This window comes from Chionomys nivalis, chromosome 24 (genome assembly GCF_950005125.1).
Source record: "Chionomys nivalis chromosome 24, mChiNiv1.1, whole genome shotgun sequence".
Classification (NCBI taxonomy): Eukaryota; Metazoa; Chordata; class Mammalia; order Rodentia; family Cricetidae; genus Chionomys; species Chionomys nivalis.
In genome coordinates, this window is record NC_080109.1 from 31,345,072 (window position 1) to 31,633,429 (window position 288,358).

The 288,358-nt window shown below is 40.4% G+C and overlaps 4 protein-coding genes across 13 annotated transcripts; 1 reads left to right on the top strand and 3 right to left on the bottom strand.

The window, feature by feature from the left end:
- Positions 1-46,261: 46,261 nt before the first annotated feature.
- On the bottom strand, positions 46,262-117,411 carry C24H4orf33 (chromosome 24 C4orf33 homolog). Of its 7 annotated transcripts, none has more exons than XM_057757350.1 (10): positions 117,386-117,411; positions 115,684-115,805; positions 114,447-114,627; positions 112,196-112,256; positions 108,276-108,327; positions 107,989-108,188; positions 106,741-106,895; positions 89,689-89,782; positions 78,759-78,911; positions 46,262-46,278 (listed from the first exon to the last, which is right to left on the bottom strand). In XM_057757350.1, exons 3-7 carry the CDS (start codon positions 114,625-114,627, stop codon positions 106,790-106,792), a joined length of 600 nt encoding a protein of 199 aa, XP_057613333.1. In that variant the 5' UTR covers positions 115,684-115,805; positions 117,386-117,411; the 3' UTR covers positions 46,262-46,278; positions 78,759-78,911; positions 89,689-89,782; positions 106,741-106,789. The 7 variants fall into 7 exon arrangements, with proteins under 7 accessions (XP_057613333.1, XP_057613335.1, XP_057613336.1 ...); XM_057757353.1 differs by lacking the exon at positions 46,262-46,278 and adding an exon at positions 72,410-72,476; XM_057757352.1 differs by lacking the exon at positions 117,386-117,411 and having other exon boundaries at positions 115,684-115,810.
- LOC130866093 (sequestosome-1-like) lies at positions 86,554-87,562 on the bottom strand. The gene has a single exon (XM_057757358.1). The coding sequence runs from the start codon at positions 87,217-87,219 to the stop codon at positions 86,878-86,880; it is 342 nt and encodes a 113-aa protein (XP_057613341.1). The 5' UTR covers positions 87,220-87,562; the 3' UTR covers positions 86,554-86,877.
- Positions 117,412-117,558: 147 nt separating the features above from the next.
- On the top strand, positions 117,559-217,497 carry Sclt1 (sodium channel and clathrin linker 1). Of its 2 annotated transcripts, XM_057756971.1 has the most exons (21): positions 117,559-118,032; positions 123,349-123,416; positions 133,650-133,708; positions 134,208-134,280; positions 139,957-140,012; positions 144,116-144,251; positions 147,043-147,165; positions 149,058-149,123; positions 154,376-154,446; positions 165,480-165,570; positions 169,474-169,565; positions 175,679-175,856; positions 177,371-177,469; positions 182,408-182,479; positions 187,038-187,112; positions 189,286-189,431; positions 194,866-195,058; positions 196,532-196,728; positions 212,590-212,668; positions 214,980-215,075; positions 217,122-217,497. In XM_057756971.1, exons 1-21 carry the CDS (start codon positions 117,999-118,001, stop codon positions 217,182-217,184), a joined length of 2,067 nt encoding a protein of 688 aa, XP_057612954.1. In that variant the 5' UTR covers positions 117,559-117,998; the 3' UTR covers positions 217,185-217,497. The 2 variants fall into 2 exon arrangements, 1 of the variants encoding a protein (XP_057612954.1); XR_009056279.1 differs by lacking the exons at positions 196,532-196,728; positions 217,122-217,497 and having other exon boundaries at positions 214,980-215,015.
- A 10,220-nt stretch (positions 217,498-227,717) lies between these two features.
- Positions 227,718-281,937, bottom strand: Jade1 (jade family PHD finger 1). 3 transcript variants are annotated; one of them, XM_057756912.1, is made up of 11 exons: positions 281,784-281,937; positions 265,067-265,144; positions 255,585-255,670; positions 252,855-253,012; positions 250,984-251,171; positions 247,963-248,174; positions 244,551-244,718; positions 243,426-243,542; positions 239,908-240,429; positions 234,701-234,818; positions 227,718-231,400 (listed from the first exon to the last, which is right to left on the bottom strand). In XM_057756912.1, the coding sequence occupies exons 2-11, from the start codon at positions 265,116-265,118 to the stop codon at positions 230,517-230,519; spliced, it is 2,505 nt and encodes an 834-aa protein (XP_057612895.1). In that variant the 5' UTR covers positions 265,119-265,144; positions 281,784-281,937; the 3' UTR covers positions 227,718-230,516. The 3 variants fall into 3 exon arrangements, with proteins under 3 accessions (XP_057612895.1, XP_057612896.1, XP_057612897.1); XM_057756913.1 differs by lacking the exon at positions 281,784-281,937 and adding an exon at positions 281,434-281,736; XM_057756914.1 differs by lacking the exon at positions 281,784-281,937 and adding an exon at positions 280,326-280,344.
- Positions 281,938-288,358: the final 6,421 nt, after the last annotated feature.

Sequence of the window (288,358 nt, forward strand, 5' to 3'; positions counted from 1 at the left end):
GCAGAAAGTGAAAAGAAAGGTCTTCTTGTCGTCTTCCTTCACTGACTGTCCCCCCCTTGATGCTTGGGCTGTGGAACCACTACTGGCCTCAAACCCTCTTTCAGGCCATATTCAGCCAGAAAAGCAGAGTCAAGATATTTCAAATTGGCATGAAATAAATACCCACCAATAGATTACTTTGGAACCATTCGAAATACTAAAAAATGAATAGCTGGGATATTCACTGACAGATCTCATCTTTGAGATGGCTACAAAGTTGTAGGAACTGCAGAAATACAAAAATTAAAATGTAAGTGACTCTACCACAAAGACAAGTTCTTCAAAGGACAAAAAAAAAAGAAAGAAAGTCCAAGGTTCCTGCTGTGATAAAACACCGTGAAACACCATGAGAATAAAAAAGAAAAGAAAAAAGTTTTATTTCACCTTGTAGATCCTCATCCAGGGAAGAAGGAACTAACTGCTGCCAAGGTCAGGAAGACACACTACTTACTGGCTTACTGTGGCTTACTGTTCATGGTTTTCTCAGCCTTTCTTACACCGCCCAGAACTGCCTGCCCAGAAGTGGCACTGCACACAAGAGCTTGGTGCTCCCATGGTAATCAACAATCAAGAAACGCCCTACAGATTTGCTACAGGCCAATCCTACAGAAGCATTTCATTGATTAAGATTCCTTCTTCTAATAATAAAAAAAAAAAAAGATTCTGTCTTCCTGGGCCGAGCTTTGGGAGTCCTGCTGAAGAAAGGGAGATGGTATAGTATGAGCCAGGGGGGTCAAGGTCATGACAGGGAAACCCACAGAGACAGCTGACCTGAGCTCATGGGAGTTCATGGAGTCTTGCACCAACAGTTAAGAAGCCTGCATAGGACCAACCTATGCCCCTCTGCATGTGTGTAGCAGTTGTATAGCTGGGGCTCTTTGTAAGGCTGCTTGCAATAAGATAAAGACCTGTCTGTGATTTATCTGTCTTTGGGGATCCTGTTCCCCATGCTGGATTACTTTGTCCAGCCTTGATGCAGGGAGAAGAGCTCGGTCCTGCCTCCAGTTGATGAGCCATGCTTTGTTCAAGTCCATGGGAGGCCTGTACCTTTCTGAATGGAGGAGCGAGTGGAGGGGAAAGAGATAGGAGGGGGAATGACGGGGGGGGGGGAGAAGAACTGTGGTTGGGATATAAAATAAATTTTAAAAAGTTAATAAAATAAGAATAATAATTTTAAAAAAAGAAAGAAAGAAGGCTTGGGGAAGAGTGGAGGAGGCTAAATTTAGTTTCAAGTATCTGAATGAATTCACATCCCCACTGGGACCCTGAGTAGAATTTTGCTTGATGCAAAACAGACATTCTGCCTCGTGGACAACCAGAGTTTGACTTTGTATCTTATTAAATTATCACTTTTTGCTTCCTTCCATAAGCTTCCTGAAGTGATGACATGGCTAACTCGTAGATTGCTCCTTAGATGTTGATGACAGTTCTTCCCATGTACGCTTCGTAGACTGCTGATTCTTCTTAGGATGCTGGTATTGGCACACAGCAATGAGCACCACCCACAGATCATGAAGGCGGTGGCGCTCTGGAACTGTATCTGCCTCCTTTGACAACATTCACTAAGGTTCAGTTCACTGCTCTCCTGCAGGAAGTTTCCCGACTTCCAGAAGTCTTTGTAGTTTTCTACTGAGTTGACAGTAATTGAAGGATCTCTTGTCAACACTTTATATCTGAGATACTCAAAGCCAGCTATTTTATAGAATATGCATAGTTTTGAATTATGATCCATGGTCTTCCAGTGAGGTCTGGGATACCTGCCTATAATCAAACTTGATAAAATTTCTGTTGATAAAATAAAAGTGGGAATTATCTGTAAAAAAAAAAGAAAGAAAGAAAGAAAGAAAGAAAGAAAGAAAGAAAAAGAAAACAAAAAGATTCCTTCTCCCCAGATGACCCTAGCTTATATCAAGTTGACATAAAAATATAAAAATTAGCCAGTACATATATGTAGGCATTTTTTGTATATTTTATTTAAATTATGTGTATTGTGGGAAGAAGCATATACACACAAGTGCAGATGCCCACAGAGGCCCGATGGCGAGGTCTGGAGCTCCAGGAGGCTGTGAGCTGTCTGATATGGGTGCTGAGAACTGCAAGAGTAGTATGCACCATTAAGCCTGAGTCATCCCTCTAGCCTCCAGACTTTTCTATTTCACATAGAACTTTAAGATGGCAACCCTGTCACAGTTATTCTTTCAACATTATAGGAGCAACACTGGTGATTTAAATGACAATAAAGTAAAATGTATGTGTCAGCCACAGTTTATTTATGGTGTTGTGACCATTCTAAATATTTGCTAAACTCACTCTAAGTATAATTTTTATCAAACACAAATATATAACTCCCCTATAAAATATATTCTGTGCACTATTGAAACATAGTAATTTAAAACAAGAATTGGCAGTTGGTATTTTATTCCTCTTAATTCATAAAAATGTTCTACACACACAAGCCTACTTTTTGAAGCAACAGAGTATAGTGTTGTGGGATTCCCCTTTGTATGCTGTGAATATGTTTTATTACCATTGGTTAATAAAAAAAGCTGCTTTGGCCTATAGCAGAACAGAACAAAGCCAGGCAGGAAATCAGAACAGAGAGAGAGAGAGAGAGAGAGAGAGAGAGAGAGAGAGAGTAGGAAGAGTCAAAGAGACATCATGTAGCCACCGAAGGAGAAGGATGTGGCCGGAACCTTACCAATAGGCCACAGTCTCATGATGATACACAGGAATTAATAAATTTGGGTTAATTTAAGATGTAAGAGTTACTTAATAAGAATCCTGAGCTAATAGACCAAGCAGTGTTGTAATTAATATAGTTTCTGTGTGATTATTTGGATCTGGGTGCCCAGGAAACATAAGATCAGTCTCCATCTGCAGTGGAGTTGCAGCTAAAATCCTCAGCTACTTACTTTTGCATTAACACCATTAGCTGTTATCAGATCCTCACGGGAAATGGGAGGATTGCTTCTAATCATGGGCAGTAAGAATTACAATATATGCTGATGACAGAGCAATGTTTATGGCAAATTCAGACAAATATTGGTGTGTTTTTATGGCATTACTGGTTTAATTTATATAATCGTCAGAACATAAAATCTGCTGTGATACCAATGAATGACTCTTACCTAAAGTCATTAATCACATACCCACCATTCCCCTGGGCACCACTTAGGAATACAAAGCTTAATGTCAAGGACTCTGTAATCTTAGTGAAATAATAAATATTGAAAATAAAACCAGGCAAGGGTTTGTAAGCATCAGTTTCTGGGCACATTTTATCTTCTGACATGTCAAGGTTTTTGTTTTCTCCCCAACCCTTTCCTTCCTTTCCTTTCTTCTGCAGGAGATGGTTTGGGCATGGCTTATCTGAACGCTATCTATCTTCTCCGAGTGTCTGTCTTCACAGGGCAGGTCACAGGCGATGGGATGATTTCGATAAGTTCCACCATATCAAGGATAATGCTAAAGTGCATAAAAGGGAAAAAAGATGAAAATAAGGAAGGAGTCATATTTCAGTCACTTTAAGTCTTTCTGTTTCCTTGACTTCCCAGCTAACTGGCCTGCAAACTATAAATATCAATCTGCTCCACTTTCTAGTTCTTTTCTATGTTCCCAGCCCAACCTGCTCTCTGAGAATACTCAGTCCAACAGACTGAAGCTTCTGAAACGCAGACCAGCAGTCCCCACTCATTTCAAAATCATGTGCAAGTGGAATGGTCACTATCAGTTGGCTCTAAATCATTTTATTTCCTTTCCATTCATTGCAGAATCGAGATCTGAGCACTGGGTGCTTGCTGTACAAGCATGAGTATCTAAGCTCAACCTCCAGAACTCATATTTTTAAAAAGTCAGGGGTGAAGACTCACACGTGTAACTCCAGATCTGTGGATTGATGACCAGACTAGCCAAGCAGGTGAGCACAAACAGACCCTGCTTCAAAAACAAGGGGGGCTGAGGGAGACTCACAAAGTTAACCTCTGACCTCCACATGCACACACTTGGGAACACACACACACACAGTCACATACCCCAAAAGAGAGAGACAGAGACAGAGAGACAAATACAGGAAGACACACAGAGAGAGACAGAAAGGCAGAGACAGAGAGAGAGATGGAGAGAGAGAGAGAGAGAGAGAGAGAGAGAGAGAGAGAGAGAGAGAGAGGTGATGATGCCCCAGATTCCAGGGCAGCAGGAGTATCTTTGTGGTTAATAAAGTATACACAGAATACTCGGATGACTTCCTACCACACTCAGTGCCCCTTGCGTTCCCTTCCCTCTTCCAGCCTGGACAGTATCCTGAAGATGCAGCTATCAACCTCCAGACAGAATTTCTTTTGTTCTATACACAAAGAATGACAAAGTAGACTCAAATACTGTAGTAGTGTTTATGTTATTTGTAGCCAATAGAAACAGTATCTCTATTTGTAGATCTTACAAGGACGACTTCCTTTGGAGTCTTTGCCATGGAAGTGAGCTGGTTCATTTTCGTGGTGATGCTGGTTTTCATAATTGTCAGACAACTTAAAATGGGCTCGTTACATAATATTCCTGATAAAGTACCACTCAACGTTTATGGAAAGAACAAAGCCTTTGCGATGATTGAGTACAGGAAGAAGAACACCTCTAAAAGAGATAAAATCATTACCATTAAGCCGTGCCTCATCAGAAGAGGGATGCTGCCAGTTCAGTCATAGTTTATGGTTCGAATTATAGCAGCAGGGTAAGAGAAGGGTGGCATATTAATATTGGACTAGCCGACTGGCTTTTCAATCCACCTCAATACGCCTGCAAATGCTGCTTTGCTTTTTCATTGAAACCGAGTGCAAGCTTAGTAGCATCAGGAATCAAACACCAGAGCACCCAAACAATTTTGACACACACCAGAACACATTCTGTGGTTCAGAAGAAAACATTAGTCTGGCTTTCTCAGAGTGTGCCAACATTCTCATACCTTATTTACTTCTTCTCATGAGGATAGAAAAAAAAAATTATACTGAGTGAGAAAAGGGAGTACTAAAATGGGAATCATGACACTCAACTGATACTCACAAATCAATATTTGTTCAAAATCTTCCCACGATCGCACTGCATATGAATCAGGCAATGCCAGAATTGCTACAGTCTGGCAAAGAGTTAGTGTATGGTATCGTAGCCCAAGCTCCTGGGTGAGTCTCACTCCCTCCCCCCCACCAAGGGGCATCCCTGACTTGCAGGCCAGGATGAGTTGACATCCATGAGTTCTATGAGCTGAAAGGGTTGTGCCATGGACACTTCTTACACTCCCATCTGCCTTCTCCCCGACAGGCTGTTTCAATTAGGAAGACATTACAAAAGAGCTGTTGTTGTACAAGGAGAGACTGCCTACACAGGGTATCCATCCGCACCAAAATAAACATCGTATTGTTAATTGCTGCTGACATGCAGTTGGCAAAAACATTTCAAGTTATTTGTATTACTAACAGCCGTCTGAGGCCTTATTTTATCTCCTAAATCTGCTGCAGTTTTCTGAATGAATTTTTGCTGTCGCATTTAAGGAAACAATTAGAAGTGCAAACGAAGAATTCCCTACAGTCCCACTTGTCTGGTGGATCTGAAGGCTGCTAAACAAGCCTGGGAAGCATGCGAAAGAATCAGGTACTTTCTCCCGCCTCCTTTTCTGCAGAAAGAAAAAACGAATCCAGGAGAGGAGAGAAGCATCCAGTTCCTCTGAAATACCCACTTCCAGAAACATCGTGTAACATTAAAAATTAATCTTTCACCTTTTGATGTTCTGGAACTTTCTGTGTTTATTTAATGAGGCTGTTCTTTTAAGCTCAATGGTGACTGGGTTTGGGGGGAGGGGCTGGTGAACACACTATAATACATATTTTGTATTCTAGCCAACACAACCCATTCCTCTTACAACATTATAGACACTTGAATTATATGTATTAAAAAGTATATATAAACTATTCATTGTTCTTGGATGGCAGGGCCTGTTTATAAATACACTCTGGGTAAATGAAAAAAATGAAAGTGAAATAAACAGTGCTAGTCCAAAACACAACAGAGAATCGAATCAGGGAGGGTAGACAGGCATATAAATAACAATAATATAAGCAGAAATTGGTGTGTCATAAGAGAAGTAAAAAGGGAACCAAGAGGTGTCTAGGAAAGAGACTTCTGGGGCAGAGCCACACCTGGTAGAGGGCACAGAATGGGATGAGGGAAGCAGGCAAAGAGAGAGAAAGAATTGGGACCCAGGAGAATATCATCTGTCACAGAAGTTGAGGTTATGAAATGATAATGTTTATCTAAGCTACAATCAAATGAATGCACTGCGAGAACCCTCTGGCTGGTAAGTGGGAAGTCTACGCTTGTGCTGGCTCATTTTATGTCAACTTGACACAAGCGAGGGCCACTGGAGAGGAGGGAACCTCAACTAAGAAAACAACTCTGTAAGATCTGGCTGTAAATAGGCCTATAGGCCATTTTTAAACTAGTGATTAATGTAGAAGGGCCCAGCCCATTGTGATTGGTGCTATCACCAGGCTGGTGGTTCTGGGTTCTATAAGCAGACTGAGCAAGCCATGAAGACTGAGCCAGGAAGCAGTACCCCTCTGTATGTTCTCTGCATCAGTTCCTGACTCCAGGTTTCTTGCCTGTTTGAATTCCTGTCCTGCCTTCCTTCAGTGATGGGAACAGTGATATGGAAGCCTAATCTAAGCAAACTCTTTCCTCCTTATCTTTCTTTTGGTCATGGTTTTTCATTTCAGAGATTGTAATATTAACTAAGATAGCACTCCTTAGGTGCAATGAAAATTGAAGTATATCCAAAATGGAATGGGCAAAACTGAGGCTAGTTTCCGAGATCTCAGGACACTGAAGCCCTATTTGGGATCGAATGATGACAGCATGTATGGTGTCACTACCTTATCTAATGGAGACTGGAGCTGTGGTCTGGAAGAAGCTTCTGTGTTAATATGGACAGCGAGTGACTGTGGACTGTGCCCTGTGCACAATGCAATGTGCAGACCATTCTGAGATCTGCGCTGAGATTCTCCTCTGAGCCAGTCCTGTGGAAACCTTAACATGTGTTTTCCAAAGAAAGGAACTGTGCAAATCAATTGAGCAATCAGATCTAAGCTAGTTCTTTCTGCCTTCAGCTCACAAACTCTTACGGGTCTTTGGAGTTCTTGGTTTCAAAGACATGGAATCAGAAACCAAATATGAGTGAGTACATCCCGTGTTCCTCTTTTTGGGTCTGGCTCACCTCACTCAGGATAGTGTTTTCTATTTCCGTCCATTTGCCAAAGAAAAACATTTAGGCGATGAAAGGAGACAGAGACAAAGACCCACATTGGAGCACGGGACTGAAATCTCAAGGTCCAAATCAAGAGCAGGAGACAGAGCACACGAGCAAGGAACTCAGGACTGCGAGGGGTGCACCCACACACTGAGACAATGGGGATGTCCTATCAGGAACTCATCAAGGCCAGCTGGCCTGGGTCTGAAAAAGCATGGGATAAAACCGGACTTGCTGAACATAGCGGACAATGAGGACTACTGAGAACTCAAGAACAATGGCAATGGGTTTTTGATCCTACTGCACCGTACCGGCTTTGTGGGAGCCTAGGCAGTTTGGATGCTCACCTTCCTAGACCTGGATGGAGGTGGGTGGTCCTTGGACTTCCCACAGGGCAGGGAACCCGGATTACTCTTAGGGATGATGAGGGAGGGGGACTTGGTGGGGGAGGGGGAGGGAAATGGGAGGTGGTGGCGGGGAGGAGGCAGAATCCATCGACACATGAACAGATGAAAAAGTAGTGTACAGACACAACAGACTTTTGTCCGCTGTTAAAAACAATAAAATGTATAGAATTAGAGATTACCATGCTAAGTAGGTGATATAAGTCAGACCTCAAAAGAGAAAACACGGCTTGTTTTCTCTAACACCCAGGACTATTGGAGAGACGGAGGGCACTAGCTGGGGGAGAGGTGTCAGGAGCAGAAGAGGCCAATGTGGCATAAGCATGGTCAAAGCACTTGACCACCTAAACAAAAAGTACTATTCAGAAACCCATTGCTTTGTACAAGGAACACACACTATTTTAAAGAAGAGTTCCTGGGGCTGGAGGGATGGCTCAGCAGTTAAGAGCATTTGTTGCTCTTTCAGAGGACCTGTGTTTGGTTCCCAGAACATCCATGGCAACATACCATCTATAACTCCTGTTTCTGTTGCCTCTTCAGACTTACAAGGACACCAGGTACATATGCAATAAGCGTACATACACGCAGGCAAGGTATTTATGTGTCTATAATAAAATAAATCAATCTTTAAAATAAAAGACTTCCTGGCTTCTGCATATCTGCACCTACGAGTAACAATTTTCCCAAGTGTTCCCATCATTTTCCAGTAAATAGCAAAGATAGCGAACAAGATTTTTCTCAAAAAGAGAACGTGAATAAATAAGTTATGCAGAATGAGAATTTCCCTAAGTAAAAATATATGTACAGATGCATATGTGCATGCATGTTTATTAAACTCAATGTCCATTCAACTTCTTTTTTTTTTCTCTTATACATTTAATTTTTTTTCTTGCTGATTTTTTTATTAATTAATTAATTTAATTATTAAAGATTTCTGCCTCTTCCCCGCCACCACCTCCCATTCCCTCCCCCTCCCCCAATCAAGTCTTCCTTCCTCCTCAGCCCAAAGAGCAAGCAGGTTTCTCTGCCCTGTGGGAGGTCCAAGGACCACCCACCTCCATCCAGGTCTATTAAGGTGAGCATCCAAACTACCTGGGCTCCCACAAAGCCATTACATGCAATAGGATCAAGAACCCATTGCCATTGTTCTTCAGTTCTCAGTAGTCCTCATTGTCCATTATGTTCAGCGAGACCGGTTTTGTCCCATGCTTTTTCAGTCCCCGGCCAGCTGGCCTTGGTGAGTTCCCGATAGAACATCCCCATTGCCTCAGTGTGTGGGTGCACCCCTCGCCGTCCTGAGTTCCTTGCTCGTGCTCACTCTCCTTCTGCTCCTCCTTTGGATCGTGAGACTTCAGTCCAGTGCTCCAATGTTGGTCTCTGTCTCTGTCTTCTTTCATCGCCTGATGAAGGTTAATATTCAGGGGGATGCTTATATGTTTTTCTTTGGGTTCACCTTCTTATTTAGCTTCTCTAGAGTCACGATTTATAGTCTCAATGTCCTTTATTTATGGCTAGAAACCAAATATTGTTTGTAATTGCCAGAACCTGGAAACAACCTAGATGTCCTTCAATGGAAGAATGGATGAAGAAAATATGGAATATATACATATTAGAGTACTACTCAGCAGTAAAAAACAATGACTTCTTGAATTTTGCATACAAATGGACGGAAATAGAAAACACTATCCTGAGTGAGGTAAGCCAGACCCAAAAAGAGGAACATGGGATGTACTCACTCAACTTCCTTAAACACTTGACAAGACCAGTTTTCTGTGATATTCTTGCTAACAGGCTCTCAGATGCACTACGTGTTCACAAAGTACACAGAAGCTGTATTTTATCGCGCAGCCCTAATTGAGCTGTCTAGGTTAAAGAAGCCGAATGTTACAGAAATGTTTATTATACAGGCACATTCAATCTGAAATTGGAGAGGAAGATTTCTGCAGCTTCGGGTGTAATTTATCTCCTCGAAAGGCAACAAAAAAGGCTTTTTATCACCCTCCCATTCCAGTGAATTATGTTTATGAGGCCTTCCCACTGCTCTGTGTCTGGTTTCATGCCAATATGAAGAGGAGTTGGGTCCCTATCCTTCCTACTTGACTCTCGTTATCTTCTCCGCTTCATATTTCCCATCAAGACATCCGCCTCAGGGCTCAGGATGCAGCTACACAGATAGAGTGCTTACCTGGAGTGCAGAGTACCCTGGATCTGATCCCTAGAAAGGGAAGGGACATTGTCTTCTCCACTCTTGCCTCACAGTTACAGTCATTTACACACACTCTTGCTTAGAGCTACTACTAACGTATAACAAGAAAAGAGGGTGTGCTGTAAGACATGTGGGGGCCATTTATTTCAAATAGTTTTGCTTCTGTCAAATTGCTAATGGAGACTTGGGTGATTTTTTTTCTTGTTTTTCTTGTTATTGTTATTGCTGCTGTTGTTTCCTTCCCCTCATCTCCCTTTTGCTGAATTGAAAGCTTCCTCCTCAGATTCTTTGGATTCTAGTGTCAGTGTGAATGTGGTGCCTGATAAAATTAAGTATATCCATAGGAAGCACGGGAAAATTAATTGAGAAGCTGTTTTTTTTTTATTTTGTTCTTTATGAAAAGATCAAAACCTGTTTAGAGGGATCAAGCAGCTTATTAGCCTCCTGTTAACAAGAGATATGTAGTTTATAGTGCTATTTTCAAAGTCTTCATTTCTCTTACAATTTACTAAGCAGAAGAACTGCATGATTTCATTTTAAATACTCTGACTTCATACAGCTATTATCTATGAAATCACTTCCAATAAGCATTTAATCTAATTCATAATGTTAAAAATATAGTAAAAAGCAAAACAAAGCTTCCCAGAAAGAAAAGCAGAGCTTTCCTATGCATGTGTGAGCACTGAGCTCTTAATTCAGTCTACACAGCAGGGCTTGTTTAGGTATTTTCCCACAACTCTTCTGAAAATGACACCCAGAAAAAAAATTCCTCCCTTCAGAGAACTTACAGTCCAGCCAGACAAAACCAACTCCATTAAAAACAAAGACTAGGATATAAAAAGGAAACACACACCCACTTGAACAAGATTAGCTTTAAAAATTAGTGTAAATCCTAAGAAGGTAGAATGCAAAACTCCAGACAGAGCGTGACCACTCTTCACCCAGCCCCTCATCAACTTTTCTCAGTCGTTTCTTTCTGAAAAGTCTGCAGGACAGAGCACCACTTTAGGTCAAGATCACAGAAGTATAGCAAGCTTAGAAAATGGACATGATTCCACACCATTTAACAGAAAGGATTTCTAAGGCAGAACAGAAGAAATGAGCTCTAGAAGCTATCAACAGCATTACCAAAGCCACGACTCAAAAATGTGGACTATAGTCTCAGAAGCTCTTCCCACAACACCTTGCTACAGAAGAAAGTTCTAGATGAAGACAATGCAGTCAAACCCACACATGGCTACTGACACAGCAAACTATATTGCCTTTAAGAAAAGTGAATCATTACCAAACTGTTTATTTTTGAAACTACATATTTTAAATTACAAAAGTAAAAACCAATACTAAATACAAACATAAAATTAAAATACTTCTTTTTCCTAAATGGTGAAATGGTACACTGGAGTTTTTTAAATTTTTTGACTGTGAATAAGTTGAGTAGAGAGAAACATTTCGTTGTAAAGACTGTTAAGTTAAGCCAACATAAATATTTTAAAGGTATCTTGACTTAAAAATTTAAGTCTAAGGATACATTGCTGTGGAAAAGAGGCTCTGCTTTTGTTTCCACAGAAGATGAGAATCTGTTGATTCCTTCAAGGCTAATATGGTTCAATAGAACAAGACCCCTGAAAGGTCTCCATAAACCTCTAAAATTATTTCATCCAACAAAATAGGAAGCGGTTTGAAGAGAACTATGCTCAAATTCCCAAATATTGTTTATAAATGTTTATTTACATTTAAATGAAGGTATGCTATAGAGATGGATATTTTGCATTGGTATGGATCTTGATCTATTGATATAAATTTTAGGAACTTGGTAGTTTGGATGAACTTGGTATCTGTCAAATCCCACTGACACCATTAACAAAACTTCCCCTCACCTCTTTCAAGCTGTAGACCATATGATAGCTTTACCACTCAGCCAGCAGATTGGCTTCTTCTCCACTTATTTTATACTCTATTGTAGACGTAAAGGCGTGACCTAGCACCCTTGGGCAGCCTTTGTTCCAATCCTGTTTACCTGTGGCTAGACTCTGTATTTCATCTGCCTACCCCATAACTACTCCCAAATTCCAATTCTGAAAGCGCTAATAGTGGATGATTTCAAATTGAATTATATATTCACAGAATGAAAGGGAAAGTTTCACCTCATACACCTCATGCCACATAGCAAGCCCTTCCAGATCATCCCAGCCACCTGCTGCCGCTGGCTCTACAGGCTCTTTGCCAGACAACTGGTTAGCATTTTGCATGCCAGGCTCCTCATTTTAAGGGGCTCATTTCCTGTCTGGTCTTTTAAGGCATTAGACAGCCTCAGCAGGCATCTTCCTAGAGGCTGGCCTTTATGTCAACTCCCCTGTTTGTGATCCATAAGAGGAGTTGCCTAGACTATTTCCTCAGTTAAAATTTAGAGCATATAAACTTCTTCTTTGTTTGTGCTGGGCCCTTCTGCCTTAGTCCTAAGTAATAATAAATATAACAAGAATGATCATAATGCTTGTCCCCAAAGCCTTTATTGCATAGCTAACTGCTCCTTTAAATGTCCCTGTTCCTCTCAAAATTTTCTCTTTGTATTCATCATCTTCTCCCATAGCAAAGCACAGGGGAAATACGTGTCTTCTGATACATCTGTGCACATCTTCTCTTCCATGTTCTAGGAACATACTGAATTTGTCTGTGGACAAACCGAACCCATAACCACCCCTTAAAAAATATTCAAATCTGGGTTAAAGACTCTACAAGGCTGAATGACAGATTAGAAATTCTGTCTTTGAACAGACCTGAAATGTTGGAGGTCCTGAGCCAAATTATCTTGCATTTTCTCGGCCCTGTTCCTAGCCATTCATTGTCTTTGCCCCGTTCCTAGCCATTCATTGTCTTTGCCCTGTTCCTAGCCATCATTGTCCACCTCTCTATCTGACCTGACATCCCTCCTCATGACCATTAGGTAAACCCTACCCAAAGGCTAAAAAGTCATCATCTGAGGTCTATAACAGGGATTTCCCCCACCCTGGGGTAACCCACCTACTTGAAGATTCTGCCTATTATTAGAAAAGAACCTTGATTTTTGACATTTTGGCACTGTAATCATGAAAATCCTGCCATATTGGGATATGGTATTTGAAGCAAGCTAAACTCATATCCTTTAGTCACATTCACTAACATTTGGCTCCAGAATAAAATATCTCTGGTTCCCTTTAAGGTGAGAACTTGTTTTGCATCAAGATATGCAACGTCCCATTTTTTTTTTTCAATTAATGGGGATAGAAAAGAAAAGAATTATAGGTGTGGTAGAGCTGCTATCAGGACCTTTGTTTTCCCAGCGTGTCTGGCATATGTTCTGAGTCTCAGCCCTTGGAGCTGTTCATTGATACTCTAGGTCTGGGGTCAAATACACCAAAGTGAGGCTCGTTTTAACTGGATTAGCTGTCAGAAGCACCTCCTGTAACCTCAACCTAATACACCCTTGGCCAGCTTTGCTAAGTTTTGAGAAACAGGCCTGATGTAAAAGCTTAGGGAGCATCTCTAGGTAGCTATTGATAAAACACTGTTTACAAAGATGATAAATACCACTTATTGAGTGCTTACTGTACCTGACTGTTTTAAGCATTTTACATATATTACCTAGTTGAGTTACAGTGCTCCTAAATTTATTTTCATATGAGACAGGTATGGGTTTTCTTGTTGCCGTGTGAAGTAACTGAAGTAAATCTGAAGCAAATACTTGTTCAAGACACTAACTAGAATGAGATGAAATCCAGCTCTAAATAGCACTGGTCCTACTGTTCTGCTTGCAGACTCATTCTTCACACCCTTGTCACCACTAAATTCAATTCAAGCTATGCTTTTCAGTTCTTCCCAGCAGGTAGCTAGATGTAAGCTGCTACTTTCCCTCGGGAAGAACAACTTAAAAAGGCTCTAACCTCCCACCTGCAAGATCAACATGTGGGACTCAGCTGGATCTACTTGAGCTGACACCCTTGGCTCCTGGATGGCTCTCCTCTGGGATCCATCATAAAGCTAGCACTCCACAACTATAACTCTGGCTCTGCCACATGCACAACATGACTAGGCCTTCTGTGTCACCTCAGTGACAGGCTGTTCTTTGAACTAAACAGAAAACTCCTAGAGTTGGACAGTTCACTCCAGAGGATGCCAGAACTCCAAAGCAAGTCCGAGGGACATAAGGAATACACACATCCCTCAGTTGTCAAAGATTGACACCTGGTCACGGGCTAAAATCATAGACCTTAAAAGAAACTGAGGTGAGGAAACTGAGATATGGATACAAAAATAAATAAATAAATAAATAAATAAATAAATAAATAAATAAATAAATAAATAAAATAAATAATATAGAGGGTTCAAGTGGTGAGAATTTGAAATAGAGAGGGCCAACAATTCACTGAAGTTGAACTGTGATAAGCCAGCAAGTAGGCAAACAGACAAGCAGACAGAGCGGCAGGCAGTAGACAGGAGATAGACAGGCAGACAGATAAGAAACAGGCAGATTAGCAAACCTGCAGAAAGGCAGGCATACAGACAGGAGGGCAGTCAGGCAGACAGGAGAGCAGGCAGTTACTCACACCCGCATCCAGAAGGACTGAGCATCAAAGGGCAGGCAGAAGCAGTGAGGTAGGAATTAAGCAGACACAAAGAAGACAGAGGTTCACAGCTCCTGGAGAGTCAGACAAATACAAGGTCAGGAATCAAGCAGGCAGGCCAACAACAGGAAGGCGTGACTATCAGAAAGCAAAGGAAAGCAGATGGCAAAAGCCCTGGACAGGTAGTGAAAGGCCAGGGGGGTTGCAAAGATGCAGAGAGAGGGCAACGTGGGCAAGAAAACAGATTGGTACTCATGGAAAAATGGATGGCATATTTGTGCCTCTTTATGCACAAAACCAGCAGAAGCTGATACCGATTCTAACAACGTAGCCCACTTGACATTGAATCCTAAAGTTTTCTCGGGTAGTGTTATTAAGCATTCTACTGGCCTTTTCCTGGAAGTCTTTCAATACAAATTAAGAACAAAGAACTAAATGTAAATCATGAAAATATAGAAGGACTAACAGATACCCACAGTCATGCTTAGTTCAACTTGGAAGGAAGTTTTTCTAAACATGACACAAATCCATAAGAAAAAATAATAGTGCAAATCCAAAATTTTACACAGAAAATTTCAACATAATATAGCAAAAATCAAGCTGAAAAGCAAACTTTCAAGAATGCAAAGGGTCTGAGAAGATGACTTCATTAGCAGAGTGGTTAACACACACAAATGTGCAGTCACATAAAACACCAATCCCAGGGATGGGCTCATGGCATGGGAACATGCCCTGAGCAATGTGGCCAGCCAATGTAGCATAATTGGAGATCTCCCAAATCGCGAAGGAAAACAAGGTGGACATCTTCTGAGGAATGACGCCTAAGGCCAGCTGCATGAACACACAAGCATGTACACACACCTGCATGTACACAAGCAAAAACTAAAATGTACCACAGGTTACAGAGGAATGTACAGAGTGTTTTGATATATAAATTATAAAAGCAGCACACAGTAAGCACTCAATGAAGAGACAAAGGGCTAAGGAAGAGATGCTTGTAGGAATCATGCCAGTCTCATACAAACCGAGTTCGGTCTCACCAATACCTTGGAGGACATAGACAAAACAGTGAGATAAATTCTTTCCTTTCCAAACTGACAACCTTGGAAAACTGCTTAATCAGTATTTGTTGAAAATGGGAAGAAGTGAAGACTCATCAATGTTGGATTAAAGTATAAAGTAGTATAAAATTTTACAGGGATCTGGTCATATGAATTAGAGCTTGAAATGGGCACACACTTCCACTGGGATGTAGCTTAGGAAAAACATTGAACAAGTTTTTAAAATTAAACACTATAGATTTACTAATAAAGCTGAAAAACAAATAATAAATAGTCCACCCATGAGGATTAGGTTATAGAAATCACACTTCTTCTGGCCAATAAAAACTTTAATGGAAGGAAAGACATTTCTTACACTTTTGTTACTTGCTTGTAGTAATCTCAAATTACCAAGAACAACAAGGTAAATTATGATGGTGGTGATTATGCTGAACAGTGAGCAGGAGATAAATGAACGGCAGACCCCTGATGGATGCTCTTTGGTTGCGTAAACCAGGTACAGCTCCACTGAATTCCTCCGTTCTTCCAGTAGAGGGTGAAACTTGGATGACCTGTGTCAGGAGGGAAGGACCGACTGTGAGGTTCACACATGGAGGCTGAAGTCTGGCTTAGTCTGGGCTGTGCACTAACAATCAGAGAAAAGCTAAGTTCTATATTCTTTACCTGGCGGATGTAACGGGTGTCTGCCTTCTCGTCACCTTCCTTGACTTTCCCCTCACAGCTCTGCTCTTTCCAGATCTTCCCAGGCTGTGGAACAGTTTCTTCCCTATGTTTACTTTCTTACCAAAGACTCCCTTTACAGCTCCGCTCTGTCCCTTCATTAAAAATTCAGAACCCACACCACGCTTCCACTTTGATTGACTGGCTGATATTTTTTCTTCCTGTTCCATGTTTGGCAGGCATTTAATAGTAATTAAAGATTTCTCTAATATGTTCATAGGGCTCTGATAATCAAGAAGGAGTCACTTTGATTGATAGTCACTGTCATGGAAACAGGAAAGCAGGCCCGTCTTTACAAGTTTCCAGAAGGAGAAATTTAGTATATGAAATATTTTAAATAAAGGTCCGGACATATTAACCTCAAAGGAGAGTTATTTAAAAGGCCAATGGGAGGTTTTGTTGTCTGGTAACTATATCAAAATGAAGCCAGAAGCCAGATCCCGAGTCCCTGGCGTCTACAAAGCCCTTGAGGTTCCCTCTCTCCTACTCATTAGCTGGAAGTCTTCAGCGGTTCGAGGGATCAACTAGAAATCTATAGCAATAGAGCCGGCGCCGAGGCCATCCTGGTAGGGGAGAAATTAAGACAGGAAGTGAATCCTGTGGGCTTTGAAATAATGAGGAGAAATGGTGAAACCAACCACGGTGGGTAGAGGGCATGCACAGCTAAAGAGTCTCCATGGGTCGCCATTGGAAAACACATTATTTCCGTATATATTCTCTTCATTTAGTGCCTGGTGCCTGAGGTCTGTGGTACCACTAAAGCTAATAAATCATCACCCTGGATGACAGGCTGAGCACCTGTGTTTTATCAGGCAGCAGGAAACCTGGTAAATTACCCAGAGAAGCAACTTGTGACCATGCGGCCGAGCTGTGAGAACCGGTCGAAGCCTCAGTCCATTAAGTCCCTTTCGTTTTATTTGCAGGTGCATTAAAAGGCATAGGGGACACAGCAAAGGAGGAGCCCGGCCTTTTGATTAGTGTTTAATGAGAATGACACGGGGCTGACGGAGCAGATTCTTAATGGTCTTCAGATGGAATACGTCCACAATGGGAACCCACACGCTTCTGTCTGACCACTGGCCGTGCCACAATTTAGCTTTAGGAAAGCAACAGGACAGCTTCAAGGGAGAAGACTTGTGACAGGAACAGACGAGGTCTTACTTTGTACTTCTGAGCCTTGAGTTTTATGTTATAGAGAAAGTCCATTTATGTATTCACTTGGCATGTCACACTTTTCTAAATGCTGATGAGTGCATGTGTGCGCGCATGTGTGTGTGTGCACATGTGTGTGTGTGTATGTGTGTTTATGTAGAAGTCAGAAGTCAACCTCTGGTGTCATTCTCCAGGAGCTGTCCACCTTAGTTTTTGAGACTAGGTCTCTCCACTAGATCTGGGAATCACTAAATAGCACAGATTAGCTAGCCAGCAAGCCTGAGGGATTTTCCTGCCTCTGCCTCATCAGCTGTGCAATATTATAACTGTGCTACTGCATCTATCCTTTTACTGTGGTACTGGAGATCATATTCAGGTCCTCATGTTTGTGTGGCAAACACTTTACTGACTGAGACATTGAACCAGCCCTCTCAAAACTTTTGATCTTATAACTTACTCTCCAACACACTAGCTCCGTCAAAATGTACAAAAATCAGGTATATTATTTTCTTCAAAAAATGTACAGAATAAGATATCTGTTCTTAGTCACCATATTTTCATCCAAACCCCTCCCGTGATTTTTATGCCTCCATATTCTTGAGTTTCCTCTAGAGTCAGAATTAAAGGAAACGAGATTGGGAGATGAGTTGGTACAACTCACTTCATGGGTTGCCTATCATAAGATGCACATCTACTAAGCACCAAGAGTGCTTTCCTCTGAACACTTCCTGGTTTTCAGTTTCCTGTCCATCATAGAAGGCACCTAATGTCAAAATGACATTTAGCTTTGTGGAACCACATTCTTGATTACTTCAGGCATTACTTCCTTGTTTGTTGTGATCCAGGGCCTGGCAGGAAGTTACTTGAGGGGAAGGAGCTTATTTGGGCTCATGGTTTGAAGAGATACAGTCCATCGTAGAAGGGAAGACAGCAGATGTGCGAGCCACATTGTGTGTACAATCAAGAGGCAGAAAGGGGATAGAAAGTAGGATCAAAACTCAACCTCTGCCCCTACTGACCCACCTCCTACAGCAAGGCTACCCCTGGTAAAGGTTCCTCAAGTTTCCCAAACAGTGCCACCAACTCAGGGCCAAGTGTTCAAACCCATGAACTGTGGGGACCATCTCAGATACAAACCACATCATCTAGAAAACATTTATCTGCATGGAATACATGCAGTGCTATTCCGAGGTCATACTTCTTAACATAAGAAGATATTAAATACACCTGTAGGTCTCCAAATGCAGAGGTTGCCATCTCAGATTGCAAAATGACAACTTTTGGAAGTGAGGGGAAAGGGAGGTGTGACTATGTCTGCACTTGGAATAGCTAGATTCCATAATTCAGCAAAAAGCAGCCGATATCTCTTGTCTTTCATTCCTATGGAAATTGTGAGCAGGACAGGGAGAGAGATAAGCAGAGTTTCCCTCCCTGATGAATATGAGGAGGGTTTCTCAGGCATGACATAAAAAGAGCCCCACTTTGTGCCTCTCCATAAGTGGCGGTTCAGCCAGTTCTCAGTCACTCTGGGAGAAGGCCTGCCATAGTCTGGGTAATTGTCACTCTGTGCCTCCTCCGTACTCTATCATCGTCTCCTCGCATGCGGTCTGCTATTTCTGGCTGTGCCATCACTGGGGTGACAGAAAGAAGCATCACCCATCAGCAGTCTCCTCTCTGTGGGCTGTGCCCATGGCAGGGCAAACACAGTTGCCAGAGGAAGCACTCCATCAGCCTCCACCTATCGAAGCTGTCATTCCAAGATGATGGATCTACAAAGGGATTTCAGAGCTTTATAAGCAAATAATGGGGCCTCCAAAGCACGCATTAACTGAGCAAACAATGCACCTTAATTCAGCCTGTGCTAGTGCATACACAGAAGCCTAGTGCTTGTTTGTCTAGGATAATGAAAAAGCATCTGAAGACATCCCCCACCCAACACACACGCACGCACACACAGGCATCTCAGCACACAGGCAAAACACATAGCTTCATTCCAACTTTTAATTTCCTTTTCTAGGGTGTGGGAGAGTCATCACTTCGATTGACTTAGTTATCTCACTGAATCTGGCAAGCGGAGGTGTAACCCAGAATAGACACTCTTATCTCTTTCATTGAGTATTCCTAATGAACCTCAGTATTTTCTACCAAATTTCTTCCATATCGAATGTGGTTAATAAAACATAGAGAAAGATAGTCAGGCCTGGGGATATATGAAAAGCAATGAAGCACACGTCTTGTAAAACTGTGAAATTGTGAAATCTGAGAGCTGGAAATCAGAGTAATCGTGTATTTCAATCCTTGACTATCCAAAGAACACATCCTCACTCATGTTCCTGTCATAATGAATCCAGAAGAGCAGCAACAGAATTGCCCCCTCTATATTTTCACATCCCAAAGAAACTTTTCTTTCAGTAAAATATTCCCAAAGGCAATTTAATGGTACATCCAAATCAGGCATGTTCTAGAAGTCCTTTTTAGAAGAATAACAAGGGAGTTGGGTGATCGACATATATTTTCCTGAGGGAATTTGAGTTCAATTATTTGTTAAAATCTGTAATTGGAACTGAAAGGCAAAGACATCAAGATTAGAAAGGAAAATTCCAGATGTTCTTATTTGTAAGGTTACTAATTATGAAGATAAAAAATCATAGTCTACAGAAAACCTACTAGAACTCATAAACAAATTACATAAAGTCAGCATATAAAGAGTTATCTGTATATACTAGCAAAACATGGAGGCAGTAAGTTTAAAATCCACAGTTTAGTATAGTATCAAAAGTCAAGACAGTGTAGTATTAAATAATTATGAGCAAATACAAAAGTCTTCAAATTAGACACATATGTGTATAGTTGGCATTTTAAACACAGGCTCAGGGTGAATCAATGAAGAAAGACTTGCCAATCAAAAGTTTTGGAGTAACTTAAAACACATGAAAGAAGATTGGCTTCTCCTTCAACCACTGCATAAAACTGATTCAAAATGAATTATAGATGTATGCATGTGCTTACAGTTAAAACTCTTAAGATTTTAAAACCTAAAATGAATGCTTTCATTAGTTGAAGCAAGAAACTATTTCCTAAGAAACAAAATAGTGCTACTTATAAAATAGTAGCTACATCAAAACAAAATTTGTTAGAAAAAAAAAGCACAAAAACAATTAAAAAGTTCCCAATTTTTGCCTGGCAATCTTGTCTACCTGGGGGTGGGGTGGGGTGGGGGTAAGGGGAGAGGGGCAGAGAGAATGGAGAAGGGGAGGATGGGGAGAGCTTGGGGAAATGGGATGGTTGGGATGGAGGCAGGGTGGATATGGGAGCAGGGAAGTAGATATCTTAATTAAGAGAGCCATTTTAGGGTTGGCAAGAGACTTAACTCTAGAGGGATTCCCAGGTGTCCAAGGAGATGTCCCCAACTTGTTCCTTGGGCAGTTGAGGAGAGGGTGCCTGAACTGGCCCTATCCTATAACCACACTGATGAATATCTTGCATATCACCATAGAACCTTCATCTGGCGATGGATGGAGATAGATGTGCACATTGGAGCACTGGACTGAGCTCCCAAGTTCTAAATGAGGAGCAGAAGGAGGGAGAACATGAGCAAGGAAGTCAGAACCGCAAGGGGTGCACCCACCCACTGAGATGGTGGGGCTGATCTAATGGGAGCTCACCAAGGCCAGCTGGACTGGGACTGATGGAGCATGTGATCAAACCGGAGTCTCTGAATGTGGCTGACAATGAGGGCTGACTGAGAAGCCAAGGACGATGGCACTGGGTTTTGATCCTACTGCATGTACTGGCTTTGTAGGAACCTAGTCTGTTTGGAGGCTCATGAATGGAGAGGGGAGGACCTTGGACTTTCCAAGGGCAGGAAACCCTGACTATTCTTTAAACTGGAGAGAGAGGGAGAGGGGGAGTAGGGGGGAGGGAAATGGGAGGAGGGAAGGAGCTGAAAATTTTTAATTAAAAGAAAAAACAATTAAAAAGCAAGACACAGGCTGGGAGAAAATTTCGCAATGGTCGAATGTCACAAGTGGTCCATATCTCACTGTCAATGAGCTTTATGATTAAAAGTTGACTCAGTTTATAAAGGAAAGAGCCTGAATGCTTATTTCACAAGGATAACATGGTACACGAGCAAAGGCAAGGATTTTCAACTCTGCGAGCCATTGGAACCACAGAGTAAACTCAGCATGAGATATGACTGTGAATACCATGGATAATGGAGGAAATCATCTCTAGTTGTCGAAATGTTGGACATTTTTGTCCAAACTCACTGAGCTGTAAAGAGCTGTGGATTTTACTATACACAAATCTTATTCTTCTGCCTAGGACCTTCCCATACTCAGCTCTTCCCTACCAGGTTCTTCCACCCCTACCTCTTGACCCTCCAACAGGCACAGCTCCCCACCCCCCCAGCTCCTCCCCTTCACAGTCCCTCCCCCTGCCATGTTCCTCCCCTACTCAAACCCTATATAGTTCCTCCCTATCCAAAATGATGTTTTTTAGATCCTTAGCTTTTGTTCCCACATTTTTCAAAATCATAGAAATTGTGTCTTGAAAACATTCAATAAAGACAATGAGCATAACAGTACAATGCATTTTGCTTTGTTCGTGGTAATGAATCTATTTTACATTTTACTTCAGTTATCTTTTAACCTAGAGAGGAATCTGACACAACCAGGTAGGTACATTTTTAATATAAAACATATGAGTGTTTTCTCTGTAAAATGCCAGCACATATATATATAATGCGACACTGGAGGTGGCATGGCAATTAAGGGTGTAATTGCTGTAATTACTGATGGAATTACTCATATTCCTCTATGCTACTTCTTCTAATTATCTTGGTGTAATGGAAATGTGTGTTTTTGCATACAACAGGATGTGGCCTTCATTTGGCTGCCTGCCTGGGATGATGCACAGTGTCTGTCCCTTGGATGAGCAGAGAGCATAGAGGTCACCACTTGTTTGCAGGAAGAAGAGGTTTCTGGAACACAACGAGTAATTTAAATGCATGTCATGAGCATCCTGTAGAAGCTCACAGATGGGTTTCATTGGAGGAATTATAACAGTGGGGGAGACATTATCCTAGAAGGAGCCCAATATGCGTATGGTCTTCAAATCTTAATGAGTATGACTTGGAGAAATATACAGAGGCTTCATACTGTTGGGCCATTCTTATGTTAGTCTCTCACAAACACCAGGTTCAAATAGCACTGTGTTTCCTGTTTCATTACACCTTTTTTATCCCCAGAATGAGGTATTTAAGAAACTGCTATTTTAAGAATAATGAGAATTGCAGAAATCAGATGTCTCCTTCCATCTCTCCCTTCTTATCCTCTCCATCTCCTGGATATTTCAAATAATTTTAAAACTTAATTGACTAAATATGCTATCTATCTATCTATCTAGAGAGAAAGAGAGAGATCTGTGTCTAGATGAATCTGACAAGTCAAACAATAAACCGTTTTTTATTTTATGTTATGTATTTTAAATGCCTTAGACATTTAAATGGCAGACCATCCTGTTGGTTTGTTCATCGATCAGGCTGCTTATCATATTAGATGACAAAGTTAACTTCCAGTGTACACTGGTCATCCTTGCAATTTTACAAATAAGTGTAAACAAATCTTGTCACAAGACTAAGGTGAAAGGCATATCAAATCTTTTGATTTCTATGAACCCACTCACTCAGAACACATTTATAGAGTATATATCCATGTGCCAGGCTCTGTGTCAAAGACAAAGGGGTAACTGAAATAAGTTTTGCAAAATGAGCATGGTTGTAAACACCTATAACCCCGGAACTTGAGATGTGGAAGCAGAAAGATCAGATGCTTAAGGTCAAACTCAGCTACCCTGTGTGTGTAAAAGAGTTAAAGGACAACCTAGGGCCCCTGAGACCCCAACAGCAGCAGCAATCAATCACGAATAAGCCAAATAAACAAACACCTGGCTTTTATGACGAGCCAGGAATCAATAATAAATCTGGACATTATACATGGTAAATAATAGGATATTAGACAATATTGCGTTTCAGGGGAATACATGAACTGAAAAGGGTCTGAATAGATAGGCGTGTGAAGCTATTATCTTTAGGGATAGGTTAGTCGGGGAATCCCTTAAACTGAACCATTAAATTGAGATGAGAAGAAAGTAGTTAGCCACGCAGAAAGCTGAAGGCAGAACACACCACATGGAAGAGAAGGTGAATTCAAATGCCCTGGAGGTACAAGCAAGAAAACTGATATCACGAAAGCTGAGTGACAAGTCTGGAAGTGTCGGTGACAAGACCAGAGGAGTTAGTTGTCAGATGTGTAGGTTGCAATTGAGATAGTGGCCTTTTCTCTTTGTAAAGCAGGAAGGCGCTGAGCTAGTGTAGAGAGAGGGTCTGGGTGAACAGTCAGGTTGGCTGCTACATTGAGAGCATCAAAGAACAAAGAGGGAACCATTCCAAAAGCTACTGCAGTAATTCAGACCTGAAGACAATTTGCATGAGACATTATCCACGGGGCAGCGAGGATTGCCCAGATTCTGAAGGGGTGGGAGATTAATCTGAGTTTGAGGGCTTAACAAGTAGGAAATAGAGTGGCCAGGCGTGCTATGGAAAGGACTACAGGGGGGAAGTGGTCTGAGGGGAAGGTCAGGAATCTAATTTTGGCCATGTTTAGCTTGCCATGCATGTTATCCAGTGAGGACCTCCAGAAGACATTCAGTGTGCTTGATGTCTTCAGTTGCAGGCTCCCGCTTGCCTGGCTGGCAGAGAGTCCAGTCTCAATTACCACCAAGGTGGCTTGCCTCTTCACTGGGCACCGTAGCCTCATGTTTATTTCAGAAAGGTGGAAATGGACCAGGCCCTCATTCCATGCTGACTCCAAACATTGCAGTTGCTGATTCTCCTTCATGCTGCAATCAAGCACTGGTCCTCCCGCCTTGAGAGCCTGAACTGTCCATAGAGAGATACCTGCGGCCTTCAGACCAGTGCAGGTTTCCGGTCATTGGAGGAATAGGCTCAGAACACCATATTCAAGATTGTTTGCTTTTTTACTTCTCTTAATTATTTAACTCATTTATGTCTCATTTCTTAAAATGTGAGACAAATACAAACTCTTCCACGAAGGAATGTTGTTGAATATTAAATTTGTTAGCATTCATAAAGAACCCAAAAGATTGCCTGATGCCTGGCAACTTTACAGAAAAGCATAGCTATCACTGAGATAAGAGCCTGCAGCAGCTCCCATCCAAGAGATGCTAAAGTGGGAGGGACACAAACTTCCAACCTGCTCCTAATTCCAAGCATGTTCAATATTTCTTTCCCTGTCACCCCGAGACTTGATCACTTTCCCTTCCCACGACAAAACTCTCTCACCTACACCCCTCTCAAAGACACTAAAGCAAGCACCCTCCACGCGTGGAAGGGATTTAGCTCTCCTGTCTTCTCTCTTAAAACATTTCCAAGGGGGAAAGGACATAGAAAATGAAAAGCAGTGTGGATCTTTTTCTTTCAGTAGCACATCCTTTAAAGTCTGAATATGTCCCATGCTTAAGTATATCTATCTCACCCTTCTATTCGAGTTATTTGTTTGTTTCTTGTGGTTTTGGTTTTTTTGTGTTTGGTTTGGTTTGCATTGGGTTGGTTTTGGTTTTTCAAAGCAGGTTTTCTCTGTGTAGTTTGGGATCCTGTCCTGGAACTTGCTTCGTAGACCAGACTAACCTAGAACTCAGAGATGTGCTTGCCTCTGCCTCCTGAGTGCTGGGATTAAGGGTGTGCGCCGCCACCACCTGGCCCTGTATAAGTGTGCAAGTCTGTCTTTACATTACAATAGATTAATTACGTGACTCCACAAGGATGTTTCCCTAGTATATACAGAAGCCCTCGCCCAGCCACAAAGCATCTTAGAGTTAAATAATAGCATCTAAAACAGAACCAGATTTGGAAGCTGAGTGGAAGCCTTTCTCCCAGTGATCCTTTCCCTCAGCCCAAGTTGCATACCACAAGTAAACAGATAGAAATGACTGGCGTTTAGCTCCACAATTATCAGAATGTAAACCAACAGTTCAGAATTTCCATATTATATAATACACAATAATGTTCCTGGGGATACTTGCAGTTTAAAAAAAAAAAAAAGCTCTCATGCAACAAAAATGCATTATTCTAGTTGGACAATATAACCAGAAATAGTAATTTTATCAATTCATTTTATTGAACTAGTGTCTGAAAAAGTAAGGAAAGCAGTTATTTTCCTCAGCTCAATTTGGGATTGAAAAATTTACCCATCATCCACAGGGGTTAGAAACCTTTACCCATCATCCACAGGGCTCTTCCCTCTCATCTTAAAAGCACATTTTACTTCAAAAACACTCTCAAGAGACAGTTACACATTTTATCTGAAAAAAAAATAACAGTGGATCTTTAAATTAAAAAGTCTTTCATTTAGCTCCTTCCAAAGCAAAATTTCTTATAGAACCCACGCAACTAGTGACATATTTTGGTTTTATATGAGCTTTCACTGATCCCAGGCAGGAGCACTTGACCAACAAGTTCAGCATTGAAACCAACAGTTGCAATTCAGTACAGCAAAGTTCTCTCTTTTTCAGTTTAATAACATTTCTGCACAAATTCCAAAGCAATGGGGTCCCTGTTATTCTGGGAACAATGCTCATTACTCATGTCTTCTGGGGTATTATTGGATGTATACTTTGGAATAAAGAGGGCTTTTACAATGTCTAACATGATGTCCTTTGCAATCTGTTATTAGGCTGTGTATTGCCTTGCCAGTTAATCATCCCATTATAGATTCGAAAAATCTGACAACCCAGAGGGATTGAAATGCAGTGTGCTACAAGATTAGAAATAGCTATCCGAAAATGAAGGAAGGATAACAAATGCTATAGATGGATCCATAAAATGAAGGCCTCACAAGATTTTCGTTTTGAAGATCTCTCAGTACTTCCACCAGAAAAGAAATTAGAACAGCAAACAAACACAGACAGGAGAAGCTTCGGGGGGCGGGGGTGGAAAACAAAAGCTGCAGTGCGAACAGGACTTTTTGGAAGCTACCCAATGTAATTAAAAATCAAATTAATACATACATCAGCTCCCTTTCTACCTGCCCTGTCACTGGGAGCCTTCCCCAGAAAGGCACAGCCCCATTAATCTCGCCACTTGCATATGCGGTGTGGTCGGTGAGCCGGCTTCTGCGTACTCTGCTGCCATCTCCAGGAAAGTCTGACGGACGACGAGAGCAGCCCAGCCTGCAGGCTTATTACAGCTTTGGAATCTTCAAAGGTATGATAAGAACAGAAAACCCAGCTTCGGAGATTTAAAAAAAAAAGAAGAAGAAGAAGAATCTTGACCACTTTGCAGCCATTTATTACTGATTTGAAAATTAGTGACGCTAGAATAAGAAGTTCATTAACAAAATGCCAAAATCAGAAGAAACCCCATGAAAATAAACCTTCTAATTTCCACAGAGTTAAACACAATTGAAAAAAAGTTTGGTACAATGTCTGATGTCTGCAACAATCCAAAGCATTTGTGGTGGATTGATCTTCATTGGTGAGCTTAGAAAACTATAAATTCAAACCCTCTTTGTGAACAGGTTCTCTATAGGGAGGTGGTAACGCACTAAAATTCCATTTGGTAGTGACTATAAATGTGCAGAATGAACTAGCTAAAGGCGGGCAGAAACCTGTGTTTTCTGTAGAAAACACCCTAAAATCGGAGGAGTTCTGAGACCTTTAAGTTTTCTAAGCTTCTTTCTGTAAGGTGGCTGCTGCTGAAACAGGCCCCCTGGATCTCATATTTAGAAGGAAAAATGTTCTTTACAGCCAGCTTGGGATACTTCTTAACCATGAGCAAGTGCCTGGAAGTTCAATGGCGTGAATTTTAAGATGCAGTTCACATTGTTAAAGTACAGGAAAAAACAAAGATTTGGGGAAGAAAGAATGTTGGCTTTGATTATATGTTTGATTTTTAAAATACACATTTTGGTGGCTGCACAACTCATTTTTGTGCAGATAATATTCAGTATATGAATATGATATTCCTACATTTAAAATAAATCCTCAATGATAAGTACTCCAAAAAAATGCATTCCCAATACACAATACAAGAGAATAAGCACTCAAATATTGTGATAGCTGGTTTAAATGCCAACCTGATGATTTTTTAGATCAGGTTACCCTGTGGCATGATTGTGGGTTATTGACTTGATTATTAACTGGTATAGTGAGACCAATCCATTGTGCATAGCACCATTCCTTGGACACAGGGTCCTGAATTGTATAGAACAAAAGGAAACTAGATGGGAATAAGGTAACCATCATTTATGCACTCATTTCCCTCTGCTCTTGACTGTAAAAAGTCAATGCTAAGCTCCTGTTTTGACTTTCCCTCAATAATAGATTGGAATCTAAAATTGTAAGTCAAATAAACCTTCCCCCCCTCTTCAAAGTTTTTTTTTTTTGCTGTTCTTATCAAAACAACAAAAATGAAACTAAAACACATATTTCCAAGGGATTCTTAATATAAAAGTCTATACAGCCTATGTTCAAAATCTCAACTCTTATCAACCTTTCCAGTGGACTATAGTGGCTTCAAACCAGAATAGTCTCTGGGCTCTATGACTACAGCTGTAGTTTTTGAGACCTCAAATAAGAGTGGTATAAATTGATGATTATAACTTCCCTAAACTTACCATTACAAAAACAGTTTGCCATAAAGCTAAGATTGAACTCAAATTGACTTCATACAGTGGTCTACTCTAGCCAGGAGGAAAATTACCCATTCTTAAATTTCGCGCTACTTTTCTTTCCATTTTGGTAACAGCAGGCCAAAGGCATAGATAAGCCAGTTCCCACTGCCAATTAGTCGAAAATATGAGACCCATAGCTGTCATCCAGAAAACACTCCTTCCAGAACTCTGCCAGCTGCAGGGACTTCCTGTTGAATGAGGGAGGAAAGGGGCCACTCCCAGCCTTACTGATAATAAACCTACATCTCGTCACACACATGGCATAAGAAAGGGCAGGTCCTCAAGCTATGTTCCACTTTGTTACAGGCAGGAAATTAATATGTTAATGTCAGGACCCAAGAAAAGCCTGTCTTCCACTGCACCGGCAGCACAGCAGAACCCATGTCCTGGCACATGCACAGCTAAGCTGAGAAGTGCCTTTGCCTTAGGCAGTCACTGATGGGTCCCCATGTTGTCTGCCCAGTAAAGGAAAATAGAGATTTCTAAGATTCACAACATAAATACTTATAGAATCTTCCAGTATTCTCTTCAAAAAAGTGTTCACGTGTATGTGACATCCAATCAGGAAAATAGTTTTCATTAATTAAACATCTTTCTGAATATTTCCTTCCTTTGAGTGTTATCACATATGTCTATTTGTTAAGGCATCAATTTCATAGACCCATTAGAGCAGTAAATGAAGAACTTATAAAGGTGCTATATCAATTTTCGCTTGGTCGAATATGACTTCTCTCTGGACTTCTCAGACTGTCAAGGTCACCTCATGTCTAATCATCTACAAACACAACACATACACAATAATTTAGACCAATAATGCTGTAGATACTTAAAGTAAAAGTCTCATTTCTTAAGGGGACTAGCTGCAGCCACGGAAACCTGGCCATAACCAATGTTTTCATAAGATAGGTTTGTGGAGGGGGACTGCAGGAGTCAGGAGACACAAACAAGGGAAAGCAAGCCGCTGTATAAGGCAAGATGGGAACAGAGGTTGCAATGGACTCCAGAAGTGATACAGTGACTAGTGTCTCTAAGCAGATCAAGGTGAGGATGATATCCCCAAGGGCCAGCACCTTCCCATCCCCCCCCCTCTACAGCCCCTGCTGAGGGCTGAGTCTGTTATGTTAAGCAACTAAAGCACTGGCTGAGGTTTGCTAAGAGAAATCTGAAGAGAAAGAGATAGAGTAAGCAGCCCCCATTGCTTAATCCTCAACCATCCCACTAATGGCCTCCAGTCCTTTAGAATATATTTTGTTTTTAAACTGTCCAGGAATCCATCCCAACTGTCCCGTTGACTTATTGGAACCTTGGGCATCTTTGATCATAACCTTCAGTCTCTGTCTTGATTCACAAAATAACTGAGTGACCTTTTCTATGCCTGTGGCGCTTGGTGCTTATTTCCCGGTGATTTTTATCATGTTTGAATTATGGTTTTCTCTAAAATTTCTTACCTTTAGCTTCTTGAAAATAGACTTTTCTATATACTTTGTTCTTACCTACGCCAGAACCCTTCCTACCTGAGCTTTATCTTTGAAAGCAATTACAATCACAATGAAAGACTAGGGGTTAGGGCAGGAGAGCTCCTTCCTGGCATGGGCAAGGCCTTGAGTTCAATCATCATACCACAAAGAAAAGGAGAGTCAGGGGAGGAAGGAATGAAGGAGGTGGGGATGGAGGGAAGAAAAGAGAGAGGGAGGGTGGAAGGAAGGGAGGGAGGGGGGAGGGAGAAGAGCAAAAGAATGAACACTTACTTTGACCCTCATAGCCACCAAATATATTCAGATTAATTAAGTAGGCATTAATACTGGGTTACTCAAGCGTTGAAGCTGTTTTTATTCCAAAATATTAGCAGAAAATCTTGGTTGTCTAGCATACCAAATACAGCACAGACACACTTATGAGTGTGCTGTAAGCCAAACCTACTATGTAAGATAAAACAGCCTTTTAAAAGATGGTCTGTGGTAGACCTTAATGGAAGTTTGGAAGCTAGCGTGTGGCCTTAAGCATAAATGTGAACGTGGAAATATTGTCTATAACACGGCAAGTACGGGTAGAACTATGGAAGAATTTTTTTTCTGTCAATTTTCCAAAAATTAAATCATTTCCCTTGTTCTCGTGATAACTGGATTTATAATGTTGTTGAACATGTAAGGCCAAGTTACAGTGCAGAAACCTTGTTCTCCTGCTGATCAGGGAGGTGAAGCAAATGCTACAAAGGACTGCAGAGTTCTGTGATGCTCTTGGACAGTCTAGTTAGAACAAAGCTGTGACGTGACGCATTGTTTCCCCTGACAACCTATTGCAGCTGAACCTGCATCTCTTTGAAGTGATTCAGGGTCTTGAACTCTGACCTCAGTCGCATCGAAGTGCCTAGAGATGAGCACCACTATGCTGCCACCTTCACGGTGAACCAATTGGTCTACGATCATCCAGCCTGCTCTATGTGCTCAGTTTCCTAGGCTTACAGCGAGGTGATAATGTGTGCCTTCTCCCTTGTTTCGCTCCTTGTCTTCATTGCTGTTTTCCCTGTTTAGCTTATCAGATCAGTTACATAAACATTAGCATACTTAGTTCAATATTGAAGCACCAAGAACTCAATGGCTATTACATTCTAGAGAACCTCTCACCTCTTAGGGGAAGTTTTAGAACAAAGTGTACACTAAAGATTGAGGAAAGGGAGGAGCAAAGCTATATACCAAAAGCTGGATGTTATCCCAGTGAGAGCCCATATTTAATGCAACTAGTGATGAATTTCCTAAGAAACAGGCAATACTGTGAAGTTCATGTGGAAGAACCAATGTGAGATCAATATCATTATTTGGGAGGAGAAATAAGATAATAACATCATACTCACCTGATAATTAAATTATTAAATTGCAGCAATCAAATTAATATAATATTGGTGTAAGAATAGCCAGTAGATAAATGAAAGAGAATAAAGAATCCAAACATAGTTCTAAAATATATAATAACTTAAACTACAAATATTGTCAGGTGTATTTCTAAAACCTGTAGGTATATTTTTACAATATACTTAAAGGTGGGAAAACCTTAAGCAATAAAAGAGCATAGGAGCCATGAAGAAAATAACTATAATTGTTTTCTATAACAAAAGGAAACAACTCTTCTTAGTTCCAAATACCATAAAGTCAACCAACAAATAGGTTCTGTAAGAAGTATGTATAAAACTCATTCTTTCCAGGATAGGCTTCAAAGCTGCACAGAGAAACCCTGTCTCAAAAAGCAAATAAAAACAAAAAAGCAATAACTCAACAACTACTCATTCTTACTACACAAAATTTTTCTATTGACCAATAAATAATTAGTCTTATGATCAAAATGGTCAGAAACAAATAAAAGGGCAATTTAGTAAAGAAAATGCTAAACTTCAAAACATAAAAAAAAATGCTAAGTGAAACAACCACATAGCATTTTAATACATTTATTTTGCAGATGCCTAAGACATGTAAACCAAAATCTGTCCTTCCTCTCTTTATGGTCAGCACCACCCAACACTAGCAAAGCTGTGGCGGTCAAGGCAGTCTCACGCTGCATGTGAGGAACTAAGAGATCTCGGCTATGGATGGGTCACCTATGCTAACCTCTCCTCATGCGATGTTTAGGGGACATTTCAGAAAAGGGGGCAGGAAGAACTACGAGCAGGCAGATGGAGAAGAGGGTTGTGAAACGCTGACTTCTTAGCAGGCCTTGGCTATTGCACACACTGATTCACAGCAGCTCTGGTTACCCGGACAAGACCAAGAAAGCTGAATTCCCAGCAAGGATGAGCAACAAGTCCACCACTGGTGTTGGAGTTATTAGCCCTTATCTCCTTTGGGGACATGGTATTTGTTGATTTGCCTGTGCACTTCTGAGTGGTTCCACAACCATATACACAAGGGCAGAAAAATGGACTCAGTGAGGGGTTATTAATAGTATATAATTATACAGAGAGAGAGAGAGAGAGAGAGAGAGAGAGAGAGAGAGAGAGAGAGAGAGAGAGGGAGAGAGGAGGGCCTGACGTTAAGAGAAGACAGAGTCAGTGAGCACTAGATGAAGTTACAGGGAGGAGCTGGTGAATGGATATCACCAAATTGTATCGTATAAATATGAAACTTCCAAAGAACAAATAATTTTTTTAAAAAAAAGAAACAGTCCTACCATTTGACTCTTTATTTTTAAATATATTTTAATTTTTAATGAATGGAAAGATGTAACCCAGAGAAAGAGGTAAAACCTAAATTCTCACATTGGATTATCGATTTGGTTCCCATACTTTGTGTAGCTGTTGCATTAATCGAAGCTGTTGGGAGCAGTGAGATCCCAGATCCTGAATTTCTTGTAATCCCCTGATCTGAGTGCCTACAGCTGCTCTGAGCACGAGACCTTCAAGAGTTCCTCATGGCAAGAGATTGGTTTCTGGTGGGTTTGGCTGGGGCGTGGCTATCTCTATATAATCTGCCCCTGAACACAATAAAGGGGACATTCTTGGGGAATTCAAGGATGACCCTCGTTGTCTCTCTGTCTGTGTGTGTCTCTGTATTTTAACCTCCAGCCCCCTTGCCCGAAGCTCGAGAACTGGGTGCCAGCGCACAGAGCCCAGACACAGGGGCGCGGTGCCCGGCAAGAAGCTCTGGAGTTCTACTCTTTGAATTCTTGTCTAGATTTCCTAAGAGATGTTATAAATAAGCTGAAGATTCTGTAATCATTGTTGGTTGCCTTTGTTTGGTCAAAAGTGAGAACCCAGACTCTTTGGATATGGGGTGTTAGAGCGCTGGATTGGAAGTGTCACCCCAGCCCCTGGCCTGGGAGTTGCCTTGATCCGGACTCCAACTCCCAGCCTTCCAAGCACTGACCCCTCCTCAGGGAGGGTCAGGATCACTCCCACAGGCTATTTAGGCTCACACCAGAAAAAGGAACACATGGTTTCAGGTTTTATGGGTGCTCTCCCTCTGTGTCTTCCCTGGCTATGCTCCCTCCTGTCCACCCAAGAGCATTACATTCATTACACGTGGACATTTTTATTTGGTCTAATCTGGTCTAATTGGAGTTATTTTGCGTAGGTGGAAAGACTCTTCTTAAGATTTTTCTTAACAGCCTTGAGAGAGATTCTATGTACAAGAGGCTTTCTAAGGATGCTTTATCTCGCCATCATTGGAACTGTGGGAGTTATTTTTTTCTGTTTATATTAATTCTTCTATTCCTTTTTATAACATATACAGAACCTCTGAGCCTAATATAGTATGCAATAGCTCTAGATAACGTATCCTGGCAGATATTTTTTAAGATGTATTTATTTTTATTTTGTGTATATGTGTGTGCGCCTGCATTAATTTACATGCAGTACATGCACCCAGGAGGAAAAAAGAAGGGGGAGGAGTTAGATGTCCTGGAGCTGGAGTTTCTAGTGGCTATGAGTCACCATGTGGGTGCTGAGAACTTAACCTAGACCATCTGCATGAAAGACAAATTTCTTAACAAGTGAACCTTTTTTTCCAGCCTCAACTGATTTTATTCTGGAACTCCTAAATCTGAATTATGACTTGTGGGGTGTATTTTCTATATAAATGTAAAGCTCTACTATGTAAGATTTCAAAGACCATGAATCAGAATCAGAAAATTTTATAAAGATATGCTATAGTCCAAATGCCTCCCCATATAGGTGTGTTTTGAAATCTGAATCTTCAGTGAAACAGAGCAAGCAGGTCTAGCCCAGTGCAAGCGGATTGCTCCTTGAGAGCAGACTGAATCATTAATACTACTGTTGTCAAATAAGCTCACTATCATGAGTATACAAAAAGGAAAAAAATGGACACATACACACACCTTTGCCTCTTATACTCTTGATTTTCACTGTGGTGTGACTCACCAAGAAAGCCCTTGGCAGCTTCTGGCCCCTTAATCTCACAGTTCCTAGCCTTTAGAACTATCAAAAATAAATTTATTCTTTATAAATTACTGCTTCAATATTTTATTATAGTGAATGTTCAAAAACAGAACTATAACCAACCTAATAAGTATTATTATAATTCCTGATATTTAAGAGATCTTGGGGGGGAGAATTCCAATGTCTAGAATTTTCAGGCATATTTAATCCATTCCAGCCATAGACCGTGATCAGGATCCAACATGAATAAACTCTAACAGCGCTAGCCATGCTCATCACCACCTCCCAGACTCCATACCCTCATTTCTTCCTTAGTACTACCTACTTTGACATTGACACGGAATTTCCCAATGCCTGACCTCTTGCTTCACTTCCTCACGTTTTCCAATCTGCTCAATCGATATGATTTATCTCACATTCCTTAGCCAACCCTCATATATGGGCAAAGTATGTCAGTGTGGGTGGGAAGTTGAAGTAATCTGTAATATTTATTAAGTTGCTTCAGAAATCAAAATAGTAAAATTGTATTTATTTCTTCATAATGACTTGCAGTTTAATGTCTCGGTGCTTTACCTACCCAAGACTGCTACAGCTTGCCTCTCACCCACTTACAATGTGTTACTGAGAGAATTTCCAAAGATACTGTTTTACGTGTTACTGTTTTATCTCATGAATACACTAAGCTGCCTTTTAGTTATCTTCCATTTTATTGCCAAGTTTGATGACACAATATCTTTTGAGTTATACCACAAATGGTTTCTTCAAAAAGAACTATTAAATTTGAAAAAAATTCACAATTTTCCTCCCCCAGAGAATAACTTCTGATAAAAAATGGATGTTTGTATTCCATTTTGCATTCTTATTATAATCTTGGCGCCGAATCATTATAATAAAGAAAACGAAAACGTCTGTTCTTTTTCTAACAAGTTTCCTAAAATTTCATTTCACGTACATAAAGCAACTTGAACAAGGCAACGAACCACTGTGATTCCCTTCGCTAATAACAGAGTAGGAAACAGATATATGAACTTCCTTTGGCAGGTGTGCTCTTCATCCCCATAATCCATGGGCTTTGTCTTCAAAGCAAAGCGCCATGCAAGATAATTTGCAGTTGGAGCTGCTTGCTTAGACATGCTGTGTGTTGTTCTCTGTGCCTCCAATGGCTTAAAGCATTGAGACGGCCCCTGCCTCTCCCACTTCAATATTCTCTGCTAAAGTAACATTAAAATTTCATACTTGAATCTGATCCTCATGCATCACTTACCTCCAGTTATGTATTCTTACAGGTGTTTACACAGAACAACTATTAGGGATAATCCTATTTATTTATTCAAATATCCATTTGAGCCATACTCTAAACACTCTCACCAAGGCAAACAGAATCAGTCCCTTTATTCAGCAAACATTTACCTACCATGTGCAGAAGATCCCGATAAAACAAAGCCTGTCCTTGTTCAACTTATGAGCGAGAGTGTAGAAAAAACCAAATAAGCAACTATGGAAGACACTCAACGGAGACCAGGGCGGCAAAGAAACCAGAGGATAAAGGGTGGCGGCCACCAGACTTGGAGGGAAACAGGAGGTTACTATTTATGTAGTACTGCTGTCTGCTAGATATAGATCGGCCCTTAAAGGCAGGCAGATTTATATCCACCCAGATAACTAACCTAAGGACTGCTTTCTAAATCCAGCTGAGATCTCTCTTTCTGTCTCCAGGATGATGTGGCAGGTGGGTGACTCCTTTGTCTCACAGGCTGGTGACCTCAGCACAGCAGATGGGACAGTCATGGTCTAACTTCCTGGTGCCTGCTTTAGCTATCAGAAAGCGACTGGTGTAAAGAGGGCCGCTCCTCTTAGAAACTCAGCTTTGAATACGGTGTTCTGAGAAGTCGGGTCAAGTCAGGACTCTGGAGTTCAGCTAGACTGTGCCTGCATCACAGATTGACACTCCTCGCTGGGGCATGAACAGTTCTTTCTTTTCCCTTTGAAGGAACATCAAGGACTTTTTCCTTTTCTATGAAAACCCAAGGAAAAATTAGAACAGAGGGCAAAAAGTAAATAAGAAAACCAAGAGGAAGCTGCGGCACTTCTTTCTGAGGATCACCGGAGCTGCCTCTAGAATTAAACTGCTAATGTATGTTACTGGATTCAGAGACATTTCCGTCTCATACACGTTATTCTGTGATCAGGTAACTAATGATTAGCCAAAATCCATGGCTGCACATTTATTCCCATCTGCTTTAAAACAAAACCTGCTACTGGACAACCAATTGGTGGGCTCGGCCCTAGGGAGAGTCACGCGGTTCTGCTCCTAGCCTTACTCAGTTGCCTGTAGTTCTCCGTGTGGGGTTGAGGCCTCATGGGCACTTCTTCATCCATTTTGGTGTGTCCCCTGATGTCATCTTACATTTGTTCAGCTTACATTTTGGTGGCCCTCTCTGAAGACACATGTACCAGTAACATTTTAAGTACTCAACCAGTTATATTTAGGAATATATATGTTTATATAAATAAAATACGCATGAAAAAACACTTTAAAAAAAGAGGTCATGAATTTGAAAGTAGATGAGGAGGAGTATTTGTCTTCATTCCTGTCTTTGAATGTTATGGTTTTTTTGATAGAATCGTCTGTTTCTAAACCTAAGTTGGGGACTCTGAAGTCAGTCTGCTCTGACATTCAGTGCAGCAGCTCAGAAAATGTGAGGGTTATGGGATGTGAGTTCCTCTCATGGTTGGACTGCAGAAGGTTCAGTGTGCATGAAGGTGTCATTTCAAATGTAGTCTGTGTGACAATCATCACTTGGGGTAGTTATTGTTTCAAAGCCTGGAAAAGATTCCGAGGCTTGCCCTGGAACCCAGCAAGTCTTCCGGCTCCCGTAGTTGATCAGCCTTCTCTGCTTTCCACCGAGGAGAAATAATTTAGGAGAAATATTTACTCTGAGCTTTTCTAGAACAAAACTACAAAGTGATCAGCTAGAACAGGGAGAATTTTAAAGTTTGAGGATTAAAGAGTTTGTTAATTTCAGGGAGAATGAATATTGTGAATAACTAAAAACTTTTCTTAATAAAAGCTGGCTTTGGAGTCACAGAAGCGTTAGAATGAAAATTACTATTCTCTCCTTTCTGGTTGCTTCTTGTATGATAAATTATAGTTAGGTTTGCTGCACTGGGCCATTTCCATATTTTAAAGATGTTTTCTGATAGCCATTGTTATATAAAAATCAGGTTATTAAATTGCCTCTTAACTATTCCTTCTCCCTCATTCTCTCTCTTCATGTCTCTTTCCCTTCCTCCCTTACTTTCTCCCTTCATCCCTTTGTCTTTCACCCTTCCTTTTTTCTCTATCTTATTCTCTTCAAGGAGTCATTCTGCTATTGTATAGTTTATCTCTGTAGAAATAAGGTTCGAGCCGGGCGGTGGTGGCGCACGCCTTTAATCCCAGCACTTGGGAGGCAGAGGCAGGCGGATCTCTGTGAGTTCGAGACCAGCCTGGTCTACAAGAGCTAGTTCCAGGACAGGCTCCAAAACCACAGAGAAACCCTGTCTCGAAAAACCAAAAAAAAAAAAAAGAAAAGAAAGAAGGTTCGATTTAAGAGAAACAGAGGCTGGTTTCCATGGTGGATTGTTCACGATGGTAAGCTGCTTTCCCACATTTAGCTCTGTGCTTCACTAAAATACGACATCACGGAAAAGGTTCCATGGAGCTTGATCCACATCACAGTGCCAAAGAGTTCCTTTGGCTCTTTGTTGATGCTCTGAGAACAGTGAGCAAGTGTAGAGTAGAGAGTACATCAAATGTTTGCTGTTTCTGGCAAAGTTACTGGGTTGGATGTAAATATCAGTCCTTGCCAGGCTGGCAAGCTGCTGCCAAGACTGATAACCAGAATTCAATCTCTGGGGCCTATATGATAGAATTGACCCCCTCAAGTTGTCCTCTGCTTTCCACATGCACACCATGGCATGAGCTCCATCCCCCAACACACTTGTGTGCGTGCGCATGCGCGCGCACATACACACACACACACACACATGCATGCATGCACATACAAATAAATAAATATAAAAAGATGATAGATTTTTTTAAAGTATTGGTTGTTGCTTCATCGAGAGGGACAGTCATTGCAGCTGTGTGGTAGCCGTCATGGTTTCTTCATTTCTTTGCACACCCAGCCCCTGCAAAACAGTGCCTAGAAGCTGATGAGCAATGAAGAGGGTAACATGGCATCAGGTTGCTCTTTTCTTCTTCAAGAAGGGGAGAAGGGAAATGCACACTTTTTAAGCATCTCAGAAAACAATCTGGCTACCCAGAATCTCTGTGCCATGGGCTGCTCTGGCTCCCAGACACTTAATATCATCTATTTCCTTGAACACTACATGTAAGCCTTTTTTCTGAGGGAAGGATATACCCCCAGACTGGAAACCTCAGAGCTCCAATTGTTCACAGATTCAGACGTTAACAGGCTGAGAGTCAAAATTCCAGACGAGTGTTTGCCTATTCTTCCACTCTTAAAACCTATATTGTCCCCTGAACAGAAACCAGGAAGACTCTTGAGATTATAAAATATGTGGTCTTAAAATTTTCATGCATTTCCAAAAGCTTTTTTAAAAAACCTAAGATGTTCCTAAACCACTGGAGGATCTAGTTCCATTTATATGCTCATTTTGAACCAAACCACTTTAAGCTTACCCTCTCTAGAAATTTACTTCTGAATCACAGGCCAAGCTCATGCCATCAGGGGCTCACTGCTGTGTGAAGCCAATAAGTGTATTTCAAAGCTCAAAATATGCACTAGAGAAATAGTATTAATAATTACTAATATTTGGCTCTATCAGGGTCAAGGATAGCACTATAGATCGCACATTTGAATATCTGCTCCTACAACTGATGTCAATATACTCACCAGTGATTATTCACTTCAAAATGGCTCTGCCATCAATATCCGTCTGCTTAGTTACTAGAATAGTCAATACACTCTTTACCTCACACATTCTTAAGTGACTGTTTTTACGTTTCCAGCTTGTTTGTTAATTTTATTGATTTAAGTTCCTTCTTAGATCCGATTCCTATGTCTTCAAAAGAATATTAGCCCAGACTTTGTGACGAAGAGGCAATAAGTAGCTTAACATGGTCATCAGCAGGCCAATCTATATTGTCCAAAGAAAATAGAGGGATAGAACAATATCAAGCTGTGTTTTCCAGTAGACTCGACTTATATCTGACCCGTTTCCACTGAGAATTTCAAACTAGGCTAATATTTTCTTTCCATGTACAAAGAACGGACCTATCACTTAACAGATGTTTGTGAAGACCTACTCTGTACTTTCTACTGCATATTAGAAACAAGAAAAAAAATAAGAATTTAGGCATCCAACAAGACATATAGCACAGTACCATCTGGTACGACGTGGTGAGTGCTCATGCCCAACGACATATTTCTATGTTCTTAGGTGTCTAATAACACTTCAAAGAACATAATGAAAACTGGACCATCAAACCTGCATTTTCTGTTTCTAATTCCCCCAGTTCTTCAGTCCTCCCTATCTGTTGCTAAATGCACAGAAAAGCTAACTAGTCTCACGCCACTGCCTTTTCCTACTCTAAGCCATCACTATCTCCCACCTTAGTTATCACAATTTATCTACCTCTGCCAGTTTAATCTGTTTCAATCTATTCCCCCCACACAGATAGAGTTCATCAAATGCAAAGTAAAACATTAAGTAATCTATTTCTTGCTTTCTTAGAAAAAGATTCCTAATTTCCTTACCAGGGCTAAAAAGAACTTGAGTGACTGGCTCTTGACCATCTCCCCAGCCTTATCCCCATCTCATTCTCCTCTACCTAAATGGAGCCTCCTCCAGTCCATCAGTATACCTACCACTCTGGATCTTTGTTTAGTTTTTGGTCTAAACATAGTAAACTTCATCTGGGAAATATTTCCAAATATCCCAAAGTAAGTCAGAATCTCCTCTTACAAGTCTTTCTAGTCCCTGCTATGTCCCTCATTATAACACTGGCAGACTCTTCTGAAATTCACCCTAAATGTAATCATTTACCAGGAAACTATGCTCTCTATTAACACAAAGAGTAACCATTTATTTTTCCCATAATACTGCCAGTACACACTATACAAGACACAAATTACATATTCTGTAGGTTTCTCTTTAGTGTTTACATCAACAGAAAAATGCAAGAGTTTGAAGGAAAGTTACGAACTTAAGTTGCTACAATAGTCTATAGCAATGGATATGAAAAGTTTTGACTAAGATGGGACTAACAATGGATGAGGAATAAAAAGAACACAGTGAAAGACACATACATGGTAAATTGACTAACTGATTATTCGTGCAAAGTGTGTAGGTATAGTTAAGAATGATTCCCAGTTGTAAATCAAGTTATGTCAATAAAAGAGGACCTCACCGAAAAAAAAAAAAATAGCCCATCAAGCTGTATATAGGTAAAACTACAACAAGCCTGTGGAAGAATAATGATATTAGTTTTTGTATGCATTTACTTTGAGTGTACAATGGGAGAACCAACTGCTGAATGAGAGCTTTCATCTGGAAGTGAACCTCTAACTAAAAGTAGTCACAAAGTTAGAAGCAGTGGTTGGAGTGGCAGGAATGGATAAGCTTGTAAGTAAGCACGAGGAAGGAAAGGAAAGCGGAGTGCAAGTGACGGCTACCCATAAAGCACCTGCTTTAAAGATCAGGCTGAAGAACAAAACCCTTTGTATTTTTACTCAAAATGGCAAACTGAATGCATATCTACATTCTGCCCCTCTATAAATTATGTTATGATGAAAATCACAAATATTTTTATTTGAAGGATGTTGTTGGAGGCTGCTTGTTTCCTGGCCACCCAGACTCCCGAAATAATCACACAGAAACCATATTAGTTCCAATACTGTTTGGCCAATAGCTTAAGCATATTTCTGGCTAACTCATATCTTAAATTAGCCAATCTCCCTTAATCTGTGTATTGTCATGAGGCTGTGGCTTACCGGGTGAAGTTCTGGCATCTGTGTCTGGCACGGGCTCCATGGCTTCTCACTGACTCCGCCTTCTTTCTCCCAGCATTCAGCAGAGTTTTCCCCACCTAGTTCTATTCTGCCATGTGCAGACCCAAGACAGTCCTTTATTAGCCAATAACATTCACAGAATACAGAGGAGAATCCCATATCAGAAGGAGACTCAGAATAGACAATACAAAGCAAGGTAAGAGAAGAAAGTGCACATACCTGGGAAGGTAGAAAGTGTCTGAACAAACATAGCTTGCTGAGGGAGAGGACAACCCCACTTCAATATCTTATCCAATACTAAAGATAACAAAGAACCACACCAACATACGTGCCGTCGTTCCAAGTGGCTCAGGAAGAACTGAAGATGGCCTGCGCTCAGGCTAGGATAAAGCTCCACCCACTTTCATTTAAATTTGACTGCCCATCTAAGTTTTAGTGGACAATGAAGTATTATGAAGCCACAAAGAAAGCGTCTATCATTAACTATAAAAAATTACAGCACTTGGGTAAGACTTGAAGCAACCATATTTTTTGCTATTTTTATTTATTTTCTTCTTATTTTGAAATACATTTCATAGAGCATATTTTGATCATATTTCCGCTCCCCAGTTCTCCCACCCCCTTTCTAACAAAAAAAGAATAATCAAAACAACAGCAAAAAATTCCAATAAGACAAAAAAACACACACACCACAAATGGAGTTGTGTTATTGGTCAACTACTCCTGCCTGGACATGGGGCCTGCCCCGAAGTGTATTTAATACACCCAGTGACACTCCATTAGAGAAAAATAATTTTCTGTTTGCCAGCAAGTATCAGTTGCAAATAACTTCTTAGTTAGGAGTGGGACACTGTGTCCACTTCCCCCTCTCCGCGATGGAACCGGCTTGAACCTGTGTAGTTCTTACACATGCTGCCACAGTCTCTGTCACTGCATATGCTTATCAGTCTTGTCTGGAAGACACTGTCCTTGGAGTCATCCGGCTCTTCGACTATTTCCACTATTTCTTCCACGTGAGTCACTGAGCCTTAAGGAGAGCGGTTTGATGAAGACATCCCATTTAGGACTGTGTGCTCTGACGGCTTCCATTCTGTACATTACCCAGCTGTGAGTCTCTACGTAGTCCATGTCTACTGCAGGAAGACGCTCCTCTGATGAGGACTGAGTGAGACACTGATCTACGAGTACAGTCATATGTCACTAGGAGTCATTTAATTGCTATGTTACTTTAGTAGAATAATGTATTAAGTTTTCCCTGAGACTCATGATCAATCTAGTCTCAGGTTCTTGGCCACTTTCAGGCATGGGTTCTAGCTCGTGGAGTGGGCCTTAACCTAATCATAAGTGGTTTGTTACTGCCATAACGTTTTGCCACTGCTACACCAGTCTGTCTTGTGAGAAGGTCAGTATTGTAGGTTTTAGGGTTATAGCTTGGTGAAATTGGTGATTGCCTTTCTCTTTTAGTAGCATGAAGAGTACCTTCCAGCACCAAGAATGCTAGTCAGTAGGGGTGAAGTTCTAGCTGGGCACCAGCTTGACCTCTCCACATTCAATGAGATAAGTAAGTGATGTCTTCAGCAATGTGGCCTTACTATCAAGTTATAGAGAGTAATAAATGTATAGGGAAGCAGTGTAGACTAGAGCAAGCTGAGATGTCCCCAAAAACTAGTTCAGTGGTTAAGAGCATTGGGTGCTCTTCCAACGGATCCAGGTTCAATTCTCAGCACCCACATGTTGACTCCCAACCGTCTGCCACTCAAGTTCCAGGGAATCTGACTCCCTCTTTTGCCCTCCTTGGGCACCAGACATACACATGATACACAGATATACATGCAGGAAAAACACCCATACACACAAAAATAAAATAAAAATAATTAAATCTTTTGAAAATGATTTATGGGGTGATATTAATATACATAATTTGTGGAGTGATATTAATAATGATTATGTGAGCAACCAAAGAGGGCTTTAAATTTATTTTTATTTATTTATTTATTTAATTTTTTTTTTTTTTTTTTTTTGGATTTTTTGAGACAGGGTTTCTCTGTGGTTTTGGTTCCTGTCCTGGAACTAGCTCTGTAGACCAGGCTGGCCTCGAACTCACAGAGATCCGCCTGCCTCTGCCTCCCTAGTGCTGGGATTAAAGGCGTGCGCCACCACTGCCTGGCTTTTAAATTTATTTTTAAGAAGGTTCAGTGAAGAACAAAAATAAACCAAATAAATGGCATGTTTCTTTGTAATAAAAGGAAAAACAATACAGAAAAAGTTACATGTAGCTTACTAACTTGGCTTTTTGAGCCTACCCAGCTATCACTGTGAAATCTCTGGATAGTCATTTGTTCAATTTCAAAATATAACTCCATTGAGAAGGTGTCAGTAATACATATGTATATGTAATGAATACATACTATGAATGCATATATGTGAATGTGTGTATGTATATGAAAAAATACATGACAGAGAGGTGCAGAAAGGAGCACTATAGCTTTATCCTGTAGTGGGACATTAAGAGATGGCAACTGAAACAGAACAACCAAATTCAGCACTGTGAATGTTTTACTAGGAGCATCAATTTAATAGCTAAATAATCAGGTGAGAGTTCACTCCTTGAGCAGAAGAAAACGGGAAGAATGTCTGCAGACTGATGTTTTCACAGTGGTCTTAAAAGAGTATTTCAGTTCTTTAAATAAAGTGCATGTACAATTGTCACTTAAATAAAGTCTTCAAAAATTTTCCAAAAAAAAAAAAAAAGATAGGAATGAGGCAAAAAGTACCAAGAGATGATTGGAGTCAAGAGGTAAACCAGAGCTAATGGCGGGATTGAGTGACAGATTGCTGCTGATAATGGCCTGGGGGCCTCAAGATTTTCAAATTAAGTTTTCAATGCTATGCCCTCGTATTTGAAACCTACCATTTTTTAGAGCAAGACAACCTTTCTTTTCTAAACTCCCTCTTTTAATGTAAAGTGTTTTAAATAATTTGTGAAATGCTGTCAGTATTTTATGCTTGCTGGAAAAGGAGATCTCTTTCTGGCTTGCTATTATACTCAGTCCCAACACATTCTGCAGAGGATGTATTACTTATTAAAGAAGATGGCATTCCTTGAAAGTTCTCAGGAATTACAAACAATTACAGAAAAGAGAAGCATTTCCATTACCAAAGGGACAGTCATGATGGAATCTGCTATTGAATATGCCAGCGAGATCACAGAGTTTAGGGAGCAAGCAGTGTTTTAACCTTCATTCTGGCTGATAGGAGATGATGCAGTATTCCATTATCCACGATGACAAATGATTTATTGGGATACTTTCTTTCTTCCAAACTGTTTTAAACCAATGTTTTTTCCCCCAATTGCACTGATTTTTCATCTTAGTGTATGGGACCATAAGCATTTGAGAAAAAAAAATCAGCTATGAGATACTGTCACTTTGTTCATTCTGCATCCCAGATTCACAAATCGGAGTTTCCATGCTGCATGCCAGAACAGCTTTTACTTAGGCATATTTTAAAATGCTCTGAGTCTAAAAGTAACCAGAGGCTAAGGAAACTCATTTCTGTGATAATACTTCCTCCAAAGTCTGCTTTCTAAGATATTGTTTTAGAAGAGACGACTGTGAGGGAGTGTGATATTTTTTGCCAAAAGAGAAAATCATCTTAAAATAGGATTCCCCAGAAGTGAGAGACGGAAGGAACTGATTAAAGGCTGGGAACGGAACAGTGATGATTACATGTGGGGCCGTTTCACAGGCCTGAAGTCCAGTGTGCACTGCCCTGCCCTCCAGAGAGGTCAGACGGATCAGAAAACCATCAGACAGATTTTCTAAGGCCCAACATAAGAAAAATAAAATCTCCTTCTGTCAGGCATGTTGCTAGACACCTTTAATATCAGCACTGGGGAAGTAGAGGCCAGTGAATCTCTGTGACTGGAGGCCAGGCTGAATTCCAGAACAGCCGAAGCTACATAGAATGACTTTGTGTCAGAGACAGACAGACAGACAGACAGACAGACAGACAGACAGAGATTCTAAGGTTCTTCTCCAGTGGTAGGGTTCACACTTTTCATCACTGTTACAGTGGCAAAGAGTCATTAAGTTTTCAGGTGTGGGCTGCTGAGCAGAAGCAGAATGCCAAGTCCAATGGTGCTGTGAGCACCAGGATCTTTTTGACAAATTGGGCAGATGTCATAGTTAATGACGCATCATCTGTGCTCTGTGGCTGGACCAGAGCAGAGCTGTGAAACAATAAAGACCCACTCTGGTGCGCTCTCCACTGTCTGTCATCTTTTGTAATTTGTCACTTATTGAAATTTAAAGTTGTATGCGCATGAAATGAAGAAAACTGAAATGAAAATGTATTGTTAAAGATAACAAGTACTGTGGTTTCAGTTGCCTTTTATGTCAAATTTTATAATCTAGCAAAAGGGAAACCTAACGTATTGCCATCAAAACTCTAGATTAGGGAACAAAAGCATTAGCTTCTGAGCTATCTATGCAAGTGGACAGGAGTAAATTATTTGGTCACTGTGAACTGGGCTTTATCAATGTCAAAAGCATTTTAAGAAACTAGGGAACTCTAAATCTAAACTCTAACTTCAAAAACTTTTGCTTTTTATTTGCAATGGTCACAATCCCCATGTCATACTAATCTTAGATTTTTCTCTGCCACCATTTTCAAGTTGTCATGTTTAAAGGGAATGGGAGTAAAGTTAACCAAGAGTAAGGATTATAAAGAATCCTTTGGAAATATATATATATATATATATATTAGCTAATTTAAAATACATAACTTTATAAGCAATTTGAACACTGGGACTCTGGTTGAGTGAACAATGCTTCCTCTAGAAGCACAGAAAACAATCTCAGGGCCATGCATGGGTCTTCTCTATAAATCCTTAAATAACAGAGCTTTTTTTCTTTGTTGCCCAATTTAACTAGATAGTAAGATCTTAATACTGAAGATACAACACACTCCGGTTAATACTGAAGATACAACACACTCTGGTTAAAGGACATAGAGAAATCAAGTTGGAACTGACCTGAAAACAAACATCCTTCCGAACTCTCATGGTGTTTGAAGTTGCTATGTTGCCATGCGTACAGCTTGAATGCTATAATACTGACTTGCCAGGAAAGATACACACAGATATGAAGCTGCCAAAGCATAAATAAAAGACAGTCAAAATAAACAACTTTTGTGTTTGGTATTAATGTGTTGTGGAGATCCTGCACCTTTGGGTCTGCAGCTCAGGTCCCTTCACATGCTCCGACAGATCCTAGGGGTAGCTCAAATCAGAACCCTGGGTCCTGGCCTGGGCAGCTATAGGGTTGTTCTGCCAAATGAGAAATGAGGACAGCTGAACTGTGCTCTGATTTCAGGGGTGGCTCACCCGCACCTCCGCTAACAGGGGCTGGATCTGTTGTACTACCTTGGTGGGGCGCAGGGCCTGCTCTCTCAAGTGCTGCAGCTGATATCTATAAGGGATAGCTCTCCCACTCTTATGACTAGAGGGTCAGCTCTCCTACCTCCCCAGGCATTGGTGAACAAGTGGAGGGCTTCTTTTCTCAGTCCATGCTGCCACAAGTAGATGAGAAATGGAGCAGCTCTCCCGTGTTCACATCTTGGAGCCCAGCACACCCATACCTTCACTAACAGAGCTGGCTCTGTTGTGCCACCCCGTCGAGGTGCAGGGCCTGCTCTCCCGAGGTTCACCCATGCCACGGAAGCACATTGGAGCAACCCTGTTAGTGCAGGTGTGGGTGAACCAGCCCTGAAACTGTGAGCATGGGAGAGCTGCCCCCATTTCTCATCTCTCTTGTGGTGGTATGGGTGGGGGAAAGAAGCCCTCTTTCCACCCATCAATGGGCAGATGGGAGAGTTGGACTTGGGGTCCTAAGAATGGGAGCGTTCCTGACTCTCACCAGCTGGAACACTCAGGAACATTTTCTTTGTCTTTTCTTTGAAAGCTTATATTTGAAATAATGACACCATCTGTGTGTATTTAAAACTCCCATCGTGAATTGCACATTTTATTTTGAAATTCGGTGTATATTTATTGACTTGTTAAATTCTAAAAGTGTTTCATGAGGCATAAGATTACAAGCAGTATTTTTATATTCAAGACTAAAGCAACAGTTTAAAACCTCAATGAAGCAATAACAGTACGGGATATAGTAAGAATGTCAAAAGTTGTTTATAAAGAGATTAGAGTCATATCTGTGGTGAAAGGAAACCATTTCATAAAGAGAACAGTCATTTAAAGAAGGCTTATGGTACTATATGGCTTTGCATGTTAGACTTGAGGAACCACAAATATGGCTTTGTGGACAGGATGTAGTAGAAGATCAGACATAGAAAAACAAATTTTGCATTGAAATTTTTTTTTACATTTCATTTATTTATCTATCATCTATTATATGTTTTTGTATGTGTGTGAGCCCATATACGATAGCACATGTTTGGAGGCCAGAGAACAACCTGTAGGAATTGGTTCTCTCCTTCCACCGTGTCTGTAGTGGAAGGCCCAGAGCTCATTCGAAAAAAAAAAATATGTATCTAAACTTCGTTATTTAGTGTGTACAATTCCTTTCCAAGACCTCTCAGGTTTTATGTGGATTTAGCTAGCACATGTTGGAGCGCCAATTTGTAGTGGGAGGCCACTTGTTTGTTTCCCGGCTGCCCAGACTCCTGAAATAACCACACAGAAACTGTATTAATTAAATCACTGCTTGGTCTTTTAGCTCTAACTTCTTATTGGATAGCTCTTACATATTAAATTAACCCATTTCTATTATTTTATATTTTACCATGAAGCTTGTGGCCTACTGGCAAAGTTCCAGCATGTCTGTCTCTGGCGGCAGCTTCATGGCTTCTCCTTACTCTGCCTTCTTTTTCCCAGCATTCAATTTTCTTTTCCCTACCTTGCTGTAGGAAGTCATAGCTTGTGGTTACCTGCCCACTAGGGCGTGGCCTCTTATACTATATATGCTGATGTAGAGCATGCATCTGCTCTCTTTCTGGATGCTGGATTCGGTTTCTGTTCTCCATTCAAGCAGAGGATTCTGATTTGTGAGTCTACCCCTAAATAAATAACCATCTATTTCTCAATTCTGAACTAATGTGGGATTTCTTTTAAGCGTCCTTCTTCACCACCTAGCTAAACTCTACCCAGCATCAAACGTGTAGGGGAGACCAGGGACCTCGAACCAGATCAATGACACATTGCAACAAATACTTGCAAGTATACATGTAAGGACAGAGGTGTATACGGCATAACTTGTTGGGTCGCAGTGCAGCTTCTGAGATTTTTAATTCCTTTCCTTCTTTTTTTTTAAATTTTTTTCTCATTTTATTTTTTCATTTTTTTTCTCCTAAATTTTATTTTATTCAAGGTGGGGGACATGGGCAGAGGTCACATGTGAAGGAATGAGGAAGGAATGTGATCAAGATACATGATGTGAAAAGCACGTACAAACATAAATAAATATTATTAATAAAAATAAGGTCACAAAGTTGGGTGGGTATGGTGTATGGGTGTATCTGGGAGGAAATGATGGGAATGAAAATCATCAAAATACAACATATAAAATTCTCAAAGGCATAATAAAAACAAGAATTTAGCAACACAGAATAATCTTCTCAGGATTCCTGCAAAAAAATGCAAAATTAGATTAATTGTCTTCCAAAATGTCATCTATCTCTTATATGCTATTACTCTTAATGACTGCATATACATGCTTCTTCTTTTTTTGTCAGGGTTCATCTTGTTCATAGTGGTAATGAGACGTCACCATTACCAGGAAGGTAACCTTATCAAGCACTGGTAAGATGTAGTACAATAAGATGTCCCGCTGCATATGTTACTGCAAACTGTGAAGTAGAAACGGGGAGGGGACCAGAGCCCTAGAAACAGAAACTGTTCCCTTTACAGTGTCTGTCCAGTGCCCCTGGTTGATACAGCTCAGCATTGTGAATACTAGTAAAAGAAATGCCTACGGGATCCAATTCTATCGGTAGAGAGCCTACAATGAAGAGTGGATTTGAATCCAAACACAATGTGAGTGTGAGTGTGTGTGTGTGTGTGTAAGAGGTGGGGAGGGAGGGATGGACAGAAGGAGGAAGAGAAAGAAGACAGAGTCAGTGAGACATTCCTGGTAACTTCAGTTTAGGATCAGCTTTCCTAAAGGTACTAATCATAATATAAAAGAAAGGAATAAAATTGGTTTTTGAATGTTATGTGATTTTTTTAAGACCAAAATACCAGTTTGTTAACTATAATTTCCATCTCTTAAATTTTAGTATAGTAGCTATATATTCCATAATTTTGAAGTTGCAGAATTTACTTAATCTTTTCACATCTGTCTAGCTCTCAGATTTAATAAATATCAGGAGCTTCTTATAAGGGTGGGGAAAAACAGCTTTGTGAATTAAAACTAAACAGCGTTTAGTGTTAGCATATTACAATACATTGAATAACAGATTTGGACCTCTAGGAATTTTATGTCACTATGCAAACATCATATGCTAACATTAATCATGTTCCTCGATGAACAGAATAAAGATCTAGTTTCCACTTTTATTTAGCTGGGTTTTGCAGTTCGCCTATTAAAAAAATTCTCTTTCTACATTTAACAAATATAAATATTTCTTATCAAGTCATGCAGTATAGCATATATGCAGTATTCTGAAGTCACAGACTTTTTATTTAGAGTGTCACTGAACCCTGTCTCTCATGTGTGGGATGCAGCTTTGGACAGCTTCCTCAAGCCCTCTCTTAATTTCAACATGCATAATACAAGGATTGAGTACTTGTCTCATGGGAGTGTGTGTGTGTGTGTGTGTGTGTGTGTGTGTGTGTGGTGAGCTTATATAAGCAAAGCCCTTACAGCTTTACTGTTAGCATAAGAAGTGCTCAATAAATATTCATTATCATTTTTCCTACCTGCTGCATATAATTGAGAATAACTGTCAAAAACTTGATTGATTGTGGTGGCTGATTATGTTAAGAAGAAACAACTAATTTCTTCTAAAAGTCTCTCATCACTACATCAGAGGATAGAGACATAAATCTAAAGTGAATTCTCTCTCCAGAACCATTTACCTGTTTTGTTTTTTTTTCAAAGCGGGAACAAACTTATTTTGTATACCTATTCTAACACTTTTTCAGAGAATCGCAAATTGATTTATCTCTGTCACTCAAGGTTTTAATGTATCAATATGAAACAAGTTATTTGATTTAATTTGCGTATTTCGTCACCTCCAAGTTCTCAGAAGAGAAGGATCTTTAAGTTGTAATCTGACTGCTTCAGTGATCTCCCATATCCACCACTTCGGAGCAAAGGGCTTAAGCTACTCAAGATGACGGCTTGCAGTCACACTGAGAATAAAATTCAATGTGAAGTGTTCAGTACACACTGTGTCTCTATGTCTTCATAAATAAAAAAAAAAATGGAGAAAATACTTTGTACATATGCTTTAATTTTTTTAAGAATATATATATGTTATATAGTTTTAAAGTACAGCACTGTTATATTTCATTAATATGCAATTTTCTTATATAAAGTATACAGAACTCACTACAGCAATCCACTCAATGAGAAACCATTTTTCAACTGCTAATTAATTATTATAATTCCACATATAGAATTTACATGATATCTCATGTGCTTTTAACTCAAAACACACCCAAAATACATATAAGCAGTTCATTGTATTTGCACTTCGTACTGTGCCAAGATGGTCGAAATGGGAGGTGCAGCAAGTAATTACCAAACCCTCTTCGGTCCCATTGGTAATTTCCATTTTTGTGAGTTTCACCACAAAACGTACTATCAGTCCACACAAAATACTATATACCAAGTGTAATGGATTAATAAAAATGCTGCAGGATCCCCAGTGGCGGCAGGCAGCAGAAACGCTGCAGGTCCCAAAGTGGTGGCAACAGGACATGTGGTGGCAGGCAGTGAACCCTAGGAGCAGCCAGTCCCAAGCAGGGACGACTGCAGGTCCCTGAGCCGTGGCTGGTCCTGGGCAGGGAGACAGGCAGTGGCAGGCAAGAGACAGAGACATGGATAGGCACACCATGCAGAGTGAGGTTGGATATTTATTAAGTGAGTTATGGAAGGGAAGGGAGAGAAGGAGAAGAGGAGGGGGGAGGGAGGGAAGAGAGACTGAGGGAGAGAGAAGAGAGAGGCAGAAGGGGGAAGGGGAGAAGTGGGGAGAGGCAGATGAGCTGCCTCTTCAAGAGGGAGATGGAAAAGAGAGGGAACTCAGGCTAGAAGCTGAAGATCAGCCTGTCTCAGCAGACAGGGGAGAGAGTGGGTGTGGTTTGTCTCTTAAAGGGACAGAAGAGATCATTACATCAAGTACTTCCATCCGTACTGCACTGGTGACGCTGAGCTTTCCCTGAAGCCGACACTGCCGGCTGCAGCATTCCCACCATTGTGCATAAGAATAAGCAGTGAGCATGCACCACTGCACTGAGCCCCTAGTGAACGCAAATCAGCTGGTGTCTTCACTGACCTCCCATTAGCTGTTAATTTTTCCAAATAGTTGAGCTGTGTTCAACTCTAAAAGCATAAGAAGCAAAGCTGGGGATAAAGCTTGGCAGTACACTACCCATCTAGAATGTGTGAGACTCTATGGTCAATATACAGTATCTCATATAAAAAATAATTACCTCCTGTGAAAATTCACATACAGTTCAATTATTTACATAGTTATAATTTTATAACTATATCATTAGTTTCGAGACCCTGTAAAAATATTGAATGTTTAAAAGATCCTCCATAATGTACAATATCAAAACAAAAATAAAGTATAATATTCATAAAATATAGTATATAGAGAATGCTCTCAAAGATACATCATAAATGTATACACCTAGGTTTGGGGTTGGAACTCTGAAAGACTGAGAAAACTATGTAAACATACAATAAAAGTTACCTGGCATATTTTTTAACTTCTAATTTTTTTATTTAAAATTTGTGTATGTGAGTATGTGTGAGTAAGTATGTGTAACTGTGTGTGAGTGTGTCTCTATGTAAGTCAGAGGACAACTTTAGAAGTTGATTCTTTTCTTTTATCATGCATTCCAGGTATTATCAAACTCAAGTCATCAGGTTTGTTATGGAATCACTTTTACCCCCAGAGCTGTCTTGCAGATGAAGCATATTTAATTGTATATTTTTTAATATACAGTAATCAACAATTATCCATTGGCATTTTCAGCTCTTGTTAATTCATGTTGATTATGTATTATACACAGAAAGTGCTTTATAGTAAGTTTTGTCAAGACCTTGCTTTTGAATAGATGTACTTATTCCTGGGAGTGATAGTCTTTCTTGGGTATTAAACCACAGGAAAGTGTTGTAAGCCTCTTTCCTCTCACACCCCTGTCACTCACTATGTCTAGGTCTAGTCAAATCATCTATACATTCCTGAGAAAGGGAGTGTTGATTGAGGAAAAAACAGATGAGAGACTGAAGATAGAGTTGAGAAGGCATTCCAGTGAATACTGAATTTGCCCCAAGTTTATTTTTTTAATAACCCTTTTATACCCCAAGTCAAAGGGGAGGGCAAAAGGGATTTTTTTTCATCATGATACAAGGAACAAACAAGAATAACTACTTCCTTAATATTCAAAACACCCAATAACTATGCCCTAAGTCAAGCATCTTGTTATTTGAAACAAAACACCCAGTAGGCCAAACATCCTGTTATCTAGGCAAGGCCACACAACAACTTCACTTTAGGCCAAACATTTTGTTGTTTGACCTTGTAGGACCAATAATAGTCTCAAACTCTCTGATCTTATGTCAAGATAGAGAAGAGCCATTTCTACAGGCCTCCGTATCACTACAGGCCAAAAACAAATTTGTAATTCAACTATTATTATAAACTTACAATTAGGCTTTGTCCATTCTGAAAGTTTTTACAGGTATTGCATAAAGAGCTCTACAAATTCTCCCATTCTTGGGTTTGTGAATTGTGTAAATTCTTCTTATTAATATCAAGTGGAAAATGCTCCCACTGAAGATGTACAACCCCATCCCACTGGTTTCAAGTAACACTGATTTTAGATTATAAGCATAGGTCTTATTTCATAGTTGGGCAATAATTTTAAAACATGATCTAAAATTATTGGATTTAATGTATTAAGTGTAGGTGGAGTTTTCCCGTCCTGGCAGACACTTCCAAACAAACACATTGAGGCTTATATCAATTGTAAATGCTCAGTTGATAGCTCAGGTTAGTTACTAACTAAATCTTGCATTTAAATTAACCCCTATTTCTTATCTACACTTTGTCATGTGGGTTAGCACCTTCTCTCAGCACAAAATACCCATGTTGCTTCTCCCTGTGTCTGCTGATGACCCTTCTGGCTCTGCCCTTCTTCCTCTCATCATTCTCCTAGTCTGACTCTCCTGCCCAATCTCTTCCTGCCCAATTACTGGCCAGTCAGCTTCTTTATTAAACCAATCACAGTGGCATATATTCACACAGTGTAAAAGAATATTCTACAGCATTTCCCCATTTGTCTAAATAAAAAAGGAAGGTTTTAACTTTAGCATAGTAAAATTATATGCAACAAATGCAGTTATTGATGTAGGATTCCCCTCTGTATGCTGTGAATGCCATTGGTTAATAAAGAATCTATCTTGGGCCTGGCAGGGCAGAATAGAGGTAGACAAGGAAAACTAAACTGAATGCTGGGAGAAAGAAGGTGGAGTCAGAGAAAAGTCATATAGCCCCACCAGAGACAGACACCAGATGGAACCTTGCCGGTAAACCTCAGCCACATGGCAATACACAGATTAATAGAAATGGGTTAAGTTAAGATGTAAGAGCTAATCAATAAGAAGCTAGAGCTAATAAACCAAGAATACAGTTTCTGTACAGAGTCTTACATTAATTATAAACCATTTAAATTATTACTAAGACTTATTGCTAGATAGCTCTTATAATTTAAATTTACCCACAATTCTTGTCTATGTATAGTTACATGGCTTGGTACATTTTCTCCGTAAGGCATTCTCATCTTTCTTCCTCTGCATCTAGCTTATGACTGCATCTCTGCCTTTCCTCTTCCCAGAATTCTTCTAGTCTGGTTGCCCCATCTATACTCACTGCCTAACTACTGATCAATCAGCATTTTATTAAACCAATATGAGTGGAAAATCTTTACAGTGTACAAAAGAATTATCCCACAGCAATTTGTAGGTGAAATTTTCCTGTCCTGGAAGCTGCTCTCAAATAAACACACTGAGGCTTATATTAATTGCAAATGCTCAGGCAATAACGCAGACTTGTTACTACATAAATGTTACTTTTAAATTATACATATTTCTTATTGATGCTTTGCCACAGGGCTTGGTACCTTTCTCAGCACAGTGTGCCCATCTTGCTTCTCCTTGTGTCTGTTGACAACTCTTCTAACTCTGCCCTTCTTCCTCACGGCTTTCTTCTAGCCTGACTATGTTGCCCAATCTCTTCCTGCCCAATTATTGGCCAGTCAAATTCTTTATTAAACCTATCATACTGTAAAGGAATATTCCACAGCAATCAAGCAAAATGCAAAACCAAAAACACAAGGTTTAAGTTCAACAAAATTTATGTAATTTTTTAGTAAGGCAAGCTTTCATTAATGTGTTCTCTTGGGTAAATAATTCATTGCTAATGCCACTAAGAAATCATCACATTTGCACTTTCATTACTTATTAAAGCATTATGGTCTTGAGTAAGACAATAAATTTTCAAATTCAATTTATTCAAATAACTTACTTTCAAAAGGAGTATAATAATACAGTTGGCCTGGGTCTTAGTTCTTCATGCTTGGCACTCTGAGGAAAAACAACCGAAATGCTACATATATTTATGTGTCCTAATTTTATCAAGGTTGTTAATGCTCATTCTGATCCGCTGAGGGTAAATTAAGATTCTAGAGAATTTTAGAGATATTTTATACATCATCTTCTTTCAAGGAATATTACCAGGGTCATGGAGAACCCCAATGTATCTCTTACTGCTTGGATAAAATCTTACTGTTTCTCATGATTTCAGAAGCTAGTTATTCTTACTGTATCTTGACTTTATTTACTAATTCATCAGCCATTATTTATTTATTTACTATTTTCTCAGTTTTCCAACCCTTTCTTGGTTTTTACTAAGATAAAATTCACCTTCTTAAAGAAGTTTATATTTTATTAATCTTATTAAGGAATAAAGCAATGAAGATGTATACAGTAGTTATATTCCAAATAAATATTTGATTCTTTATTCAGATTATTTCTCTCTAGTTTTTCATTCTTACTCCATAAGGAGATCTTTTTAACTCTAATGAAGAATGTAATATTGACCTAAGTCATCCAGAATCATTGGCAATCCATCTCTTAAAATGAAAACAATCCCATTTTGAAAACAGTTGTGATCGAGAACCAAATTACCATTTCTGCTCTCCCAACTCCAACCCCTAAACAATCAAAACACTTTAATTTTAAAATTGTGTATGGAAGTTTTACAACAATGTTCTCCCCAAAACAATTTAGAATGTCTGTGAAGACAGTCATAGGCAATAAAATCTATGGAGCTTTGATAAAGAAAACCCACTGGTCAGCCTAGTACCAGAACTAAATTCTTTATTTTTGCATCTAGAAAAAAGAAAAGGTGCCAGGAATTTTATTCAGGGAAATTCTGGTAGAACTCCACCAAGATTGCAACAGTTACCTATCTTTCAAATTCAAGAAAGTAGAAACTGAGAATCATCATCCACTAACTGGAGTCTTATATGCAATCAAACTAGTAGGACCAACTTGAGTAACTTATGTGACATCTTTTCAAAACAGAACTTATGGATGTCCTCCATTATATTCGAACCCTCTAAGACCACTCTCGAAGTATGACAATAAATAAATATTACAGTAATTAATTGTCTGAGGGGTAATTTCTTCAATAAGAGTGAAGAACTGAGCTCCCTAGGTGACACCTAGTGTTAAGGTCTAAACAAAACATCTTCCTTCTCCTCATCACTTAACTTGCTGCACCAAGAAATATGTTAATTCCTGAACCCACATGTTTCCATGAGTCAGTAAACAAGTACTTTTTCAAGGAATTTCAGAATATATTATTAAATAAAGCAAAGTCCTTGCCCTCATGGAACTTGTATCCTAGTTACATTCATAGATTCTTGAATATTAACAGATCCCTAGGGCAAAATTCTAAATCCCTTTGCCTCTTTCCAGGAGAGCAGGATGTTAATTTTAATTTATTAAAAGCACTGTAAAATATCTATTAATCTTCAGAATCCCAACTATACCAATTAATTATTCAAATAAGTAACATTTGTCATCTGCTAGCCACTTCTGCTTGAGAAGAACATTGTTCTAGGAGGTCAAAAAAGCAATAGTTTGAGTGTATCTGAGTCTATCTTGTATATTGGCAATTACTGAATACATTTAACATTGATTATTTGGCTAAAGGAGCATCCAGTCATGTGATAAATTGGGGAAAAAATCATTTAAATATCTACTTTCGCTTACTGGATCAGTAACTGGTTCATTTAACATTCTTAATTTTTATGATGTTTACATTCTTGCTTTAGAGTTTTCATTGCTGTGGAAAAAAAACACCATAACCAAGAGCTGCTAAGGGAAGAAAGGATTATTTCATCACATTCAATCAGGAAAGGAAACCAGGACAGAAACTCAAGCAGAACATAAATATGGAGGCAGGACCTAAAGCAGAAGCCATGGAAGAATGCTGCTAGCTGGCTAGCTCTTCATGGCTGTTTACCTAGCTTTCTTATAAACACAGGACCTCCTGCTCAGGGTGGCATTGATAACATGAACTGGGTTCTCCCACATCAAGCATTAATCAAGAAATATCTCTGCAGGCATGTGCACATGCCAGCCAGTCTGGTAGAGGTAATTCCTTAGTTGAGGTTTCCTCCTCCCAGGTGTATCAAGGTGACAACCAAGTTTGGTCATCATACTATCTTCCTACCTTACACCAGTTTTCCCTGTTGAACTGCAACAATTGCTTAACTTTTCCTAATTAAAAATTAGTGATGATTCAAGATCCATGCTAAGATCCAGCCATCAAAACTCTAAGACAAATATCTTAAAGACTTATTATGAATAATTCTATTACATCAAAAATCTTTCTTTAAGTAGTTGAATAGAAATTTGGGGTTGTTGTTGTTGTTGTTATAGTTTGTCTGTTTGTTTGCTTTTAGAAAAGCATTTTTAATTTACCTGAGGTATTTCTGAAGTTTCTGTAAGCTGAATTTTCATCACAGCAGAAGTTCATTATTCAAAGAGTAGCTCTTTAATGTTCCCTCTAAAGCATCATCTCTATCATCAGTTGCTTGGATAAAATCACAACAGTATTCCAACAACCAGCAGAAGACCCAAGGTAGGTTCCAAGTGACCATGTTGGGTGACTCACTAGTGTCTGTTAGCTCCAACTCCAGGAGATATGGTCCCCTCTTCTGGGCAAAGGGGACAAATGTACTCACATGCACATACCCACAGGCAGACTATACATACATACATACATACATACATACATACATACATACATACAAACATAATATACAAATATACATACATATAAAACTTTTTAATTAGAACAAATCCAATTTTTTAGAAAAAATGATTAAATATTAACTAAATTAATAAAACATGCTGAAAAGAAAAACATTTAATTAGAGGAACAGTTTCAAAAGAATAAAGGCCTTTATGTTTGAGTTTCTATTCTCTGTCACTATACCATCAGGTACATTGGAAGTATTTTAAATGCTTGAAAATGAACAAATGAATGAATAATGCATTTCATTAACTTTGTTTCAAAAAATTGATTTTATTGATGAGCACATTTTTTTTTTTTTTGATTTTTCGAGACAGGGTTTCTCCGTAGTTTTTGGCTCCTATCCTGGAACTAGCTCTTGTAGACCAGGCTGGCCTCGAACTCACAGAGTGCTGGGATTAAAAGTGGTTTCTTTTTTTTTTTTTTAATTTTTATTTTTATTCTTTTTTAATTAAAATTTCCACCTGCTCCCTGTTTCCCATTTCCCTCCCCTCCTCCCAAATATTGCCCCCTCCCCCCACTCCCCTCCCCCTATCCCCACTCCTCTTCTCCTCCCCCCACACCATTCCCCCTCCCTCTCGATACTGAAGAGCAGTCCAAATTCCCTGCCCAGTGGGAAGACGAAGGTCTTCTATCTACGTCCAGGAAGGTGAGCGTCTAAACAGGCTAAGCACCCACAAAGCCAGTTCATGTATTAGGATCGAAACCTAGTGCCATTGTCCTTGGCTTCTCATCTGCCTTCATTGTCCGCCATGCTCAGAGAGTCCAGTTTCAACCCATGCTTATTCAGACCCAGTCCAGCTGGCCTTGGTGGGCTCCCAATAAATCAGTTCCACTGTCACAGTGTGTGGGTGCACCCCTCGTGGTCCTGATTTCCTTGCTCATGTTCTCCCTCCTTCTGCTCCTCATTTGGACCTTAAGAGCTGAGCACATTTTTTATCTAGCAACATGTGACTTAACAGTAACAATTGCTTGCACATAGCTTTTTCACATGTTGACACTCTGATCCAAGTTTGAATGTTCTACAGATACCACAGTTGGTAACATCAAACCACTTTAAGACTTCAGAAAATCTCTTAGTTCTGACTCTAAAGTGGACAAGGCTGATAAATTTCACTTTATTGCTGTTACTTCCACCACTGCCCGTGGTATTTTTATGTAATTAGCACCACTTCACAATATTCACGGTCCGCAGTTTTCTTTATTTCCACCTTTCACCAAGTAGAAATTCAAATTATAAAAGTTAATAGAGCTATAAAAAAAATAGTACCAAATTTCTTTTAATGACAGGATGAGTGTCACTGATTTAGGACAGCTGCTGTCTAAATGGGGTATTCAGTGCCCAATAACTGTACAGCAAGAGGCCAAGGTAGGCACCTATTACTGGCTTGTTGCTGACTCCTGCCCTGTAGGACTCTGAATCCCAGCAGCAGTTTCCCTGAAGACCCAAGTCCGCACAGCTGCTTCTGTATGCAGAGACTGCTGCACCGGTTTCTTCCTGGAACAGATTTCTCACAAACAAGGATAATCCTTTATTTGAGGTTTAGTCACTTGAATTCCTCTCCGTATTCTTCACTGTCAGGCTTTGCCATTTTATTTATTCTTGCTAGAATGCACTTGCTATTGTAGTTATGACACTTTTCACTCTAAGCCCCCTTTTTCAAGGCCTTAGAGGAGGAAAAGAAAGGTCTTTAGCTAGAAATTTCTCATCCTTGTTGACAGCTTGGAAATGATTTATTTTAGAGGAGAGCAGAGGTGAGAAGGGTAGAAAGAAAGATCATTTATTCCAGCGTTTTTGAGAACTTAGCTATCAGTTAATCGCAGGCTTATTGATAAATGAAATGTGCTGGCTTTCAACTTTCAGTTCTAATTGCAAAAATAAGCTTTAATCTATAGTTAAGAAATACATGAAATGTTTTGAAGTCTTATGGAACCGAAAACATTGAAAAGTATTTTTGTAGCTAAAATAAATGTTATTTATTTTCTCCTACATTATCAGAGTATAATTGATTACTATAATACAATGAAAACATGCTTTGATTTAAATGTTTACAAATGTTTATTATTTAATATATATATATATATGTAAACATGTACCTAAATACAAATCAATATATATTTACTGTCTGAGAATCCTTTCAGATGTTTTTAATACTAGTTTCATTCACACTTGTAAGAATTAATTAAAAACTGTCAATCTTCAAGTCCTCTACTTTATAGTCTCCATTTTAATCCATTGCTTTCCAGATCTTTTTCTCCACAAGAGTACAAGCCTAATTCTAGACCCACAACCTGTGAGTCCTCTTGGTGCATGAGCCACATATCCTGGGTAAGTCAATTCTCTGTCCCTGCTCTTTCCCCAACCTGCTGTCATCTTCAAACACATGTGCATAGGGTAAGACCTGTGGCCACAAACCCTCTTTGTTTGCAAACATTCTTTCCCTGCCCTAGCTAAGGACCTATGGTTTCAGAGCCATCTTTCCTTGGTCCAATTAAACAGCCTACCCACAAGTTTTACCTGGTTATGCATCTCCTGTACTGGCCCAGTCTAAGTAAGGCCAGATTATCACATCAGATACAAAAAAACAAAAAAAAAAAAATTCACATGCCAAGGTTAAATTGCAAAAATAAAAGAAACATAAATGGTCAAAACAGCATGTCTCTCATCAAAACAACTAGTCCTATAGAAGTATTCTCTAAAATCCTAGGAAACAGAAATTAAAAGAATAATCATAAGCTTTATCCTTAATGAATTTAAAGAATACCTAAATAAACATTTATTGAGGACCAAGAAAATAAAAGTGAGCACTTCAGTGATGTTCAAGAAAATATAAATATACAAAATAATGAAAATAACTCAGGATGCAAAAACTGAATTGAAAAGAGATTGAAATATAGGAGAGGACTCAATCTGAAATGAAGATGGAATTGAAAAACCCAACTAGAAAACAAAGAGGACAGTCTTACAAGTGGAATGAGTCAAGTAGAAGATAGAATATCAAAATTCAAATATAAAGAAGAGAATCTAGACCAAAAAAAAAAAAAGGAAAAGGAAAAGCTTAAAGCACAGGAAAGAAACATACAGAAAATATAGAACATCACCAAAAGACCAAATATTTGATTTATGGGCATAAAAGATGGAAAAGAATCTAAGATCAATGGCATAGACCAAATCTTTAGCAAAATCATAGAAGAAAGCTTCCCTAAACTAGGGAAAGATATAGCCATACAGGTACAAGAAGCACACGGAACCCCAACTAAACAAGACCAAAAGACAAACACCCTGTGTTTTTTTCATAATCAAAACACTAAATATGAAGAACAAAGAAAAATATTGAAAGCTGCAAGAGAACAAACATGTATAAAGGAAAAATCCATCAGAATATCATCTGATTTCTCAATGGAAACTCTAAAAGAACATGACTCCCAACCTAGACTACTGTATCCAGGAAAATTATCTGCCATAGTTGAAGGAAAAGGGATAATTCTCCATGACCTAAGCTTGTTCTATGAAGCCAGTACTCTGGTAACACCCAAACCAGGTAAATACAAAACAACAAAAACTAAGCTACAAATTAATATTCCCGATGAACATAGATGCAAAAATCTTCAATAAAATACTAGCAAGCTGAATGCAAGAATATATCAAGAAAATTATCCACCATAATCAAATTGGCTTTATCCTGGAAATGCAGAATATATATTAGTATAATAAATCATATAATATTAAAGACAAAAATCAAATAATCATCTCAATACATGCAAAAGAAATTTTGACAAAATCCAACATACTTTCAAGATAAAAGTCCTAGAGAGAGTAGTACTGGAGGGAACATATCTCACCATAATAAAGGTTACATATGACAAACCCACAGCCAACATTATCGTAAATAGAGAAAAACTTAAAGCAATCCCATTAAAATATGAAAAATAACCAAAGGGCTGTCCACCATTCCCACTCCTTTTCAATATTCTGCTGGAAACACCAGCCAGAGTAAGAAGGTAAAAGAAGAAATTTAATGGGAGAGAAATTGAAAAAGAAGTCAAATTATTACTAGTTGAAGATGATATAGTTATACATAAGAGATCCTAAAAGTCCCACCAGAGAACTAGAAGCAATCCACAATTTCAGCCAAGTGAACGGGTTAAAAATCAACTTTTAAAAATCAGTAGCCTTTCTATATACCAAGCAAAAATAGACACCCTGAGAAAGAGACATGGGCACACTCCAATTTACAATATCATCAAAGACAATAAAATATCTTGCAATAAACCTAAGGAGATGGAAGACGTCTACATTGAAAACTCAGATCTCTGAGAGGAGACTGAGAAAGACGGTAGAAAATGAAAAGACCTCTCATGTTCATGGATCAGCATAATTAATATTGTGAGTGGTAACAAATTAAGGACCCAATCAAAAGGACTCCACAACAATGTGGAGTTATCACAGAAACCAGGAAGGTAGAACTGGATGATGGGGTAGGATGAGAGAAGAAGAGCAGGATATAGATGATATGAAGTGGGAAATAACAAATGGGGAGGGGGACTCAACTGGGAAGGATAGAAGGAGAGGGAGAGATGAGAGACAATAGCAAGATTGTTTGATAAAGTCTCAAAGAATCATAGTATTTTATATTTACCTAAAATTATACATCACACACATACATACACACACACACACACCAGTACCAGGCACAGGAAACTTCCTTTCAAATGGCTGGGCAAAGTAGCCCAGGAGACTAACCCTTAACGTCAAAGGGTAAATTTTGAGGGATCCCACCCCTAGATCTGCTAGGAAACTAATGAGTGCTAAGAAAAAGAGAATTAGCCTATCTCAGGAATGAGCCTGTTCAATGCAGAGTGGTCAGCTTTGAAACCATGTACATACAAACAACAACAAACTCGTGTGTGTGTGTGTGTGTGTAAAAATAACAAAGAAAGGATGCTATCAAATTAATAAAAAAAGATGTTATAATTGATAGTGGGGGATACATGGGAGGATTAGTAGGGAAGTTTGTCTGGTTTTACAAGTTTGCATTCCCACCAGAAATGGAGGAGCATTCCCCTTACTCCACATCCTCTCCAGCATAAGCTGTCATTGGTGTTTTTGATCTTGGTCATTCTGACAGGTGTAAGATGGTATCTCAGTCATTTTTACTTGCATTTCCTTGATAGCTCAGGATGTAGAACATTCTCTTTAGTGTCTTTTGGCCATTTGAGACTCTTCTGTTGAGAATTCTGTTTAGTTCTGTACCCCATTTTTAAATGGATTATATGCAATTTTGATGTCTAATTTATTGTGTTCTTTTTATATTTTGAAGATCAGTCCTCTATTTGGTGTGGAGTTGGTGAAGATCTTTTCCCATTCAAGGGCTGCCTTTTTGTCTTATTGTCTGTACCCTTTGCTTTACAGAAGCTTTTCATTTTCAGGAAGTCACATTTATTTATTGTTACTCTCAGTGTCTGTGCTACTGGTGTTATATTTAGGAAGTGGTCTCCTGTGCCCATGCATTGAAGGCTACTTCCCACTTTCTCTTCTATCAGGTTCATTGTGGTCAGATTTATATTGAGGTCTTTAATCCATTTGGACTTGAGTTTTGTGCATGCAGACAGATATGGATCTATTTGCATTCTTCTACATGTTGACATCCAGTTATGCCAGTACCACTTTTGAAGTTGCTTTCTTTTTTCCACTGTATAATTTTAGCTTCTTTGTTCATAGGAGTGTGGATTAATATTTGGGTCTTCAATTCCATTGGTTAACCTGTCTGCTTTTCTGTCAATACAAGATGTTTTTACTATAGCTCTAAAATAGAGCTTGATGTCAGGGATGGTGATATCTACTTCCATTCCTTTAATGTACAGATTTGTTCTGGCTACCCTGGGGTTTTTTCCATATGAAATTAAATAGTATTCTTTCAAGGTCTGTGAATAATTACATTGTGATTTTGATGGGGATTGGATTGAATCTATAGATTACTATTGGTAGGATTGTCATTTTTAATATGTTGATTCTACAATCTCAAGCATGAACTTAAATGCAAAAATAATCAATAAAATACTAGAATAGTGTATCCAAGAACACATTAAAAAAAACATCCACTATGATCAAGTCAGCTTCATCTTAGAGATGCAGGGATGGTTCAACATATAAAAATCTATCAATGTAATCCACCATATAAATAAACTGAAAGAAAGAAAACATATGATCATCTTATTAGATGCTGAAGAAAAGCATTCAATAAAACCCAGCACCCCTTCATGATAAAGGTCTTAGAGAGATCAGGGATACAAGTAACATATCTAAACATAACAAAAGCAATAAACAGCAAGCCGACAGCCAACATCAAATTAAATGGAGAGAATCTCAAAGCAATTCCACTAAAATCAGGAAGAAGTCAAGGCTGTCTACTCTCTCCATATCTACTCACCACTGTTCTTAAAGTTCTGGCTAGAGCAATAAGACAACAAAGGAAGATTAAGGGCATTCAGACTGGAAAGAAATAAGTCAAACTTTCGCTATTTGCAGATGATATGAGAGTATATGTAAGTAACCCCAAAAACTGTACCAAGAAACTTCTATGACTGATAAATACCTACAGTAATGTTGCAACATACAAGATCAACTCAAAAAAATCAGTAGCCCTCCTATATACATATGATAAAGAAATCAGAGTAACATTATGCGTAACAATAGCCACAGATAACGTAAAATATCTTGGGGTAACACTAACCAAAGAAGTGAAAGACCTGTTTGACATGAACTTTAAGACTTTAAAGAAAGAATTTGAAGAAGATACCAGAAAAATTGAAAGATCTCCCATGCTTTAAATTCCAGCAGTTGGGAGGCAAACGTAGGCAAATCTTTGTGAGTCTGAGGACAACCAGAGCTATGTAGAAAGACCCTGTCTCAAAAACAAAAAACAAAAACCTTTTCAAGTGAGTTTTATTTTTTTTGATTCTTTGTAAATAACTACAGAAAAGGATGAAAAGCAGTGAGTAGATCTGGTTTAACCTACTCCAAATTCCCAAATGTGACAACTTCAACATCATCTATTCCACCTAGGAGATTTTCATAGCAGGAAATGGTGTCCTCTCTGCAAGATATACTAAGGGAACTTTGGCACAAAGTTTCTGGGAGTAACCAACCAATGTCTGATTTGTCTTAAGTCCTACTCCACAAGATGGAACTCATACCCAATACTGCTTGAGTGACCAAGAGCCGAAGACCAGAGATACCAAAGACTTAGGGTAAAAAACAAATACTGTGGGTCTAAAAAAAATAAAAATAAATGATTCCTAATGATATTTTGCTATATTCATATATCAATGTCTTATTCAGCCATCATCAGAGAAAGCTTCCTCCTGTAGCAGATGGGAATAAACAAGGAGACACACGACATAGTATTATGCAGAGAGAGACCTTGGGACTCACAGTTCTAAATGTGATACTATTAAATCCCTTCCCTCAGAGTTCAGGGAACCTTTGGAAGATGATGTAGAAAGAATGTAAGAGTCAGAGGGTAAAGAGGACACCAGGAGAACAAGGCCCTCTATGAACCCAGCAAGGCTCATATGAACTTACAGAGACTGACACAGCAAGCACAGAGCCTCGCCCAGTAGGGATCTGTGCCAGGTCCTCTGCATGTGTATTATACCTTTCAGTTTAGTGGCTTTTTATGGGACTCCTGAACATATGAACGAGTGGGTCTCTGTTTCTAATGCCTTCTCCTGGGTTCTTTTCCTTTTGTTGGTTTTGCTTGTTCAACTTCAATGTGATGCTTTTTGTTTTATTTTATTATATTTCATTTTGTTTTTTAAAAGAAATTTTTTCAAAGGTTAATTAGAGGTAAGCTACACTTGAGTATATTTTGTCAGGAAATTTCAAAGGAGTGCAACATACTCAAACGCTTAATCTCTTATGTAAAGATGGTCCTGGGCCAGCCTCTCATCAACTGGAATTGGAGCTTTCTTCATTATTGTTCCAGGTAGCATAGGAAAGTGCAAAAGAAAAAAATATCATCATCACAGCAACACCACTTATCTCAGAACAGCAAGATAGCTCAGTAGGCAAGGTGCCTGCCACCAAACCTGTGTGTGATCCCCAGGAATCACACGATGGACGGAGAGTTGTCCTCTGCCTTTCATACACCCACCATGGCACACATGTGCACACACATAAATAAATAGAGACTGGCCGGGTGGTGGTGGCGCACGCCTTTAATCCCAGCACTCGGGAGGCAGAGGCAGGCGGATCTCTGGGAGTTCGAGGCCAGCCTGGTCTACAAGAGCTAGTTCCGGGACAGGCACCAAAGCTACAGAGAAACCCTGTCTCCAAAAACCAAAAAAAAACAAAAAAAAAAAACATAGAAACTGTAAATATTAACAAAAAAATCACATTACTGGATATAAAAGGAAAACATGAGTACAGCCTGACTCACAACATTGAAATCTACTATACTCAACTGAAACAACAACAACAACTGAGAACATAAAATTATTGCTTGCCATGGTTGTAATATATATATATATATATATATATATATAGTTATGCTTAGTCAAAAATTATGCTTACTGTATGTGGAGTGCAGTAGGACCATCAGACAAGTATTATTTGAAACCCAAATCTCAGTCATATATTAAGAAATAACTACTATGTAGAACATTCAGTTGGCTGTGCCCAGGTCCTAAGTGAAAACACACGCATGAGCTATTCAGAATCTACAAATAAATAAAGATGAAAAGGTCAGGATTGGCCTTTCCCCCGCACTGTTACTAAGCCTTTGAAATAAGCTCAGGAAATATATGCAGGTGGCTTTTTGATTAATTTGATGGGGGTGCATCTATGGAACCAATTTACAAGTGATTTTCAGGCAAGCTGGCATTACTGAAATAAACGGTGCTATTACTATGATTTATGCTAGTATTCCAAACACAAATGATAAAGTGAAATTTACAGTCCTTAATTACCACCGTGAAGTATTGGGAGGGAGAGAAAGGAGCAAAGATTGGCAATTTGCAAACTTGTCAGTAAGGCAAGATGCAAAAATCTATTCTTTCTTTTTTTTTTTTTTTTTTTAAAAAAAAGGTATTGTGTTAATTGGCCTGACTATATTCTTATCAATTCATTGAGGGGGCAAAAGGGAGTACAAAACCTAAAACAAATGATCTTAACTTCACCTTGAAATGCCAGAAGTGCAGCTTAAGGAAACACCTAAAAAAATGTAGCCTGCATTTACCAAAAAGCAAGGAGGTAACAAATACAACACTGCTCATTATTTTGTGCCACAAACGAGACTGAGCTTGCTCTTCCAACCCTTCCTTTCTAGGCCATTTCCTAAATGCATTACAACAGAGTGTGGGAAAGCAAATTGGTTTTCTCTTGTCCCGTTCCTATGTGATTAGCGCCTACAGTCTGTTCAACTCCTCAGTGACATTTACAAAGATACTGTTAGCCTTGTGATGCTAACAGAGCTGTACAGTGGATAACTTACCCTGAGAGCAGAATCTCAAATGCTGTTTTTTCAAAAGGCTGAGGATAATGTGAATGCTTCTGCTGCCTGGGTCCATGAACCCTTCCTTTCTCCATCTTTCCCACAATCCCTGTTTGTGTGGTCCACTTTCCATCACTCTACTGAAATACCTAAGATAACCAAGGAGCCAAGAAGAGAAGCTTATTTTGATTCATTGTTTCAGGTGTTTCTGTCTTTGGACAGTTGTCTAGTGTTCTGGGTCTTGTCCAACAGCAAGGGAGAACACCACAGCAGAGAGTAAGCTGGGGAACGAAACTGCTCACCTCATGATGGTTGCAGGCAGACACAGAGTAGGAGCTAAGATTCTAAAATCGAAAATCATACTCCACAAAGGTTTCCCTTCCTTCTTTTAGGGCAGTATTTCGCAACTTGTGGGTTGTGACCCCTTTGGGAGTCAAGCAACCCCCTTTCACAGGGATTGCATATCCTGCCTATCAGATATTTACATTAAATATTCATAGGAGTAGCAAAATTGCAGTTACAAAGTAGCAATGAAAATAATTTTATGGTTGGGGGTTACCATGACATGAGGAACTGTATTAAAGGGTCGTAGTGTCAGGAAGTTGAGAACCACTGCTCTGGGAGCCTCATCTGAAAGTTCCACGGTATCCTGATAGTTTGGCAAAATGGGAATCAGTCATTAGGACATGGCATTTTAGCTCTATCCAAACTACTGCTTCATAGTAGAACTCCAAAAAGCGGTGTAGCTTAGCAATTGATTGGATATAACAGACAGGAGAGATGGAAGACTCAAAGACGACAGGAGTTTCTTGTTTGTCTGATTTAGAAAATTACACTGTAGGGGCGGAGAGATGGCTCAGAGGTTAAGAGCATTGCCTGCTCTTCCAAAGGTCCTGAGTTCAATTCCCAGCAACCACATGGTGGCTCACAACCATCTGTAATGGGGTCTGGTGCCCTCTTCTGGCCTGCAGGCATAACACAGACAGAATATTGTATACATAATGAATAAATAGAAAAATATTAAAAAAAGAAAAATACACTGTAGTTTTAGGAAGTTAACACCAAGCTTTTAAGCAACTTTCAAGAAGTTAAACCACCAAAAGCTGAAAATTGATTCACTTCTGAAAATTAAATTTTAGCGGCTGATAGGAGACCCAGACAACCGCATCTAGTACATATCACTAACTATGTGAAGTTGAATTTCTAGATAGCTTGGGTCCAGAGAGATAGATTTGGGGAAACTATGAATAGAAATAAAGGTTAAAGATGTGGGTTAGAATAAAACAGGCACAGTTAAGGCGCAAAGAACAGTGTTTAAAGCACAAAATCCTTTTTAATGTTATGTTTAATTTACCAAAAGAAAGAAATGGAATCAAGTACCAAATTAAATCCTTTAAAATGTTGAGAAAGAAATTGCCATCACATATGTGTATAAACTATCTCATTAATCTATGATTTTCCACTTAGAATTGTTTCTCTCATAACTGGGTGTGGGGGTTCAGCTTGATTTGAGCACAGCCATCGGGAGCTACAACCACCACACCTGTCCTTGAGCAATCCTGCTGCTTTGCCCACTTAGTTTCCCAGGGCAATATGAGGAGACAAAAGCATTATTACAGTGTATATGGAGCTTTATGAATGGATGCTGGTGCCATCAGCATCCAAGATGTGTCTGGTATCTTTGATATTATTACAGATAGGGAGTAAGCAGGAATGTTCCCGCTAGGATCCAGTCCCACCCAGCAGCCTTCTTCTGGCCTGGCTCGTAGGGATGCCCTAGCTTTGCCATCATCCATGACCATGCCTCTCCCATTGCAATACTAGATCTGTCTGGCTTCGTTTGTCTTGCAGAATCTTGTGACGAGTTCTCATACACACTGAGGTTGTGTTTTCCACACACTGGGATATAAGGTGAAAAAAATGCAGAGATAAGCCCCTTATGGAGTATATCTTTGTATGTAAAACTTCCATAATCCTGATCGGTTCTTATTTTAGCTTTACTTTGTACTCAGAAAATCTTAAGAACATATGAGCATTCTACAGCCAAGTAGGTTCATGTCTACTTCCCATCAACTCAGGCTTCATTACTACTCCATAAAGCATATTTTGCGTGATTTTTCTCCATTTAAATAATTTCCTTCTAAGATTATCTATGGTAATTTAGTTTCACATCTCTAATGATCTCATTTCCAATCTGGAAGTTTTACCCTTTTCCAACCCTCTGTGTGACCTGTATTGTGACAGTATCCCCTAAATGCTTATGCATTTTTCTCTGTATATTTTCATCGTCATTCTTAAAACACACCACAAGGTATTTGAAATGTTGTTTCTTGTACCTTATAAGTGTTTTCATCAATATTTAATATTAGCTGCCAAAGAAGGCTTCCTTGATGTATTAAAGATTATACTAAGTGCCTGACATTCGTTGCATCATTTTATCCTCTCTGAAAACCTTTGAATTGAGTAGTTTTGTTTTCTCTAATTCAGTTAAGGACACTGAATACGGGGAGGGTGGGTCTTATTCCAAAACCATACAGAAATTAACCATTAGAGCTTGTAGTTAGTGGTGAGTTCAATGTTCATCATAATTATTGTGGAAAATCTATTGTGATTGTTATAGATGTACTTTAAAAGTTTACCTATTGTTAACCAATATATTTCCATTATTTAAACACTATACAAAACAAATCCTCATTAGTGAGAGCAGGCATCAATTTGCCAATGCCGGTTCTAATTCAAAAAGATAAAATTCAGACTTATTTTTCTCCTTCCATCATCACCTCACACTTTTATCAATCACGATCCCATTTCCCAAAAGACCCAGGCACTGTTTTAATATCTCTCTACCATCCCCTCTGTTGTTTTTCTACCATAATTACTCTGAACTCACCTTTATTGATAGACAATGATAAATGTGCATAAGATCACCACACTTTGAAAATACTCATTAATTTTCATTATTCACATATTCTGGAGTTGACTTTTGTATATATACTGTTCATCAATTTTAATATATTTTGACTCCAAAATACTAATATACAAACACTAGCTACTTTAAAGTTAGACTATATCATTATCTTTGTAAGTATATATTAATTTATGCACTGGTTATATTAAAGTCAGCATATGCATATATAAGCATATATACATATAATATCAGAGAACTTAGTGTCAGTTAATATTTCTTTTTATTTTAATATATAAATAGAAATACATACACACGCATACATTTTAACAATACTAAACAAGCAGTATATATTATACATTGCTCTCAGGTAATGCAATGCTTATATTCTCTATTACATTCCTTTCATCACTTTTCATAACTGAAACATTGATTGCATTTATATTTTCTCAAACACTATAACAAATGAGCTTGTGATTATGTTTGAAATAAAACTGAATACATCACCACAGCCTGTGTATTGTATCTTCTCTGGAAGTCACTGTCCAATATGTTAGCCACTAGCCTTAGCTGGCTATTTGAAATGAATTAATTAAAATAAGTAAAGTTCAAATTCAGTTTATCAGTTATACTAGTCCCATTTCAACTATTCAAAGTCCATTTATGACTAATGACTAGCATTTTATAGAGAGCACACACAAAACATTTTCCATTATCATGGAATTTCTACTGGGCAATACTGATATAGGAATTCAATCTCCTAAAGACAACCCCTCAGTCAATCTTTAGGATTTCCCTTAAGATTATTTTCTTCTTCTAACCCTTGCTTTTTTGTTATGTTCAATATTTAGGTTTTATTAATTTTCTACAATCTACCACTTTGCCATAATAGTACTGGGAATACTTTGCACTACAAGATTGATAATGTCAGTGCTCACAAATTTAAAGTCTGCCATGAGTTCCCTTAAAGCAATAGATGTTGAGCACCTTTTCTGTCATTCCCTAGCCTCCTAAATATAAAACATATTTTATAAAGTATAAAATATAAAGAAAGGCATTTCTTCAAACTCTCTAGGGGAGAGTGCAACCACTATGAATCACAGTGATAAAAACCATGTGGTACTTGTTGAGAATTTTGTTTCTAGAGTTGGAAAGGAACTTAGTGGTGTATTACTTTTTAAGAACAAGTTATGATTTTAGCTCAAAAATTCTGTATTTCTACCACTGTCCACAACTTTATACTCTGAGCTTGTTTCTTTCCTTGGATTTCTTTTTTTAAATATTCTGAAGCCACTGAGACCCATATGTGAATGGTAAGTTAGGGGATTTATAGTCATGGAACATAGATGATAACTGACCAAGATGAATGAAGGCTCTATGTTGTATGAATATTTTCTCCAAACTGAAACATTTTCACCCAGAGAAAGGGAAGAGGCTCAGTAGGTTCACATATTAGTCATCACCTTACTGAAATCAATGAGACTCAGGAAACTCACAATACCTATGAGTCCTCACCCTCTCCTCACAGTTCTATAGGCATTGTGCAGTGCCCTGTGTTGAGGAGACCTTCAGTGGTATAGCTAGCTGCCTTCCAGTTGTGCGGTGATACAGCTTTGGTTAGTCATCATTTAGGCTGATGTGGATCTTTAAGTGAGGCAACTGAGTGAATCCCTAATACCCAATACTTCTGAAAGCAATCCGGCTATATGCTAATGCAATCAATGCTAATAAACTCATTGTTTGTTCAACTCTGGTCGCATGAAATTGATTCTTTGATCTGTCTTGCCCTTTCAATTTGAGTTGACTAGAAACTGATTCCCTGGTAAAAGTCATATAATATAACACCGTAATCTGGGCTTTGTAGGCATAGAATCTAGACTGAGATATCTATATACTTAAAGAGATTAAAGCCAAGGTTTAATTAATATACATCTTTTAGAAATTCTATTTATTCGATTGTACTTCACTTCCCTAATGATTGAAAATAAATACCAAAGCACAAACTTCATACTTTCAGTATGAAGATTAAATTGTCTTCCAGAACAACTTTTCAAAGACAAAGCAAATTTGTCCAGCAACATATATGCAGTGGTTTATTGTGAGTAGTTAATGTTATGAAACTATTAGGTATTTAGAGGTGTTAACAGTAATTTTCATATACTGATGAAATGCTCATTCTGTCTCTGTGAGAGAAGAAAGTCAAAAGTCTGACCATCTTTTTATCCATAGAAGCAATACTGGCTCTGCCTGCATGTCCACAGATTCTCCTGTCCATCACTTTACTGGAAAATGCAGAATGTGGGCAGAAACTCATCAGGCATCAGAACAATTCATCTTCAATGAATAGATTACTAGGAAGTGGGAATATCTAGAATATGTTATGTTTTTTAATTAAAATTTTTAAATTTTACATACTAACTCCCATTCACCCTCCCTCCCCTTCTTCGGCTCTCCCATCTTCCCCCATCCCAGCCCACCCTACCCCTGTGCACTCCTCAGAGGAGGTAAGAGCTCACTTGGGGAGTCAAAAAAAGTCTGGTATACCAAGTTGAGGCAGAAAATGCTATAGGTTTTATAAAATAAAAATATCTCAGATGCCCTCATCCTTTAAAAAAACTAAAACAAAATGTTTTAGAATTTAGAGATTAAGATTGATATTCAGAATACAAAAATTAAAATTATGTCTCATGACTTCAAGATTAATTTAATTAGAATTGAAAACACTTTTCAATCATCATTTATAACAGCAGTTTTAGACTTCTTGATGGATTCTCGTTGTACTCATGGAGCAATTTTACTGTCCTAATTTATAACAGGCTGTCTGTTGGCTTTTGCCAGGCTCATATTTATACTCAGGATCCTGCCACTTTGCAAGCAAGTTAGTTAATGGCTGTCTCCAGTTTATTAGTAAGCTTAATTAAATCAGATAAAGTAAAGAACTATAGCTCACCCATCTTTGTGTTCTACTACCTAACACAAGGCTATCATTGCAATGTGAATAGAAATACTTTTATTCAGTAACCGTCTATGGAGCTTTTTCTCTTATGTCCCAATGCTCTGGGTATGGGAAGAACACAGCGCTGTAGTTAAGAATGTGGGCTTCGCCATGAGAAAGAATCTGTGTTCAAATCCCTGATCTGTCATATGCTATGCCCAGTTTCCTCAGCTATAAAATAAGTAGGATAATAGCGCTTCTTCTCAGTTGAAGATGCAGTAAGATAATGCATGCAACTTGAGAAAGATACCTTGCTGCATGAGCAACAGTTATAAGCCAGTTGCATAGAACAGGCTATACATTTTCTAAACTGCATTAGTGACACATTGAGTCTGGGATCCCGGATCCCAGTACTTGGAGACTGAAAAGTTCAAGACCCTGCTTCAAAAGAGAAAGGAAAAAGATTGTTTACAATACAACCATAACCCCTGCACAATAAACATATTAAATAGAAGCCCAATAAGGAAAGAACTTCTGCCATTTTATTTCATTATTGTATACCTGTGGTCTAAAATAATGCCTGAAGAGGCTCTTAAAATCTTTATAATAATAAATATTTTAAAGAAATTAATGAATTAGGATGTTTTAAATAAAAAACTATTTTCTTTTATTGTTTTAACTTTCACTACTTGTATATTCACTGTACATAGTAGTATATTACATAAAGTCATTTTATGAAAATACATAATTTCCTTGAGTATATTCCTGCATTCCCAAGTCCCCCTGCTTCTCTCCTCTTCCATTAGTCTCCTTTGTTCCTGTAGGCAGCTTTGTTTCTACTTTTATGAGATACATGCTTATATGGGTTTATGTATCTATATAAAATTAGTAAGACGTATGAGAGTAAAACATCTGTCTTTATAAGCCTGGCTCAATCTGCTTAAGATAGTTATATCCAATTGCTTTTAGTTGTGTGTGTGTGTGTGTGTGTGTGCATGTGTGTGTGCATGCATGTGTGTGTGTAGTGTATATGGAATAGGAAATCAGATATCCTCAGATCTCCCATAACTGTAGGTACAGGCTATGAGCTGACTAACAAGCTACTGAGAATGGAACCCGGGTCCTCTGGAAGAGCAGCAGTCCTGTTCATTACCGACTCCCCTCCCCAGCCTCAAAACTTGTTTCTTCCAGTGTTTTCTTTGCCAGTTACCTTGAACTCAGGGATCTGCCTGTCTATGCCTGTAGTTGGGTCCTCAAGGCTTCCTCGGGGAAGGAGGTAAGAAGGTGCAGCATCAGTGACATAGACTCTGGGAGTCAGGTGAAAGGGAAGCAGCAGACTCTCTTATTTAGCAATGGGGAGAACCTTATACACCTTCCCAGCACCTAGGCATTCTGAGCTGTTGACAGTGCATGGTCACCCCTCATTGGCTAGTTACAACCAGGACCTCTGACAGAGCCTATTGCTTGGTTCTCAGGCAGAACCGTGTGGTCACCCTTCATTGGCTAGGCATGATCAGAACCTCTGACAGCATCAGGCAGACCCCCACCCCCACCCCACGCCCAGGTTGGCTCATCTCTCGGCCTAGTAAGACTTAACTTCCTACATTCCACCCTTTTTTATTTATTACATGGGCACTCAGCAGAACAAAATTCTTTGCTCAGGCCCTTTGACCCCGCCTCAAGAGAGCTCAGCAACAGGACTGTGCGTGTCTTATCGAGTTGTCTACCAAACAAGCTCTTACCCACCATTGACTACTAGTCCTTGAAGAACATTCATTCCGGGAGAGTTGTCAGGGTGGGAGGACTAGGCAGTAGCCTTTTGTATTTCAGATAACCAAACATGCATAACCTGCAGAGGACTGCAAGAAGGATGCCAAAGAGCCATTAACACCTGAAGAGTCGCCCTAGTTGCTGCCCATTGCTGTCAGATCTGCTACAGGAGACATTTAAAGAGAATAAAGATCAACAATACTACCCTACCAATGAATGCATATGTGAATATCCAGGAGGGATGAAATAGCCTTTTTATATTATGCCAAATTTAAAAAAAAAATGAAGGGTCAAAGGCCATAACCTCTGCCCTTAATAAATCAATTTGTTTGGTGGAAGCGGGTGAGGGGTTCCTTGGCCGAGCACACATCTCTTACCATCACCAGTATTGGTGTCATGGCAGTCTGAGGAAAAATGGAAGCATACCCTTACTCATGGGTTAGCAAGGGGGCTGGTGGCTGCCATTAGAGGGAGATAGGATCTCTCCATATCACCAGGGACATGGGTGTGTTCTTTAGCAGAGATGCCAAGCGCTTGTAGGCTGGGATAAGCCCTTTGTTCATCAAAACTGAGAAAGTTCATATGGAAAAGGACTTCTGATGAGACCAGATAAGGATCTCTCCCAGCCTGTGGTGAGTTAGTCCTGGCCAACAGCTCCTTAAGAGATCTGTTGGTCCACTCCACAATGGCTTGTCACTGTGGATTTCAGGGTATGCCAGTGGTATGGACCCCAGAAAGTTATTAAGTTGTTGAGAGGTATACACAGGTCCATTATCATTCTTAAGTGCCCAAGGTACCCCCATGACTTCCATGGCCGAGTTAAGGAACTTGATAGCATTGATAGCTTTCTCCCCAGAAAGGGCAAGGACATAAAAGAAGGAAGAACAGGTATCTATTATCTCATGAACATATTTAAGATTGCCAAAGGAGGCATAGTGTGTAATATCCATCTGGCAGATGGCGTTAGGTAGCAAGCCGCAGGGATTAACCCCAGCACACTGAAGGGATCCTAAGAGGGCAAGAGGGGCGCAAGGGGCACATGCCTGAGACAATGTTTACACTGGGGAATTGGTAAATTTGGAAGAAGTCTATGCAAGTCCTGTGGAGGTAGATGAAACTGCTGGTGTGTAGTGATATTTTGTTTGTATTTTAATAAATAAAGTTTGCCTGAAGACCAGAATGTGAAACAGCCACACTAGTGAGTCATACAGGCCAGGCAATGATGACACACACCTTTAATCCCAGAAGCCACACTAGTTATCCATAGAGGCCAGGCAGTGGTGGTGCAAGCCTTTAATCCCAGCACTAGAGAGGACTAGAAGGCAGGATAAGACAGGAACTCACTCTCTTTCAGTCTGAAGATTTCATAGAGGTAAGAGCTCTCTAGCCGCTTGGCTGCTTTGCTGGTCATCAGGTTGAACCCCAATATCTATCTCTGGGTTTTTATTATTTATGTTACACTGGTGAAGAGCCCTGGCTTGCTCTAGGAGATCCATACTGGCTGTTAATATTATGGTATCGGTGACCTCATTTCTTTGAGTCAATATTCTGGGTAATCTGGAGTGAGATCTAATATGTGACTGGTGACATCTTGTATGAGCAGCATAGTTCTGATAATAGGAGTCAGTGAGTCTTTGACTTGAGAAAAGGCCAGGACACAAACTGCCTGTACAGCTTACTGGCTGTAAGAGAAAAAGTTAACAGGCTCAGTCTGGCACTCCTCTAGATCCTTGCGAAGGGCCAGTAGCTCACCCAGTTGAACTGAACCAGAGTTAGAGATAACATATGTGACATCGTTGGAGCCAGGACACTGGATAGGAACACCATATCTGTTTGTACGTGTGGTCACCCCTCACTGGTTAGGCATGTCTTGGTCTGGTAGGCTTTAACTTCCTACATATGCCTCCCTAGTTCCGGGACTAAGGGCATCCACCACTACACCATACTACTTTCTGTTTCATTGCTTTAAGCTTTTCATTATACAGGTCTTTCATGTTCTTCTTAGGTTTATTCCAAGTTGGGTTTTTTTTTTTTTGCTTTTGTTTTTTGGAGTAATTACTGCAGATTAGTAAATTTTAGAGGAGTAATGTTGCCTTCTTTTATACCCTTTTACTTAGGATTTTATATTGGAAATTGCACAAACTGGTGTTATCAACTAGATATTTAAAATCCTTATTCTTTTGATGGATGAGTTTTCAATGTTTAACAAAGACAAGGCTGTTGTATTAAGACAGAGGTATTATTATTTTCCGTCTAGACTGGTGTTCAGTGTTGTGAGCTTCGTTTCTAATTCTTTTATGGAAATACAATTTAATCTAGAAAAACAATCACTGTAAAACAATTTAGGCCACAATGAATACAATAATATTAAAATAACAAGAAATTTTCTCTTAAACTCCATTCAGTTTATGAAGTAAAGGAATACTGATAATACGATGTTCATGAAGATGTTAGTTACTGTGCATTAATGTTGAAAGGATAAAAGCATAATAAGACAAATTTTTAGTATTGGGTTGACAAAGAAAAAGAAAGGGAAACAGTAGATTTCAAGAAGATGAGACTGTGTTGGTTAAAAACAGAATGAAAAGAAGGAAAGAAACAAATGCAGTCTCATGACACAGAAGACGGAAACATGAAGACCCTGCAAATCAGGCTCTCCTGTGCTCTCTGAAGAGGCTAGCAAAGGGAAACTGAAAGGGGGAAGAAGAGAAAATGAAGAAAGGAGGAAGGAAGAAAAGAAGAAAGGGTGGGACAGCTGTACTCATAAACTAACATTGGTTACTAGGTAAAAGAGGGATAAATATGAAGGGGTGATGCCGTCGAGCCTGGTGCAGTCTGTCCTGATTACTGGTCGCAGCCTCAACCATGGTGGTTTCTTTTGCTAGCTTCCCTCTTCCTTCCAACGGAGAGTTACACAGCACAACGCAGATTATCTAACTATGGGTGTGGGAAGTTTGGGTGAAAGAGTCCGGTACGAAAGGATTCTTCTTATTTTCTATAACAATAAGACGGTGTGCTCAAGAGAATAGTGCATCATGATCCTAAACTTTCATGCTTTTCGGTGCACAGGTCCAGATATGCTCTAACACTGTTAGAAGCACATTAGTAAGTGGCGATATTACAGATGATTTTTAGTTTTGTATGTCTTTTATTGGTTTATAATATACTTGATTTCATTGTGGCATCAAAGAAACACATAACTGATGTTTTAATTTTAAAGTTCTAGGTTAAACACCTCCATTACTCCTAACCAACTGATTTGGCTATCTTGTTCATCTTGGGAAATTATGTGACAAGCCTTGTTAGAAGAAGACAAAATGAATGAATCCCTTAAAGAACAACAGAGAGAAAGAGACAGAAATCAGAAGGAGGCTGATTGGAGGAGGCCAAGAGCATCCTTAAATGATTGGTGGGGAAGGTCCAGTGTGCCATTCTCAACAGGCAGGTTTAGTGATTAAAATCCACTGACTGGAGTAAGTGTTCTTTAAATGTGGTAAAATTATGTTTTAGCTATCCAAAGTGATCTTCTAGAAAGTCTTGCTTTCTTTAAAGCATAACCATGTGGTCCACATCCAAGTCATACTCCTGGGCTGAGCACAATTCTGGGTAGCGGTGGTGTTTGTTTGACAAATCCCCAGCAGTAACTTATAGAATACACACTACTGCTTCTTTTTTTCTCCTGGTTCTGAGGATTCAAATGCAAGTCATTATGCTTGCACATCAAAAACTTCACTGACTGAGCCATCTCCCCATCCTCAATACCCTTTCATTGTTTACTTTCCATGGAAGTCATTGACTTCTGTGTATGTCTTCAAAAGTACATGAGAAGGTTGTTCTTATTGTAAGGCATCAGGTGCTTAGGAAGTAATAATCAATTAATAAAGGAAAACTTCATTGTATACCCAAAATCTTTTCTATAGTAAATATTGGAACTGTCTTCCTTACCTTCCAGTGGCTTGTAGTCTAACGGAAAACACAGCAATGCAGGAAAAAGTATGAAAACGCCTTCACAGAAGTCCTTAATAGATTTATCAGCATGCAGCACAGATAGTTAGAATGGGGAGAGCGGTGAGTGCCAGCAAAGACTTCACAGGACATCTAGGAACGGAACCAGAAATGAGTGCATTACAATAGGAAGAAATAGCATGAGCAAAATCCCAGAGCCATGTGAAAGCCAAGAGAACTGGGATGTGAATGGAGCCTAAGAGGCAATGGGGAATGAGGAGTGTTGGGAGGAGAGATGCTCACAGAAGGGATGCTGATCAGGAGGCTGAAATTACAATATACGCTGGGACCATGAGCAACACTGGGAGAAATTGAGCAAGGAATTTGCTGGTGAGGTTAATGTTGTTGAAAAACTATTTTGAGCCATATAAGAAAGAACAGAACCCCAAGAAACTTAAAGTTGTATTTAAAATGTATTTTTCTATCCTAATTTTCCCTAAGTTCATTGGTGAGCTTTTATTTCCAAAGCTACAGTCTTCATTTCAAGTAGTTCGTATCCAACGTTGTAAAAGAAAGGGATCTTAAAAAATAAAAGGCAATTCAATGTAACTTTTTATTCCCTTTCTGTAACATAATACTCCTTGAATCTCCTAGTGTTAGATACACTCATGTTGTCTCAATAATTCTTTCACATTATGTAAAGAAAGTTAACCAAAGTGATTCTGATGGAGGGGGAAGCAAACTTTAGATTCAAAAATAAATTATTATAAGCATTGAATTATATATGCTTAAGCACTCATTTAGAAAATGATTCCATCATAAAAAACAGAAATTTGCATCCAAAAAAGTTTGAAATGCCCTCTATTCAGTAGGAACACTGCTCTTTTGCTCCTAAACATTCTCAAATTGTGTCTATCACTGAGCTAGCTTTCCTCAGAAGAGTCTTGGATATTTTGTGTATTATTTTAAAGTATTATGTCTGCATTGTTTTCCTTTCTTTATAAACAGATTATGTTCTTTTTAATATCTTAACTTGATTAAAGGCATTCTTAAGGTAGTTTACATGCTTCAGAAAACCATGACACCTTTAAAAATTCAAACTGTCAAAATAACATTAATTTAAAATGTAGAAAATTCCAGTTGTTTTTCATATTGCTTAGAAACACCAAATGTCAACAAAAATGTATAAAATAAAATAAATACATGTGAACAAGACACGTATTTTTCTAAATTCTAGTATTCAAAGTACAAACGTTCTTGAGAGTGTCCTAACTTATTAAAATCCTTATTATATGTAAAGCTTATGTACAAAAGCAAAACAAGACTATCACACAGACATGCCGGTAGGTGTTAAAGTGCTGATGTCATGATGATGTCAGCCCCTTTCTAAAAAGGCTTAATGGTTTATGAAACACTCAACTGCTTAAACCTCAGTAATATCCCCATGTGATGCAGTACTACACAGCGCAGAATCTGACCTGATGAAGTGATTTCTGTGAAGTATTTATTTAGTTGTTTGCTTTTTTGTTTTTATTATTATTATTATTATTATTACAAATTTTCACCTGCTCCCCTCCTCCCATTTTCCTCCCCTCCCCCTACTCCCCCTCTCTCTCTAGTCCAAAGAGCAGTCAGGGTTCCCTGCCCTGTGGGAAGTCCAATGTCCTCCCCCCTCCATCCAGGTCTAGGGAGGTGAGCATCCCAACAGACTAGGCTCCCACAAAGCCATTACATGCAGTAGGATCAAAACCCAGTGTTCCTTGAGCAGCTGAGGAGAGGGCGCCTGAACTGGCCCTATACTATAGCCACTCTGATGAATATCTTGCATATCACCATAGAACCTTCATCTGGAGATGGATGGAGATAGAGACAGAGACCCACACTGGAGCACTGGACTGAGCTCCCAAGGTCCAAATGAGGAGCAGAAAGAGAGAGAACATGAGCAAGGAAGTCAGGACCGCGAGGGGTACGCCCATCCACTGTGACGGTGGAGCCGATCTAATGGGAACTCACCAAGGCCAGCTGGACTGGGACTGATGGAACATGTGATCAATCTCTGAACGTGGCTGACATGGAGGGCTGACTGGGAAGCCTAGTTGTTTGCTTTTTAAAGGGGGTTTACTGAGAAGAACTTAGTTCCCTTACTAGTAACAGAGTTCTTCACAAGTCACAGATGTTCTAACATCTACAGGTGAACCACAGCACTCTTTTAAAGGGTATGTACTTTGCTAAAGGTACAACCTTTTAAAAATGCATTTCTTTTTAAAGCCAGTATGTCTATAAGAAAATCCCCTATGATTTTCAAGTGAAAATAACGGGAAACCAAGGCACATTAGAGTTGCCGAGGAGCCCTACTGGAATTGGGGAATCTTATTTCTCGTTTTACTACCCACATCTGTAAGAGTTATAAAGAACTGCACAGTTACATTGGGTCAATAGAATCAAAGTAAACCTACGGTTTGACAATGGGAATGAAACTCCTTGTTTTACTTCTTCAAGTACAGTGTTTTACATTTTTTTCAGCCTTTTTTCAAGCTTACCTTGGCTATATATACAGAAGCCTAAAAAGATTCATAACTCATGTAAATTTTCACATTCAACTTTTATCCTTCTAATGAACACATTTAAAGTTATATTTCACATATAATATTAGTATGAATCATGATTTTAAAAGTGTTTTAATTGTAGGTAGAAAAAGCTTAAAGCCTAGCTAGTGTTATTCCCCTTGTAGAGAATCAAAACACATTTCACAAATACGGAAGGAGGAAGATATGCCAGGGAAGGAAGAGTTGGAGGGATTAATATGACCAGCATATATTGCATATATGTGAGATTTTCAAAGACTAAAATAAGAATATAAAGACATCATAGAAAGTGTGAAAGGGAAGCACAATAGAATTACTTTCTCTACCTAATGAGATCCATGCATGGCTAATACCATTTATAGATACATTAGAAATCACTAGAATTATTATTTTGAGTTTGTAAAAATAGGCATCCATACTAATGAAAACAAAGCCACTTTTTAAATGTTTAATTTTATGCACATGTGAGTGAGCGAGTGAGTGAGTGGGTGGGCGGGTAGGTGTGGGGATGGGGTGTGCAAGCACCTTCCAAGGTACACACGTGAAGGACAGAGGACAGTTTGTGAGTCAGTGCTCTCCTACCACCATGAATTATAGATGCCAAAGTCAGATCCTCAGACTTGTGCAGCAATGGTTTACTTGCTAAGCTATCTCACAGGCCTTGAACATGAAGTTGCTTCAAAAGAATACAAGGTAATAAAATTATATTAAAAAGAAATTATGGCCGGGCGGTGGTGGCGCACGCCTTTAATCCCAGCACTCGGGAGACAGAGGCAGGCAGATCTCTGGGAGCTGGGAGTTCGAGGCCAGCCTGGTCTACAAGAGCTAGTTCCGGGATGGGCACCAAAGCTACAGAGAAACCCTGTCTCGAAAAACCAAAAAAAAAAAAAAAGAAAGAAAGAAAAAAAAAAAGAAATTATGTATGTGATTATTTGGGTGTAGCTTAGTAATCCTTCGTAGTATCACATAGTATCACATATACATGTAATTTAAATAGAATTAAATGCATAGTATTTTTTACATAATAAGATGCAAAATAATTTTAGCTTCATCATACTTATAGATATAGTAGTACACAGCAGGAAAAGAAGCTTACTATTACATAGTTTCAAAATCTCTTATATGTCTGTGTAGCAATTAAAACACTAACAACTTATATGCAATATGGGAAGGATAATATAAATCTGAACTAGGAAAAGAAAAAGTTACGAGATCTTCACTGAGTTATACAAAATTATAATACTATAAAGCTTGTCCCACAGAAGAACAAAGTGATCTCTGAAGTTACAAGGCAGTGAATTCAGAATTATAAAAAGGAAATATTACTTCACGATCTTTAGTTAACCTGTAGCTATGGTTCTATTGGTTGCCATAAAATCAAATTCTGTGGTTGAATTTAAAAGCTGGATAATTTTATAGCCACTCATAACATCAGGGTTCAGGTCCATCACCTTCAGTGGCTGGAACAGAATGATCGTACGAACAGACTATAAGTTAAGGTGGTAGGTGGTATGAGGCGTGGCCTTAATAGTTAAATATTGGTTCCTTGCAGTTAAATGACAGCTGCCACTTAGGTCTTGCATAAGACATACATGAAAGCAATAATTAAGGACAGAGGCCCCCAGAAGCTGCCTTTGCAAGTCTAAATTTAATAATGCCCTATGAAATCTGCCCGTCAATTTCAGACCCACGTGCACAGAAGGCCTGAAACTTGACAGAATACTGGTATTCGTCAGGTGGGTGCTAGAATTTTCTAGTTCATCCTAAGTGAGCTTCCATTCCCAAGTGGAAGTTTTGCTGTCCCCAGTACCCTCTATTCTCTTCTGCAAGGTGTTTAGCTTATAACATTTCCTGTATACACCATCTATTTTAAAAATAGTGCCTTCTCTATGAAAATATTTAAATTGCTTTTAAAATATTGCCCTTTCACCTTTCAATATTTTTAAATTGTTTATATCTGTGCCTTCACCTTCTGCCTCTCTAAACTGGAGTGCTATTCCTGGATCCTTTTGTTTAGAGGGTCCATTTTAATTCAGGTTTCTTCAGCAAGTTATCTGTGCTGTGCTGTTCTCAGATAAAAAATAACAATTCAAACCACCATCACCACCCAGCATGTACATGCAAACATTGTATGTATTTCTAGTATTTACCTATTTCAGAATTTTAAAAAAATACATTAACATATTTGTACTTCCTTTTGCTCAAATCTCTTTTAGAATGGAGCAAGTCATAGAGAGGAGCTATCCCCAAGTCATCCATGGTGCGGTTTGCAGTATATCTTTTGAATCTGCAATGCGCAAATTGCTTGGTACATACCTATGACATAAATGAATAATTGAATGAATGTGGCTTAATGTTCATATGGGGGCATATTTCCTTGTAATTACTAAGAATTACTTTCTGGTACACATGTTACTAACATTTTAAATATGGTTTTTATATGTCTTCCAGCTAGCGGTTGTTTTTTCTTACTACTGAAATTTATAATTCTTAAAACTCATAAAAGAAAGCACACCTCTGAAAATGTTGTTCTTAGGTCCAGCATTCATCTAAAAAATAATACTGCAATAAAAAATGAGTAAAATACTTCTGATAATACCCTTGTTTTAAACACAATTTTCTGGTTGTTTCTGGGCAGGGTTGACTGAAGCACCAAAAATATCATTTTGTTAACCTGCTTCTTCCATCTAGTGGCAAAAAGCAGTAAGAAACAATGTATTTCAAAAAACAAAATGAGCAAATTTTGTTCTAGATGTCGTTTTAGGAAATCCTGACAGTGGGCATTCAGCATCCAATGTTGACTTTTAAGCACACAACAATTTGAGCAGATTGACAGTGTTCAGATAGGGGCACCTGTCAAAGTTGCTTAAAATCATGCAAATTCTTGCACGTTTTCACAAAGACTTTAGGGCAAGATGTAAAGTTTTATAACACTCCACATTAAACTAGCATAGATTTGTTTATGAATATATAGTCAACATTCAGGAACAAGCTGTTGGCTAACTTTAGAGTTCCATGATTTTCTTTGCTGAGTCCTTTGCTAGGATTCCATGCTATTGTAACTCTTAGGAGGACCAGCATGAATCCCAAAACTGAACAGTCTCATTGGCCTTGCCTCTGAAGAAGCTTCTGTACTAATAGGCAGGAAAATGCTTGATGACCTAAAGAAAGGAGTCCCTGGAAGAGAGAGGCAGAGGTCAAAGGAGGCAGAATCAGCTACTGTGCCATTAGTTATGACAAAGACGTTAATGAAACATTATTTACAATGTGAATAGCATAATTTTTGCACTCCCTTTGCCACCAGCTCATCCCTAACATGTAAAATTTGACTGTCCTTCCAACATATCCCATTTGCCCCAATGTAAGAGTGAGTAAAGAGGCAGAAGTTATCTTAGGTTATGCAGAATGGGAACAACATTCTCCAAGATGCCAAACTTAATCCTTTCTCTCATTTCAGTAAAACTGTCAAAAATGTGTAGTGATATTATAAATTAAGTGCCTTTGACATTTTAAATATGTTAAAATTATACAACAAAATATAAGTATTCATGGATATAATGATTATTTCTAACTCCATATTTTTATTAAAGAATTTATTTTCTTGATTTTGTAATTTTCAAGAAGAGAAAGATGAAGAATTTGCCTAACAGCTTAACCCCAAAGCAAATGTGAGATCAGTAGAATTGTGTTGGTTCCTCCAGCCTAAAGAGGAAGAAAACTAAAGCTTTTCTGCTCTGTACATGGTCGTGGGAAGCAAAGGGAAGTGGGTGGAAATGGAACGGAAAGGGTGAGGTGAAGAAAATGCAATCATTGGCAAATATCCTAGGACAGAGCGCATCGGTGGTTACAATGTCCCAGTTTTCCTGTGGACAGTTTCTCCAGAGAGGGCTGAGGAAAGACAGACAGTGTGCTAGAAGGTTGTTGAAGCCATTGCCATTGCTTAGATGTTCCAGTACAAGGGTCATTAGGCCAGAGACTTCATTTAGAGAGTTATAAATTTTTCTGTCAACTGTTCACTAGCAAAAGGCCTAAGGAAACCAAATATTCTTATGCTTCACACACACACACACACACAAGTGATGAGTTTCATAATGACATTTTCTTTCAAATATATCATGTACTTTGATCATATGCAATGCCATACTATTCTCTACCTCTCCTCATACCCTCCAACTTATATCCTCTTTTCCCCAAGCTTTTGTTTTTCTTTTCATGTCATATATCTACATATATATAAATATACAAGTATATGATTCCACAAAAGCTAGGATCCACAAATTATAGAAAACATGAGATAATCATTTTCATGAATATGGCTGTCCTAATTAGGGTTACTATTGGTGTGATTAAACACCATGACCCAAGCAACTTCAGGAGGAAAAGGTTTATTTGGCTTAAACTTCCATCTCACTGTTTATCATTAGAGAAAGTCAGAACAATAACTCAAGTAGGGCTGGAAGCTGGAGGCAGGAACTAACGCAGAGACAATGAAGGGGAGCTGCTTACTGGCTTGATCCTCATAGCTTGCTCAACCTGCTATTTTATGGAACCCAGGGTCACAACTGGTGGTTAGTATTAAGAACAGTAGATTAAGAAGTCGAAGAGGGAAAAGTAAACTGAAGAAGGGAGCAATAAAGATGAAGAAAAAATGAAGTCACTTGTAGCTAAAGGTTAAAGAAATGCAACCAGACCATCTGAAACACCCCAGCACTCTAAAGTCTGAGGTAGGTAGACCTCTCCAGCTCAAGGCCATACATGTTCTTTGGTAAAAAGTCTTTAAAAGAAGAAGAAGAGAAGACAACATTGCTGCTCTCCAGCTACCTAGCTTCATCCTCAGGGATCATAGCTCCAGTGCTTACATGCCATCTGCCACCTTCTTGCTGCTCTTTTTCTTGTCTTATGGAATAAAATTATTTTAGAAGTTTCCAGAGGTACTCCAGGTAAAGTTACCCCAATTTAGCAACCATTCAAAAATAATCCACAATAAATCAGTATTTCTGTAAAACTTTAACAATTAGAAGTATTCACTCTAATCGCCAACATATTTCATTTCTGTCTTAAATAAGACATTTATTGCGCTGATTTTATTATAAGCATGGGATAAAAAGTAAAAATCTCAGCAGAATCTTCACAAAAAAAGAATTATAATCACTCTTTTTTCATAACCTATTGTTTTTATTTGTTGAAAATAAATTTTAACAAAGAAAACACAGAAGGTCATCAGGCAGGAATTCTGGACTGCCGGTGCAATGCTGGCGCAAGAGCAAGTGCCCTGCGCCTCTGCAGCTCCCTGGCAAAGATCAGACTTGGAGAAGGCAGAGGACGCTCAGCCAAAAGTACCTGGCTCTGTTCTCAGGCGGCAGCACGTGCGTGCGCTCTTGGAGCTCTCCTACCGCCCTAAAAGGCTTCACACACTCCCACCTGCAGGCTCTGGAAGAATGCCAAGAAACTGGCCTTAAAGAGGCCCTGCTTCTCTACTGGATGCAACTACAAGACAAACAGGATGGGTCACGGGGGCTTGGGCACAAGCACTGTCACAATGGAGGAGGATGCTTTGAATACTGGATTGCGTCCCGAGCAGCTCCGATGTCATAATTCTCAGTCTGTAGAAGCCTAGTGAGCCAGCCACCTTCATCAGAGAAGCCCATGGACAGCATCTGCGAGAGCGACTCGATCAGTCGCGCATCAGCCTCTGGTGGGAGATGTGGGTACCAGCCACCTTCATCAGAGAAGCCCATGGACAGCATCTGCGAGAGCGACTCGATCAGTCGCGCATCAGCCTCTGGTGGGAGATGTGGGTACAGAGCAGCTTCCTTCAGCCCTGCGGGTCCTTCCTGTGAGGGGTCTAGAGAGCTTGGCCCTTCTGGTTCCGGCATCTGCAGAGACTGGCGTTCACCGGTGGACGGGTCCACTTCTTTGGATGTCAGTCATGTCCAGTCGCCATCTCCTCCTGAGCAGTTATCAGACTCCGTCTGTTCCCACTGTCCCACTGACTCCAGAACAATCTTTCTCATTTGCTCTGTGAGGAACTGTGAGGGGCCTTCTCTTGACCTCTGAGGAGCAGCTACTTGCCTTCTGTGCTCATGCTGGAGCTGTCTAGGGAGTCATCAGGTGGCTTTTCTTTCCTTCATGTTACACATCAGTTAATGAATAGCTGCTTCCCCACAGGACTCAAAAAATGACAGAAATGAGTCAGATATGTTTTAGCAAAAGCGTATCCATCAGAGCCTCTGCAGTACACTATAATATAAGCCAGGATCAAGATAACCTTCATTTTTAATAATATTTGTTTTTATATCTTTGATCGAGGTATGGTACTAAGTTTCTCTAATTACCCTCAGCTTATGATTAATAATATTTACTGTGCTTGGATACATTTGTTTATTGATAACATGGGAGACGTGTGGTAAATATGTAGTCAGAACATGATAAGACCAATATCACAAAGCCTAAGTCAGAGGTAATTTATAATATATAAATAATTATTATTGTTTTGAGATTCACTATTCTCTAAAAATAATGAGAACTTTACTAATAAAGAAAAAATAGTTATCAATATATTTGCATAAGTTTAAAAACATTTTTAGTACAACAAGCCTCCGGTCTTTAGTATTTAATAGTTATATATTATACATTAAAATTGATGAACTATATTAAATATCTTACATTTACTCAAAATAATTTTCAAGACTTCATGGTTGTATGGGGAAGGTGTTATTCAGGCATAATTCTGTCTCCTAGGAGCTTATCATTTAATTGGTGGATGACTGACTAGATAAGATGAAGTTCAAAATTTGAAATAGAGCAAGAAAGACATGCATAGAGAAAATTTTACTAAACTTTTGGAAAGGTTTTTTACTGGCAACAGAGCGTCACATGTTGAGGAGAATGAAGCCATGTTATTCTTTCACTCTATCGTGTCTGAGCCAACTGCTTTAGTGAGATTTTAATTTATATTTTTCTACTTTGGGAGAGGAAACTGTGAAAATGTATTTTCCCGTCTCACTAGCCATAACATAACTAGACTATGTGCATAGTTCTGAATGTCTTGACTTCTGGGTTATAGAAGAAAAGGGGAAAGTTCCCAAGTGTAGCGCCTGCACTACGGGGCAGTTCACGAGTTGGGCAAGGGGCTGGAGATTAAAGAGCACAAGAGACGTGGGTCATTCGTGAAGAGAGAACGCAGAATGCCATTTATTCAAGCTTAGAGAAAGCCTTATATGCCTAACTGCTGCACGGTGGAAATCCTCCAGGCAGGTGGGAAATTACCAGGCTCAAGATGGGGCAAACAACTCCCCCGTAGCTAACCATCAGGGTGGACAGAGGGAGCACAGGAACAAACATGTTTTGCCAGAAACTGCAAGCTATCCTCAATATGAACCCTGGAAGGAGAGGTAGACCTGTGGGCCCTACACCGAAGTTCCCAAAATTCAATCTCTCTGTCTCTGCCTCTCTTTCTGTGTGTGTGTGTGTGTGTGTGTGTGTGTGTGTGTGTGTATGTAAATAAGATTAAGGGCTCAGAAGTATGTAAGTGATCACTTTGCTGACAGGTTATATTGACAGTTTTATGACTTTTCAAAAGTCATCAACAGAGGTTACAGAAATTATAGGATTTATACTGAAGTGGTTCATGCCCTGTTCTTTTTTTTTTTTTTTTTTTTTCGAGACAGGGTTTCTCTGTAACTTTGGAGCCTGTCCTGGAACTCCCTTTGTAGACCAGGCTGGTCATGCCCTGTTCTTGTGAAAACCCTTGGCAGGAGGAAGAGCCATTGATTGAGTGGTAAAGAAACACTGCTTAATATAAAGAGAAGAAATGACCTCTGAGTCCAAGCTTAGATATACCAAAGAGAAATTAATGTTCACAAAAGATGCATACAAATGTGATTGGTATTTATGTTCTGAGCTATAGGAAAATTTATCATTTACTAAACTAAGAAAACTTGGAGCAGATAAGGGATAGGAGCTAAGTGTATGGTTTTGGACATGTAAATATGTATTGCTCATTTGATAACTTAGTGGCATTATCGAAAGGTTTGATGTTCTAGCAAAGAAGAGGAAGATTAAGAAACATAGTTGGGAATCATTAATATATGCAATGTATTTTCGATCACCCTATTGTCTGAGGTAACCAAATCAGTTCATGCACAGAAAGTAAAAGTTTGAATACTGAGTCTTGAGGAATCTGATTCTTATGGTATAATTAAGTAAGGAACTAGCCAAGAATTAGGACTGAAAGAGCTACAAACCAGAAACACACAAGGGAATATCTGCACCACTACAGTACCACCAATCCAATGCAAATGGCACTAAGTAACTGTGGTCTAAAGCTCCGAGACAAGTCTTACCTTCTAAGTTGACTGTCTCATATATTTTGTCACAGTAACAGAGAGTGGACAAATACAACAGCGATCCATTTTTCTCCTTTTGTGTGTGGATATCCTAGGAAAGGAACAGTCAAAACATCCTTATAAGTCAGATTGTGACAAATATCTTGGCAAACAAATTAATATTTGCTGCAGAAAAGCCCTTACCTATAGGTTTCTTTCAACAGGATGTATTTAGTATGTTTAAGGTTGTTTATGATGAAAAAGTTTAATAGTTACTTTTGAGACATTTGTCTTTAAAACTTAGTATATATGCACTGTGATTCTTTGAACATAAAAATAAGCCTGAGGGTGGGAAATTCTTTGGTGGGGAAAATCATAAACATGATGATCTGTGTTTAGTCTGAAGAACCCACATAAAAAGACAGACATAGTAATGCCCATCTGTAATTTTAGCATTCCTATGTGGAGATGGGAGCTGGAGAGAGAAAAGTGGCCAGAAGCTCATCGTTCGTCTACTCCACATTTGCCATGGCATACATGCATACTAACCCAATCACTCACACACACACACACACACACACTCAAATAAAAGTATACATGTGTGCTGAGTAAAATACCCCCCTCAGTGCTAAATTACTGTCTTTATGAAGGATAATGGTTAAACTGACTCTTTACTCCATTTTAATTGGTTATAATAAATTAGAAAGTTTAGAATTTCATGAGTCATTGGGTAATAGGGCAACAATAGATCATTGTTCTAGTTAAATAGCAGAGGAAGGTTTGATTCCTATTAACCCTCTTTTTAATCACTCTTTGAGCTACCACATAATCTAGTTAGTTACTGAAAATACACAACATACTGCCAAGGACCAGATGAGGAGGCCTTCTCTGATTGCCTCCAGTGTACTACTATGTTGGAGACCATGGAAAGTAGAAGAGCCACAGAATGATGCTTCTCTGCACTGGGCATCCTTCTATCGATTTCCAGGCATGTGTCCACGGTATAAGGTCGGTGTCCACTCACTGTTAGCACAGCAATGTGTAAATTTCCTGGCATGTTGCCGTGGTCTAGAGAGTGAGTGTCTTGCCCTGAATAACCATCAAGAGAAATTTAGTGCATGATATTGACACTGTCGAGCTAATTACATCCTTAGAAGAGGTATTATGGTCAAGACGAGTTAAGGATTCAAATAACCAGCTAGGCTCCATATTCATCTCAATCTGAGAAATTCTTGAAAGAACGTAAGCTATTCTTTAGACTGAGAAATGAGTCATCCTCTCTCTGAGGCCTTCAAGCCTGTATGAAGCTCAGAGCTAAGAGCACTATCTGAATTCTGGCAAAATCTTATTACTTCTAAAAGAGCAGTGTTGTGCTTTATCACAAGGTCATTTTTTAAATGTTATTTTAAGTCCTTGGGATATAAAAGCATTGAAAGAGTTACAAGAATGTTGGTACAGGAAGCCCCAAGATGACTTCATGACCCAGCTGCTCAGGAGACACTAGAATACCAGTTCTAGGGCATATGCATATTGAAAGGCTGGGGAAACAATCAAGTGGGGCTTACCAGCAATGTTCTCCTTGGTTAGGGATTTGGAAACTACCTAAATACTAAATAGCTGCTCTTTGTAGTCCATTGAAAGATAATTGATGTTGCAGGGAGATGGTAAAACTGTCTCTACAAGCAAATCGAAATATGTCAGTCTACCTTGAATAATGTCAGGGACAGCATGTGAAGCCTTCTGACAGAGGACTGCTACATAGATCAGTGCAGAAAGGCGCAGCACCAGAGAAGAGAATACTGACCACGAAAGCTGACTATGTCATAGCTCCTCCATCTATGACTCAGGGAACATTTCAGAAGAGCGGGCAGAAAGATTGTAAGAGCCAGAACACACGGAAGACTGCTATGAAACAGTCTCATCTAGAAGTAGCTGCACAGACAAGACCAGAATAATGCAGTATCAATAGACATGCTAATACGGAACAGGGAAAATTTCACAGGGAAGCACTCTAGATTAGCAATGATAGGTAACTAATGACTGCTGGGAGGATGAGAACTCGCCTCTCCAAGGCTAGTTTATTAGCCCGTTTATTAGGAATCCATCATTAAGTGGTTAACCCTGAAGCCATATACACACAAACAACCAAAATGGACTCAGAAGATTGTATTTATATACTGTACATATCTATATGTGTATATATAATATATATTATATATGTAACAATAATAAAAGAAAATGAGACTATCAATTTCTGAGTCAGGGGCATGAGAGGGGTTGGGGAGAAGAGACCTGGGAAGAGGAAAAATGATGTAATTCTATTTTGAGTGAATTTTTTTTTAAAAAAAAGAAAAGAAACAAAATTTAGAAAATAATAAACAGCAATTACAATAAAAACAGTTTAAAGCTGTCTCAGGGAAGCCTCTAAGCCTCCCTTCCCCCACAGGCTCTGGGATGTGATTCTTTCCTGACAGAAGCAAAGCATAGTCCAAGAGCACTGATGGAGATCCTGGCTTGGTCTGGAAATTGACAAATTGTGTGTCTTAGAAATGGAAAAAAAATCCTCGAGGAGGGACTGTGAGATATTTCAGAGGGTAAAGTCTTTCCATACAAGCATCAAGGCTTGAGTTTGGATCCCCAACACCTGTATAAAAGCCAGGTACAGCAGTGACACCTCTAACCCCAGTGCTGGAGGGGCAGTGACAGCTGGATTTCAGGGGTGAGAAACTCAAGGGCCTGCCAGCTTAGAAAAAACAGAAAACTCCAGGTTCCATGAGAGCCCCTACCTCTGTTGATCTCTGCTCTCCACTCGCATAAGCTCTGGCACATGCAAAGTTTGATTGTCTTGTTGCTGTTGTTTTACTGTTTGGAGGGCCTGCCACCGAGCTCCCAAACAAATCACAAACATGAAGGCTTATTCTTCTTATGAATTCCCAGCCTTAGCTTGGCTTGTTTCTAGCCAGCTTTTCCTAACTTAAATTATCTCATATACCTTTTGCCTCTGGATTTTTACCTTTTTCTATTTCTGTATACCTTTATTTCTTATTCCATGGCTTGCCATGTAGCTAGGTGGCTGTCCCTTGATGTCGTCTCTCCTCCTTTTCTCATTCCTTGATCCTTTATTCCCAGATTTCTCCTCCTATCTATTCTCTCTGCCTGCCAGCGCCACCTATCCTTTCTCCTGCCTTGCTATTGGCCATTCAGCTCTTTATTAGACCAATCAGGTGTTTAAGACAGGTAAAGTTAACACAGTTTCACAGTTAAACAAAGGCAACATAAAAGAATGCAACACATCTTTGCGTTATTAAACAAATGTAGGACATCTTAGAACAACATTCGACAACATGCACATGCTTAAATATGCATGAACACGCATGCATACACATGCACGCACACACACACACACACAAGAATGCACACACAAAAAAAAACTTTAGAAAAAAGAGAAGGGCAAAGTCTGAAAATCTGTCACAGTTAAGAGCTGTTAAGCTTTCAATGAGATAAGAATTGAGCTGTTGGTCTCAACAGATCTGCTATGTATTTACAGTCTGTAGGCTGCTCTAGATGACTAAACCATAGAGAACTGGGAATTAAAGATGAAGGTAGGCCATGTGGACTTCAGTGACTACCTCTATAGCAGGGAATAAGGCACATGGGAGAGAGCACTTGTACTGCTAGGAATAGTATCAGTATTCAGAAATAGCAACTGTCCTGTAGTGTGTGGGACATTAGCTTCTCTTCAAGCCACATGGCATAACATATGTGTGCATTTCTTTAAAACATAAAGTAGAAGAAAAGCTTTGGGTAAACATCAATTTTCTAGAATTTGGCTCTCCTACAGATAAGATATTGGGAAATTTTGGGGGCAGAAGAAAAGAAAGTTAGCTTTAGAAAAACTATGAGCTCAATTTATATGTGCCTCCATCAGCATATATAACAATAAGTTATACATATATAATAAATAATAAAATGTACAGCTGTAGATGAAATACAATAATTGAGTTAATAGTAAAAGAGTATCAAGTGGTCTACACACAATAGTGTGAACATTAATTCGCTTTTATAGAAATTTTCAGTCTTGGACATGTTATTTTAAATCCTGATGATGATGACAGTTAATAAACTTACCCTTGGTGATAACATTACAGAAACAATTGAAAAAATAATGAGAAATACTTAACACGTCCAAGGCCAAGAGATAGTGACCATGATCAGAAAGTAAGCTGGGAGAGAGGAGTTACAGCTGTCGGTCCATGATGTTTCTACTGACTGGGGAACACAGGTAGCACAAAGCACTCTAAGTAACTTCCTTAAGCTGGAGGTATTTGCTGTCTGGACTGTCCCTATCTATGGAATGATTATTTTAGTAGGGCTGTCCCTAGGCTCCATTTACAATATATATTTCACAGAAAAATATCATAAAACTCCTTCACAAATCAAAATGTAAAATGTGATGTTTTCAGAATTTAAAAAAATCCTTACTATGTGGGTGTTCCCACATAGTATCCTTACTATATGAGATCACCTGCCATTACTATGTGAGATCACCTGCCCTTACTATGTGGGGTCACCTGCCCTTACTATGTGGGATCACCTGCCCTTACTATATGGGATCACTTGTTCTTACTATGTGGGGTCACCTGCCCTTATTATGTGGGGTCACCTGCCCTTATTATATGAGATCACCTGCCCTTACTATGTGGGATCACCTGTTCTTACTATGTGGGATCACCTGCCCTTACTATATGGGATTACTGCCCTTACTATGTGGGATCACATGTCCTTACTATGTGGGATTACTGCCCTTACTATGTGGGATCACATGTCCTTACTATGTGGGATCACCTGTTCTTACTATGTTGGATAACCTGCAAAACACATTTTAAGATTTCGTTTATTACTCTAGATCAAAGGGCATGTCCAATATAAAAAATAAAAGCTCATCAACTCTCAAAAGACATAACCCCATTTGTTTCATAATCCTAGCTTTAAATTTTGTCTTTTTTTTTCAGAACACTAGAAAATGAAAGACTTTTAATACTGCTAAACAAAAAAGAGGAAGCAACATTTTGCCCTGTAAAAACAGCATTATATGGAATCAAAAATACTTTTGTTTAAAGAAGTATTGTGATTGTTATTGTGAGGTTTTTAAACACTTCTGAATTTTTCTAAGGTACTTAGCGCTGCCACAATGGTATGCAGTCATGAAGATAAAGTTCTTTTGATAAATGTCAGGTTCACGTTACCACAGCGATTTTTTTCATATTGACAATATATTCAATAAATGAAGAGATTTAAGCCACCTTTATCTAATACTGCTGATTGTTCAATGGATAAAAGCAAACTCAATGCAACCTTGACATAAGTAAGTCCAGTTATCTCTGGTTTATTTTGCTCAAGTTAAGTTTTTGAGCATCATCTAGAATGCTACATATATCATTTATTTTTAGCTTGTTTTACTTTCATTTTCTTAAGACAAAGTTAACGTATGTCCTGAGGAATGTTTACAAATACTGCAACTCATACATTTATCATCTTATCAAATTATAAAACACTGTGGCTAATGTCTGGAGAAATGGCTCGGTGGTTAAGAACACCTGATGCTCTTCCAGAGGTCAGAACCCATGGGTGACTCCCAATCACCTATAACTCCAACTCCAGATTTTGTGCCCTCTTGTGACCTCAGGGGCACCTGTACACACATCACACACAATTAAAATAAAATAATAAATCTAAAAGTATAAAACATTTCAAACATCCCAGTTAACCCTTTCATGGCAAATGGGACCCTCTACCCTTACTCAAAAGAACTACTATTTTGATGTCTCTGCCAATTTGTCTCACATGTACACATATGTGGTAGGCACATGGGTGCACATGAATGTGTCATGTATATACAACTACATGAGTAGATATGTAGTATATTATGTGGGAAGTGTACACAGGTACAAAGGCCAGAGGAGAAGGTGTGGGGGGGTGTTCTGATCTATCACTCCTTTTTTTATTTCCTTAAGAACAGCTTTCTTTCTGAACTTGAGTGAGATTTATGGTTGACAGGCCCCCAGCATTCCTCCTGTGTGCTCACTACTCCTAAAGCTAGAGTGACAGGAATGGCTACAACTGGTGTTTTATATGTTGTGGTGATTTGAAAGAAAATGGGCTCCAAAGGGAGTGACACTACTAGGAGGTGTGTCCTTGTCGGAGTAAGTGTGGTTTTATTGGAAGAAGTATGTCAGTGTGGAGGTGGATTTTGAGGTCTCATATATGCTCAAGATACCACCCAGTGTCTCAGACCATTTCCTGTTGCCTACATGATATAGGACTATCAGCTACTTCTTCAGCATTTTGTCTGCCTGCCCACCATCATGTCACACTATGATGGTAATGGACTGAATCTCTGAACTGTAAGAGATCCACCCCAATTAAATTTTCCTTATAAGAGCTGCCATGATCATGATGTCTCTTCACAGCAATAGAAACCCGAACTAAGACACATGTGTTCTGGAGATTAAACTTAGGTTCTCATTCTTTCCAGAAAGAGCTTTTACCCTCTGAGCCACCCCCCTGACCACAATAACTGATTCTAATATGAAAATAATTTCCGGGCATGATAGCTCATACCTGTGATCCTTGCTCTTGGGAAGCCGAAATATGAGGATTGCTATATGACTGAGAGCACCCTTTACTATTGTGCTGGCTAATCTTATGTCAACTTGACATAAGCTAGAGTTAAAAGGGCAATTGAGAAAATGCTTTCATAAGATTCAGCTGTAAGGCATTTTCTTAATTAATGATTGATGGGGGAGGGGACAGCCTATTGAAGATAGTGTCTATCATTCCCTGACTGGTAGTCCCGGGTTGTATTATAAAGCAGACTGACCAAGCCATGAAGAACAAGCTAGTAAACAGCTCCCCTCCATGGCCTCTGCATCAGTTCCTGCCTCCAGGTTCTAGCCTTGCTGAACCTGACTTCTTTCAGTGATCAACTATGATGTGGAAGCATAAGCAAAATAAAACTTTTCCTCCCCAACTTGCTTTTGGTCATGATAGTTTATCATAACAAAGAAAGCGTAACTAGAACAGCTATGTGGTAAGTTTTTGGTCAGGCTGGGCCCCAAAATTACTTACGATTTTCTTTGCTCAAAGTACATTTTTGAGCCAGTCAGTGGTGGCACACACCTTTAATCCCAGCACTTGGGAGGCAGAAGCAGGCAGATCTCTGTGAGTTAAAGGCCAGCCTGGTCTACAAGAGCGAGTTCCAGGACAGGTACCAAAGGTACACAGAGAAGCCCTGTCTCAAAAAAACTTTTTTTAAAAAAAGGTACATTTTTGAGCTTCATCTAGGATGCTACATATATCATTAGTCTTTTATTTTTAGTTTTCCCTCTCCATAGCTTTTGGTTCCTGTCCTGGAACTAGCTCTTGTAGACCAGGCTGGCTTTGAATTCACAGAGATCCGCTGCCTCTGCCTCCCGAGTGCTGGGATTAAAGGCGTGCGCCACCACCACCCAGCTTAGTTTTCCCTTTCTAAAAGAGATATTAACATTTGGATTTTAAATACCCCCCCCCCCCCCCCGCTCCAAAGATCTATGTGTTGAATGAAGAATTGTCACTAAATCTTTAGGAGATGGGAACGAGTGAAAAGAAGTAAAGACACTGGGAACATCCCCTTAAAAGAACACTGAGAACCTGACCCCCTCTCTGTTTCATGTGCTAAGAAGTAAGTTTCAAGTTTCCTTATTACACACTCCGTCCATGATCTTCCCACTCATAAACAGTTTTTTATTTTTATTTTTTTGAGACATGGTTTCTCTTGTAGCTTAGAGTCTGTTCTCTCTGTAGACAAAACTGGTCTCAAACTCAAGAGATATGCATGCTTCTCCCTCACACACACTAGGATTAAAGGCGTGTACCACTGCCACCCAACTGATCTTCTGGCTCAAAAGCAACAGCATCAAGTGATCTTGGACTAAGTTCTCTGAAACTGAGCCAAAAGCAGCCTTTCCCCTTCTTAGGGTACCTTTCATTTTGCCGTAATAATGGAAAGTTGGCACATCCATTATTCCAATCATATCACAGCTTCTGTATTGTTTTGTGAATGGAAAGTTGTTTACAACTCTCTGATGTTATGAATTAAGATTATACATTCATTTCTCTTGGATCTATAGCAAATAATGACTCAACAAATTGCAAGGCATATATTTGTTGACGGTCTTACCAAACTTAATGGTAAGTTAAGTTCTTTCCTTTCTTTATATATATCAAGAATATCTAGATTGTTCCTGAAATACAACATATTGATAGGAAGGAATAGCTAAACCAGATCAGGTCCTACTTAAGCCTCTGCCCATCCTAAACAAGAGGCCAGGAACATTTCAACTCAGTGATTCCTATGTCCCTGGAGTATAATGCCCAGAGCAGGAAGCACTCCAAGAGAAAGGCACATGGAAAAAGTGACAGCTTCAGCTCCAGGCAGCACTCCTGAGCCTTTAGGGACCACCCTGAAATAAATCCTAGATTCTTGCTGCCCCTGTTGCCTAAATAATGAATCTGCTTCAGGGAACATGTTGTGTGCTAAGCGTTTTGTCTCAGCAAACTCAGGCTGATAACCAGTAACGCACAATGAATCTGCTTTGTGTTTATCCGTCAACAATTTTTTTTTTTAAATTTTATCCACTGTTTTTACTTTTGTTTCATGGTATCTTGTGATTTCAGTTCAGAATTCTTTGATGAGGACGGTGGGACTTCTAATAAGAATGGCCTTCATAGGATCATGTATTGAAATGATTAGGGAGTGGCATTATTTGAAAGGATTAGGTATGTCCTTGTTAAGAAAGTGTGCCACTGGGCGGGGTGGGGGTGGGGGGGTGGGGGTGGCATTTAAAGATTCAAAATTCAAGACAGGCCCACTGACACTCTCTTCCTGTTGCCTGTGAATCCAGATGTAAAACTTCCAGCCTTGATGTGAGAACGTGTGCCTGGTCTTACTGTAGCTTGTTATGCCATATCTGATTGATGTCTCTTAGAGGCCTACTCTTTACTGAGGGGAAGGGGAGGGGGTGTATCAGTAGGAAAGGGGAGGTCAGGAGACTAAGGGGAGGTAAAACTGCAGTCAGGATGTAATAATAATAACAATAATAATAACAAAAAAACCAACCTCTCAGCTCCTTCTCCAGCAAGATGTCTGCCTGCATGCTATCATGATTCCCACCATGATGATAATGGACTAAACCTTTGAACAGTAAACCAGGCCCAATTAAATGCTTTCCGTTATAAGAGTTGCCATGGTCACGGTGTCTCTTCACAGCAATAGAACACAGACTAAGGCAATGACTAAAGTTAAGAGCCTTTCAATATATGCCCTTCTGTGTATTTTAATACGGTATATGTATGCTCAAGTCTTTGCTCTTTTACTGCCTTGTCATTTTTCTAGTTTTCTGGAAGTCCTCCATATGCCCTGGATAAAAATCATTTTGTTGGATATGCATACATATATGTGTATGTTTATTATATATTATTATGTATATATATATTGTTTTCCTTGCCAATCTATAGCTTTCTTTTCCCTTCCTTAAGAGAGGATATTGGTGAGCATGAATTTCTTTCTTTAGATTTTATTTCTTTATTGTGTGCATGTGTATAAGTGTATGCATTCACATCTGTGAGTGAGGATATACATGTAAAGGTCAGAGGACAATGTTTGGGAATCGGTTCTCTTTTTCCCCTTGAGGCAGGATCTCTCCTCGCTACTGATGCACAGCATACTCCACGCTACCTGACCCACAAGGCTCTGGCCAGTCCTTCTGTCTATGCCTACCACCTCATAGACAGAAATGTTGGGATTACAGATGTGCGACACTGCATCCAGTTCTTATTTTTAAGGTTTTATTTGTGTGTGTGTGTGCGTGCGTGCGTGTACACAAGTGCCTACAGAGGCACACTGTTGTCAGATCCCCTTGAGCTGGAGTTAAATGTGGTTGTGAACTGCCCAATATGGAACCTGAGAACTAAACTTGATTGTTCTGCAAGAGCAGCAGGAACTGTTAACCACTGAGCCATCTCTCAAGTCTGTCCATACTTAAACACTAATGTGTGTTTTGAGGATTGATGCTCATGCAGCAAACACTTTTACCTACTGAAAGACTTCCCTGCTTCATCAGTGTTTAATTTTGGTGAAGTCCAATTTGTCTTGTTGTTTAGTGATTTTTGTGGGCTTTTTTGGGAAAATGCCCATCCTGGTCTGTAAGGATCTCATGAGTTTTTGTCTCACAGTCACAGCTACATTAACGCTGAAATGTGATGCTTAAGTAGGACTCAGAGTCTGTTTTCCCAATGCTGCCATTTATTTTACTGATGTATTTGCATAAACTTAATGTCATTCTGTATTCAGGACCAAAGCTTAACAGTGATTATTGAAATCTGCTAAGATAAATCCTCCAACTCTGCCTTTTTTTCAGAATTATCCAAGTTGTTTTTAATCCCTCTCTATTGCCATACAATTTTAAATTCATCTGTCAGTTCCTCTCTCTTCCACCAAGAGACAACACAAAAATCTTTAAGGATTTCTAACTGGGACTGCACAAAATCTACAAATCAATTAAAATACAGATTAATAATATTGATTTTAATTACATTTAGTCTTAATTTTTTTCATGTTATGATTTTATAAGTAATTTGAACTATGAATTGTTTATAATAGAAATGCAATATATACTCATATATTGGCTGTGTGTTGATACAATTGGGCTAAATCACTTTCATTTATAGAAATCTGTTGTAAATACCTCCATTTTCTATAAACTATAACATTTTTTCTGTATTAACAAATGTTTTGCCTGTACATATATATGTGTGCACCATGTGTGTACCTGGTATTCTTAGAGGCCAGAAAAAGGCATCAAATCCCCTGGAATTGAATTTACGGATAGTGTGAGCTACCATGTGAATGCAGGTCTCTGCAAGAACAGTGAGTGTTCGTAACTAGTGAGCCATCCCTCAGCCACTAATTTTATTTTATTATTTATTATATGTTCTTATAGTGCTAGAAATTACACCCAGAGCTTCTGACATGATGGATAAGTGTTCTACCATTGAGCCACATCCCCAGCTCTTAAATTATAATCATTTTAAATGTAAATAATACATTTGAAAATATTTTAATTCATTTCCTCATAATACCTGTCTTATTCCTATATCATCCCTTCATTGAACTGGCTAGAATGTTTCACACAAGGTTAAATGAGAAAGATATTAAGTGAAATTGTATGAATTTAGGAAGAGAACCCAACTTATATTTTCTATCTAACTGGAAGTTAGGAGTTTCGTTGGACTAAGTATGAGAGCTATTTGTTCTTTTTAGTTTTGTGAACAAATTAGGCAGTTTTTCTCCATGTAACAACAAGTCTGATGGTAGGCAGTCTAGCTGTGATATAGAACCCTACTGTGCTTCCTCTGTCTTCTGACGAAACTCTCCATGGGTTGTCTTCACAGTATCACACATACTTTGTAAATTCATAGGCAAGCAGTCGAAGGGCAAAGGATTAAAAAGTACTGATTTAGCTTTTATAAAAACTTTCTCCTTTCAACATTTTTCTTTTCCCCATTCTGGGATCGAATGAGGGTCTTGCATATACTCGCTATACACTCTACTACTGAGGTATACCCCCAGACTGAAATAACTTTCTTCATGCCCACCTAAGACCGCGTAACAGCCTCATGCCACTTAATACCAAGGGCATTTTCTCAGAGACATGTCATCCATATTTGATTTTTGAATAGTTTATAGTGTATACTTACATAAACCCAGATAGTATCAGTTGATGTGACCTATTGATGCTACCAAGAAATGCCCTAAAAAATGAGCTACTTAAAGCTATTTCTACCATAACAAAGCATGTTATTCTACCATAAAAACTGTAATAAGGAATATGCTCCAAAATGATAAAGAACAGTATGCTAAATGAATAAACAAGTCACCCAGTCATTTATCATCGTTGTCAAGCATTTTGTGCTGTACACAACTTGTTGTCACACTTTAATAGAACTGGCAGCTCAGTAGGTTTCTTTATATAAACATCAACACAAACATATAGCACACGGTGCCATTAATATTACAATGGCTATGTTATCACTAGAAAGTATCACATTTCGGCTCAATTAGACCTTTATGGAAGCAGTACCAGCAGTCTGCTACTAATCAGAATGTTATACAGCACATGACATGTAGCATGTATACTGTACATCTCACTGACACAAACCATTCCAGGCCATATTACCTACAAAAGAACCTGGGGAAATAGAGGTGGACTGCTCTGAGGAAATAGCATTTCTAAGAAAAGCCTCTAAAAATTCAACTTCTGTTACTGGAGAGGAGGAGAGGGGCTGGAGAGATGGAAAAGGGTTAAGAGCTCGTGCTGCTCTTGTAAAAGACCCAAGGTCAATCCCAATACCCATGTCGTCAGGCAGCTCAAAACTGCTTGTAACTCCAGTTGTGGGGACCCCTAGGCTTCTTCTGGCCTCCTGGTCTTCTGTATGAATGTAAACAATAACAAACACACATGCACACAAATATTTTCTTTTTAAATGGGAGGAGAGATGGCAAGAAAGTGTCTGTATAGGTGATAAGCTTTACCTTCTGTGAGTCTGGCCTCTGAGCTAATGATGTTGAGAAGGACTAAGTATGGTACGGAAGTTCACAGATCTATTAGAAAGCAAGCTCTGAAACACAGAACAAAATTTGGGAGTTCTAGACCAAGAAATTTTAATTTGCATATACTAATTATACAAAATTGTAGATTTTTACTTTGGCAGATTCATACATGTATACAACTGTGGACATTTTTATTCCCCATGTCTTTTCCCCTACCCTCCATTCTCCTCAAATCCTGCTCCACTTTTCTAATAACCTCTTGTCCTATATTCAAATATTTTGTTTTCTTTGACTTTCATAAATAAGAAAAAACAGGAGTTACTTATCTTTCAGTCTGACTTAATTTATTTCCATTTTCCTGAAAATGACATGATTTTGTTCTTCTTATGGCTGAATGGTATGTCATTTCTGTCTCTCTCTGTCTCGTGTGTGTGTTTTCTTTATCCAATCATCAGTTAGACAGATACCTAGATGGATGCCATAGCTTGGACATTGTGAACACAGCTATATGGGTGTCTTTACATTGTGCTGATTCTGATTCCCTTGGGGATGTACTCAGAACTAGCAGGGCTGGATCATATGGGAGTTCTATTTTCAGTGTTTATGAGGAATCTCCATACTGATTTCCACAGTTGACAGTGCTAATATAAATCCCCATGACTAGTGAATAAAGGCTTCTTCTCCTCTTCCTCCTTCCCTTCACCAGCACTTGTCACTTTATTGAAGATCCATTTTCCTAAGATGAAATCTCAATACAGTTTTAACTTGAATTTTCCTAATACCTAAAGACACTGAGTTTTTATAATTATCAGATAGCTCTACAAACTCTTTTGAGAACTGTGTAGATGACCTACTCACTTATTGAGCTTTACTGCTTAGCTTTGGTATTTTTTTCTGAGCTCTTTGTATATGCTGGATGGTAAGCCTCTGAGCGAAGTTTCTCTCCCCGCTGTAGGTTGTCCCTTCACTTCATTAACTGTCTCTTTTCCTGTACAGTTTCTTTTCAATTTGATGAAATACAATTTGTTAATTCTTTTATTCCAGAGACAATGGAACATATTCCTGAAGTTACTGCCTATATTTAAATCCTGAAGCATTTTATCTTTTCTTCTATCAGTTTTAATGTTCCAGATCTTACATTAAGGTCATGGGGCTGATTTATGTACTACAGGGTAGGATATGGGGATCTAGCTTGAGTCTAGTATATGCAAATATCTTATTTTCCCAGCAACACTTGTTGAGGAAACTATGGCTGTGTAGGATAATTTTAAGATCCTCTGTTCTAGTCCATTGGTCTACTGCTCGCTTTTGTGCTGGTTCCACAGAGCTGCAATAACAGCTCTACAGTATAACTTGATTTTAGCCATTCTGGCAGGTGTAAGATGATATCTCAAAGTTGTTTTGATTTGCATTTCTCTGATCGCTAAGGAGGTTGAGCATGACCTTAAGTGTCTTTTGGCCATTTGAACTTCTTCTGTTGAGAATTCTCTGTTCAAATCAGTGCCTCATTTTTTAATTGGGTTATTTAGCATTTTAATGTCTAGTTTCTTGAGTTCTTTATATATTTTGGAGATCAGACCTTTGTCTGTTGTGGGGTTGGTGAAGATCTTCTCCCAGTCAGTAGGCTGCCTTTTTGTCTTAGTGACAGTGTCCTTTGCTTTACAGAAGCTTCTCAGTTTCAGGAGGTCCCATTTATTCAATGTTGCCCTTAATGTCTGTGCTATTGGGGTTATACATAGGAAGCGATCTCCTGTGCCCATGTGTTGTAGGGTACTTCCCATTTTCTCTTCTATCAGGTTCAGTGTGTTCAGATTGATATTGAGGTCTTTGATCCATTTGGACTTGATTTTTGTGCATGGTGATAGATATGGGTCTATTTTCATTCTTCTACAGGTTGACATCCAGTTGTGCCAGCACCATTTGTTGAAGATGCTTTCTTTCTTCCATTGTATACTTTTAGCTCCTTTATCGAAAATGAGGTGTTCATAGTTTTGTGGGTTAAAATCCGGGTCTTCTATACGATTCCATTGGTCGACTTCTCTGTTTTTGTGCCAGTACCACGCTATTTTCATTACTGTAGCTCTGTAATGGAGTTTGAAGTCAGGGATGGTAATGCCTCCAGAGGTTCCTTTATTGTATAAGATTGTTTTGGCTATCCTGGGTTTTTTGTTTTTCCATATAAAGTTGATTATTGTCCTCTCAAGATCTGTGAAGAATTTTGATGTAAACTTGCATTATTTGCAGATGATATGATAGTGTACATAAGTGACCCCAAAAACTCCACCAAAGAACTCCTATAGCTGATAAACACCTTTAGCAATGTGGCAGGATACAAGATCAACTCCAAAAAATCAGTCGCCCTCTTATACACAAAGGATATGGAAGCAGAGAGGGAAATAAGAGAATCATCACTTTTCACGATAGCCACAAACAGCATAAAATATCTTGGGGTAACTCTAACCAAGGAAGTGAAAGATCTATTTGACAAGAACTTTAAGGCATTGAAGAAAGAAATTGAAGAGGACACCAGAAAATGGAGGAATCTCCCCTGCTCTTGGATTGGGAGGATCAACATAGTAAAAATGGCAATTCTACCAAAGGCAATTTATAGATTCAATGCAATCCCCATACAGTATAACTTGAAATCAGATATTGGGAGACTTCCAATAATGTTCTTCATACTTGGGTCATCTTTACCTATTATAGGTCTTTGTGTTTTCATACACATTTTAGAATATTGTTCTAATTGTCTGAAGAATGGAATTCAAATTTAGAAGGTGATCAAATGAACTTCTAGATATCTCATTTTCATACGGCCATTTCCCCGATACTAAATCTGTGGATACAAGAACATGGAATGTCTTTTATTTTTTTTTTTTATTTTTTTTTTAAATATTTATTTATTATGTATACAATATTCTGTCTGTCTGTATGCCTGCAGGCCAGAAGAGGGCACCAGACCCCATTACAGATGGTTGTGAGCCACCATGTGGTTGCTGGGAATTGAACTCAGGACCTTTGGAAGAGCAGGCAATGCTCTTAACCTCTGAGCCATCTCTCCAGCCCCATGGAATGTCTTTTAATCTTCTAATGTCTTCAACTTCTTTCTCCAGTGTTCTGCAACTTTCATTATAGAAGCCTTTTGCCACCTCAGCAAGATATAATGACTACTCTTCACTATGAGCTTGACTGGACTTAGAATCACGGAGGAGCCGTACTCCTTCAAAGAAGTATGATAATGGAAAATACACCCAGAAGGTCCAAGGGTGGAATGAAAATAAGAAAGTCAGTGGAGCACCAACATTCCTCTCTGATCTGACAGTAGACACAAGGTGACGGGCCACCTCATGGCCTTGTTGTCATGCTTTCCTCATCATGATGGACTGCATCCTCACACTGTGAGTCAAGATGAAACCTCCCTTCACTGAGTTGCTTTTCTCAATTATCTCAAAACTACATGAACAAGGCTTGTTCCTAGATATTCTTTTTGCTGTGAATGGGATTGCTTTCCTGATTTCTTTCTCAGCAGGTTGGTTATTGATGTGTGCAAAAGCTATTATTTTTGCATGTATGCTGATTATGCTGTGTATTACTTGGCTGAATTGTTTATAAGATCTAAAATTCTGTTATAGAAAAACCCAAGCAGCTGTAGCCATCTGGACTGCAACAAATGTGTTAGTGGTCTTATTCTGGAAAACATCAAGCTCATTCTGCAGCTGTTGGTGGAACACTCTGCAGTTGTGTCTATGTGATCGGTGGTGCGGTTTCACTCTGTGGCTCCTTTTGTTGACATTTTTGTCTGCATGATCCATTTATGTGAGGGGGTACTGGTTTAGTACTTTGGGATCTATCTTCAACTAGGAAGGTGTAGTACTTCAAAAATCAAATGAAATTTTCTACTTAGAAGCATTAAGAAAATGTCCTTATCTGTAAGTAAAAGTATCGACTCTATTTCCAGAATTCAAGACTGTTTCATTTCTTCCTACACAGTAAAGATATCTAGTTAAATAATTCTTCTAGCCGGGCGGTGGTGGCGCACGCCTTTAATCCCAGCACTTGGGAGGCAGAGGCAGGCGGATCTCTGTGAGTTCGAGACCAGCCTGGTCTACAAGAGCTCGTTCCAGGACAGGCTCCAAAGCCACAGAGAAACCCTGTCTCGAAAAACCAAAAAAAAAAAAAAAAAAAAAAAAATTCTTCTATCTCAGTGTCTCAGCAGATATAGACTGTCTCATCAACTGAAAGAGATTACTGTTTTCTACTAATTTCAAGGATGAACAGGATATTTAAGTAAAAATTATTTTATGTTACACAGTTTCTATTTCTATGTTAACATATGCAATTTGACACAGAGATGCTACATTTCAGTGACCTCTGGTAAAATGTTTGTTGTTGAAATGTGTTTACGTATTTTATTAGAATACCTTAAAAGCACAGGAGAAATGATGGACACGCTCGGTTTCTACTACACTTCTACACATCAGGTCTCTCTTTTAGCCACACGTCTGATTCTGGCTGCTTCCATTCTTCTCCAAGCAGCGTGTTAAGACTGAAAGGCTTGAAATATTCTAGACGATGGCTAAAAGTAAAGAAAGGAAGAAATTGAAGTGATTTATGCATTTGTGAAATTGTGGTCCTATAGAGCTATTTGTTTTGTCACATCGATGATAGTACAACACTCCATTTTAAGAAAAACAAATGTTAGATGTATTCTCTGTGTACAATTTTCTCATTGTAGCTATCGAGTACTCGGTTCTAAAAACATTCACCCGTATTTCAAAGCAGTCTTCTTCAGTCCTACACATGACTCCCTCAAGGCTCAAGGGAAAAGTAAACATCAGCTCTCAAGGGGCTCAGTAAAGTGTCTGCTAAGTAAACATGAATTCAATCCTCAAAACACACATAAAAATGCCAGGTGTAGTGGTGCTCGCTTGTAATCCCCGTGCAGGGAAGGCAGAGATAGAATGATACCTATGGCTCACTGGCTAGCCAGCTTGTTCTTGGTGGTAAGCTCCAGGCCGATGAGAGATCCTGTCTCAAATGATGTGGCCAGTATCCCGTAAGAACAACACATGAAGGTATCTTTGGGACTCTATCTGTATGGACACAAGTGCACATCCACGTGCGTGCGCGCGCGCACACACACACAAACACACACACAGTCTAACTCATTTTAGCTGTAAACAAATCATAAGTTCTTGAATATGTTCTTAAACTTTGATAAATTCTGGTGAATAAAGGACAAAGACAGAAGCATGTTCTTTCTCTGCCAAAGTAAAGGAGACTAACAAAGAATGATAATGAGATAATCTACCATGGTCAGAAGTAGAGGTGAATGAGGGAACACAGGCCTTTTGTATGTACCCACACATACCATCATCAACTACCAAGTGTCAAGAACTAACTCCCACCAGGTGGCGGTAGCCTTTAGCTCCAGCACTCGGGAGGAAGAAGCAGGCAGGTCTCAGAGTTTGCGGCCACAACAGCTTTTTGTTTTGTTTTGTTTTTTTGTTTTTCGAGACAGGGTTTCTCTGTAGCTTTGGAGCCTGTCCTGGCACTAGCTCTTGCAGGCTGGCCTCGAACTCACAGAGATCCGCCTGCCTCTGACTCCCGAGTGCTGGGCCACAACAGCTTCCGTAGTTGGAATGTCACTCTACTTATTTTTTACTTACAAATCAGGCTGTTGTCCTTGCTGCAGTTCACGCTGTGGCACAGGGTAAAGGGCTTCATAACATCTTCTATCATTTGATCCATGAATTGCAAATGAGTTGAATCTTGTCACATTTGGTGGAAAATAACTCCAAGGAAGAAGAGCTATGCCTTCCCAGTTTGTCTCCCCTCTGAACGCTTTGAATGATAACTCAAGCTCTTTCTATGAGAGACACAAAAGGCAAGTTCAAACTAACAGATACACATGCTGTGCATTATAGGATTTGGTCCCATATGTTTGTTTACTCACTTTCCAAATATTTCTTCTTCCAGAGAGTAAAAGAACTAAATGTTGTCCATGTCTGTCAAAATTAAGATTCCTCATGAGCATTAAAGTAAAACAATATTAAGACTATACCTTTAGGGATCATTTCTATGGTTTGTTACAAGAAAAACAATATTATCTTCTTTACTTTTTTCTCTATCTGTAATGTGTGTGCTTGTAGCTAAATTTCCAAATAAACAAAAAGCCAGGCGGTGGTGGCGCACGCCTTTAATCCCAGCACTTGGGAGGCAGAGGCAGGCGGATCTCTGTGAATTCGAGACCAGCCTGGTCTACAAGAGCTAGTTGCAGGACAGACTCCAAAACCAGAGAAACCCTGTCTCGAAAAACCAAAAAAAAAAAAAAAACAAACAAACAAACAAATAAACAAAAGAATGCAATACAATACTGGATAACTATAGGGAGATCCAGTGTCTCACACTATTTAGAAATGGCAACTTTGGAATTACTGTTTCCTAAACACCTGCGGATAAATCATAACATTTTGCTGGGTAACACTACTTTTCATATTCTTTACCCACTGCACAATTTCACTGGCCCTTGATTTTCATATTGTTTAGATAGGAAATTATATAAAAAACTTCATTTGGTTAGATAACACAATGTATGAAGAAAGAAATAATCATAATACTTGCGGCTTAAAATAAAAAACAGCTGCAACAACTGAAGCGGCCAAGGAAAGCTGGAGCTGATTTCCAATCTTTATCTAGTAGATTAACTAAAGGTTATTTCTGTAAGAAACGTTCTTGAGGCCCATTAGGAAGACAGAAAACGTACAATATGGAGTGGACAAAACCAGTCAACAAGGCACAGATTCTAACCCACAGCTGTTTTTCTACACTGCTATCCTTGAACAGTCTGCACCTGTTTCCCAGCTTCCCACCATTTGTTCAGGCACCAATGCCACATCTCCAAAAAGAAGCACAACAGAGTCTCAAAAAGAAATTCTAATGGGAATAAATAAGTGGGATTATCGAAGTCATTAAGAAGCAATGGATTGCATGTATTTACGAGAAGTAAATTTTCTGCCTCTGGAAGTCTATCAAACATTTCCACCCAGATGGTCCTTTTTGAGTTTTGGGAGGGAGGATTTTCTGCAATAAAGTACTCTAACAGAAGACAAGTAACGCTTTCCATTTTAAAATCCTCTGATTAATTTTATGTTTTTATGGGGCTTTAGGAAGATCCTAGAATTCGTAAAACTTCTTGCAAATTAAAACAATGTTCTTCTTGCTGCTTCTCTAGCTCTTAATTAAGCAGGATAGGAATTGGCTGCCTGAGGCAGAACCATGATTCTTGATAATTAACTATTCTGAGGTATACAAACCAAGCTACCCTGAGGATGCCAATTTTAAAAACTTTTATACACAATGGCTACCATGTAGTTTCTTAATGAAAAACTATTTTTTCCCATGTATCCTTGTTAGACTACCACTTCATGAAAATAATCTGATACAATCTAATGAAAGAAAACTGCAGGAGCCAGAACAATGGCTCAGTAGGTAGAGAAGATTTCTGCCAAGCCCGATGTCCTAAGTTCAATTACAAGAACTTGGAAAGAGAGAACTTACTCCTGCACATTGTGCCCTGACCTTCAAATGCTACACATGGTGCACTTATGCATGCATACACATATCTAAAATAAATGAATAAGTGCTTTCAAAAATGTAAGACAAATTAAAAAAAGACTCTAAGCTTGAACTTGAGAGTATTGGTAAATCTAAGTTCTTTGTTGTCTTTTAGTCAAATTAGAAATGTTTGTCTTAGCTTTCTCTCTCGTCAGTGGGGCAAAAGTCAACACCTGATAGCTAAAACTTTTCTACGTTTCTTAATAGTTTATAAGAACTAATCATAGCTTTAAATAAAATATTTTGCCAAGCTAGTTGGAAGATAACATGAAAACATATCTAATTATTCTGATTTTAAAAAATAATAGCAGGCAGCCAGGTGGTGGTGGCACATGCCTTTAATCCTAGTACTCAGGAGGCAGAGACAGAAGGATCTCTCTGAGTTTGAGGCCAGCCTGGTCTACAAAGCCAGTTCAAGGACAGGCTCGACAAGCTACACAGAGAAACCCTCTCTTGGAAAACCAAGTAATACTAACAACAACAACAGCAACAATAACAATAACAATAGCAGGCTTCATGTGGTAGCGTGCATCTCCATTCACAGCACTTGCAGGCAGAGGCAGGTGAATTCTGTGTATTCCATGCTAACCAGGGCTACACGGATAGAGCCTGTCTCAGAAAACAATGCAAAACAAAACAAAAACGAATTGCAAATAACTGCATTTTTTTCATGTTAGAGTTAGCAAAAACAAAACAAAATGAAAAAAGAAACAGCTAACAAATGGGAATCTAAATTTTGTGAAGATTAATTGGTGCTCAACTGTCAGTTTACAAAGGAATAAATATTACTGGACACTGATACTGAGAAATATTTAACTGACATCTAAAATAAATAAGCAGTATAGAAACATCTCGTATTAAAAGCATGCTATAATTTAGATAACAAGTAAACGTAAGTTTCCTTAGTTTACATCTGCTGAGGAATAGAAGTCTGTCACCATGTAAATCAAGTTCCCAAGTAAATATTCCCAAGTAAGCACAAACGAAGAAATTCCAAGACAGCTGGGTGAGCAGTCAACACCTTTAATCCCCAAGGGTTCCAGACTGGCCAGAGCTATACAGTGAAAATGTGTCTGAAGACAAATAATTAATTAATTAATTAAATATAAAAAATAAAAATAAAAAATTCCAAAGTTAATATTTTTACCGTGGATCTTGGAAAATTCAGGTACGATTTAAATTAGCTTCTTGGCATTAAATGCAAAAACAAAATACTATAAAAAAATAAATAAATAAATAAAAATAAAAAAAACAATATACTATGTGCTCAAAAGAATGATTGATGACTAAATGAATAAATACGTGAATATATAATTACATAATACATAAAATTAAAGTTTAATCATTCAAGAATCTAAAAGAAATGTTTCTGTAAGCTAGTGATATCTTTGTGTGTCCCATTTTTATTAAAAATAAAATTTTTCATACAATATATTCTGAACACAGTTTCCTCTATCTCCTGGTAGATTCTTCCCCACCCATCGAACACCACACCTTCTTTCTCTCTTTCTTCAGGAAGCAAACAGGCAGATAAAAAAATCAGACCAGAATAAACACGTGTGCACGTGAGCACAAGCTCACACAACACGCTCAGAGACACGCATATGAACAAAAACAGAACCCATAAAAATACAAAATTGGAAACCATAACATACAAGCAAAAGATAAGTAAGATTAAAAAAAAAAAAAAGCCTACAAAAATACCATTGAATTTGCTTTGTGTCAGTCACTCCTGAGCCTGGGGACTGCCCTTAAGTGTAGTTTGTGTGCCCATTGAGATTTCACTGAAAAAAACTAATTTTCCCATTGCATGTGGTTGTGAATTAGAGATAACATCTTCGTTAGGGATCAGAAAACTCCCTTTACTTCTAAATAGCTAATATATCACAGTGCAAACATATAAAGTAATGATTTATTCATAGTAATTTTTTCTACTTTGTAAAAAAATTATCAAGTTTATTACAAACTCATTTATATCAATAAACCAAAAAAATCACATCAACATAATACACTCAAACATGTAGGATATATAAGTGTATGTGTGTGTGTGTGTGTGTGTAGAATATATATTCTAAACATAAATTCTGAAGGTATGCATTGTACAAGACAGTAAAAAACAAGATTTAAAGCTGACTCCAGTTAATATGACCTCTACTTAGCTGAACGTAGTGAGCTTTACTACAACCATACTATTTATAACTAGAAAACAAGCATGTTCAAATTATTCAGTAATAGTTAAGATAAACAGTTTATACTTACGGACAAAGTTCAACTTCTAAATACTGCTCAGTTGTATCATTCAAGAAAAATGCTTCCACAACTTATGAAAATAGACAGAACATGGGAAATTTTATTTTGCTTACATAGTAAATAATTTATTCCTTTCTAATATAAAGTGAATTACTAAGTTTTTTAAATCATCAAATACTACTGCCAGTAGGAAATACAAAGCCTAGTGATAGTGAGACCACAGGGAAGTGAACATGTCTGCACAGATGGACTCAGGCCCAGTTATCTTCCTCTTAGGATTTATCCCAAGGAAACAAGTCAGACAATTAGAAAAAGAAGTTAAGTACACTTCTACCCATCAGGGTATGACTCAAAAAACTAGAAATGATACATCTCTTCTTACACAAAAAATATTTCCTGGTACATAAATAGGCCAAAACTGATTGGGTATGTTACAGAATGCATACATTTCATGTAATAGAATGCAATGGTGCCATAAAAATCAAAGACAGTGAAATATATATTGGCATGACAAGACTTCCATGATATTTGCAGGCTGGTTATAAGAGCAGTAACTCAATGTATGAGCCAATGAACTGAATGTACATTGAACATTGAGATTTAAACATGTGTATGTATGTGTGTTGTAATAAGAGCAGCGGGGCTGCGTCCCGGGCACCCGGCCGCCCGCATGGCTAGCTTATGCCCCGAAATAATTACATGGAAACTGTATTCTTTTAAACACTGCCTGGCCCATTAGTTCCGGCCTCTTATTGGCTAGCTCTTACATATTGATCTAACCCATTTCTAATATTCTGTGTAGCACCATGAGCTGGCTTACCAGAGAGATCTTAACCTGCGTCTGTCTGGAGTGGGAGAATCATGGCGACTCACTGACTCGGCTTCTTTCTCCCAGCATTCTCTCTGTTTACTCCACCCACCTAAGGGCTGGCCTATAAATGGACCTAGGCAGTTTCTTTATTATTTAACCAATGACCTTCCTCCATCATATGTGCATGTGTGTGCACCAGTGACTACTTGTCTACAACATGGGCACAACAAATATGAACAGTGGTGGGGATAGTGTTGTAGCTGCAGGCAAAGTGCTTGCTACCCAGCCCGAGGACCTGGATTAGAGCCCCAGAATCCACAGGATGGGTGGAGACAACCAACTCCCACAAGTCCCCTGACCTCCACAAACATGGAATTGGTTTTTTAAACTAATTTTTTAAAACTAACTAAAAAATACTGGTTTATTTGTAAATGGTGATTTTTATTATTAATTTCAGGGGTTTTTCAGCATTAGCTGTTTTAAAAATTAGTTGACTGTGGATGAAGTACCTCTTTCTTGTAAATAGTTTCAATTGCATAAAATATATGAAGGGAAACCCAAGTCCTTTTCTTTCTACATTAGTCTAAAACTTGCCAGATCTTTCCTATGCTTCTATAAATGATCTTACCTCTTAAGATATTTAAAAATAAATATGAAATCATACTCGAGTACAATTTGCTTTTTTGCATTAAAAACTTTCAGCCAAAGGGTAAATTTAAATTTCCACTTAGAGAAGTAACAGATCACTCTGGTTTCAAAGAGAAACATGGACTTAGGAAAAGAGTTTACTTAGAAGAAAGGCTCTCTGCTAACCAAGTAAATAAATGCCAATACACTGAGTGAGAAATCTTGTGGTAAATTCTCAATTTCTCTGGAATGCAGTGTTTTATATCTATGAGGACGGCATCAAGAACAGTATTTCTGAAAGAACCCTGTGGCTTGATGAGGATCTAGTACAAGAAGGTCGGATAACAAACCTGAAAGCATTTAATTTCCTGGAATGTCTTCTGGCCTTAATTTGATATGTGAGATTACTTGACAGCAGAAAGCAAATATTAAATCTCATGCTGACAGTGTTTCTCCAGTAAGTAACACACCCTAAAATTCCCATTAAGCAGGCTTGTAAGGGAAAGATGGTGATTTAAATAGTCTTAAAAGACAGAACATGATCTCTTTTTAGAGCAGGTGACGTAAGAAAGGAGGGAAATGTGGCGGCAACACAAGCATCTGGATTTGGGATTGCCATTTTCCTCCGCTCTGCTTAAAGGCTAGAGCCCCGCTCCCGCTGTAATGGGAGCAAAGTCAGAATGACAGATGGTCAAGATCAGGAACTGAACGTCAGTTGTTCAAAAGCACATTACTTCCTAACAGCAAGATAAAATAATACCTCTCTGAGAGGTTATTAGAAAAAGATTTATGTTTCTAATAAAATACAATACTTCTGCCTACCTTCATAATTCCACAGTTCACTGAAAGGCTTTCCTGGTTCTCCAAGAGGAGCTGGAGGATCATTGAAAAATGGAGCACTAACCTCCATCTTCACGCCCTTGTCCCCTGGGCTCAGCTTGATACACACTGGCTCATGCCTCACTGGAAAACCATCCCAAGTGTTTTCAATTTTAAAATCCATCTGAAGAAGCAAATTAAAACAAACTTGTTAACAACATATAGCACTGCCCTTTACTTGAAAATTGCAATGCCAAACAAGAGACAGTTAGGCAACAGAATGACAAGAACAGGATCCTAGGAGTCATAAGGTCATCTGGGTTGTGACAAATCATGGAGCCAAGAAGACTTATGACTTTTAATCTTGATGTTGCTCTGTTTATTTGTGGTATGCAAAAGTCATTGTAAAATGTTATGACTAAGTTCACTGCAAAAACTGTAAATGTACTTAACTATGCGAGTTTATGTATTTTCCATATTTAGCCAAGATTAATTCTTTGTGTAAAAATATATATATCCATCTCATTAGTATACAACTTTGTTTTTTAAGATGGCAACATTATATGTGTGTGTATCAATTATCTGTAAATGTCATTTTCTTAGCATTTATTAATTGTACAATTGATGGATTTTATTATGACATTTCATACATGTATATATTATATGCTGATCATCTTCAAGTCCCTACTCTGTATCTTGTTCTCCCTTCAATGTTCCCCTTCTTCTACTTTCAAGCCCTTATTCTACCTTCATGTATTATCGCTCTTGTTTTCTTTTTCTTTAATCATTGATACATTAATGCATACATATTAATATAAAATCCTACCTGCTGGATCTATTCATACATGTTTTTAGGGCTCACTACTTGGTACTGAATAACCAAGTAGGGGGATTATCCCTGGGGAAGATGATTCTTACTCTCTTGGCAGTCATTGATTGCCTGTAGCTCTTCAAAGGAATCAAACCACTCTTTAAAACCTTAAAAGAAAGGTTTTAAAGAATGTTTTTCTATAAAACAATCTCCAAGAAAAATTCCAAGTTCCTTTATTTACAAAAATAAAATCCCTTTCGTACAGCACATACTTCTTTTCGGTTGGCATGCTGCACCGCAGCACACACTTCTAAAAGAAACGGAGAAGTAACTGAAGTCAGAGGAAGCCATGCCAGCTGGAGGCGGGGGAAGAAAACTGACTTCAGTACCAGCGTCTGACAGACTTTAAGAGGAGATGAGAGGACTTACCAAGAGCACAGGCACAGAGGCTCTTCCTTCTAGCTCAGCTGTGGTCTCTGGCCTAGGTAGTAGAGGAGAACCCCTTCTTAGGCTCCACCCAGCGCACGTGGGGGGGACTTGGAGTTCTGAAACTGACAAACCCGAGTTTTCAGGGAAAATGTTTCGAGGACATACTAACGCACATTTGAAGGCTTTTAATCATACTATTGAAGTCTGGGAGTTTCCTTCTATTATTTTGAGAGGGAAGGATAGTTCAGCATTACGAACAATAAAAACATTTGAAATTGAACTGTAAACCACTGAGATTGTAATAAAATAGTAACATAGCAATCCATTTATTTCAACTCCTCTTTGAGGAGAGGCAGTAAGAAGTTCCATCAGGGCGATGGTGGCGCATGCCTTTAATCCCAGCACTGGGGAGGCAGAGGCAGGCGGATCTCTGTGAGTTCGAGACCACCCTGGTCTACAGAGCTAGTTCCAGGTCAGGCTCCAAAGCCACAGAGAAACCTGTCTCGAAAAACCAAAAAAAAAAAAAAAAAAAAAGAAAGAAAATATTCTACACTGAAGAGGTGGAGCCTGCACAATCAGTGTAAGTTATTATGTTTATGACCACTGAAAACAAGACCAGGTTCAATCTTCACTTCTTCAAAGTTAATTTAAACCCTTGTATGACTGCTACAGACATACACACATTTTAAAGCTAGTCTCTTCAGAGGAACGAGGCTAACACTGTCTATGGTATTTTATGATTACTTCTTAAGTCATCCAACTGAAAGCCCAACATAACTTCACCCAGAACATACTTTTGTTTTTTGTGTGTCCCTGTGGGAGAGTGTGTTTGCACCTGTGTATAGACTGAGATTGAGGTGGGGATGTCATTCTCAAATGCTGTTCACCCTTTTTTTAAAAAAAACTGTATTTCCGCCAGGTATTTTCTCACAGAAAAATCTTATTAACATACCTGACCTTACTTTTTGAGTGTCTCGCTACCCTGGAATATTTCGATTTGTCTAGGCTGCTGGCTAGAGAGCACCCCTTTTCCCTCAACCTTGTGTCTGCACCTCCGTAATACTGGTATTAAAAGCATACAGGGCCCTGCCTAGCTTTTATATGGGTGCCAGGAATCCTAAATCAGGCAAGCACTTCTTAATCAAGCCGAGCCGTCTCAGGACCAGGACATATGTAATGAAACTTTATTTCAATGCATAAAAATATAACCAATTAAAAAGGCTCAATAAAGCCAGTGATAACCTACAAGTAAACTTATTTTTGCCATCACTTTCTCCAGTGTGTGTGTGTGTGTGTGTGTGTTTTAAGCTCTACGGCTCAAAGACACAACGTCACTTCTTAAAACTGGGAATGGGAATTTATCCACCAATACAAATTTTGCTTTTTTTCTCTTTTGCAAAATGTTATCCTTCCTTAGATTTGAAGTTCTTATAGGATTTGCAGGCTTCCCTGAATCCTGATTACGTGACACGGTTAAATACCCGACAACAGCTCTCACTACTCCCAGTCCTAGACGGACACCTCAGCCCCAGGACCCACAGCCCTCCTCCCTGCACACGCCCCATAGACGCTTAGTGTCTGAGAAACCAAGACTCGGAGAGCAACAAAAATACCTATCTAGTGCCTGCTCCTGTCACTATTTTCGGTTTTCCTACAAAAAAGAAAGGAAGAAAGAAAAAAAAATTAAATTGCGCCACACTACCTCAGGCACCCGCCACGGCACTGCGGAAGGCGCCAAGCGAGGGACTCAGCCCCTAGCGCGCTCAGGGATCCGCCCCGCGCCTGACAGATAGCCAATCACCTGTCGGAGCCCCAGGCAGCGCGATGACGTAGGCGCCGACGCTCGCGTGATGACGGACGCGGCGTCACCGTCTCCAAGGAACGGTCCGGGGCACCGCTTTCAAAGTCGCAGGGCGGGCCGAGCGGACTCGGCGGCGGCTCGGGCTTCCCCGCGGTCGTGGCGTCGCCCCTCAGCCCCGCGGGGACGCGGCGGCCGAGCCCGGCGGTGCCCACGTCGCCCTCCGGCCGCCCCGCCGCCCCTTCCCCCGCCCGGGTCCGGCCGAGCGAGCGGACTCTGACGCGCGTCGCCTGCCTTCGGCGGAGCTGCGGGCCGGGCTGCGCCGCCGCGTGAGTGGGATGCTGATGCCTCCGCGCCAGGGCTCGGCTGCCCCGGCGACCCCTTAGCTTTTCCTTTGCCCTCACAGTGGGGTGGGGGCTGTTTTTTATGTTTGTTTAAAAAAAAAAAATCTTACTCTCCTCCCCACCCCCGCGAGGAATCGATAAAGGTGATGAAAACTCCAAAGTAAAATCTCGAAATGGCCACAGAATTCGACTTACTGAGAGACCAAAGTAAGCGCCCTATTCCCTGATGGCAAATTCATCTGTAAGGTGCAATGTCGCTGTCGTTGACCTACTAATATGTTTTGGTTGTGGTTGGATCCCAGCGTGGAAATATGTGAAAACGAATGCTCGGTGATGCACATGAGATTATGTATGTACTTAGCGAAGCAGAAAGCTGGTAAATACTCGTCCATTCCTTAAGCGTGCATAGTAGTCGGCTAGATCCGAAATAGGTTTGTGCTGTTTCTCTTGTGCTCGAAGAAACACGGCGCTGATGGGCCAGGAAGAGTTTCCAAGTCTGCAGTAAAGGACCTGCGGACATTGCTCTGGTCATTAGTTTAAAAGATGTGTGTTGAGCTGCTGTTTTATTACGTGCGAGGGGCTAAACAAACATAGCTGACGTCGGGGTGAAGATATTCTTGTTCTCCCAGCGCGTAATTGGCAGAGGGAGATAACATAAATCCCATAAATACACGGACGCGGCAGCAACTGCTGGCTCGTTTGCATCAGTTACCAAGGAGGGTTGATGGAATTATTGGGTAAATATTGGGATGTAAGGGAGAATAGCGTCTGACACCTGGCGCTGAACAAACATTGACCATTACGCCGTTATTAAACCATGGCCAGAGGGCATGCCGTTTGGACAGAGTTGACATTTCAGTGTGTGTTTACTGAGCAGGATGGCTTAGGTATCCCAAGTATTTGCCGCGTTGAAGGGACTGGAAGTGTGCTGTGTTTAAAGGCAGCAAGGTTGCCTTGAACAGGATAGAGAGGTTTATAGAGGAGTACAGTTCAGTTAGCTACAGTCATCATAGGTAAGAAGTGGCCAAAGGAGGATGGATGTAAAGATTGAAGACTGAGAGATTTGAAATGACGGGAGCAACCCGGGTTTTCCATCGTAGACCCGAGGTTAAGGACATAATCTCTATATTTGTGTCTGTAAGTATATTGCCTAGCTCTCATACTTCCTAAGTTTGATCCTGGGCAAAATCCTTGGCCTCCTGATTGTGCCTTTGGTTTGGTTTCCATTGTTTTTCACTCGTGAATAAGAACACCCACACTGTGTAGAGTTGTGGGACTTAATTGGAACGATACAGATGAAGCCCTTGGCATGGTAACTAGTATATGTTAAATGGTCTTCTCTCGCTCTCTCCCTTTCTCTTTCTCTCTCTTCTTCCCTCCCCTACCATCTTCTCCCCTCCCCTCTCCTCTACACACACACACACACACACACCACAACACAACAATAATAGCGTCATTTCATAGGTTAGAAGTGGGAAAAGCCTCATTCTATAAAGATCTATAAGTATGGCCACAATCTGATGTGAGACAAGAATTGCTTGAATGAGTTTTGCTTGGTGGTGGGATATCTGAATTTTAGAAGATGACTTTTAGAAAAAATAAAGCACCATAATTCTTAGATAAAAATTGAGTTCCAAATACTAGCAACCCTAAGTAAGAGAATTTATTTTGAATTGGAAACTGGATAGTAGTTTATTAAAAGACAGGTAGAATGGAAGCGGAAATTCTCAAACAAACAGCAAAGCATTCTCAAAATTTGTGTATTCAGGAAAAGGAGCATGGAATTAACTGTAAGGTTGGTATGAAGCGATGACAGCCTGTGTGCCAGGTAAAGGTGTGGCTTGTCCTTCTTGCCTGAGCACCTACTGAGATGCGGATGATGCTGTCCATCCTCTCATCTGTCTCTCTGCTCCTCTACATTGGCTTCTGTCAGTCTGATTTACTTCTCAGGGCTTCCATTGGTTTTTGTTTGTTTTGTTCTGAGAAGATCTGGCCTCAAACAAGATACAATAAATCTTTATTTTTTTCAAAAATCCTTTAGTTTGCATCTTCTTATGTACAAGAGGATTTCTTCAGTAGATTTGAATTTTACTAAAAGAAAGTGATACATTAATAAACTTTAGTATTACATGATACCACCAATGTCTCCAAAATTTATAAAAGCAACTGGTTAGCATATTTGCATATTCATGTGTATTCATAACATACACAAAAGAAAACAAATAAGCCAAGTGCATCATTGCAAAGTGAAAAATTCTTGTAATACAATTCAGGTCAAGACACGGGAATGGCTAGGACCTCAAAAAACTTAATCCCTCCTCTTCCTCAAAAATAGTGAAAGATAACCACTCTCTTTAATTTTGTTTTTTTGTGTGTTTTAGTTTTAAAAAGTAAGATCATGAAGCCGGTGGTGGTGGCGCACGCCTTTAATCCCAGCACTCGGGAGGCAGAGGCAGGCGGATCTCTGTGAGTTCGAGACCAGCCTGGTCTACAAGAGCTAGTTCCAGGACAGGCTCCAAAACCACAGAGAAACCCTGTCTCGAAAAACCAAAAAAAAAAAAAAAGTAAGATCATGAACCATGTATTCCTCTGTGCGTCATCATTCATGATATTGTTAAATTTATCTGTATCATCACATATACTAGAATTAGTTCATTTTAATTGCATACACACTTGGCCATTTTTAATTCATCACGTTTCTATTTTGGTGGCTATCTGAGATAGTTCCAGCTAATGGGCCATTAGGAATACTACTGTTACTTTTTTGTTGTTGTTATGGTTCTTGTGCCCAGTTACATACATTTTGGTTGGTTATACTGCAAGATTGCGTTTATATTTAATTTTAAAGTTTATTGATTTTAAACTCCCATCAGCAATGTATGGAAATTCAGTTTATTCCACATAATCACCAGTTCTCTGTGAGGTTGCAGAGCTGTGCTTTGGAGGCCAGAGGATGCTATCCTCTGATGCTCCTTCCCTCCCCTCTCTCCCTTTCTCTCTCTCTTTCTCCCTTTCTTTCTTTCTTTCTTTCTTTCTTTCTTCCTTTCTTCCTTTTTTCCTTCCTATTTTTTTTTCTTTCTTTTTTTAAGACAAATTCTCTGACTGGACTAGGACTTACCAAATAGCCTAGGCTGATTGGTTAGGAAGCCCAGGGATTTTCCGTCTCCACCTCCCCAACCCTGAAATTACAAGGGTGTTTCACCAAGTCCTGCTTTTCTTATGTGGACTGTGCGTATTGAACTCAAGTCTCTAGCCTGAAAGACAAGCACTTTACCGACTGAGCCATTTCCCTGTTAGCCCCTATTTTCACAGTCTTGAATTTTAATTTGTGCTAATTTTAATTTATACTTTCCCAGTGTCTACTAAGCTATTAGTTGTACTCTTCAGAATATTTTTTGTATACTGAACCTTTTTTTTCTGTTTCTCAGCTGATTAAAAGTTCTTTATTCTAGATACACTATCTTTGACGATTATAGATCTTAGAAATGTTTTATGTTTATGTTGTGCTTTTATTTTCTTAATGTTCTTTTTAAGAAGTATGGTATAATATAGTCCAGTTTGTTGGTATTTTTATTTTAAATGTTGTCTTATTATTTGCTTGGATGTGACACCATGACCAAGTCAGTGTATAGAAGAGGTGGTTTATGGGGCTTTATGGTCTCAGAGGGTTATAAGTAGCACGGTGAGGAACCTGGCAGTCATGGTGCTAGAGCAGAGGCTGAGAGTGCACATCTTGATCCACAAGCACAAGACAGACAGACAGAGAGCCCACTAATAGGAATAGCTGTGGTTTTTGAAACCTCAGAGCCCATCTCAGTGACACACCTCAAACAAGGCTACAGATCCTATCAGCCTGTGGGGACATTCTCATTCAAACCACCTCAAATATTTGTTTCTTTTCTTTTTTCTTTTTTTTTTTTTGATTTAATTATATAACCTTAAGTCTTAAGGTTATAGAAGTGTTTCTTGGTTCTTTTCTGCCAATTTATTATTTTATATTTATGTCTACAGTTCACTTGTAATTGATTTTAGTGAATGAGTTTAAATTAATTTCCCTTAGTTGTCCACTTGACCTAGATCCATAAACAAAAAGATAGCCCATTCTCTTCTACCTCTGCCCCAGTTCTGGAGTACCCTTTTGATCCTAACTTATTAACATGTATGTGTGTGTATCATTATAGTTATGAATTCTAAATACCTTTTAATTAACAAGTTTTAATAGCCATGTGTATATTGCTGGTAGAGACCAAAAGAGTGTTGAATTCCCTGAGGCTGGTGTTACAGTTGTGAGCTACCATGAGTGTGCTGGGAATTGAATTTGGATTCTCTAGAACAGCTAGTGCTGTAATTGCTGAATGATTTCTCTAACCCCTCTTAAAATTTTTTATTTATTTGTGCATGTACTTGGACACATGCATGGCGTGGGGTGAATGATTGCATGTGCGTGCGGGCATGCATGGCATGAGGTGAATGATTGCATGTGCGTGCGTGCGGGCATGCATGTCTGTGTGCCTACAGAGTGCAGGCAGAAGCCTGAGTACAACAGAAGGGAGTGTTCTGTCCTTCTACCCTGTTGCTTCTAGAGATTGAACTCACATTGTCTAGCTTGATGACAGGTGCTTTTATCTGCTGAGCCATCTTGCTTTCCTGGTCTCTTTTCTGATGTGAATACAAATGTGGCACAGTAGTGAAAGCTCAGCTTCATTCTGGGCCATCTTTTTCATGGTCTCATGGCTTTCCCATTGAAATTGGATTCTGTATCCAACAATTTCTCCTCAGTATAGAATGGTAAGCTTTCCAGCTGACTTTAAGAATTCTAAATAACTGGTCCACAGGTGTGGTGGTGGCTCATGCCTGTAGTCCTAGCACCCAGAAGGCAAAGACAGGAGGATTCCTGCGAGTCAGGCCAGCCTGAGCTACATGTAAATTTTAGATTAGCCTGAGTGGAACCCTGTCTTCAAAAATGAAGGAAGGAGCTGGGCGGTGGTGGCGCACGCCTTTAATCCCAGCACTTGGGAGGCAGAGGCAGGCGGATTTCTGTGAGTTTGAGGCCAGCCTGGTCTACAAGAGCTAGTTCCAGGACAGGAACCAAAAGCTACGGAGAAACCCTGTCTCGAAAAATAAAAAAAATAAATAAAAAAAAAATAAAATGAAGGAAGGAAGGAAATAGAGAAGAAAGATATGATGTGTATCTTCCCAATCCTTTTTAGTGGTAGAAGTGGGAACAAAAAACAATGGAGAATGTTTCCACTTCTGCCAGAAGAGACTGATAATCCAAACTTATAAAGGAAAAGATTAGTTCTTTGTCGCTGTTCTGTATTCATTTGGGAGTTATTATTTAGCTTATGAATATTAAAAAGACCTAATTTTACATTCCAAAATGATGTGCTGAAATTGATGATTCATCTTATGCGAAGCAATCTTAGAGACCAGAAATCTTTCATTGGATACCTTAGATAGTAGCTGCTGTTTTCTTTGTTTTGCCAAACAGACTTACTGAAATTGGTTTTCTCCTTTTTTCAGATGATAACCTAAATCATATTCTTAGGCAGTATCAAATTGAACATATTTTCCAAGACCCAACTGTGCAGGTATGTGGAATGATTTAAGTGTAACAAACTAGATTGAAATTTGGTTGTAAATATATCTACTTCCTTATGAATTATTGATTACAGTCGATACAAATCCTCAATATAAATTCTACTTAGAATTGTTAACATTTGAAATTGCCTGTAATCTTTAAAATGTTGCTAACTGTATATAGTAGGTTCTTTGTCCATAGAAATTGCTTTTTTTTTCTACCTTTGGAACTAATGTTATATATGTTAAAGTATCTGAGGTCCAAAATGGGAATTCATTCACACTTTGAAACATATTAAAGTGATTTCTCAAGATGTGTATAACTGTTTCAGTTCTTACAAATTATGACATTGAAAACCCTGGGAATTCTGCTTCAATGTCCTGCATGTGTAAGGCCCTGAGTTTGATTCTTATCTTCCTAATTAAAAAAACAGAAATTATGACTGAAACATAAACTAACACAGATAATAATATACATTGATTTTTAATGTTTTCTTCCTGAGGTGCTATTTACTTTTAGATTTACTTTAATTTTAGATTTTATCAGCAAGGTGAATTTATTCTGGTAAATATCTTACAACATAGGTCTGAAAGCTCATTTAAGCGGTGACAGCAGCAAAGACAGATTTTTGAAGTTCCAGCAGTTGCGTGGACGTTACTGCAGCACATCTGCCGGAAGCTGTAGCTGGTTTGATCCTGAATGTGTTTTTAACAGTAATGCAGCAATGGCTGCAAGACAGCCATCAGAGGTGTCTGTATTACACATCACGATTGTAATTATTGGAAACCTCAAAGTAGCAAATCAGTGAGGGACACATCTCACCTTATCATCCCAAAATATCCCTGCGTTAATTCTTAGCGGGTGTAGGTTCTTTTCTACATGTACAGTTTTTATAATCATATAACAGATCTTGATTCCTGTTCTTAATCTTCGTGGCAGAATTGTTTCTGCCTCCTCTGTCCTGTGTAGTCCTCCACAGCTGCCAGAGTCCCAGTACACATCTTGCTTTTCACCATGCACTGTGCAGTAGTGAGAGAAGAGGTGATGTGGTAACATAAAATGAGTGTTGGTCTCCTAACAGCCGTGCCTTGACCATGTGTACTTCATCCCTTGGGGATTTGTGTAACAGCTATGAAGCATGGAGAAAAGTGAACACAGTCTGCAGATTCAGCGCCAGAAGTGGAATGGTGAGGGTAGAGGGGCTGGAGCTGTAAGTAGAGGTGTGTCTGGAAGTCCTAGTGACATACTGGCAGTCCTAACCACAAGGAAAACCTACAGCTCTTGAGAACCTTAAATCCATTGTGGGATTTGGTGTGGCAGTGGCTCCTGCTGTGTGGTAGCCTAGCATTGGAGAAGAGGGCAGTTGCATTGCTCTTAATATCAAAGAGCACTATAAACGAGGCTACTGTTTGAGATAGAGCGTTCTAGAGATGCAAAAATAAGGAGCAGTAATAAGTCGTGAAGCTAGTGGACATAGGGCCTGGTAGAAGACAGGCAAGAGAAGTAGCAGGGGGATGGGGAGTAGGCAGGTATTGATGTGCTAATAAATTTAAGGAGCACAGAGCTCAGGCTGTGGAGGACATAGCAGATAATAGCCCTCAGCACCCATGGCAAGGAGCCAGTCCTGTTGCCAGTGGCTTACAGACTCATGGCTCTCAGATTGCTTGGCCTCTGGAGCCATCTCACGGCAGCCTCTGGCTCGCTACCAGCAGTACTGAGAGCCTTGAACTCAGGTTCAGCAGTTTACCCTGCTGCCTCAGCTTCTTCCTGCTGGGCGGGGTGTGAGAGCCAGAGAATGCTGTGTTCCGTCTAGTCTCCCTCTACAATGTAAAACTTAGTGGTCTTCTACTTTGCCAGCTCTCTAAGGTTACCCGTTCTCCATTTGAACATTTGTCACCCTTTGGTGCAAAAACTTTGGAGACTCTGCAGTTCAGAGAAATCTGTCTAGTAGGTAATGAGCAAAAAGATGGAATGAGAATTTTATAGCATCATCTCTGTATAGTACATAGATTTTTATAATCATCCACAGACAATATTAAGTCCCTTTTTAAGAATCCAAGAATCTAATAGAGAAGTTACAGCACACTGTAAAACAAAGTAAAACTAAATGAAGTTGGAGATTAGAGGCATCCACTGTAGTGAAACTGTTTCACCTACCACATCAGCTCTCCCTCAAGACAGCCTAATTCCACCTGTGGGTGGGAGTGAGACTGTAGTGAGTGGTCTCAGAGCAACAGGAACATGCCAGTAGGGACCTCAGTAATTTTAGAGAAAGGATCTGTGTAACAAAAGTGAACAAAATATACAAAAAGACAAACTAAAAGTTTTTAGAGGTTAAAAACTACAATACATAAGATTTTTAAAATGTAATAAGTCTTCAACCTCAGACTTAAAATAGAAGTAATCTGTATACTTGGAAACACCTGAATTGTCTTTTCAGAGGAATAAAAAAGAAGAGAATGAAGAAAACATTTATGGGACACAACCAAGAAAAATCATATGCAGATTTGTGAGAGTCTCAGGAGAAGGATAAAAAGAACTGCAAAAGCTACTTGAAGAATCAACAAAAACTTATAAAACACCTGAGAGAAATCCAGACATTCAGGATTATATGTTTCCAAAATAGCTTCTACCCCAAAATGGTTTATCTAAGATATGTTGTAATTGAGTGTTCAGAAATTTTGTATTCAGAGAGTTTATAAAACAGCAGCATTAGACAATGACTCACCATATACCAATTAAACTTCATAATATTGTAAGTGAATTCCTTAACAGAGATGTTGTGTGGATCTAATTGGTTTTAATCACCAAAGCCCCGAGTCAGATACGAGGGTTAATGCTGAAAGGTCAGAGAAGCAGAGCAGCTAGCCACCAGTTCTTAACTCTACTGAATCCTCAGACCAAAGGGGTAATCCTATCCCTGTGAAACCTCAGACTGAATCCTGAGCTCCTGTCTCCTCCTGCCTTATATTCCTCTCCACCTCCCTAGTGCTAGGGTTAAAGGTGTAAGCCACTACAGCTTTGCTCTGCTTCTCTTTTAGACTGATTCAACCTCAGGTAGCCTAGGGTGACCTTAAACACACAGAGATCCCTCTGCCTCTGTGTCTTGAGAATGCTGGGATTAGAGTGTATGTCACCACTGTCTGGCCTCTGTGGCTAACTAGTGTGGCTAGCTTTGTACTCTAATCTTCAGTCAAGCTTTATTTGTTAAAGCACAAATAAAATATCACAATATTTCCCCTTTTTGTCTAAAATAAAAAAGTTTATAACTAATATAAAAAAAGTATATGCAATAAGTACAATAAATATATACAATATATACAGGCAATAAGTACATCAACAATGTCTAGTCCATTTGCATTTGATAAATTCAGAGAAAATACTTATCTATCCTATCTTGGTGAGTCCAAAGTATTGTACCTGATTTACTTTTTATTCTAAAAAACTATCTTTTTATATCTCTCAACCTTATACATTTTACAGTTCTTTAGGGAATTTCTTTTCTGAGTCTGGTAAACAAGAAAAACTATAGCTGTCTAGTCTTCAACTCCCTCAGAGACCTGAGAAGGAAATAGTATTAACTGAGTAAGCAGGAATTCCTGTACAAGCAAGCGACCCCAAAAATACAAGAAATGACAGAAACATCTGGCTGCTTGGAGAGTCACCCAAGGTTCCTCTGAAACATTGGGGCATCCATTTGGGGCTTACAGGACTAGAATATTTGACAGACTTTTATGAAGCAGGATTTTTGAAGGACTGTCCTACATTGTCTGGGCAAGGTTTGGCAGTCACTCTCTTTTGTGTCCTGCTTATCCAATTTGGACAACATACTGTCAGCAGTCGAGGCAAAAACACGTTCTGAACTGGATAACAAACGGTGCAGCTACTTTTGCCACAAAGAAAGTAAACTCCATGTGGAGTTTCTTTGATGTCCATCGTCTTCTCCAAAGTAGATTGGTGCTGCCAGAAGTAGATATGTCTGTCTCACTGTCTTAAAAAAGAATCCATGTTATTAAGACATCTTAAATGCCTTATTCTTCAGATCTCTGAAGTGTTTGAAGATGACCCGTTTATCTAAACTATATCTGTTTGATCTTGAAAATATACCTAACATGACTATAAGTTTGATTGTAATAGGTAACTAATTTCTAATCTGCATTACCTTATTATCCTAAATAGTTGGTAATAATAACTTTCAAGGGCTAGAAATTTGCATTACATTGTTAAATGACTTGAATAGGTACAATACCTTGAACAAGATTAGAAACATATGTACAGTATGTTCTAATAAAAATAATCTTAAATTTGTAGCAATATACAAAAATCCATATCAATGTAAAATATTTAAAACTAGTAGTTGCTATTTTGGTTTATAAGTAGATTCAATAATCTACCTTTTTATCCTATTTCTATATTACCCCCTTTTCTTTTTAGAGTAGATCCAATAATGTACCCTAATATCCTATCATAATTACAGCCTTTTTTTCTTTTCAAAACAAGAATCCTGAATCTACTCTTTTTTCAGCTTTTTTTCTTGACCATTACCAATAACAACCTGAACCAACCACTCTAAACAATGACAAATATCCATATTGAATGACCAAAACCCACCTGTCCTACCTCTTGGGAATGTGGGTATCATGTTCTTAAGTTTACTTTCTGCTGTCTGGGGGTGACAGCATCTTTAGGGGATCCTGAAAAGAAAAAGTTTGGGTTAGTTTTCAAGACCTGGGAAAGGTATCATTTGTTGTCCAGTCTCTGTGTAGTAGGAAAGGGCAGGGCTTGTCTCAAGTCCTGGCGAAAGCAGTCTGTGAGGCTGGACCATCTCAGCTAGCCATCTCGAAATTGTTCTGAGCAGTTTGTAGTCCAAAGCTGATCTTTAGGTAGCGGTTTTCAGCTTAGTGGTATTATCATCATCCTGGTGAAATCGTCATAATTATGGGACCCCATCATCCTTTTGGAAACTTCAGAGTTTGCTGTCAGGCATGGTCGTGGTTCACTGCAGAAAACTTATATAGACTCAAACCCAAAATTATATACAGGAAACTAAATCTAGGAAGCCTTTTTTTAGAATTAGTACTCTATATAACCATTAATATCATGAAAAAAATTAAAACATATATATATACCTATATTTAAATATGTTTTAATTTTATTTAATATATATTTAAATATTTTTAAATAAATGTCTATATAAATCTTATATGTTTTGTGAATATTTATACCTTAAGAAAACTTTTAAAGAGTTAAAATAAAACCAAAGGATTATGAGATTAGTAGCAATAAAATAGTTCCTCAATTTGGTTCTTCTTCTATTCCATATCAGGTGGCTCTTCTGACAAGAGACAATGATTTTGGATTTTCCTTTAACAAGCATGCTTGGGTTTAGAGAAGGAAAGAGCTACATTCCAACTCCAAATTTTTTAATTGGACTGATACTACAAAAAAGACTATTTGTATTATATGTCTGTAGAGAACAGAAGAAACATTTAAAAAGATTTATGAAATTTTATTTTGTTGGAAATGTGATATACCAATAGGTCAATTTACTCTTTTCTTGAGACTTTTTTTTCTGGATAATTTGTCCCTTTTTTTCAGATGTCTCATTTGTCAAGTGGTCTTCAGATTCCTTAGCTGGATACCTTTATTCTCCTGAAGAGACAGAAACAAAACCTTCCCCAACCGTAATTTTGGGGAGACTCCTATCTGATCAAATGAAAAGCATTTACTAGTCATATAAGTTAGTTTAGATTGAATGGTCACCCCTGATTGGTGACCTATCAACTCTTCTAATCAAGAAGTCTCTTGAAGCCGGGCGGTGGTGGCGCATGCCTTTAATCCCAGCACTTGGGAGGCAGAAGCAGGCGGATCTCTGTGAGTTCGAGACCAGCCTGGTCTACAAGAGCTAGTTCCAGGACAGGCTCCAAAACCACAGAGAAACCCTGTCTCGAAAAACGAAAAAAAAAAAAAAAAAAAAAAAAAAAAGAAGTCTCTTGATTCATATAAAATCTTTATCAATTTTATTCATGGTTTCTCCTGTTTTTTTTTTTTAACCTTTTAAAACTGTTCTATCATCCACAGAGTATGGTATTTTACAGTAGGCAGTAGGTTCTTCAGTTGCTCTGGAAAGGAGTTTTGTCCACAATGACAGGAGACAACTGACTTTGACATGGGGCCTGCGAGAAGCTTTTCTTTTTTTTTTTTCAGAGTAGATTCAATAATCTATCTTTTTTTTCTTTTTTTCATATTTTTTTTACTAATTAATTAATTTATTTAATTATTAAAGATTTCTGCCTCTTCCCCGCCACCACCTCCCATTCCCTCCCCTCCCCAAATCAAGTCTTCCTCCCTCCTCAGCCCAAAGAGCAAGCAGGTTTCCCTGCCCTGTGGGAGGTCCAAGGACCACCCACCTCCATCCAGGTCTATTAAGGTGAGCATCCAAACTACCTAGGCTCCCACAAAGCCATTACGTGCAATAGGATCAAGAACCCATTGCCATTGTTCTTCAGTTCTCAGTAGTCCTCATTGTCTGTTATGTTCAGCGAGACCGGTTTTGTCCCATGCTTTTTCAGACCCCGGCCAGCTGTCCTTGGTGAGTTCCCGATAGAACATCCCCATTGCCTCAGTATGTGGGTGCACCCCTCGCGCTCCTGAGTTCCTTGCTCGTGCTCTCTCTCCTTCTGCTCCTCCTTTGGATCATGAGACTTCAGTCCAGTGCTCCAATGTTGGTCTCTGTCTCTGTCTTCTTTCATCGCCTGATGAAGGTTAATATTCAGGAGGATGCTTATATGTTTTTCTTTGGGTTCACCTTCTTATTTAGCTTCTCTAGAATCACGAATTATAGTCTCAATGTCCTTTATTTATGGCTAGAAACAAAATATGAGTGAGTACATACCATGTTCATACTATAATTTCTATATCTTTTTAACTACGTAGATTCAGTAATCTACCCTTATATCCTACCATATCAACCAGGTAGAGTGGGATGGTTTATTTCAAGTAGAACAAAACTATCAACCAAGAATTTACTTCTCAAGACTGTCCATTAGAAATAAAAGAGATAAAAAATAGCTGAGAGACTTCATAACTCTCCAGCTGCAACGCTGATACAGACAGTTCATTAGGCTGAAGTAAAATAGCACTGATTGTCACCGTGTTGAACTATAAGAGTAAAACTTACATACAAGAATATCTTGTTATTGGGACTGTGATATTTAGGTCACTTTTAATTCTTGTGTAGAACTTAAAGGCAGAAATGCTAAAAGTAACTTTACAATTGCTTCCTGAAGGATACATAAAAGCAATAATTTGTGACTTGGAAACTTTAATTGTATGGAAGAGAATAACAATACAAACATTTTGTACATCATTCTAAAAGGTCAGTTATAAATGCTTACTCTGAAACAAGTTTGAGATGTTTTATGCAGGCCTTGTGCTCAATACAAAGCCAAAGCACTTAGGAGATACACAAATGATAGAGAAAAGAATCAAAACACACTTTTTATAGAAGTCATTAATCAGGGAGAGAAAGCAAAAGAAGCTGAGAACAAAGGAACTTCAAAACAGAAAATAGCAAGATTGCATTAGTAGTATTGACATTAATTACTTGTGAAGTAATTCTCCAGTCATAAGACACAAAGTAAGTGAATGGTATTTATAAGAGAGTCAACTGTGGCTTAAAAGTAAAGGGAGGGCAAAAATATCCCTTGCAGATGGAAAGGAGGACTGGGACTTGTCCCGCACATCCTGTTGCTGCCGTGTCATGGACATCCTGTAGCCCTGGGTCTGCAGGACTGCCTACCCCCACCTGTGCGCCAGCAGATCACAGATGGGGTGGATTTGGAGTGGGTCAACATTTAACCTCAGGTCCAGGCCTGGGCAGTTGCAGGGTTGGTCAGTCCACAAGCTCTCCCCTTCACCACCAGGGTGAGTTCTCCAGCATTGCTCTGGCTAGGTCACCCCTTGCAGCAGTGAGCAAGAGGTGGGGTCTGTTCTCGTGGTCTCACAACCTCAGGATTGGTTCTCCCACACCCATACCTTCAGGGCCAGCTCTACTGTGTTGTCCAGGCGAGGTGTAGAGGTCACTCCCGAGTGCTGCAGCCGATGAGGGGCAGGGATAGCTCTCCTGCCTTTATGACCTCTGGACCAGCTCTCCCATGAGGCAGAGGGGGCGGATCTCTTCCCTGCCCATGCTGCCACTTGACAGATGAATAATGGCGACAGCTCTCCCACCTGCCTCAGGCATTGATTGGGGTGGGGGAGGCATCTCTCCCCAGCCCATGCTGCCATTTGGCAGATGAGGGACAGGTCCAGGTCTCCCAAGCTCGTGTTCTCCAGCAACATATCTGTGCCCTGTCAACAGGATCAGCTCTGTTGTACTACCCAGACAGGGTTCCAGGCCTGCTTTTCTTCTCCAGCTGGAGATAGTAGGGGATGGGGGAGGACACATTTCCTCGTCCCACCACACTGCAGACAAGAGAGGCAGTACCAGCTGTGCCCCTGTCATGATCTCAGGGTGAGGCACAGGGCTTGTTCTAAAGAGTTGGGTCATGGTCCCCACCTGCTGCAGGTGTCGAGGGGTGAGGAGAGGAGGGCATCTTTTCCTCACCCATGCTGCCACCGTGGCAGATGAGAGGGGTGCAATCGGCTCTCCCGTTCTCAACCCCCACAGGACGAGCTTACCTCTGCCCCTTTGAACAGTGTCAGCTCCACTGTGCTGCCCAGGTGAGGTGTCCGGGCCGTCTCTTCTGAGTGCTTCAGCTGATGAGGGGCAGGACCAGTTCTCCCTAGTGTTGCAGCAGTGTGGTGTGAGGCTAACTCTGTATAGCCCTATCCTCTCTTCCTTTCATGGTATCAAGGACCACAGGCCGTGACTGCATCAGGGCATGAACCTAGGCATGGGTGGCAGCAGCCCAGGCCCAGACATCATCATGTCACTTCTTCAGATACGCCTGTGTCCACAGGAAGTGACCCGTTCTGTTCCCCTCCCCATAACACCATACATTTCCTCACCATAACAGTGCCCCATCTGCCCAGCACCAGAAGGTGCCAGGTGGGCCCAGAATGCAAACTTTCTTATCTTCATGTATGCAATACCTCTGTATTGGTTATGTCATTATACTACAGAAGGTCCCCGGGCGACAGTAGTTAACACACAAGCTTGCAGCCTTTGCTAATGTGAAAGTGATACACATTCACATCTTTTCTTGAATTAATAGGTGGTACAGTGCAGCAGCAGTGGGCCCAACTTCTCAGCCAGCTGTGTAATCACAAGTCTGCACATACTTTGCATGTCTGTGTTCCTCAGCCACCATGTTATAGGGCAGTGTATAAAATGCATTTTTAGCTTTTCTCGTTTTCAGCCTCAGATGAAATTGTCAGCCACCTTAAACTAAGGAATGTCTATATTTATATTGTGACTTAACAAAACGTTTCCATTGAGGAAAGTTGCCCAAATTTGCCTGTCATTATTTCCTACAATCCTATGTGAATCCACAGTTATCTCAGAAAGAAGAAAGTTTAATAAATACTTTAAACTCATACATTGGAACTGCATTCATTTATTGTAGAAAAAGAGCAAATTAAATTCAGCTTTTCTTCTTTTGAAGAAAGGGAGTAGAACTTGACTGATGATATATGAGCATAAACATTAGGAAAAATTACAAAAGTAAAAAGATTGGTATTAAAAAGAAAGTACGCAAATCGTTTTCAAAGATTAAAGAAAATGACTGTTAGTGTTTGAGAAAACTACTGAATTTCTTTTGAGTGTTATCTTCTTTCTAGGACTTGGTGTATTCTATAATTTACTCTAACATATATTGTATTGTGTGGTGTTTTCTGGGTACATGGCCAAATATCTGTATATAATAATAGCACCACATGTTCTTCAGCCCTTATGTCTCCCCAGCACCTGCTCACCAGAGCTTTAACAGCAATAGTAAACAGCCTTGTATCGTTACTGAGCGTAACGTAAGCTTCCTTTGTGCACCACAAATAATGATAATTAGTGTTGATGGTTGGTAGATAGTTCATCTAATAGAAATTTTTTTATAGTTCTAATTGGCCAATTTTTATCCTACATGGTTAAATTTACCAAATGCAAATCAGCTTTTTTCTTTCTTCTTTCTTTGTAAAGTTTTTTATAAAGTTATAAAAATTTTAATGACGTTTAATTTTAGACCTGTTTCAATTTTAACTAGAATAATTTGAGAAAACATTTTTAAATGACTATTTTCTTTTATAGACCAGCATGTCCAAAGATGGCAGAGGTGACATACTAGTAAACTCAATTGATGACCAAAGGTAAAGCATTATCAGATATATACTATTGCTTGCTTGATCATTGAAAGAGTTCCTTTAATTTAGGGATGTTTATTTTATGGTCTGCTGTAATTAAGCATTAATGACATGCTATTGAGTTCATAAAAATATTGGTGGAGTCTAGAAAACTGGATTATAATGGAGGATGATCTTACCTTTCCTGCCTGCCCCCAGGAAAAGACAGTACTATCTGGAGCATCTTTGATTTGTTTACAAGCAAACCCTTTGGAAAGTGAGGCTTCCTGTGATAGAAGCCAGAGAAGCTATTTGTTATCCGTCAGTCCTCAGACCTCTCCTCCTGCCCCTTCCACACAATCAAGAAGGTTTTAGTCCAAAATATTACTTGTGCTAAGGTTAAGAAAGCAGCAAACTATTGATTCCTACTAAGCACAAATTTCTATTTTGGGATTTCTTTTACTTGTTAGATCTTAAAGTAAATGGAACTGAATACACTGTAATTTAATTCTGTATTTTCCTACAGTTGTTTACCTCCTCTTATTGCTGAGTATGAGAAACATCTGGAAGAACTAAGCAGACAGCTGACCTGTTACCAGGTATGAAGTCATAATCACTAAGCTTCTGTGTGGTTTACTGTGAGAAGAAAATATAAAAGTTTCATTCATTTCTAAATGTGTATAGGTAGACATTATCTTCAGTATTCTTTTAAGCCCAGTATTCCATTGTTCTTGCGGTCTGGCAGAGGCATCTTTTCAAAACTTGGAGCTGTGTCCTGATTGCATTATTATCTGCTTGTATCTCTGCGCTCAGAACTGTCTCAGCCTTTCATACCTTACCCTTATTCTACCCACAGTTATCACTGTTTGCAGAATGGTTTTCCCCATTTTCAGATCTATTTCTGCCAGATGCCTTTATCTTGTGTCTTTTAGATAATACTAACGTACTTCCAGTATAGGCTTAGATTTTAGTACATGTTTTTCTATTACTAGTGGAAGTTTATTTTAAGAATAACAGAAATAAGCTCAGGAAGCTGTCTATAGGCAGATCTGTCTCAGGGTGTCTGAGACTAGGCTCGTGAAAAACTAAAAATAATACAGGATTGTTATTACAGTTACCCACATTTCATTTCCTTGAACTGAAATAAATGTCTTTTACCTTTCCTCCCAAATTTTCTGATACCAGAAAAACAGTATAAATATTTCATTTTTATAAAAGAGTTTTTATTTGGGGGGTGGTGGTAGCGCATGCCTTTAATCCCAGCACTCGGGAGGCAGAGGCAGGTGGATTTTTGGGAGTTTGAGGCCAGCCTGGTCTACAGGAGCTAGTTCTAGGACAGGCACCAAAGCTACAGAGAAATCCTGTCTCAACACCCCCCCCAAAAAATGAGTTTTTATTTTTCAAATTAGCTTACAAAGTAATAGATTTCCATAGGGAGTTTTCCTACATGCTTTGTTTTTATGCATGTAGGAAAACCCTAGCTCTCCTAGCTGTAGCTCCTAGCTCTCCCTCCATGTGTACTGCACTTTCCCTTAACTCCTTTTCCCAGCTGTACACTTTGGCCCTCGTGTTTCCTTTTCTGCTTTTGTTGTTGTTGTTTTTCTCACTGTCTTCTCTTAAAGTTGCTGCTGCTGCTGCTGCTGCTGCTACTGCTTCTTCCTAGAATGTATAAAGAATTGTACAAATTAAACACTAAAAACAAAGCTGCCAATCAAATAATCTTCAGGTCTCAAATGGAAGAAATACAAATGGCAGATAAATATTTAGAAGTATTTCTTAAGCAGAACTTCTGGGTGTCAGGCTAAGCCCACCTGCTGACAGTGGCTCCTCCTTATTAGAGCTTGAATATACTAATGATTGTATTTGGCTTGGATACCAGACCCTGAATCAATTCACTAATGGTAAAGAAAGCAGGGTTAATTTGATGCAAATGTGAGAAAGCACAATAGCTTTGTATAAAAATAACCCCTAGAGACTGATTTTCTCAGAGGAAGAGATTCTGTGTTGTGCCTTGAAGTGTAACACATAGTAAGCCTTGGCGCCCTTCCGTCTCTATTACAAAATACCTGGGAAAAATCAACTTAAAGGAGGGAGGTGGGTTTTAGCAAATGGTTTCAGTACAGGCTACCTGGCTTTGAGAAGAGAGAGAATGTGATAGCTGGAGAACATGACGGAGGAGGCTGCTCACTTCATGATATCTGGAAAGCAGCAAGAGGAGAAGGGTGCTGTGACTAAATAAGTGCTTGGAGGGCATATGCTGGTGACAGGTTGTCTCTGAATTGTCCATGAAGCTATGGATTAATTTGATGATAAAGTTAGAGCCCTTATAATGCAATCTTCTTGCAAGTTCCAACCTCTGAACATAAGCTTTCAAACCTAAGGGGCATTTTATACACAACCTTAATATATATAGGCCTTTGAATATCTGGTAAATCCCAGGGCTTAAGGGAACAAGAGAGAGCTAAATTAATGTTTTTACAGTGTTAATTTGTTTTTAATTAATAGATTGGTATATACCTTTACTAAGAGAACACAATGCTTTCAACTCCTAAGGATAAAGTTAGGTATTTTCTTTGCATAAAGACTTCTATAGACTTTTCATTTCTATTGAGATTTATTGGGTTGCCAGCCCCCTAAACCTTTATCATCCAGAAGGAACACTTACAGCAAGTGAAAAATGGCTGAAGGGGTCTGATGGTGAAAGGAATGAATCAGCCATATATAGTTCCAGTGTTCTCTCTTTCCATGTTCTCTTGTGTCTGTTATTTGTGTCTCTGTGGTTATATAAACTGTAAACCACAAGGTTTCCACACAGTCACAATTAACAATTCTTTGGCAATAGTAAGGATACCAGGCATGCATTTCTTAGGGCCAAGACAGATAAGGCTGGCAAAAACAAATACCTATTAGCTTGGGTGCCTGCTAGCTTACTTATGTCTCAGAGGGAGTGTGCTGTGAAACACCCAGGCACATCCGAAAAGGGTAAATAGAGGAAGAGCTATGACCTCTAAGAGGGGGGAGAGGGACTTTGTGTGTTAACTACATCTGTGTAGTTATGTAATCTAGAAGTTTGTAATTGATAAATGTAGAAAAAAGGGAAAGCCGCAATGCTGCGCATTCTCTGCGCACTTCTGCTTACTTCCAAGCTAGCTGAGAGCACAGCACACAGCGTTTGTGGTAACCATGGCAACTAGCGTAAACCACAGGAAGAAAACGGATGGCACTTGATCCGCATTTAACATTTTCACCAAATGCTTGCTGATTAAAGGGTTTCTCTTAGCACTGGATCAAGGTGAAAAGCTGCAACTATGTAGTAGAATCGGTGTGGGGAAAGGCCGTCCGGTCACAGTACAGAAGAGTTATGCCCAATATCGATTCATACACTGCTGAGGTTTTTGGGGGGGACAAATCCCACTGTGGAAAAGGAGAGCATTATGAATGACATCACAAGGGATTTAGAGAAATGACAGCAACTATTCAAAAGACAAATATTTTTTGTTTTGTTTTTTATTTATTTATTAAAGATTTCTGCCTCCTCCCCACCACCACCTCCCATTTCCCTTCCCCAGTCAAGTCCCCCTCCCTCGTCAGCCCTAAGAGCAATCAGGGTTCCCTGCCCTATGGGAAGTCCAAAGACCATCCACCTCCATCCCGGTCTAGTAGGAGGAGTATCCAAACTGCCTAGGCTCCCAGCATTGTTTGTAATAGCCAGAACCTGGAAACAACCTAGACAAATATTTCTAAAGCTTTGCAAATTGGGTTTCCTCCACTGGAATGCTCGTGATTGCGCCAGCGGCACTCTCACTGTATAATGCTGTGCACCACAGCATATTTCCAAGTTTGTTTCTTTACAAACCTATAAAGTGACAGGGTAGAGCCAGATTCTGATTCTATATTATTTTAAGACAATTCTTAAGTTAATTCATTTCCCATTTTTTGTGATGTCTCTTTTAGCCTTTGGCTATTTAAACTTAAACCAACCACAACAATGTCTTTTTTTCCTTTAGATAAGCAATTAAAGAACAACAGAAGTCCTTTTTGTGTAAATGGTGTTTTAGTTTTAGGAATAACAAATCTAAAGTTTCTGCTGAATGCACTTTCTGAATTGCTGTGATGATGTATTGTGTACTTCAGTTGTTGTTCCAGAATAGCTAGTTGTCTGGAAATTAAACTCTCTTAAAACCTCTTATCACCTATCTGGTTCCTGTGTCTCTTTAATGAGCTATTTTTCTGAAGTGCTTGCCTTAAATTTCTCCTCTGATGTTCTTACCGCCTGTGGGTGATTACTGACTTAGATATAGGAAGAAACTACACTAAAAAGCCCAAGAGTCTTCAATGATAGTAATAGTGTTATATTTTTAGAGAGAGAGAGAGAGAGAGAGAGAGAGAGAGAGAGATGTTGGTATCTACTTTTAAGAATAGTTCGTCTTTGCTCGCATAGATATAGTTAATAAGTAGAGCTAATTTTAAGAATTACAGATATACTTGGGCATAGTGGTGAGTGCCTTTAGTTAGTCTCAGCACTCAGGAGACAGAGGCAGTTGGATTTCTATGAGTTCAGGCCAGCCTGAGCTACATAGAGAGTTCAAAACAGCCAGGACTACATAAAGTCTCAAAACAAAAACAAACAAACAAACAAAAAAAAAAACCAACAAAATCTAACACATTGAAAGAAAAAAGAATTACAGATGTGACCAAGAAATAGTACACCTTCAAAGCAGGAAAAGCATGCTGTAATTCTGTGTATAAAGATTCCCACCCCCCACCCCACCAAAATCATGTATAGTAGGGAAATTTTGATGATATAAGATCTAAAATCTACTGTGTAGATTTTCTTTCCTTCCCAAATAATTAAATATTTTCAAGTATTTTATGGTAAAGTCCTTGATGTGACTTATATAATATGCTTATATATGTATATATATAATTCTTATACTTATATAAGAATGTTATATATAATATATAAGTATTCTGTATAATTATTTGCAGTACTAGATATTTTTCAAGGGAGACTGTCTCTGCAAATATGATCAATACTCAGTTATCTGGTAGTACATTAATTCATTTTAGTTTGACTGAAATCCTGGCCTAGCCGGAACTTGGGAAAAATTCAGCTTTGATGCCAATTTTATATTAAAAGGTGGTTAGTGATTTTTTAAGCCAAGCTGCTTTGAGCCTCTCTGAGTGGGAGAGAGACAGACTTGGAGAGCTGCCTATTCACACATCTCTTGCCAGGTCGGCTTCAGGCTTGGCTCTTCTCCTTTGCCCTAGAGTACCCAATCAAGACTGATGGATGTATTTTGAGCTGAGTGCACCTTTGTCTTAAACATGTATTTCCATGACCAGCTCTTATTGAAAACTGACTCCTTATTTTTCCCAGTTTGCTTTTATTAAATTCCCTCTTCCTTTCCCTTTGAATTGCTAATAATTTCTCTGTTATTACCTCAGAGAAAACCAGTGAAACTTTCATCTCATTCTCTTTACAATATGGATTATAACCTTCATTGTATTTTAGTTAATGAGTTTTTAAATCATCTAACCTGCTAAATAATAAACCTTGTCTGTTTACCATAGTAACATTGTTTAGAACAGAGTTCAGATAATTACTAAGGGTGGTAGAGAGTGAATAAGTGCTAAAGAAGACCTTAATTTTCTTTTTTCACCATTCCCATTTTACCTCTTGAAATAGGAGAAAATATACATATTGATATGGGCTTCCCCAGAATAGACGAATTAATTAAGATATAAATTTAAGGTATAGTGATCTAGTGATCAACTGGTTTTTTTGTTTGGTTGGTTTGTTTTTTTTTCTTTTTTTTTTCTTTTTTTTTTTTGAGACAGGGTTTGTCTGTGTAATAGCCCTGGATGTCCTGGAACTCACTTTGTTGACCAGGCTACCCTCAAACACCCAGATATTTACCTACCTCTGTCTTCCAAGTGCTGGGATTAAATGCATATACCACCATGCCCAACTCAACTGGTATTTTTAGTATAATGAAATTTATCTTTTTTTGTTTTCTTGGATATATATTTTTAAATATTTCTCAATTGTTGCATAAAATGTTTTTATTTATTTACAGTCTGTTGAAAAATGAATGTTCTATTATGTTGGTATAATTGTTAAACTATCTACATGTGATACTGCTTGTTAAATGTAATGAATAAATTTTATCTCTAAATATCAAAAAGTCTGACTGCTTACATGTGAATTGAGTGCTAAATGGAGATCTAATTGTCTCGAGAATGTATTACTACACCGTGTTTTATTCTTGTAGAAACACATGGGCGAGATGAAACTACAGCTTGAAACTGTCGTCACTGAAAATGAAAGGTAAATAGATTAGCCAGTTGGTCTTCTGTGGCTTTAGGTAACTTTCATTTTGTTCTTTGATACACGGAGTACAGTGATTTAGAGTGCAGACTCCCGAGCTTAAATTTCTGTTGACTGTTGGCTTCTTTAACTGTGATGTAAAACAGGTTATTTAACTTCCTTGAAAACACAATCTCTTAGTACATGTCCTGGTGCTTTGGCTGTTAGAATCTTTCTGCTTCCTCTTCCTTTGTGTTCCTTTAGTCTTAGATACAGGGGGAGTGTTAGAGATGTGTCTGGGCACCTCACAGTCAGTTTTCTGCATTTTGACCAGTTTGTAGCTTCCTATAGTGGTCTCTATCTGCTGCTAAAAGAAACTTATCTGATCTACACTGACTGTGTGTATAAGGATAAGTATTTAGAATGCAGCTAGAGATTACACTGGTTTAAGAAAGTGGCAGTAGTGAGTTTTCTTCTAGGTTTCCTGGCCTTGCCTGTCTTAGTTGGCGAGGTTTGTAGTACTGTCTGAGTTTTTCCTCCTATAGAGCAGGTCTTAGGTACAATTAGGATCTGTTGGTTACTCACAAGATAGAAGCGCTACTATTTCACCTTTAGGGATGTGTTAAATACTGGTCATTGTGTTTTATAAGTACCACAGCTGGATAGAACTGTTGATTGCCCCACCCCTTGGTAGCTTGCATAGCACCTCCCAGTGCTTGCAGCTTAGTTTTATCCCAGTTACTTCATGTCATGTGTCCAAAATGTGTATTGTTTCCAGCATTAGAGACATAATTCCAAATTCTGGAAAGCAACTCAAGGAGAATGCCAATAGCCTATGTTGTTGGGATGGGGTGTCCTTCGGGTTCCCTGACCAAGGTTTCAAAAGGAGAATTCTCATGTTTGATACTAAGGTTTCTGTTGATAGACTGTGACAAAAGAACATTTTTCTCATGCACTGACTTTAAGAAATAAATAGCTTGAAATTGGACACATAAATACTTTATAAATATTATAATACAATAAGTATAAATATGTGTACTAGGAAACACTGATTCTTAAGAGCTAAAAATGTTGCCAACTTTGATGCCTCCATCTCTGATTTCTTTCTTGTTCCCATCCTCATTCCCTCTACCAAGTAAACACTAGATTGGATTCTCTTAGTAATATATTATTTAGTTGCATTTTTTAAATTATAAAAATCATATCCAGTATTTTGGGACTTAACACTCTTCACTATCGTGCACGGGTATGAAAATTTCAAGAGATGAAACTACCAAGTTATAGATTTATAATTGGATGTCAACTTAATGTATAACTTGTCTGTATCAACTGGTTTACATTTTCACCAGTGGTATTTTTAATTCATGTTGATCTATATTTTCTGGCAGTAACTCTAATTAAACTTCTTAAATACTATTATTTTTGCTACTAAGTAATATCTCCTTGTGATCTTTACATTTTTCTAAATACTGATGTTTGGCCATTTTTCTTATACTTTTCTCATGAAATGTTTATTCATCTCGTTTCTCAAGTCTTTATTACTTATTTTTCTTACTAAGATATGTCTGTCTCTTTTAATTGGCTCCTTTGGTAAAATTTTAATCTTTTCTGCACTGTCTTTGAGGATTTCTTGAATATATAGTTTTAGACCGTCAGGTACTATATAGATACAGAAATGCGAAGTATAAGTAAGAGTGCCGATTGTCCATTGCAGCATCCTAGATAATAGGTATTTCAAATATGCATTCCCAGACTGCAATGCGCTTAATGAAATGATTTTCTGTTTCCGTCTTTAAACTTTAAGGTAGCTGAGTCCCTCACTCCTTTCTTTTCCTGTGGTTACTTTGTGTTGTCTCTCCACTAGTGTGTCCTCTCTCAGCATATTAAAGAGAATTTAACTTGGCTGATCATCAAGAATATTTAAATTTTATTCTGTCCTGAGTTCACAAAAGTTAACGTTAGAAACATGAAACTATAGAAATTTGATATATTTTTCGTTGTTGACCAAAAACAGCATGGCCGTGACGGCAGGTGGGGTGCATTTTTAAGTCCTAAAATCATTCAGTGTATGGACTCTTAAGGTTTGACTTTCTTTTGTTTGTATTCTTCCATATTATATAGTAGTTTATATTTTATTGTTATGTCCATCTTAATGTACTTGTGTTTAAATGAATTCATGTTGTTCTAGTTTGTTTTTCATTGCTTTGATAAACACCATAATCTAAAACAACTTGGGGAGGAAGGAGTTTATTTGACTTAGAGCTCATAGTCATCACTTAGAGGAAGCAGCAGAGGCATTCGAGTAGTTCAGACTCCAGAGTCAGGGAGTAAAGCAGAGATCATAGAGGAGTGCTCCCATGGCGTGCTCAAGTCTACTGCCTCATACACCCAGGACCACCTGCCCGTGGCGGGCACTGCCCTCTGTGGGCTGCCCCACAAGCTTGCTAACATGGCCAATCTGATAGGGGCGTTTTCTCAATTGAGGTTCCCTCTTCCTGGAAGATCTCAGCTTCTGTCAGGTTGGCAAAAAAAACTAAATAGCGTGTGTTCTTTAGAATTTTATAAAGTTCCTATGGAATTATATCTTAATTTTAACTATAATCATTTTGTTTCTTTAAAAAGTATTTTTTTATTAATTCTCTTCTAATTTTGGAACCCTCTTATATTTATGCTGTGGATTCTTATTAAATTTTATAATTGCGTAAATTTTTACATTAGGTTTAAATTTTTCATTCATTGTGTTTTTTTAAATCTATGCTTTTTTAGCTTTAATGTTCTTTCTTAAAGTAATTATTGTTAAACAAACTTTTAATATCCTAGTAAAGAATATTACAGTGAATATTTTTCATTCACCAATATACTTAGGTTGTGCTTGATTTTTAATGTCCTGGAAAGACAGGACATTTTATGGTATAAAGATACTGTTTAGTTGTCTTGCGTATTTGTTTACAACACTCTTTCTTTCATAAATCTAGTCTTTAAAATCTCTGTGTAGTTAAAAGTAATGTAATGATGAACTGCTAACGGAAATCTAGAACCACATATCTTTTGAGTTAATGTTAAGTGAAGCAGTAAAATAGTCATAGTTAATCTTTTTTCCCAGCTTGATTTGATTTAGAATTTAGATTTAAAATCACACGTTTTAAGGGCTGTTATATCTGAAGGCTTATCCAGAGAGGGACACACTGAATATGCACAGCAACATCTCATGAGTTCTGGACTGAATAAGGAGGGAAAGATAGAAAGCCAGAGGAGTGCTGGCATTCCCGTTTCTTTGTTTTCTTTGATCTACTTAGAGTTGAGCACTAAGCCTTATACATATACTCCCATGGAACCACCTGCTTCATGCCTTCCCCACTGTAGTATGGTCTGTACATATGTACATCATGAGCCAAAAATAAACCGTTAAGTCCTCTTGTCAGGTATTGGTCACAATAACAATCAGAGTAAATATTCACAAATATTTGAGTGCTTATTAAGTATTGGGCATTTTCCATTACTTGTTCTCACCCAGCACAATTCCTTCCTCTTCCCAAATAGTCTCTCCTATTTTTATGCCTTACCTATTTCTTTACAATCTGAATTTAACCTGGAATATTATCATGATGATGATCTCAGGGTCCATTCATTTTGTTCCTTGAAGCTGAGTAAAATTTAGCTTATATGCTTATATGTCATCTGCTAATATATGTGTGTGTGTGTTGAGATATATATATATATATATGGGTTGATTCCACATCTTCGATGTTGTAAATACAATACAAATGGATATACAAGTATATCTGCTGTAGGTCCATAAAAATATATCCTCTGGAGTGTTATAGCTGTCTCATACGATAGTTCTGTTTTCAGCTTCAATTAGTGGCTGCACTAAATTATATTCTTACATCCTTGCCAACATTTAAGAAAAGTAACCCTGTCTCAAAAAAAGAAAAGAAAAAGAAAAAATCATGTTTTTATTCACATAGTATTTAATGGTTATTTCTTCTATTTTCATTTTGAAGTCTACTTAAATGGTTTGGTATGAAGAATTTTGTGTGACCCATGTTGATTTAATGACCCTTCTAATGGTGATTACACTGTTGTTATTAAAATGAGTATAATGTTAACTGCTTATTGCAAAGGTTGCACAGTAAATTAAAAGATGCCGTTGAAAAGCAATTGGAAGCCCTTCCCTTTGGCACAGGGATAGGAAATGACATCTGTGCAGATGATGAAACCGTGAGGAACCTTCAGGAACAATTGCAACTAGCCAATCAAGTAAGTGACATATTATTTTCTAAGTTTAAAATCATCAGAAATATGTGTTAATCTTTGTTTTACTTTTTTACTTTTGATATTATAATTATATCATTACTTTCTTCTCTTCCCTTTCCTACTCCAAATGCTCCAGTGTACTCTTCCTTGCTCTCTTTCAAATTCATGACCTTCTTTCGTTAATTGTTGTTACATGCATATATGTATATACATATATACTCTAAATATAACCTGTTCAGTCTTATAATGTCATTTTTATATATAATTTCAGGACTGACATTTTGATATAAATAACAAAATTTATATCACTTGATTTTTCTGTGACTTAAAACTTGTAGTAAATGCCCTCACTATTAGAATTGTATTTTTAAATATATTTTATTTGAATAATGTGACATTTGAACATTTTTGTCCTTTAAGAAGAATTAATGTTAGAAGAAAATTCTAAAGAAAGGAATAATCAGTAGTTTAATTTCCTTACACTAATATTTTTATATGTTCTGATACCATTTTCAATTTTCAAAGATTATAACATAAATATCCTTCTAAAATTATACTTTCTCTGGCTTTATTTCTTCCTTCATAGTTTTTGAAATTTCTGGCATTCTGTGTCCTGTGTATTTCATTTTTCAGTGTCATCATTTTTGTGAATTTGTACATCAGGAAACTTTATTTCACTTTATAATTTTACATTCCTGTGTCTCAAACCTTGTATGAGGTTGAATCTCTGCTCTTCTACTTTGTATCTCTGTGTGTGAAAAGTCTTTGGACCTCCCTATGATGCTGTCAAGGAGTGGTGGGGGTCATTTGTACATTATTTGAGTGCATGTTATTCTTTAGTAATTATTTTATAGAAACTTAAAATTCAATATATATTCTGAAAGTATACTCGGTATGGACCAAAAATGCCTATCTTTAAGCTCTACCTTCTCAGGAACACGACAAGTAATTCCCTAGTTTTCACCTGGAATGCCAAAGCTTAGACTTTAGAGACAAAGAATGTGAGTTACTTTTCTCTTGTTATGATCAAGTGCAATGACCAAAATCAACTTAAAGAAGATTTATTTGACTTATGGTTCCAGAGAATTAGGCCCCATAATGGCAGGAAAGCCATGGAGGCGAGCATCAGGAACAGGAAGCTGAGAGATCTCATCTCAACTACACACAGGAATCAGAGGCCACAAGCTAGAAGTGAGATAAAGATAGAAACCTTCAAAACCCTCCGCCAGTGATGACTTCTTCTAACAAGACCCATCTCTTAAAGTTTCTATAACCTCCCTAAACAGCACCCTAAACTGAGAACCAAAGTCCAAAGACAGGTGCCCACGGGGGACATTTGTCATTCTAATAACAACAAAGAGAAAATGTTTTGTTTTCCATTCGTAGTCCAAACTTGGTAAGGACCCTAGGCAGTTTGCCGGTGGTCTCAGTGGGTTACTGTTAGCTTTTCTTAGCCTTTTGGTTTTAAAACAATACCTGGTCCCCTTACTTTAGTATCCTACAGTACTTTTTTGTGAGATGTATCTGTCAGTATTTAGTCTACTGTAAATTAACAGGTTTTATTTTTTGAATAATGATATAAGCATACTTTGTAGCAGCCCTCAGCACAAAAATGACATGTCATATACTTTAGAAAATTCCACTGTGATGGCAAATGTCTTCCTATTGTTATGAACATAATTTTGACCTCAACATCGTCTCAAAGTCTTAAACCCTGAGCTCCCTTACCATGCCTTGGTAAGACTGTATTAAAAAGTTAATTGATAGCCGGGCGGTGGTGGCGCACGCCTTTAATCCCAGCACTCGGGAGGCAGAGGCAGGCGGATCTCTGGGAGTTCGAGACCAGCCTGGTCTACAAGAGCTAGTTCCAGGACAGGCTCCAAAACCACAGAGAAACCCTGTCTCGAAAAACCAAAAAAAAAAAAACAGTTAATTGATGAATTAAAAATAATCTCAGTATAAAATGCCAAGTGTAATAGTGTTACATTATATGTAACATACATTTTGTGATTATAATTTTGCTAAAAGAAAAACTTAAAAAATTGTATCCCAGAAGCACACTTATAAAAATTGTATATGCATGAAGAGAGTCGACCTTTATAAAGATGATTATATCCAAATAGTAGTGTTAATTAATTAGCAGGGCTAATACCTATAGTTCTAAGTAGTTTTTTATTGTTTCTGTTTTCCATATTTTCTTAGTTTTCTGAAATAAGCACTTAACTCTTTACAGTCAGAAAGTCATATTGTACTTTCTCAGAAGGACTTTTCTCCTTTAGTAATACCAAGGCTTAATTTGTACTTTTTTGTAGAACAAGTAGAATAGTTTTTATATGTATTGCTGATAACATTAATTTTAGCTATTAAATCTAAGTAAAATTTCTAAATAAAATTTTAGTTTTTAAATTTGTTCTCTAAATTACTATTAAGATGTTTAAATCACAAATATTATTATAGACCAGTCACATGCCACATAACAACCTTTCTGTCAGTGATGGACTACATACTCCCTATGAGTACATACTCCCTATGAGTACATCACCTGATTGTAGTCATTGTAGTTTGTGTTGCGTATATCTGCAATGGTCACATAATGGTTAGACTCCCTAAGAGTACATTTCTCTGAAAGTGTCCCCACCTTTAAACAGTGCTTGACTACTGTCTTCATATATATATTCTAGTTTTACTTTGTAACTTTGTAAGAACCTAATAGTAAAAGAATGTGATACATTTATACTATCATTTAATAGCCTGCTGATACTGTAAAAAACTACCAATTTTTGTTGTTCTATAGGAGAAAACGTGGGCTCTGGAACTCTGGCAGACTGCTTCTCAGGAGCTGGAGAGTGTACGGAAACTTTACCAGGAGCATATGACTGAAGCCCAGATCCATGTCTTTGAAAATCAAAAACAAAAGGTAAACTCAGGTTTCATGATTTTCTTAAATATTGGTCAGAAATCATAAAAATCATGAAAAGAAAACTGTTTGGGGAAGAAATTCCCAAGTCTCGTGTTTTTTAATTAATTAACAATGAATGTATCTCAGGTGAGTAATCAAAGTGTCACAGTGCTGTTGTATTTTTAATGTGATTAGAAATAAAAGGTGTATTAGTTTTGGGAAGAAGTATAAGATTGTTTTTTTATAAAATGACCTCTGAAGTTTTAATTGATTAATTTCCTACCTTTTTTGAAACTAAACAAAAATTGGTCATTGAGTTACAGTTTTATCCTAGGAAGAAGGCTTAGTTATTTGATATCTTCTGTCTAAAACAAGAGTGCTTTTACGTTGGCCATCTAGCTTTTGATATATACCTTTAGAAACAAAACTGTTTCATAAAGACCACCTGTCCCATTGGGAAAGCTGCCTTTGTTTGTAGGGTTTCTGTCCTGCCCGGTTCCCGCAATTTAAGTCCCAAAGAAGTCACACAGAGGTCTACATTAACTATAAACTGACTGGCCCATTAGCTCAGGCTTCTTATTAACTCTTATAACTTATTTTAGCCTATTATTCTAGTTTATGTTAGCCACATGGCTCGGTACCTTTTTCAGCAAGGCAGTCATGTCTTGCTTTTTCTGTGTAGGTGTCAGGACTGACAGCAAGCTTTCCTCTTCCCAGAATGCTCCTGTTCTCCTTGACCCGCCCTACTTCCTGTCTGGTTGTCCTCCCTATACTTCCTGCCTGGCTACTGGCCAATCAGCATTTATTTAAAATATAATTGACAGAATACAGACCATTCTCCCACACTATGCCTTCATTGTTTTTCTATTGATTCTTTTACTGCTACGTACACTTGAGTACAATGGCCAGCTTATACTTCTGAGCATTTTCTGCCATTCTTAAGGAGTATCTGTTTAAATAAGTGGGTTATCTTAACTCTGATTTGTTAATTCTTCAAGTTAAAGTTTGTGAATATTCTTATCATTATAGTGAATTTCTGCTTGTATAATCACAATGATACTTATATGATATTCTAGTTTACAAGATATCTTTTTAATTTTTATCCATGCTATGGTTTGAAATAACACATATAATCTGACTATAGAACTTGTACTTCTGAGGTCTAATATAAACCATTTTTTTAATATTTTAGAGATTATTCTTTTTTTAATTTATTTATTAAAGATTTCTGCCTCCTACCCACCACCACCTCTCATTTCCCTCCCCCTCCCCCAATCAAGTTCCCCTCCCTCATCAGCCCTAAGAGCAATCAGGGTTTCCTGCCCTGTGGGAAGTCCAAGGACCACCCACCTCCATCCAGGTCTAGTAAGGTGAGCATCCAAACTGCCTAGGCTCCCACAAAGCCAGTATGTGCAGTAGGATCAAAAACCCATTGCCATTGTTCTTGAGTTCAGTAAATTCTTCAAAGCAACAGCTAAGCCCTTTAATTATTATATTGTTTGCACATAAGATCATTCTTGTACTGAAGTTATGTCATTTAATTTTTTTTGTAAATAACTTTGCAAATAATACTTCGTCTCTCTTTTCCTAGTTACCTTTTAATTATTATTTTGTTACTAGTTGCCTTTTAATTATTACTTTGTTATCTAACATGTTAACAACCTGTTCCAAATTTATGTTATTTGTAATGTTTAAAAGGACCATAAGATACCATTGCCTACTTTTTTAAATTCTTCAAATCATTGAAGGTTTTTTTCTTATTTATTTGACTACTGAATTCACATAATAGAAGATATAATGCTGATGTCACATAAATTTAAATATATGGTTTTGGATCTGATTTTAGTTTTATTTAAAGTAGTAGTTTTATTTAAACAAAACACGATGAACTTACCTTACTTTCCTATTAGGATCAGCTGAATAATTTTCAACAACTAACCAAGAAACTTCATGTTGCTAATGAGAACATAGAAATGGTAAGTGGAAATAACCATTTCCTGTCCCTGATTTTTACAAATTAGAGACTGTAACTATATTTATTTATACTTATTCGCAGCAAAGCAAAAATCATGTTATATTTATTAAAACATCTAGACAGTATCTTTTTTGATTTTCTTACATATTCAGTACCCTTTCAAGATATAACCAACAAGTATTTGAATTACATTCTAATCTAAAAACTATCTTAGATTATTATTGGCAAGGTCTCTTAAGAATAGAGTTGTCTAGACTGTCAAATCCTCAAAAGTAATGCACACATCTAATCTTTAGTGTTTCTTACTATACACAGCCAGAAATATTACAAGAATAGCATAAACCTTTGCTGAAGGAATGATTTGCTTCTTTAAAAGAAATTAAACTAAGAATGATCTGTAAATTAACTGTCAATATTAACCTTAACATATATAAATTCCCTTACATTTTCTAAAACAAATATAATTCGGGCTCTCAGTTCCACTTAGTCTCTATTAATTCTCTTATTTTCATTTTACTTTCTTTACCTCCTTGGAATTTTATTTTTTACTCATTGTTGAGTAATAGAATTATAGCACTCTGGGTGATCCCTCCCTTTGCTTTTCATTCTTCCCTAGTTACTCTGCTAATTCTTGTGAATACCTAAACAATAGCTATGCTTAAGAGTAATTATGTCATCAAAAGTAAGTCATCCCATTTTATTTCACTGTTTTATTATCCTTTAATCCAATTTCTCCTGCTTATGCTAACATTTAGGAACTTGTTTGTTTGTATTGTTTTTGAGACATAGACTTATACTGTAGCCTAGGCTGGCGTGCATTTACCAAGGCTAGCTTCAATCTCCTGACAGTCCTCTTGCCTCACTTTGATTGCAGACATGAGCCATCACACCTGTGCTTTCTAATCGTAGGTTGTTTATGTGGTTTTTGTTTTTTTGCTTCTTTTACAATATATTTCTGAAAAGTCTTAAAATTCAAGTTAAATGCTCCAAGACAAAAGGATTGCTGAGTTCTGTAACTAAGAGATGCTTTTAATAATATATTTCTACATGGAAACTAGTACTTTAACCTAATATAACAATTATTTATCATTTCTCCCAGTGTATCTTCCATAACTCTGGGAATTATATAAGCCTTTGATATTCCTACTGAAGATACATTACTGTTTTAATAACTCATAAATATTTTTAAGGAAAGTCATAGAAAAAGGATGTTTTGGTATTTATAGGATATATTAAATAAACCATTAAAGTAAAAGTCGTACCTTTAATTCCAGCATTTATGAGACAGAGACAAAGGCAAGCAGCTCTCTTTTCAGTTTAGGACCATGATTGTCTACATAATGAGATGAGACCCTGTCTTTATAAAAAGGAAAAATTTGTAGTGTCAGACCAGAACACTATATAATGTATATAGTGGATATCAGTTAACTACCAAGCAGTAAGACTGGCATGAAACAACTGTGTACAAATCAAAGAGCATTCAGAGCTTAGTTGCAAGAGCAAATCTGAATCAAGATCAAAACAAAAAGGAGCATGCCCAGCAGAAGTCAAGCAGTTCTCATTTTAAAAGGGGCTGGAGAGATGGCTCAGTGGTTAAGAGCACTGACTGCTCTTCCAGAGGTCCCAAGTTCAATTCCCAGTACCCACATGGCAGCTCACAACTGTCTGTAATTCCAGTTCCAGGGGACCCGACACCCATGGCAAATCACCAATGCACATAAATTAAATAAACAAATATTTATAAAAAAAAGTTTAAAAAAAAAAAGGTTGCTCACTAGGCTCCTGCAGATGCACAGTGAAATAATGAGTATGGTAAAGTTTGTTGTAGTGAAACTTGAGGAAGATGTCAAGAGCAGAAAAACCTGTCTCCTTTTCCCACAAACACATTGATTTAGCAACCCAGAACCCATTGAAAAGTTCCTGTCTCCCAGGAGAAGATGAAACCAGACCCAGTAAAACTAGTGAGTTGGTTTTGGTTTTTATTACAGGCATGGTTCCCTGTATAGCACCATAGTATGATATAATCAAAAATAAGACTCTGTAGCTCCCAGCCTCCTCCAAAGGAAATAGGAGATTGTCTCAGTCTCAAGAGATTGACTTCCATCTTGTTTGTCCTGGAGTTGTTACAATTCCCGGACAGTTTGGCCACTGTGCAGAGAATGATGGTGTGCTGCTGGGACTAGTACATGTCGTTGGCCGCTGTTACCATCTCATGAATGACAGCTCAGCTCTGACTTCCTCCTGCATGAAAGAATAGATCTTTGCATCCAGTACCCTATCTTCTTAGGGCTTTCCAGAAATATGTCAGTCTTACTAGCCTTGGTGCTCTGTCCAGCACAGTGTGGCTGCCTAAGGAAATGCCATAGGGGTTATGACATAGACTGATGCATGCCATAGTGCCTTGTCATAGAGCAAGTACACAAAAGCTATTGCTGCCACTCTCTCTAGGGGTGGGAAATAATCCATGGCACCTCCTAAACCTGTGACTAGCTAAGTGGTGGAGTCCTCTCTTCTAAGGCATCAGTCTTTGAAGTTCAGTAGGATTCCACTTTTCTTTCATCTCTGAAAACCAAAACAGTTGCCCAAAAACATGAAAAAACAAAGATGTTTCAAAGGAACCACATAAATCTTCAGAGATCAACCCTAAATAAAGGACATGTGTGTGTGTGTGTATGTATGTATATATGTATGTATGTATATACATGTACATATATATATATACGTGTGTATATACATATACATACATACATATATATGTATATGTATAGAGAGAGATTAGTTAGAGAATATAAAAGTAACTTATTAAGATCAGTGAGGTCAATGAAAAAATTCATGAAATATGAACTTTGGACGAAGAGAATGTATTTTTTAATTCCAAAGACTGTATACCAGCCTGACATTCACTTTAGGAGTTTAGATCAAGTGAAAAAATAAGATAATTTAAAGAGAGGAATTAAAATCTTAGTAAATCTAATAAAAAATAGAGAATCAGGAATTGAAGATAAGTTACAGAGCTAACTCCTGGTAGCAGTTAGAGATAATCTTTAAAAAATGTTTACCACAGTTTCAATAGCTGCAAAACTGAATAATTTTAAGGGCAAAAGAAAGAGCTAGGATTAAAAAAGCAAATAGAGATGTATAAAACATGCTCATTATAGAAGAAAATCTACAAAAAGATATGGCAATCCAAGAATAGGAACCATTAAGAGCTCCAAATAGGACCACAAATAATGTCTCCATGTCACATTGTAGTTAAATGCCAAGAGTACAGAAGAAAAAGAAAATACTGAAAGCTCTAAGAGCATAATCCCAAGTTGCTCCTAAAGACAAACTCATTAGCATTACATCAGACCTCTCCTTTCAGGAGAAGCTCTAAGCCAAGAAAACACGGGTAAGTAACTACCAACTAAGGTTATCAGCTCCAACCACGTTATTTAAAATCAATGGAGAAATAAAGACCTTCCAAGATGAACACAATTGAAAGCAACACATGCCAACTAAGCTAGCACTAAGGATTATATTTAAAAGATTCCAAAGTAGAAATGAGGAAAAGAGAATCATGAAACCTAAGAATAATTTTCATGAGGAAAGATGAACAAATAAGAATTAGGAATGAATCCTGCATGTTCCACTCAGGAAAAAAAAAAAAAAAAAAAAAAAAAACCACATCCTCTAGAATTAACAACAGCAAAAACTCATATGTGCAGTGCAGACTCAATTCAAAACTTATTAAACAGCTTGTAAATGTTTCTATATACTGACAAAGGGAACAGTCCATACAGAAAATGTAACTGCCATTTATATGTGTGCAACAAATATCGGTGTGCCCACTTTCCTAAATATTATCAGTAGATATAAAAGGATATAATAATAGTGGAAAATGTCAGTACCCCACTCAATATCAGTAGATAGATCATCCAGGTGGAAAAGTTAACACAAACTTCAGAGTGAAATTATACACTTAACAGGTATCCTTTAGACGAATAGCTACAGGTGATTGGAAGCAACTTAGAGAAGGATTTGTCTTGCCCAGAAATGAGCACCCTAAATGGTTATCCAATCACAAGTGCCCATCCTTAAAGAGACTGTACATAAGCCGGGCGGTGGTGGCGCACGCCTTTAATCCCAGCACTCGGGAGGCAGAGGCAGGCGGATCTCTGTGAGTTCGAGACCAGCCTGGTCTACAGAGCTAGTTCCAGGACAGGCTCCAAAGCCACAGAGAAACCCTGTCTCGAAAAACCAAAAAAAAAAAAAGAAGAGACTGTACATATAAGCAACAGTAAATAAAAACTCCTGATTGGCTCACATTTGAGACCATTAATTTTTTAAGAGATAATACAGGACAGAATATGGAAGGGGTAGAGAGAGGGAGAAAATATTGTTGTGTTTTAATTTTGAAAGGGATTATAGAGATGTAGAAGAGTAAAGGGGAGAACAGACAAATTATAACAAAAGGTGTAAATCTGATTGAAGCACTTTTTATACATGCAGATGTCATAGTGAAACCCATTATTTTATACAGATGAATATTCTTATAATCCTAACTCTGAAAGCAGTCAAAAGGATGGAAAGTTTGAGATCAGTCTGAGCTATATGACAAGACTCTATCAAGCTTTTTAAATTGACTTTAAAATAAAATAAATTGGGCCAGAAACATAAGTCAGCAGAAAAAAGTAGTGCTGCCAAAACTAAAGACTTGAATCTAATTCCTGAGACCCACGTGGTAGAAAGAGAGAGCTGATTCTCACAAGTTGGCTTTTGACCTCCAAGTGCTGTGACATGTGCCTTCCTTCAATAACTATATGTAATTTTCAGTTTTCAGTTTTTTAAGAATAAATCAGATAAATTAGCCGTGTTTCTGGAATATAATTCCAGTGATAGAGATAGGTTTTTGTCCCACCTGTGAACACAAGGTTTTGCATTATTTATACCTCAGTACCATCAATATTGATAGACTGTTCTACAAGAGTCAACATTCGTCCCATAACCTATAGCATTTTCAGTTTCCTGCACCTGAAGATGAATAAAAGATCAGCCAGAGAAAGCCCTCAGACAGGAATTCAGGGCCAGGTAGTTTAGAAGGATCCATGGAAGTAAAGGTAAGAAAGGAAGAACCAAGGTTACATTTTAACCTCAAAAAAAACATAGTAATTATGGATCTTTTTTTTTACTTAGATGCTTTATGTCGCCTTTGAAAATACAGTTCTAAATACTGCACTAATACTGAATGTTTCTGATTTGTTCTTACGGCAGACTAACCAACACTTCCTGAAAACGGTAACTGAACAAAACATGGAGATCGAGAAACTTCGAAAACATCTTAGGTATTTTCAGGCATGATATTTATTATTAATGTTTTTATTATTAATGATATTCATTCAGGGAAACTTCCTTATATTTCCATAGATTTTCCTATCTTTTTTCTCCCTCCCTTTTATTAAACCTTTACCAGAAACATTCTGTGTATATGAGCATCAGCCATGGGAAGAGACTGAAAGCAGTCAGTCCAGTGGTGACTCTACCATGTATGTGAAGGGATCGTAAGCCAGTGCTACAATAGAAAACTAACTCCTAGAAAAGTGTTCTGCCTGTCTTTATCTTTCATTGGACTCTGCCTGAGGAGCAGGAGCTCAAAACCTGTTGTTTCTTAGCAGATAGTCACAGGAAGTACCAGTAGGGAATGGGGAACAGAGATTGGGAAGAGAAGATAAGCCATCGACTTCCTGTCCTTCTTTTCTTTCTGTTTTTATGATAGAACTTCAAACTAAAAGCAGTTTCCGAAAGAAGGGCTTTCTTTTATATGCTTACCCTTCCGTTGCACTGCCCATCACTGGGAAGACAGGGCAGGAAGTATTGCAGAGACCATGGAGGAATGGTGCTTACTGACTCTGTCTCTGGCTTGCTCAACTACCTTTCTTACATAGCCAGGGCCAACTGCCCAGAAATGGCACTGCCCATGGTGGACTGGGTCCTCCCACATCAGTATTAAAAAAGAGAAACTCCCCACCCCCAGATTTGTGTAAGGCCAGTCTGGTGGAGGCAATTCCTTTGTTTTCCCTCTTCTCAAATGACTCTTAAATTATATCACAGTTAACTGAAAAACAGACAACGTAAAAGCAGTGAGCACATTTGTCATCCATGGAACACTGCACTTACGAGGAGGAATAAAGGGTTTGAGGTGGGTTTGGGCATGGAGGAGTGACATTGCTGTGGATCAGACCCAGAGCATTGCAGATGCTAGGCAGATCCTCTCACTGAGCTACACACTCAGCCCAAACAATATGTAAAATTAAAAAAAAAAGAAAACAGATTTCAAGATGAGTTTTTTATATCATCTAGATTTTTCTAATTTATTGTAATATAAACTCAGAATATTCACTGGTAATTATCTGGAACTTATTGAAAACTGCTGTAATGTAATGTCCCCCTTCCATCTCTGGTTTTGACAAGCCTTTGACTAGTTTGGCTAAGGACTGCCGTTTGTCAGTTCACTTGTCCTTTTCAAAGAACCCACTCTGTTTCATAATCTTTGTGTTGTTTTCTTAGTTTTTCATTTCATGAATTTAAACTCTGGTCTTTATCATTTGTTTCCTTGTGCAGATTTGGTTTGTTTTGCCTTCTTTTTGACAAAGATATTTAAACAAGTACAACAAAATAAATAGGTAAGAAATTAGGAACCCCTTCAAAAAGCTTAAATGATAGTGACTAGGGAGGTGATTCAGTGGCTAAGATTTGGACGCATGTGAGCGTAAATTCAGATCCTAGCAGAGATATAAAAAGCTAAGCATAGCTGTGCATGACTACAACGTCAGCACTGGAGTGGAAAAAGAGGAAAATTGATACACTTTGAGGCCTTTACCCTAGCTGAGAAAATGGGGACCTTGCTTTCTGTGAGAAACCAAGAATAAAGCAGGGAGCAATAAAGGAAAAGACTTGATGGTCTCCTCTGGCCTCTACACGTGCATGTGCATGGGGCAAATATATCTATGTACACACATAAGCAAACACATGGCATCTTACGTAGATAAGTAAAATTGAAGAAATAGAAATTTCTTGCAATGATGGATTAAGAAATCTCAGCAAAGAAACAGAAAATCTAAAAACAAAACAAAATTGAGAACTACTACACCACAATTAGAAACTTCAATTCTTTCATAAGAACATTTTCCCCATATCTTTATATTTCAAAGTAATGTAAGTTAGAATAATTTGTCTAAAAGAGTGTGTTGTTATGAGACAGAGATTGAAAGAGGCATAGTAAAGTGTCCTTGATAAATAGTAAAATGTCAATTACCATGGGAAAAATCTTATTGTTATTTTTAAGGGTGAGATTGATCAAATAAAACAAAGTGGAATATATTCATGGAAGTGTACTATATCAGCATTAACATTATAAGTCAGTCAATAGGGAACTATCATGTTGGGAATAGTTCCTATATATAAGAAAGTTTTATGAGAGTTTTTCCTTCCTCATTTATTTTTATATAGGTTTATGGGTTTAATATCTAAATTGAGAAACAAGACTCCAGAGTTTTTTTTTAAATAAGATAATCTAAATATTTCTACTGTTATTTCAGCCATTGTGTCTCTACATTTACTGGCCTATTCCTCTGGTTGTGGCCTGGCCATGAAGGCTGCAGCTCGGTGGGAATTGTGTTCCTGCAGTCACAGGCCCTGTCGCTGCCGCTAAAGGTAGCTTTAACTAAATCTCTGTTGCTCTCGTTATAAAGACAACTGGAGATTCAAAGGCTAGGGCGAAAACCAGCAAACTCGGAGAGGTGAACTAGCAACAAGCTAATCTCTCCTCGCTGGTGTCTCCCAAAGAGAGCACCACTCCAAATCCCTTCCAACAAGTACCTGTGTGTCTTTCTAACTCTTCCAGATGCCCTCTTATTCCTTATGATTAATTTCTGTCAACTAGTTGCTAACTCAGCCTCCTGATCCAAGGTTAATTTTATTTAATTAATACAAATACAAACTCGGGCTTCACGGTATGATTGAATATCCCCAAACAGCAGGCAGCCTAACTTGTTCATCACCAAGGGAACTGTAGGTAAAATATAATAATTAGGTGTATGGAAAACTAGGCATCAACAGCAAGCATTGGTGTATTTCATATAAATAGTTAATAAAATCCAAAACATAGATCTAGAAAATAATGTTGACATTACACAGGTAGGGATCTTTAGTATAAAAACATGCACTAATAGCATCTATGGCATGAACTTCCAAAACAAGAGGGTCCACCAAACACAACTGAAAGCTTTGTCATGACAGTTGAAAACAATGAGTCATCTAACAGTGTGCTTAACTCTGAATTCAAGGCCCAGAAAAGATTGCAAGGAAAAGATTATCTGTAGCATATAGAGGATGACTGAGAGTGTAGAGATAGATCCTGGATGAAAGATGAGTCAGGAAACTGATTGATGATGACCTGCAGTCATGTACTGAGAAATAAAGTGGATCTGGAAGATCCCTTGTTGAAAGGGAAAATGGGAGAAGTGGGGACCAGAGGTCAAGGTAAACTATTAGTAGTTGAAGTGGCAGACATCGTCTTAATGGCCTTTTCTCCTAACTTCTTAATGTTATTTAAAAAAAAAAAAAACCAACCAAAGGCTTGAACTGTCTCACCCAGGGTTTCCCAACAGATTCAAGGAAGAGCCAAGTTGGAACTCATATCTTTTCATTGCTAATCTTAGTGAGCTGCTAACCCTGGCTTTCTGACAGTATTCACAGCCATAAAGAATCCAGAATGAGAGTTGATTGGAAAAGAAAGGATGATGAGTGGGTTTGTTGATTTTTGACATCTGTGTGGAAGATTCATTTGGGTTTTGGACATTTGGTGTAAAGACTATAAGATTAAGTGAGTTGAGAATGATAATGCTAGTTGTGGTTATCTGAAGCCTAAAAGGTCTTGAATGTTGCACTGTCCGTAAGCAATTTTGCCATAATATTTACCAATGGTATTCTATAGCTCAACATTAAGCAGTTCAGAGCTGTATACATAACGCTATTCCTGCTTTTGCTGCCACAGATTTGAAGGAACAGAAGGATAAGCAGATGCTTCTTTGAGGGAAAGGATGTTGCTTTCAAGTTTGACAGATTCTGAATGATGGGCATATTGACATTACCAAAATTCAGTTTTGAAATGCTCTATAATGCCATGCCAAGAAAAAGTAAATTAGAAATTCTTTAAACACATTTGTACTTACACTGAAACATAGTTTCATTTGTTGTCTGATAGTATGATTCCAAAAACTAAAATCATGTGAATATATAATTAAAGCTTCTTTTGTTTTCCTTTTTGAGAGTTTTGGTGATACTCTGCCATAGCAAATGAAACGATTCAGGGTGTTTTCTCACAGCCTTCATTCACTGGCCGTCCTTAGCCCTCCAGTGTAAAGTGCTCAAGGTCACTTTGCTGTTTCTCAAAAACCTCTTGCTTCCTTCTCTTTGCCTTTTGATTATTATTCTTTCTCGGAAACATGTGTACTCTCTCTGGCTACACTTGCTTTCTGCAGGAAGGTGTTCTTCATTACACCAGAATTTTACCTTTTTTCTTGCAATTTCATTTAATTGAAATTTTATGTTATTTTTCTGTAGGTGCTTTTTTATTTCATTATATTTGCTTAGTAGCAAATATACTGAGCATAGTAAGCTCAAATTCTGCAGGTTGGATATGTCTTTGAAAGAAAGGGAGCCAAACATGGTGGCACACACCTTTAATTGCAGCACTGGGGAGGCAGACAAACAGATCTCTGAGTCTGAGACCAGCCTGGACTACATATTAAGTTCTAATAGTGAGATCTTATCTTAAAATGTATATATTGTCATTTGAGTGTGTCTTTTAGGAATGATGGATTTTATCGGTGTAAAAGAATTTGCTCAAAAGATGGCCTGAGTCTAGCATATGTCAGACACTGACATGAAATGATATGACCAAATTTTATTTTTGAAAGAATATTTTTGTAATATAATTCTTTATTGATTCTTTGGGAAATTTCACATCATTCACTCCAATCCTGCTCACCTTCAAGTCCCGCTATATCTTCCCTTCACTCCTGCAGCATCTCTCCCCAAATGAAACCCCCCCAAAATTAATTCAAAACAAAAAATCTCCCTCGCTCCTCCATTTTTCCCACCTCTCCAGCACTTATTCATTCATCCTAGTGACCTTGGCAGCTGTGGTGTGTTACCGCAGTATATCCATCCACAGACATTCCTTGCAGTGAGTCATTGAACTGGTTCAAGACCTCTGGCTCTGGCACACCATCATCAATGGAACCTCACCAAAACCCTTCTCAGATACTCTGCTATTGCCCTGAGTCATGGGGATCCTGCAGCTGTCATTCTGCACAGTCAATCCCTTCATGTATAGATGGGCTAGATGTTAGAGTGGACCAACCCACAGCCCAGGAAGTGGGTCTGGTGGTAGAGAAGCTGGTCAGTCCTGGCCACAGGGACTGCCTCCCCTCAGGCAAGAGGTGGAGCCAGCTTTCCTGTGCCCTGGCGAGGGGTGCATCCATCTCTCCATGGTGGGGAGGGCCAGCTCTCCTGCTGCAGCTCCAAAGAGGAGCAGGCCCAGTGACAGGCCCAGGCCAGAGCTCAGCTTGGCAAACAGATTTCAACATGCATAATTCCTATGTCATCCTGTGGTAACATAGGCTGTGAACATCAACACAGACCCCAGTTGCAGCAGTACCACAGACCCAGAAATGGCCCTTGGCAGCAGCTTGGGCCCAGATGTCTCCATGGCCCCATTGGCGGCACAGGCCACCCAGATCAGTATGGCCCTGGTGGCCGCATGGCCCTGAGACTCTAACGTGGTCTCAGATGGCTGACCAGACTCCAGACATCTACACAGCCCTTATTGGTAACAGGAGCTACAGACATTAGCTCAGACCTTTGGCAGCAGCCTGGGGCCCATGGGTCTTTCACCCACCTGGACTAAGTGGCACCAGACTGGACTTTACGGACCCAGGCTGGCCTATGGGTGTCTTTGAAGGAATATTTTAAGGAAAGCACAACAAAACAAAAGGAGATAAGAATTAAAGCAATTTTAAGTAACTTTATTTAAAATAATTTTAATTAACTATGGATTTAACTTGGTGTTAAGATATGTGCCTAGCTTGTTCGGTGCCCTACATCTGGTCTCCAAATAATAATTATTTTTAATTAATTTTAGCCACTCATTAAAACATTGATATTATTTTTACACGAGGAATGTGTAATTTTCTAATCAGTGTTGATTGAGAATTTGGAGCTAGGTATATAATTCAGTGTTAGGGTTCTTATTTGACACATGCAAAGCCTTGAGTTTACTCCTTTGTATCACTCCCAATAATTATTGTAGATTTAACTATATAACATGGTTTCTGAACCAGAAAAGGTACTTATAAATTTGTGGGTTATGTGAGATGATCCTCCTCAATTGTTTGACCATCGCATCCCTGACTCTTCAGTAGTTTCTATGAGTGGGATACCATTAAGTTTTTCTTAACTCATTGTACTGTAGATTATCTCCGTCCAAGTGGTCAGAGGGCCTTAAAACACAATGGACTGTAGATTGAGCTTATTGCTCTATCTCCCAACCCTTTTTTTTCTGTTTGTAGATAGTGCCATCCAGTCGCTGATTGAGAAGAGCAGGAGGCATCATACTCTGTTACGTTTCCCAGCTCTACGTTTAAAGGGTCTCGCTTTCTTACCGCTGTGTCGGCACTGCCCTCGCTGCCTCTCCCATGTGAGCCACTGCAGAAAGCCCTCTGACTCTCCATTTCCCTCCCCTTTTCTGTCCTTTTCTTAAAATACTCTTTCAAAAGAATTTTTGATGCTGCTGCTTCATGTCAGTGACTGCCCAGAATGACAGTCTTCTGTGGCCTGACCGCAGGCCACTCCTCATTTCAGCTTCTGAACTAGTTTCACTTTTCCAAACAAGCCATATTGTAGCTTGTTTTGCTCAAGTTGTTAAGATTGTCTAAAATTCCTTTCTTTAAAAAATGTCCTCCCAGTTTTAAAAGTTCAGCTCAAGTGTCACGTAATTTTAGATAACTTTTTCTAAATCTTTTTATTCCCATTCAAAGCTCAATGTGCTTCCTCTGTAGTAGAGTTGTAGGAATGTTGGTCTGTTATAGTATTATTAACACTTTATTGTATGTAATTTGTCTATTTTCGTCTCGCCAACTTGTAGGGTCCATGAAAGATGATAAGAAAATATTCTGAGTGATTAACTTATCAAGTTAAATAACTGAATTGTCCTTTGTTGAAATGATAAAATAAACTAATCTATTTTTATGGGTTTTCTACTCATGTCCCTTGCTCTAGAATCTTTCAGAGGTACAACTGCTTTCTTAGGGTTTCATTATTCAAAAAATCTTTGTATTATATGCTATATTCAGCTACTCAGGAATGGATGACTACATAGTGGTGTGATTGCCAAATGAGCACACCTGATCAATCATTTTGATGTAGTAAACAAAAACATTGTACCATTCATATCAGAAAACATTCCTTTTTCTATTACAGATCCAGCCTTTAAGCTGTATTGCTTATATCTATTTTATTACCAATAATATCAAAACTTAAGTAAGTGACAAAGGTAAATGCTTAGTGCTATCAATATTTAAGTAAAATCCAAGACATTTTAAAACTGATCATGAAATCATTTATAAATGAATAGTTTTATTGAAGATCATAAGAACTGATGATATAAAATGCAGTTCTTGATCTCGTGCTATCATATTGAATGTAATATATAAATTACATAAATTGAAGTTTATGTATATTCATTGTGTTCATTTCAAGACATTTTTACAAATGCATACTTTTTTCCCAAATGTATGTGTGCCAGTAACTTTTATATACCACTTATTTTTAAAATGTACTTTTGCCAGGTAATGGTTTTATTTTAACTGAGATAACAGATTTTTCTCAGATGTTTCATGTTTCAATTTGAATAATATTGTGTCTTCTATTATAAAATGCTGTGGGAATCTGGAATTCATGTACCACTAGTTTTGATTCATCGTGTCTCTTGGAATCTCTCCTATGTGAGAAATGGCCTTGAGCAGATGTGCTTAGTCATAGAATTGCCAGACAGCTCCTTATGTGTTGGCAGCTAGCTTCCTGAGCATAGAAAACGAAAACAGGTTCTAGGCTGAGGATAGAGCTTGCCTGCCATTTCTCTGTCTCTTCATGATATTTAACCTTAATGTTATCTAAGGGATGGCTATATTATACGTTTTCTTTAAAATTTTATTTTTCTTTCACTTTGAAGAACAATGACTATTCCATTTTACTTGTAGAATACATGCATGAGTCATGAGTAGACCTTGGCAGTAACTAATATTAAGATTTCTTGTTTCAGGAGTTGGACAAAGGGAAAATAAAAATATACAGTGTTATCCATAAGTTCTAAATCTACTAAGAAATGACTGGTTATTTAAGAATGTTTTACTGATATTTAAAACTGTCTTTGGCAAATATTCTGCAGTTTTGCAGCTATTTCGGTTGTGCTTTGGTCTGGTATGCTGTGTGAGAAGCATAGACTGTGTGCTCTGCCCTGCGCTTACATTTTGTTCCTACATCGCCTTAGTCCAGTTCAGCTGATTGGCAAGATCATAGAGTGAAATAGGTTATTTCTTTATAGTTCAAGAAGATGGCAAGGCCAAGATCAAGACACCAGCAGGTTCGATGTCCACGAGGGCTCTGGTTTACAAATTGCACCTTCTTGGTGCGTCTTCATATGGTGGAAGGTGCTCCACTACCACCTCATCCCCTCCCAGAGCATCCCACCTCCTGATACCATCACCTGAGATTGTCTCAGGGCTGGACTGTCACTGGATTTTAGCATGTAGGTTGTGAGAGCACGGGGACATTCAGACAAGCAGCTGTTTACTGGTGGGGGGTTTTGAAAAGTTGCTAATTGCATGAAGCTTAGTTTCTTCATCTCCAGTGGGTCTAACACTGTCTTAGAAGGTCATCCATTCTCCTTTAGCATCCGATCTATCTAGGTAGGAAGTATTTTCTCATAGCATTTCTATAACTATGCCTTGTATTCCTAAATGTTAGTTCCCTTTTGCAAGGATCTTTTGAATCCTCCTATGTCAGAACTTGCTGACAATTCTCGAGTTATAGTTTTCCTCTTCCATCCCCTAAAATTACTTTGAAGAATCTATTTTACTTACTGTAGAATTTCCTCTTCTATTTTGTATTTGTTTCTGATTTTCTTCTCTGACCTTTGGGGCCACTTCTCAGCCGCCTTTATCTTCCTGATGTCCTCATCTGACCCACTGAAAATAGATATTTCTTAAATTTCTATTGCTTTTACTCAGTTCCTCCTTTCTTAAAGTCTATCCTACCCAAATTCATTAATATCAAAATATTAATATCAAAAATAATGTTTCCCAAATACATATATTTTGTGTTGGTCCACCTGTTGATCTCAAAACTTGAATTACTAGGTCAGCTATTTGGGGTTTTTATTGTTTTACCAGGGTCTTGCTTGGTAGCCCCAAATTGACCTAGGTTGGCATCCCAATTTGTTATCTTCTGGTCTCAGCCTCCTGTGTGCTGGGATTATATTCTTGTACCATCTTACCTAACTAAACTTTGTATTTTTCTATAGCAGTTACTCTGCTTCTGGGGAGAAAGAATATTTTATTTTAGGGAGCAAAGGAGATTGCTCAGTTAGTAAAGTCTTCCTATGCAAGCATGAGAAAATCCTTATAAAACAGACAGATAGGCAGGGTGCTATATTCCAGTGCTGGGAAGATAAAGACGGGGATCCCGAGGCTCACTGGCCAGCCAGTCCAGCCTAATAGGAGAGGCCCAATACTTCGATAGTAGTAAATTGTGTGTGTGTGTTTTATTAAGGCTTCCAAAAATCATTACTCTAGGATTGTCCATACATGAACAGTGAATGAGTAAAACATGAAGACACAGCAATGCTTATAGGTGATGTTTTCATCTTCTGCTTTGCATGCGTTTATTTGAGTTGCATTCCATCTTCTGTGAGCTCATAGTTCCACAAGGAAGAATCCATGTAGTATTAATTTTAATGCAATGTAATCTGTTAATATACAAGAAATTATTATTATAAGGATTGCAACTGGGATATGTAGACAAAAACCAATGAAAACTTAACAAGGGAAAACTTTTAATTTGGTAAATGCTGAAAAATTAGGAAAAGAGGGAGAAACTTATGCAATAAAAATGGAAAAAGAGTGTCCTCAGGAAGCACACGTCTTGTATGTTCTCTGTTAAACCTCAGCAGAGTACATGGGAGGAACTTCCAGCAGATGAGACTTTGGGGCTGACTGATAGTGACCCTTTTTCCATATACAGCAGTATAAAATTTTATTCAAAAATAATGAAAATAAAACTTTCCATTTTGACTGAGAAATCTAGAAATAAATTTTAAGGTGGAATTTTAAGCCTGAAGCTGGGCCTGGTGGCCCCTGCCTGTAATCTCAACACTTGAGGGTAGGGAACAGAAGCCAGGGATCGTTGTTCAGACCAGCTTCGGGCCTTTAAATCCTGTCTCAATAAAACACAAGAGGAGTTTGGGGAATCAGTCCTTAGAAGTGATAATGGTGCTAAAGGTTGAGCCATGAAAACAGAGAGGAATATGTACTTGACAACTTGCCTGATTACTTAAAATCAGATCAAAATAAGGAAAAGATCTATTAATAAGAGAATTTTTGTTCTCACGACAGTTGGTCGGGCGGTTCATCACTAGTAGTAACAGCGCTGGGCTCAGGATGCCAGTGCTCCGCATGCTGCGATTCTCCCAGCAGATGTTTGCAGTCTTACATTTAATTAGAGTTTACTGGGCACTTTAATGTACCTTACTTTTACTTGTCCAATGACTCATGAAACAAATAGAAAAAGCAACATTATAATCTTTCTGAAGGTAAGAAACTAAATTGCTATGAGTATTCAGATTTTACCCAGTTTTGTAATCATTGCTCCAGGGGCTGATAGACATTCAAGCTTTAAGTTCATTCTCACAGAAGCCAATCAGTAGTATTTTTCTAATTAGATAATTGAAGAAAGTATAAATATAGTTAAATTCTTACTATACTGAAATTCTCATTTAACGATGATCAAATTGTTCTTAATTAAATGCATAAGATTGTTTATACATTAAATGTAATTTGTCCAAATACAGTATTCTTCATTATATCCTTCTAGAAGTAGCTATATTTTTCCTATTTGCTTTTACATGTATTTTATTAGCAATAAGAAAATGATTCCAAATTTACCTTTGGGATCCATTTTTAGTTACATAAACATTGGTAATGATTTTACGAAATTTTGAACTTTCTAACATAACATACGAATTTTCTTTCTTTTTCAGGCAAGCCAAGTTAGATCTGAGAGTTGCAGTCACGAAAGTGGAAGAGTTAACTAAAGTGACTGAAGGTCTTCAAGAACAGATGCTGAAGAAGGTATAACCTTGGAAAACACTTATTTCCATTGACTGAAGCATAGTATGTTAAAACATCATAGTGTGAACAGATCATTAAAATGCAATTTATAGTCAAGTTTTTTGTAACTTATCCTATGCAGATGGAAGATAAACATCTAAAACCATAGTGTATATTGTTTATTAAAGTTTTTGTCGTCTTAACAGGCTAATAAATCATAGAGAACTTTAAGAAAGATATTGAGGAAATGCCAGGCTTTTGATTTAGAAGGATATTATCCTTAAAATTCTGATAGTTATTACTGTACGATATCTAAGCCTGATTTCTTAGAAGTTGATTGTAGATTTCCTGTAGTGATAGAGTAGAATAGAGAAGCATAAGAGCTCTCCCACAGATAATTTTTTTCCAAGCTTGGAAAACATAAAATAGAAACAAAAAAGTAAGAATTCCTGAATTTTGGATTTCCAGCCTGATGTTTCTTCCATTTGACTTTTCAAAAAATAGCTTTATAGTGGATTAAGCACTCAAACCCAAAGATTAGGCCTGCAAGAGCCATTGGCCATTTTAAAAGGACACGCTGACCACAAGAAGACCATGAAAGGAAAAGAAACCATTCCTCTTAGTACAGATTCTTATTAATCTTTTGCCTGATAGCCAGGTTTCACATATGGACAGTCGAGAACAGACTGAAACCTCACTCAGTGATGTAGAAAGACAGTGATCAAGTACATCCTAGAAATACATTGAGCTTCAGAGAATATCTTCTTTGAAGTATCTTATAGAGGACAAACCCCAAAGTTGGAAATTACAGAAAATAAATTTCTAGTATCAAGGAAATCGCAGAGAAAGTAAACCCTACCTCTGCCCCATCTGGATTGCCCCTCAGATTAGGTTGGGGACACTCCATAGAACCTGCCCATATAAAAACAAAGGTGGAAATAAATCAGCAAGAACTAGTCACAGATCCTAACCGCTGTGCACTGTAGAACAAATTTCAGAGATCACATATAAGCAAAGTTGTTTCCCACTTGAATAACACCTCGCTGTAATCCGTAATATTAGTCCTCAATATATTGTTGACCATAGCCAGTTTTCAACCAAAAATTACTAAGCAGGAAGGTATAATCTGTACTTGAAGGGCAAGGCTTAGGGGGAGTAAGGATATGCCATCAATAAAAGTTTTCTTTCAGTGGACCTGGTTGTTTAATGTAGAAGACAGAGCACTCGGAATTGATTGTTACATTTATGTTTAAGATGGGTTGGAGACACAGCTCAGTAGTCATTGGTCTGTTACTTGCCTTGCATGGGTGTAATGATGAATCTTCTCAACATGATGGGATTTAGAATCTCATGGAAAAAACATTTTGGATATCTGAGGGAAATTCTGTATTAGGTTAATAGAGGGGAGCAGACAACATCATCCCATGGACTGAATTCCTGTACTGAATAAAGAGGAAAAAGTGAGCTGAGCACGAGGATTTAATTCTCTGCACTCCTGACTAATGGTGAAAGATGACCAACTACTCCGTGCTCTTTGCTCTGTGTCGTCCCTGCTGTGAAGGACTCGGATCCCCAAACAGAGGCTGAGACAAACTTTTTTTTTTGGATTTTCGAGACAGGGTTTCTCCGTAGCTTTTGGTTTCTGTCCTGGAACTAGCTCTTGTAGACCAGGCTGGCCTCGAACTCGCAGAGATCCGCCTGCCTCTGCCTCCCGAGTGCTGGGATTAAAGGCGTGCGCCACCACCGCCCGGCTTGAGATAAACTTTCTTACACTTGTTTTTGTCACAGCACCGAGAAAAGTAATAATATAGTGAGCAGGGTCTAGTCAGTCTCCCTGCAGCACTATGATGAATAGATAGATAGATAAATGAATACAAGAATAAAATTCAGTGAGGCATAGCATAGTGGTACACACCTATGAACCCAGCACTTGGGAAACAGAGGCAAGAAGATGAGGAGTTCAAGATCATCCTTGGCTACATAGTGAGTTTAAGGACTAGCCTGAACTACTGTATAAGATCCTGTCTCAAAAATACTGCTTAAGAAATTGTTTTCTTTTTTCCAAATTAGAGAAAAATAAAGTCTAAATGAAGGAAAAGGTAGAAAATTTTGATTGTGAGCAAGAAAACACTTCTAAAATAAAAAGTCTAGAGCTTTTATAGTAACTGGAAAAAAATTCACTGGATAGGCCCAAAAATAGATTTTAAAAATTAGGATAAGCAAGGAAGTTCAACAGAGAGCATTAGAAATTTATTTGTCTAAGAACCAGGTTCAAATATTTAAGAGTTTTGTATACTAGTATGAAGTAGTCCAACGTAAGTGCAATTGGAGTTCCATAAAAAAGAGAGAAAGGCAAAAAACAACATGAAGTTAGGAGAAAACATTAACAGAAATATTAATGACCCCTAAAGAGGATAAATAAACAACAACATCTCAGCCAGGTGATGGTGGCACACACCTTTAATCCCAGCACCCTGGAAGCAGAAACAGGCGGATTTCCGTGAGTTCAAGGCCAGCCTGGTCTACAAGAGATAGTTCCAGGACAGCCAGGGCTATTACACAGAGAAACCCTGTCTTTAAAAAAATAAAATAAAAAACAAAAACAAAAACCATCTCTATGGAATCATGATAGACACTGATAGACAGTCTTAAAGAAAAGACATTGAAAGCAGGACAGGCAGGTGACCTAGACAGAGGAAGGGTGGTAAGGATCATGGCTGAGTTTTCCACGAGAAGCTGTGAAGGCAGAAAACATTCCCAATGTATGGAAAATGCTGAAGAAGAGAACAACTCTCAATGGGCTCTATATCCAGTGAAGCTGCATTTCAAAAGTGAAAGCAAGACATTCCAATTAAATAACAATTCACTCCTGAAGACTTGGATTTCACAACATTCTGAAGGAAGTTTATATATTGCTCGGTTGGTTCAGTTTCGTGGGGTAGGAACTACTGGAACTCAAGCTGTGCTCAGACTGCTCAATCACATGTCTCACTGAGTCTGACCTCCTGATACTCCCATCTGGAAACTCCAAAAGCTGGGATTACAAGCATGAACCTCCATGCCTGCTGCTTTTATTTCTCCCTGAGATGTTTGTGAGACCAAAGGAAATAGTACTAAGTAACAACTCAGATATAGGAAATAAACCACAAGTAGTAAGTCCAAAATAGTATGTCTTACTACTGCTCGAAACATTAATTTTAAAAGAATCTGTTAAGCCACACTTGGTAGATTGCACCTGAAATCCCAGCACCTGGGAAACAGAAGCAGGAAGACTGCCCCAAACTGAAGGCCTGCCTGGTTTACACAGTGAGTTCTAGACTAGCAATGCTACATAGGAAGACCCTGACTGGGAAAAAACTTTTTCAAAGATACTGTTAAAAATAATGAATAAATTAAAATGGTATCATTAAAAGTATTTACTATAAAGCAAGGCAAGCAAGGATGGGCAAGAAGCTTTTCTAGAAAGATGACTTAAATAAAACCTGTTAATAGTTCAAAGCATCACTGTCAGAAAACGCCCTATGTTACTTTGATAGATCATGGGAAATAGTTAAGAGCATATTGTAACAGCAGAGTGGCCACATTTGGAACCTTTGCCTTGTTTGGCCGGAGGTACAATGGAAACACTGAAACATTGGAAGAAATCTACTTGCAGTAATTCTTTTGATAGTGTAATATAGTAGTGATAAAATTTGCCCCCAAACTCTTTCTCTTTGTACTATATGTGTTTACTTAACAAAGTATGTATGGTGTGTGTGTATGTGTGTGTGTGTGTGTGTGTGTGTGTGTATACACATCTTTAAACTTACATATTAGAATTCTAGTAACATAACTTTGTAGTCCAGCGTTCGTCATGCTGGAAAGTGGTGCCTGTGTACTACATTATCAGATGCTTCAAGTCGCTTCGGGTTCTCTGCTTTCTAGGAGGAAGATATTATGTCTGCCCAGGGAAAAGAGGAAGCATCGGATAGACGAGTTCAACAGTTACAATCAAGTATAAAACAGTTAGAGTCAAGGTAATGCTTCTAACTGTGTCTCCTATGCTTCATATATGTGATATATAGTAGAGTTTCAATTTTATTTATTGGAATAGGTATTTTATAAATGCTAAATCAAAACTATAGCCATGGGCTTAAAATCTGAACATTGTTTTAAAAATTATATTATTATTATACTTTGAACATATGTTCAAAAATCATTTAGATGGCAATAGTGGCTCAGACCATTAATCCTAGCTCTCAAGAGATAGAAGCAAGAAGATCTTGGTTAGTTTGAGGATAGTTTGTGTACATAGTGAATCCTAGAATAACTCCTATGTAGAGAGACTCTCTCAAAAAGAAAAAAAATCATTTATATAATGCTTCTAGAGTCTAGACACCCAAGCATTGATTCGTTTCAATTTTGAGAGAACAAACACTTGCACCAAATTTAGACTAATACTTTTTTGAAAAGAAATAAACTCTTGGTTACCAGGACATTCTGTTAGTATGGTTACTAGAGTCACCATCTATAAAACCTGGCTCTGGCAATCACCCACATTAAGAAAAAACAATATAATATATAAATGGAAAAAATGTGTATATATACACACACATACATACATACCTACATACATTTACACATATACAGTTTTGTCCAAACCTAAGAGAAATCCTCAGCCTGTCTCTGCCTTACCTAACAGTACTGCAACTTAAACAAAAGATGAAATTAAATCCAGAAGATAGGAATGTGTAAATTTAGCCATGGGTGCCTGCAAAAGAAGATAAGCTTTTCCCCTGGTACCAGGGGCTTGGGTTTGTGAGGAGAAATAGTTTGACTCCCCCCTAGTCTCCATTATGACCTCTGTTATAATGCTATAGCACCAAAATCATCTTCATCTTCATTTTCAGTCCTCTTGATGTGAGCTTACAGATTTTAAAGTATTTCAAGGTTTTTTTAGAAACAGAAAGCCCTTCTGAAAAATGTTTAAAGTTTCTAAATCATAGTATCTGACAAAATTTGATGATTTACCAAATCCTCCATAATACTGTGTTTTAGCAAATAATACATTTAAGGTCTAAATAACCAATGAAACAGAAAGCAATGAAAATGTCAATTTTAACTATTCATTAATGTTCTTAGGCCATAAACCCTACCAGAAGATTATCTCGAAGAGCTGAATGCTGTAGATTAGTCTTGCTTCCTACGTTAAGTCTGACAGGAAAGCCCTGTAGGCTGCAGATTGATCCTTAACTTTATTCTTCCCCAGAAATCAAGCCACCAGTACCAATCTTTCCTATATTCTTGGAAATGCTAATCTCCAGTTGCCCTTCTCATCCATTTTCTGGATGAGATCACTGATCTCTCCCTCTGCCCATCATAAAATAGTATTTTTGACAATACTGTTGTGGGATATTATTTTAAGATGTTTTCCATTCATTTATGCTGTGGAGTATCTGTTTAAGAATGCAAAGATGTGTTGCATTTGTTTAACTCTGTAAAGCTGTGTTACTTTGCCTTATTAATAAAGAGCTGAATGGTCAATAGCAAAGCAGGAGAAAGTGTAGCAGGCCTGGCAAGCAGAGAATAAATAGAAAAATCTGAAAAGAGAGGATTGAGGAGCAAGAAAAAGAAAGGAGGACTCCAGGGGCCAGCCCCCCAGCTACACAGCAAACCCATGGGGTAAGAAGTAAAGAAAGGAATATAGGAAAGTAAAAGCCCAGAGGCAAAAGGTAGATGCAGTAATTTATGAAAAGTTGACTAGAAATAAGCCAAGCTAAAGCCAGACTTTTATGAGTATTAATAAGACTCTGTGTATTTATTTGGAAGCTCAGTGGCAGGCCCCAAAGAGTATAAAAGTTAAAAGTTAAAAAAAAATCAAAACAACAACATAATACCATTTGCCTTTTGTGAGGGCCCTTTTTTTTAATACTTTGAGAGTGTGTCAATGATTATGAGATACCTAGTATCTCAGGCATCAGCCACTAACTTCTAGCTGTTCCTCTCACCATTGTTGACTGCCAAAAGGTTAAATGTCAAACCTTCTTATTGTAGACTATTGAACTATATACAAAGGCGTATCAAAATGGTCCCCGAGTTCTTTTCCTTAATCCCTTTTCTTTGTGCAAATTGAATAACATAGCTTGAAAATTAGATTGTAAACTTTATTTAAGTTGGAGAACGTATTTTTCCTTTTTAAAACTAAGAAGTAGATTGTAACATGATACCAGTACTAAAATGATGTCTTATTTTAGATGTCAGTTGAATATTCTTGGGTTAGTAGTATATCCTTACTTTAATGTTTAAGCTATTAAATCTTGGCTAAAAATTATTTTTGTAAACTGATGATACATGCTCATAATTCTAATATTTCATACTTGTTTTGTAGCATGTAAGCACATATTTGTGGAGGTCAGAGGTCAGAATCAGCTGTCTTCCTCTGTTGTTCTCTACCTTATTTTTTGAGTCAGTGTCTCACTTAGAACTGTAGCTCCCATATGTGACTAGCCTGACTGACTGCCAAACACCAGCTTCCTTTTGTCCTTGCATTCATAGCCCTAAGATCCTGAGACACTGCCACACCTCTTTCTCTTATATAGATACTATGAGTAAAACACAGGTCCTCATGGTTATATAGAAAGTCCTTTTACTGACACAGCGATCTTCCCAGACCCTGATAGTTCATATTTTTACCATAACACTCCTTTAAAGTTTTTTAATGACCCAAGTTAAAAATGGTGTGATATTGAAATCACTTTAATGATTTTATTTACTTGTAAAATGAGTAATTTTTGTTTAATAAAATTTTATTGTTGGCATATTCATGATAGTATAATTGACAATAATGTGTCTGCCCATCCTAACTTTAAAATATACTGTTTATGCTAAGAATTTTGCCATTTAAGATTTAGAATAGCTAACAAAGGCAGAAAAAAATGGATATGACCTTTAAAGAAATCAATAATGATTATATCTAAGATAGAGAAGTAGTGAGCAGTTTTGTCTTTGATAGTTATGTTTTGGATGGCTTCAGGAAGTATGTGTAAGGTGTGTTTGGAATTCTTATTACTGTGTCTTCTGAGCAGAAATAGTGCTGAGAGATCTATGAAAGAATTAAAATAAATCCCAGGGAGACTAGGTATAATTTTCCACGCATTGTTTGGAGAAAAACTTTGTACATATGGGTGTTATGCCTACATATGTGTCTGTGCACTGCTTTCCTGCTTGGTATTCACAGAAGCAGTGCATAGAGAGTGTGGATTTCCTTGTAGTGGGGTTGCAGATAGTTTTGAGCCACTACATGGGTGGTGGGAATCAAACTCAGGTCTCTTGAAGAGCAGCCAGTGCTCTTAACCACTGTGTCATGTTCTGTACCCTGAAGAAAAACTTAACACACTCTTTAAAGCAACTTCTATACTCGCAGGTGAAACCACTCACTCGCCAGTGGTGTGAAAGTGATCTAAACTTAGAGTTTTCTGTTTGAGGCTGGAGGGTGACTAAGCAGTTAGAGCTTTTGCTTCCCTTACAGAAGATCTGAATTTAGTCCCAGCACCCACACTGGACAGCTCAGAAGCACCTGTTACTCCAGCTCCAGGAGATTCAATGCTCTCTTCTGAGCTGTTGTGATTACACATACAGATAACCACACAGAGATATGGACATAGATACATAACTTAAAAAATAGAAATAAAATCTTAAGTTTTTCATTCAAGGTTTTATTAGATAGTCTAATGACTCCCTAGCGCTGTAAAAACCAAAAGCACCAGACAAATCAGACTTTGCATTAGAAAGAATGATCATAATGGGGAATTCTTTTTTAAAATTTTGGTAAAGGTTTCACACAGGCAGTTAAACAAATGAGGAATGGCTCTTACAGGAGACATCATAAAGGATCTTAGCATATGTGAGTACAGGGTCTGCCCTTTTCTAGAAAGGAATAGAGGAACTTTTTAGAATAAGTATGGGGCACTACTTAAGTTCCTCTGTCTTCCTGGGAGCATGGAGTTCAACTAAAGCCCAGCATTATCGACATAAGGGAAGAACGAAGGCCAGGTACAGCCGGCGTCATATCACCAGTGCACCAAAGGTTAGAAGTGGAAAACAAAACATAGTGATTGACAATGAGTAGGGGGACTATTCCAATCATATAATAGCTGTCTGAATATCATCTGGAAAATAAAACCTTAAACATCTTAATAATGAAACAACATTTTCTTAGAAACTGAGCACTGTAATTGCTGACCTAAATCGCAGCTCTCATATCAAAAAGAATAAGAGTGAATCTGTTCTGAGCTAAGTGTGAATAGCCATGGCCTGGGAACACATTCCGATTACTCTAGATGATATCTTCCAAAATAGAGGTGAAGTGGGTACATAAGCTTCTGTAGTCATAAAACAGGACAAAATCACAAATGAAGGCATGTTATGAATGCAATGATGAGAGCAACAGGCAGGCTTCAGGTTACAGATCCCGGTCAGGAAGAGGTGTAAAGGAGACAGTACAGGCACTGGGAGTCATGAGTTTAAGGCCAGCCTTGGATATGTAGCAGACCCTGTCCAAAGCATGAACTTCAGCTAATATAATCATAAGATACAGAATATAAGCACATTTGAACAATTCAGGAAACTGTACGGTATCTTTCTCATGTACAAGGAAGTTGTTTACTGCCTTTCGCTTTCCCCAAGGCAGCATAGCATTTTTAGTTTCAGAATCAAATTTTCTTTCCATTTTAAAGCAGAAAATAAAAGGATAATGAAGTTGAATAAAAATTTATGTTAAAAAAGATATCTAAATAGTTACACAAAGAAAAAGTACTTGAGAAAATATAATTTCCCTCGAGTTTTTGGGGGGCAATAACTTTAAATTATCTTTGAAAAGCTGAGCTTCTTTTTAAAATATATTCTATAGCTCTGCCTTAAATTGCTATTTTACTACAAACACTTATGCTAGAATATTTTGGTTTTGTTGTAAGTTCTGTAATGTTCCATTGAGGATCTTGAAAATTGTCATTAGTAAGCTATGAAAGATTAAATACTCACAGCCCATGAATTCACATTGTATGTATGGCTGAAAGTCAAATACATGATTGTAATCTGTTATGCATAGAAGTTATCTACAACTCTGAACATGCCAGAAGACTTGTGCTGCTCCCAACCTTGGTCAGAGAAGATTCTTCCTACAGAAGACAGTGGTTACTTCACAGACTCATAACTCCTCAAAGTTCTGAGAGTAGGTATTTATTCTCAGAATGCTTGGCAGTAGGTAGAACAAGTATATAAACATCCCTACCCACCCCTACTCCGAGGCTGGGATAAGATCCCAGAAAAGGGACAGAAAGAATATAAGTGCCAGAGGATGAGGAGGTGTGCCCTAAAAGGTTGGCTTCTGGATATGACAAGAGCTGCTGCTGTGGTTGCCTACGCAAGACCTCCAGACGATCAAGCCAGTTTAAAAATCTAGCATGGAATGGAGAGGGACTCTTAGTGCCTCATCCCTAGCTGAGGAGCTCATGGCATTTGATGGCAACTGAGAGAGGGAGATTAAAACTGTTTTGGGGAGTGGCCATTGGTGGGTTTACCACATCCCATAAATGATCTCCCACACATTCCCATATGGGTAGCACAAAGTGGACCTAGTGGAAGAAAAAATAGGCATGAAATTAGGGGGTAGATGGAGAACACGTTGAGGGGGAGTAATAGAGCTGGGGAGAGCACTGGGAGACCCATATGGTGAAAATACATTGTATACATCTATGAAATCGTCACAAGATTAAAAAGTATGGGAGCCATGTGACTTCTTCCTAAAACAGAGCCTCAGAATAGCACAAACAAGTTCTCCTGTGTCAAGGCCAAAAAAGACACCAAAAAACCATAAGAGTCATCACACAATTGGAATCAAAATATCTTACCTTAGTCTCAGACCTGCTGCTCCTTTTATTCTTAATCAAAAGCTAAAACTCTCTAGATATGGTTTTCTTTAAAATGGAGTTTGTAAAAATCTACTTTTATAGAACTATATCAAGGTTTAAATGACAAATACATGTGAAAATAACACACATAATACCACACTATGGAAGTGTTTAGTAAACCTCTTATGCCATTTCTTCCCTTTAAAATATTTAACTCTCATATTGTGGTTATTAATTTCTAGACTGTGTATAGCTATTCAAGAAGCCAACGTACTAAAAACAGGGAAAACACATTTGGAAAAGCAGATCAAAGAGCTACAAGCAAAGTGTAATGAATCAGAAAATGAGAAATATGAGGCTATTTCAAGAGCCAGAGATAGCATGCAACTCTTGGAAGAAGCTAACCTTAAAAAGAATCAGGTAAGAAAATGTGCAAGCGTGTTTATAAATAATAAGATCGTCACATGCCCTAACAATAGAAGGATCATCAGCTACCAAATCAATGCATGGAAACAAAATACTACACTTCCCATTATCAAATAATCATGCTATATATATTTTAGATGGTAAGAGTAATATCATAAAATATGCTAACAGTCATTTTTCAGAAATAGCATTTAGATATCAGACTTTTATATCCCCGAACCCCGAGTCACTCTCCCGCATCCTCTGTGCTGTCAAAGCCGTTAACCAGCGTGTACTCAGTCAGATGACACTTACTCGTGTTGCTTTCCCTTTTACCTGTACAGCTCCCTCTCCAAGCAGCCCCTTAGCCCCTTTGATTCCTGTACTGTTCTGGACTATGCTTTGTTTCTTGTGCTGTATAATCAATAGAAGACAAAAAGGAGATGATTTTGTAAAATGTTACTCCCCTTTTTTGTAGAGCTCTTTATAGCATTAATGTGTATACCAGCATTTGTAATATATGCAGAGTCCTCCAGTAGGAAATGCACAAGGAATAAAGGAAGTATATTATTAAGGTTTCTTTCTTGAAGTGGTAGATTTTTCAAGAGAGATACTAAAAATGGAAATAATATAAGTTGAATTTTATAAGCCTAGTTAAAAGGAAGCTGGATGAGGTGCCACATGCCAGCAATCCCAGCACTCTGAAGAAGTGGAGCAGGATAATGAACTTAAGGCCAGTGGGTCCCACAATGTAAGACGCTGTTGGAGTGGAGGGGGAAGAATTATCTCTTCAAATCCAAGCTACAGAAATGCTGAAGTGCTTAAGCTTTTCAGTTAGTGTTCCCTCTGTGACGTAAATTCTGTCTCTCCATTCCTGGATTAGTTTAAATGCAGGCAGGCAGGTCTTGAGATACAGCTCAGTGACAGAATATTTGCCTGCCACATGTACCACCAAAAGGAGACACATTGTGCCTGTAAACTGTTCTCCATACCCAAGACAGATAGAAAATTCAAGAACGGGGCAAAGTTATTTGTCTTTACCCTCTGAACCATAGTTGTGTAAACACTTATCAGATGTCATGTGGTGTGTAATGGAGAGAGGGCAGAGCACCTAAGTCAGTAAATCCTTCAGAAGCAGACTATGGCTATTATGTTAATTTTCCTCTTGACTCATTGCTTAATTGCTAGAGGGTTTCCATCATGTGGTTGCTGGTTCAAAATCTAGAATGCTCTTTTTAAAAAAAGAAAAAGATTTGCTTATTTTTATTTATGTATTAAAAATAAGAAAAGTTCAGAATGACCCTGAGACTTTCAGTTGTGGAGATGAAAAAAGTGATGAGAAACTCTGCAAAGAATTAATTAATTAGGAACAGGTGGGCAGTACTGGGGAGATTGTTTATCATTCATGACTTATGCGAGATCGTCAATGGAGACATTCCAGCATTCTAGAATGAGACTCTGCTGTCAGAGACTGTATTACGTTCCCAGTGAAATGTGATGTTTAACGTGCCGTGATTAATCTTCTGAAGATTCTGCTTGAAGAGAAGCAAAAAGAAGATGACAGAGAGAAAATGAAGAAAACAATTTCCCAGCTTATACAAGATGCTGCCGTAAAAGCAAGGAAAGAAGTAAGGAGTTTTTAATTATACTTAAAATACAGGATTTAAGAATTTAAGTCCTAAGACTAAATGCTATTTAAATACTTTAAATTAAAACCTTGTGCACTCACTCTTAAAGACTATGTGAAACTGTGTATGTAAGTAATTAGAAACTGATGTTTCTTTCCCTTCAGTTGAACTGCTGTGGTATAGTGTAATACACTCCATAGTCTTTGACTGCAAGTGAGTTTTTTCTTACCTATATTTTTTGTGCTCAATATTTTTCCCCTTAATGGACTACAATTTCAAGTGACTTTTTTTATTATTTAAAAACACGAAGTCAACATATTTGCTTTCAAGCAACTAAATGGTAGTTTTCATTTTATAAATACATTGGAAATATATCCCTTAGAAATATTCTTTAGTCATGCCTTATCAAATCATATTGGTTGAGAACAAGCTATGTATGATAACATGAAATTGTAATAGAGCTGAAACACCTGTTACCTGGTATACTTACAGTACCTTTTCGTGTTAAAATACATTGGGGTAGACAGCACCACTGCATGTACCTTGCCTTTCATTACCATGCTGTGTAGATTCACAGCCTGTGAACCCTGAACCCCTACGTTATGCACATACACTCTTGTTATTCACCATTATCACATTACCCAACCGTGTTTCAGAGCAAACCCTGCTGTTACATAATGTGTGACTGCACTTTATTACTTGTTGAAATTAGATAATTTGCCAATGTAAAAATTCAAATTTAAGACAGAGTCAGACTAAACTTTTTATTCTAATCCTTTCTGCAAGTACCTTCCCTATATGTTACCTTGAGAATATTCTAATTTTAGACTATAGCTTTCAATACTCTTGACATACTTTTTTAATGGCTAATAATAAATATTGGTTGTTTTCATTATCTTTGTAAAAATATTTTATCATGTATTAGCATTCTAGCTGCATTTTTAAGATCAATTAAAATACATTGGTTTTTACGGCTGAAACAAGTTTTACTCATGTTAACCTATAAGTTCAGTGCATTTTTAAAAAGCATTGTGGTCTCAATATTTATCCTAAATCTTTATAAACTGTGGCATCTGCCACATAGACTCTAGGTATTTTCCTATTTGTAAGCAGCCCAAGTGGACATCTGAGGCTCTTGTGTCCCTCCTTGATCCTAGTTACCTCCCTATCTGTAAGCAGCCCAGGTGGGCCCCTGAGTCTGCCGTGTCTTAACTAAACATATCCTCCTAATCCCAGACCTTCCCTTTCATGCATGTTCCTATCTGCTTCCCTAAACCAGCCTTTCCCTGCTGTTCCAGGAATTCAGTGTGTGCCAAGCATTTTATTTGTTCTCTACCTTCTGTTGGTTCTACAATTACCAGCTTTCTATATCTAAACTTTAGAAGTAGCACATCCTCATGATGACGAGAAATGGGAAAATACTAGAAAAGGAAAATTAAATGTACATTACTTTTAGCCTTTTCTTTGGGTAGTCATTTAATAATTATCTATGGCATATATGAAACAAAACTGCATATACATGTATACATCCCCAAGCAAATATTAGAATCATGAAATTCTTTACTATCCACATCTTTATATTCCTGCAGTGTTTGTAATTTCAGAGAATAGATAATATTTTGATGAATAAAGAATATATTTATTAAAAAAAGAATATATTTATTCATCTTGTGTTTCTTATACAATAAGCACTGTAAATATGTATATTTACTTCTGATTATTCAGCTCTAGCTGAAAGTATTTTCCTTGAAAATGTGTTATCAATCATTTCCCTATTTATTACAGTTGTCAATTGCTCTGTCTCTATTTATTGACTGTAGTAAATATAATGAGCATAATTTTGTATATTTCTGTTCTAGTTATAAATTGTACAAAAATGTGTCAAAGTTTGCTTTTTAAGTACAAAAATGACTTATCTCTCAGATATTTCAATTTAAAATTTTAAAATAAAATGTTGGCCATTATTATTGCTATATGGCCATTGTTAGTCTTGTCTATTATTAAGTAGTTAGTTGGTATTTCACTTACAACTATCCTTTTATTCATAAAACTATAAAAGAAAATGTTTATGTAAAGAATATGTTTATGTGTTTGTAAAAACCAAGCTGGCTGTAGTGACACAGCACACAGTCCTATCAGTTCGGTGGCTGTAGTGACACAGCACACAATCCTATCTGTGGGTGGCTGACACGAATTTGTGTGTTCAAACCAGTCTGGGCTACCTGGTGAGAAACTAGAAAGAGAGTGGAAGGGAAATGCAGAGGGTGGGGTAAGAGAGGTTTTAGTCTCTGTGTAAACTTCTTCAGTCCACACTGTTTCATCAGGTCCCAGTGCTAAAGCTCTCATGAACCTTAGATCACTGATAATATAGTCAGGGTTAATACCTCAGAAGATTCTTTTCAGAAAATACTTTGAGTTTGGCAGCATTACAAAATACTTAAAATATATTTATTATTGTTGTAAAGCTTCAAGTTAGTTGTATCAGTATTGGACACTGAAGCATAGTTCAGAAATTGTGTCAGAAGACAGATACAATTTTGCTTTTAAGAACACAACTTTTTACATTTATTTTTAAAAAGGAGTCTTTTCTCATTTTACATACCAATCCCAGTTCCCACTCCCTTCCCTCCTCCTGTTCTCCTCCCACCTTCCCTCCTACCCCATCACCCATCCACTCCTCAGAGAGGGTAAGGTTTCCCATGATAAGTCACCAAAGTCTAGCACATTGCTTTGAAGCAGGACCAAGGCTTTACTATGTCTAGGCTGAGCAAGGTATCCTTCCAGAGAGAGTGAGTTTCAAAAAGCCAGTACAAGCAGTAGGGATAAATCCTGGTCTCATTGTCAGTGGCCCCACAGTCTGCCCTAGCCATGCAACTGTCACTTGCATTCAGAGGGCCTAGATTGGACCTATGCTTGTTCCCCTGCTGTGAGGCCGGAGTCAGCTTGCCATTGCTATGGGAGATTTAACTTAGGACAAGAAAGATTTATTTTGACTCACAGTTCCAGTGGCTGTGATCTGTGAGTAGTTGATCCCATTGTCAGGCTCTCAGCAAGACAGCATATCATAACAAGGACATATGGTGGAGCCAAACCACTCATCACATAGCCAGGAAAGAAAAGATAGGAGGTGCCAACAACCCCTTTAAATGCTTGTCTCAAGTGAGCTGAAGATTTCCCAGTAGACCCCACTTTTTAAAGGTTCTACCATCTCCCAATAGGGCCTTGCTGGGCACCAAGCCTTTACTAACTAGGATTCTAGCACTAACCTCCTCATCTGTAATGGAGGTAATAACTCATGGGGCTCTTGTAAGAACAATGAAATGATGATGCACATAAAGCATCTGAACAGTACCTGCTGCACATGATTCTCAACACAAGCTGTGCTCATGTTACTGACCTGTAAGCAAAATAGAGTGATCCTTAATCCTGGTTTATCTGAAACGTCAACATAGTTTATAGCCCAAAGTAAAGCCTAAAATCGAGCCACTTACTCTGTTTGGCAGATAACAAATATTAATTAATAAAATAACGTGCATCGCAGGCAATACTAAATGTATTCTAAGGAAAGTTTGTGCCATATCATTAAAATAGGTCTTTTTATATGAGAAAGTTTCCAAAGGCTTTAAGATCATAAAAGTTTCCTGTTGGTCTATATCCTCATCAATAATCCTCTTAGTCCTTTAAAAACCCTGAGAAACTTTTAGAAAAAATTATTGTTACAGACATCAAGATGAAGTGTAACTAATTCTTCGAAATGCTGTGTGCTCACCAGTTACTCCGTTTCTGAAAACCTTCATGTTTATTCAAACTTTCCTTGAACTCTCATTGACTCAGCACTAGTGTCTAGTGTACATTGTGCAAAGACCCTATACAGAGAACATAAGTGCTTTAAGAGTTATTAATTGCATGTCCAGTGTATGATTCTGCTTTGCTCCTCCTCCTCTGACATTTTGCAGCATTCAGGGAGACTGCAGACATTGGTTTTCACACCCCTTCTCTCACAGTGCTCCTTCTCGGCTGTGACATGCAGCAGCACCTTCCAGCCTGGCTGTCTCCTCTCCAGACAGGCATTCAGTAAATATGTAGAAACTGCAAATGCACTGTCCTCAAAAGTTTTAGATTGGGAGAATATATTTGCATTTAAAAATTACTTAATGCTGCTGGGCGGTGGTGGCACACACCTTTAGTCCCAGCACTCGGGAGGCAGAGACAGCCACTTCTCTGTGGGTTTCAGGCCAGGCTGGTCTACAGAGCAAGTTCCAGGGTGGGCTCCAAAACTACACAGAGAAACTGTCTCAAAAGAGAGAAGGGGTAGGAATGGGGAAGAATAACATTAGTTATGCTATCTAAGATAACGATTAAATTATTATTTAATCATTAAACATAAAAACATATGTTAAAACTTTTATGATTTTCTGCTTTCATTTCTAATAATGGTAAAATGCTAGTCAAAAAAATTATTATAAACTAAAGCTCTGTTTTTACAGTGTAAAAGGATCTTGAGACCAAAATACTTTATAGCCACTGTCCTTTTGAATATTTCATCCAGTTCTATCCTTAGTTCTCATGTCCACTCTTTGTTTTGCAATGCTGAAGGTTCTGGAGCCTTATGTATACTAAACCAGTTCTACAAGAGCAGTCCTCTGGTCTAGTCTGGTCTGATCTGGTCTGATCTGGTCTGGTCTGGTCTGGTCTGTATGGCTTGTATAATTTAGGGTAGCGTTGAATTCACTATATAGTCCAGGGAGAATGAACAGAATCTCCCTGCCTTAGCCCATCTGTGTGCATGCTCATGACAAATTCTTAGATATTTCATACATTATATTCCTGTTTATCTTTTATGCCATAAAAGCTATTTTTTAATAAAATTCACCATGTTATGTTTTTGTCAGTGATCATTTTTTTTATTCTTTACCTAAATTGTGTCTTAATTCACAGGTTGAAAGCACAAAGAAACAATATGAAGTACTGATTTCACAATTAAGGGAAGAACTTTCAGCTCTTCAGTTGGTATGTTCAAAAACCTTGTTAATATTTTCCTCCAAATATTACTTGCTTTAAAGACCAGTATATATGTTATTGGGAATTCATTTGTTCCATATACGTTTGTTAAGAATGACCTAAGCTTAGTTTGGATGCTCACCTTAATAGACCTGGATGGAGGTGGGTGGTCCTTGGACCTCCCACAGGGCAGAGAAACCTGCTTGCTCTTTGGGCTGAGGAGGAAGGAAGACTTGATTGGGGGAGTGGGAGGGAATGGGAGGTGGTGGCGGGGAAGAGGCAGAAATCTTTAATAATTAAATTAATTAATTAATAAAAAAAAATAAAAAAAATAAAAAAAATAAAAAAAATAAAAGAATGACCTAAGCTAAACAAAGTAAAAATCCACAGAAATGCTTTGTGCTGTCTTTGGCTTGTGGTATATAAAGTAGAACAGGTAGCGTTCATCACATTTCATTTGTCGTTGATAGAACACAGGGCCACTAAACCAGCCAGCTGCAGCTCCTGCCGTATGCTGGGTTAATCTGAAAGGCCAGGAAGGAAGAAAAGTTTAATGAGAAAAAATAATGAGAATTGTCTAGGGATCCTTAAAACAATGGTGTAACGACCAAATCTATATAAAACTCACTATTCTGTAAAAAACTATTTTGGCAATTTCACTATATAACAAATGTATTTTATACTATATATCAAACACTTTTCTATCTGAATGATTTTTCTAAAGATATATAACATCTACTATCACATTTATTCTGTGGGAAAATTGTGCTGTCTGCTTAAAAAGCATTTTAAATATTAAAGGTAATTTTTAAAATATGGAGATTTCTAAGGTGGATTAGAAATGCCCTTCTAGAAATAGAAAAAGACAAGATCTCCTGAGTAATTGGGAGCATGGGGACCATGGGAGAAGGTAGAAGGGGAGGGGAGAGAGAGGAAGGGTAGCAGAGAAATATATATAGCTCAATAAAAACAATTTTAAAAAAAAGAAATACCCTTTTGAGACTGGGCATGTAGCCTAGTTGGTAGAATGTATGCCTAATATGTGGGAAACGCTGAGCACCGTGTAAATTGTGTACTGATGCACAGCTGTAAACCCAGCAGTTCAAGATGATTCTAGGCTATGTAGAGTTTATATCCTAAATGAGAATACTTCCCATCAGGAGTACTGCACATCAGGAGAGCATTAAACAGTGTATTTCAGATACTGAAAGTGAGTAATTGCCAGCAAGCTTACTATATCTAGCAATGTACATTTTAAAATTAATGGAGAAATAAAGATCTTTCATGACAAGGACAAACTAAAGCAGTTCATGATCACCAAGACAGTATTACAGAAGATGCTAAAAAGAAACCTGTACAGAGAGGAGGAAAAACCACAGTTATGAGAACACAGAAAGAATGCATTTCGTAAGAGAAATAAGCAAAAGATTGAAAGAATTAACCCTGTCCAACTAAGGAAACCACCAGAGATCATCATGTGCATCAGGACAAAGAAAATAGTATGGTCAAACCAATTAGAAAACAAAACTACAAGAATTAGCAAGTCAATAATAATAACCCTAAATGCAAATAGTTATAATTCCCAAATTAAAAGATTCAGACTAGCTATAAATTTCTTTAAGAAACTCTTCTTACTGGCAAAGACAGACCAGAAGTGAATGAATGGTAATTGATATACCCAGTGAGTGGAATTGAAAAATAAGCAGGATGAAGTAATAATGAACTCTGACCTAAATAGCTTTCTAACAACAATTACACAGGAGGGATAAAGAAGACCACTTCATATTAATAAAGGGAAGAAATTATCAATAAAATAAGTAAAGAAACAGGACTTCCAGTTTCATAACTGACATCAGATGTATAGTGTGGTATTTATAATGGAGGACTTCCCCACTTCTTTCATATTGACGTTAAGTCTTCCAGACTAAAATTTGCTGAAGAAACTTCAGTGTTGAAGCACACTATAAATTAGGCAATGCACTTCTATAGAACACTGTTTTCTCAGCAGCCTATGGAGTTTTCTCTAAAATAGGTCACAGTGTAGTCCATAAACAGCTCTTAAAAAATACAGAATAAAGCAAAGAAAACCAGCCTACAAATCACAATCCCGGAGAACCTAGACAACAATGAGGACCCTAAGAGAGACATGCATGGATCTAATCTACTTGGGAAGTAGAAAAAGACAAGATCTCCTGAGTAAATTGGGAGCATGGGAGAGGGTTGACGGGAGGGGAGAGACAGGGAGGGAAGCAGAGAAAAATATATAGCTATATAAAAACAAAAAATACAGAACAATTGAAGTAATTCTTAATACTTATTAAGTCATAGAATAGTAAAACTAGAAATCAGTAGTAAGGGAAATTATAAAAATAACCCTGCAGATATGTAAGTACACCATTGAAGAAGCCTTAGGAGAACTTTAAAGCTTCCTAGAATCAGGTGAATATGGAAGTCCGTCTTGTGAGAACCTGTAGAATACAGTAAAGACAGCTAGTTCTAAGAAACATGCAGCTGGTTTTCAGTCTCCAAATGAAAATGTGTAGGCTAACTTTTTTTAAATAAGCTCTATTTTATTTGAATGGGGACTGATAAGTGTGACTTCTGTGCTATCAGTTTTAACATTTGCTAACCTTTGCTAAACCTTTATAAAGTATGATTTTAGAAAATTTCACAAATGCCTGAAAAATTAGTATATGTTCAAAAACAGGTGTATCAGTGGTTATCAACAAAACTTTTAATAAATATTTATAATGTTCATTTTAATATTATAGTGCATTTTAATAGAACTAGTATGACAGTATGTTAATCATAAGTATCACAGCTTTTCTGTTTCACTTTATTCATTTTTAACCCAGGCAACCAAATACTGTTGGACCCATTGTCACTTGGTGTCAGACAAAGATGGCTTAAGCAGGGCATAGATATGTGCATAACCATTCTTTTCTTTTGTAGTCCACTTCCTGGATCTGGAAGTATGATCCAGCTTTGGTATTAACATGTCATCCTACTTTGCTTCCTGTCGCTGTGATGAAACACTGACAGAAAACAGCTTTACTTTACTTTAGTTTATAGGTCACAGTCCATCATCCACGGAAGCCAAGGCAGGAGCTCAAGAGAGGAACCTAGAGGCAGGAAATGAAGCAGAGAGCATGGAGAAATGCTGCTTACTGGCTCTTTATGATTTATTCCTCCTACTTTCGTATGCAGCCTAGGACCATGTGCCTCAGGGTGGCACCACCCACAGTTTGCTGGTCATTAATCAAGAAAATGCTCCAGCATAGACCTGCGCACAGGCCAGTCTGATAGAGGCAGTTTCTCAGTTGAGAGTCCTTCTTTCCAAGTGACTCCAGTTTTGTCAAATTGACAGAGACTAACCAGTACACATATTTATTAAAATTACATGAGTAGCATTATGAACATAGCAGATGTCACCAATTTAACATCATAAAACTGTGATTCAGCAGGTAGAGAGACAAGAGGGTCTTGAGATCAAGTTTGAGGGCAGCCTGGGCCATGTAGTGAGGCTGTGAAAAACCAAAACCTTTTATAGATAAGTACCTTACCGTGTGTGTGTGTGACATGAAAAATGAGATTCCTACAGACTGAGTCCATTTTTAACAACAACAAAAATGCTACTTTATTTATAACAGGGTTCAAAGTAATCAATTCTGAGTAACAATTTAAAAGCTTGCTTTAGCCAGGCAGTGGTGGCACGTTCCTTTAATTCCAGCAATCGGGAGTCAGAGGCAAGTGGATCTCTAGTTCCAGAGCAGGTTCCAAAACTACACAGAGAAACCCTGTCTAGAAAAAAAAAAAATTGCAAGCAGTAAGGTAGACCTTTTGTATAATTATGAAAAAAACGAATATCACTCGTAGTGTACTGTCAACAAAGCAGTTTCACAGTAAAACTATGCTTATTCACAAATAAGTAGAAAAATAATTATGAAGAACTCACTGGTTGATTCTTGTGCTTTTAATGTCTTGGCAAAATAATTGATTAGTTGATATACTTGTTAAATTACTAAGTAAAATGTTTGACATGTAGAGTCTTTTAAGTGTAAATGTTTCAATGTTTTATGCTTATGTTAATAGATTTCCCTAGATATTAGGTATTTTATAAAGAAAAACTTGTTAGAATTTTGCACTTCCTATGCCAGATGTTTTCCTTGGGATATTGTGACACTGTACGATTCCTTTTGCAAGATAATTTGATGAAATTATATGAAAAGAGAACCTATAACATCCAAAAAATAGGCTCAGTTTTTTCTCCCATGAGTACCCCAGCCTCTACCTCTTACATATTCTGATAATTCCTTGGTATCCTAGAGCTGAAGGCAATTTCTGAAATCCTGGGATAGGTTACTCTTTGAAGTTTGACAGTTACTGTGCCCAGTAGTTATCCTAACTTAGTTTTAAGTACTTTGTACTTACATAAGACTATGGCCTTACTTAGTTGATGAGGCAACTGAAGTATTCTTGTTATGAACAAACCATTTTACTTTTCCATTTTTTCTCACCTTAATGTTTTACCAGATATATTTATTTGCATTATGACTTGATTTTATAGGACTGTGATGAAAAGCAAGGTCAAATCGATCGAGCCATTAGAGGGAAAAGAGCTGTGGAAGAAGAACTCGAGAAGGTAAGAAGGAAGTACGGCTGCCTGCTCTCTTCCCACTGACCTTATCAGTACTCTGGACAGTGTCTTTACTCAAGTGTAACTGAAGCCTCATTTAAATACTTACATCACCTACATCCATTTCTTTCTAAGAATACCCATATTCTTTGAACTTTGTACTTCAAGGTATAACTTTCTTAGGTATCTATTTTTATTGCCTCATTCCAAAAGTAGTTTTCATTTTTTCTTCTTTTTTTTTAACTTTATACCAACTTACTGAGGCTAGACTGGAGTATGATAAGTATATATAACCAAAATATTATAGGATTGCTATGAATTTTACCTTTATGTATGTGTGTGTGTGTGTGCGCGCACGCGGATCTACATGCATGTGTGCATGTGTGTATAGAGGCCAGAGGTTGACATTAGTGTCTTCCTCAGTCTTTCTCCACCTTATTTTTTGAGATAGAGTCTGTAAGTTACCAACTCAGCTGGAGAGTTGGCCAGCAACCCCAGAAATAACACAAATCTCTCACGCTAGAGCTGGGATTACAGGCACTGCCTCCATAGCCAGCTTTTATGTGGGTGTTTATACAACAGGCAGTTTACTGACTAGGTTATTTCTCTTCCCCAGATTTTTACCTTCTAAGAATGTAGTAATTAGGGGGCTATAGAGATCAGTGGTTAAGGGTACTGGCTGCCCTTCCAGAGACCTGGGTTCATTTGCTAGCACCATGTGGAGGCTCACAACCATCACTCCAGTTCCAGGGGATCCAATGCCCTGCTCTAACCTCTTTAACAAAATACACAACCCTACTTGCAGGCAAACACTCATACACATAAGTACAATATTTTTAAAGAATATAATAAGTAAATAAAATACCCTAATGATATTTGAAATAAAAACTTCATCTTAAAAACTAGTTGCATGCTTTCACTAGCGGTGGATGTCCTGTTGTTGTAAAGCGCCTTGAGAAAGGAAGGAAGGACAGGCAAATATAAGCACTCCTGTTGAAGGTGCTATGTCAGGGACTTGCATAAAAAGGCTAAGTAACTTCACACAGTGTAAAGCAGTGAAGTCAGAATTTGATTTTGAAAGGCTAACTCCATGGCATTCAAAGATTGTGATATAGCCATGTTGTCAAAAATTATGACAAAATCGGGTAGTAAAACGGTAATTTACAAAGCAGAACAGCTTCATTTTAGAAAATAAGCATATGCAAATCTGCTCCAAGGTAGACACTTGGCGGATTTCCTTCATGTCATGTAAGTTCTATTTAGAATGCTGCCAGCTGTATATCAGACTTCAGGATGGATTTTTTTAATATTACATGGCCAAAGGTTATAGTAGTGCAGTGGAAAACGTAGAAGGCGTAGCAACTAATTCTCTATTATCCACACAGCAGTGAACCAAGGCCATAGCACTGTAGGACTGCAGTCCCAGCAAATAGTGCAGACATACTGCTATTCCACCTCTATGGGAAGGATGGCACAGCCTTACCAGTGGGACAACATAGGTGGCCCAGCCAAGCAGTCTTCTTGAGAGGGCAGTTAGATGAACTGTTTGTCTGAAAGTGTGATCTGGACCTCAGGGCCTGCTAGTTAGTTAGCCTGTGTGCTGTAAGAGGAGGCCCGGGCTCTAGCTGACCTGCCCCTGAGAAAGGTAACTCCGATCTTAGCTATGTTGTCCTGGTAACCCAAAGCAAAGTTCTAGAACTTTAAGATCTACTAGTTACCCTAAAACACACTCTTACTTTTGAGTATTTTGGTAGAAGATTTTTTTGAAGAATATTTACTAATTACTACACTTTTTCTTTCTTTCTTTCTTTCTTTGATGTTTTAGGAAGAAACTTGGGGCCTTGTACATTCTTAGCAAGGGCGCTGCTCTACCATTGAGCTGCACACCCAGCCCGACCACTAGTTGTTTTTAAATTGACATTTAAAGCATTTTTTTTTAAGTTTCAGCAGCTGTTTTACATTTCTGTATTAGTTGAATAGTTTATAGTGAGCATGATTTCAAATTTTTTAGTGGTCAGTTTATAGCATTTTATTTTGTAACTGAATCAATCATGGGTTTCTTTAAAAGATATCTTACAGTAGGAAAAGGTGAACACACAGTCATGGCTATTTCTCAGCATCATTTATTTACTGAGATAACTGCTTCCTATAAGGTAATGTTTATAAGCCTCTTCCTCAGATTTACCGTGAAGGCAAACAGGATGAAGGTGATTACAGAAAACTGGAAGAAATGCACCAAAGATGTCTTGCTGCAGAGCGTTCAAAAGATGATCTTCAGCTAAGACTAAAGAGTGCAGAAAATAGAATAAAACAACTTGAAATTAAGTAAGTTTTCTTTTGGACTTTCTGCTAACATTTTAAGCATTCATATGGGTTTTGGTGAATTATTTACCTTTTAAGAGAACTTATAAAAACATCCAAATATGTTTTTATAATTTCTGTTTTTATTAATTTTTAAGTTGGTGTACAAAATAATGCATTAGTGATAGCATTTTTATACTCATGAGCCATACACTTGTAATTTGTTCCCCTCCCACACTGCCCTCATTTATGTCCTTACCTACGCTATGGTTGGTTTCCTTCCCACACTAAATAGTCCCCGTTTCTACTTTCCTCTCCCTTCCTTAATATATCCTCCTAGCACCCTCAGGGTTCCATTCCATCTTACATACACACTCACACACAAACACATACGCCATATATACACGTAGTAATGATTATCTTTCCTGGTCTGGTTTGCTCGACTTGGTATGATGATTTCCAGTTGCATCAGCTTTCTTGCAAATATCATGATTTCATTTATCTTTCTTGCTGAATTAAATGCTGCTGTATCTCTGTACATTTTATCCATTTGTCTGTTGGTGAACATCTAGATTGGTTCCATTCCTTCCTGGCTATTGTGAGTAGAGATGCTAAGAATGTGCCAGTGTCTCTGTGGTATGTTGATTTAGAGTATTGTATGTGAGTACATATGCGTGTATATGTCTCCAACTTAGATTATATAGGCTTTCTTTTTTTTAATTTGGAGACTTCCATGCTGATTTCCATAGTGGTTGCACAAGTTTACATTTCTTCCATCAGTGACTAAGGACTCTTCCTTCCTCACAGCCTTGCCAGCTTTTGTTTGATTTTCTTGGGTGAGATGGAAATCACAAAGCAATTTTGATTTGCATTTCCCTAATGGCTAAGGATGTTGAATATTTGTCCATATATTTACTGACCATTTATGTTTTTAGACATCAATTTAGTTCATTAATGAACTTACTGATCAGATGATTAGTTTTGTGTTAACTGTTTTTGTTTCATTTTCAAGTTCTTTTATGCATTCTAGATTTTAATCCTCTATTAGATAAATTGTTAACAAAGATGTTTTTACCCAGTCTGAAGCCTGGATTTCACTTATTGTTTATTTTTCAGAAGCTTTTTTATGTCATGTAATCTCTTAGATCAATTCGTAGTATTATTTCTTAATAATAAGGCATTTTTCAGATAGTCCTTGCAATGCCTATATCTTGAGGTATTTTCTATATGTTCTTCCCTAATGATTTTAAACATTATAAAGTCTTTACTTTTAATTGATTTTTGTGCAAAGTGGAAGAAAAGGACCTAATTTCTTTCTACTACATGTGACTTTCCCAGCACCATTTATTGAAGAGGATTTTTGGTTTGTTTTGTTTTGTTTTGTTTTTTGCTCTAAAGTATGTTTTTGAAACCTTCGTCAAGAATCAGGTGATTGGGTTTATTTCTGGGTCATCTATTCTATTCTTTTTATCAGTGTTTCTGTAGTACTTACATGCTGTAGTACTTACATGCTGTTTTTCTTTTTGTGGCTATGCAACATAACTTGAAATAAGATACTGTGATACTTCTAGCTTTGTTCTTTTTGCTTAGGATTTCTTTACTATTCAGTGTCTTTTGTGTGTCATGAAGTTTAGGATTTTTTTCTAGTTCTGTGAGGAATGCCAGTATAATTTTTATGGGGATTACATTGAATATGTAGGTATATTACTAGGGGTATTTTTAGGGGAATTGTTTCCCTTATGTTTTCTCAGTGTTTGTTATATATCGGTATATTAAAAAAGCTCTCATTGACTTTTGTATCATGATGCTTTATTGAAAGTGGTTTTCAGTTCTAAGAGGTTTTATGTTGAGTTGTTAGATTCCTTTTTGTATGACACCATTTATCTGCAAATAGAAATAACTTGGCTCCTTTGTTTTCTACTTGTATCCTTTTTCTTACTTTCTCTTGTTGCTGCTATAGTTAAGACTCCATTCACTACATTGAATAAGTGGAGAGAGCTGAAACTTTTTCTCATTCCTGATTTTTGAGGAAATGCATGAAGCCTTTTCCCATTTGCTATAATGTTGTCTATTTTATCGTGGTTAGCTTTTACTATTTTGAGGTATGATTCTTGAGTTCCTGTTTTTTTTGGGTTTTTGGTCAAGGCATTTTGAACTTCGTTGAAGGCCTTTCTGCATCTATTGAGATGATTACCTTATTTCCAGTCTTGAATTTATAATTGTAATGTATTACATTTGTAGATAAACATTTCGAATCATGCTTTTATCCTAAAAAGAAGCTGACTTTGTCATGTTGGGTGTTCTTTTCGATGTTTGGTTGAATTCCGTTTGCAGGTATTTCATTGAGACCTTTTAGATCCTTCTTCAGGAATAACATTATCCTGCAGTTTCTCCTTTGGTCTTCATCTGATTTCAATATCAGCTAATATTGACTCTGTAAATGAATTTAGTACCATTCTTTCCTTTTCCATCTTATACAATAGTTTGAGGAACATTGGTATTAGTTCTTTAAACTTCTATAGAATTCAGTTTTTTTAATTGAGAAAATTTTTATTACTGATACATTTTCATTACTACAGATCTATTGTAGTTATCTAAATTCTGGTTTAATTTTCGTAGGTCATATCTAGAAATTTTTCTAGATTTTTCAAATTCATTAGCACATAAACTTTTCAAAATATGCCCTAGTGAAGCTCTAAATTTCATTGTGTTTGTTGTTGTCTTCCTTTTAAACTCTAATTTTATTACTTAGATATTCTGACAACACACAAGCCCATAGAAATTGAACTTTATTTCATGAGTCATCAAAGAAATCAGGATAGAAGTAGAAATTTTTTCTAGAATTGGATGGTAACAAAAACACAGCATTTTCTCTGTCTTTGAATTAGTCTGGTTAAACATTTGTTTTTTTTTTTGGTTTTTCGAGACAGGGTTTCTCTGTGGTTTTGGAGCCTATCCTGGAACTAGCTCTTGTAGACCAAGCTGGTCTCGAACTCACAGAGATCCGCCTGCCTCTGCCTCCCAAGTGCTGGGATTAAAGGCGTGCGCCACCACCGCCCGGCATGGTTAAACATTTGTAAATGCTAGTTTGTCTCTGAGTTTATTGGCGTATGTTAAGTTGCATAGTTGATATAAAAACGTTTTTCTCATATGCTTGCCATGCATGAAGTTTTTCAATGAGCATAAACAGAAGACAGCATTTTAAGACTTATATTTATTAGTGTCTTAGTTACCATTCTATTGCTGTGAAGAGACACCATGACCAAAGCAACTTATAAAAGAAAACATTTAATTGGGGTCTTGCTTACAGTGTCAGAGGGTTAGTTCATGATCATCATCATGAGACGCCTGGTGTCAGGCAGGCAGACAAGGCACTAAAGCAGTAGCTGGGAGCTACATCCTGATTCCCAGGCAGGAAGCAGAAAGAGCACTAACTGGACCCAGTGGGCTTGTGGAATTTCAAAGCTCATCCCCAGTGACACAGCTCCTCAGCAAGACTATTATACCTCCTGATCCTTCCCAAACAATTCTACCAGCTCAGGATTAAACATGCAAATATACGAACCCATGCAGACCACTCTCATCAAACCACCACATTACATAATGATGCTTCTTTTCTGTGTGACTTCTTTAAAATTATGGAATGAAATTTATCTAAAGTAGTTCTGTTTTGCATACTTTCATACTGATTCTCCTCAGTGTGAATTCATTTTCATTGTTTTCACATCCTGCATATGGGTTGTGAGCAAGGGTAAAAAGCTTTTACATATTTCTGACATGTAAAATCATCTCTTTAGAATTTTAAATGTCCCATAAAGGACAAGTCCTAGTCCATCTTTACATTAGACTTCTTCCTAACATCAGTTCTTTTGCTTTGCTGAGATGATGGGAAATCTCAAAGCGTCCAGGTATCTCCACAGCCATGTGCTTCTCTCCAGCATCATTTCTTCTGTCTTCCCCAACCCACGGGGAAGCAGTGGAGCTTTCCATGCCCTCCACATGCATAGGCTGGTTTTTGTTTTTTTCTCCAGTCTATCTTTTCATGTATCCTCCGGGTATACTTGATAAATACTTGCTTATGATCACTTCATTCACAGGATTCCTTTTAAATGTGCATTCTTTTGCCCAGCTCTAATTTCAGAAATGCTAACTTCGCTGTTTCTCAAATTTCCATTAATCTCTAATGATCCCTCTTTTTTTCCCCTGTTTTGCTGCTGCTCTTGGTGGTACATTATGGACTTCTGTTAGGAGACTCACACATGGTTGCTTCTGTTGCTAATGTCCTTTTATGACCAGTGCCTTTCTATACTATTTCATTGAGAAGTTGATTATTGAAACTTTACTATTTAAAAAGAAAACATAGCTATATATGTTATAGGAATGAATGACTTTATATAGAATTAAAACTTAGAAGAATATGGGAAGGACTAGAAAAGCAAAAGTCTAAACAGGACAGAGATAAAGATCAGAGCTAACCATAAGCATTGTAAAGTTAGGGTTGAAATAGAACCATAAGCTATGGTTCATGGTTGTAAAACTGCCATCAGGTAAAAACTGTTTGTGGATATTAGGAATTTCTCTTCTTATCAGTTATTTTAACTAGTAATTGAGATGCTTGACTTTTTATTTTGAAATTAGGTCTCATGCTATAGCATATAGCTTGGAACTTACTATGTAGCCCAGGCTGGCTTCAAACTCTAGGTAATCCTCCTGCCTCAGGTTTCCAAGTGCTGGGATAACACACATGAACCACCATGCCCAGCAATATTTCCGTTAAGCCATCTCAATATTAGTAGCATTGCATATTACCTATGACAACTAGAAACCAGAGTATGTTCAGAGTGACTGGTTCTCTGGAATTGAAAGATGGAAATTTCAGAAAACGGGAATGAAAGTTAACAGTATATTGATTGAAACATAAATATTTAAAGAATACCTGATCTAATAATCCATGGCTGAAAAATTCAAGAAATCAGTCTATTAATCTGCTAAAATAAGCTAAGGTATTTAACAGGAAATATGCAGATTGTTTTTACTTTAATTTGTGATGTGGTCAGCTGTTGTTTTTCTTTGGTACTAACATTAAGTAAAAGTTTTATTAGCAGCTACTTCATCTGCTGACTGTTGGGTTCACATTGTTCTCTTGATGTAGCAATTCTCAACATTAGGGAAAAATTTGAAAGAAATTTCACAATGATTTTCTAAATGAGTAATAGCAGATTAGCTTGTCTGTCCTTACTTAAAACTGTTAAATTAGATGATTTTACCTGGTATTACATACATTTTGAAACCACATTAGACTAAAGTAAAAAGAGGGCTATGGATATAGCCCTAGCTCAAATCTCCACCACCATGTTGAAGTGAAAAGAAGTAAGTCAGAATAGAAAAGTCTAAATTGTAAAATGTACACATATTAATCTTTTTGTTTTGTTTCATTTGTTTAAAAAAAAAAAAACAGTTCCTCAGAAGAAATATCACGTTCCCATGAAATGATCCAGAAACTTCAAACTGTACTTGAGTCTGAGAGGGAGAACTGTGGCTTTGTCAGTGAGCAAAGGCTGAAGCTTCAGCAAGAAAATGAGCAGCTGCAGAAGGAGACTGAGGATTTGAGAAGAGTTGCTCTGGATGCTCAAAAAAAAGCAAAATTAAAGGTATTTTCAAAATTAGTTAAATGTATTCTTGGGACAAATCAAGGTATAGAGAATATTAATTATTAGAGTTCCAGTAAAACATTCTTCAGGTTGTGTGTGTTTGTGTGTATCTGTGTGTGTGTGTGTACACACAGATGTGTGCACCTTCTTATCAGATAATATGAAATCCTAATTCAAAGTATTGACCAGTGGAACTTGGCAAGATTCCACAACCTGATTGTCTTCTCTTTATATGCACAATTAAAAAATAGTTATTTTCTAAACACACAACAAACTAATCTTCCTGCCAAAGCAACTTAAGCAGCACTAGCAGAACTGTAGCTTAGACAGCTTTATAGTCTGCCATCCTCTCTCCATTAGCTTCCCAGACACTGAATTTCTTCAAGATCAGTAAGGATGTTCCATCAGTTTTCTCTCCAAGCCCCTCCTAGCTAGTATAAAAACATCAACAAGAAGACTGCACAGGGCGAAAGTCTCATCTGAGAAAAATTATTGCCTTTGATTTCTCTCCCCTCTCCCCTTCAGGCATGTTCAGGAGACACGAGGTGTTCCATCAGCATCTCTTCACCTTCCTCCATTCCATGACATTTTTGTCAATGGCACTAGGTGTTTATAATAAAGATCCTCACCTTCTAGGCCCATAGTGAGGATAAAAAGTACCATTGTTGCACTTTGCTTGTTGCTGTTGCAAAGAATCATAAGATGTCATGTTCTGACCTAATTCCTACCAACATGCAGTTATTGACTATTTTTATTGCAGATAACAAAGGCTGTGGGCATCCATAAGAGTATGAAATTTGAAAGAAATAGTCATGTATCTTACAAAGATATTTTTACTCTTAAATATATGAAAAGGAAACATATCAGTATAAAGCTACAGTAATTAAGACAGCATTGTCGACATTAGAATAATCATATTGATAAATAGCACAAAATAAGTTCAGAAATAAATTTTAATGATGACCTAATTTTGTATCAGAAGCATGCTGTGGTTCAAGAGGAAAAGAATTATCCTTATAATACTAGTTCAGTTAGATCCATATTCAAAAGATAAAATGACAATTTCATCATATCATATATGTAAAGTAATTGTGCTACCTTACAGTAAAATATATGGGCACACAGCTTTAATCCCAGCACTTGGGAGGCAGAAGCAGGTGGATCTCTGAGTTTGAGGTCTGTAGAGTGACCAGAGCTACACAGAGAAACCCTGTCTCAAAAATTTAAATAAATAAATAAATAAATAAATAAATAAATAAATAAATAAATAAATTACAGTCCATGTAGTTGTGGTTTCATTAAAATATACATAGATTTCATTTGTGGTGGAGACCAATTGTAAGTTTAACTGCTTACTTGGGTGCTTCACCCCAAGGTTTCTAAATCTAACAAGCACACTCTTTTTTATATGACATTGGCTGACACAGCTCCTAGAATTCTGAAAGGAAAATGACTGTTCCTTTTACTCCTCAGGTCAGTACAATGGAGCATCAGTTCTCAATAAAGGAGCATGGGTTTGAAGTTCAGTTGAGAGAGATGGAGGACAGTAATCGGAATGCTATTGTTGAACTGAGACATCTATTGGCAGTTCAACAAAAGGCAGCCAATAGATGGAAAGAAGAAACAAAGAAACTTACCGAAAGTGCAGAAATGAGGATCAGCAATCTAAAGTAGGTCCACTCTTAGTAGTTGCTTGATACTTGTTTTACAAATCACCAAAGTAAGTTTACTATTAATAATTATTGAGCAATGGATGTTTTACAGAAGAAATGATTTTAACCTATAGTTTACTGTTCTGCTCTATTTGTTTTGTTTTGTTTTTTAATGTATAAATCTGAGGAGTGAGTGACAGGTCTCTCAGTAAAGTACTAGCAAGCATGGGGACCTAAATTTGATCCCCAAAACCCACATTTTAAAAAAAGCTAGTTATGGTGCCGTGTGCACCATATTTATGGAGAGACAGATAGATACTTGGCCTCACTGGCCAGCCATCCTTGCCTGCTTACTTAGTTCCTAATCAGTGAAAGATTGTCTCAAAAAACAAAATAGTAGATGACACCATGGTTGCCCTCTGCCTGCACAGACAAACACACATACACACACATACTACACAACAGGAGTGTAGGTCTGGATGTTATATTTTTACTCAGAAAACATTCACTGAGCCGGGCGGTGGTGGCGCACGCCTTTAATCCCAGCACTCGGGAGGCAGAGGCAGGCGGATCTCTGTGAGTTCGAGACCAGCCTGGTCTACAAGAGCTAGTTCCAGGACAGGCTCCAAAACCACAGAGAAACCCTGTCTCGAAAAACCAAAAAAAAAAAAAAGAAAAAAAAGAAAACATTCACTGAAGTGCTATAAAATATTCAGCATGGGGCCGATGAGACAGCTCAGTGGCTAAACTGCTCGTGGCCCAATCATAATCCCCAGCACGCAAGTAACAAGCTAAGTAAGCTGGTGGTGTGCACCAACACTGAGAAGAGGGCACCCTGGGCTTGGCCCTCCCCAGCCTGCCAAATCAGTAAGCACCAAGTTCACTGAGAGATAGAGTAACTGAGGAAGACATTAGATGTTGACCTCTGACCTCTACATGGACACATACCTACACACAGAAGCAGACATGTATACACTGCACACACATACATTCTAAAGAGAAAGAAAATATGGCATTATAAATCAAATAAAGTACCTTGTTTTTATTAATTTAATGAATATTCCACATAATACAGTGGTTTGGGGAGGACACCGAAGCATAGAATCTTACATGTATGTATTTAACACATGTAACGTTTAGAATTCATTTGGCTTATAAAGTCTTGTTTTCTCTCTGACCCTTTAAGAAAGTTCATGGACTAGCGGCATGGTTCAGCCAGTAAAGGTGCTTGTGTGCAAGCCCAGCAACCTGAGTCCCGACCCTGAGTCCAGGCAAAGGTGGGAGGGGAGGACTGACACCACATGTAAGCACTGACCTCGACCACTAGGAACACGCCTCCCTCATGGGAATCCTCTGGGAAATGCTAAGTTTAGGTTTCTCTTTTCCCAATGAAGAATCCTTCTATTAACCCCGTAAGAATTTGGTTTGCATTAGATCTTGGGCCTTCGTCTTAGGACAGTGTCAGTAGCACTGCCATGATGCATGGGGGCACTGCTTTGTTACCTAGCACCATAGAGTTGTCCTCAGCCCTCCACACACTGTGGCACATGCACACACATAATAAATTATTTTTACAGAAAGTTTTCTGATGCCTCCTCAGAAAGGGCTTGAGATTGTTCCAGTGACCTGGGATGCTCAAGAGTTTCAAGACAAAACTGTTGAGTTTCTGTCCACTTAAAAGTTGAAGTAGATGTTATGAAATGGACTGCAGAAAACCTGAAATTGTTCTAAAAAGAGTAAAGTGTGTTTTGAAAACAGACCATAATGGGTAGAGTGCAAAGGTAAAGAGACCCATACTACCAAGGATCCAAAGAGAAGAGGGTGTAGGGTGAGTGGGATTTTGTTTGGTTTGTTGGCTAATTGGTTTGATTTGGTTTGTGGGCTTTGGGTTGTTTTGTTTCAGTGTGATGGTAATACATAAAAGTTTGTGTTGAGGGTGGGGGGCACACATGCCCATGTGTGCTTCTGGAAGCCAAAACTTGATGTATCTTTCTCAGTCACTCTCCACCTTACTTTTAAGGCAGGGTTTTATCATTGAACCTATAGCTGGTTGGCCATGGAACACCAGTAATCCTCCTGTTTGCCCCCTGCTCTGGGTTTACAGGTGCACAGTCACACCTGGCTCTTTACTAGGGTACAGGGATCCGAATTCAGATCCTCATGCTTGTATAGTAAACACCTGCCCACTAAGCCATCTTCCCAACCTCAGGACTAAGCTTTCAAGGGTTGAAAATAACTGGTTTGCTTTGTGCCATGTTGAGTATGAGCTTGCCAATAGACACTTTAAGTCAGGCTTTTAACTGTTCTTAAACATGTGGCATTAGAGGAAGGATTGCAATAGAAGCTGTAAAGGTGAGAATCATTTGTTGTCGGAGGTTGATTGTTCATTTTCGGCTGCCCTGACCTGAAATATTTACACAGAAAACTGTATTAATTACAACATTGCTTGGCCAGTGACTCTGGTGTATTTTAAGCAAGCTCTTTCATTTTAAATTAATCCATTTTTATTATTTTTATTTTAACTTGAGGTCGTGGCCTACCAGCAGAGTTTTGGCCAACAAGTCATGTCTTTTTCCTCTGGCGGTTACATGGCTTCTCTTGACTCCACCTACTCTCTCTATTCTGCTAAACCACTGGCCGAAAAACTTTATTTATTAACTGATAAAAGCAACACGTAGCCAGAAGGACTTTCCACACCAATCATTGACATACACATTATATTTAAAGTCTTAAAATGAAAATACTGTGAGTGTGCTATGCCAGAAATACAAACACATTTGTGTCTTTCTACAATGTCAGAATTTATTAACAGTAAACTTACAAGCAATGTTAGTTTTATTGACTGCAGTTTAGAAAATAATTCCCATTTCCTTCGGTAGCTGGCTATTCACAATCACAACCTGTGATTTTATTCCAATCATCATTAATATTAACTCTCAGATCACACATTAGACTTCACACACATGGCGGGGGGTAGAGGGAGAGGGGGGAAGGAGAGGGAGAGAGAGGAGGGAGGGAAGAAAAGAGAAAGAGAGAGAGAGAGAGAGAGAGAGAGAGAGAGAGGAGAGAGAGAGAGAGGAGACTGACTGTGTCTGTAGACAGAGATTACAGATGACTACAAAAGGATTAAAGAGGCCACAGAGCTCAAAGGCCTTGCTAGAGGCAGAGAGCTGGTACACATACAAAGAGAGCCACAGCAGGTATTAATAAGATATTAACTAGACCATTTAAAGAGCTGCTGAAGACACAGAGCCCCAGGACTGCAGGGTCAGTCAGAGTCAAACATAGACAAGAGAACGTTCAAGGTGAGATACAGGACTGATCTGGATAGATGAGTGAGCAGATGTGTAGATAGGACAGAAATTCAAATGGGTCACATTGAGCCCCAGCCTCAGAGACATTGAGGAGTTCTCTGCCTGTAAATCCTATCAGACAAACACACACATGCACACACACAAACGCACACACCACTTAGTGCTGAAATGTCAAGCCATCACCAATTGTTGGTCTGGTATATTTTGATAAGTTGTCAGTCCTGGTTTTTTGACATGATTTTAACGTACTTGTCCCTGTGCCAAATGTTAGCAGTTTACTTTGTTAAATTTATGGGGGTTCTTTTTTTACTTGCAGGATTATTTAGCATGCCTCATAGTATATCAGGAACATGGATTTAGGTGTGGCTCACTCTTCCCTGAGAGGGAAACCTCTGGAGCCCCTGGTCAATTATAGGATGTCTCTAATACTACACCCTTTCTCTGAATGATGGCAGAACCACATCTCAGGTGTGAAAGGGGGTAACTGTCCTCCATGGCACAGACAGTACTGGCTCCAGTGTTCTGCTTGGTTTTTTAGTTGTTCGGGTTTTTTTCATCAGGGCTTGAATATGCTATTTTCATCACTTTTTTGTTTTAATAATGTTGAGATCAACATCCCAACATGGAGGGGGAAAGTCTCATGATGCCCCCCTTCTTAAGTGAAAAGCTACTGACAGTTGATGGTCTTAGGGAGGAAGAGAACACACTTCAGTTGATGTTCCTACTCCTGTAATACATGGGTAGCACAAATTGGACTCAGTGAATATATTTAAGAACAAGGCGAGGACATGAAGTTGAAGTGGGGTGAATTTGATCAAATTCATTGTATATAGGTATAAAATTTCATAAAGAATCAATAAAAAATAATAAATATTTTAAATATTCCATTCCTTTTAGTACAGTGTCTTGCTGCAAACTGGAGGTCACTTGATCATGTGGCCAGGCAGTGGCAGCATCTTGAAAGTTAAAATGGACTGTAACTACAGAATATTATCAGAACTACTATGGGGAATTACTATCAGAGTCATTTAAACTAATGTTGCATGTATATGCCACGTTTTTAATTAAAGGACTTTTACAGTTAATCTTTGGCTAGAGAGTATTACTATGCTCTTGTATTTTAAATCTTTACCTTGTATGACATACAGTGAAGCTAGATGCGGATCTGGGAAGGAAAGAAATGGAGTTTTTCAGTTGGTTGTAGTCAACTTCTTGAGTGAGCAGAGCACACCACACAGGTCCTCAGAGGTTTAAAGTCCTCTCACGATCCTCTGTTCCTCTTTGTGCTTTCTGCTTGGGGTTCTCCATATGAGCTCTCTGCTTTCTGCTCCAGTAGCTATGCCTGCTGCCACGCTTTCCCATCATGATGGTGATGGACTCTTATCCCTTTGGAGCCCTAAGCCTCAAATAAACTCTTCTGTAAGTTGCCTTGGTCATAGTGTTTTATCAAAGCCATAAAAAAGCAACTAATACAGTAACCTCAATTGCCATTTCTTTGAGGAAAGAGAAACTGTCAAAAGAGGATTCCAGTTTGTGTTCTCATCTTCCCTGCTGTCACAGTGTATGTCCAGGCCCCAGTGTAGACCAGCCTCTCCAGTCATCCCTAGATTTCATTTCTGTTTTGTTACATTGCCTCCTTCTTGGAGTCCCCATTAAATATTAAAAATCTTTTTAAAATCAGTTCTCCATAAAAATAGCATAGCATCAAATAGTGGTTAAGTACACTGAGAGAGAAATAAATAGAAACACTCCATGAAATAAGAGATATAAAACAAACTAACCAAGCATCCAATGAGCAGTCCTACTTAAATGCAATTTTAGCCTAAAATTTTATTTGGATATTCCCCTTTTGCTGCTCAGATACTCCCAGATGTTCATATGAGTAACAAGCCTATCACTTGCCTATAAAGTTGAATCCAACTATGTACTTGAATCCAGGAACTCTGACTGGATCTTGATTTGGTTTTGTTTTTCTATTTCAAAGTGTTCCTTTCTATCCATCTTTAAAGCCAAGTCTTGTTTAAGTGACCTCCTAAACCCAAAATGTGGGGCTTAAATGAGAAAAACCCTTTTAGATTCATGTTTGAATATTTAGTTCCCAGTTGGTGGAACTGTTTGGGAAGGATTGGGAAGTGTACCCTTGGAAGAAGTATGTCACTGAGGGGCTTAGGATTTCAAAAACCATTTCCTGTGTGCTATATGCCTCTTGCTTGAGGTTTGAGATGTGAGCTCTCATTTGTTCCTGCCACCATGCCTTTGCTCTATCATTATGGACTCTATAACTATAAACCAAACTAAATGCTTTCTTAGCTACATTTCCTAGGTTACGGTGTTTTATCATAGCAATAGAAAAGTAATGAATACACAAAATTGTCTAAAACTACCAAAGTTGTAGTAATGTGGTAATTTCTTTTACATCTTAGAAAAAGGGAGAAAAGAAAAAAAATATTTCTTTCAAATTTAAGAAAATTAAACCCTCGGGGAGACAGAAGCAAGCACATCTCTGTGAGTTTGAGGCCAGCCTGATCTACAGAGTGAGTTCCTGGACAGCCAAAACTGTTACACAAAGAAACCCTGCCTCGAAAAACCAAAAGAGAGAGAATTAAACCCACTATCAGATCAAACATGGGCAAGATTGTTTGTTTGTTTGTTTTCTCTGTTTGTTTGTCTTATACATTTAAACTCAAGAGGCATTGGTTGGTACATTCTGCCAGGAAGATCAGAATTGAAGGTCATTTTTAGCTCCATTAACAATTTCACAATAGAAGCCTGGCCAATCTGACCCTGTCCAAACAAAAAAGGTATAAAGAGCTGTTGACTTTAACTCAAAGCCAAGATACCCCTACTAGGAAAATAACTCATTTACTTTTTTTTTTTTTGAGAATTTATGAACACTGCATCTATATCACTCCTGTCTCTCTCCCTCTTGCTCAGACTCCTATTGTATCACTCCACCCCAGTTCATTCACAAATCCATGATCTTTAATTGCTATTGTATTACACACACAGCTCTGCAACCTATTAAGTCCCATTTAGCATTGATTGTATGTACATGTGTTCAGGGATACCTACTTGAGATAGGACAGCCTCCAAGCTGGTCTCTAGAGAAAACTGATTCTCCCTCTCTCAGCAACTATTGACCACCTATACCTCTTCATTTGGGGGTTGCATCTTGTGGAAATAAGCACCTGATTTTTGACAAAGAAGCCAAAATTATACAATGGAAAAAAGGAAGCATCTTCAACAAATGGTGCTGGTTAACTGGATGTTGGCATGTAAAAGAATACAAATAGGTCCATATATATCACCTTGCACAAAATTCAAGTCCAGTTGGATCAAAGACCTCGACATATAAACCAAGATACACTGAACCTGATAGAAAAGAAAATGGGAAATGGCCTGAAATGCATTGGCACAGGAGACAACTCCTGAACAGAATACCAGTAGCACAGGCACTAAAATCAACAATTACTTAATGCGATCTCATGAAACTGAAAACCGCCTGTAAGGCAAATAAATGGCAGCCTACAGAATGGGAAAACATCTTCACCAACCCCACATCTGACAGAGGTCCAATTTCTAAAATATATTAAGAACACAAGAAAATAGACCTCAAAAAAACAGATATTCCAATTAAAATATGGGGTACAGATACAAAAAGAATTCTCAACAGAGGAATCCCAAATGGCTTGAAATTCTTAAAGAAATGTTCAGCATACTTGGCCATCAGGAAAATGCGAATCAAAACAACTGAGCTTTCATCTTGAACCTGTCAGAATGGCTAAACTCAAAAACAGAAGAGACAGCTCATGCTGGAGAGGATGTGGAGTAAGGGGAACACTTCCATTGCTGGTAGGAGTGCAAACTTGTACAGCCACTTTGGAAATCAGTATGGCAGTTTCTCAGAAAGTTGGGAATCAATGTACCTCAAGACCCAGCCACACCACTGGTTGGCATATACCCAAAGGATGCTCCTTCATACCACATGGTCACTTACTCACTTATATTCATAGTGGCTTTATTCATACATGCCAGAACCTGAAACCAACCTAGATGTCCTTCAGTCGGAGAGTGGTTAAAGAAAATGTGGTACATTTGCACAATAAAGTATTACTCAGCTGTTAAAAACAGTGACATGAAATTTGCAGGCAACTAGAAAAGTTCATAGCAGTGAGTAAAATAACCCAGACCCAGAAAAACAAACCATGGTATGTACTCACTTATAAGTGGATATTAGCTGTAAAGGATAACGATGCTACAAACCCAGACCCAGAGGAGCTAAGTAACAAGGACAGTTCAAGGGCAAACACTTGGATCTCCCTGGGAAGGAAAACTAGAATAGATTTTGTAGGTGGACTAGAGGTGGGTGGGGATAGGAACAGGAGTTAAAATAGAAGGAACACTTAGGGGTAAAAGGTGATTTGGGACCATTTTGTGCATACTGTTGGTTTCTGTACTTGTCCTTTTGCAGCTTTCCTACCAAAAAATTAACCTTCCCTCCAAACCCAACTGAAATCCCACTTTATCTGTATAAAGCATTCCTAAAATACTCTTTCCTTTTCCTGCACCCCCTGATAGCATACCTAGTCTTTTTATGTCACTGAACTGTAAGCTAACTCTTACCTGTTACCGTCAATGAGATTGAAATGAGCTGTTCCTTATCATTGTGTTCAAGTAATGAATGAACAGCTAATACAGTGTACAGAATAAGCTTCTCTTATTCTGACTCCTCCCTCCCTCTTCCTGCTGCCCAGACTTAAACTTTACTATTTTTCAGACTTTAGGAATATTTTATGCATAAGGATAATATTTTTAAAGGTTTCATCTCTAATCTGTTTTTGAGATTAGTGATGCTCAATTCTGTGTTTATGTCTGAGTCTGTTGTGTGTGTGTCTGTCCATCTGTCTGTCTCTATGTCTATGTGTAGTTGATTACATAGCATTTGAGTCTAAGGAATTCATTTTAATTTCTAAAACATAATTTTTTGGCTGTACATCTGTAATGTTTGGCTACTATAACTTTTTTTAAGTTGTTTTTTTTTTTTTTTTGATTAACGGGATGAGCAGCAGCTGCAGGTACTGGCAGATTACAAATACATAATTACTAAAAGTAGCTGAAGCATATTATAGTATACTTCAATAGAAAAAACATCTGGCAATGCTGTGTTAATTTGTCATGAGAGGATTTCAAAGAAAGCGCTTACTGCAGCTGGCAAATCCATCATTTCCCTGAGATGAATAGTACACCTTTTGTTTTTAATTTTCTCATGCATTGTTGAATAGAACTCTTGGTGATTTAATCTTCAGTCTCCAGGAAGGGCTTTCATGCACTGGGGGACTTTTCCTTTATATTGTAGTAACCACAGTCTACACAGCACCATCTTGTCTTAAACTGTGCCTCAATAGTAGTGATTGGAACAATTAGAGTAACTGACTTGTAAATGCTTAAAAGTGTAAACCTCTTGTTTCCTCCTGTATGTGTGTTGTGTGTCCACATGTGTGCAAATGCATATGTGTAAAGGCCTGAGTTTGATATCCAGAGTCTTCCTTGTTCACTTTCTGCCTTCATTGGAACAGGGTCTCTGAATTGCACTCATTAGGCATTAGGGAACTGTAATATTTTTTATTATTTACAGCATTTGTGGTATTTTTCAGAAGGACTTTTTACACTGGAAAGAAACTGCCTGGCTCCTTTTCAGTACTTCCTCAACCACATCACTCAGTTACAGCACACAGCAACTTAAAATTGAAGTTCACTTAATATTAGAAATACTCTGTGCGGAGCATCATGGCACATGTCTTTAATCCTAGCACTCAGGAGGCAGAAACTGGCGGATGTCTGTGAGTTCAAGGCCAGCTTGGTCTACAGAGTGAGTTCCAGGGCAGCCAGAGCTATATAGTGAGAACCTATTTGGGGCTGGGCAGGGAGAAAAAAAATACTCCCTATGGGTATGGGTTGGGATATCAATTTCTAAGATAGAAACAAATAGAAGAGGGCTAATTATTATAAAAATATTTAATGCTGACCTTTTAATTATATTATTATTGTTTTATGTATATGTGTGTTTTGCCTATATGTAAACCTGTGCACCAAGTGTGTGCATGTTGCCCTCAGAGGCAGAAGAGGGCAATGGATCCTATAGAACTAGATTTATGGATGGTTGTGAGATACCTTGTGCCTGCTGGGAATTGAACTATCTCTCCATCCCCAAATGCTGGCATTTCTTGAAATCTATCTATATTGCCTTCCAACTCTCCACCAAACATTTCTGTTGGTACACCAGACTTGGTGTATCACCCCTAGGCAGTGTTTTTATCTCATCCTATATACTCAGTGTTACACTCTATCCTGTGTTTTTAATCTCATCCTATATGTTCCGTTTCCATAAACGTTAATATCCATCCTGTTACTCAGGTGGAATTCTAAGTGTCATCATTGCACCCTTAAGTCCACCTTCCTGTATCTGGAACCTGACTGTTTCTCTCCAAACACTGTACCTGAGACTATCAACGTTATACACGTGGATTACTACTAAAACAACTGGATTCGACTGCAATCTTTTCCCTTGTTGTTTTTTTCAACTGTAATCAGCAAAATTTTCAGAAACTGGAATTTAATCATGTCAGTTCTCTTCTTAAAGAACATCAACACCTTCTCAGTGTTTGAAAATAAATCCCAATTGTCCCAACACATAAAATCCTTTGTGGTCTGTATTTCCAGTTTCTTCCTCTTACCTCTATCCCTGGTCCTAATAACCACACTATACCCCATTGAAACTCCTACAGTTTCCTATGTATTGCCTTTTCTTTCTTCCTGGCCTATACACATGGATTTGATTGTCTATGACACACTTCCTTCCCTGCCATTGTCCATCCAGCTTCTATTTAACGTTCATAAAACAGCTTACAAGCCTGCTTCCTCTGGTGAAACAACTCTAATCCCCTGATTTCCCATCCGCATATGTTATGTGTACTGCCTACAGCTTGATCCTGGTTGATTTCTAGTGCTACCATTTATTTATAAGAATTACCTTGATCTGGTCTTTTGTCTCACTAGCACTTCACAGAGTGAGGAGCATAACATAAGTCCCATCTCAGTATCTGTTAAATGAACTTCGTAATTTCCCCAAGGTTATTCTAAGACAGACACTCAAAATTAAGTACCACCAAAAAATTTTGCTCCTTACTTTATGAGTTTGATTTTATTCAAGTAACTTTTAAAAATAAGCTTCTTAGGAATATTTTTTGTTTAAAGGGTGAGGCTTTAGAACATGGTTTTACTAGTTGTAGTGTCCCAAACATACTTCACTATTAGGAGCCTTCTTTGACAATGTAATCATTGGATTCTCATTAATTCTGATATGACATCAAGTAACTAACAACTTTGAGAAATCAGTCTGAAAATCTGACATTTAAAGTGGAGCCTGAAAGAACAGATTAAATGAGCTATACCAACAAAGGCAGCAGATACTGCGGATGTGGGGGAACAAGCAGAAGGGCCTGTGGGAGAGAAGGATGAGAACAGGATGCAATAAGCTCCAGAGCAAAGGTGACAGAGTGTACATCAGCTGCTGTTAAACGTATTTACTTACTTTCAGTAAAATACTGAAGAATATTTCAAGTTAAAATCCAAAGTGCAGCAGGAGGAAGTCAGTGGAGGATTTGAACATCCTTAGGTTGATTTTAAGACTTCCTTTATTTTTACTTATGAGTTTTTTATGCATGCATGTGGAGGGCCACAAGAAGGTGTCAGATCCTCTGAAACTGGAGGTAAAGATGGTTGTGCATTCAGTGTAGGTGGTGGGAACTTAGGGTTGGCCCTCTGCAGTTGAGGCTTAGGTAGGAAGATGACAGGTCTGCCTGGTCAACTTAATGAGCCCCAACTCAAATTCAAAAATACAGTAAGGGCAATGGATATCATCTAGTTATTAAGTGAACTTGTATAGGCACACCTGAGTTCGATACTCAGTACCACAAAATAAAAATTTAAAAAAATTGCTGAAATAATTCAGTTTGTCAGTTTGCCTATACTTTTAGCATACATAAATTCCAAGAAAAAACCTGGACAAAACCATCTTTAGAATTCCTAGGGTATCTGTGAACCCTTTTCATCCATCTTACATCTAATGTCAGAGTCTTTGTGACCATAGCAGAACCTCATCATTCGTACACTGCACCTTGCGTTAGAGAGCTGATATGAAACCTGAGACTGTGCAAAGGTGGACTGCAAACAGTCAGGAGAGTGAACTGTGGAAATCAGCTTTTGTAATTTATTGAAAAAATGCTGACTTGGTGACTTTAGAGTTTAGCATTATGCTCAGCATGTTTCCTTCATAGATAAAACATTCTGACTTTTATTAATGTTATGTAATGTACATGAATTAATATTTTGTAACATGTTTCTACATTATATTTTGTAAACCTGACTAGAATTCTGTTATTTAAATATTAATTATGTATATGATCTAAAATGTTTGAGACACTCATAGGCTAGGCAGTTCCTAGTGAGTAATACTATAAATTATGATTCCTCATTCTTCTGGGTATTCTTTTGATGAATGCTGTGACAGAAATTATAGAGAAATTGGGTACACATTCCACTGAATTTTTTTCTTTTTATTTATTCTTTTCTCATACAGTACATCCCAATCGCAGGCTCCCCTCCCTCTACTCCTCCCTCTCCCCCTTATCTACTGCTCTTCCATTTCCCTTCAGAAAAGAGCAGGTCTCCCAGGGATATAACTAGATGGAGTTAGACTTGGCAAAACCCCTCATATCAAGGTTGGACGAAGCAACCAAGTAGGAAAAGGGTCTCAAGAACAGGCAAAGGAGCCAGAGATATCCCCACTCCCACTGTTAAGCGTTGCAGGGAATGAGTTTGTTGGTTTGCCCCAGCCGCTCAGAACCAAAATAATCACATAGAAATGGTATTTATTAAATCACTGCTTGGCCCATTAACTCTTAAACTTCTTTTTTTTTTTTTTTTTTTTTTTGGTTTTTTGAGACAGGGTTTCTCTGTGGTTTTGGAGCCTGTCCTGGAACTAGCTCTTATAGACCAGGCTGGTCTCGAACTCACAGAGATCCGCCTGCCTCTGCCTCCCGAGTGCTGGGATTAAAGGTGTGCGCCGCCACCACCCGGCTCTCTTAAACTTCTTATTGGCTAACTCTTACATATTAATTTAACCCATCTCCATTAATCTGTGTATCACCACAAATTCATGCCCTACCAGCAAAGTTTCAGTATGTCTATCTCTGGCAGCAGATCCATGGGCGTCTTTCTGATTCCACCTCCTTTCTCCCAGCATTCAGCCTAGCTTTCCCTGCCTACTTAAGTTCTGCCCTATCAACAGGCCAAGGCAGTTTCTTTATTCATTAACCAATAAAAGCAACTCATAGACAGAAGGACCTTCCACACCAGTTAAGGATCCTACAAAAACCCTAAACTAAACAAGCAGAGCATATATACTGAGGACCTAGTGCAGACCCATGCAGTGTCCATGGTTGCCCTCAGTCTCTGTAAGGCCCTCTGGCTTCTAACTCCTTCCCCCACCCCTCTTCCTGGGGGCTCCCTGAGCTCCTCCTAATGTTTGGCTGTAAGTCTCTGAGTCAGTTCCATCAGCTGCCAGAGAAGCCTCTCCGATGGTGATTAGGCTATGCACTGATCTATGAGTATAGCAGATTATCATTAGGAATCATTTCACTGATCTTTTCCCCCTTTGTTTTTTAACCAGTCATGTTTGGTTCCACCCCAGATCTTGGGGCCATCCACCTTCTAGTTCCTGCCCATCCAGAAAAATGCCAGACATGGGCTCCTTCTTGTAGCATGGGCCTCAAGTTAAACCAGTCATTGGTTGGTCACTCCAATGAGCTCTGAGCTCCTTTTGCCCCAGCTTATCTTGTAGGCAGGACAGACTTTTTATTTGATGTAAATACCCTTTAAGTACCGTAATGTCATACAGAAACGGAAATGTATCTCTGTGTGCCTCTGCAGACTATACTTAAATCACCCCTGAAAGGTAAGAAGTTTTCTTTTTTTCTGGAGTTTCCAGAGAAGAGATTAGATAGCTTTATTCGGAAAGTATTTTATTTGTACTCAGTTTTTAAACTTTATTTTCAGTTTTTCCACATATAAAATTAGACCTCACCAGGTTGTCTTGACAACTAAAAATAAGTTCATTTCTGAATGTACCTGAACTGCCTGGCAGGTGGGGAGCACCATGTGTTTGTTCGAATTATACCCACTATCATCATTATCTCTTGCTGAATGCTAGGTTATAAGCATATGAAAATGGCCATCAGTGTTGCTTGCAATCCAGTGGAGCATGACAGATGTGCAGAGATAAATACTTATAAAGACAAATAATTTAGTATAAAAATTAATACTTTTACTTAATTACTTGTATTTTTCTGATCATCAGTTTTTTGGAAAATTATTACTGTCCATCCTGCAAATAGTTTCCTTAAGTAAACGAATAGTTTAGTTGTCAGATCACACAATAGGTAGTTTTCTGGTTTTGTGTAAAAGGAATATTGACTATAAATGTTACTGTTTCATATTAACCTTGGTTGTACTCCTTATTTTACATCCATACTAATATGCATAATTTTGTCTTCAATTCTATTTGGCCTGGAAGACTGGCTCCTGTAGCCGTTTTGATTTTCTCCTGTTGGAAGCAGTGATTTTAGGGTGCATGAGATTCTCTAGGTACAGTTTTCTCTACCTGTTGTCACCACCAAATTAAAGGTTAAATATTTGAGTTTGCTGTGATGAAATCAGTGATAACAGTTCAGACACTTCATTGTGAAGCTGAACTAATACATCACTAGAGGGGTGTGGTGTGAGCACTGGTCTTCCGAAGTACAGGTTTGGGGATGGCAGTACTGTGACTACCACTGTTTGTCCCATATCAGCCTGCGATAAGTGGTCAATAACTATTATTGAAACTGGTTATTGATGACATGAATCTATCCTGCTTATATATTTATTACACATAGCTTACTAATTTTAACAGCTATTCCCTCAAATATAGTATACCCTAGGGATTTATTGAGTTCTCAAGTTGTTTACATGGTTCATTTGAAAATATAAAAGCTGGAGCTATTTGGGAAGGAGTATTATTTTGTTGTTTAATTTTAGAAATATAAAGTTAAAGGATAAAAGCCAGTATTTAATTAACTATTTTAATACTACAAAATTGATTTGGAATTTGTTCTGACTCACTTCTTGTGTAAGCATGAAGGTCCTTGTGCTCACAGATAAGCACTAGGAGAACACGGAATGTTTACACACAGGGTTAGTCCTTCAAGAAAAGAAACGTAATACCTGTTGAGAGCATATGTGCATTCTGTTCTGGTGACCTCTGCGTTATCTGTATGCAGTGCCCGTAGAGACAAAAAGAGGACATTGTAACCCCTGGAAGTGGAGTTACAGGAAAGTGTGAGTCTCCTTATGTGGATGCTGGGAACTGAACCCAGGTCTTAGGCAAAAACAGCAAGTACTCTTACTGCTGAACTATCTTTCCAGGATATATGTTTTTGTTTTTCGTTTTTTTCAAGACATGGTATCACAGCATATTCCCAGCTAGCCTGGAATTCACTATATAGACTAGACTGGCCTCAACTCACAAAGATTCACTTGCCTCTGCCTCATGAGTGCTGGAATTAAAAATATGTGCTACTAAATTTATCTGTGATATAATTTTTAATTGTAACGAAATATACATCATTTACATTTACCTTCTGAGCCATTTTTACTGGGTTCAATAGGGTTAAGTATATTCACAGTGTAACTACCCCAGAATATGTTTATTTATGCATTAGTTACTTTTCTATTGCTGTGACAAAACACATTAACCAAGGCAATATATAAAAGAAAGCATTTAATTTGGGCTGTGAGTTCAGAAAGTTAGAGTTCATAATGATAGGGTAAAAAGTGTGGCACAGAAATAGCTGAGAGCTTACGTCTTGATCTGCAAGTAGAAAGTTATGAGGGGCCAGGCGGTGGTGGCGCACGCCTTTAATCCCAGCACTTGGGAGGCAGAGGCAGGCGGATCTCTGTGAGTTCGAGACCAGCCTGGTCTACAAGAGCTAGTTCCAGGACAGGCTCCAAAACCACAGAGAAACCCTGTCTCGAAAAACCAAAAAGAAAAAGAAAAGAAAGAAAGTAAGTTATGAGGGAGCACACTGGGAATAGTGTGAGTTTTTAAACCTCAAAGCCCACTGCCAATGACACACCTCCTTCAACAAGGGCGTGCTTCCTAATCCTTTCCAAATGGATCCACCAACTGGTAACCAGTTATTCAAACGTGAGTCTGTGGCGGCCCTTCTCATTTAAACCACCACATTTTATTTTAAAAAAATGAGTACGTTACTATTTAAAAAAAAAAAAAAAAAAACTTGTTCAAAATATAAATGTCTCACTAGTAAAGATTTAGTTTACATTGTTTTATTCTTGTTTTCAACTTAAATTTTAAGTGTGTATTTTATATTTGCATATACTTCCAAACTTTCCCTTTTATGTTTGTTTGGTCAGTTCTCAATTCTCCTTGCCCCTTCTCGCTTAATAGGAGTGAGCTGAGTCGACAGAAACTTCATACCCAAGAGCTACTTTCTCAGCTGGAAATGGCAAATGAAAAGGTAGCTGAGGTAAGAAAATGACTCCCCTCCCCCTAGGGAAGTCCTTTCTACTGCAGCTTGATACACACACTGTAGCATTCAAAATGCACCAAACCCAAATATTCTCTACTCGGGAATAACTACAAATAAATAACCACAAACAATTACCCCTAAAACTCCACACTTACTATACTGTGAATAAAAACGAATCACTAGTGATTCATCTTTTGTATACAGTAAAAGTAGAATTCTTATTTGTTGTTAATACTATAATTTGTGCAGTATATTAGAGACTATATACTTTAGAATCCTTTTTTCTCATGAGAATCTCTAAGATTGTTTTATGTACCTCTTCATTTTTTTTACTCTATCACAAAAGACACATCAAAAATACTTATGTCTAATAGAATATACAAAAAATGTTAAGATAGATATACCTTAGAATCATATACAAAGAAAGAGTTCTTCATTTCTTTTCTTATAGTTTTATAAAAGCAGATAAATTCTAGGTTTAGGACTTCCTAAAGTTTAATTCTTCGTTTATGTTCTAACTTCAGATACATGTGGTAGAATTTCATTGGTCTATGGCCTATCTTCCATTGTCATCTACAAGAGACATAGTAAGATCACCACTCTTGAACATCATGGCATTGTTGATATGAGACACTTAGAAAATAGTTAAAGATTTGATATTGAAATGTTCCTTGGTATAGCTTCCATCTGGAAAAATTTATTGTAAGTAAAAAACACAGTTTCAGTACAGTACAGTTAATAATATTTGACCAAAAAAAAAAAAAAAAAACCAAAAAGATCACATTTACTCAGTCTGTACTTTGTTTTAACCATTATGGTAACCATATAGAAAGATATATAGAGTCTGGTTTATAGATATCAAAATGATTATTGTAGATAATGGGACCTCTCCCTTAGTTTTCTCTAGTGTGTAGAGTACCTCTTAAAATTTAAAACTTAAATTTAATACTTAAACAACTTGGTTGTTTAGTACAGCTGATATAGATGTCTTCATAGATTTAATTTTGCTTTGGACATTATTAATTCTAACAAGCTCATTTTAACCCTATGCTCTTTATTTCATTGTTATATGTTACTCAACGTGGCATTCACTCTAACCCCTTCTTGCTAGGACATAAAAAGCTATCTAGTTCTTCATAGATAAAGGGGTTTTAACCATTCCTGTTTGGCCTTGTATTTTCTGGATTGAGTTAAATGCCAGAAAATATATGTAATCATTTTGTTTGTACAAAAATGTCTTCTTCAAATGCATTGTGCCAAGCAGGTAAGTATGGAAAAATAACACATTTTCAGTTGACAAGTTGTTTTTAACTTGTTGAGATGACAGTATGTAATGATGGCTTGGTATTCATGTTATAGTTCTTGTTATATCATGATAATAACATAAAACTGTGTCCTCAGTTTCCAGAGGCAAGACAGTGCTTGTAGTGTTAGTTTTTTGGGAGACTCTTACCAACCTTTTTCCCAGCTCTTGGAGCTCCGAGCATTCCTTGAGCATTCCTTGGGTGGTGCTTTTTCTATCTTTACAGTGTCTTCCATGTATGTACCTGTCTTTGTATCCAAATCTGCCATTTTCATGAAGACATCAGCCATGCAGTATGACCCACTATAGCCCCCTTACCTTAATCATCTACAAAGGTTATTTGCGAGTCAGCTCATATTCACAACTGCAAGGGATTAGAACTGTAGCATCTTTGGGGGAATAGAACTCAATACAAAACAATGTTAACCCTAGTAGTAGGATACAGATGCCTTGGGAGCACACAAGAGTCACACCAACTCTCTGCTGAGGCTGTGGTTATAAGGCCCAGTGTTTGACTTCTGTGGTTCTGAAGCAATGATCAAGCACAACAAGGTTAACATACCAAAAACTCAAAAAGTCTTGTTTTCTTTTGTGATTCAGTTTGCTTTTAGATTTGTCAAATTGAGTCTTGAATGATATAGGGGGAGGAATAACTTGGGGCAATGCTTTTCCACCTTCCTAATGCTTCAGTTCCTCATCTTGTGGTGACCCCCAACCATAAAATTATTTCATCACTACTACATAACTGTAATTTTGCTACTATTATGAATCATACATATAAATATCATGTAAAAATGGTATGCAGGGTATCTGATAAGCGACCCTGGAAACAGTTGTCCAACCCTCCAAGCACAGGCTGAGAACCGCGGACTCAGGCTGAAGTAGAATCACTGTGTGATATGGAGAATGTAAATGTGGAGATGGCAGCGTCTTGATTTTACAGGTTCATAAAACATGGCCAGATCACATTTGGATTTGAATTTATTTTTTATTTCCCCTTAAAAGAATGAAAAGTTAATTCTGGAGCATCAAGAAAAAGCCAACAGACTTCAGAGACGTCTAAGTCAGGCCGAAGAAAGAGCTGCGTCAGCATCCCAGCAGGTAGGGAACGTCCTCATTACCCAGAGCAGATAAACAGCCTGGATTTCTTTTTCTTCTAAAAAAAATAAGCAGAGGTCCTCAGATGTTCCCAAAGAACTGTTTGTTTGATCTTTACTCGATTAATATATACAAACTTAGTCTCCTTAGTATTTGCAGTTGAAAAAGTTTATATATAAAATAGACATCAGTATCCTCTGTCTGTACCTATATCTAGAACTACCATCTCTAGTAAAGTAGCTGGTAGCCATACAGAACTTTAACTGGAATTAAATGAAATAAAAATTGAGGTCATACTAGCCAAATTTTAAGTGTTTGGTAACTGGCTAGTGGGAAGTTGGAAAGAGCAGATATAAAACATCACTGTCTATACAAAAGTTTCTGCTAATGACAATTACTGGGCATAACATTCTGTGTCTATATTTGAAAGTATTTTTCTAATGTTTCAAATTGTACTTTATTTTTATTTTAGGTTTTAAGTAGAAACGAAATATTTCAGGTACAAGATACCTTTGTTTAATGTACATTTGTATATAACCAAATAAATCAAAAATAAAATATAAAAACTTAGCCATTGGGAAGTAATTTAGAAAATATATCAGTGGAATTCTAGAGTAAGTAAAGAGTAATTTCTCATAATGTACACATATAATATAAACAAAATGAGTCATTTCTTCTAAATTAGGAGCAATAACTCCTCCTTGTAGGAATGAATAGAGACCAGTTCAGTGAGCATTCAGGCAATTGAAATGGATGGATGGATGGATGGATGGATGGATGGATGGATGGATGGATGGATGGATGGATGGATGGATGGATAAAACGATGACAACAAAGTAAATGAAGTCAAACATACTATTAACTAACATTAGGTATAAATGTACTGTTACCATCGTAGTATATTCTTAGCTACTGATGGCGTGGCATGTTGCCATGTAGTAGCTGTATTTTGTTGTTGTTCTTGTTGTGGTTTGTTTTAGTTTTGAGACAGGGTCTCTCTCTCTGTAGCCCTGGGTGCCCTGGAATTCAATATGTTGACCAGACTGACCTCGAACTCACAGAGCTCCACCTAGCCTGCCTCTCAGTCCCAAATGTTGGGATTAAAAGTATATGCCACAACACCCGACTCTCCCTCTGATTGTAAAAGTTTAAAATCATACAAATACTCAGCAGTAAATGACCAAATAAAACTGTATTCGGATAGGGAAAAGTTTGAAGATAGTAAGAAAAATAAAGTAAATCTATTATGCAGTTATTTCTGAGGCTGATAATTTAAGCAGTAAAGGAAAATAGATTCAGACTTTTTTTAACTGCCAAAAAGGTGTACGTGTGCTCATTTAGAAAATATAAAAAGAAATATACTTCAAAACTGCAAGTAGCTGGAGACAGTAGCTTTTGCTGGTAGTTTTGGGACTCATAAGACTGATGCTGGAAGACCACAAGGTTCAAGGCAAGTCTGGACTGCATAGTGAGACCCTGTTTAAATAAATAAGCAAACAAACTGAAGGTGGAGGTTGTATATGAAGAGAGAACTAGAATGAAGTAAAGTTTGGAGAAGGAAACCGGCTTTATACTATGTACTGTTTTGTATTGTTAGTTTAAAACCTGCTTTATACTATGTATTGTTAGTTTTTTTTATCATATATACACATAACTAACCCCAGTTACTACTCAAAGGTCACTTTCCCCCTAGACTTGTCTTAAAATCTGTAATGATCTGATTACCAGCTCTGCTTTGTATTTGCCTAGGCCAAATTTGTGTGAGACACTTTGCTGATTAACTTTTATATGAATGTTTTCTCACCGTCTGTGAAATATAGGAATTCAGAGTGTCACTCTGAGCTATGGACTGCCATATTTGGCATGCATTTCTCTAATGTGTTTCAGACCCTTCAAGAGTAAAATAGAATGATCACATAAAAAGAGCTCTTCCAAGGTCTTCCACTTGGACTACCTAGTAACTGTTGGCTGTGATATGGCACACTGTACTTTGTTTTCTTCTTATACTCCCCACAGAGACTCTTTACTGATTGTTTATTTTGTTTGCAGCTCAGTGTGATTACAGTGCAGAGAAGAAAAGCAGCCTCCATGATGAATCTGGAAAATATTTAAACATATTCATAGCTCACTGACAGAACTGTAGAGTGGGAAAAGCTGTTGTACCAAAGCGTATTGACATGGAGAAGCCTGCGGAGAATGGTGAAAGCTTGTGTCACTTTGCATAAGCATTTTCCATTCTGTTTTGAAGGTTACTGGAAAACAGAACAGTGACAGCTTCCTGTAAGTAAAAAATATATAATCCTATATTTGAGATTCAGTGGAGAATAAAGCCAGCTGAGAAGAACACACTGCCTTTATCAATGTGTCTATTTTTAATTCCCTTTTTTTCCTTTGGGAGAATATAATATTTTCAAAAGAGGTTTAATAAAAGCCCTGGAATTTGATATTTCAGGTTCTAAGATTTGGAGATTTAATATCTCATTGTTATTCCTAAGTCATTTTGATAGTTCTTAAGATTCCTTATTTTACTATGAACTTATAAATGTAATAAATTATGTATTTTGTAAAATGATGTTGTCATGTATTTGAATACATAATTGTAATGACTCATTTTTAACTACATAGCTTTATGTATGTATAGACCGTGGCAATATTTAAGCATTTAGGAGGGGGGTTTATTCTTTCCTTTTTCTTCAAAGTTTACTAATCAGATGGAGATCTTAAATTCTAGGTTGCATAGCTTGAGTTGTTGTAGTCCTGCAACCCTGCATAGATCACTATACATTGTCTTTCTGGTTTGAGTTTCCTGCACACTGGGATAGCAGACAGGTTTACAACTGAATAACTAGTTAGAAGGCTTTAATGTTTTCCAAATGAGTTGAAGTCAATGTGCAAATATCCCTGTATATGCATTTACCCTTAAGGTTTGGTGCTAACAAGATGACATACTCATAGGAATCTTTGTCAAGGAGTTGAGAATGGAAGTCCTGAAGTCCTGAGAATGTAGGGTTTGCCTCAGATGCCTCCATGATATGGCTAACAGCTTCAGCCTCTTCCACGCCACTTTCCTCTTTCTTGTGCTCTAAACTTGGTGGCCTTCTTTAATTATGTTGGTACTTTAGCTATCCTCCCATCAACAAAGCAGGCTTGCATAGACTTTTGCATGAAACCTTCAGATTTCATATATCCCTTCCTCAAATAAGAGTTTTCTAACTTGAATCTAAGTGAACCTCTCTTATTACAGTGTTCTTTCTTAAATAGTGAGCTTTTTTTCACTCGTTGCACTTGTCAGTAATTATAATTTACTGCTCTTTTTTTACTTTTGGAAGGTCATTGAGACAAGATAACGTCTATTCTCATTCAGCCCTATGTCCTTAGCATCCTGCTGAGTTCCTGGCACCTTCAAGGAGTGGAGTAACTGTCCATAAACTTAAGTTTAAGAACATGGTCATGCAGAAGGGGCTGTTTGTTAGCTGAGCTGAGGACTCTTGTCTGCATCTAACAATAGCTTCTCCAGGTAGCTCTCTCTCTGAGTATTGAGTATTCTCCTGGAGGCGGATAAGCTGTAGAGTGAGTCTGTCACTCTGACCTCTGAAATTGCTAGTAATTCCTGAGTGGAAATGCTAGAGGAATCTTAACATCTCATGTACTGGTCAATCTTTACTTCATTTACAAAGACAGTACCATTTCTGTGAACTGTGTTTTAGGAGACAGAGACAATGAACAGGAAAGAGAAAAGAAATTACCTAAATCTAAAATTGAAGACAACACACTAGTTCATTTTATTTATTCATGCATCTTTTATTATGTCTGCCTGAGAAAGAAAGGAGATGTGATTACTACTTCTTCCCTTTGTGTACAAATATGCAAATGGGGCAGTCAGTAGTCTCTTAATTCTCCTCTGGTGTGAGAACTCCAACTACCCCATACACAGGAGAAAATTAGCAGCAATTCAGCTATTCAGTTATTCAACAGATAAGATTTTTTAGATGCACTGTCTTGTTAGAGCAACTCTCAAACAAATCATCATGAAAATTATTTAAATTATTATATAAATTTGTTCTTTGGCCATAGCACATTTGAGCATTTTTTCGAAAATAGCAAACTTAGTGGCTGAAGAGATGACTCGGCAATGCATGAGCACTTACTGCACACTTACTGCTCTTCTGAGGACCAGGTTTAGTTCCCAGAACCCACCTTAACTCCAGTTCCAGGAGATGGAACACCTTTTCTAGCTTCTATGGGCACTTGCCTTTATGTGCACATGACAATACAAGGACACACACACATAATTAAAAATAAAATAGATCCTTTTAACAAATATCAGATTTAAATAATATAAATGCAGTATTCATGTAGAAAATTCTCAAAAATAAAAAAAAAATGAATTAAAAGCAAACAAGCAAAACTTTTAACTGGGCACTGTGGCTCACATCTGTAATTTCAGCAGTCAAGATATATAGGCAGAAGGATGACTTTGAATGTAAAACCAGCCTGGTTACATCATGAATTCTGACTGAGTCAGACTAAGCTATAGAGTGAGCCCTGTATCAAAACAAAAGAATAAATTAAAATAACAAAGAAAATGGTATTTGCAGAAATAAAATAATAAATCTGTAGTAAACTTGGTTGTCAAAAAATAAATTTGTTTGGGGGTTAAGGAAATGGTTACACAGTTAAAGGCAGCACTGGCTGCTCTTGCAGAGGACCCAAGTTTGGTTCCTAACCTCTGTGGCTGCTACCAAGCATCTGTAACTGTGGTTTCAGAGGATCTGATACCCTTTTCTGGTTTCCATGAGCATTTCATACATGTAGTGCATAGATGTACATGCAGGCAAAACACCCACACATAAAACTAAACATAAATAAAAATGTGTTTAGTTCCCTAACCATGTGAATATGCATGTGGTTTTAAAGGCAAAAGGTACTGACTGCTTTCTCTTACAATCATTATGACATAATCATTTGTGGTCATAGTAATACTATCATTTGTATAGCAGTTGTTACTATCACTTGTATGAAGAGGAAAAATAGCTATGTACATACATTGGAAAAGAAAGACATCTTGAAAGTAATTTTTTTACAGTACTTAACCACTTTTTAGCCTAAGAATTTACCATAAAACTTTGCAGTGGACTGTGGGTATTGCTCAGTAGAAGAGCACTTACCTGTATGCATGCCTAGTTTCAATCTCCAGTACTGCTAAAAGCAAAAATCCCCCATATCTTCCACATTCCTACAGGCACTCCAGTATGCACACTATGACCCCTATCATCCAGTCATTGTTACCTTACTTGATAACAAATCAGAACCCTTCAGTATGGTTGCTTGATACGTTTCCAATCTAGTCTTTGTTGCTGCTTGTACCTTATCCTAAGAACACCAAGAAAGACCCAGCCTTTTGCCTTGCAAATGTTCATTTATACCACACTAATCATGTTTCTCATATCCAACCTAATAATCCTGATGAACAAGAAAATTGATAGTCTTCTTAAGTAACTCCCTGTGGCATCTTAGTAATCATGATTCATTCCTTTAGTGTTTATTGAAACCATTTAATTTCTTTGATAAGGCATTATGGAAGTTTTCACTCAATATTTTTAGTTGATGGTAACCAAGTACTTTCTTGAAAAGAAAAAGTGCCAGAAGAATGTAGAATGATGTGTAAGGAAAACTGTTACCACTTGGATCTGTGAAAATAGAGACTAGCATCTCCTCTTATGTAAACTAATATAGAGGATAAAAAAAATACTAGAGAAGTAACAATCACAGTTTTACTTTCACTTAAAATAATTCATTGGAGAATTGTCTCAGATCTGTGACTGTAGAAGGAGACTGCTCTTTTGTTTCCCTGCCGCTCAGACCCAAGTAATCACACAGAAACTATATTAATTACAACACTGTTTGGCCTATTAGCTCAGGCTTCTTATTAACTAACTCTTACATCTTAAATCAACCCATTTCTATTAATCTGTGTATTGCCACAAAACTGTGACTTTACCCAGTAAGGTTTTGTTCTGGCATCTTTCTCCTTTGACAGCTACATGGCGTCTCCTTGACTCGACCTTCTCGATAGATGATAGATAGATAGATAGATAGATAGATAGATAGATAGATAGATAGATAGATAGATAGATAGATAGATAGATGATAGAGATAGATATCTTCCATCCTAGCTATATTATGCCCTGCTATAGGCCAGAGCAGCTTTATTCATTAACCAATAAAAGCAACACATATACAGGATATCCCACATCATGCGACAGATGTGCTAATACATATTACTGGTGTGTATTTATTGATAATATATGGAGTAGTAGGCATCTGTATTTATTATCACATATAATCCAACACTACTACTTGGTGGCAATGATTTCCTTCCCAATAATGGGAAGTATTGCAAAGGTTAAATATTTACCAGAGTCACTGGATTTAGTAGAATCCCTTACAGTCGGCGGCATGGCATCTTTCAGTTTGTAGTGTCTGTTGGCATTGATTCAGCAGCAGCCTTTATAAATGTTCTTGGTGCCTGGAATAGAACTCACATCAGCATCTGGGTGCTCTCTGAGGCTGATTGACATACCATTCTTTTTAGGTCCAGGTCCATGTTCTTCATCAAAAACACAAACAGTCTCTAGTCAAAAGTACATCACATTCCTCACAAGAACACCAGTCTGGTTCTTCAGAGCAAAAGCTCTGCTTCCCTGGTCCAGGCTTCTCATTAGTTCCCTTTTCTGCTGCTACAATAAATACCATGCCCAGGAGCAATTCAAGGGAGAAAGATGACTTTGGCCTACAGTTCAAGGGGGCTTGAGTTCATCATGTTGGAGACAGCTTGGCATGGGACAGCACCTGGCTGATAATGTCCTGATCCGCACACAAGAACCAGGGAGTATAAGCAGGAAGTGAAACAAGGCTTTGACCCCCCAAAGCCAGTCCCCAGTGACAGCCTTCCTCCAATAAAGCTGCCCCTCCTAAAGGTTCCACAACCTCCCCAACACAGTGCTGCCAGCTACGCAGCAAGTTAAATACGTGAGCCTGTGGGAGACATTTCTTCTTTAAACCACCACATCCACCTATGCCCATGATTTGTATAGATTTGATCTTTTAATGATATCCAGTGCCCTACTCATATTTTTTACTACTTCGTCTTTCATTCTCTCAGTATATTAATACCTTCTCTTAAAGCCCTCACAGTGTCTGTCTTCCACTTGACCATTCTATTGATGAAACTTCCCACTATGTTTTTATTTAATACATTATTTTTTGTTTCTGAAATTTAAATTTGATTTTTTTTCTTTAATATTTATATCTCTTTTGTATTATTCCTCTTTTGTATCCTATGTTGACTTACTTCAATTCAACTGCTTTTGACTGGTGTTCTGTTTAAATTTATTCAGAAGTTTATTTTATGTTGTCTTTGGTTTTGTTGAACATTTTTGAAGGCAATTCTTTTGAATTCTCTGAGATTTGATCTAACTCATCATTGGAATGCATTACTTTGGAATTAGTCATTTTCAGCAGGAATCATGCTGTCCTGGTTTTTCAGGTTTCATTTTATGTTTCTGCCTTGGCATTTAGGTTATCCGAGTTGTCGGTTGGATTTTTGTTGTTTCAAGTCACCCATATTCTTTCGTTTGGTGTATCTGTGATGTTCAAATCAGAATCAGCTGTAGTACTACTGACTAGGGGTAAGTCAGTAAATAAACCTCAGCTCTGCTTAGGCTGCTACGCTTGATTACCAGCTGTTCTCCAAGAGCAGAGTACTAATTGCAGAACTCTCACTACCGGGAGATGGAAATACAGCACAGGCAATAACCACCATCACTGTTTTAACTCCAGTAATTGAAGAGGGCGTAAAGGAACAAGGATAGTACAGTGTGAATCACAATACCTGTTTCCTCTGGGTAGGAACGGCAAATAAATGAGCAGAGAGCATGACTGGAGACAGAAAATACTCAGTAAAGGAGGAAGATAAGGCAGCCCCAGTGAGAGGGAAAGGGAGAGAACAGAGTAAAGAAATGCATTGGGATAATTTAAAAGGACCTCGGTGCTGAGGCAGGAAGACCTCCAACTCCAGCCCCCTGTGTCTGGAGCTGTACTTTGGAAAAGCTTACCGAAACCAAAGGACAGATGAGAATAAGACAGGACAAGACTGGTCCACTGAAACGTCATGACCAAAAGTAACTTGAGGAGGAAATGGTTTATTTCACTCAGATCTAAGTCACCTCATCAGCAGTGAGGCCAGGATCCAGGAGGAGGAGCTGGTGCAAAGGCCATGGAGGAGTGCTGCTTACTGGCTTGCTCCTCATGGCTCAGCCTGCTTTCCTACAGCACCCAGGACCACCGTTTTCTCAATTAAGTTTTCTTTCAGATGACTGTAAACTTGTGTCAAGTTAACATAAAACCTAGCCAGCATGTGGTGTAGTTGTTGTTTGGGTTTTTTGTTTTGTTGTTTTGTTTTGCTTATGTGCCACTCAGCTCCCAAATAAATACATGTAGACTTATTCTTACTTATGAATGCCCAGCCTTAGCCTGGCTTAATTCTAGCAATTTTGTAACAAATTAACTCATTTATCCTCTTCTATTTTTTGCTTCTGGGCTTTTTACCTTTTTTATTCTCTGTCTTTTTTCCCTTCTTACTCCATGGCTGACTGGGTGGCTGGCCCCTAGCATCCTCCTCTCCTTTTTCTCGCTCCTCCCTCTTCTCATGCTTCTTCTTCTATTTATTGTCTCTGCCTGGCCATTGTCTTTTTATTTATTGTCTTTCTATTTATTGTCTCAGCCCTGCCAATCCCTCTCTCCCGCCTAGCTATTGGCCAGTCAGTTCTTTATTAGACCATCAGGTGTTTTAGGCAGGCACAGTAACACAGCTTTACAGAGTTAAACAAACACAACATAAAAGAATGTAACACATCTTTGCATCATTAAATATTCCACAGTATAAACAAATGCAACACATCTTAAACTAATATTCCACACCAGCACACCCATTAAATTTAAATGAGATATTAACTAAAGGAAGGACATAAGTGAAGGAAAGAGCACTGTGCAGGTCCGAGGTCTGTATGTCATCTCTCACCTAGACTCAGGTGGGTTTCCTGAAAGCTGGTCTTAAGCAGAAGTCCCCTCCTTTCTATTACTCACCGGGAAGAAACCATTTCTCAGTCAGATTTGAGCCCTCTTGAGTACACACTGAACTCTCTCCAGTCTTCCAGTTTCCCTCCTTCCACTGCTACTGAAAGCAAGGTTTTTCTGTTGTCATCTACTCACAGAGCTTCAAACAGTCTGTACATTGCGTGTCATTCACCTGCCATCTTCAGGAGCCTCAAACCCTATTCCAAAAGCCCTTCATTAGTACCTTGAAAACTTCCCTGAGTGTCTTTTTATCTAGTATAACTTATTTGATAGTTCCAAACCTAGAAAACCAAAGTGTCCATATCCTAAAAACAAGGCAAGTAGGGGGAAATCCTACTTTTCTAAATAAAAAGTTACCAATCCAAACGCTGAAGCTGGAGCAGAGCCACAGCTAGGGAGGAAAAGAAGGAAGTCTGCCGTTGAGGATGCTGTGTGGGCAAACACAGGAACAGAGGAAAAGATGTGCTTCATGAAAAAAATTGCTGTACATTGGAAGTAATTCTGCAGTTAGAACCACCAGTCAGATAAGGAGGTAAAAGAACCAACTAGCCCACAATTGGTAGATGCAGTATGGAAGCTCCGTCCCAGCCAAGCCGGGCGATGGCGAGACTGTCAGAACAGACTGCCGTGTTTAGAATGGCAGTGCCATTCATTCTTCTTTGCTGCGCTTCTTGACTTGGCACTACTTGTTTTTGTTTGTTTGAGACTGCCTCAAACTCAGTCTTTCAGCCTCAGCTCCTTACTGGGTTTACAGACATTTACCACTACAACCAGCAGCTTTCTCCCCCAGTTATAGAAATGGCTAGGTTTGTTATGCGTAATATCACACACACACACACACACACACACACAAATGTTGAGTTGGAGGTTTTTTAATTACTTTAAGTGTCAAAACAATCCTCATATCAGAAACTGGTTTTAAAGGATTTTCTTTATCTTCCAAATATTGTTCAACTATAGAGAATTATTCTTTGCATTCCTAAAAGCAGTATTTTCTCTCTTCATATGTGTGTTTATGTTTACCATAAGTATGTATGTTACAGCTAAAGTAATTTCATTCTTCCTGCAAAAGGCAGATCATAGTGCCTAACAGACTGGCCTTGTCATTTCATGCTTATAGTCTCTCAATGTGCAAATCCAAAACTGTTGATTTTACTAGATGTGATTTGATGAAGTTCACATATATAAGCCTATATGTCCTCAAGAGCATGTGAATTGTTTTACGTGAACTATTTTCATGTTGAGAGCAGCAGAGCCGGGAGACTTTGTCTCAGACTAGCTGGAAATGGTTTCCAGATCTCCCCACAGATGGTGAGCCTCAGTTTCTTCATTGCCAAAATGAGAACAGTGCCTACCCAAAGACTCAACAAATCAGTATACGTAATACAGTCCAGTGCTTGCCACTTGATAAGCCCGGTCTAATTACCAAGTCTGGAGGCTCCTCTGAAAGCTGTACAGAATGGCAGAATCTGCCATTTGGAAGTTGTTACTGTGGAGATAGCATTGGCAAGGTTACAGCTAATTAGGGGAAGCGGTTCATTTCAGCACAGCGTGAGTCAAGGAAACAAGACTAGGCTGCTGCAGCAATCTAGCAAGAAATGCAGAACCCTGAAGAGGTGATGGAACCACAAGAAATGGGAATTGTTGGGGTGGTAAAGACCTTGAAGAACAATGGGCCATTGAAGAAAGCATTCACAAAGGATTCCCAGGGTGCTGCCGCCTAAAACAAGACAGAAAACTGAATACCCAGACCTCAAGCATCTGTATAATCTGAGAATTACTCCGCCTTGAGAAAGCAGTACACTCAGTAGAATTCGGCTGCATGGAAAGCGGCAGAAACCAAGGAATGGACAGAACAGAACAGACTAGCTTTTAATGCTTTTCAGAGACCGAGCTCTCCAAACTGGCACAGACTAGGCTGAATGTCTAAAGCAGTTCTAAGCATTAAAGAGAAACTGGAGGAGAGGTTTCAGTGCCGCAGTTAATGGCGGTTTGATGCAGATGGCTAATGTTTCAAAGGCAGAACCATTTTCTCCTTGATTTGGGTGGAAACATGAACTCAAATCCCAGGTGCCACATTTCCCATCACAGATTACAGAACTGCCAACACTGGGCCCTTCCTTTGGCTCCTGGGGACTTAATTTCCCCAGGGAGCTATTGTGACTATTCAACTTAAAGACCTTATAGGAAGAATCACAGTTGCTTCTCTCTGGAGTCTTAGAAGAGAGAGCAAAATGGAAGTAAATAGTCACTAAGGAGAACAAGGAAAAATAAACAAAGGTCTAGCTAACTATTGACAATTCATGTTAGAAGACACTCTTTAAAATTATAAATTCAAGTAGAGAAGTAATGACGGCTTCTAATCATAATCTACATGGGGATGTGTATGCTACATAAGGCTTACTGTTCCCAACACAAAGGGTACATTTGACTGGACTGATTGTGTAAGACTGTACCCACAGCCAACATTCAAAACTAGAAATTAGGAGGCATAGTTTTGCCAATTCCCAATACTATGATCTTAGACATCTTTTTTGTGGAATGTAGGTCAATTCCTCTTATTTGACCTACTGTTCCAGTGTTTTGTGCTCAAAGGGATTTAATGAAACCACTCTGAAAAAAAATGTTAAGCACTTCATACTTTATACTTATAACCTTCAGGAATAACATCAACATGGGCAGGTTTATCAAGTCATAGCAGATTCCTGGGGCATCCTAACAATGAAAAACTCGGCTTACCATAGTTCAATGGTTTTTGGTTTTTGGAGACAGTTTCTCTGTAGTTTTGGAGCCTGTCCTGGAACTAGCTCTTGTAGACCAGACTGGCTTTGAACTCACAGAGATTCACCTACCTGTCTCCCGAGTGCTGGAATTAAAGGCGTGTGCCACCACCACCCCCCTGCAGATCTTCTGTAAAATACTCTAAATAATACAACGCCAGTAAAACACCAAAATGTTGGTCTTTGCAGCAGTGGAGACGGAAAGCAGGGTCCTACACATGCTGGACAAGGGTTCTGTCGTGGAGGCACACCCAGTTATGTCCTTTAGGGTTGTTGTTTTTAAAGATCTGAGATAATACCTAATTATTCTTCTTCCTCTACCTCCCAAGTTTCCTTGCCTAGCATCTGCCTGGACTCCTAACTTGGGAGGTTGGGGTAGGGTAGGAGGCATAAGCCTCTGAGAAAGGTGAGGCTCATGAGGCTTAAAGACTTGGTATGGTTAGGTGAAGACTAAGCCTCCAGCTCAGCCTTTACACCTAGTCTGCATTGCTTTAACAGTTGTGTTCAGATCCAAATTATATCCTGGAAAGAGCTCAAGGTGTGCATGGAGGGATGGAGGGGAGTGGACAACACCAGGGCAACTGTGAGTGACTGTGTCCTCCAGGTAGGTGTGTCCCCTACAGTTCTCTTTCTCCATGTTAACAGTGAGACAGCAAACCAACGGTAAGGACCCTTAACCAAAAGCAGATTAACAGACCACTTTTAAAATGTATTGCAAAATGTACAGCATTTATTCACATACAGACAAAAAGGCACAAATTCTACTAAATAGTTCAACAAAAAAATACAGCTGTCTTCAACTAGTTTTATAAATACTTTCAAAAAGGGGGTAGAAATAAATACAGGATTGGGCCATGTAATATAAAATAGTCATCTCTACATATACTTTGTTTAACTTCTGATTTTAACTCTTCATGCATCTTTTTTTTTCAATTTTAGCTGAATGGACACCAAGCTAGGCACATAGTGAAAAATCCTCTGTACAAGGTTACAAATGTAATGACAAGTTTGTCCATCTTAAAATAATTAAGATTTGTACACAACACATAAAACCCTTCATTTAAATTTTGTGTTTATAACCTAACAAATGACATTCCAGGCAACTTTACAAAAATTTAACTAGCCTACATTTTGACATAATACATTGATCATAAAGGTATTTCTTGGTCAGGATGCACAAGGAAGATTCAAAAGAACAAACAAACGAAAAAGCTCCATACTAATAGAATGCAAGTGGGTAGGTGGGCTGTGGCCGCTCTGGCCGCCTCATACAGAGTTCCCAGCATGACATGACACTAACTTACAAAGCTATCGTTACACTGTCAGAAACCGTGCTCTATACCATTTGCATTTCAAAGCAGTAATAAAAAAGTGTGGGCTTTTCTTTTTTGTTTTGTTTTTGTGGGGGAAATTTTTTTATTTTTTTTAATTTGTTTTGTTTTTTGGTTCAGCATAACTTGGAACATTTGAAAGCTTTTCAACCTAAATGTGGGGGAAAACAGGTAAGGCATTATTTTTGCACAAAACTAGCATTCCTAATAGTGCAAATGGATCTGGTGCCTCAAATTGGTGAGAGGCGATACACTCACTAGATTAATTTAGGTTTTCTTTCTATGGCTTCACAAATTATTCCTCTATAAATTCTCTTCTCACCCAGTGCTGTTGCTGTACTCAAAAGATAATGAGATTGAGAGTCCAACCTTTTCCTGGATCCAGCAAAAGGGTTTTGCTCATATGCAAAACATCTAATTTTCAAATTAAGCTACAAGCAAAAGTACAACTTGGACTCCTAAGAACCTTCAAATACCGGTAGCAACAAGCTGATCTGGACAGCAGTCTCAAAAAGGAGCTCCACAGCTCAAAAATAGTCAATCTAAAACCTGGGTCATCCTCTCCCCGCCCCTGAATTAGCTACTACAATGTACTTGAGAAGTTAAGACTTGGTTTGAAAATGTCGTACATACAATGGATGCATCAGATGTGTCATTTGATCATCTGATAAAAACTTGCATAGCAAGATGGAATTCAATAAGCCTTTTCTGTTGTTGACGATCACCTGGAAGACTTGAAAGCTTCTACAAACTCAAAGCATTGCTCCTTAAATATCAGAATGTCCCTGCCACATGGAAACAGATGCATAAATGAATCAGGAATCTGAACATTGATATTAACAAACTAAGGGTAATTTAGGGGAAACTGGGCTTATTCCAAATGCCCTTACATCTAAATCTCATTGCTATTTCCTTCTCTTAAATTTGATTCACAACTACATTGAATGCCAAAGAAAAAACAGGACTTTAACACTATCCACTTGTCTGAATACATACGCACTACATGAGTGCAAAAACAGAACATTGTACTCAAATTTAATGCTAAATTTATTATTGCTGATAATTTACTAGTTATTGCCATTTGCAATTCGAAAGTCCAAGTTACGAATAAGAGTTTATAACTCCAGCTCCAGAAAACCTATTCAAGGGTACACTGACTTTCCTGTGTAGCCTTGGTCAATATTAAGAGCTTGACGCAACATACTGCCTTTCTATTGTTCTAAAATATAACCTGTTTTACCTTTTTCTGTTTCTTTTCCTTTTTGCTTAAGGAATCCACTCATTGTGGAAGCCTGGATTCCCCAAATATGTAATAATGGTCGACTCTGGGAAGTCAGAGTCACTAGAGTCTGACGTTCATCACTTGAACTTGAATAGTCATTGTATTATTGGAAGCCAGATGGTCAAGTACTGGCAGTAGCCAGGGAAATCCCAATTGGGTCCAAGGACCGACAGCTACAAAAGAGGAAGGTCAAGAGGACTAGTAACACTTGGGCCTCAGCTGCCCTTTCTCACAGAACTTTTTCAACATCCTCTCCACCCACCCTATGTCCACAGCCCACTTGGGGCCTCAGGACGGGCTACACAGGCCCTAAGTCTGACTTCAGCAGCTCCGCTCTGTCCCTCCAGCCTTCCATCAGTGCCTGCTGTGTAAACTCTTCCCCTGGATGTCACGTGTGCAAGATCCCAGTGTTGCTGAAGCTTCTGAGTCCCAGCTACTCATACCAGCAGCCTAGGAGCCAAAATGCTGTCAGCATTTACCATTCCTAGAAAATAAGCTTTGTGGGCTATAAATAGTAAGTGAAGGCTTCTATAAATAGGATTTATTCATAACACAGAATTCAATCTGATTCTGTACTCAGAGTATCCAAGAGTTTGTGCTTTGGAAAAAAACATAGAGGGCAGTAATACACGGTGCCTCTCAAGCCTGGCCCTCTAAAGTTGCTTCATTTCTAGTGTTCAGGTTTTAATCTTAGTGTCTTGTAGTTACAATCTACTCTTCTGTTTGCTCAACAAGTTGCAAATAACACAAACTTCTCACAACAATGATTTATAAACGACTCTGGAAAAATTCAATCTGAATTGCAAGGAAATACGTTTGTGTAGCTCAGAAATAGTGGGATTTTGCTTGCCCCCGTGTCAGACCTCTCAGCATGGCCAACAACAAGCCACATGCTTCCACACCATCTGTTTGATCAAGAGGCCAAGATGCTTCTCCTGATGATGTCTGTCCTCCTGCTGATGGTGCTGCTGGCATGAACACATTTCTTCTCCGATGCTTCACTCTCCGAGTCACTCATTTCCACATCAGGAGCATACCCATCATTCTCACTGTCGGATCTTAACCTGTTCTTTGCCCTTTCCTTGCCTGGAACTCGGCCTAAACCCAGATGGGGGCAGTCTGAGTGCTGGTGGCAGGCCCCCTCACGGGCTTCTCCTTGCTGCTGCCGTTCCCCCTTCTTTGGAATCCGGAATCCTCCCCAGCTTTTCACTGGGCTGGCAGGTGTTATAGGCACTTTGACTAGGGAGCCATTGCACGTGGGCACAATCTCCTTCCTCATGCCAGGTGCTGACTGCCCTATTCCAGGGGAGGTGGCAGCTCTTGTGTTGTCCAGATGCCTCTGGGATGTGTCTGTGGACCTGAGAGGCTTGTGACTCTGTTTAAAAGATTTGTCCTTTAAGTCTCCTTTAATGAGATCACAATGAAAACGATTGTCTCTTCTTTTCCCATGGTTTGGTGTCACCACACCATTTTTCTGTTGTGCTGATGATATGAGACGTGCTTCTGCAAAAGTCTTTTCAAAGCTCAGAAAGTTCTCTGCAATCCCCAGCCCCTCCCTTCTAGCACAAAGATCTGACTGCTTTAGCAGGGTCTTGCCCTCACTCCTAGGACTATTCTGCAATGCATCTCGCTTATGGGACTTTTTCAGCGAATGGACCAAGGAAGTACTACCCATTTGTTTCCTGAAGAATGCAGAATGCCACTTCAAGTCCTCTATCTTGGGAGCATTGGGACCCACAGAAGGACTATTGAATAAAAGCATGTTCTCCAGTGAGGAGGAGCAGGAAGAAGGCACACCTACAAACAGAAAACCACAAGGGAAAAATTACATAAGCAAATCCAAAAGAATAAAGTTCTAGACCTGAAGCATTATTACACAAACTTCCCACCCAAGAGTCACCAGCTCTTTGTAAAAAAATGTGTTTTTAAAGACATGACCTGATTCAAAAATCTGTTTTCAATCTAAGTAGTCAGAATAGTACATTTTGTCCAAAACCACTAAGCTACAACGTTTCCTGAAACTGTCTGTTAAAGGACAAACAAAATTCAAAGAGGACCTAATTTTCAAAAGGGGGATTCATTCAGAATCCTTCCGATGGCTACCGCTTCCTCTACCTGGCTGCATAGCTGTGACTGTACCACCAGTCACCACCCATCACCTTCCTCTCTGAGACTAAGCAGGGCTCAAGTTTCTTTCTACAAAGGATCACTGAGGACAAATACATGTAAATGTAGAAACTGAATAAGGGTAGGTGTTCACAATAATTCTGGACATGGAATATTTTTAAAAAGTTCATTCATTATATGCAAAACCTACTGGGTTCAAGTTGCCATCCAAGTTAAAGATAAGTTAATCTTTTATACAAATCACAAAACTTAAGTTTCATAGCTTAACCTAGTAAAAGCTTACATTTTATGAAATACAAATTCTCATATCTTGATAAAAACTGACACTTCCTATTCTTGTAAACTATTTTTTATTTATTTTTATTTCATGTGTATGGGTGTTTTGCCTGCGTGTATGTCTGTGTACTACATGGGTACAGTCCCTGTGAAAGCCAGAAGAGAGTATCTGATCCTCTAGAATTAAAGTTTATCGTAATAGACAAGTGGGTCCTGCTGTGTGGGTACTGGGAGTCAAACCCAGATCCTCTGGAACACTACAGCAGCCAAGAACTTTTAAATAATGAACCACTCCTCCAGCCTGACCCTTCATAGTCTACTTGTCTTGTACGTTAGTCATGACCCGCCAAATTTATCTCATCACCTCAGACTCACTAACCCTGGTTTGAAAACTGCTGGTGGTTCCTAAGGACCATGTTTCTGCAAGAGTATCAAGACCTGCTACAGAAAAGCAGTTCTCACATTGTGTTTCCTGTTAAGGTATGAACGACCGGGAGAACAGGGTTCAGCTCAGGGTCACAGGAGCCCTCACAAGACAAACTTACTGTCCATTAAATGGAGGCACAAGCAACACAGATGAGGTCCTTTTTTACAAGCTGTTGGCTTGGAAATGCCTACTTCCTCAAAAAAACATCACTGGAGTCTATCTTTTGATAGCCATGTCTGAGGTGGGGTTTTTGTCTGTTTTTACTGAAATACCCTAGCAGGAAATAGAAAGGTGAAGAAGGTCCAACACTGTCTGAACTGTAATTTCTATCTACTGGACTTGGAGCCCATGTCTCTCAAAAGTATCTAATGATAGGCCTCCCATAAAAGCATCATTTCCACCGAAGATGCTCGCATTGTTCCCAGAATCACAACAGTTTGAGCCATGAATTCTAAGAACACACGTTAAGTCATGATCATCTCCTTTGAAACTAAGTACCATAGTCTAGAAATGACATCCCATGGAAGAACAAAGTCGTTTCCAATGACCACATTCATCAAATGAAGGGAAAATAAGATCTGTTTCTGTTTCTCTTTTCTGTACTTCTGGGGTTTTGTTTTGTATTATTTTCTTTAAGCACGGTCTCATTCTGTAGCCTGGGCTTACCTAGAACTTATAACATAGTCCAGACTGACTTTGAAATTTTGGCACACCTCCTACCTCAGCCCCAGTAGGCTTAGATTACAGGCATGCTCAGCAGCAGCAGCAATTCTGGATCAATCTACCTTCCAGTTCTGTAGCCCAAATACATCCTAACCTTGTGAAGAGAATTTCATTCACTCACCCAAGTACAAACCGCAGCCAAAATGCAAGTGGCTGCCTGTGGTACCCATAAAAAAGGATTCCTTTCAGAAAGGCCACACGAAAATCATCTTTTATGAGTAACAAATTCCACAGCAAGTACCAAGCTGGCAGAACTCTGCAGGATACGCTGCAGTTACCATTCCAGGCACCACCAGCTTCCAACGAAGAATGAAGAGAAGGGTGGCCTTAAAGGATCTAAACTGTGCTGCTTTTACCTAAGAAGCTATACTTGAAAAACTTAACATGCACAGTTTTGCAACTAAAGTTCAAGTTCCAAAAAATGAAAGACATTTGGTACTTGGTCCCTCTGGAAAATATTTAACTCATAGCAAGAACACGTCTAAGTTAACATAAGAATGTTACTAAAAATTCCCCTCAGCTAACCAAGTTATCTCTGGTCACATGTATCTAATTCAAAGCCAGTTATCAACAGTTTTGAACATGTGTTGTTTGTATGTCGTAATTATCTAGAGAAAAGACCACAAACTCAGGACGGGGAGAGTGAATCACCTGTGACTCAGAACACAACTGCCTGTCAAGGATGCTGCTGCTGTAACTTAAAGGGCAGTCAGTCCAAGGGAGTGACCCATCCTCTACTGAAGGCCAGCCCAAAGCCCACCTGCCCCTAACTCAGAACTCTGTGTGGAACAACTTCCCAGGACAGACTTCCTCCATGAAACTCATACATTCCCTACTTCTTGGGACTGGTCACCATAGAATGCTGGTGCTAAAAGCACACTTTAGAGGTCAGGATTCTACACGAGAGCAAATGAATCCCCGAGTGAAACACCTACCCAGCATTACACATGATCTCCGAGTAACTGACACTCTCTCCGGTAGAGGAAGCATACACCCCACAGTTCTTACCCTTTTGGGCTGGCCAGAGCAATGTAAATAGAAGACACTGAATAAATGTCCAGCACACTCGGAATTCTATCTCTATCTTCCGAAGTCCACTCTAAGTGTTAAGGATTGAGTGTATGTGGTGAGTATGTAGTCTTACATCTATTACATGTTAGGTCGACCCTTTGTAGCCAGCCCCGTTTATCAAGCACTGAACTGTGCTCTCACTTGCATTGTAATTTTCTGATACTTACAAGAGGTAGCTTGAGATAGCATCCCCATTTTATATAAAGAAATTGGAGAGAAAAGTAGGGTTTACAGCTTGCTTCCTTCTGGGCGAGCAGGGAGCTGCTACAGGTCTCAAACCCTATTTAATGCCGAGTTCAGCTCTTTCCCTATAACATAGTGCCTTTAATATTTAAAGATGTCCTTAAAATATGAACAGCTGTACTACAAACTTTCTACAGGACAGATGAAAGAGCAACTGTTTTCCCTCAACAGCAGTGTTAAGGCTGCAAACCCCTGCCCTATATTTTGCCCTTCTAGGGCTCAATGCATACCTGAAACTCTTTCTTGCTCCAAGAGCTTAGTGTAAAGACTGAAAATCTGTTCCTGGACTTTGCACACAGATCGTTTAATCTTTTCCCTGCGGGTCACCATGTAAGTGAGGTTCCGAACCTAGAATGTAGAGAATAAAGATTCTAAGTGAGCAATACAGTAATGATACTTCAGTGCTTTCAGTCCTCCTTTACCTGAGACATACTGGCCCTCCTCGGGCCTTGACCGACATTTGAAATCCAAATGTGCTTTAAGCATTTGACCCTACCACTAGGAGTCTGTTTGTCTACTCCTTTGGTGTCTGCAGCAGCCACGGAGTGGCACTGGGGGAGCAGCAGAGCAGAGTCCCACCCCTCCCCTCCAGTCTATGGTGTAGAGGACTTGCTGCCTTGAGCCCAAGAGTTCTGCTTACCATCCAACAGTGTCATCCCAGCAATCTTACTGGCAATGGATGTAGAGTCCAGAAGCAACCTCCCTGCACACTTGTTATCAAGCATCTTCCAGGCCAATGGCATAAGAACACCCTGCACAAGGTTCTAAGGCAGAGCAAATGAGCTGCTTGGTCCACTGGATACAACTTTACAAAGCCAGCCCAGCAGTGCAGTGTATTCCAGGGAGGTGTGCTAATGCCTGGAAACTGTCCCAGTGTCCCCAGCCAACCTATGAATCTGTGGATAATGGTTTAAAACTGCTACTAACCTCATTCTAGTTCATTTGTAACTGAAAGACAAAGTGCTGAGATTCCCTACTCATATATAAGACTGCTTCAGATGATGTACACATTCACTAGTTTGTGGTCAGTAATCTTCCATAATCAATATTACCTACTCTTAAAGCCACCTGTCATCACTAACAAAATGAAAGAATAAAGTCACTAAACCCCACTGATCCTTTGGTCCTAACGTCTCCTGGTAAAAGTAACTGGACTGGCCTGGTGGTGGTGCACACCTTTAATCCCAGCACTCAGGAAGCAGAGGCAGGTGAGCCTCTGTGAGTTCAAGGCCAGCCTGGTCTACAGAGCTGGTTCCAGGACAGCCAGGGCTACAAAGAGAAACCCTGTCTCAAAAAAAAAAAAGAAAAAAAAGAAAGAAAACAAAAAGTGACTAGATAGCATGGGTCTGGAGACAAAATGTCAGCTTCAGGCCACCAATGAACAGCTGAACCTTTCTTCAGGAAGATAACCATAAAACCTCAACAACCTCAGAGGCAGCGGCAGTAGTGGAAAATAACCACATGCTCCTGACTGTCATCAATGGCACCCTAAACATATGTTCTCCTTTTGAGCAGTCTCTTTGTGTAAAAACTGTAAGTCCAAGTTCAAAGGCCACCGGCTGCTTCTCTGACACAAGCCATGCCATTTTGCACACTGGTTATGAAGGCACCACCACCAGGGTGGTTTTCAGACCTTTCTAATCCCCCCAATCCCAGCTATGCTCAAGGCAGTCCAGTTTATGCGAGGGCATGAGACAGGAAGGGAAACACTAGCAGGCTCTGCTGACCCTGACTGATTCACTATAAGGGTCTTCCTCTATTCCTACATTCATCATTTACATTATTAATGCTGTTAAAAATAGCCTTTGATTAAAGAATTTAAAAGGAAATCACTCTCCTTGTCTTAATGTCATTGGGCCCAGCAAACTCTGCCAGCCACAATTCCAGGCAAGGAATTCTTTAGAGAAAACCAACGTGGAGCTAAAAATGACTAAAAGAATATTCATTCTCTTTGATAAGCAGTATTCCATCCAAATATTATGAGTGGAAGCTCAAAAAGAATCAAACCTAAATCCTCATCTCAAATTCAAAACTTTGGACAGTACACATAAGGCGGCTTTAACATAAAGATTCTGATTTTTGGAAACATGAAATGGGCATTGTAGTTTACGTTCATATTCACCTCAGATAGACAGCAGATACATCTCAAACTTAACCCATGAAAAGTCAAGGGATCTCATCTTTGGTGACTTGTACACCAGGAAAGATTTTACCATGGCCTCGAAGTGAGAACATCTATATTTCCAGTGACCTCAGATGAGGAGCTTCTACATAAACCCACAAAGCAAAAAGGCCATGTTTTCCAGCTGTGATTGGCAAGGCCTGATTGATCCAGCTCTGGCTGACCACTGGAGAGCTGAGCACTCCAAAGTAGACCCCCCCCCGCAAAAAAAAAAAAATCTTGGCAGGAATCTAGTCAATTTCCTAGAGAACTTGACTGATATTACTCAATCAAGCTTCCCCAATTCACCTTCCCTAACCTGCCAGCAGCAGAAACCCAAACCCCATCGCATCACGTCCCCTGAAGCCAGGCTAAATCCAAGTCATACTTTCCTCTTAGAGCAAGTCACAAACAAAGCTGATGATTCCTGATACCAGTTTGCTCTTTTAAGTTTCCAGAATGTTACTATCGCATCAGGGACTGCATCCTGAGAACAGCCTAACAGCCAGGAGCAGCTACAGAGGGTTTTCTGCTCGCCACACCAATGCCTTATATGTATTTTGTTCAGCAGACAATTGTGGCCTCCGTTGTGTTTTCGAAAAGTTCCATTCCACTAAATGACAAATGTATAGGACTGTCCCCTAAGACTTGATGCCTTTCCATACAACTACACAAAGTACAGCAGGAGGATGTCTTTATCTGAACTAGCACTCAATTCTGAGCTAACACTGATTGCCTTTTCTTAGAGAGAGGCAGTGTATCTCCTAATTATACGGTCAGGAGTCCTCTAAGAGTGAGGTGGCGGCATTGGGAACGTGAAGTGCCACTTGTCACATCACCAACCATCTGTTCTCTTTTCAGTGCCTCCTGATGTCCATCCTGTCATCTAACTTTCTAGTCTAGAGCTGGTACCCAGGTGTGGCAAGGGCCCCCGAGGTGTTTAAAGAGCAATTAACATAATCACTGAATCACCTGCATTTCTAATGCATGCTACTCACTTGTTCTGGGATGACCACATGCCTCAATTCCAGTCACCTGTGTTAACTGGTTCTCGCGTCCCAGGCGTGTATACTGCTATTGCCTAAATAGGCAGATCATTAACTTACTAAGAAAATCAGTTCACTGTAACGTTGGATTTTTTTCTTTTGTCATGCCTGCCCTGATGAGCCCTTGGCCTGATATACTTGTTTAAATTGCAAAGCACTAACTCTCCAGGGCCTGGCACAGACTTCAGCATTTTCAGACAGCCCTCATCACAGATGAGGAAAACATAACTTTTCATTATAAATAAACCCTTTTAAACTGACACTGAATTCATTAAAACTTTAGACTTTTTAATAATAAATGTTAAGTAATACCACCCACACACATACACACACGCGAGCGCACAAATCCTGATTTATTCCCCTATACATCATAGGCATTATTCTACTTAAAAGCAAAATGACGACTCCAAAAAAAGTTCAGAATTTAATTATAACTGTATGTTAATCTCAGTAACTTAAATACAGAAAAAGAGTTAGTACACCACAATCATTTTCTACACTTTTATTCTGTGGTGATTGTGAAACAAACACAGTTAAAACATGAAAACATCTCGTCTTTCACTCCCAAGGACTATCTGGCTCCGTGCACCCCAATTACAGCAGTTGTTGGGTGAGGACGGTAGCTTCTCAACAAATACCCAGTGACCCTGAATCCCTCTCTCAGTAACATACCACAAATGCACGTGGTTCTTTGAACTAACCACCAGGGGGCGTATGGGAGCCTCACCGACCTGCTCCTGCCTCCCCTTAGCCTAACACCAGCCACCTTACCCAGAATCCTAACAAGGTCTAGAAAGGGACATCACAAGAAGCCAGCATTGGACGGTGTACTAAAAGGGCCTCTAATGAGCACTTAAAACTACTTTCACGACTACCCCGTCTCTAACAAGGAGGTACAGGCCGCTGTGAGAACTGATCCTTACAACTAAGTACATCTGCAGTCTCTCCCTGCCCTGCCTACACTCTCATTTCAAACCATCTATGAGTCAGAGTCTCTTGCCGAGCAGGTGATGAATCACTCCTCTCTAATAAATGGGGGGGCTTGAGGGAGATATGCGTTAACTGTTTCAGGCCACTTGGGTGCCTTTCCGCACAGGCTGCTTCAGGCCAGAAAACCTGCCTCCCATCTCTGCCACACTAATGAATTTAATAGGTAGCTAGCAGTCAGGGGAGTAGGTGCAAAAGGTGCTGAAGACACATCTCCAATTAGTAAGCCTCAGTCAAAACTACCTAAGGGAGCTGGAGACCCTGGGGAGGACAGTCCACTCCTAATTATTCCTGCAGCAGGAAGAGAGGTCCAAACTGGGACTCCAGAGGTAATAGAGTGGGGGAGGCACCAAGCAGCAAACAGCTGGGGGAAGTGCCAGCAGCTGAGGCTCCAGGCAGCCAACAGCCAGTAATCGGCAACCCGGTAGTGAGATAAACACGTATGTCTGTGTATATGTATGCAGTATGTATGTACTGAGACCGCTAAGGACTTCACAAACAGACCCAATGCCCCTGTGCACCAGGAATCACATCCACACGCACAGACATAACCCCGACAGGAATGCACACACACACACAAGCACACGCAATGTATGTACACAACCTCTGTGATGACTTAGCACCTCACTGCCAAGAGTGTCTTCTGTAGCAGGTGTGTGTATAAGTCCGTGCACACACATCAGCACCCAGAGCCTGCTCTGCTCCGCAACAGAGCTGGGAACGCCCCTGTGAATTAGCCTAGAAGATGGGCCAGTGGGAGGCAGTGCTTAGCTCTAGCTGATGAGCCCTTCATAGGTCCTTAGGAAATGTCTCCCCAGGTTGAACAAGAGATTCCCCTACTGCTGACCCCTCCCCCATAAGTCAGATACATCCCAGTTCTCAAAATCAGGCTGTAAACAATGCTGAGTCAACCCTTCGGTCGTGTTCCTGGTGCTCAATCCCCTCCACTCTACAATGGCAGGGGAGCGGGGGTGGAGGTATGCCCCATCTGATCCTGCGGAACAGTAAAGATTAATGGGACGTATGTAAAGAAAATAATCACAAGGCAGCTCCCACACTGGCAGACTTGCACACTGCGGTGAGTTTACCAGCCCATAAATGTGTTTAACCAACACGACCTCATGCTGTAGTGTGTACAAGAATCTGAGAGTAATGACTGGCTATCATCTCTCGCTCTGGGCAAGTGCTCGCCTCTTTAATCTTCTTCTCTAAGTCATTATAAGGTGTCAGTGTCAATCATTACCCTCTCCAGGTCCTGCCGCAGGTGCGTGAACAGCTGCAGCCTCCTAAACAAGACATCCTGCTCCCGCTTGGCTAGATTGTCCTCTTCATCTTTCTTTGGGGTGATGAGGGGCTTGTTGAAGTTGACCTTCCTCTTCAACTTCCAGTACTGGTACAGGAAATCCACCACTTCCTCGGGCAGTCGCAGGGCCCTGGCCACATCCAGCAGGTTGACGAAGGTGTAGAACTCATCCTCCAGCTGCTGTAGCTTCTGCTTGCGAACACTCACCCGGTGGGCCTCTTCTCTATTCTGCTCCAGACTGGCAAAGGGCTCCAGCGGGCTCCCAGGCGAACACTCGGGGGCCCCGTTCTCCTGTGCAGCCCCCTCACCCAGGTTCTCCTCGGTTTTCCTGTGTGAGCTGTGCTTCGGGCAATAGGACTTGAATTTGACTTCATCATTCTCTGCCAAAATGGTCTTCATCTCGAGGCCGCGGTCAAAAGCACAGGTCACGTGGAAGGCGGTCCGGCAGTTCTTCACAGAGCACTGCAAAGGTCAGACGGACGGACACCGTTAGGAAGCAGCAGCAACACATGACGACAAAGCACACTCACTGCGACAGGAAAGCTTGACAAAAATCAACAGGGAAGGGAAGGGAAGGATGTCAGGAACAATACAGGTAAAGCTCTGATAGCCCAAACTACAGCTCGCTTCAGTCACGGCACTAAAATCTCTGGACGGGGTGAGGGTGGGAGGGGATGGTGAACAACTGGCCCCTGGAGGAGAGAGTGGCACAGCCCTCAAAAGACATGTGTTCTGTGTACAGAGTAAACTGAGGCACTAATCGAGTTCTCAAAGACTTAAGCTCACGTAGTTTTATAAAAAATGTGACCAGGAATCTCCTCAGCACACACATTCCTGGTCAGTTTTAAAAGACTCAGTCCCCAGTGCAACCCCTAGCTGGAAAAAGCCCCAACTCGGGTAGGTAAATGCAAACAGACTTCCTGGAAGCAGCCTCCAGGATCACACCAAAGAAAGTCAGAGTAACAGACAAGACCCGGCTCAGGAAGGATGGAGAAAGGTCTCCCTGTTAGTACAGAATCACCAACCACTGCATCAGAAGCTCCCTTCCTGTAGGTCCCAGGGAAGTCAGCAGAGCCACAGCGGTCAGGCCTCATCAAGATGCAGAGAGCACCCTGCTTCCTCCCCGCCTGCACAGGGCTACAATTTAGTGCCTTTGATCCAGACACAAGCCTCTGGCCAGCAGGAGAAAAGTGATTAACTTCACCCGTCTGATCTCACTGAGCAAATCCCTAGAAAGAGGTACCTCTCGGAGGCTGAAGCCAGTCCCTTAAAAGCAACTATATTGTGTGAGGCCAAGGGATCCCTGGGGCATGCCAGGGCTGCACAGACAACCAAGGATCTTGTGCTCCGGGACAGCTGAAAAGCTTAATTAAACTCATTCCACAGACCCTGCATCCCATAACCACAGAGAGCAGAGACTGAAGCTGGATCCCTCATCACTTCAGTGTTTAAGATACAACTCAGTGCCAGCCACAACCTAATCCTTTACTATAAAAATCCAGCCCCTTCACCGCCCCCACTTCCAATCACCTAAAATATATGCACCAAGATTAGGCTGTACCTTTATAAATAACCTTAATTACAAGAAACGTGTGAAAGCAGCTCTGGTGGCAGAACACACGCAGACACACCTGGCCACTATCGTGAAAAGACTCTACTTCCCCGGCAGCACGAAGCCAAGTGGGAACAGATGACGGAGACACAATCTGTGTTTGGCTTAAACTACACTTAACCCAGGCATTCTAACCTTAAAGAGAAATGAGCTGCGGAGGAATATTTATACAGGACTTTGAAAAGATGCCAAATGGCCTTCCTCTGGGGTTTCCTATTCAGGTTGACTCAGCAAACAGATGTTACAGAAACATAAACCAGAGTCTCCCCAGCTGCAGACATTTTGGAGAGGAATTCTTTTAATAAAAATCTATTTTGTGAAGATATGAAAAGTCATCAGCCTTCCTTGGCTGCTTCTCCAGATTAATGCTCTGGGAAAGGAGGTCAACGGCAATAGGAAAGTCATTACGTCGTCTCTCGTTGTAGATGAACAGAGCTCCCATCTGCCTCCCGTGAAACGTCAGAAGAGCAGCTAACATGGACATGGGGACAGCCATTTCCCTGGTATGCCACAAGCAAGCATGTGCTCTGTGTGTGTGTGTGTGTGTGTGTTGCACACCTGCACAAACACTCAAATCCTTTTTGACCTTTCCTCTATTCTTTCTGCCCAACCCAAATCTCAGTCAAAGGCATATATCATTTTAGTTTGCAATAGATTCTACTGATATACAAAAAAAATAAATAATAATAATAATAATAATAAAACACCCACAACTTTAAGGTCCCAAAGCCAAATCCGCTCAGGTGCTTTATGCCGGCCCTGATATTCCTATTATTGTTTTTAGATGTCTGAATACCAGCAGAAACAGTAATACTAAAAAATAAAACCACTTTGGGCTTGTTTAAGAAAAGGAAAAGAATATAAAACCACCAACCGGTGGTTTGGGTACCTTACTCAGAGAACGACTGATCGGTCAAAATATAACATATTCTGTCAGATGAAGTAATTTGTTTAAAGCCAGAACTACACTTGTTAAGTTCATGTCTGTGCCCGGTATGCTCAGCATTGAAAGAAGCTGCACAAACAGTGTTTCCGCCCGCAACCCCCACCCCAGAAATTAAGAGATTAGGAGAGACAGACAGACACACACACACACAGAACATCTGAGGCATATTCTGGGTCCATCCCAAAGGAAGAGTCAGACTTCACCTTTAAAACCCTCAGCCGCACACAGCATTCCAGGCCTCAAATCCGAACTGACTAGATATAGATAATCAACAAGCCCCAGAAATCAATTACTCCGTTCCAGACAATATGAAGACACGGACAGCACAGACACCACTTTCTCCTCAATTCTACCAGCCTCATCTCTCTGCACCTACCTGTACCTGAACGTGCCAATGCAATCAGCATTTTTACATGGCTCTTGGTAGTCCAGACTGTATTCAGATCAAGTAACATTTCAGACAAAGAGCACCCGGGGCAGTAGCTGGCTCCTCCCGTCCACCCAGCCACTGCTCCAGGGCTCGTTTCTCTCAGTGCAGCAGCATCGGGCTGCCCAACACCTCAGCTACTGGCATTCCAGAAGGCAGTCCGGAGGACTTCTGGGTCTGAGTGACGTGATGTGACTGAAGTGGGAAGGCAGGCAACTCTCAAGTGCCACAGCCAAAAATTATCTAAGACTCAGGGTCTTACCAGGAACTGTGAAAAAAGTTACAAATTGTGGAAAGAAGTGGACACTAGGCTTGGGGCAGGCAAAGTGGAACTGCCTACCAGTCAGTGGGTTCCCAGAAAAGCTCCCCTCTCCTAACCAACGGATGAGATGCAAACCCCACCCCACCCCACCCCCATCCTGCTGCGTACCTCACAGTGGAGGAAAACAAAGCAAATCTTACTGAACTGTTACCTGTATGGAAGCCCCAAACTTCTCATTGCAGAGGCTGCACACAAGTGCCCACCGACTGCTGGGGATGTGAGACACCTTTGTGATGGGCTCCATCTTCTCAGGGCTGCCAATGCTTACCTAGAGAGCCAAAACAGCAAGATGGGTCTGCACGGTTCAGAATCCTAACCCAGATGTGAGGGCTCATCCGAGCTAGAGGAGAGCTCAGTCTCCTCTGACACAGCACCCCAGTCTATAAAAACCCATCTAGGGTTCCCGCTGCTTCCCAGTGTCTGAGGCAGACACCTGTCTTCTTATGACACAGTGGACCACATCTCTAGACTGACAAGCATTTGTCACGACTGAAAAAAAACCCATCGTAAATATACTTAAAAACCATGGAGTGAGCAAATAAATGGACTATACTTAACAGTATTCTATCAGAACATGTAACTATAGTAAAAGTAAAAATCTACCAAGCTAAACATGGTATTGTCACCCCAGTTCAGCCTGGACCATTGAACCACAAACTGGTTAATAGCAAACCAATGAAAATTCAATGTAAATCATACCCAGGCAGTTTTCCTCTGGAGGAAACACACACACACACCAAATCACATACCAAAAATACTGGCATTTGAATCACAAATGATATTCTCATCACAAGCCGTGCAAATTAAATTAGTTAAGGTCTGGGAATGGAAGTAAATTAGACCAGATCTGAAATTAACAAGGTTGAGGCTAAGTAAGAATTTAAATAAAACTCACAGACACGTGACCAAGAGCACCATGGTACTACATGGAGTTTGTCAAAGACAGACTGGCAGGGGCAGTAACATGCCCACCCTCAGGACACAGCTGTAAAGGTGCCAGGCTTGGCCCTGTGAATGGTGTCAACCATGTGAGGGTGCCCCAAAAAAAAAAAAAAAATCAATGGTGGGGTGATTTTGTGGACACCACCAACCTCCGGCAGCCCTTGTACAGACCCACGTATGGTGATGAAGTAGCCGTGCTCAGGAGCAGTCAGGGACAGGGGTGTGAGGGATCCGGCAGCTCGACTGCTGCCAATGAGCCGCTCCACCCAGCTGCCCAGTCCCAGCTGGAAACCAGAACCATGTCCACCAAGATGCTATCGGGGAGCAGACTTACCTCAGGGATCCACAGGGCACAGCTGACATGGACCCACTTGGTTCCGCTGCGCGTGGGCTTCATAGCTCCACCCTTCTTGGGACATAGCAAACATTTGGGCTGAACCCCCAGGGCACATGTCCGGCACAGCCAACTGCCCTCTGGCACCTTGAGGATTCCATAGCAAGCCTGTAGTAAGGCCACAGCACATCACCAAGGAAGGAAAAGAGAGAAGGTTTACGTTTCCTATTTGTTTTTGTCTATTTACTTACTGTTTGTTTATGTAGCTTCTGCACATATATGTGCATGCCTGTGCACCCCATTTTTGCAGTGAGTACCTGCAGAGGCCAGAAGAGGGTATTGGATCCCTGGAATTAGAGTTATATCTGGTTATAAGCTGTTAGACTGGGTTCTAGGAATCAAGCCCTTATTCTCTGAAGAGCAGTCAGTGTTCGTATGACTGAGGGGTCTCCCCAACCCCTACTAATTAATTTAAAAAACACCTAGATAGAAAGATTTCCACAGAACCATCACCGAAATAGACATAACTGTGATCCTAGCCCCTGAGGAAAATGCCAGTCCTCCTCCCAGCACCCATGTGCCTGAGCTCCAAAGACAAGCTGCATGCTTACTGCGCACAGGGAGTCCCAAAAGCTTGAGAAGGAAAAATTCTAGAGTAACCAGTGGTACAGAGACTCATGCATACGAAGTCTCCAATCACTGAGCAGCGTGCTCCAACCAGGCTGCGAGACTGAGAGGGTACACGAGACCTTTCCACCTTCATGGTGGCACAATGAGGGGCAGAGAGGACGACAAAGCCCCCAAGACTCTTGCGGGACTGCTGAGGGGAGAGTGCGTGGAGCTTCGCTGCCCAAGCTAGACACACTCCACCAACACTGTCCACGTGAACAAACAAGACACTTAAAAATGAGAATTTGGGGGAAAAAAAAAAAATGAGAATTTGGTTTCTCTCGCTGATGTTTAAAACAAAGCCTGTTTTGCACAAGTTGGCAAAATTACACAAGACAGCACAAACTGCAGAAATCAAGGCTTTTACAACTGAAGTCATTATGCTGGTCTGAAGAGAAAAAAAACAAATGTTTCAACAAGCAGAGCGAAGAAACAAACCACAGTGGTACTAGGAGCGCATTCAGAGACTCCTTTACAATGCAAACTGTTCGCAACTTTATCCTCAAGTGAACTGCAAGTCAGGAAGTCGAGTGACAGGGACACGGCTCTATTTCTCCAGACACAGAAAGCACAACCGCCATGAAATCTGAATGCCCAGGACACAAGACAGGAAACCACAGGGAAGAGCTGAGCACAGCAAAGGAGCACGAACACTGCGGCACCGGCCATGAGTAAGCCGCTGTCAACAGTCTACTGGTAAAAAGAGATTTTGTAAGCAGGCCTAGACAGTCTATGAAGGCTTCAAACACTAAGGTTCTGCAGCAGACATTCTAGAGTTGCCTTTGAAGAGAGAATTTCACTTCCTGGAAAGGCAAATCTATACTAATTAAGTATGCCTTCAAGACAAATCATGGAGGATTTCACCAAAAGAAAAATGAAGTGAGCATTAAGTGTGTCAAGAGAGAAGAAGCCGAAGCGCGAGCACCAGGGCCAATTGACTGCCACCTACGTGCTAAGGCTCTGGCAGGCAGCCCTGATGTCAGCTTACACTTCTAAAGCACAGAGCACAGCCAGATTCCGGGCAGAAACCTTGTAATAGAGCAAATGCCAGAAGACTGCAAAGTCGCTCAGGTAAATGAGAAGTACCAGTCACAGTGGGGTCACAGGCCTCCTATCGTAACACACTGCCACCACAGGAACTCCAAAGGCCAGGGACACTCGAGATACAACATGGACTAAAGCAAACATGACGGTCTCAAGACTCCTGTGAAGACAAGCTGAGGCAAGGCCACAGCTGGGAGGATGATGAGGGTCTCCAGGGTGTGGGCGGGGCATGTGCGGTCTCAGCAGGCATGAGGCAGAGGCAGGACTGTCTCAGTCGAAGGCTATACCCGTCTATAGACTGAGTTCTGGACCAGCCAGGGCTATTTCAAAAAGTGATAATGTAAGACATTATCAGTTCAAAGGTCACTCAAGCAACTCTTCCACTTCTTCTAAGTTTGTTTTAAATTTCAGTGTCACTGATGGCCTCAAGGCAAAGTACTTGAGGACAGCTTTCTAAATCACAAAGTGCATGGTGCACATGGCCCCACACAAATCCACATCACTTCATTATTGTGGGAAAGGTTAAATAAGGAACTTGACAGAGAGACCAGTGGTTAAAAACACTTGCTGCTCTTCCAGACAACCCAAATTTGGATAGCAGCAGCTCAACCTATAACCCCAGTCTTAGGGAATAAATACAAACATTAAAAAAATAAATTAATAATAATAAATCTCTTAAGTTCAATGAGAGGTAAGAGGCCCTACATCTATGAACAAGCTTTTTAAACTACCCACTGCCCACCCTCACTGGAGGGAAAGACAGTAACAAGCAGCCACCATTTTCTACCGCCATCTTGAAATAAAGCTCAAGGAGAGGGGCTCTTGGAGTCAGATGGCTCAGCAGTCAACAGCACTGGCTGCTCACATGGAAGACACAGGTTCAGTTCCCAGCACCCACACGGTGTCTTACAAACATCCATTAATTCCAGTTCCAGGAGACCCGATGCACTCTCCTGACCTGTGGTCACCAGGCACGCATGTGGTACACACAGACATAACGTGCTGGCAAAACATCCACACACGTAAAGCTAAACAAAATCTAAAATGAAAGACAAAAGGGGGCGCTTGACACTCCTTCAATAGCTAGGTTTATATGTAAACAAATATTAATGCTGTGGATTATCGTATATCCCCAAAAGATACGCTCAAGGCTCCACCACTACCTGAAAAGCGACCTTTAGCAACAGTCCCTGGACACGCGATTACTTGCAGTAAGACCGCACTGCTGTGGGCAGGCACTCAGTCCTGCAGGCCTAGGGACTGTCTAAGAAGACAGCCCTGGGAGACAGCCGCACAGGGAAACAGCGTGAGCACTAAAGTTTGCCACATGCCAAGAACAGCAAGGACTGACAAGACCCCACCATAAGCCAGGAAGAGACAAGGAAGAACAAAACTGAATGTTCCCGAAACAGCTTCCACTCTTTCCAATCACCATTTATGAAGCTTCGGAAGCTAATACAGAGTTTAACCACCTCTTAGAGGATTTGTTTTCCAGAGTTCCCACTTGGATCCTAGCGCCTTCGGGTTGTAAAAGGAAAGACCCTACCACCTAGGACTGGGGTTGGCAATGACATCCCTAGACCACAGCTGTGAGGATGCAGCCCCATCTGGAAGCATCCTGGGCTCCAGAGAGCACAGGCTGGCTCACAGGCTCACCCCAGAACCCTAGGCAACTTCTCTGTGGGCTTTGTCCCCTTACCTGGTGCACACAGATGTTACATTTGTCACAGAACACCATCTCGTTGCCATCCTCGCCATCGGGTGACTGGCAGACATCACAGACAACATCTTCATCATATTCAATTCCCAAGCCCTCTTCTGTCTCTATGGCATGATTCATATTATCATAGCATCGCTGTTCAAATTCCTCCAAGACCCTTTCCATGGTGTACTCGTCCAGCTCAGGCATCCCTGAAGGAAAACACCAGAAACTTGAGTAAGTGCACATTAATAATCACTGTAATGAAACACTGGCATGTTTAAACTCCTAAATAAAACACAAATAAAAGAAAATCAGAGTGCCACAGAAATTTCCATCAAGTGACTCAAACCAACCCGCAGATAAACACCTCCATTCCAGTTTGTTCCTTATGGAAGATAGGGTAAAGAAGCAAAAACTCAAAACAATCTCGAAAGCATTCTAGGGTATAAATACATGCACCGCTAAACGCACCACTGTTGCTATGACACTAATTTAACTTAGAAAGCCGGGACCATATATTATGGTGTTTGGGTTTTCTTGTTTTGGTTTTCAGGGTTTTATTTTGTTTTGTTTTTAATTTTCTTTCTTGCTGCTTAAAACAGTGCCCTGAAGCAGATTTCACACCGAACACCCAAATGTCTTTAACTGGCTCATCCCTCTCTGCTCTGAATTCACCAAGCAGAAATGCATAATCATTCCATCAGACAGAAATCACATCCAGGAAAGGCAAACGAAGGAGATGTCTGGAGCAAAGAACTCAGTTCACTACAAGTCAAATAAAATGCAATCCACTCCTACAGGGGCATCAAACGTAAGCTGAGGGCACGAGGGGAAGGCTCTGGGTCAAGAGCGGCTACTGCTACAGCGGAGGAGCTGGGCTAGGTTCCCGGCACCGTGTCAGGTGGCTCACAACTGTCTGTCTGTAACTCCAGATCCCAGAGCTCTGAAACCTCTCCTGACCTACCCTGGCACCTGCACACACCCACAAAGGCACATACATGCAATAAAATAAAGTCTTGTAAAAAAGAAAAGAGAGGGGAAAAAAAAACATGAAAGTGGTTACTGTGGTCTTAGTAGTGAGAAAAGAGCTATTTCCTATGTGCAGATGTTCTCCAAATTGCTGATAAGGAAAACATGGCTTGTGAAGAAAGGCGTTCCAGAGAAACATTCAGGAGTCATGCCTGGTGTCCGAGCCTGCAGTATAAGAGCTCCTTAACAGTACTGGGTCTCAGGCCAGTAGGAGCTGTATTAGGAGACCTGGAAGGGGGTGGGGCGAGCTTAAAAGATGGGCGGATATAATCTGAGCCTATAACTTATATGCATCATTATAAAATCAAAACCATCACACTTTCAGGTTTTAAAATTTTGCGGATGAGCTGGTAAGTAATTAAGAACACTTGCAGTGCTCTTCTTCTGGAGAGCCTGAGTTCAGGACCTAGTACCAACACGGGGCAGTTCACAACTACCTGCGACTCCCACTTCAGGGACCAACCCCCTCTTTTAAGGAGGACCCACATGTTCGTATGCCTATATGCTCCCATGTGTGCACACAGTAAAGTCTTCTCTTCATGGGAGAACACATTGAGAATGCATAGTGGTAAGCACCGTACACACTAGGGTGCTTTTCCCCCAGTGCCTAGCTTGTGGATACTCCTAACTTTACTTTGCTTTCTAAGGAACCTTTACCATAAAAAGGTCAGTAGCGGCTGGGACAAACATCTTTAAACTGGTGTTCAATGTGTATCAAAGGACGATTTATTCTGCCAACTCAGTTTATCTTGCCTAATGCCCCAGCCAAGTGAGTTCTTACAAGTCAAAGTACTGCAAAGCCAGTCTCTCGGCTGAGTCTCTGGACAGGACCCTGAACTAGTTGGACACCGACAGCCAGCCAAATGCTTCACACTGTGTTTTGAGCGGTTTTAAACAGACAGTGTTAAGCATCTGGCCAGCTCAAAAGACAACTGAATCTTCTACATCAGCATAATACACCACTCAGATATATATATGCCACACATACTGTACCACTCCCCAGGGACTTCTGAACAGATTCTACCACAGCCCCAGGCTTACTCCTGTTCTGACCACAAATACTTAAAGCAGGGAACAAGACCAGGAACACCAACTTAGTCAACACACCTAAGACACCAACAAGTAGGAAACGCCAACATTCGCAACTCAGTCCTACCCAGTCCCATTCAACTGGCTGGTGAGCTCAATGGCAGGGCAAGCTGCTAGCGGAGTCCAGGCCGAGGCAGGCTCCATGGGAACACAAGCCTCAAACAGCGCTTGCCCTTCCAGCCCTGAAGTCAAGCACACACTGACTCTCTACTGCGTGTTGGAGAACAATCCATGCCATCACGTCCCTGCTTCCACAGCGCCGATGTACTCTTTCACACCGAGTTCACTGTGTCAGGACAAACCTCAGAGCAACCGTGAGAAATGACGGCTGCAATGTGAGGAGACCTATGTAATCCCAGACTCCACACCAGGAAACGCCGCTCCAACAAGGAGAGAGACCATCAGAGAGTGTGCTCTCAGCTAGGGCACACCTCACTCAAAGAAAGCCAGAGGAGTGTAAAGAGGTAAAATCAAGAGGGTTTGGAGCAAGCTGTACAGGCTCACTCTGAGAAGCAGCAGGCTGCAGCTGGAGGAAGGTGCAGGTGTGTTACATCACACAGTAGGGCATGACCAGACCTCCTATTCATCTCCCTGGGTTGCGGTTCCCGGATGGTAACTCAGGGAAGGGAACAGAAAGGAACAGGAAGCCAGTCATTGCAGCCAAAACAAGCCAGCTTCCACCCCATGGAACCGTCCCTCATCAGCCCACCAATGCTCTAGGGGTCCCAAGTGGACTCTGTCACCAAAGCCAGACAATACGGTCTCCAAAGAGCTGGGATTCTGAGATGACAAAAACGGCTGTGCCTGGGTGGGCTCTAGCCTCACAGGACTCCAGGAGTCACCACAGACAGAAGCAGCTCCTCCTCCAACGTGAGCTAACGTAACAACACACAGTCTCACCCATCTCCTTAAACTCTTCGTTGGTTAGCTCCAGCCACGCGGCATCCATATCATTGAGGTCATAGCGACATACGCTGTCCGCCAGCGACCGGATATCAACATAGCCCAACTCTGGAGGCTCAGAGGCTGATGATGCGATGTACTTCTTAGGCCTGATGAACATGAGAGATTTCTCTTCAGACACAACCCTGTTTAACAAGAAAACAAGTAGCCAGATTAATTTCTCTGCCATGGAAAATAAAGTTTCAGAGGCCAGGTACAACTTCCTCCTCCAGTCCTCAAGGCCAGACCATACCCTATGCTCAGAAAAACTATGACTTAAAACTCAAATATCAGGCCGGGCAGTGGTGGCGCACGCCTTTAATCCTAGTACTCAGGAGGCAGAGGCAGGCAGATCTCTGTGAGTTCAAGGCCCGCCTGGTCTACAGATTGAGTTCCAGGACTGGCTCCATAGCTACTGAAAAACCCTGGTTTTGGGCGGGGGGTGGGGGGTGTGCAGGAGGACAACACAAGTATCAACAACACCCTCAGCCAGATGCTGCGGACTTCAGAGCTGCTCCTCCCTAGCACACATCCCTACCCTACCCCCCGCTCCGTGTCTCCACACCCCGCATGTCCATAGTTGGTTTCTAAATTCCTTCCCGTCATTCAGGTGTGCTTACTCCTCTGAAGTTGTCAGAACCAGATAGACCTCGCTACACGGAGTCCTCAGGGACACAGCTGGCAAGAGCAGCCACAAGCTGTGCACCGCCCATGCTGCAGACCACAGGCAACAGCTCTGAAACTCTCACCTTCCAAAAGACTAAGCGAAAACAGTGGGCCGCTGCAATTCCTAGGAACTCTGAGAGCCGGGGCCCACTGAACACATGACCCCAGAACGATTCACTCTCACAGCCTGCTCACATCTAGGGAGTACTTTCCGGCTGTGCCCGAGCCTGTAAGGGGCAGCGCAAAGTGGGACAAAGCAGCTCTGGGTAGCAGCCAAGGGCTCTCAGCCCATTAGAGCGCTGCGGTCCCAGGACTTCCATATTTCCTGTCCACCATGTGCGCTCAGGCCAACAGGAAGTCCAGCATTTATAGGTGTTATCACCCTGAAATTGGCAGTGACTCTAGAGGTGACTCCTGGTGGCCACCTATGCCTGCCTAGCCACGGTGAGCTATAATATGACGTGACATCCATCAACATTCCACACTCCTCCGGTATCCCAAGTTGATGATGACAATCAAATCAATCAAGTGGCTAGGGAGACATGGAGTAAGGGCCAAAAGGTGAATTTAGTCTATACTTGTTCATGGTAAAAGAGGCTATTCCACACAGCAAGGAGCCAGCGGACGCTGTGGCAGCCAAGCCAACAGAGCTATCGGCACTCCATCCTCTAGGAGGCCACACTACACCAAAGGGTGATGATGGGGCAAAAATCATACCGGCACACAAAGCCCATCTCAAAGGAAGGGCAAAGGGGACATGCTGTGAGGTGAGCCATGTGACAGGAGATGAGAGAAGACAGCAGCATCCGGAAAGAGCCCGTCCATAGCAGAACTAGTCAAAGTCCTCGTCTGAGACACGGTCCAACAGGTCTCCTCATCCCTGTCACCTCCTAAAACGCAATCACCCATGGCTACTCTGAGTCGCATGAAATGTATTCCCTAACATGCCTCGGACCTTCTGCTCTCCAGCACGAGAGAGCAGCACCTCCTGTGAGCCTCAGGGGTCTCTGACTCACCACCCTCAATGCCTGCACTGCGTCTCCTATACTTCTACCTCCTGTCACGCCTCGTGTCATTGTACCGCTGACTCGGGGACTGTCTCCTCTCAGCCTCCTGGTTGCTGAGAGGAGCAAGCAGTGGTGGACAGGGAAGCATGTGTCTACCTGGCCACGGGCTGCGGGATGGTCCCTGGGCTCACAGGCACCTGGACTCCTTTCTCCCATTCCTGTCTCCAGGGATCCGCCAGCACGTAGTACTCGTCGGGGTTCAGCTGGTAGGAGTCATGTAGCTTCATGGCAGTGATCAGGTCAGTCCTAAACACCTGGGAAGAAGGAGGGGACACTGGCATTTGATATCTGCATTCATTTCGGAGCACTGGCAGCTGCAAGGTAACCATGGAGCTATCCAGAACAAGGTCATTGTATCAACGCAAAGTAAGTCGGTCCTATTACAGAAGCCCTTCCCCAGACACGCCTTTCCTTCGCCAGCTCCCTCATTCAACACAAGCTGAGGCAGCAGTGACTGTATCAATCCAACCATTCCCCTCTCTTAAGATCTCTCAATTCACCAAGGGCCGCTGAACAGAGGCTCCCGGAAATCCTTCAGGGAACAATGACAAGTCACCCACGGGTGCTCTTTGGAGCCCATGTTTACAAACAAAATGTCACTAGCCAATTAACCTAAAGGCGAAACCTAGAACCTCCTGGTAGAGGTCACTATCTTCTAAACTAGCCTGCTGACCAGCCCTCCTCCTGAGGGGCTAGCATCTAGGGCAGACGGCTGATGAGAGCAAGGGCCCCGTTTGCTAACCCCAGGCAGAAATGCAAAGATCTAGGAGTGAACAACAGGTCACTATGACACCTTATACCCAGGAAGCAGCATCTGGAGAGACAGAACCCTATCTTCCCTGCAAGCAGGACTCGGTGCACGACTCCATCTACCATGAAAGCACTCAACTCACCATGAAGAAACGGCGGAGAAAAGGATCTGCAAGAAGGGTAGCCCCCACCTCTGCTCCTCTGCGGACTCATGGGCACTCGGCATTCACATCTACGAGGTTGTCAGACAGCACAGCACACCCTGCCTGGCAGCCAGGGCTACACAGCTTCTTCCCCCACAGTCTTTCCTCAGCCTACGCACCTGAGCTGCACAAGGAAGCAGCTTGGCATGAGCAGGCCCCGCCATATACCAAGTGCAGCGTGAGCCTGAATCTGTAGGCTGTCCTCCGTGCACACAGCCAACCATCACTCCCTCACTCGGGACAGGAAGCTTTCTAGTGCTGCTAAGCATGCTGACATTGTTGGCCAGCTGGCTTTGCAGGATGGCAATCTCTTTGATAAACCTTGTCTTATGAAAGCATGAGGTAGTGGCTGTCATTTTCCACACTGGGCTGCCCCCAGGGTGACACTCCTACCTGCTGCAGGACCATCAAGCAAGAGCCTGACTGTACCTTCCACAAAGACCACACAGGACATAAGGTCCCATGAGACACAAAGCCCCTGGACCTGGAGCTAAGGTTAGTGCCACCCCACCCCAAGGGAAAAGGCCTTCGGGGTCATACCCATGGGTCTATACCTTCACAAAGCAAATCAGGTAAAACAGAGTCCAGCTAGGCTATACAAAGAAAAAACCAAGCAAACTCTCAAAGAAAGGAAATCACACACCAAGGAAGGAGACGAGAAGGGCAGTTCTATTCCTACAGACCCAGGAGAGGCTCTGACCCAAAGCTCGGGTGCCAGAGTAGACCAAGGAAGGACAGAGGAACTGGAAACCTTTGCATAGGAAGCACTTTGCTCTCAGGATTTTACACTGACCAGGCAAGGACAGAGTACCGTGCCTGCCACTCAGAGGCCTCCGTCACACTCCTAGGCTGAAGGGACAGCAGGATAGTATGGACATTGAAAAGGCTCAGTATCAGTTACAGCGGCAACTCAGGATTTAACAAGACAAGAAACTACAGCAGCAGAGATATCCTGGTGCCGTAAGAAAATGCAGTGGGCACTGAATGTCAAAACTGACACCAGGCCCACAGCATCTCGAACACCCACCCACCACGGAAGAGCATCCTGGAACTAGTCTTCACCACTGTGTGGTAGGGGTATTACTCCATCACCAACAAACTCCTCTGCTCCTGAACATGGTCTCCAGTGTCAGACGGCCTCCGAGGAACACCTGTCACTGCATGGCCATCACGCTGTAAGCCAACTGAGGCCATCCCACAAACAGTGCGATGTCAAAGAAGTTTCCCACAGCTTCCCCTGAAAACCCACAACAGGCTGACACCCTGACTGAGCCTGGTGAAGGGTGTAGAGAAAACAGCTCAGGACAACAGGGGCCCAGACAGTTAAGGCCAGCGGGGAAGCACCTCAAAAAAAAAATATTAAGCGAGGAAATGTAGGGTGCCAGGGAAATGTAAAACGTGAAACAAACTGGGAAAGTGGGGGAAAGCCTTAAGCATAATCCCCAGAACAAAACTTCCAGAATTACGTTGGGTTGTTGCCAAATAAGCCACAAATTCATGGTTCAGACTAACTTGAGGCCAGCCGTGACTTGGCAGCAGCTGAACCCGCTCATCTCCTGGCCAGAGGAAAAGTTGTTGGGAGCCAGCAAAGATGGAACGGGAAAGGAAAAAGAATACAATTAACAGTAAGAGCTAACATTCACTGCACACTACATATGTGCCCCATGTTCTGCATGTATGCACCTCCGTGTGTTAGCCCACTTACTCCTCCGGAGACTCCAATGAGACACACACCTGCTTCTCACCATCTTCCCGGGGTATAAAGTGGGGCAGAGGTCAAGTAACTCGTCCAGACCTGCACATCATGAGGCAGGCATGAGGGCAGCAGGTTTGCATGCACCCATGACCAAGGCAAGCAAGCATTCCAAAGTACCTCAGAAGGCTTTCGGTCTTCATGTCGAGAGCAGGAGCTCCTCCCATGCTGGGATCGAGAGTGCTGGGACCACGTGGTGGACAAGCCTAAGGAAACAAACAGAAACCATTAAACACACACACACACGGGATGAGTGTTTCAGTGGTGATGTGCTAGCTGCGTAAGTGTGAGGACCTGGTCCAGATCCCCAGCGCCCTAAGGAAGGCTGGCATGGTGGTGTGTGCAAGCAGGGCCAGTCAGCCCATCTAGCTTCAGGTCTAGTCAAAGACCTTCCCTCAAAGTAAGGTGGAAAACAGAGAGGAAGTCATTCCCTCACCAACCTCCGGTCTCCACATCTGTCCACATGAGTAAACATATCTTCACACACATGCACACAGAGCACACGAGAAAGAAATTGTGCCGGTTACTGGGGTGTCTCCAGTGACAAACCTACAAAGCCATCCCCTGGCTTTCACACAGTTCCTTCCTTCCTGTCAGGCCTAAGGCAGTCACACTAGATTTCTGTGTACAGGCTGCTCCACCCACTTCATGTACAGGGGAGAGAGAGAGAGAGAGAGACAGAGACAGAGACAGAGAGAAGCACAGTATACTTCAAGGGTGGAGGCTGTACCACACTGCTATAATAAACTAGAAAACACCCCCTAAGTCTTCAGCCAAGTATCTAATGGCAGGATCCCTGGGCTCGACCCAAGGCCGTGCCTAAAACATTAAAAGAAGAAAGTATGCCTCTACAAGGCACAGCAATCTCACATTCCCTAAAAAGCAGAGAACCTCCACACTTACTGGGCCTCTCTCTGAAGATGCTCAACCCCCTCCAACATATTCTTACCAGGAAACTCAGGTATCCTAAGTGCCACCCGGACTGAGCAGACTGAACACTCCCAGGACCTGAAATTTCTCTGCAGCTCCTCCTGCCTAAAATACCCCTTCTACCACACTGCCTTTCTTCCTGGGGTCCTTATTCTCTGGTTTCTCTACTTCCTGGAGCTGAGTCTCTAAGCAGAACACCTGGCTGAGCCTGAGAGCTACATTCTTAGACTAAGGTCCCCCTGGACTCACTGCAGACCCAGGGTAGCCCTGGTAGCAGACATCAACTTCTCAGTCATTCTGACATCTGCCAACTCCGCAACATAAAAACCAGTCCAGACTTCGCCTGAACTACTTCTGCCTCTTCAATCCCTCCTGAGACGGGTCCACCACCTTTTCTACTTGAGGTCAGAAATCTACAAGTCATCTGGATTCCCCTCCTTCCTGCTCACAACACAGCCAATCAGTAGCCAAGTCATAAGCCAACCTCCCAAGGCCTCAGAACATTCTGTTCCTCTAGTGCCCCTCCCCCGCTGCCATTGTTGTCTGTCAGGTGGACGACCACAATGGCTGCTGCTCCGTGGGCACACAACTGCAGCCGGAGCAGACACAGCGCCCCCAAGCACCTTCACTTTTGCCCTAACTTGCTGATAACTCATTTCAGCCTCCTGTCTGTAACTACAGCATGCGGTCACTGAACAGAAACTGACAAAACCCCACAATTTTAAAAAGCAAAAGCCCAAGGAGGCCACCATTTTCCCAGTGAAACTACCTGTTTCTCACAAGCCCTGACGGCCACAGAATCTATCAGACAGACACAGAGCCTGCCTCAGACAGATCCTTCACATGTGCCTCTCATCCAGTTTTAATGGTGACAGCTAACAGGGATTGTGGGCTCCGGCAAGGAAGATTTCTGAGCTACCCCTGAGTACCAGTTCAAGGCTGGGTCACCTAGCTGCTGTCACTTCTGTGGCATTCCAGTGGCTACTTCTGGTTGAGCAGAAGCAGGGCTGGTGAGTAGCCTAGCGTCCAGGGCCTGCCTAGCATCTCCAGGCCCTACGCCACAGTCCCAACTCCACAGCAGTAATGGATTCAACACTGGTACTTATTCAAGTCAATAATGGTACTTACATTCAAAATGAATGGGAACAAACACACACACACACTCACTGGAAATAGTGTCGCCACACTGGGAATGAGGCCAACCTGCAGAAATTCTAAGGCTCGTCATCACAGAGAAAGAAGTGGTTTCTGAAGTTCACAGAAGACTCTCTGTGGACCAGGGCCTTCCTTCTAGCAAAGGGGTTCATACACCTTCCTACCCTCAACCCTAATTATATACAGGCATATAAAATAGGCATAAAAAACAAAACATTTACTAACTATAAACCAAAAAATTCAGCTTAAAAACATCCATTAGCATACATAATTTTTAAATATATTTATGGATAAAAGCAAATTTGCACACTAATAAAATGAATGTCCTATATTTTATGTAAAGAGTTAAATTTTGGTTGAATATTTGATATGTCAGAAACACAGAAAATCTACATTTTTCATTTTGATCAGTATTTTAACTTTTTTCTTTCCCTTTCTTTTTCTGTCATTGCACATTGAGAAACCTCTTACTGTTGCCGAATGTTTCATGACCCCCATATTCAGTTTCTTGTGGGGTTACGGCTCACTGTTTAAGGGCTGGAGAGATGGCTAAGAATGTTCTTGCAGAGGACCCAGACTCAAATCCCAGCACCCACGTTATGGGGTCACAACCATCTGAAACTCCAGTACCAGGGACTTCGAGTCCTCTTCTGGCAGGCATTCATTCATATAGGACACAGACAAAATACCCATACAAATAAAACACAATTCACTGTTTAGGAAGCCATACTCCAGGAGGTCCACAGACTGTAAGAGAGGGGTACGTGTATGCATGGGACCCCCAGAAAGGTCCGAGAGATGGACAGAAAGGGATGGTCCCTTCCGTTGTTCCTGGTGGTGCTGGGGATGGAGCCCAGGACCTCTACGTGCTGGGCAGGTGCTTGAGCTCAGCCTGCGCCCTCGCTTAACTCTGGAAAGAGTTATCATCGGGAATAAAACAAAAGCGAAAAGAAAGAATCATTTCTTTGTTGTACTTTAAACATGGCCCTAAGACAGGAAGAGTACTGAGAATTCCAGAGCCGAAGCAGAAACACAGCATCCGTCCGTCCTCTCTCGGGTCTCATGCTCCTGTCTTCTTGGGAAGGCAATACCATTCCCAAGCCGTCCAGGCTTCCATGAAGTTTGTCACTGTGTGGACTCAGAATGCAACAACACTAGGAAACTCTGCAAATCTTGAAAATCTGCTTGTACCATATTTGCTTTTAAAATAAACACCCGAGCCGGGCAGTGGTGGCGCACGCCTTTAATCCCAGCACTTGGGAGGCAGAGGCAGGCGGATCTCTGTGAGTTCGAGACCAGCCTGGTCTACAAGAGCTAGTTCCAGGACAGGCTCCAAAACCACAGAGAAACCCTGTCTCGAAAAACCAAACAAAATAAAAAAATAAATTAAAATAGACACCTAAGACTGCTACACGCCTGGTATCCCATATTAATCAGGAGTAACTCCAGCCTGGAACCCCATATTAACCAGGGTACCCTCTTACTTTACCTGGTGTTAATCAATATCATACAAGAATGAGAACAAGAAATATAATATCCTATAAAACTTATTTGCAGAAGGGAAGACTGGGAAAAAATTAAATTCAAATTATCACTGACATAATATTGTCAGTAGTTCATTTACTACAACTAAAAAAACCACTAGTTCTAGGCCCTCATCAAGGGAACTTCTCTTTGCAACAGACAGACCGCTACAGAAAACCACAAATGCAAACTTGCTGAGCCTGATCCCAACTGATAAATCTACCACAAAATTCCAGAACCTAAGGCTCGGGGACACTGTAGAAAAGAGGGCAGGGAGACTGTAAGAGCCAGAGGACCAGGGAGTTTGCGCTGAGGCTGTGGCCTATGTCAGACATGACAGTCTGAACACTGTCGTGGACGAGCTGAACAAGGACAAGAGACATGCCAGTGTAGATGGGAGAGACCATGTGGCCTCACCCTTACAGAAAGGTCTGCAGGTAACTAAAGGAGTTCATGGAGCAGTAAATTCTTCCCCAGTGAGGAGCTCACTGGTTATCCTACAGCAGTGGTCAGCCCGAAAACATCAGGGAAGGCAGTATTACAGAGACTGAGCAGATTGTTTATACACTCAGAAATGTACACACACACACACACACACACACACCAGCAATGAAGAAAAGGAGGCCACAGATTCGAAAGACAGCGGTGATCTGGGGTACATGGGAAGGTTTGGAGAAAGAAAAGAGAAAGAGGAAACTATTATGATCTCAAAAATAGATAAATAAAATAAATAAATAAATAAAAGTAAATAAACCCAGAAACAACCTAAAACTCCACCACCATACATAATTAAAAAGATAAATTATGACACAATCCTTCAATGAAACACTAGCCAGCAACAAAAAGGAACGCATTATAAACAGATGGGTGAGAAACACTTGCTTCGTGTGCCATGGATAAATACTGAAATTAAGTACACTGAAAGAAGCCCGAGCAGAACAGGCACAGCGCACTGACGGCAAGTCGGGGTGAGGACTAATCCATCCTGACAGATCAGCGGCTGCCTGGTGCAGAGTCGGAGGTACAGATTATTTAGATTTTGATGACATAATACGTGTAAACATGGCCAAACCTCTCAAGGTACACACTTAAATATGTGCAGCTTGCTGGACATACATGAGCCACCAGGAAACTATGAAAGGGCCATCACCACTAACACAGCACCCTTCTCAGGAAGAAAGACTCTGGCCACCTTCCACACAAATCCTAGACTTGGATGGGGATCCCAGTGAACAAGGGGAACCTCCCTGCTCCAGCTTCCTTCTGACCTTCCTGTTCAAGACAAGTCAGTATTTTACAGAGCATACACAAGCATGAGGCAGAGTTTGTAGGAGTTCAACCTAGTCAGTACACACACACATTCAAGCACATACACACACACATATACACACACACACAGCAAATCCTCAGTAAACAGATTTTTGAAAAGTAGATCAATTTTCTGCTTAAAATCTTGTTCAGGGAGTCATCGGTGTTGTTCTATAGAAACTACACCTGGAGCTGAAGATGGCAGGCGCAGGGTCACACTCCTGTCTGACCGAATACATAGGTTTGTGAGCTCCCAGAAAAAGAGACGCCATTCAGAAGCAGGTGGGTGCTCTCCTGCAGAATGCCTGTGTATCCACAGCACATTCTGAAGGTCAGAAGGACTCAAGCCTCTACCTGGCTAGTATTACAGCAGCACCTCCCCTGTGCCACCCTCCCCCGCCAGGGTGGGTGTGAAGTGGAAGAATCATCAGGACACTATACTCCATTACACTCCCCACAAAGACAGCTGAGGAGCTGGGTGTGCTGGTGCTGCCGTCCTAGAAACGAAGAGGACTAAAGCAGGAGGACCTGAAGTTCAAGGCCCACTTGGGTGAGCCCTCAAACTCCAGTCTCAAATACCTTAGTAGGAGTAATAGCACTACATACTTCACTAAACACTTACGGCATGAAATACTTTCAGAAAGGGGCGTGTCGCGCAGAAAGTGGAGCCTCAAAGTCTATAGGTAACTCATGCTACAGCAGACTGTGACAGGCCTCTGCCAAAACGGGCAGTGACCACGCTGAGCCGGCGCTTGGCTCTGCGCTCACATCCAAACTGCTGATAGCTGAAGGCAAGCTACAGGATTCCGTCAGGCATCTTCACTGCTACCAGCACAGCACTGGGGAGGTGGGGTCAGGAGGATCAGGAGTTCAAGGTCATTCGAGGGCAGCCTGGGCCATAAGAGACCCAGTCTCAAAATAGAAACATAATAAGTAAACTTTTGTTCCCTTTTCTGCTTGCCTTCAGCAACAAGTAATGATCTTGGCAACAGCGTCTAAAATTATGGGCACTCCCTGATAAGTAATTGATACCCAAAGCTAAAAGTCCTCTCTATTGACAAAACAGTTTTGTCACACTATCTCAAACACTGAAAGAATGGAAGGGAAATAGTCTGTCTTTTTCACTATCCCCAGCTTCCACCAGGACAGAGAGCATTTGGGGCTAGCACAGTTACAAAAGGCTCCAAGATCACAGCAGGCAGCAGGCCATGCCTATGCAAGCACCAAGCCCCTTCTGCTCCTGCCAGACACCGCCAGCACACCCCTTTGAAAGATTAAAAATAGCCCTGCTAGCTTGCCCTGGAGCTAACATAACGGGAAAGCCTCAAGAGTAAATCTAATGCATACTGCACGCCACCTCCCAGTTTTGGATCAGTTGCGTGTAATAAGCTGTTCCGGCTCTGGGCTAGGCCCTACCACCACCACTAAAAATAAAAGGTAGGGAAAGATTACACTATGCAAGGAAGGTTCTGGAAACAGAGACCGTGTTCACGCCACCACAAAACACAGACTAGGAAAGCCCTCCCCACCACCCCAATGGAGTCTCTCCATGTCCGAGATGCGCTTCTGCCCTTTGAAAGAAAACAACTCAACAGGTAACACAGGTCCAGCAATACAGAGTGCCATGGGTCAATGTCACAGCGTCAGGATGCAGACCTAGCACGTTTGCACTCCTGGGCAAATAAAGCCATGGCCACATAAACTGTCAACCGAAACTACACAGACAGCCTCAGAGCAACCTGTTGTCTACGCTGGGAGAGGACCTAGCCTGCCACAGTTCCTACAGCCAACCTCTACTGTCCAATCTATCCCCACCTTCTGAAAAGCACAGGCCTGACAGCAGTCCTTGCATAGTATTTAATTTTTCCTACTTATAGAGGGAAAATATGTAAGGATAGAAATTAGAACTATAATTAGTCTCTGACAACCAATAATATTCCTGCCCAAAAAGGGATATTTTATTCTAATTAGTCTCTGCAGATAAAATGAAATCTTTAGAAATAACGAAACTAACTGGTGGACCCCAATCCCACCTCTGCCACTCTCCTAAGGGCCAAGGACCCTGGGTGGAAGCAGGAAGTTAAGGGCTTGCTTCCCCAGGCCACACCCGGGCACAGGGTATAACTTCAGACTTTGGATGTGCTACCCAGTCCCAAGAGCCCAGCAATTACAGACAGTGCCTACAAACACCGAGCACTCTTCCATCCAACTGCAGGGATGGGCCTCCAGGGCAGCTGGAGGAAGACCAACAACCATGAAGACAGCGGATGAGGGCTCGCACCTGGCACAGAAAAGGCCCATCCATCCCCAACTGTAAATACCACACTGCTATTTCCCCTGGGCCAGGCCAGAAAACAAAGCAATGGCCTCCAGACTCAGAAGCCGGCAGGCCCCAGCTATGCCTGTGGCTGGTGCTGTGGCCCCATGCTGACGTCTGCAGCTGTCTCTCCTCCACTTGGACATCCTGCCAAAATCCCAGTCAGGCCCGCAGGCTGGAGAGGCTGGGAGGTGGCCACTGAACAGACCCTGTTGTAAACAAAACTCAGGACATAGAAAGCTACCGTAAGATGAGCAAGAGCAAAAGATGCCCCGCCACCACCCCAGCCCCGAGTGTGTACAAGGGGAAGGGTCCCCGTGCAATGAGGGACTTAGCGGCATAGGGCTACACATGAACTAGCTGCTAGGGAAGGAGGGGACAAGAGTCAGCGCTGAACTCTGCAGATACTGCCGTGAGCCCTGGCACTCAGTCAGAAATACCTGCTCACCATTCTCACAACTGACCATAATTACCAAGTCACCATGCCTGACCAGACAGCCATAAAGCACCACCAGCTACCGTATGTCCTATACTGAACCCCCACTGCATGGTAAGAATTCCAGCAACTGTCATTGCTATGCCCCACAACCACCAGCAGACTCCCACGTGCAGCCAAGAGCTGGGCTTGGATGGCATTCTACCTTAACCTCCCAAATGAACAGACAGGAGCATAGTAGGAGAAAGGAAATGGCCCATCACAGGCAAGGTCTGAGTTGGGAATGGACATGATTTTATCGTGTGTGTGTATGCGTGTATGTGTGTGTGTGTGTGTGTGTGTGTATACACATGAATGCATACACACCTGCCACACACGTGTGGTCAGAGGACAACTTATCGGAATGGGTTCTCCACCCAGGTCTCAGTGATGGAACTATGGAACTCAGGATGTCAAACTTGGCAGCATGCGCCTCGACCACTTCGCCAGCCCTGGACACACTTGTGGTGAAAATTTTCTAAACTTAAAAAGACCAACTTAAAAAAAAAAGTTTCAGGACAAAAATCATATACAAAAGTAGACAGGAACACCAAACTTTTGACAGTGTAGAAGTAGGAGCTGAGGCTCAAGTTAAGGGCCTCACACCCAGCTTGGTGTTCCCAAGCTCACACAGGGGGCCTTACGGGCCTGCACTTATAGGGGAACCTCAATAGCCCCAAGGAAATAAGAGAAAAGCCCTCCTTTGGAGACAATGTCCTTCCTCCAATTCCCTCTTCCCCTTCACAGTAACTCCCTTGCTTGGCCCAGCTGTCAGACCTGGGCACAGCTCACCTACACAGCGCCATCGCTCTCAGTTCTTCCTACAGCTACACAGCTGAAATCTGCACGGCTGCCTCAGGTCTGTGGCCCTCCCACCTTCTCCGTGGCTGTCCACGTGGCCCCCACAGCAGCACAACCATGCTCATGCCTGCCGCCTGAGACAGCAGGCATTCGAACCGCCCTAGCTGCCCACAACGTTTCGTCCCTGGGACCTGCCCGACACTGCCTCCTCCCTGGGTCCTCCCAGATCCCCTCTCTGGAGTCCCCACAATCCACTTCTACAGCACACCATGAGAGCAGTGTGCACATCAGAGCTGTTCGTAACGTCTGAGGCAAAGTGCCTAGAAAGCAGGCCTGGCTCCCTTCCCGCCGCACAGTACAGCAAGTTTTCTTTCAAGGCTCCCAGAGTTTAATGTGTAATGTCAAACCTAAGCTAATGGGCTGGAGTGCAGATACCGAGTTAGGTACAGAATCCCCTTCTGCAGTCTGAGGGAGTGCGTCTCTCGTCAGACTGTTAGCTCCCCAACACAGACACTGTGTGACATTTATTTTGACTGCCTGGAAGCCAACTGACTCCTGGTTCTCAGCTACACTGTGAAAATCTGAGGTTGCCAGAGAACTGAGATGCAGACAGTGACAGTATTAAACGCCGTCCCATTGGGACTCGTGTGCCATGTCTGAAGAACCTGGACTTGGTACCCTCCCATCACAGTGGCAGTCCTCCATCTGCCCTCGGAGCCCCGGGCAGGTTGAGCTAGTTAATAATTACCTGGCTTCCATTAAGTTTCCTCTTCATAGAGAGCAACATGAGGCACCATAAATGGTGTCTAATGAAAACAGACACACCAGTGGCTCTCAGAACTGAATTCTTCTCCCTGGATAGCACACAGGAAGCCTGCAGAAGGCCTGCCTGCAGTCAACCTTGCCGGCAAGGATCTGGTTACAGCCCTGCAGCTCCAGCACACTCAGATGTGTTTCTCTCCAGGCCTTGCCTTTCTCTGACCTGCTTGATATGCAAAGGGCCTTGGCTATTTAAAGCATCATATTAAAAAATCATGGTTTTACACTGACCCAAACCCTAGTAGGCTCCAAGAACAACAAAGCAGGACTTACTGCCATTGTCGTCAGAATCCTCGCTGCTGCTGGGAAGGCGACCTCGTTTCATGATCTCCCCGGGAGACAGCAGGCAGCCTGCAAAGCAATGAGACAGCACTTAACCCAAGATGGTAACACGCCATCATCAAGTTGTGCTTCAGATGGCAGCCAGGATGCTGCAAACAAAAGCAAACACAGGGCCTCGAGTAGCATTTGAATTGCAAACAGTGAAAAGACCAAAGACACATAATTAGCTGAAATCATTAACAGACCAGGTTAAGAGTCGGGGGAGGGGTAAAGCCACACGTGGGCAGGTCTCCCAGAGGTGCCACCCTTCCATCCACAGTCCCCAGACATCACAACTACTCAGGAGTCTCCTCAGCCCTGGCAGCAAGCACTGCAGAGAACAGTCCACAGCAAGGAGCAGCCTGTCTCCCCAGACAGATCTATGCTCTGTGTGCAGACTGGGGGGGCAGGGATGGGGCCGGACCTCACACTTTGCTTATACCATGTACTGGGCATGATTGGGCTTCTTTAGCAAATTCTGTTAAAAATGAGCCCCAAATTCTGCTAAGATGAACTAAGCAACAACCTGTGGCTCTAGAAAGGATCAGCGGGGTAAGCGGGGGAGACACACGTGCCATCTCCAACAGCTAGAACCGGAAGGGGCGACAAGCTTCAGGAACGCCAATCCAAACACCTCCCTTCTGCTCCTTCACAGTAACCTCTCCAGGGTCACCCCGGAAGGGAAACTCCCACTCCTTATTGCCCAAGTCTTGTCAGAACAAGTATGAACAAATTCAACCACTAAAAAATCAGGTAGCACACACACACACCACACACAGACACACACACAAAAAGAAAAACCCAGCCCACCCAGCCAGCCCTCAAGCTAGCTGGCAATCAAGGCCTACAGGACATCTGAGATGAGAAAGATACAGACTGCATGAAAGAGGGCAGTGGGCAGCAACTACCTGGACGGTCAATGACCTTTTACAGAGAAGTCTACACTCTTCCGAAAAATCTAAAAGGCTTTTCCAAACTAAAATTATTGGTTGTCTTGGCATTTGTGGGGCCCTGACCTTACTGCCAGATCAATGTCTCCCCAAGAAAAAAAGAGAGAACTTTTCAAGCCAGAAGGACGGCAGCCCTTCACCCACCCATCCAACCAACCCTCCTCGCTGGGCCGGCAGATGTGGCATGAGGTTTGTTTCCAACGAACACACAGCGAAGAGGAGTAGTGGGGACGGCCGTAGCACCACACACAGCAAAGGGGAGTAGTGTGGACGGCCGCAGCCCCACAGCGAGGTGGTTACTAAAACCTAAAGCTCTCCTCTGAACAGACCTCTGAAAGGGCAGTCAGAGAGGCAGAAAACCACCAGACTACAGGGGACTGAAATATGCCACTTCCATCTAAGATTTAACTGGGTTGTCCTCCTCGCCCTACCTGACCAACTGCAAGATATAAATTTCCCTTTTGTAAAGCAAATTCCACTTATAAAAGTGTCCCACGAAACGGTTCTTATTCATGCACAATCCTCCGTTACCACTGTTTCGCAGGTCAAGGCCATCTTCCCACAGCTTGTCCCCCTCAGAGTCCAAACCCCCTCCCCTCCATTCAGTCATCTAACCACGGTTGCCCCTCTTAAAGAACAGCACGAGAGAACAGAGAGAAGCTCTGTGAGTAAGGGCGTCCCGCTCCTGCACAGGACGGAACTTGTCCCCAGGCCCACCAGGGGCTGCTCGCTGTCATCTGTAGCTCTGACTCCAGCCTCTCTGGGCACCTGCACTCATAACACCCACACACAGGCCCGTAATTAAAAATAAACCTTTGAAAAACACAATAGCTTATTATCTCCGTATCTAAGGCCTTTGGGGTACTCTTCACTTTTTTTAGTGGGACATACACCGCCCCCCCACACACACAGTTTATTTGCCTTCATTCCTGTAGCTTCTGTTGCTAACCATTCATAGGCTCCCACCAAGTGACCCTGAGCGGGTGTTGAGTCTGGTACAGGGCAGTAGCTTTTTTTGGAATGGACCCACAGGGTTCATTCAGATATTTGGATTCCTGAACTTTAGTGCTATACTTTATATGTTCCTCCAGAGAAATTCACCAGTTTAGGTCTGTGGGCTTTTGTCTTCTCACTGATTCTCTACACCAGTTAAAGGGGACTTTGGTAAAGAGCTCGGAGCACAAACATAATTTCAACACCCACAAGTCACTTGGAAAGGCAGGGTTCACTTGTGATCCCAAACACTGTGGGCAGAGACAGGAAGACCCCATGGAGCTCCCTGGCAGGCCAGTCAGTGAGAGACTCTATCGCCAAAACCTAGAACAACCCTAAGGCACCCATGTGCAGTCACACACACCAGTAAAGCCACCTCCAGAGACAGTGAGTCACAACCAAGATCCACCCATTCCATCTCCCCAGAGAGATAGTTCACGTACAACTCCCCATACCTGTAACCCAATCCCCACTTGAAATGTCTGTCTTCCCTGCCACCCTTGTGCTGACAGTCACACTCCATGTTCCCCTGGGGCACAGAGACAACAGGAAACACCCCTCATCTTCCACAACAGCTTCAGCTCCTCCACGCCTAAGACGGTGGAAAGAATTTCCCTTTTTTTCTTTCTTTCTTTGGTTTTTCAACACAGGGTTTCTGTGTAGCTTTGGAGCCTATCCTGGAACTCGCTCTGTAGACCAGGCTGGTCTTGAACTCACAGATCTCCCTGCCTCTGCCTCTGCCTCTGCCTCGAGTGCTGGGATAAAAGGCATGAGCCGCCACAACCACCCCAGAAAGAATTTTCTAAAAATTGAAAAAAATTACCACTTAAAGGAGGGATTTATTAAGTAACAGCAAGACACAGCCCAGCAGACGAACGATGACCCTTGAGAGCCTGAGACGGCCCAGAGAACCTGAACGCCAAACCAACCAGGTAGTAGTGCTTGCTCCTTCTTCGCCAACACAGTCAACTTCCGTTCATGGAACGGCTCAGAGAACCCATCAAAATGCCTTCCTCCTGGCTTTCAGAGAAAGCTCCAAGCTAGACCGATGTTCGGAAGTACAAATCAAGTTAGTATTCTCCTTCTCATGCATCCCACTCTTGTCCACCCTGAGTAAGGGAGCTGAGAACAGTGTGCTCTGCCTGGGGTGGGGGTTAACGTTCAGCAAAATCCCCTCCTGTACTTAATCCTTGACATCAGGCTAATTTATCTCACCCAGGGTTACTGACTGTATCACAAACTCAGAGTCCGAGCTACTATCTTCAACACACACAGGGGGCTGCATGTGGCAAGCACTAAGAGCCGGAGCAAGAAGGAGCGTCTGGGTCATCATCCCTGACACGGGAGCACTGGCTGATGGCTACCTACACAGATGGTAGGGAGCTAAGTGATAACCAATTCAAAGAGCTCACAAGACTCCAGAGAAAGCAGCCTAGATACCTAACAGCAGGCGAGGCACCCACAGAGACCTGAACAGGCGGTGAGCACCCACAAAGACCTGAACAGGCGGTGAGCACCCACAAAGACCTGAACAGGCGGGGAGGTTTCAGGGAGCTTTGGGCCTACTGAATGAACACAAACAGAAACCCAGCACCCTAAAGCTCAACAGTGAACCTAGGACAGACACCAAGGTGAGAGAGCCAGAAAGCATCTCTCCATGAGCCTTGGACACCGTCTCCACACAAGAAATCCTTTTTTCTTATTTTCCACTTAGCGTGTGTATGGGTGTTTTGTCTACATAGATGACTGTGCACTCGTGCATGCCTGGTGCCTGAGGACATCATGAGAGGACAGGAGGTCCCCTGGGACTGGAGTTACAGGCGGCTGTGAGCCACCAAGTGGGTGCTGGAACTCGAGCCAAGGTCCTCTGGAAGAACAATTAAGCCATCACAACAGCTTCTAGATACTCCTTATTTACATGTGATTGCCAAACTTTATTGACTGACATTGGGTAACTCTGTCAAATTCCCCTATTAAGGATTCGCTCTTCAACCACTATCATGGTTTGAACTCATCCTTGACAGTCTGTGAAGGGACCACAGCAAGAGTCTTGCAGTGAGGGCAGATGAAGCCAAGGCAAAAGCGGCACACAGCCCAACTGAGGAACAAGGAAGCGTGAGGATGAAGTCCTCTGAGGAAACTTCGGGAAGGTGGTCTAGCTAAACCAACCTGGTAAGATCAGTGCAGAAGCCCAGGCTGCAGTTAGTGCCCAACACGAGGGCAGGTGACCGTCACTGAACTGACTGAGCAGGACTCCATTTCTATTTTGTGTGTGATCTCTTGCTTACATGTATGTCTGCACACTGCTTGTATGTCTGGTGCCCAAGGAGGCCAGAAGAGGGCGTCAGATCCCCTTGGAACTGAAGTCAAAGGCACTTTAGAGCAGCTGTGTACATCTGGGAAATAAACCTGGATATAGTGTGTAGTGTGATTGCGAATTGGTCTTTTAAAAACACGGAGTCAGATATCAGGGTGTGAAAGCTGAAAGATCAGAGAAGCAGAGGAGCCACTAGTTCTTAACCTCTTCTGAGTCCTCAGACCGAATGGGGTATCCTGTCTCTGCAAGTCCTCAGACTGATGCCCTGTCGCTTCCCACCTTATATTCCTCTCCGCCCAGCCATATCCCTTCCTGTCTCCACCTTCCTAGCGCTGGGATTAAAGGTGCATGACTCCTAAATACTGGAACTAAAGGTGTGAGCCACCCCACCTGGCTCTATTTCTCTGTGAGATTGCATCAATCTAGTGCAGCCCACGGAGGCCTCGAACTCACAGAGATCCGTCTGCCTCTGCCCCTTGAGTGCTAGGATTAAAGGTGCGTGCCATCACTGCCTGGACTCTATATCTAACTAGTGGCTCGCTCCACACTCTGATCCGCAGGCAAGCTTTATTTGTTACAGCACAAACAAAAATTGCCACACCTGAGTGCTCTGGCGAAAGCAGAGCTCTAAATCAATGAGCCATCCCTCCATCTATTTGCTGGATTTGTTTGTTTTGTTTCTCAAGACAGGGTTTCCCTGTGTTGCCCTGACTGTTCCTGGAACTGTCTCTGTAGACCAGGCTGGCCAAGAGCTCACAGAGATCCACCTGCCTCTGCTGGGATTCAGGGTGTGCATCACCACCACCCGACCTACCTGTTGGTGTTTTCACTAGTTTAAATTAGCACACGGAGTAATGGATTACATTAGGGCCCTCCACACTTAGGCCATTATACTCTGTTCTTATTTCTCCCCTCTCGCTCTATTCTCCCCTCTCCAACCGCCTCCCCCTTGCTGGCCTCCCTCCCAGTCTCCACTTCTGCTTTCATGACACATGTATTCCAGTGGCCTTTCCTCCCCCACTCCCTCGAGATCTCTTCCTTCAACAGAGGCTGACAAGGACTGAGAGGTCAAAGAGTAACTGCCTATCAGCATATAGTGTTCTGTGTTCCCCAGTGTGTCCCTGAAGATCACAATTTCTGGTGAATAGTGACTATATTTTCAGCCCACAATGCCACCAAGCCTGACTTAAAGGGATTTGATGTCCAGGAGCCCAGAGAGTCCGACTGCTGTGGGGAACACAACAGCTGGATTAAAGCTAGGTAGTGGGCACTAGAATCGGCATTTCTGGGAGAGCGCGAGAAGTCAGGTTTCAGTGAGAACATCACTGGTGCTTCCTAGAGAGCAAGGAGAACTGGCTGGACCACTAAGCAGCCATGCAGCATCTCTGTTCTCTGCAAGGTGAGATGCATAGCCAAGACAACCGCCCAGCTGCAGTGGGCGCTCAGGGCACCAATCTCCTTGGAGGACCAAGCACTCAATCCCCTCTGTCACGTGGGCTAACACAGTCAAACCTACACATCAACTCAAAAGCTTCACCAAGTATGAGATTACAACGTGAACCAGCTGTGGACGGCTGCATTCCTGGATGGGGCAACCCCAGACGCTACTGTCTGTGTGGTTAAGAGAAGAGCAAGGTCCCTCAAAACCTTCAAGCTTGTGTTTGTTTTGCTTGAACTGAGGAAGTTGCCAAGCAGTGAAACGAAAGACCAGCAGATGATCAACCTGCACTAAAATAGCTCCAAGAACCGAAGTCACTGAGTTCAGTGGCCGCAGGGTGGCTCCGGGGACAGAACAGAAGGAATTTTACCAAAGATTAAGAATGTGGAGGGTGTTTATTCAACACTACTCCTGGGAAAGGGACTCACAGAACCAGCCAGGACTGGACCGAGCAAGGACCATTTATCAAGCCATAAACTCTACGGCTCTAATAAGGATCACACCCCAGTGATTTTACTATATTATGGCTCATATGCAAAGACTGCCTTTTTCCGCAAAGCATCAATTTTATGCACTGTGTCTCCATTGTTATTTATGTCCCTGGCAAGAAGTTCCAGAAGGTACTCAATTAAATCCTCCACACACTTCTTTAGTCACCCTATCACCCAGTTCAGCACTGAAATTACCTCCTGGACAAACGGCCGAGTTTCCACACACGGCCGTGGCCTAGGCTCACCGGCTTGCACGCCTTATTCACCTGAGGTATCCAGCCGACCTTTAACTGGAGTACCACCTAGTATGCTGGTGTGAAACTTATTGGGGTCCTTCCATTCTGCCACTAAAACGTACTCTCCTGAGGAATGGACTTTCAGACACCCGGTGACCTTACACAAACCCGAAATCTTGTCAGCTACTCTGTCTGCCACAATCACACACTTCAGTCTAACTTGACGACCGACTCTCAAGATGCAATAGTGAGCCCCCAAAAGATTACCTCAAGTTCTCCCCCCAGGTCACCTTCTTCTGTTCTGCTCTGTACAGCTTTCCAGGCAACCAGAAGTGCAATGAAACCTGTCTACATGTCCCCAAATTCATGTAAAAGAAACCCAAGTGGTATCTGATCTCAATTTTTAAATCAAGAGCATAAAATATCCAAATTGCCAAAATTAATCCGGATGCTCAGTCTGATACAGTGTTGACAGTTTACACCGTATTTCCTGTTTTAACCAAAATGTTCAGAAGCCGGAACAATCAGGAAGTTAGCTAGACCCCAGTTAAACTTACAGTCACTGCAACCTAAGTATTTCAACCAAAACAAATGAGTTCTTTAAAATGCATGTCACATACCAAACTTAAAATGCTGCCCAAGCTACTACAGGGCCTTGCTATAGAGTTAATGTCAGCAATAAATACGTCCTCCAAAAAAGAACTCTTGACAACTGAGCTGGTACCTACTCTTTTATCTAGTGATGCAAACATTAACACCGCCCTGGAGCGGTAAACGCCAACTCACGTGGGTTCTTTACCAATTAGTTTGAACTCAGATTAGAAAAGCAGCTGGGAGAATCTTGAAGAACGTATAAATGAGTGCTCCACGACAAACCACTTGCCAGTTCACAAACGATCCAATCACGCTTACACCTAAGACACTTGCGGCCCCCAAGGTCGATGAATGAGCACTCAATTAAGACTCAGAACCAAAGCAGCCCAAGAAAGGAGGCTGAAACAAGGAGATGTGAGTTCAAGGCCAGCCTGGGCTACTTAAGGTGGAGTTCCAGGTTGGTCTCCTGGGCTATACAAGCAAAACTAAAGGGGTGCGGGTAGAGGGCACTCAGTAAGAGCAGCTGTGACAGAAGCATTGTGGATCACTGGGGCCTTGGTGCCATGATGTATTTTAACTTCATTTAACACAAAAGTAAATGGATTCACACCCGAACAACATCAATCTTCACCCTGGCTTCAACTTGATCTTCCCTGACCTACTTCCAGCTTCAGGAAATCCCTTCCTGTAAGACTTACTCACATATGGAAGGATGTGACCTACACACTTAAAGCAGGCAAGCTACGGGTGTAAAAATTCCAAGAAAGAGTTCCTTCCACTTACGCATAAGGGAGAAGGGCAAGAGATACATACAATTCCTTATACTCAAAGGCAACTTCAGAAGATCGGGAAAGGGTCATGGTGGTTCTGAGAAGGGGGTGGGGGCGGTGGCCAGTCATTCTAGACAGAAAGCACACAAACCCTTCCTCAGACTGGGCACTATGTGCTTCTCTCAAAAAGTCCTGGAGGAAAAGCACAGAAGAAAAATTTATTTTTCATAGCATTCAAGTTAGCACTCCATTCTGCCTAGGTCTGTGAACCAGGTTCTAACACATAGGTCACACTAGATCATCAACGAATGACGTTTTAGACAAAGGATAAAGGAACCAAGGGTGGGGAAGGATTCCAAACCCGCTCCTGGGCCCTTGGTGGGATAAGGCAAGAGATCTACGGGGTAATTTCGAGATTTTTAAATGCTCCAACAGATGTTATTGCTGGGGTCACACAAAGCAGCCTCTGCAGAAACCAAGCTCAAACAGCTACCATCAATTACGCCACACAGATTGACATGCAGCTGCTTTGAGGATCTTTGGTCCTTGATTAGAGCCGACTGTCAAATGCGATCAGTTACCACTAAGGATGTTAAGACACCGAAAGCCTTGACAGCACTGTCCTAAAGGGAGCAAAAAAAACTCGCAGTGTGTGTCCCAAGACCCAGACAGCACATTTAGCAAACACGCACTTCACACCGCAAGTTCCACGTGAGAACAAACATTTCATCACAATTGCACGCGGCGCTGTGATGGGCTACAGAAACATCAGATGGTCGGAAAACATCGCAGAAGGTCTGCAAAGCATGAGGCTCAAGCAGAAGGCCTCTCTCGCAACTACACAGCTACAGGGAAGCTCCCAAAAGAAACCGTAAAGCTATAATTGTAGAGCTGACTTGAACTCCAGAGATTAAAAATGGGGTGCACTCTCCCAACTTGAAAGAGAGCACACAGAATCCCGGAAAGAGCGTGCAACAGAGAGAGAACTCACAGGATGAGAGCAAAGGCACAAGCCAAACAAACGCCCCCTTCTGGGCTGGGGGGTACACCTCCTCCTGGGCCCTGGACCCTGGGCTTCCCAGATTCCTGAAGGACTGCTAGCTAACAACGGCCTCCCTAGAAGTCTGAAACCACACTGCATTTTCAGGGAGCAGACAAGTAGCGAGATATCCAAACAGCAATCTGTCAAATGAAGCATGGCTCCTGGCAGGCTAAGGTAAGGTGACGGCCACTGCCATCCCACACAGCGGAGCACACAAGGTGGAGCTGGAAGAGTACATCAGGAGCTCCACAGCCCTAGCCACCGCAGGAAGCCGGCCCCCGAGCAGCGGGCACCGCCTCCCTCCAGAGGAATCTCATCAGATGCTCGCTGCTCACTTGGGACCCCTTATCCTCGCAGGTGACTATGTAGGCACACAGCATCCCTCAAGAGGGACACAGGAGCCTAAAACTAGCACTCTTTTGAGTACACTGATGCCATGTTATGGAATGGAATATTACTCCGGTCTGAAATGACACAATGAAGTCAATTAAGGGTAAACAGGGGACTGATTGACAGGTGACAGATAAAGGAAGGACCACCCTCAGTCTAATCAACTCCCTCTCTAAGGCACTGTCATGCACCTCAGAATGCTCTCCAACTCCCTAGCCTCAGATGACCTTGACTGTCTAATGCCCCTGCCTCCGCCTCCTCTGAAGTGTTGAGATTACAGGCACAGTACTATAAAGCCCTTTATGTGGTTCTGGGAACCAAACTCAGGGTTTTGTGGGTGTGAGGTGGCAGGGAACCTGTCTTAGTGTAAGGCAAAGGTCAACAGCCTGTTATAGAGCTTGGATTAGGGATTGTTTCCAGGCAGCTGAACAGTGAAGGAGAAACACACAACAAGATTCAAACTGCTGTCCAGGTGCTGTTCACAGAGCTGCTCGGTAGCTGTCACGTGACCCTATCAAGCAGCAGGCTGGCAGCGTGGTGTCTATAAACATGGGGTATGTCTGGTTAGAGGAATCAATTACCAGATCCTGGGCAGGGAGCTTACAGATTGAATGAAGGATCCAACATACTCAGCCCTTCAGAAGCCCTGGACCTAAACAGGCAAAAAAACCAAACCAGAGGATATGGTGAGCCGCTGCAAACCAGGGGGCATCCAGAAATGCCATGCATCTCCCTCAAAGGCAAACCCTGCAGGCCTGCTTAGAACCAGTAGGCCCTCTGTAAGGAAAACATCTCCAAAACAAACTGCTTCTCTGATTTTCCAGTTAAGAACAGAAAAGCAAGCACTCAGACAGCAATTCAACAACAGAAGGACGAGAGAGAAGCCTACAAAGTCACCAGAATTCAACCGCTTACAGGAATCTTGAGTTCCTAAAAGAATTTACAAAAATGTTTTTCCGACCCTTTCAGGAGACTCTGGAGGCCACAAGTTACAGCCTTCAGCCCCCCTAGCCCAAGGAAAGAAAACCTTGTGTCATTAAGAAAATTTAAACTCTAACTGAGCGTACTATGATGTGCTAAACAGATGCAAACCAGGCACTTTAGCCTCAAGAAGCCGCTGAGCTGTCTCCGTTTCTTGCTCTTTTACCCTGGAGAAGGGAGGAGATAAAAGCTACACAATGTATTTCTCAACTTGATGCACTGCCCGAAACCTTCACTCTGAATAACTACAGAAACTGTCTCGGTTACGGGAACCACGAGCACGGGAAACATCCGACGTATAGTATCGTTGCGTTTACTCCAACTGAGTGCATTCAACAAGAGCAAACTATGGCTTTAATTTCCTCAGCAAATAGCCCAAAAAGAACCTAAAGTTTTAAAAGAAACTTAAAGGGCAGGGTGGAGTATGGCTCAGTGATGGGACGAGTGTTTAGTATGTGTGAGACCGAGTTCCTGCCCAGCACCCAAACTGAAAAGTAATCTAAGAATAATTCCACCTCAGCAGTCAGTCACTCCACTACACCTTCACCTGAAGAGCCTAGAGCAAAAAGGCAAATAAGCGTAACAGGAAGTGTGGTTGGTGTTTTGGGGCTGTGGTTTTAGCACAGAGGCAGAACACCTGCTTAGACAAGATGCCCAGGGGCTCTTCCCCAACACCCAAGAAAAACCAAGCCTGGTCTGCTGACCGCACAGTACCTGCCAATACAGGAGCAAAAGATGAAGATGCAGCCCCTCCCCCAGGACCAAGCTCTCCGCTCCAAGTCTAGTATTTTCACTTCTGCTGCTTGGGTGGGTAAAACTTCCCCAGTAATCACTCAAGGTCTTGTGTTAAAGTGTCTGAACTTTAGGGTCACATTCAGGTGCCAGGTCAAAGGGCCTCTAGGGCCAAGCCTGAATTTAGAAGGCAAAGTAACTCCCAAACTGTGACACCAATTTATGCCCCCCCCAAAAAAAAAAAAATCAAACACCTTCTTCACAGACCTAACTTCGTGCAGAAAAATGCCTGAGAAATGACAAGAGGCTTTCAACCAAATCTCAGTCCAAGATACAGTCTACAAACATAAAGGTACCAGGGGCTGGGAAGGTTTCCGTGTAGAGTACTTACTAGCATTCCAAAGGCCTTGGGTCCGATGCCCAGCACAGGGGAAAAAGAAATGACATGACCAAACGGCAGTTGTCAAACACAGCAGTCATCCAAACCTCAGACTTCTTTCCAGAGCCTGGAGTCACGCCATGCCAAGAGAAGCACTGTCCCATTGAGTTGCTCTCCCAGCCCTAAACTTCTGGGTGCATGACCAGAATGGAGAGAATTATACATAAAACTTCCAGAGAAACAAAGAATTACACTTAAACTACTTCGCTAATGCATGTCGTTATGAGGCCAACATATTTTATGAAAAAGTGAAGGGCCACCAAGCAGACTCCAGTGCCGTGGGGGGGGGGGGGGGGATTAAGGAAGAATACTGCACCTACTGCCCATTTCCGAAGGTTCACCCCAAAAGAGGGAAGGTCTTTAAGATGGTCAGTGTTCCATCAAGCCAAACCTCTCATTCAAATGCTGCCTGCCACTTCCCAACAACCTTCATAGGCGATCCAATCTATAAAACCTGTGGGGAAACTGACTGATAGTGCCATGTCTGACAGACCACTGGCTGTAATGACGTAGCAGGTTCCCTTAATACTAAACCACAAGGAAGCGTGCACGCGTGCGGGGGAGGCTGGAAGGAGAGCTTAGACAGCGGTCAGTCATCTTCCTCCTCACTCCCAACAACTCCTGATAAGGCCGCAAGGCCCACGCAAGATTTTCACACTGGCTACTCCAGCCGCCTCACAGCTGAAACTTACGACAATCCTTTTTCTGGACCATCTGAACATATATACACCACACGACCACACTTCTTTCAAGTACTTTTCAAACACATGATTTCCAAATCTAAAATTCCCAAATTACAAGACGTCTGAATTGACAATTTTAACTCATTGAACTTCACGGCCAAAGGTTCGCCTTGCTCAGTATCAGGCATTTTGTCAAAATGTTAGGTCCAGACAGACGCAATGAATGGTCCTTCAAGGCCCAGTGGATTCAAAAGAGCTGGACTTACGATACGGCAAAATCAAAGGGGAAATATGCCTTGATAACCGCTGAAGCAGTTTACCAAGCTAGCAGATAGGGAAAGCGCTTTTGGAGGCACGCATGGAGACCTTGCACTGGCTCACACACTCACACTCACACACCCTGGTGGTGACTCTTGGGTGACAGCCATGTGTCCTGTTCCTCAGTATTAACACCACCGCCCAGTAACTTATTGACCCGAAGGCTCTCTCTCTACCACCTGTGAGGCACGTGAAGCATCTCCTTGTTTAGCGCGTAGCATCATTTGGGCTGGACAAGCTTTGCTTCAAATTGGCAATCCCTTAAACTCCCTCCCTTGTCCACTGCCACTTGGGATGACTTTCCCGGTCCACTTACTCTTGCAACCCTGGTAATAGAATAAAGTTTTTGTAGGCTACAAAGCTTCCAGTGAGGAAGAAGAAAGGCGGCTTCCTTCCCTCCTGTGGCTGTGCTGGGACTGAACCTGGGAGTTCATACAGTCTATGGAAGCAGCCCAGCTTAGCTAGAGTCCCCACCCCAGCTAAAGTCCCTGTGCTAGGAAGCAGCTCAGGGCTCTAAAGCAGAAGGAAATTCAAGTTCTACTCACACTCTGGGAACGACCACTCCATGGGGAAACTGGTACATTAGCTGGAAGCTGTATCTGTTCTTGAAGACGAAACTCCAAGTCAAACATATTTACAAAAATATGCAAACTTCACAAAAGGGCATACCACCAAACATTCTAAAAATGGTCTTTTTAACTTCAGTACTTGATAACAACGCCACACTCCGGGGGCAGAATCTCGGAGGGCAGAGCTACATTCACATGCAGGCGACCAAGCTAAAACTCACATTCTGAAGAGGCCACTTAAGACATTTAGGATAGGTCTGACTCTAAAGTGAGTATAATAAACCCTAGGTGCCTCTAACCAGACGCAGTACATCCTTCTTTCATCCACATTTTTCTTCTGTGACAGCACCCTCGGTCAACCAGTTCTACAATATAAGGTAATCAGGACTTTTAAATGTGTAAAAAGGTTATAGCGAACGGGGCTAAAACCTTTCGGGGAAAAACACTGAAAATTGTGAGTTGCAGAGTTAAATCGCCTCCACAGAAGATGTGGTGACTATGGGCGATCCTGAGCGTGAAGTGAGTGTCTTAAGTTCAGTGAACCCTTCCTTCCCCTCTCCAGGTAAATACCATCCCATCCTAACTAGTGTGGTCTAACCACCAATGAATCACTGCTTACATAGGCTTTCGGGAAAATTATTCCCTGTGTCTTGAAACTAGTTCATTAGCTTTGAAAAGCACTAGCCTTAAGCAACAAGCAGCGAGAGAGGTGCCCTCCACCGCACGGAGTCTAAAACCGAAAAACACTGCAACCTCGGGGAGCCCTTAGGGAACGAACCCCACAAACTTTCCCGGGAATGGGGACCCCTTCCACTTTCCTAAAAGCGGAGCTCCATGGCCCAGTCAAAACTAACATTTCACAGAAAGAAATTTTAAATCCCCTCCAGGCCCTGGTCAACAGAAGGGCGCAAGACTTTCGCCACCACGTTTTTAGAAAGTTACCTAAAGCTGCTTTTAAACGGGTCTCCCAGAGATGATGAGCTCTGACTGGTTTCGAGAGCACATTTAAATCACCCGCTTTTTTGTTGTGTTTGCTCACAGCAATTCACCAGCGCCGGGAGTGCGGCCGCCCCCGCGCGCCCAGAAGGGGGAGCCCGGGTGTGAAGCCCGAGCGGGGAGCGGGTATGCGGAGCCCGGGAAGCCGCGGGCAACCGTGGCGGTCGATCAGACTAAGGGTCTCGAATACTGGGGGGACCCCAGGCCATGGAATGAGATTGGAACGCGAGGCCCCGAACCCTGTACTGAGGGGTCGGAAGTGGGGAGGCCCGCAGAGGGAAGCTCTGCGGGTTGGAAAAGTGGGGGGTATGGGGGAAGGGAGAAAAGGGGGCCTCGGGAAAAAGGGGTGTAGGCGCCGCACCAGGGCTGGGGAAGGCCTAGGTATGGTGGGAAAGCCGGCTGGAGACCCGGGGTGAGGCGATGGACCGCGGGCATCCCGGCCGCCCTCCCGCTCGCCCGGAGCAGGGCCCGGCACCGCGCGGCGCCGCCCCCTCGCGCTCCCGCTCCTCCCGAGGTGACAGGAACAACAGCGCGGGAGGAGGGGAAAGTAACTCCGGCCCCGGTGCGGGGATGACACCGCCTCCCCGCAGCGCAGCCGGCCCGGCGCCCGCGCCGCCACCCTCGGCGTTTGAAAGTGGCCACCCCCCGCCGCCGCTCCCGCCCGCCGCCGCCAGCTGCACCAATCCGCTCGGCCCCAGTTGCAAATCAAACGCTCCCTCGCGTCCACACGCCACTTGCGCCGCTGCAAACGGCTACGCCGTCCCTCTCCGGCCTCCCCGCGGGCCCGGGGAGCAGCAGAGCGGCGGCGGAGCAACGCGGCGGGCTCGGCTGGCGCTCCCGCCCCCAGACAGTTCTGGAAACTGTGGATCACCTCTGTCACAGGAAGCCATCCGGCGCGCAGGGTGGCGCGCAAGCAACAAACAAACGCCTGCGGCCGCGGCGCGGGAACAGGGACGGCGTCGGGCGGCGGCCACCCTGCGCCGCGGGCTTTGTGCGGGGCTCCGGCGTGGGGACGGGGCCGGGCGCCCCCCCCCCCGCGCGGACCCGGAGCGCCTGGGACCGTTAGGCGACGCTCGGGCCGCGGCAGGGAGCCGCCTTGGGGCCGCCGCCCGGCCCCGTCTCTACGCCCGCCGCCACTCGCCCGTACAGGAGGGCGGGCTGCAAAAGTTGGCCCCGGGGCCAACCAGCACCTGCCCACGTGCCGCGTAGGCTCGTGCCCCGGCGTCCCCGGTCCCTTCCCCCGCCGCCCGCGGCCGCCAGGTCACCTATTACCGGTGGGAGGGGAGCCCGGCTGCTATTTAAACGCCCGCGGAAGTTGAGGCACCCCCACCGGCGGTGCCGTGCACCTGCCTCCCGCCGCCGCGCTCCGCCACTTTGAGCAGCAGCGGCGTCCTCGGCCCCGCCTCCTGCCCGAAGGCGGGCGGCGCGGGGGGGGGGAGGGGGGCGGGTAGGAGGTGGAAGGTATCGAATTTCTCCAGCAAATGGGACCGTTCCGAAAGGATTCGGTTCTCCGGTCAACATTCCACATTCCATCCCTCTCCCGCATTTGCAAACCCACGCCGAGCCGACCCGGAAAGCCTACTGGCTACCGAACAACAGCACCCAACTCGCAAACACACTCACAGGCACCAGACACGTGCACCGGGAAGATTTTGCAACTTGCAGTCCCGGGGTGCACACCGCATGTGCATGTGCACGTAAGGCAGCGAGGAGACCCAGAGACCCCACCCCCACAATTTGCAGATGGTGCCAAAGGTTGCAATCTGCAATCCGTTTTAAGTTCATGATTAAAAGGTACTTTGCTTCACCGATGAAGTCCTCCCCAATTTCACCGATGAAGTCTTTTTACACTTTATAAGCAGTCTCGCTGGAAGTAAAAGGTCTCATCACTGGAAACCCATTCTGGAAAAATCTAATTGCCAAGCTTTCCCTTCGCCCCCTTCTCACTGCCCTTGAATTGATGCAATGAATATTTTGGACATGCGGTGACGCGGTGACAAGAACCAGGGCTGCGGCCACTTCACACAGCTGTAACCCCTCACACCTATGTTTGAAAAAACATACCCTCATACCTTCCTCCCCCCCCATACACACACACACACACTGTCACACTCTGAAATCATATATGTACGCGAACCTGCGCTCTGCCATACCCATCTTGTCTACCAAGTTGCTACTACGCTTTCCACTTTCATACACCCTAAAGGCACTTTGGCTTTTTTTTTTTCAAACGTATAAACTAAACTGGGTTTCTGCTGCTGAAAACGTTTGATGAATCACCTGAAAAACCTCATGTTCTTCGCACATGTAAAAGGAAACGCTCTTAAGCTTTCGCCCTCCTCCGACTAAAAATAACAATTAATAATAAAATAGAACTTACTGATCCGACACCGATCAATTCTCGGGCTCCGCGGCCATCCTGGCCTCGTCGCCGGCCCCCGCCCGGCGATGCCCAAGTTGCTGGTGGGATAGTGCCGCGGCGCGGGCGGCCGCCTCCTCCCTCCGCGCTACAGATCCACAGCCCAATCTTTTGGCGCCATATTAATGACGTACTATATTATTTCCACTAGGCAGCGACCTTCGGCATTACATTACTCCCGAGAACTCCCGAGCAAAGCAACAAAACCATCAAATATGGCTGAGCCTCTCGGCTCGTCCTGCAGCCGCCGCGGCCGCGGCCTGAGACGCGCACCCCGACCCGCGCGCCCCCGCGCCTCCGCCCCCGCGTACCTGCTGCGCACGGGCTGGGCCTCCGCGGGCTGCGCGCCGTGCCGCATGGGTCCGGGCCACCGAGGCCGCGCGGGGAGCCGGGCGGGCCCCTGCTGTCGCCCGCGCGCTCGGCCGGCCCGGCGCGCCCAGGCCCTCCCGGTCGGGCGTGCGGCTGGCGGCGGAGGAAGCGCGGGGACGCAGACTCATTTCTGGGTCACTGCTGCCACAGGGGGGAGCACTTTAATCCCCAGCCAAAAGGAGAGGGTGGGGACGGTGGGGCGGGGAGCCGCTGGCGGGGGCTCGCTCCCGTTAACTCTTGGGGTCCTGACTGCAGCCAGCGGGGCTGGCCCCCTGCACCCACCTCGGGAGCCCTGGCAAGGAGAGGGTTTTTAAATCACCCCCTCCAAACTGCTGTCCCAGTTCCAACTCCGGGCGACATGCAGAAATGCATTTCTTGCAAATTAGTTTTAAATCAGGTCGATTACAAGCGTGGCTATTTAAGCATATAGTTTGGGTGAAATGTTTTATTTTTAGGCTGAATAACAAGATAGTTGTTTTTGTAGTAACAGGTTTGAAGGAGCTCCGAGTTTTAGGCACAGGCAGTCCATTTCTGGAAGGGGGAACGCCAGCTTTACCTAAATCTGTATTGAACTCATTGCAAATTAGCGTAGATACACTAAAAGCAAGCCATCTTCTGTCAACTGTCACTACGTTTATGTTACAGAACATTCTAGTCAGAACCGGACATTGACTCCTTCCAAACAGGGCTGGGGCTAATGCTAAAATTCGAACTTTCGACCAGTATAAAAGCAGTCGCCCGAGATTCATGTCGCTATAAATGTGTAAAAATGAGTGGTTGTTCCTTTTTCACATACTACAAACTAACTTTTATATGGAGGATAGTTATTTTCATGGAAAACCTAAGAAAATACACGTACATCACATTTAACATCCAAAGGGAGGGAAAACACACACTAAAACTCCCATTTAGTAACTAGGAACAAAGATTATTAATTACATAATTGGATATTGAGCCCAAAAGACACATTTATGCACTGAGATCATAACTGTGAATCAAACAGGTTTGATTCGCACAGTCATACATGCAGAAGATCATCATAACCTGATAAATAAGTCTGGCTTTCCATTATTTTCAGGAAACAAAGGAAAGCAGCTCCTTTCTTCCTCTCCCATTTCCTGTGCCCCTTCAGTCCCACTCAGAACAAGTGAGGCACTGTGAACTAAAGATGGCTGGAACCCTCACTGGTTCTGAGCGGCCTACAGTTACCGTTGAGGCCTTGCTTCAGCATGTACACACCAAAGATGCTGGATCTGGTTCTATTCCACAGGCTGCTCGTTTGGGGCGGCCAGGGAGCAGGGTTTGGAGCCTGAGGAATGAGATATGCTGGGCGTAATGGAGACCTGTCGTCACAGCTACTTTGGGAGGAGGAGGAGGCAAGTGATGAAGTTCAAGACCAGACCAGTCTGGCCTATAGGGTTCAAGGCCAAGGCAACTCAGTGAGGCCCAGTCTCAAAATGAAAAGGAAAAAGCAGACTTGGAAAATAGCTCATTGGAAAAGAACTGAGAAAGGGACCAAAAAAAAAAAAAGATAACCCAAAGGGAGTGGGAGTCCAAGAATAGACTTTCAGGGTGTCTACTCCCCACTACCGTCGCTATCTCAGCATCTCTTCATGACAAAATGATTGCAACCATTCTCACTTCCAGCCAGCCTTTACTCATCCTATCACAAATAAATAAAAACTTTTGCCAGGCAGTTGGGGCGCACGTCTTTAATCCCAGCACTTAGGAGGCAGACCTGGTCTACAAAAGTGAGTGCCAAGACAGCTAGGACTGTTACAGAGAGACACCCTGTCTTGAAAAATCAAATAAATAAATACTTTTAAAGTCCTCTGTTTGGGGGCCTGAAGGGCTCAACATGAAGAGCGTTTGCTCTTGCAGAACCCTGGGATGTTCCCATCAGCCACCTCAATTTTACAACCATACGTAACTCCAGCTGCAAGGAATCCAACATTCTCTTCTGATCTCCATGGCTATTAGGCACATACATACAGGTAAAACACTCATATCACATGCATAAAATGAATGAATCTAAGAATATTTTTTAAATAAAATATAACCACTGTTTTGTTTTTTCCTGACTGATCTCATGCCTAAAACAAACAATAAAACCAAAATGTTAAATCAGTAGAGGACCAAAAAATGTAAAATGGCACACAAAGTCCCCATAACACAGAGGCTGTGGTCAGAACAATTATGACAGCTTCAGAATGCTGGTCAGGGGCTGGAGATTGTAGCTCAGTTGGCAGAGTGAAGATAGATAGATAGATAGATAGATAGATAGATAGATAGATAGATAGATAGATGACAGACAGATAGAAAGACAGATAATGCTGGTACACATCTTCAATCCTAGAAATAGAAGCAGGAGGATCAGGAGTTCAAGACTAGCCTGGGATGCTCACCTGAGACAGTACTTTATGCTATAAATAGCCCTGGCCCCGCAGAAGGAGGTCCTCCATCAACTACTGTAGGACTCAGACTTAATTAACTCTTTGTGTACGCCCTTTTAGATAGCAGTGACAATATCTAAAAGTGTCTTCATTAACATCTGATGATTTGATGGGGCAGGGAGGAGGGATACAGGGTCCCACTGGGTAGCCCTGGCAGACCTGGAACTGAGATCCTCTTGCTTCTGCCTCCTCAGAGCTGGAATGAGCTATGCGCCACCACACCTACCTAATTTGATTAGCAAGCTTACAAAAGAAAGGAAGAAATAGAGGACAACTTGAAACCACAAGGAACAGGTAAAAAAATAAACAACAACAAAAAAAAAGTTTTGTCATTCATGACCAGAGTCGGCATTTCATAGAATAATAAACATCTTTTGCCATCATCCTCCAAAGCAACCAACTGCTTTCTAATCTGGGAGCGGCAGTGACAAGGTTCGCTCTGAGCAGCACAGACAGCGTGGCTGGGAGTAAGGAAGCGTGTAAGTGTGAAACTGACAATTAGGAGGAAACTCACATTCCTCCCTGCCACTCTCCCCTTGCCAAATCATCCCGATTACCGCTGCCTAGTCTCTGGAACATCCCTCAGTATTATATCAGATGGAAGGGTCTTCAAGAAAATTGCTCCAAAGCCGGGCGGTGGTGGCACACGCCTTTAATCCCAGCACTTGGGAGGCAGAGGAAGGCGGATCTCTGTGAGTTCGAGACCAGCCTGGTCTACAAGAGCTAGTTCCAGGACAGGCTCCAAAACCACAGAGAAACCCTGTCTCGAAAAACCAAAAAAAAAAAAAAAAAAAAAATATTGCTCCAAAGTGTGGTAGAAATGCCAAGATGCCGCTCTCTCCCAGCAGGTCTGTTTTCCTGGGGCAATTACAATCCCCTATGCCTCTAGCATCCCTCGGCAAACACAGCTCAACCACATTCTTCCATATTCGTGGATTTTTTTTTTCTTTTAGTTTTTCAAGACAGGGTTTAATCTCTGGCTTTCCTGGAACTTATTCTGTAGACCAGGCTGGCCTCAAAATCCACCTGCCTCTGCCTCCTGAGTGCTGGGACTAAAGGCATGCACCACCATGCCCAACTACTAATGGATTTTTTTAACAAAATAAAAACTTGGATATTTGTATTCATATTCCCGATGAAGACAACCGTATATAATTAATCTTCTGGATAATCGCTGGGTCATTTCATTTACACACTTCTCCTCAGGTCAAGAATTGAAAGGCCTTGGCAAGAAATGAATTGTTCATATTTCAGGGCAATGCAGCTTGGTGGCAGAGCTTGGGCCTGGCACTCATGAGGCCCTGGGTTCAACTCCCACTACTACCAAGAAAAAGGCACTGTTTGTATTTGAAATGAGTCCGGTGCATCCTCGTTCCTTCAGGGAAGTGAAGGAAGTGAATGAGGAAGTCTTACAGGCAAACACCCTCTTGCCCATTGATGCGTATGATAATGCACAGATTTTTTCTTTTTAAAAACAAGGTCTTAGATAAAATGGGCTGCAGTCTAAAGATCATTCATATATTTTAACTTTAAACTTGATTTGTATCTTAAATAAATGTGTTAAAAGGGATTTTTAAGGATAATCTTGACCACTGCACGATTGGCAAGGGTCACTTGGTTAACCTACTTGGAGGAAGGCTCTATTTTCATAGCAGGGTGAATGTATAAAATTCTTAACAAGTCTTCTGTACCTGTCTAAAATCTAAGAGAGGAAGCCGGAGATGGAAGGTGAGGGATTGTTCTAGAGTTCCCTGGCTGGCCTAGAAGATGAGGTCCCAGTTCCTGAACAGCCTAAGGTCCCTTCACACAGGTCGTGACGGTTTTCGTGATAAGCTCATTACACACCTGACACTTTTGGTGGTATTGGTACCAACCACAGTTCCCCCCCCCCTAAAGATTTTTCTTTTTCTCTGTTCTCTTTTGCCAGTTGTATTGTTGTTTTGGTTGCTTTAATTCTGGTGTGTTTCATGGTTTCAATAAAATATGTCAAGATGTGAAAAACTTAATCCAGCCAGGTAGAAATGTCCAAGGCTGAGGAGGACCAAAATAAGAAAAGTCATCTATTGTCTATAAATATCATAGAGCTTTGAAAACGTCAGAAATATGGAGTAAAATTCAATCACAGATGTAACTTCCGTAAACACTGCAGTTTCCTGAAACTGGAATCATGCCAAACATCCCTTTCACTATCACCTTTGTGCAGCGTTTGACCATGTGCTTGGTGACTGTTAACTGCAGGTCTGTGACCACCTCTGTCCCTACCTTTCTCTGCTGGACATTTCACGCTCCCTGGACATCAGCCTGTGGAAATGTCTGGTATGTTCATCATCAAGCTCTACCAGTAAGTGTTCCAAAGCCTCTGGGTTCTTTGTATCTGAGGAAGGACTTCAGCCCCATCCATCTTTATCTTCGCACTAGAAAAGGCAACCTCTAGCCAACCCTAGGATCCGTAGCACTGAGGATTTGTTCGAGACCCATTCCTGTTGGCCCCGCTCAGACCTGAGGATTTAGAAAGTAAAACCCAGCCACCTACATGGACAGAAGCCTTGCGGTAATACTAATCAGTGGCATTTCAGAAATCTTCTCTTTCTTTTTTTTTTTTTCCGAAACAGGGTTTCTCTGTAGCTTTGGAGCCTGTCCTGGAAGTAGCTCTTGTAGACCAGCTGGCCTCGAACTCACACAGGCAGCCTGCCTCTGCTTCCCAAGTGCTGGGATTAAAGTCGGATGCCACCACCACCACCCGGGCTCAGAAACTGTCTCTTGAAGCCAGGAATGATGATGCGCCCCAGTTACTCTTGCCCTTGTAAGGCCGTGAGGCAGGGGGGATCGTGAGATCATGAGTTGGGAGCCTGACTGGATGACACAGAGAGAACCACTTGTGTGGTTCCCGCCCCCCTCCCCTCACATTCTAACCAAGTATTTTCGAATTCCTCAGAGGAAGATGGAGGTCTAGAATTCATCCCCAAACCTCAGCCTAACTGGGGGTATGTAAGGGCCTTGCCTATGTAAGAGAAGCACTATGCCCGATTCTTACTTTGGATTTTGAAATGGGCTCTCATGAAGCTGCCCATGGTGGTCTAGGGGTCACTCTGGGGTTCAGGCCTTGGCTCTACAATCCTACCTCAGCCTCCACAGAAGCTGGGATTACTACACACACAACACCCAGACAAACACCTGGGACTTGAGGACGGAGAATGAAGGGCTGGCTGACAGAGCAGTCTGAAGTCAGAATGGAGTCGTCAGGAGGCCCCTACTGGTAAGAGAGGAAGGGGGTCTGTGTAGTGGTGGATTATGGTTGGGAGGCCGCAGGCAAACCAGCCTAGAAAAAAGGCATTGCCAATAGTTCCAACACTACCAGTTCCTAAGCCGCTTCGGAGGGGGCTCTGGAGACAGAGGGGTCCTGGGTCACTGCAGGGTGCTCACCGGTGAGGAGCGGGGAGCAAAGGACAGATGGGAGCAGCTGAATCCAGCTAGAGCAGGGCCTAGGCCGAGGCTTCCCAGGTAATGGGCCCCTCCTCCTACAGACTACTCCCATGGGGCCTCCTGGGGTCCTTTTGAGTCGCCACCCCGTGATCTCTTTTGCCTTCACCGGAAGGCTCCATTTTCTCCTTTTCTTCCACAAAACACCTTAATGGTCTGAGCCCACTTCATTAGCAACTGAAAAAACAACACAGGTTCCCTCTTTTCGGAGGAAGAGCTAGCTGGGAATAGCTATCTCCCGCTAGCCAGACTTTTCTTGTCCAACCTAGATGCTTCAGGAAAACGCTCTCTCTCTCTCTCTCTCTCTCTCTCTCTCTCTCTCTCTCTCTCTCTCTCTCTCTCTCTCTCTCTCTCTCTCTCACACACACACACACACACACACACATACTATCCAAGAAAGCATCAGCATTGAAAAGAAGTTGTCGAAGCCGGGCGGTGGTGGCGCACGCCTTTAATCCCAGCACTCAGGAGGCAGAGGCAGGCGGATCTCTGTGAGTTCGAGACCAGCCTGGTCTACAGAGCTAGTTCCAGAACAGGCTCCAAAGTCACAGAGAAACCCTGTCTCGAAAAACCGGAAAAAAAAA

Coding starts and splice junctions, on each gene's coding strand:
- LOC130866093 (XM_057757358.1), bottom strand. CDS start 87,219: ATGCCGGAACCAGAAGGGCCAAGCTCTCTAGACCCCTCACAGGAAGGA.
- C24H4orf33 (XM_057757350.1), bottom strand. CDS start 114,627: ATGGATTTTAAAATTGAAAACACTTGGGATGGTTTTCCAGTGAGGCAT. Junction 112,257..114,446: donor TGAACTGTGGAATTATGAAG/GTAGGCAGAAGT, acceptor TATTTTCATAAG/TTGTGGAAGCATTTTTCTTG. Junction 108,328..112,195: donor TTAGAAGTTGAACTTTGTCC/GTAAGTATAAAC, acceptor TAATTTTGACAG/ACATGGACAACATTTAGTTC.
- Sclt1 (XM_057756971.1), top strand. CDS start 117,999: ATGGCCACAGAATTCGACTTACTGAGAGACCAAA. Junction 147,166..149,057: donor TTGAAAATCAAAAACAAAAG/GTAAACTCAGGT, acceptor CTTTCCTATTAG/GATCAGCTGAATAATTTTCA. Junction 177,470..182,407: donor CCGTAAAAGCAAGGAAAGAA/GTAAGGAGTTTT, acceptor CTTAATTCACAG/GTTGAAAGCACAAAGAAACA.
- Jade1 (XM_057756912.1), bottom strand. CDS start 265,118: ATGAAACGAGGTCGCCTTCCCAGCAGCAGCGAGGATTCTGACGACAAT. Junction 255,671..265,066: donor GGATTCTGACGACAATGGCA/GTAAGTCCTGCT, acceptor TTGTTTCCTTAG/GCTTGTCCACCACGTGGTCC. Junction 231,401..234,700: donor GGAGCAAGAAAGAGTTTCAG/GTATGCATTGAG, acceptor TTCTGTTTGTAG/GTGTGCCTTCTTCCTGCTCC.